Below are 251285 nucleotides of genomic sequence, written 5' to 3'. Positions count from 1 at the left end.
TGACCCCAGCAAGAGAAGCTGAAGATACTGTTCTGGAAATCACCCAGGTTTTTGTTAAAATGAGCTTTTTCATGCTCGGGGACAGGCCCCAGGGTGCCGAAGGATGTGCTTGAATAGTCTGGGAGTTTGGATATCATGGGAACATCAAGTCCCAGGAGTCTCCTTTTAAGGGGAGTGGGGGTTGTTTCTCTCCTTGCAGCAAGGGCAGTTGGTAAGTATGTTTTACTTTGTTTTACTTTGCACCTCACACCTGGAAGTAAAGGTGACAGGCAGCAGGTGCTGGGGCTGCGAGAGAAGATGAGTAAGATGGAGCTGTGTCAGGCTGTACAGCAAATCAGCCAAGAGCCTGGAATAAGATGCAGCTCTTTAACCTCCAGCCCTGCTCCCACCAGTGTGACCCTGAGCTCCTCCTGCTCCTGAGAGCCAGCCAAGGCCAGAAGCTGCACCACAAAAATTCCAAGGTCACTCGCATGTGCATGTCTGTATCCTGCCACAGGCCTGCATTTACATGTGCCCAGTGAGCAGGGGATGCTGTTGGAAACACTGATGCAGAACCTCCTGCTCGCCTTCATGAAGTCCTGATTCCTGGTATTTTATACATACTAATTATTTTATTTATGGTTTATATATCTTTTCTGGAGGGCACAAAGAGGAGGGCAGGGTGTGGGCAGGACATGTGCTAACACACCTGTTTCCTTTGCCTCCTTCCCAAGCCTTTTTTCTAGCCTTTTCAGCTTAGTCTCTGCCTGTAATGGCTCCTGGTTGATGGGCTGTTGGAGAAATGTTGCTTTGCAGGAGCAAAAACCCCAAACTTAACAGGGTCTGTGCTTTTTTGAACTGATCAGGAAAAGCGGGGCAGCTATAAACTTTCAATTTATTTGAGACACATGCTATAACTTCCCTGGGCCTGCCTTCTTACTAAAAGGATGAGTATGTGTCAGTTACTGGAGAACCTATAATTTTTCTGCCACCTAGTGTCCGGCCTTTGGAGTGCTCAAGCTTTTGGCCTTGAATTACAAGTTATTTATTGTTTTCTCTTTAAGTACTTATAAACACAATTAGTGATGTGGTGTAAATTTAATTTTTAGACTGAGGTAGGTCTCTGATAGTAATAATTTTTACTCTCTGCATCCTCTACTATTTGGAAATCTGGGGAATACCAGAGAAGAGCATATTTCTATTGTATAGCTCATCATATGTGTATATGGTATTTTGAAGGCAGGTAAATAAAAAGCCATGAGAAACTTTGTTCAGATATGTTCTTGCAGATTTGTATTATACAAATGTTCTTATTTGAACTAGTACTTTGAAGGAGTACCAGTGCTCTAAGGATTTGTAGACCAGAGTCCTAAAGTCCTTAATTTATGTTCTAATCATGCTAGCGATACAAGCAAATGCAAGCCTTTTTTAGCTGTTGAACTCCTGGTATAAAATCAAATGCTTCTGCATGTGTGAATGTGCCTGTGTGCTTCCCTGCCCTGACTGTGATTGTCACAGAAAACCTTCAGGTAGAAACATGAGAGGTTCCAAACCCACTGTGTGTCTGTAGGATAAAAGAAGTGGCTGTGCTGCGCTGCCTGAAGAGAAGGGGGCTGGGGTTGGTGGTTAAGCCCTGGGACATAGCCTAGTTAATGCTAAAGGTGATTTGGTCCCTTGTGTTGTCCTGCTCCTTCATCTCACCCTTGCCCTGTGCTGCTCAGGGGTGCCCCAGGCCAGGAGAGACCTGGCATGCACCACAGCAGAGGGATGATGAAACATCAGGCTTTTAAAGGGGATAACACAGCCATAGCTGTAGCTTGGATTGCCCCAGTGGAAAGGCACTGATAACAATCACCTATAAAATTGCATCAATAGACTTAGAATTGGTGGCCCTGTCACCCTGGAGATTCTTCTTCTAAAGGTCACTCAAGGGTAATTTTAGGTCCTTCTCCTACAGGGTACGTTTCACAGGATATCCCCTCTGGGACTGAAAGCCAGAGAACAGCGTAGCTCTCCTGTTCTTACACCCACAGTTCCTGCCTGTCCTGTTCCCAGCTCCAGGGTGGAAGGCTGGCACACTGGAAAAGATCAGGTGAGGTTGGTGTGTCTGGACACATGGCTGCAGAGGTCTGTTGCTACCCAGGCATTCTGCAGTACAAAACTAGCCCTGTTCTATGTTCTATTGTCACAGGCATATCTAAGCATCTTTGACTTTTTGTAGTTTAGCTGGGGGCCAGATACCTCATTATTGTAAACTGCTTTCTGGATTACAGCCATGGGAGGAAGGAGATGCTGGTTTGTTTTAGAGCAGTTCCTTTGCCTCTGGAAGATCACAGGTTTCAGAGGGATTTCCGTCTTTCTCTGCCACAGCTTAACAAAGACAGATTTCATTTGTGAGCCTCTGAATGCTCAGGACCCAACGTGTATAAAGGCCAGAGACAGTGCAAGTCCTCTCAGTCTTTAGGATAAACTCCAGTGAGATTCCAGCTGGTGTCTTCAGTAAAAATACTTTGAAATCCCCAGCTTCAGCAGGGAAGTTCGTGGCATCCCTAAGCTGCCGAGACTCAACAGCTACATCCTGTAGCTTTGCCTCAGGCCAAAGCTCAAAGCTCTCCCTGAGGTCATCAGGAGCTCTCAGAGCTGAGCTTGATGCTCCCTCTGGGCAGCAGGAAAACTTGGAGATAGGCAGCTGTGAAGGTGTCTCTGAAACTTGGCAGCCCTCCCCTGGCCTGCCTGTGGCCCTGCTTTTCTGAGTCTGGTCTCTTTTGCTTTTGGGAGTCACATTTTGCTGTAGGGTGTTACCACGGATGTTTGCTGACGCAACACCTGAAAATGGGATAACTGATATATGAGTACATACTTGGATTTTTGCCTTATTTCCTGTGCACTTCCCTCCCGCTACCCTGTGCACACATACAGAGCATACACATAAAGATGTGGAAAAGAAGGTGAGCTGTGAGGTGAAAGAATTTGCTCATGATAAGATATCCACTGTAGTGAAGGCAATAGGTGGCTAAAAACTATGCAGAAGAGCAATATGGACCTGCAGAGTGACAGGATGGGGAAACAGACTGCGTGCAGGTAGATGTGAAGCAATACACAGGGAAAAATAATCCCCATGTACCCCCTTCAAAATATTGGGATGTTTTCCAAGAAAATATCAACTCAATGATTGTCAATAAGCAAAACAAGCCAGCCTTATGTTAGGATTTTTGAGGAATAGGAATAAAGGCAAGGATATGCTATATAAATGTAACTGTATGAATCCCTGGGTCAGCTGATCCCTTACCTCAGAAAGGATATGGCAGAACTGGAAAAGGTCCAGAGAAAGGCAGAAAGGATGACTAAATGTAGGGAATAGTTTCTCTGTGGAAGGACATTTTGCAAGTCCAGTGGGCTGGATAGGGAGGGCTTAATACAGGCCTACAGAGTTACATGTGCCGTAAAGATGGATATGGAGCAACCACTCACTGTCTCTGCCTAAAGAAGAATTAGACACCATCAACTGCAGCTGGCCATAGCCTGGCTCAGAGCAAGCACCGGGAGCTGTGCCTTGCACACTGCATGGAGACCTGGGGAATCTCTCATCTGTGGATGCTGTGTGGGCCAAAAGCTGAAGCAGGCTTAAGGTGGCGCTGGGCAAGCCCTCAGAGAGTGTGAGAGCCACTGCAGGCTACTGACTCAACAAACGAAACTGAGCTGAGGAATCCCCTGAGCCCCCTTTGGGCCCAGGCTCCTTTCAGGTGGGTGCTGTGTTTGGCTGGAGGGTGGCCCTGTGGGGAGCTTTGCCCCCTCCCTCAGCATGGGTGAGTGCTGGGCAGCCCCTGCAGGGGCTGAGCACTGAAGGCAAGACCTGCACACCCTGGGGAAACAGCCTGTGCCCTGGACAGCTGCTGCTGCTGTTTTCCTCCTTGTCTTCCAGGAGAAGGGTGCAGGAGGTCTCTGGAGAGGAGACCTGGTCTCCTGCCCAGGCAGCTGCAAACACGGAGAGGGAGGATGTTGTCATAAAGGGCTGTGTCTGTACTTACATTCTTAAGTTTTTCAGCACAGGAGAATAGAGTTCAAACAAGGTTTCCTGGGACATTGAAGCTGAATGATTTCTACTGATGCAAGCCATGTCTTACACCTTTCCCCTCAAGCTCCAGGAAGCTGGTTGGGTTTGTCAAGCAGGGCTCAGGGCTGGGAAGAGGACAGGGAGAGGGTGGCCACAGCTCCTGAACATAGCAGGGCATGATCCTGAGAAGTGGTGGGGATCCAGATCGTGCATGTAGCAGGAGAGACCACTTGGGCACCTCAACACAAAGCTGCTGTTGGATGTGCTTCAGGCACAGCTCTTTGGCACAAAAAGAACCATGGCAGCACCTCCCTGGCTTGACCTGAGCTCCTGCCTCACCACAAAACTCGCACTGCCTGAGCTAATGCAGGTTTTGATGTTGATGTCCTTAAATTGTTTGTCTCTGCTTGCAACAGGCTTGTATTGATTTAGGTTAATTTGGTTACCCAAAAAAAGGATTGTGCTGATTGCCCTAAATGGATTAAATAGTGATTTTAGTTAAACTGATGGCAGGCTTGTGTGTAGACAGGGCCTGGAGCTTTGTAAGCTAATGACTTGGCAGTAATGCAATGGGTTTTTTTAGGCAGCTGAGACCAAGCTGTTGTTTTAAATACAAGACCATAAGTGTTACTATTGTAGTAAATGGTCCCCAAATGTGATAGTTTTCCCTTAACTTGGATTCCTTCTGAATCCTGGCTGATCTCTTTGCTAACTCTCACTTTTCTGATAATAATTTGGCAAGTACCTTTACTCCAAATGGACTTTGCATTAAATCCAAGTGCAAAACATGGAAATTTTCCAATTTTTGGTGAAAGTATCTAATTTTTGTTCACTTTCTCAGCCTGCTAATTTTTCCACCTTTGTCAGTGGAAGAAAGTTTGTCCTCTTTTTTTAATAGAAATTCAGATAGTAGAAAAAATGCAAAGGAGCCTAGCTCCTGCCAACAGCAGGGACCTTTCTCCACAAGTGAAGCCTGAGTGGAGGACGGGTCCAGAAGCAGCCACTGTTCAATCTCTTCACTCAGAAAAATACAAGGGTGAGACCATAATAATTTACCTTTGGGTTGGAACTGAAATTAGAAAAGAACATGTCGCCAGACAAATGAGTCATGAGCCTTGGTTAGCTTTGATCTGTAAGGAAGTACTGTAAAGAGCACTGAGAGATACTGAATAAGCCTTAGCTTGGAAAACAGCAGTCCAGCAGATAGGCTGTGATCCTTTCCTGTCTTAGGCAAGTGTGTGGAAGCAGAAAGTTGACGGCAAAAATGAGAGGAGACTTCACATCTCAAAGGACAGAAAGAGCAGCAGAAAGGAAAAGCTCAGGGTTATCAACTGGTCAGCAGCTGGAGACCACAAATCTGAATTATCTAGAGAAATGGGTACATAGTAAGCCAATGTACACTAAGACATTTTTGGCAGACGTTTCTATACCACTAGTGCAGGTTGGATCCTGGACTATTTTCTGCATTCCTGGATTCTGAAAATTGGATCCCAATAATTTGGAGCACAATAGAGGTGAAGCTGTGGGAGAGGGACATGACACAAATCAGGCAAATCAGGGGTGAGAGCGTTCGTGGAGGAGCTGAGTTACCCAGAAGGGGTAACAAACAGATTCTTTGTCCAAGACATAGGCCAAAGAGATCAAGGGAATCAGCACTGTAAAAGCAAGTGGGTTGAATGTGTCTCAACTGCAGCATCTTGTGGGGAATGATGGTCAGGAAGGGGCAGGGCAGGGCCAAAGCACAGCCATGGGGCAGACCTAAGCCATAAAATCACAGTGTGCTTGTAACGCTGCGGTAAGAAGCACTGTGGAAGCCATCTTCATCTTCAGTGACCACCTCGGCAGAGCAATCTGCCAGTGGATGAATGTCCTTTAGCCCCTCCTTCTAACCTTCAGCATATACACAGACGTTTGTCTGACGCCTGGGTCTGTGCCTGCACTCATCCCTCTGGCATACATCCCCAGTGCCCATGGCCAGGGTGTAACAGCATCACAGGAGCACCAATGATTTGTCTTTATGTGATCAAACAGGAGCTGACACTCCACGACGCACACAGGATGTGGATACAGACTGTGGCAAAGTGGGGCCCTGGGTCCACATGCCCGCTGAACCCCACACTCATATCCATTCATCAACCAAGACAAGGATGGTGATACAGCCCCCATAAAGTAAACCTCCACCAGAAGCCAGGAGCTTTTCCCCATCTTGCATGTGGCTCTACAGCCCCACTGAGCAAGGCTCAGGGGCTGATATTGAGACACCTCATCCAAGTCCAGAGGCTTGGGGGTAGAGATATTTGTCAAATAAAAATTACAGGTCATCTTCTTGCCTTGAACACCTGAAATGCAGGTGAGCAAATCTTAATGAAATTGACCAAAACATTTGCACAGAGCTGATGGAGCAGCTAGACTGGGAACAAGGCCACTTATCGCCTCCTCCCATTTGCCATCTGGTGGTGTCTGAGAGCTCCAGAGGACAGCTCCAGTGCTGTTCCAGGCTCACAGCAGAAAAAGCTGCCCATGAGGGATGGATGCCCAGCCCTGGAGCGCAGCCCTCCCTGGGCTATGAGTCGTAAAATAAACTCTCAGATCAGAACGGCTGGCTTTGCTACAAAAGACTGCAAAGCTCACAATGAGTAAAAGAATATCCTACAAAATCCTTCTTCAGACTTCCCTGAGCCTCTTCCATGAAACAATTAGTGGATGCTCTTGTTTTGAACTCTGTGACTCACTCCTGTAATTCAGTTGTGGCCTGTGATCATTCAGCCACTTAATGCATTGTGGGGAAACAGGCAATTGTGAGAATTTCCTCTGTGCCTCCCTCGGCCTCTCACTGCAGCTCTGGGCACATTGTACCACAGCCTGGATGCTCCTTTCCCAGATATGCAGGCTCACCCCTCAGGAATGCTTCCTCACGGTACCAAGTGGTGGTCAGGTAGGTTTCTCAAAGAGAAAATGCATCTCACTACGTTTTACAGTACGTAATCCAGCTGCAAGGGTGGTCCTATTATCAATGGTCTAAATAGTTAAGTTGTGGCTTGCCTCTACCAAAGTTTTATTTCTAATTTGGTATCTTCACAGTGGGTACATGTGTGTGCACAATTGTAAAAACTCCATTAAAGATAATAGACTGTAATAAAGCAATTACACTGGCTAATGCCTCCCACATTCTTGCCTATTAACCATACTTAACTTTGCCATTCAGCAGTATATTTACTGTTATGAGCCAGTAAGTGGCTTTTAATCACTGGATTTGTATAACACACAGATTTGTGTAACTTTCCAAGTACATCGTAAGTATGAAAGACATTTAACAGTTAAACCAAAAGTGTTTTCAGAGATTTCCAGAACCCACTGAATATGTTTGAAGGCTTCTCTGTGCTTATGTTACCTTGGTCGTGCTGAGATAATTTTGGCAGCAGAGCAAGGAAAAAGCACTGAATAATTTGCCAACTATTTCACGTCTAAAAGAGAATTGAAAACAGAAAGCTGAAAAATTCCTCCTGCTGGTACCACACGTCACAAACCCCGCCCTGTGTCTGCTGAACAGTGCTGTACGTTTGTCATGCGGAAAAGACAATTCCATTCTCTGGCTGCCGACTACCAAGTGCTGAATTTCTGCTGTTGCCAGGAATGGCAGAAGAAGCCATCACAGGAGTGACCCTGACAGACCAAACTGCAGTGTCCTTCATGCAGGGCTCTCTTTAGGCCCTGTGGGTGGCTGAGCCAGTGGCTCTGGTGGCCTCAGGCAGCTGCTGCTCCTCTGCCAAGGCACAGGGATGAGCTTCTCCACAAGATGCTCAGGCTTGTCACTTGTCTGCTTTTAACTTTGCTCTGCTTGATCTCTCAGACACTTTTACCCCCGTATTCTCTTTGTTACTTCCCTTTGGTAGTTGTTTTCCCTCTTATTGCTCATGTTTATTCCTTTCTATTTCTTCCCCTTTTTCTCTTTTGCCTTCCCTATTTCTCTTGCTTTTCCCTCTTGCTTTCTGCCAAACCATATGCACCACTTTCTCCTTTTCTGGTTATTTTTCCCAAGGGCTGAATCTCAGCAGTTCTGTTTGCATGGCCATTTGTATAGCCCAGAGTCATCTCCCACAGTTTGGGGTGCTAAGCTGAGGAAGGTGACCTTCCCTGGTTCCCTCTGCAGTCAGCTGGAAGAGATGGGAGCCTCCAGAAGGTGACTCAGGTTTTGAGGCTGTCATAAGACCTTGTGAAGACTGATGTCCTCCCATGATCTGCCAGTAAGACAAATGAATATCCTAACTTTGGGGCTTTGAATTGGGGACCCAAAGTTATTTAGTACAAATCTTGCTTTTGCCGAGTTTGTCACATGTCAGATGGATGATAAGCACAAATCAGGGTATCTTCCCTCTAACCAACATTGCCCTCCAAGGTGCCAGACTCCTGCCCACACGCTGGCAGTCAGGAGAAGTGGCATCTGCAGCACAGCAGCTGACAGAGCCTTGCAACAACCTTCCCCCACCCCAGAGTCCCGTCTCTGCTATAGACAAAGCATTTGGTCCAACTTCAAAAAGCCAAGCAAGCACTTTTGCTCCTGTTTCTTTTTTCTCTCTAAAATAAGTATTGTGCAAGGAATAAGGAAATAAAATTGAAAAGGGAAACAAAACTTTCATTCTCACCCAGCCATTTAAAAGCAGGCATCTGCACAGTTTCCATGACTTTCATTTCACCAGGAGAATGTTTCCCAGGGGCTAACTTCAACATTTTGAATGGAGACACGTTTAGCCTTTTCCATAGCAAATCACACAGGAACCATGAACTGCAAATGCAGCCTTATCTCCATCCAGACATTTGTTCCCAAAGAGATTTTTCCTGTTTTCTGTGATCAGACCAAGAAAATATGGGTGACATTATAACAACGCTCCCAGGGCACGCTCTGTTGTATTCTGAGGTTGCTGACAAGCTGTTACATGGTAAGGGTCTGTTTTCTCTGTACAATACTGGTCTTATGATCTGTCTGTGAGATTTCCTAGGATTTCACCTCCAGCACAGTTGCAACTTGCTGATCCAAGAATGGATAAAATTGTTGAAGTTGTATTCTCCCTCCCCTTCCCTGTGCATCTCTGCCCTGCCTTCCCTTACAAACACTCGTGGGCACAGGAGGGATGACTGCTTCCTCCATGAATGTCCCTTGTTCCAAGGCAGGCTCAGCAGGACACTCTTTCCCACACTTAACCCTTCTCTGCAGATCACTGATGCAGGGAAAACTGGGTCCACATCCACCTGTCCTTAGGCTAATATGCTCTTGGGAGCATTTTTGGTTAATTTTATTATTGACATAATAAAATGATGTAATGGATAATTCCTTGGCCTTGTGTCTGACCCAGGTGACTGCTACAGCTCCCTCTCTGCCCCCTGACTGCCGCTGTGTGCAGCTGACCTGGTGCCTTTGATAATCAAATTTTCATTAGTCTGCTAAGCAAAATGCTGGCACTAAGCCATGGGCAAGTCGTAAAGCTGGCCGAATAATTGGAATAATAATTCACTCATATTGAATGTGGTCCACTTAAAGGTGGTGCTTATTTCCTGAATGGAAATTAATATCTTCTAAGGATTTGGTTTAGATTACTTCGCTGCATGGTTTACTTCAGCCGTATAATTTTGCCACTGATACATAAAGTAGGTTCATAAATAGAGCAGCAGAGCCTTGGCTGTGCTTGGAGATAGTGCTGTGCACTAATGTAAATTATAAATGTAGAGCTAGAAAATGTAACAAGCCCAGCTGGCAAACTTCCATGTATTATCTCACAATAATTGTTTCCAGCCAGTAGAGATTTTTTGTATAGCAGAAGACAGGTTATTTATATTATATATTTAGCCTAAAATTGTAATAACATCCTCTGGCAAAAGTATTATCTGATGGTGTCTGAAATGGAATCAGCTTTCCTCTTTTCAGGCATTAATAAATGAAAAATTTGTGTCACCTCATGGCATTTCCTGAATTGGAGAATAAAATGAGGAGGGCTTTTTAATTCATATAGTTTACTTCTTAAAAAGTAAATCTATTTTTGACAACTAGAATTTCCTAGAATTGTTACATGTAGTTTGTATCAGCAACCAGAGAAATACTTCCTTTTAAAATTCTAATCAGGCAGACACAACAGTACCACCAGCAGGACTGGCTCCTGGCTTAGCAGTCAGGAAAATACCTGTGAACAGGCAAGGCATGTGAAGGTCATGGAAGAGAGAAGGTATTTTCCCATTTCCTCAGAAATGCCTGGATGCCTGCTACATTGCCCATCTGTACATTCTCAGGCAAACCCTACAGCAGTGGGATGGGGGCTTTCAATCCCCAGATGGCGATCCTGCTTTAGTACCCCTTGGATTTCTGGCATGCAGGGAACATGCTTTAGATTTTAGAACTTTCAGTGCTGTGCATTTCTGCTTAATACATTATTTAAGTAATCCTACACTTACGAGGTATGAAAATGGGAGAAAGTGGCCTTCCCCTCTATGGGACCCACTCAATCCACACATGAGAACGGATGTATACAATGGCCATTCTAAGATGACATGTTAAAGGAGTAAGGTTTATTTAAATGAATGCTACAGCCAAATAATGACAACTTCAAATCCAAATACACATGTGCTGTGAAAAAAATCCCACCATAATAATGACAGCTCAGTAGAAAGTAATTCCATATCCAGATGTAAAAAGATTAATGCAGGAATGTTTGTTTACTTAGTGGCTGTAGTGTAGTATTTAAACCCCAGTTTGTGACAAGCGGCAGATACTGAACAGTGTGAGAAATAAATTTGAGGAAATTTGGGATTTTTGGTGATTAGTTCAGTAAAAAGGACAGTTGATGAGAAAAATATGTTTATTCTGCTTTTCAAATCACCAGTGTTCCTGCTTTTGTTTCTCACAGTTTTGTTCTTAGTTGATCTACTGACGTATAATTATGGCTGGTTCACACTACTATGAGTAAAATCCATTTTTAAAGCCTGCAAAACAGCAGTATGAATCCTCACCTTGTTTGCTAGTGATCAGGTATCTCTAGGGAAACTTAATTCTTTTCTTGGACTAATTTAAATTTATGGGAAGTCATTCAGTCAAAATAAACATTGAGAGGCTTAACTCTTTTGAATTGTATATCCACTGGATGAGGACTTCAGACATCTTGAGCTATTCCTAATATATGATTATTAATACCATAAATATTTTTAATTGAGTGATAATGAGCGATCAGCTTTACTCTTATTTTGAAGACTACCCTGACGCCAGTTGAGTTACTGTCTTTGGAACAGGATTAGAAAATGATGCCAGTAAAGCCAAAGAGCTGCTCTGTTACGGTTGTAGATGAACAATGAAACAGGTGACTCTGGAAAGGGAAACATATTCACCTGCAACAACAATCACATAGAAGTCTTGTCTTTTTCTTTCAGAATTACGTGAGCTTGTTTCAAAAAGCTGTTTAATTTTTTTTTTTTTTTTTTAGCAAAATCCTGGCTTAGCTGAAGTCTCTAGGAGTTCTGTGGTTTAATAACTGAGTCTGGGACTTTTACCTTTCACATTAGGCACCCTGGTTTATTTTATTTCCCTATCTATTAGGAAGATTACCTTTATGCTAATCACATCACAAAGCATATTCCAGAGGTATTGTAGTACCCACAGAATTAACTAAAGCACAAATTTAGAACATCTCATTTTGGATAGGGTATGATGGTATATCTAACCAAAGCACTGATTAAAACCATGCAAAAAAATTTTTGCTTCAGTTCTGTGGGTGACCTAAAAGTACATATATTTAAAAGTTCTTTACAGATTAACCCAAAATACCCTGGCTTTTACTGATTTTTGATGGAAAAACAATCATTTGGTGATGAACTTCATCACTGAAAGTGAAATGAGTTCTTCTGATTTTGAACAATTGAAGTGAAAATTAAGGAATATGAAAGACAGTGTAACAAAAGATGTCACCACAGGGAAATAAATAGGTGGTGACCTGAAGCCAGGTATGCAGCTGAAAAGGAAGGAGCTCAGAGACTGCAGTTCCAGCAAGACCAGGCAATGGAAAAGCATTGTCCAGGTTCTTCCTTCTGCAGAGGGCAGCAGGAGCCCATGGCCACAGCAAACCACTGAGCTGAGCTGCTGTCCCCAGCCTGCTGGCCAGCCACGGCTCTCCTCATCCCGTGTCCTGAGCCTGCTGGTGCGACAGGGCAGCTGGGCTGGGTGCTGCACCTCCCGCGGGCACAGCCTTCGCCTCACTGCGCTCTGTGCCAGCCCGTGCTGCTGCTCCGCACCGGCCACCCCTTCCCACCCTCCCACCCCACCGCAGCTCTCCCGGTCCATGCTGCAGCCATGCTTCAAAAGGTGCCGTGCAAATGGTTTTTAAAGGGAAGGAGAGAGGATGAGAAGAACAGCTTGAAAAAAATCCATATTAGACCATGAGCGTGATGGTTTTTTACTCCTCTGGTCTATGATAGATGCCACAGTGCCACATGTGAGCCTAGCTTAAAAAGATCAACATGTCTTGATCCTAAAGAAATAAAAATAAATAAGGCTAACATGTCTGGGATTTCCTCATTTTTATGCCAGGCAAAACCTTTTTTTAAAATTTGACTTGAATTCGCGAGTAGAGCTGGCTTCCCTTCAGCGGCATGTTTTGATGAATACGTTATTTACTACTGCAACAGAAAAGGTCTCTCGTGAAGCAGCGATGGGGCAGAGAGGGAAAAACAAAGATGAATGCAAGAAGAAGAAAGGCAGAGTTTGCAGCTGAGCTATGAGACGAACCAGAGGTCGTAAGAGACAGAGCTACAGGAAATCTGCTCTCTGTGGCAGCAGGTGCAGGGGGGAGCTCTCACACACTGATGTCAATTGGAAGCGAAGGTACACACAAAGCAGCAGCTATGTGTAGATAATGAAAAGCTGAGAGGCCAAGACAAGCAGTGGAAAACAGGGGTCAATTTGAAGCTTGAATGAGGGCTCAGGAAGTTGTTTGAGAAGGAAAGAAGCAGCAGCACTGCCTTCAGTACAGAGACAGTTTGTTAAAATTTGGTAGGATTTCTGATGCAACATGCAGTGCTGTAGCTTCACAGTTGCTTTCAAGTGGAGAAAAGTTTTAGTGGAAAAAGAAAAAAAGTTTTGAATCCACATGCATTCCTAGTTCGTTGTAGACCCAGAGAAACTCTCTTGCCAGCACAAAGCAGGCAGTAGGGTGGCAAAAGGGAAGGCAGGCACAACCAGAGAAGTAGTGGAGGGAGCAGGCAGGACCATTCCTTTTGGTGGCTGTGCCTGTATATGCCATTATAATGAAAAATGAAAATTAAGAAATAGCAAAATGCTCCAGCTCCCTCCTGACTAATCTAAAGACAGCATTATAGTATCCACTGTTAGGTATGCTCTTCTGTGTAATTTCTTACACCATCCATCTCAACCTAAACACTTAGCTACTGCCCAAAAGTGCATTAGGGCAAACTGGAGGGGGTAGATTTCTCTACATCTCTGGATGTCTCACCATGTCATTTGAATCAGACTTAGGGTTATGGTTATGATTAGGTTAGGGCACAATTAAAACAGCATTAAAACCCAAGAATACTATTCTTCCCTACTAGTATTTGCTTCAGAAGGGTATCTGCACCTTTTTCTCCAGTTTCGCTTAAAGTCTTCAGTAAAAACTATCTGCCATCCCCGTGCAAGTCCTTTCCAGTGGTCTGGCAATTGAATGGGCATGGTTGTTGAAAAGCAGTTCCTTTCTGGATAAAGGAACAGAATGCCATGTTCTGTGTACACACAAACACATATTCGCACATATTCCTGATTTTCATCTGAGGTAATGAATTACAGCCTGCTGAGTATTCTATTGTGGTGGGACTTTTTTGTTAAATATACACACTGATGTGAGCACACATGAGGTAAGGCGAGCTCACCTGAAGCAGAAGTGAGGTGGTTTGGGATAAACTTTAACTCTCCCAGTGATGCACAGAATTCACTAGCAGGGTTTTTTTCCTGAGTACAGCTCATGCCCCCCTTCTTTAAATATTTATTTTGACACTATGTACCTTTTGGTAGCTTTGGATTGACTAGTGTCTCTTGAACCTCTGCTGTTCACCATATAAGCTGCTGAAACAAGTCTGCTGCTGATGCTGAGTTATTTGAGGTAGCATGAACAAGAGCTGGCTGCAAAGAACAACAGAAGGACCTTGCGAGGCTGAATAACTGGGAAATCAAACCACAGATGGAATTCACTGTGTGTAGACTAAATCAGCACCTACTAGGAAAAAAAATCCTAGCCTCTCATATAAGATGAAAAGCTCTGAAGTGATCGCACTGAGAAGGAGACGGTGGCATTAGTTACATATCAGAAAACATCAGTTAAGTGTGTGGCAGCACTCAATCAAGTGTTACGGACCATTTGCAAAGGAACACAGAACACAACAAGAAGCATGAAGATGCCACTGCAGGAATCCATAGCAAACCTGAACACTTACTTAGTCCCCTCATCCCAAAAAGCAGAAAGGGAAAAAAATTAGAGAGGGGCTGTGTACAAGGTGAGTCTGATTAGTTTAGCACTGCACGGTTTGGAAAAGGGACTACTTGATGTGTTAACACAGGAAATCATCAGAGGCACAGCTACATTGGAAAAAATCTGTTTTTTCAAGCACAAAAATCCAGGAGGTTTCAAAGGCAGGGAGCCACAGCCAGGCTCAGATCAAGAGCTGGTGCCTTGTGCAGCAGGTGAGACCTGGGGAATCCCTCACCCATGCGTGCTGTGTGGGCCAAAAGCTGAAGTGGGCTCCAGGTGGGGCTGGGCAAGCCCTCAGAGAGCATGAGAGCCACTGCAGGCTACTGACTCAACAAACCAAACTGAGCTGAGGAACCGCCTTGGCACACATTGGTCCCAATGTGTCTCCCTCTTTGGAGGGAGAGTCCAAAGGGGAAGTGTTGTGGGTGCTGCCTTGTTCCTGCTTTTGCTGAGACAACTGCCCTGGCTTTGAGCTGGAGGCAAGGGTGTGCTAGATGGCCCCTGTCTGCACCCATACAGCTGCCCTTTCACCACCAATTTCTTTCTGAATGATGGGAGCCAGCACTGACATCACTTGAATCAGAAGCACAGCAGCAAGGCTGAAGGAAGAAGGAGAAGGATGTGTGGCTATTTTTGGCATGTGAGGCACAGCTGCTTGCTGTCTTCTCTCACAAGTCAGGAAGGGCGCAGGCTGGAACAGGAGGTCAAAACTCTCTTAGCATGTCCTGTATTTCTTAGTAAATGGACTGAAACCAGAGAAAATCAGTAAGATGACAGTTGTTAGATAAACCTGGGCTTTTTTTAGCAACTTTTCTGAATGTTGTGAAAACTTCCTTGTGCACAGGATGGTATATTTAACTTAAAATTGCATTTCCTGCATCTGAGAAGGAAGGAGCATTCTTGAAGACTAGGATGGATGGAGGCCACCTCGAAAACACTGATTTCATGTACATGGTTAATATAATGGGTATGGTGATCTATGCTTGAAGCAGGTACCACTTTAGGAAAGTTAATAAAAGCTGTAGTCAGTGGGCACTCATAAGCTTATATAAAGCTCATAACCATGAATAACAATAGAAATAAAACTGTCAGTAAAGAAATACTAGGGATAGCAAAAGAAGATGTATGTGTTAACTGGGGAGGAAAAGATACACAGGAAATGGTGGAGCACTAAAATTACCTAAAACACAAAACAGGAAAGGGGATTTTCGCAGAAATTCATGTTGTTCCAATGATATGTAAGTTCAAGAGGACAGACTCAGGGAAGGTACAGTGATCTTAGTAAAAGGACTTGGAATGATTTGCTGTATATTAAGGGTTAATTCTGGCAGGCAGCTAATCCCCATGCAGCCACTTGCTGACTCACCTCCCACCCCAACAGGATGGGAGAGAGAATCAGAAAGGCAAAAGTGAGAAAACTCGTGGGCTGAGACATAGATAGGTCAATAGGTAAAGCAAAAGCCACATGCGTAAGCAAAGCAAAACACAGAACTCGTGCACCACTTCCCATGGGCAGGCAGGCACTCAGTCATCCCCAGGAAAGCAGGGCTCCATCCTGCATAACAGTGAATTTGGAAGAAAAATGCCATAAATTTGAACGTCCTCTCTTCCTCCTCCTTCCCCCAGCCTTGTTACTGTTGGGCATGACACCATGTGGACATATGGTTTGGAATATCCCTTGGGTTGTTTAGGTCAGGCTGTCCCAGCTGTGTCCCTTCTTGTATACCCTAGCCTGCTCACCAGCAGGGCAGTTCAAGAAGCAGGGTATGCACTGCCCAGCTAAAGCATCCCTTACTCTGGTCACAAACCCGAAACAGAGTCCTAAATAAGCTATTACGAACAAAATTGCCTCTATCCCAACAAAACCCATGCATATATATAAATGATAGCACCTTACAACAAAATGAAAAAGCTCTGTGACATAAAGATGTGTGGAGTCAGACAAAACCAATGAAAACACATTCATAGAATTCACAGTATCACAGAATATTCCGAGTTGGAAGTGACCCACAGGGATCACGGAGACTAACTCTTGGCCTGGCACAGGACAGTCCTGAGAATCACACCATGTGCCTGAGAGTGTTGGCCAACGGCTTCTTGAACCCTGTCAGGCTTGGTCCTGTGACCACTTCCCTGGGGAGCCTGTTCCATTGCCCAACCACCCCTGGGTGAAGAACCTTTTCCTAATATCCAGCCTAAACCTCCCCTGACACAGCTTCAGGCCATTGCCTCGGGTCCTGTCCCTGGTCACCTCAGAGAAGAGATCAGTGCCTGCCCCTCCTCTTCCTCTCACGAAGAAGTTGTAACTGCAATGAAGTCTTCCCTCAGTCTCCTTTTCTCCAGGCTGAACAGAACAAGTGACGGCTTCCCCTCAAGGCTCTTCATCATCTTCATTGACCTCCTCTGGACACTCTCTAAGAGCTTTATATCATTCTTTCTTTGTGGTGCCCAGCACTCACACAGCACTCAAGGCGAGGCCGCCCCAGTGCAGAGCAGAGCAGGACAATCCCCTCCCTTGCCCGGCTGGTGATGCTGAGCCTGATGCCCCCCAGGACAGGGTTGGCCCTCCTGGCTGCCAGGGCACTGCTGGCTCATGTTCAACTTGCCATCGACCAGGATCCCCAGGTCCCTTTCCATGGTGCTGCTTTCCAGTGTCTCATTCCCCAGTCTGTCCATACAGCCAGGGTTGCCCCATCCCAGGTGCCGAATTCAGCACTTTTCCTGGTTGAGCTTCATATGGTTGGTGATTGCCCAGCCCTTTGATTTGTCCAGGTCTCTCTGCAGGGCGTCCCTGCTTTCAAAGGAGTAAACTGCTCCTCCCAGTTTTGTATCATCTGCAGACTTTATTAGTATCCTTTTAAGTCCTGGTGGAGAAGGGCTCACAAAGGGTCACATGATGGCTCTGAAACCAAGCAGCGCCCAGTATGGCTAAACCTGAAAATAAATTGTTTTCCAAGAGTACATTTGGTATATGTATTTGTTGTAGCCATACCCCTGTGATGCTGGGACGTGTGAGATGGAGGCCATATATCTGTACGTGTAGCATAGGTCATGTCCTTCACCTGGGGTGGAATGACCCCAGGCACTGGTATGAGTCATGGGCTTGACATGATGGAAAACAGCTCTGTGGAAAAGGACCTGAAGGTCCCAGTGCTAACAAGCTGTCTGTGAGCCATGCCCACACACACGTGGACAAGAAGGCCGATGGAATCCTAGGATGCATTAGGAAGAGCATTGCCAGCAGGTCAATCCTGCCCCTCTACTCAGCCCTGGTGAGGCCGCATCTGGAGTGCTGTATCCAGTTCTGGGCTCCTCAGTACAACAGAGATATGGAGCTCCTGGAGCGGGTCCAATGGAGGGATACAGAGATGATTAAAGGGACTGGAGCATCTCCCCTCTGAGGAAAGGCTGAAGGAGCTGGGCCTGTTCAGCCTCAGGAAAGATGACTGAGAGGGGGCCTTACCCATGTTTTTAAGTACCTGAGGGGAAGGTATGAAGAGGATGGAGCCCGGCTCTTCCCAGTGGTGCCGAGCAATAGGACAAGAGACAATGGGGAGAAACCAATGCACAGGAAATTCCATCTGGATATGAGTAAGAACTTCTTTACTATGCGGACACTGGAACAGATTGTGCCAAGAGGTTGTGGAGTCTCCCTCACTGGAAATATTCCAGAACCATCTGGAATACAATCCTGTGCCATGTGCTCTAGGATGACCCTGCTTGAGCAGGAAGCTTGGACCACTGTGGTCCCTTCCAATCTGACCGATTCTGTGATTCCCTGATTCCTCTCCCCCCTAACTTAGTGCTGCAGACCTGCGGGAGCAGAAGAGCCTAGACAGCCTGCGAGCACCGCGCGGGCGGGATCCCGGAGGACCCTTGTTCCCTGGGGCGGTGCGTGCGCCCAGCCCCGGCCGCACCGCTCCCTCCGCCGCCCGCACCCCACCATACTCCGGAGCCGGTCCCGCCCGCCGCCCTCTCCTTCCCCAGGGCGGCGGAGCTGCCTCGGGCCCGCCCCCGGCGGGGAGTGGCCGGGGCCAGGGCCGCTTTCCGCCCGGTGCGGGCCGGGGGCCGGGATGTGGCGGCCGCAGCCCCGGCCGGGCGGTACCGACAGGCGGCGCCGCGGCGGCGGGGGGGACGCGGCGGGCCCAGGTGAGCGGGGGCCGGGGCACCGCGGGTGCTGCGGGGGAGGAAGCGGGGCCGCGGGGGTGCCCGCCCGGAGAGCTCCACAGGGGGAGCCCCTGACCGCGCGGGGGGCGCGGGGCACCCCGGCCGGCGCCGGCAGCGCTGCTCCCCGCTGGAGGGGCCGGGTGGCTCGGCTGGATGCTGCCCTCGGGCTGGGCTGGGAGCGTCGGCAGCTCCTGAGAGTCGTGTTGAGTATGGGGAGAACGTAGGGGTGGGGTTTTTTTTTCGGTCAAAAAATATTGATATTTCATTGCACAGTCCGAAAGTTTTAGGAGTTTTTTGGTCTTTTTTTTCTTTCTTTTTTTTTTTTTTTTTTTTTTTAAGTTCCCGGTGATGTTGGCATTTGTTTCGCAGTTAACGCAGTCTACGGAACGGTGTTGCACTTTGAATTAAAGTAGCTACCATTTTTTTTAACTCAAAAGATAAGATACTTTGATTTCACTTCAGCCAGTGTGAGCGCAGTTATGTTGATACAAAGGTGTATAGTTTATTTGTTTATTTTTTGAATAACCAACTGCAAAGAGGGAAGTAATGGTGCTCTTAGGAAAGTCACCCAGTCTCTAGTCCTGGCTTAAGGAAGAAAAAGAAAACTGCCTTCTCAGCGGGCACTCTGTGTGAATATGTTTTATACATAACTGAATTTTATAAGACCATGACCTCTGATGGGGATGAACTGCTCTCCTCTTCTCTCAGAGCAGCAGCAATCAGCTGGTTTGAACTAGGGCTGCCCTCCTTACCAACACTGGTGCTGGCAAAAGGCTGGAGCCATGGGGAAATTCTGGAAAAAAACACCTTTCCCAGGACAACTGGGAAAGAAAGGTATATTTCTCACTAGGTATGTCTGCTGTCTTTTGGGTTGTTTGGGATACGTGGTTCTCCTAGCCCCATGAGTCCACCAAGACTTTATTCAAACACTTCAGTTGTCCTTGCCAACAGTTTAATAGAAAACAGCTCATTCCTGTTGTGGTAATCCACACAAATCTTTGTGTACAAGTGCTTGAGTAACTTCTTGCTCTGCTTTTGAATAGCAATTTAGAAGTTCTGCAGTGAAGTGCTTTTATAATAAAGGCTTCCACAAAGTATGCTGCAGAAGGTATACCAGCAAGTGCTGCTGCTAATTAGAAGTAATGACAGTTTTCAAAGAAGTAAGTGAAGTCCCCTGGGATGCATTATCTCTGGTTTTGCCCCTTCCTGTTGGTTCATTTACTTGCTAATTTGCTATTTGCCTTACAGTAACTCTTGAAAATGGGAGAAGTTCTACTTTATTAAAACTTTTCTTGGTGTTAAAATACTAAAGTCCCTTTAATGGTGATGTATAGGTATTCCCCCATTTCATTGCTGAAGTTGAAATTGTTGTGGTTCATTCTGGGAAGGCATTGACCGTGGTTTTCCAGTTGAAGCTACGGTACATTTTTTACTATTCATAGGGCTTCTAGGCCCTTATGAAACTGGAAAGTAGGGGTGTTTAAAACAAATATTTGATTTAAATGAAAAAAAGGCTGAGTTTAGAGATTTGTGGTTACTTAAAATATTTGGATCATGGCAAATTGAAGGAATGTACAAGAACCACCAAATGCTTATGTGCACTGTTTTGTACACTTGAGATAAGGACCATATCCAATATGTCTTTTTTTCTTCCCAGTCTATGATGCTATCAGAGTTATTAATTTTCTATATAGCTCTCTTTGAGATTGGGCACTGAAAGTGGCACGTTCTCATATATTACACTGATGATTACAGTGCAGCAGCACTCTAAAAAACAGTCAGAGGCAAGTATTGTATAACCACTGGCTTCCTCCCTCTTTAAATTTAGATAAATCATCCTTTGTTCTCTTCAGTAAAGTGAAGTCAAAACTTTGGGCCTAAGCTGCTGCTGGTGGAATTGTAGTGGGTCCGTGTAAGAAAAGAAGATTTATTAGCACCAGGAGAAATTAATTGTGATGAACAGGAGGACAGAAAGCACTGCAAACAATGTTTTGTACTGACAAAAGCGAAAACCCTAAAGGTTAATTCTGACTTTGTTCACAAATTAGGCACACTCGGTTAGGCTTTTTTTGCCCGCCATAGCTTGAGCCCTTGACAGCTACTGAACCAGATGACCTTTCAAGTGCAATTTACTCGAGTGTGTGACGCCTCATGAGTGCTCCTCGGGAGTTATGATTTATTCTTTTCCCATTTTAGCATTGTGTTTCTTTGAGCAAAGCCCTCTTTCTAATTGAGCAGGGGCAGTCTGTGACCTTTCTGGTTTTGGCCATAATGCATATTAACGGCTCCTGTGGAAAGGGGTTTTCCTGTCTCCTTTGGAGTATTGCCTCCAAGGTGAACGGGAAGGGACCTGTGGAGTTGCCATAGTGATTTCCAAGTTCATCCTTAGCATCTTCTGTCTCTTTCCAGAAAGCAGCCCTTTCATGCTGTGTCACTTAGATTAGGATTGAACCCAGGGTATGTTGTAATACTATTCAATATTCGTGAAGGAAGACTGCTGCAAAACCCTTATGTATTCGGAATGAATGCGCCCTTTGTAAACCAGCAGTCACACGAGGAAAAACTTGGCCCTCTGGCACTGAACAAAGGCTGCTGTTCCCATTTTAAGCGTGGTAGTATCCTTATTTGAAGGTGTTTCCTTAATTCTGTGTAGTGTTAACTATTTAACTCTCCATGTAATTTTCTTTTTTCTTCTCCTTTAGCATATAGGTGTGGATTCCATTAACAGCTCACCTGAAAAATGCTTTCAAGGAGAAATATTTTTTTGTCAAGCCTGCTAGCTACTGCTGCTGTGGAAGCTGAGATCCACTATGGGCGTACTTTGTTTGCTAAACATGTTTTCTCTATGGAAATTGAATTAGCTATTGACATAGAGTTACTTCCCTATTTATTGATGCTGAGAATGTGAAGTGGCTTAATGAGTAATCTGAAGTCTGCAGGCAGAGGAGTGAGATCATGTGCTTGCCTCAAGTAGGGTTTCTTTGTTTGGTATGATTCCTTTGGGACTTGCAGAATTTGGATTCTGCCTCCCCTTTGTATGTACTGCAAAATGCTGCTTGCTGTGTTTCAGACCCTCCTTCATCTCACAGCCAAGCTTCCTTCCAGAACACCTCTTATTATCTCTGTGTGATATATTTCTAATTGGGACCCAGCTGTTTAATGAGTGTGATCAATGGCACTTTCTGATTTTTCTCACCCCCTCCTCCCTTCCTCTCTTGCTGCTTTACAAATAGGTGTGTTAGTCGTGTCACCCCTGTGTCAGGGTAAATTGTCTTGTTACTCTGCTCTTTTTTGCCCTCTGTCACTCTGTTTGGTCATAACAGTGACAAGTGTAAAAACCCCCAACCAAATTAGATTTTACCTTGAATAGTAAATATTTACTATGTAAACAGCTGTGTACTCAGAATAAAGGATGGAAAGTGGAAAATACATTTTCTTAGTAGTGCTTAGCTAGCTCCTTTAGTTTTAAGGTTGTATGCACTGCCTGTGTTTATGGATTGAATGAAAGAGCAACCGTGTCAGAACTACAACTGAACAGAAATTTGTTAAACACGCTGTACGTATCCTTAGATTATAAAATCTCTTTGGGAAAGAGCTGTGTGGGAAAAGTGGCTCCTTGAAATTAAGAGCCGAATGGATGTGGTGTATGTGAACTTTCCCTGTTCTCTGCAATGGCTGAAGAGTTGGTTGTTTGGAGGGGTTTAATGTGCTCTTGTTGAAAGTCTTGCTTTGCTGGGCCGAGAGGTCAGCCGGGCAGGAAACCATTACAGAGGAAAATCTCTAAGTAGGGAGATTTTAAGGCAGCCTGTGGAGTGAAAAGTCAAGAGGCTGATAGTGAATATTCCAAAACGAAATAAAATCAAAGGGTTAGTATCTGTGGGAGAGGCAGGATCTGGGAGTTGATACCACTAGATTTTCTGAATTGTTTTGAAAGTCTCCAGGTCTGTGTAGTGAGGCATGTGGCATTGGTGTAGCTTTTCAAGACTGTGCTTAATGGTGAATAATAATACTAATGGAAAATTAGAATCTGATTATAGTGATGTTTTGAATGTGTCTGTAGGTAATGAAGTTTGTCAATGGCTTCACAACTTTATTGATTAATGGGGTGAGCACCATAGTCCCTAGCTCAGCTCATTCATCTGACAGCAATTTGAGTTTAAATCACCAGTCAGGCCTTTTGGTCTGAAAAATATGCTTTAAGCAATAAAGGAAACCGTTTTTAACATCTTTTTGTTTTGTTTTTGGGAAGCCATCAAGTCTCCAGAGAGCATGGGAAGGGGAAGAATAGGTTTTTTTTCATGATAGTAAACTGCTTTCTTGCTGTTTTACTGGGATACTTGAAGTATTTTGTTTCTGTTACGGTGGTAAGCATTCTTCCCACTGATGTAGCAGCTTAGTCTCATGGGTTATGATTCCTGCAGATATGCAGGCACTTGGAATGGTGCCGAGGGACACCACTTACAAGGCCAAATGCTTGTAGCCACAGACTTTTTCTTTACGTTACAGCTATCTAATTCTTGTGGTTGGTTGTTCCCCTTCCTCCACATGTAAATGTTTTACTTCAGGGAAACACCATGAGGTTCAAAGGAAGGAACATCCCTGAGCTTGTTCAGGGTGGTAAATTGAGGCAGCCTCAGTTCCATAAAATATCTGACTTTTTGTTGCAAGAGCTAGGCTGATCGTATCAACTTAATTTCCCCATATTGTTAGAGAGCGTGGCTTTGGGGACAAGAGCTTTCTGTTCTCTGATAGGATTTTGGACAAGGATGGTTACTGAGGCAGGAATGAGATTGAATTTCGTTGTGCTGTCTAAGTTTCAGGTGCTTCCTGTTGCTAATGGCCCGTGGAGATCCAGGTGATGGAGGGAAATGGGCAGCACAGCTGTTTGCTGGGGCTTGGCTTTTCCCATTTAATGAGTAGTGCATTAACCTGTCAGTATTTGCACTAATAGTTCAAGCTGAGCTCTGGCTGTGCTGCGTTCCCAGCTCTGCTCCTGAAGAGCCATAGGCACACCAGTCTCCACAGGATGTGACACACAGCTGCTGAGTTTGGTGATATTTTACCAAATGATGATAGTTGTTTTAGTTCGATTTCCTTACTGTTAACATCCTTTTGGTTGCTGTGTCTCTGATGGGAGTGATGTGGATAGGGTGCTAATATCTGTGCTTCAGCAGTGATGTGGAGTCTTGGGCATGAGGAACTCTTGGACACCTTGGATGGTCCCAAGCTATGCTGCCACTGCAGTGGGACGGCACTGTTTTAGCAGGGCACCATGCTGACACTTTGCTCCTGTCCTGCCAGAATCCTTGCAGTACGCTTTCATTTGCTCAGAGCAGTGAAAATCTTGCGGAGACTCTCACTGAAATTGTGTAAGAAGGGCCTGGTTACTGTTGCCTGGGGTGCAGTGCCAGAGCAGCCGATCCTCTGTGTGGTTTTGCTCCCAAGATAGTTAATAATCAACAGGTACTGTGTTTCCCTTTTCCTGGGGAGCCTGAACATGATCATAGTGAGACAGCTGCTGTAGTGTTCCCATGCTTGTGGTCTGCTGGGGACTTGTACAGACTTGGCTGTGAGAGAAGAGCTGCTCCAGTTAATGGTTTTCTCTGAGCAGTCCATCAGAACTAGATGTCTGCTTCCTATGAGAATGAAGACGGAGGAAAATCCAGGTTTGCCAGGGGGTCTCGAGTTGCTGTAAGATAAGAAAAGATCAGCTTCTGCTTCTTTTTTTTGTATGCAGTGAGCACTACTAGTAGTATATTAGTTCTTTTAGCTGATTGAGAATTTTCCTGCTACGGTGCCAGCTTTTGCCAATGACAGAATTTTCCATGGGATCATCTGTTCAAGGGTCAAGTTAGGATCCATTTCATGTTAACCGAGGAGATGCTTTCTGCCCACCTTGGGTATAGTTATGGTGTAGATTTTCAGGAGTAGATTTGTTACTGTCTTTTCCTGTGTGGGGTAGGACTGGGAGCTAAAAACCAGCATTGCTGTTCTGGGAAGAATAATCCATAAGACTTTTGATTGCCCTTTGTGAAACCTACCGGCTTGCCCTGTTGTTCTTCAAGGCCTTCTGTTTATCTTTTACAGTGCAGTTAGTAAGGTTTTCCATCTTTGGGTTAAGTAGGCAGTGTATACTCATGTCATTCACTTTCTGCATTAAATTAGTATTATTTTAAAATAATAACTTTGTTACAAGTAGCGAGCATGGTGTGTAGCAATTGTTTTGCTGTGTTTCTGGTGAGTTTGGTGTGGCACTGAATTTCTTGATGAGAGTCCAGACTTTTCTCCCGGATCTGGATGCACATGCACTTCTTGTGTTACTGCTTTGTGTGCTGCCATGCCCTAGTGAAACTCTGTGTGCTTTGCCTAGGCATGAAGTTGGAAGCCTAGGCATTAAGTGTGACCCTTGCAAGTCTAGGTTGGCTGTGGTTTTAATGCTGAGAGGCCAGAATGACTGTTCAGTGCAAGCCATGAGAAGTACATGGAGTCGCTGTCTTTCTTGCAGGTCTCTTGGGAGTAATTGTTCTACATGTTAGCTGTCTAAAAGTGATCTCTAATGGCTTGGAAATCATGATATAAAATATGAAAGGAGTTTTTAAAAGGAGGATTACAAGGCGGGGGCAAGCAGGGATAATATAATACAATACCAGGAGTAATAATGATCAAAATCAAACAGACCAGGTAAAGATGATGCAGAGGACATAAGGAATCCTGGGTAGCAGTTTGAGTACATATTTTGAGGACCAACATTGCTAAGTAGTGGAAGAAGAAAGAGACCTGCCCCAAAAATCCCTCAAATTTCTACCAAACCAAGAGAGAGAAGATAGAGAAGTGTTTGGAATTGTTTGCTGCTTAATTCAGTTATATATAACATCTAGATCTCTGGCAGAGTTGTGGCTGCCTGATACATCTGTGTGGCGAAGTATTCAGGCGTGACTTTTTACATGCTTATGTCATAATCAGACTTCATGGACTGGATAGGGTAGAGGCAGCATTCCCTGGGCAGAGGTGGTTTTCCTCCTTCCTTTGCTGGGAAATTCGTGTGAGAGGCAGGTTTTGCTGCAGCTGTTCAGACGTGATGTTAGATTTTTTTGTGTGTAATGCCCTTGGCACCATTTAAGGGATTATGTTTTTGAAAGGCAAGTGTCTTCAGAGAGTTGTAGTCTCACAGATGGCTCCATCTTGTCTTCCAGTTGGCAAGCAGCCTAGGAATAGGTATCAAAATAATTTTTAATATAGCAAAGAGAAATGCTTGCCAGTGTTTGTACAGGCAGTAAAAAAGCCTCAGTAATAAAGATTTTGTGAAATAACTGCAATAGATCAAAGTGACATTTAAGTGATGCTCATGAGCATCATTTAATCACCAGCTAACTACTAAAGGCTTGCTGCTGTGGAACAATTGGTGTTCCTGTGCTGTTATGCTCTGCTGTATCTGTCTTGCTTAAGGCCCTGACCCATCACCAAAGCTTGTAATTTCTCTCTGTGTGTGGATGATGGATGCTTAAATGCTGTTTGAGACCTTATTTATTTCTAGTATTGAACTATATTCTGAATTTTATTTATAGAAAGTCAGCTGTTTTCAGCTTCCAGAATGTGATTGAACTATTGTTTGCTAACTTCTTGTGACTCCTTTGTGGAGTTATAAATCAGAGAAGTTGCTTTCTTGCAAGGTTGGGTGCATCTCCACAGATGAAGCTCTTGAACTTTTGTCGTGGGTATCGTTAACTAGTGGAATACTGCAAATCCTGAGGCATGTATTTAAATCTTAGGGGTAGGTTAGGATAGTTTGGGTTTGAGGGAACCTCAGATGATCTCTGGTCCAATTCTCTGCTCAAAGCAGGACTGACTCTGGGGTTGTGTCAGGTTGCTCAGAGCTTTACCTTCTTGGGCCCTGAAAACTTCCAAGGACGTTACAAACTCTCTGCATAGCCTGCTTCACTTCTTGCCTGCCCTCAGGGTGAAAAAGTTTTTCTTTGTATCCAGTTGGAAGCTTTCCTGCTTTTAGTTATGCCCATCTCTTTCTTGTCTGTCCCTCTGCCCTGCTGTGTATGGATTGCTGTCATCCTCGCTATTGTTATGCAGCATCTTCAGAACATTGTTACTAGTAGAGGGTAATTAGAGGGTCATTTCTGACATCTTTAGAAGTCTTGGAGTAGCACACTTGCATTCTTTGATTTGCTTTCCTTCCTACAGCATAAAATAGCACTGTACTTAATGAAATTTACTGTTGCTGCAAATATGTCTTTATACCCAAAGAGGGCATTCTAACCTTAAAGATGTTCTTAGTTCTGCCTTCCTGGCTTTCTCTGGTGCAGAGTCCTTGCTTATGACTCAGACTTTCAGGTAATTTAAGACATTTCATATGTTTTTGTTCAGTGAAGCACTATGACACTTTTATTGTTCAGAAATGAAAATACACGTGTGTTCTGAGTATCTCTCACGGTTTTGTTGTCACGTCTTTGTTTTTGTAAGGCTAGTCATGCAATGTATTCCTGCTCACAGAGGGCTGGAGAGAGAGAGGATGCTTTCTAGGTTGTGGAACTTTTGCAAGTACATTCAAATTACTGTGAGTTTTCCTTTCTGCCTAGTCAGGAGAAAATTTAAAAGGTTTCCAGCAAAAAGGTGTGACCGGGTCACTCAGTAATTAAAGGAGCCTGTCAATTAGCTACTTATGTCTGGAGACTATCTTAGTGGATTTACTTGACACGGATATTTTATAAATCTGTTTTCCAGTCTCGGGTCTCAGACTTGTTTAGATTTGGAGTACAGAAATGTAGACAGGTGCAAGTCATTATAGACAAAAAGTCCTCTAAATATGATGCTTGTATTTGCTTCACACGTCTGGTGAAAATGTAAGTTAAACCTGAAGTTTACAGTAAAAATTCACCAGACAGAATAGCATTATTGCAGGATCTGCCTCAAGGGGACCTGCGACTCCTAAGGTTTAATAGCTTAGATAATATAAAGATAAAATTCTATCCAAGTGCTGCTTTTAAGTCTCCAACCTTTTCCATGAAGACAGGAGTTCTAAAGGTACAAAGCTTTAGGTGTATTCTGATAGTGAAAATACTGAGCTGTCTTTCAGGAGTCCTGTGTTAGTCCTTTGTTCTGTCTTGGGCATGCTTTGTGACTGGTGTAAGTTGAGTAGTTTCTCACATGGTCTGCTTCAACCACAAAGCAAATGCATCAGATTACTGCTGCACCTCAGAACTCATGAGATCAAATATCTCTGAAATTGCATCGCTTTCCTTGAAAGGAAGCTACAGCAGTTCTGCCTGCTACTTCTTAATAATAATACTTGTCAGGAGTATTATGTGTAAACCTGAAAGAAGCAGAAGAAATTCCCAGTTACACAGGGACCTATCCCATACACCTGAAAGAGATATGCAAATATGAGCTACCTTGCACACGACCCTGCTGATCCTGGATTCTGAATTCAGGTTTTCTAAAGCAAACAATAAATTAGAAACCCCCAGTATTGGAAGTAATGAGTTAACAATCTATATTTATTCTGGAAAACAATCTGAATGACACTCAAAGTTTTCCTCTGTCAAGCTTTTTGTTAGTGAAGCAAATCTATTCAGGTGTGTGTGTTTAATGCCATATGGTACATTCTGCACTTTCTTTATCCACTTAAAATGCTAAGATGGATCCGAATATGTTGACCTGAAAAACTGTTCATTGGCTTATTATTTTAATACAGAGAATATTTTTGAAAGGTCTGATTTTTGTGTTGATTTCTCTTTTTTGTTTTTAACTTGAAGTATTTTACTAAAGACTTTGTTTCAGTCCAGTATCCCACAGAGTCCTTGGCACCCAAGAAACAAGCTATCTCACATAGGGGCACAATTTCTTTGAAGATTAATACTGTGCTTTCACTTATTTTGGTAATAAAAGCAGATGGGTAAGGTTCAATGAAAGGTGGCAGGTACTATGGGCTTGTACTTAGGGAGTAGTACTTTACGTGAATCGCAAACAGCATGTGTCAGAAATATGTTAAAAAAAACCCCTTCTGGCAGGAGTCTGTGCTTTTGTTGAGCAGCATAGATATGTGTTAGTAAGAGTAGCCTGTGTTGTTAGCTAATGTATGTTAGCCCAGGGACAATGTCAGAGTAAATTGTGACAGGTAATTGTCTTGATTTCCTAGACATGAATAGCAGTGATTTACAGTCACAGGAAAGAAGCTCTCACGAGAGTGTTTTCATTGAGATGCTGTCTAAGGGGATGAATGGAGTCAGTGTGCCTTTGGAGTGAGGTTTGGTTTAGATTGTCACACAAACTCTGTGTGCTGTGAAAGATGTAAACGAAACCCTAAGAACTGTCTGAAGTTCTGGTAGCCGGAAAGCTGAGCAACTGAAGGGAAGCAATGAAATCAATGAACGCAGCTGAAGTGGGGCTGGGCTTCTTTTAAATGCACCTGGGGATGCCTAGAAACTTCTGAGCTCTGCTGATGGGCAGTGTGAAGCAGGAAATCTCTCCACCTGGGAAGGAACAGGGTGGGCTGAGGAGTTGGAGGGCCTGGAAGCTCATATGAGGAGGATTTTTGAGGGTAAGTTGAGACATGCTTGTTCGCTGTTGTGAGAGCAATGCTGTTAGGGGGGCTGGAGGGAGGTTTGTGCATGTTGGGGTTGTGACAAAAAGGATAAATTGGAAAGGACTAGAGAGGTAGTATCGAGGAAATTGGTACTGGAAAAGAGAGTATCTGTCTTTGGCTTGGAACATTGTTTGGGAGCTTTGTGGATGGTTATCGTTCTAGACTGTGAAGTGTGACCTATCCAAAGTTTGGTCAAAGTTCCAGAGCAGCAACTGAAAGGATTTCTGGATCAACTCTCTTTCACTTGAAGAGAAATGAGCCCTTGGTTTGAGAGGAGTAACTGGGAAGCGATGATTGAAATGCAGTGAAAGTCGATGTAAAAGAAGTCAGGGGTTGATGGGAGCGGTTGAAAGCATGTGTGGTGTTGGTATCAGCAGAGTTAGGATGGATACCAAAATGAGTGAATTACAGTCAAAGTGGATCTGTTGGTGATGTCCTCCCTCAGACTGGAGTCTGACTGGCAGCTGCTTGGCTGTATTCCTTGATCCATGTCTGCTTCTGGTGGCCATGGCTTTTGAAGGTGTGTGAACAGGCTTTGGTCCTGTTGCGTCTTCAGTCTCCAGTCATGGTGTGAGGTCATGGGGTTACTCTCAGCTCCTGCCTGAAGCTGAGCAGGCAGTTGCTTGGATCTCCGTGTTCCTGCTGTACCAGGTGATGTGGGTTGGAAATAGTGAATTTGGCCTCTAATGCCAGGGCTCCTACATGGGAGGGTATGGAGAACTAGCTGTCTAGTGCTGGTGGGTGCCTCCTTTAAGTGCTCTCTAGCTGTTTATTCTTGACTTCTGTATTGACAGCTGTTGTCCCTCTGTGCTGCCACATCTGCTAAATTCTGTAATTCAGTGCCATTACCTTCTAGAGAGAAACTCTATTCTCTCCTGGAATGTTAATTTTTTAAAACTTTTTTTTAAAGATACCTGACTTGCTCTAGGCAGAGTGACTTCTGACCTATGGCATTTAGAAGGAGCTGTGATTTCTGCTAGAATTGTTCTTGCCTGTGGTTAGTATTCTGCTGCAGTTTCAGCAATCTCTGCTATAGTATTTCTTCCATAGCCTGTTCATAGATAATCTCAGAATTTCATCTGAACAACCTTCTTTTCTCCTCCATGCTAGAGAAAAAGGACATAGCTGGCGTCTTCACTTTTGTGTTCTGGGGCCCAGTAAAACAAACTTCCAGCTTCTGTTTTGTCTGTCTACAGCCTCCGGTAAGGGTTGTAAAGGCCAAGCCATATTCTCAGTGAAGGTCTCAAAAGGGATATCATGTGCGTCTTTCCCGCTTGCCAGTGAAGGTCTCCAAGGGAACTGCGCTCTGCTTGCTGGAGCACAGTTTCATCCCTCGCAGGTTATAACATCTGCAGGCTGATGATGCTGAGCAATCTGCTGGCATTTGGCAAGGACTTGCATTAACTGAAGCTGCTTGTGCAGGCATTGTGGACAGGAGAGTGGTGCTGCAGGCTGTGCCTCATGGGTTCACTGGAGAATCTTTATCTCAGAGCGGCAGTTTATTGTCAGCTGGCAAAAGTACAGCTCGCACAATTGCTGCTGCAAAGAGCAAACAATACCCGAGTACAGAAATTCTGTTGGACCATAAAGAGTTGCAAGGCTTCATGTAAAGCCCTGGGACTTTGTTTTCAGGGGAGCAGGGTGAGGGACCAGCACCACTTCTTTGCCTTTCTCCTAGCTACAGGTTGGCCTAGTGTGCTATGCATTGCTGTGACTGCAGTTTGTGTCCGTGCCTGGCTTTTGCAGGATCGTGTATTAATCTGCATCCTGAGGTGCTGTGCTTTCTGTGGGAATTTGGTGCTCAGATTTCCTGATGTCTGGAGCTCCATTCCATCTCTGTTGTTGCCTAGACAGCATGGACATTGCATCGGACAGCCTGACTGGGGCTACAAGGTGAACTTCCTTCAGCAGGGAAAGGAGGAACATTTGTCCTGGGACTTTGATATTAAATTGTAAAGCTAAAAGCCTTCTGACTCCTCACCCTTGGCAATACAGGAGCTGCCACGTTGTTTTATTTTCATTATATGTGATCACTACTGAGCTGTTAAGAGAAAATTACTTTCTATTTCAGTAAACTCAATTCTGGTTTCAGACTGACTGTGCATCAGATGCTTAATTTGGAACCCACTCTCTTGGTGAAATTAAAAATTCAAATCTCCAAGCTGGAGCATTCAAACTGTGCTTGAATTAGAAATTGACTGCTGTCAATGTGCTCTCACACTTCACTTTTTTTTTTTTAATTCCTCCCTCCCCTCCCCCCTGATGAGTTTTATATTAGAGTCGTGCTGTAGATGATCTGACTGAGCAGAAGTAGTGGGAATCCACACTGTCAGTCTGTAGACAGAGTGATGAAAGAGAAGTGTGGTGTGTTAAATAGACCATTTTTGAAAAGGACTGCTGTGTACTGATTTCATAGTTTCATGTGTGTTTGGTGAAATGATTTTATGAGATATGACTGCAAACCCATTAAGTGTTGTTTGCAAATTAATTTATTACCTAAGAAAACTTCACAGTTTCTGTGCAACATCCTTGCTCCCCTATTTCTGTGTAACATTTAAAGCTGTTGTCACATCTTGACTGAAAGAACCAGAGTGTTCTCTCCACTTAAGACATTTGCATGGGCTGCCTCTACAGACTTTTGCATTGAAACTGGGAACAAAAGAGTTTTTCCCCAGGAAGAAGAACAACAAACCTTACACACACCCACACCCCACCTCCTGAAATAAGCATTGGTTCTGTGTTGTGAGTATTCTCTGTAGGCTTGCAACTTGTGTGTCCATCTGCCTCTTTGGAAACTGGATAAATTCTTTTCAATAACTTAACTGTAAGTTAAAAAGAAATTTGCCCACAGGTTTGGAAAAAATTGGGCTGGATATTTTTGGGGAAGTGTCTTCTGTTATTCACTGTGCTGAAGGCACCCTGTGCTGGTACTGGCTAGTTTTTCCAGACCTGCTTGTGTTCTCCCCTGGCATGTTTTGTTGTCCATCAGATGGTAGACAGGATGGATCGCTGGGCTGAGTGTAGGATTAGTGATGACTGGGGAGTCTGAGAACTGCTCTGTTAAGCAGCTGGTGATGTGAGTTTGGCAGTTCTAGCTGGCCAAGGCGGGTATCAGTGGGTTGGATGAAATACATCAGTGAGTTGTGTAAGGAGCTTTGGAGAGGGATTAGGTTGAGGCTGATCAACCAGAGATGAATTTGGAAAGTGAGGTGTAGTAACAGGTGTGTAATTAAGGAAAAGGTTATTTCTCTTATTCCCCTGGCTAAATTGTTACTGACATGGGAAATGTTATTTACCAACTTACTTTTTGGTAGACTCTTTTTTCTTTCTTAGTGTTGAGGCTAGACCAGGTTTAAACTGCTTCTTTATTTCTTGAGGTGTGAAAAATTTGATGGGGGTATTAATATCAGCTGATGTGATTCTAATTCTAGAGAGGTGCTGCAGTTTCATCAAATGTCTTAAAATGAGTTGTTGCATTAAGGAGCTAAGTGGCTTGATTGTAACAACTCAATGACGCATTTTGGGAGCGTGTCAATAAAAACACAATTATTTAAACCCTGGCTAAAGAAGAGCACTCTGGCTTTCACAATGCACAACTCTTTGAGTGTTTTTTAATGAAGAATGGAAACTGACATGCATTTAATGACCTCAGAAAATATGTTATTTGAGATGTTTTGGAAATTTAACAGTTGAATAACTGAACCCAGTCTGTGACCTTAGAAATCACAGCGTGCCTTGGTGAGGAAACAATTTGTATCATTATATCCAATACAATGTAGCTCAGCCATGCTTGCCTTCTATAGATACACTTTATAGAACGCTAGATAAACCACAGTTAGAGTTGAGAGCAAGTGAGATGAAAAAGCGAAGTGAGACCTTTCATTTTAAGAGTTACGAAAATGTTTATTTGAAAGTGACTTTCTTTGAAAGCTTATTTGTGCAAAGAGATAGTGCTTGTTTGTTTCAGCGTAGGCTGTGTTGAGATCAGCACCATCTTATTTTGCATATTTAGTGGTGTCTTTGAAATTCAGTAAATGAGTCAAACTATAACTGGTTAGGAACCTGCAACGTTTTACATATTTCTGTGACAGAGGAACTGAACAGTCATGGTTATTGTCATGTCAGATTAATCTCCAAGAATGGTTCATTTTTGTTTCGGATAGGTTAAAAACATTTATGTGTGTATGTTTGTAAATAACAAATATTTGAAACTCACTCACTTTGTGTAGAGTTTGATGCAGGTGTTTAAGGCTTCCTTAATAGAAGCAACTACAGAATTTGCTTGGAGCAGTGCTTTGATAGTTGGCTTTGAATATGACCAAATACCTTTTCTTCCACATCAGTTACCACCTGCAAATGCTCTGAAGATGAATTTGTTATTCTAATAAAAATGAACTGTGTATAATATAGATGTATTCAGATAGTTGAGCTATCTTTAAAACTGGGAGAACTTAAATGAACTTGCAAGCATTCTGCATTACATGCTTAAAGTAGGAGTGAGGAGGTGATCACTTCAGAGTTTCTGTACTGATCTCTAAAATTCTATTGGACTTAACAAAAATGGAAGGTATCTACACCTTTTTATCCACAGATGCTGTTAGAACATTTGGTCAAAAAACCTGAACTGCCACTTTTGTGGCTGAAAACAAAGACTGATGACCTAAAATAAATGAGATGACTGTTTTGCTGTCCTTCAGTGTCAGACTGGGTACAAGAGAATGTACACTTTCCATCAGTGGGAAATGCTCTTAGGCTTCACCTCTCCCTCTTTCATCTCACTAGTGTAACTAAGATGTGAACAACACTACTTTACAGCAATAGACTATTTTCTTTTTCCCTCTGCTCTGGATCTGAACTGTTATTTTTTATGAAATGTTGGTCATCAGGAAGGATTGCTGTGGTGAAATAGCTGTTAAAAATATTTCTGAGCTTTCGTAATTGAATTTAAAGTAATTTGCACGTATCTGCCATTAAATATGTTACATCATCTTCTAAGATTGTAAAATATATATTTTAAAAAGTTGATTTTTAATATTACAATTGAAAGGCTCTTCCATTTGTGGCTTTTCTCTCTTTCTAAATGTGTGTCTCATACAATGCATGACACACTGTAGTGTAGGGTTTTAAAATTGCCTTCAGTTGTTTCCATTCTGATACTCTTGTAGTTAATTGCCAACAGTTATTTGATGCTCTTCAAACTGAGGTAGTGATGAGAAGAATTTAAGGCCTGTCTTTTTTTTTTTTTTTAATAAGCCAGCTGAATTGGTTCAGTTTAATTTCTCTGACATGAAGACAAAGCAGGCTGTGGTTGAAAGACTATGCAGAGAAAATTTACATAACTGTATCTCAGATATGTGATAATAAACAACTGAAATTATTCTAATCTTGAGAACAGAGACATGGCACAAGGGTAAACAGTGCCCAAACAGTATACCCAAGGCAGTAGTAACTACCTGGCTGGATTTTGTGATGGCTGAGGGCAATGTGAGTGCCCTCTAGCTGGAGCTGGGGATCAGGCTGGGGCCTCTCTTATCCTTTGGGGAAGGTGTGAGTGTCTGTGTCAATGTTGGTCCCAGCTCTGTCTCTGTCCACTCTGCCTTGCTCTCAGGGGCAGCCACACTGGGGAGAAGGACCTGCAGCTCTGTCCTTGCAGCATCCTCTGGATGGCTCATGGCTTGGCCTAACTATCATCCTGATTGTAACTGAGGCAGTGCTCTGTTCTGGTATCCAGGGGAGCGATCTGTGCTGCTGGACTCACCGGGAGACAGACCTGGAGTCCATGAAGGAACTGAATACCAAACCTGTCTAGAGGGTTATCTGTGAACCTTGTGAGGAGCACAGAGATGTGTGGGCTGTGTGTGATCTCGTTCAGGATACTGGAATTGTACCCCTTTGGCTCCACAATAATTTTTAGAATTGCATCCAGTTCCCTTGGTGAGACTATCTAATACTTTGGCCAATTTAAACCTTATTTACATTAGGTTAGTTTAAATTTGGTGTTTAAAGAGCTGTAATTATCTGTCTACTTTAGAAATTCATAGTGATTTAGTGAGATCAATTTTAAACTGATGTTAATTAAACCAGAGAACCTTTTGTGTTTTTACAGACGAGGCCTGTGACAGGCCTTTTTAAATGGCCATGGACTATATGCAGCCTTAGAATGACTTTTTTATGCATGACTGATTTCTTCTGCTGAAGTCAAATTTAGGCCATTGTTTTGTATATAAACTAAAAGAATTAAATTTTAAAGAACGTTTTGTTCAGTTTTTGTTCCCTTGCTCTGAGGCTGATTCCTGCTTGTTGTTCTTCTATTAAATTACTCCCAGTACAGCATTTCACTGTCTTTTTATAGTAGACAGGCTGATGGACTCCATGACCTTTTTTACTTCTGATTTTTGTGATGCTTTTTTTCTTCAGACAAAAGAGAATGTAAGAGACTGCTGGGATATTCTAATTTATGGTGATAGGAAGCAGAATACAGAAGCTTAACTGCAGTCCCATGGTGAGATGTGCCACTATTCTAGTATATGGAAAATGTATCATTTGCTTTTGTTGAAGGTTATTTGGAGAGAATGTAATGAATGTTGGGAAAATTGTCCTGGGAAGTTTCAGTGCTTAAGTTCTTGTACCGGATGTCATCGTAGTGAGGTGCGTATGAGGCCTGTGTTAGGAGCTGCTGAGGAGTTTAGATTACGTGCATATCTATCAATGTAAAAACTGACAAAGGGTTGTGGTTAGAGAGGAATGGTAAATGTAAAGAAAAAAATCGGAAACTTGTGTTTTTGGAAGAGCTCTGTGTGGGTGATAAGAATATTTCTAACACCCAATTGATTCTGTTTCAGTGAGTAGAGGGCAGCTAACAGAGGGCATAATTCAGCTAGGCATCAGATCCCCTTGAAGGGGGATTCTGGCAAATAGGTCCAGTCAATATCTTTTTGTGCTATGGAGTGGATGATAGTGCAGGGCTTGTATTCCCATTGATTCCCATTGTGCAGGACAAACAAATGGAATACCTTTTAACTAGCAGTAAATCCATGAGAAAATGAAAGTAGTCACCGCATAATCTTTTACCAATAATACTTATATTAAAATATACAGAAAACACAGTCATTACATTCTGATCTCCCACTTTTAATGTTTACTGTGATCTTTTTATCTTGTTCGGGTTTGGCTTGGTTTGTTTGTTTTCCTCTTCTCTGCAAACACCAAATTTCTTTTCATCTATGTAAGCAAGGTATGTATAAGGAAATAATAAGTTACTGAGCAGAAGCTGCTTGATAATGATATTAATACTTCAGTAATGCTGCGAATTACTAGTTTTCTAGGATTGGTGGTTCTTCATGCAAAGCTTTAACTTTACATTTCGGACAATAGGTAGAACCATAAATCTAAATGACAACTTGTACAATATCTCATTAGACCAGCATCTGCAACCACAGGGTGTTACAGTTGCTTCTGTTATGGCAGCAGAACCTGAACCACTTGCTGCTCAGGGTGTTAAAACGTGGAGATGAACACAAGCAATTGAACACACGGCAACAACAAGGTTATGAACAAAATTTCTTTGTGATCGTGGTTCTCACCTTTTTGGATGCAGATTCAGTCCTATCTTAGATGTGCTTGTAAGTCTGAAATCATTTTGGATCAGAGAAACTTAAAGCAAGTTTTTGCTTCAGTGTGTTGCTAAGCAAGTTGCGAATGGAAAAGCAGAGTGATATTGTGAATAGGGAAGATGATGTGATTCATTGTACCCAGGTTTGTGTCCTGATGGAGGAGCTTGTTAGTGAGTTCACTTAAAAACAGGTGTGAAGTCTTTAGAAAAATGAATGAATACACAGTGTTCTCTATCTGCAGTATGGGCAGTGTCTGTGTTTTGTTGAAATTGAAAACGATGTGCTGCTTGAAATTTCAGAAACAACTATTTTCAGATGCTACAGTATGTTAAGCCTGGAAAACTGCAGAAACACTGACTTTTTCTCCCCCCTACAGATGATCGCCAGCAATTAATGCCGGTGGGCTCTCTTCGTAAAAAGAAGCTGGCAAAAAGACCTGGATACATGAGGCCAGAAGCTCAGCGACAGATCGAGTTTCAGTCCCTGGGTGCCTGCACAGGGGTCAGCCCAGCAGAGCTCCAGCACAGCAGGCAGCACTGTGGAGGCTCCGAGAACTGCGCTCGGCGCAGGCAGTGCCAAAATAGCGTGGAATTCCTGTGCTGTAGTGCAGTGAGTAGTGCCGTACCTCCTGCTAATGGGGTAACACCACTGGCCACGACGGGAAATACGCCAGGATGCCACGAAAATCTTTCATGTTGCAATAGTCCACGGTCAGATAGCACGGGGATAGGGGTTTGCCCTGCTGCCACAACAGGCAAAGGAGATGCTTCTGCCGTGTGCTGTACATGGCAGAAAAGCCACAGCACTAAAGTGAGCAAGCCCTCAAACATGTATGCTTTGGATCAGACAGAAGTGAATAACAACTGTGAGTATCAAAACAGAGACGGTATTTCTCATTCTGCTGGTGCACATGATAGCTTTAGTTCAAGTTTCAGCTTCATACAGCTCTCCCTGAAGTCGGCCTCCGAAATAAATTATGTTGAAGGCAAATCTATTGAGGAAGCTGAAATCGTCCTGCATCCCAAAACCACAGGAAATCTGCAGAAGCCAGAAGAGATGGCACAAACTCATGAGCACTTGGGAGATTTGTGTTGCTTCTCCAGGTCCAGTGAGGATTTGCAGCATGAACATGAGAGCCCAGTCAATGATAAATTACAGGACTGTGAGACTGTCTTTCTCTCGGATATAGATGCAACATTTTCATATTCTACAGATTCCTCAGATGCAGCATCTGCTGGCTCTTCTGTCACCTCAGGGTATGAAAGTAGCTTTAGTGACCATAACTGGGATACTTTGATGAAAAAATATGAACCAGTGCTACAGGATTGCTTGCTTGGCAACCGCAGTACGTTAAAGGTCAGTAATCTCACTTTGTTTTTGATTCCTCTTCCTCAAAATATTTTTATTTATAGTGCTAAAATCAAAGTTTATGTAGGAGTTCAGATATTTCTGGCTTTTGTGGCCTTTGTTCAGAGTTTTACAGTAGTGTTCTGCATGATAAAAAAGAGAGAACAGGTTTTGTTTGGTCCTTTAAAAATAGGTGATATTGTTGCAGTACCCTATTCTATGTTCTACTGGAACTTTGATCCTCTCATTTCTAACATCACACAGCAGTTTCTGACTTCAGTAAGTACCATTTCTTTTCACAGGTGGCTGTTTTGTCTGCAGTTTGGGGTATATGTAGTATAAAATTGGGGTGTGGTAAGAACTCTTTTCTTGAAGTATCATGATTTAACAACACTAAAATTTTAAAATGGAAATATTTAAGTTGAGCCAAAGATTTTTAGGAATTAGTCAACTTTGTGAAAGTAGTGTGTAATCTAATAGGTGCTCTCCCCATATGAAGAAAAATGGGGGTCAAGTCCCTGTCTCCATGTGGGAACTGAACCTTTTTGCTTTTCCCCTTCCGCTCCAGAGGAGTAGTGGGCTGGTGAGTCAGAAGTCTTTTTGCATATATGTATATACCCACATTTATACCTACAACATCTACAGGCAGTGTAATTCACTGTGTTCTTTGTAGGAGAGGCGTGGGGAAACTTTAAGAAGGATAGCTGTGTTATATTTTTATGATAGTAGGGTGGGCATTGGAGGAAACCATTCTGAGCTTGCCTGATCAAAGGAGCCAAGTGTTGGCTTCACTGTGCACACAGGAAACAGTAATCTGGAGACTAATATGGACACAATAGATTTCACTAATTTGTTCAAGGTGCACTGTGTGGGTAGTGGGGGTTATGTTGGAGTTTTTTTGTCGGGTTGTTTTTTGTTTTTGTTTTTTTTTTTTTTTTTTTAATATTTTATTTTAATTGTCCCACTAGTGCCTGAGTTTCTTGGTTGCCTTTCAGAAATTCAGATCTTTGGGGAGACTTTGCACAAACCTGCTGTCTGGGTAAGACAGAAGGCTGAGAAATATTTATTCTTTCTTTACTTGCCATGACATTTGACCTGGTCTTATGATGCTCTCTAATACTTTCTTTTCATAGATGATGTGTGTAGAACTCAAACTAGGTTCTCTTATTTACAGACTTCACACACATTGACAAGGAGCAGTTTCTTTGGTTTCATGCCTGGAATTGCAATGTGCACATAGTCTGGGATGGTTTGGGAAATTAATTCACTGCAAATTTGGGAATATATAATACAATCAAAATAGGAAATGATTTTTCTTTCTTTTCAGTATTGCTTATTTGATAGGCACAAAAGAAACATTGCTATCTTTAATTTCTGTATTCATTAATTCATTGAATGGAGAATTGGGGATTTGGGCCCTCAGATGTCTTTGCCCTTGGTTAGCCAGTTGTATATGTTTAATTTGAAGCACCTTCCTATTGTAATGATAATGAGGAAGTCTCAAAGTTTTCAGAAAGGAACAAAGGCAACGGTAGTCGAGAAAAGGAGACAATACCAAAGTTGTTAAAATGATGCTTTGTCTGTACTTAAAAAGTGATCTTCATCTGGTACACTTATAGGACATGCCACACTGAAGCAGAAGCAGGTCTTTGATTAGTTGAGCTCCAAATATCTCCCCAGCCTGCAAATGGAAAGCACTTTACAGTGGCAGCATCAGTCAGTTTGCCGTGGGCGTGCCTGGGCTGTGGCACCCAAGCAGACTTTAAATGACCTGCCACTGTGGTGCATGATGGAATAAACACTGCCAGCAGCAGCAAAGCTGTACTCTCGCTATAGATGGTTGTTATACATCATGTATATGAAAAAAGTGTCACTTGAATCATTCCTACTGCAGGCTGCCTTGAAACTCTATAAAAAGTCAGGCATAAAACACAGAAAATAATTTACGGTGGGGATTCAGAGCTCCTCCCTTCAGTATCATTTGCATTCCTCACCAGCCTCAGAGAAAAAAGATTGGAGTTTCAGGAAGTGAAAACCAAAATAAAGTAAAGCGTAGAGGGAATGGGAATGTATGCATCCTATAGCCTATTATTAATCAAACATTTTTGGATACGTTTCCAGCTTTATTTTTATAGTTCTTTTCTTACTAGTCCACTTTCACATACCATGTTTAGAGGGATATCCTGAATTTAAAGGTTTGTTTGTTGATTGTCTGATTTGTGTGTTGATGTGCAGTTTTGATAACTGAGTGCTTCTATTAAGTTGTTGACTGGCTGTACCTATCTTTCTCTATGCAATTTAGAGTTTAAATATGGGGACTGAATATGAAAGAGCTTCAGAGAAAAGGGCAATCTTTTGTAAGTGCAGGATGTCAGAAGTATGGATTTTAATGCTCTCCCAAGCACTTTCAGGCTTTGGACTTTGAGAATATACGCTGCTTCTTTCTCCAGGCTCATCCTTTTTAGGGCTGATAGTGGCTTGTTTGGTACAGGTCATGCATAATTTTAATAAGAAACACATTCCAGTCTTGTAACTGCAGCTGAGTTAGGCTGTGGCTGTCATGGCAATGAGGAGAGGAGTAAACCTACCTTCTAACCAATTTCTTTTAACAGCAAAAACTTGTAAAGGCCTTACAAATTTTTAGTAAATTTAGAACTTTGGTCCGGACTCTTGATGTTAACGAAGAGAAGCATTAACTTTTGAAATAAGACTTTATTATGGTAAGTTTCTTTTGGAATGTGAGAGAGCACTCTGTATGTGGTTCGTGTATTCTTGGTGTTCTGTTTTCCCCTCATCTAGCATTTGCATTGCAAAAATGCAAATATCAACATTATGTAGATGAGCCTAAATTGTATTTTAATGAAACGTTTTGGGTGCATGTGAACACTCTTTTCTGACCCATAACATGAGTATACCTGTTCCAAAGTATTCATACTGCATTTCTATTTACAGAATAAAATGTGGTTTGCATATGGAAATTTTATATTTGTTCTCTGCAAAACTCAGGTAAAAAATTGTCAGAATGAGCTTGGGAACACACTGTTGAGTACAATGTGATCAGAAGTAGATGTCATGCTGATAGAATCCTTTAATAATCGTACTTTCATTTATTCAAAGGGTGAGAAATATCCTGCGATTGCACGATCTCCTTTGCTTTTCAAGAGATACCATTTGTTATTCTCTGTATGTGTTTGGACTAAAGCCATGCTTGGCTCATGTAGCTGCAGTTCAGCTGACTTCCAAATAGGTCTGTCTGCTTAAATACTGGGATTTACTATCAAAATTTGGCCATTGTAGTGATGTAGTAATCCATTAAATTTCTATTATGTGGAGGTTAATAGCCTACATATTTTTAAATGCAGCTTCATCATAACTAACTTTTTTTTCTTTGCATAGTTAAAATCCTTGATCTTACGGCTTCAGAGGCTTCAGGAAAAAGCAATAGAGGAAGATGACTATGATAGAGGTGAGAATTGCTCCTCCCTACTCCCCACTGGATCATGCTGCTTTTTTTTTCTTTCCTTCTTCCTCTATTAGTTTTATTTTACATTTCCTACATAGCAGTGAGTAGGTGTGGAAAACTAGTTCAATGAACTGTATTGTTTTTTCTGTTGTATGGCAGGAAAGAAATTAAAGTAGGTCAGCAGCAGGTAGCAACAGTTTTTATTTTCTTGAGCCACATCACCATGTGGGGAGGTTGAAATCCAAGTACCTACCATCTGGATCAGCTGTTTTGAAGCAGCATGACTGAAAAAAAAAAAAACCCCTGCAGAAATGAGTGGAAGCTTCAAAAGGAGGAAGGACAGGCACTGGCTGCTGACAGAGTGAGATTTGCTGTTTGTCACATTTAGTCATGACCCTACAACAGGGCTCATAAAAATAAGGTCAGTAGCTATTACAGAAGTGAATGATACTGTCCTGTAGGATTAAGTTGAAGTCCACTGAGTTCAATCAAAATCAGCTAGAGAATATGGTGGTGATACAGCTGCTGGCAAATACCTATCTTTGAATAATGCTTTTTCTTTCAAATGCCTTGGCACTTCTGATAAGCTTTGTGTGTGTGCCCATTAATAATTAGAGCATCTTTTAACACACATTGGGTTTCTTATGTTTCCTGTTGTGCTAGTCTGTGTTCAGGTACTCATATTTTGATAATCTTGAGGTTCTAAGTTAAATTCTTCCTGCTAGATCTATCTTCAGTGGGAAGAGCCCGCAAATGTTTCATTAAAATCTGCATGGTCACTTCAGAGAATAAGGGTGGAAAAAGATAACTCCTTTCCTGCCACTTTTATATTCTCTGCTTTTAGGAATTGGGCAGTGGTCAGACTTGTGGTTTGCCTCTCCAAATTAATGTGTGATGCCCTGCAGTTGTACCATGACTCTGTTTTCTTGCCCCCAAAGGAGTCTCCAAAATGATGAAAATGTGTTTTAATAGTGTCTAGGGTGTTGGTGTGTAGTGCTTTTGCAAGAGTGTTGGCCTCTTAAAGGCCTGCCTGTATATAGGAGAAAAGTCTGCTACTGTCACAGGTCATTCTTTTAGTGAGGCATCTCCTAAAGGGGAAAACCTTTAGGTATGTTAAAATCTGAGGATGTAGTAGATACTTATGGGTTTAATCTCTGTCAAATAGACATTATTGATGCATGTGCTTTACATGTGTAACACTCATAACTCTTCTTTTTTAAATGCCTGTGGGCTGAGCTCACAGTTGGAGACTTCCCAACAGCTGTGTACTCAGTGTGCATGGTTACCACAGATTCCAGCTGGGATATCTAGGCAGTCAGCCAGTCTGACAGCAGTATTTCAGTGTATCAGGTGTGACATCTCCATGTGATGCCATATAGTCGTTGACCACAGGGAAAAATGATGACTTGTGTTGAATCTTTCCCAGAAAGCTCTTGTGTAGAATTCCTGGGCACTAGTCTTCTACCCTTAAATAAGGCCCAGCCTTCTGTTGACCATCACTTTATCATTTTACCCTTTTCAATTCCACCCTAGTTATCAAGCAGGGTTAGCACAGAGGGTGGTTTGCAGAATCTTGCATTAATTCCCCTCAGAAAAGTAGTCTGGCTGAAATGTTATTTCACTAGGTGTTGTGGGCACAGAGAGGAAAAGTGGTAAGGAGAATCCACAGGTGGGATTTCTGTTTTCTGTGTGAAGTCTGACATACACACACAGAAAATATTTGTCCTGGTATGGAACTAGATGCTGAGGTGCTTGAGAGACTTTGACTTGGGTTCTCACATCCCTTTGAAAACTAGAAGTCCATCTTGACACTGTTCTCAGAAAATGATACGTTTCATGCGTGCATGTGACCAGGCATCCTTAATTTTATCAATTCCTAGCTTTTGAGTTCTTGACCTGCTTCTGTCATACTGGTCTTTGTTCCACTTCTGATAGAACTATCAGCTGGGGTTTCTTTTGTGACTGCTTTTCATTGTTTTCATGGTAGCTGAACTGGCTTCCTTAGTTTTCCTTTTGTGAAACCCAGGCAGTGTACCTTCAAGGTAAGACTTGCCTGGAGAAGGTGCAGTGCTGCAAGGAGAATCAGAGCTGTGACCTTCCTTCCTCATCTTGCAGTGGCACAGCTTTCCACCTTTGCTTTTAGAGCTATGTTGCTGCTCCTGGTGGAGAACAAAGTCTTCCCTGGCATGAAGTTTGTAAGCTTGTTAAAGATCTTACAAATCAGCCCAGTACCAATTTCTGTTCAAGTGAAATCTGTAATTAGCCTTCTTTGAAGAAATCTTATTGCCAAATATTGCTAGCAGGGAATGGAATTGCTACATGTGCAGAGCCATGATGTGGGGCCATTTATGCCCAGTGTATTATCAGAGGGTGGGAGAAGTGGACATGGTGCATGGGGAGGGCTGAGGACATTTTAACTATAATTCTAGAAAGAAAATTACTGATCCTGTAATTTGGGAAATGACTTTGAGTATAGAGTGAGTCCTCTGTTAAGGGCAGAACTGTTTTGAACCAGAGATGATGGTAGTGCTGTGCATGGTGACAACACAGGTCTTGCTCATTTGGAAGTGCTGCAGGGGAAGGATAGTTCTAGTGTGATAAGAATAGCTGTAAAATGCCCTGGACATGCAAGAGGTGAGTAGAGGGGAGGGAGAGCAAGTGGAGGAGGGGTATGTGTGGCTAGACTCTCAAAGGGAAAATTAAATTGGCAATAAATACATTATCATGTGTAACTACTGCTTTGGTGGTAGAGTCTCCTCTCCAGCTTCAACCATAGTCAAGAAACTGAAGCAATTTTCTGACTCCAGCTCTTTAAGAGTCATCTAGTCTTGCAGGGAAGGCCTCTTGGTGAGAGGGAGATGTGTTAGCACTTGAAACTCCTCTAAGTGCTCAGAACTGGTTTCTGCTGTCTGACGCTGCAAACTTCACACCTTAAGGAAAGGCAAGCATCACAGGTTTGACATTGTTGCTTTCCTGCTCTACAGAGCTTTTTGAAAGCTCCTGTAGTTTGAGGTAGTAACTGAAACTGAATTACAAGTAAAGTGGTGTCCCTACAGAGAGGGAAAAGGGATGCACTATGTTTTCAGTTGTGGCAACAAGTCTAGGACATGTCACAGAAATAAAGGCAAGCTTTTCCCCCTGCAAAGCAATGGACAAATATCTTGTTGCAAACAGTTTTGGAATAAGGATATATTTGTTTTTCCCCCTTGAAGAAACACAGAACAAATGCATGCTGCTCGAGCTGTTAGAGAACATGGTGAGTGCCAGGTTAATGTTAATGAATTAGCATTTATTTCCTGAATGAGGGATGATTTTTTTTAAGGGCAGCCACAACCCTCCATTGTTGTTTAAGAGACAAGGGAATGCCTGTTTAAGTCTTCAGCTTGTTCTTCCTAATTTTTCCTTTCTTTGGGTGAATCTCTTTGCTTTGTCTTCCTCCTCCCCTTGGGCTTGAGAAGTGCGCAGCAAACATGACTCTTGCCATTGCTTGGTTACCTGTGCTGTGCTTTCTGAAAGACCTGCCTTGGCATGGTTAGGGTGTTGGTGTAGAGGAGCTTCAATCAGTCATTCAGATAACTACGTTTTTCCCTACACTTTCTGGCAGTGCCATGTGTGTGGGGTGGGGGCTGTGTTTGTTCCGAGAGCCTTGGAGGCTGCTCGGCGTGGAGGCCACCCCCGTGTCCCACATTGGAGCTTATGTGCTAGAGGTCATGGTGCTGTGAAACCTGCAGGGTGTTCTCTCTTCATGCTGTAACTGTCGTGGGTTGTTTCAAATGCAGATGTTCCTCGCCTGTGAAATGCTTGTGTGAAATGCATATTCAGTGAGACAAATATGCTCAGTCCCAGTGTAATTTTAAAGAGGAACCATTAGGATGTTATGTGTTTTATTGCTCTTGCTGTTTTTAGGTGCTGAAATATCAGGAAATAAGTGATTTTTTTTATTTTCCTGTATTTACTTGTGGTCTCCTCCTGATGGCCACATTACTGTATATTTTTAAAGCAGGTACTATACCATGGGAATATAAGCATTTTGCCTTGCATAGCATATAGGAAAAATTGGTCTGTTCTCCAAGGATCACTTGGAATGTTGTCATGGCTCATTATTCATGATGGAGCTTGACAGCTCCAAGGTTAAACACACTGCTGAATACAGGAGGAAAAAAAAAGAGACTGTGTATTTTGTGTCTGTGGGAGTTGTGCTTGCAGTGGGAGCAAGTGTATTTTGCTCAGTACAAATCTATTGGCCAAACATTTGAAAACCTTTTTCCTGTTCTTTGCTGCTTGAGATCCTCAGCCTTGCCTGGTGCAAGAGGCAGGTGGATTGGTAACTGTCAGGACCAAGTCTTGCTGCTGAACTCCACTACTGGCTCACACGCCATCTTGTTACTCAGAAAAAAGTTTCCTCAGAACTACTGATTATTTTAAATTATTATAATTATTTTTTACAGAAATTTTTCCTTTGCAGATGCATTGCTTGCAACTGGTAGGGAATGCTAATTCCCCCATGCAATTCAGAGTTAGGGTTCTTCAGTGAAGGTCATTGAGCAGATCAGAGCAACTCCTCATCAGTCCAACATGACAGGAGGAACACAGAAACATTTATGCCTGTGGTGGCAAAATTTATCCTCTCAGCAATAAGGATTCGTGCTGTAGATACATTTAACATCATGTAAGCATTCAGTTATTTTAGGTGAGTTCTCAAAGGATGAGCTATGTGAATTGGTGAACTGCCATGGACTTGGGCGCTGTGTGCTCTGCAGACAAATCGTGTTTGCATATTTTTTCTTTATTTTTTGCTCTTTGCTTGTGCTCTTTAAGACCTCTTAATACCAATCATCCCTTCCATGTCTCAGGATCTACAGGGCATCAGGGACAGAAGCCTATGGTGTGTAGGAGTTTGAGTCTCATTTTGCACATTTTCACTTAATCACAAGAATAGGAAGGGAAAGGAAAGACTTTGTAATCGTTAGTCTCCGGTAGGTTTACGCCAGAAGAGGTGCTGTTGCTCACTTGAACCAGCTATTTAAGACAACTGCAGAGAGAGTAAATGAGGGAGAATCCTGTTAAGTAATGCTTGGGTTGAAAATGTTAAGTGGCACTCAGAGGAAGGCCTTTGCCACTTCTTACTGTGGTACTTGCAAATGCTGAATTTTGCAAAAGCTCTGAACACCTGACCAGATGTGTACCTGTTTGGCCTCTACAAGTTTCTTTTTGCAGTTTAAACTGGAGCAATATTTTTCCCACTTTGAAGTACAGTTTCTAGTCATAGCTCTTAAACATTTGAACCAATTTGATATTCAAGCAGGTGGGTGGTGTGTTGTTCTTTTTGTTGTCTTTTTTGTTTGTTTTTTAATTTTTTTTTTTTTTGGAAGAGCTGTTTGTAGATGAGGGTTGGATAGAATCCCTGCTTTACTGTGCTTCTATTATTTTGAACTAAAATGCTTGCTTGACAGATGGCTGCTATAACAGGACACAGAAACGAAGGCAACTTGGCTTCTTTCTGAGGAAGGACAGCAAATTTGAGAGAAGCTATATCTGGAAATAACTCTCGAAGAACATGTCAGTTTGGATTGGACTTGTTTCAGTGTGGCATGTACCTTTGGAAGTTGAATCTTCAAACCCAGCTGTATACTTAGCTGAGGCTGCTGGCTAAATAAAAAGTGGTGAATGCTGGAGGAGCAGAGCTGCTGTGGCACAGGAGACTTATTGCAAGCTTGTAACTTGCAGTTGCAGGCCACTGAATTGTCAATGGGTTTGGGGTAGATGGAGCAAATAAAGCTTTCTGTTATGCCACACTGTCAGAGCCTTGTTTCACCACAAGCTTGTAGAAGCTTCTTGAAATCTGTGGATAGGTCTTCTGGGTTTCATTTTTATAACTTTCCTGTAAAACTGTTAAGAGGATGGGGGAAAAAAGGGCCTGTACAAATTTTCAACCCCAAATCCTTGTGGCATAGATCTTGTTTATCTTGTCTTACTCTGATGAATTCGAATAACCTCCCCAAAAGAGTCTGGATAGTTAAGGATAGTAAATGCTTATGTGAAGTATATTTTAGACTTAATTTACCTTGCAACAAAACAGAGGCAGCACAAGCCTTGCACCTCTACCATCTTGTCTGTGTTTCTCTAAGATAGCAGACTGAAATGAAAAGATAGAAGTCTTTTTGCACATATCCATTTTTTGTGTGGTGCTAGTTGAAACTGTGGACCAAAATGCTGTTGTTCAAATCCTTCATCTTGGCTTCTGTCCACAAGCAGCAGTAACAACATCACTGTTTATTTTTATGCAATCTGTGTTAGGCCTATCCAGTTGCTATTGTGTTGGGTTTGTTTTTTCTTAATCACAAAACTGAGCAGGAGTCACAATTTAAAGGTATAAATTTCCTTATCTCACTGTCAGGTAGACAACTGGAAAAACTTCTTTTAATACTAAAATAGCAGTGACCAATGCTTATGAGAGGGAGGTCTGGTATGCATTTCAGGGTACTTTGACTTCTTGTTTTTTAGTCATTACACATGAAACACATGCATCTTCAACAGGTTCTTGAAATGCTTTTGATATGAATCCTTATTTTATACCAGTTGTTCTGTTTCACATCAGTGAGTGTCTTTGAGGTAGAACCAGATCTTGCTGTTGGTCTGGTTATACCTCCACATTGAGAATGCAGTTGTGTTTTCTGTATCTCTAATTCCTTAGCCAATGTTGGAGCAGAAACTGCAGTCATGCAGTATCTTGCTTAAACTGTACAACCTAAATATTTTTAGGAAGTGTTAGTATTTTATGGGATTCTGCTATGCTCTTGTATTTTAATCTTGGCCAGAGTGAAGAGGTTCAGCTCCTTGTGTTTCTGGAAGCTGCTTAACAAAAGGAAAATTGCTGAAGTTTTGGCATGCAGAGTGCTTGGAAGCTTTCTCTGCTCCTGGCCATCTGCTGTCTAAAACTGACACTGCCGGGCACTCTCCTAGGGTAGTCAGGCTCTGTTTCCCAGTCCATGATGCAGCCAAACTGTTCCCAGACAGCCTGGCTAGTCTTTTACAAATGAACAAGCAATGACAAAAATATGAACAAAATAAGCAACTATAGGTAATTTAAGATCTTACTTTCTGAATTGCTGTTTGAAGCATTGGGTTCTGATGGGTGTAACTTGGGAGAAGTGTTGATGTGCTATCTGGACAGTACCCACTGAGTGAGTGACATGGCTCTCCTGATACCCAGCCAGCCCATCTGCTTACTTTGCACTTGAAAACAAATTTTATATTCAGGACAGACTTATCTTTCCCCAGCTCTTTAGAAATATTAGCACTGGATAAGAAAATTGTGTTTCATTTGCAATATGACCACTGGAGACAGCATGGTTATTAATTCAACCAACAACTAGAAACTGATTTTGCTGCCCTTGTCTTACACTTAAGATATAACAATTTTAAGGGAAGGGGGACATCTGCTCTTTTCAATTATTATCTGCTTAATAAATGACTGGACATGGGCAGAGACTTCTAGATGTCGTGATAATGCAATTTCTGTGTGAATTTGGATTTAAAAGATGATGAATGAACGTGACTACCATTTGAAAGCAAACATGAAAATCTTCCAGTGTGAGTCTTCTGTGGGGAAATGATAATGCTCCTTGCTGATTGTTGGATGGTGTCTGGTCAAATTCCTTAACAGGATGTTTTGTTGGAGATCTCTGCAGCCCTTCCATTGCTTTCCAAACTCCTCTGCAAAGTGGGATTGCCTCAATCAATTAACTTCTGCTTTCTCTTCAGGTTTCCCTCCTGTCCTTCATGTCCATGTGTCCATGCCGAACTGCCCACGTTGTGTTCATAGTTCTGCAGGTGTGTCTGTACTCTCTGATGCTTCACTGCCCTGCCTTTGGCATATGCAAACTTCTGTGTGTTTCTTTCTTATTATTAACTTGTGTAAGGTAAAAGTAGCAAATGTGGTGTTTCATGGAGATCTTTAGTGCTCTTAGGACAGTGATAGGGTTGTGGCAGTAAGCTGTAATAAAAATGGCCAAGTGGGGAAATTTCAAATTCCTACCATTCTTAAACAATAGCATGTGTTGGACAAAGACTCAGTGAGTCTATAGGAAATGCTGACTGTAGGAGCATCCAAACTGATGTCAGGTAACGTGAGCTTTAAACTTGCCTACCAGTTTAATACCAGTAAAGATTGCTGGTGGGTTTTGATTTGAAGTGTGGAAAGTAATTGGAACATCTTTGTGAGGGTTTTTGGAATGTGAAAAAATAAATGAAATGAGTAAGTTGAGTTGGTTTGATGTATGGCAAAGTTGGGAAAAAAGCAAGGTGGGTGATGTGGAGGCATAATTCCCACACTATGTTGGAACCACATACAGGTAAAGATGTACAGCCTTTTTTGTTTAGATCATGGCAGAATGTACTATTGATCTATTTGTGGGTGTTCATTTGTGTGTGCCTCTGGCACTGCCAAGTGCCCCTGTATGCCTCCCTGCTAATAATTCCCTGGAGAAATAACATCTTGGAGAAAAGGCTTTAACACTGGGGTTGCTAGAAGCTCTTCAGAGGTCATTCAGCTTCTTGAGAAACTCAGTCAGGGGAAATAAAGAACAAAACCCATTTGGGTTTATATGTGCTGTGGCACCATACACAGAATCTGTTGCCTTGCACCAGCATCAGGGAGTGTGTTATATATTGAAGCATTCAGGATAATGGTATCAAGAATAAGAGCTGATAATAAAATGAGTGGGTTTTTACCTGATTAATTTTTTTCATGATGTGCTGTACCTAAAATGTTTCTATGCTGTGCTAATATCCAACCCTAAGCTTGGAATAGGCTGTTCTAAGATCAGGAATTGCAATATCTAAATTTCAGACATTTCAGTTTCTACCTCTTGCCTGAAGAAACTTTCAAGGGGCATGGTGCAAAGAGGTACTAACTGATGTGTTCTGAGAAGCTGGTGTACTTGAGCTACACTGAGTGAGAACACACAGGAGATATCTTGAATTTGACAGGAGTAGCAATATAACTTCAATATTTAAGAAGCACTCTTGAACAAATGTGTTTTATAAGTTTTTTGTCTAACTCTGTGCAAAATATGTGGGAAATTTTTCATTGTTTTCTTCCTTTTGTGTTGTGAGGCAAATGAGATTAATCTTTAACTGTAGGTACAGGTGTTGACCTTCTGGACTTAAATACGCTCATTCTTAGTGTGGGATTTTGGCATGGCCATGACTTCCAGACAAGGTTTGTCACAGGGCAATGTCTTTAGGAGTCTGACCATAACCAGATAAGCTTTTAGACACACTGGTGTGGAAGAGTTTGCATGCCTGAAAGTTTGTCTTACTGTTCTAACTCAACTAGTTGTCCTGGCTTGCTAGTCAGCAGGACAAGCCTTGTGCTACCTGTTTTGTGGTGCTGTGATAAATGTACTATAGGCAATACTGTGATGCTGTGATGTGTGTGAGGGAAAAAGACAGTTCTAGTTTTGCTTTACAAAACAGTAGACTCCATGCTTGCCTTTGAAACTTCACAGTGAGGATATGACATTTGCTTCTCTAAAACTGTCAGTTCGGTACTTTGTAGTAGTTGGTAATTGATAATGTCAAGTAAATTACCAGTTTTACCTGCTTCATTAAATCTGAATAACCAAGGGAACATATAGATAACTAAAATCATCATCTACGAAGGGTTTCTTTTAATGAAAAAGAAATACTGATCACGTATTAGAAAATTGAAAATTCAGAAGTAGTGTGGAATTTCCCATTGTGCATACCAATAGCAGTAAAACAAATGTTGCTGGAATAGAAAATATTTTTAGAGACTTCTGGAGGAATTTTTATTAGCAAAAGTCTTCTGAAAGCACAGGTGGAAAAGCTGGTGTCACTAAATGGTGTGATTTTTCTTATTTTTTATTTTTTTCTTTAGTTTTCCTTATAGAGGTGAAGATCAACCATGCAGTCACACCAGTGATGTGTCACTTCTAGAGTTGTGCATAATTTGAAATAAATAATGACAAAAAAAAGGCATATGAGTAGGGTTGTGAATATCAGCTCGATTCTGGAACTTAATTCTACTTTATCTGTTTCTGAAGCAAATTATTTTTAGTCCTAAGACTTTTATAGTTTTAAAGTGAAACGTATGTTTAAAATCCCCGCCAAGCAATACAACCTATAAGTTAATTTTTCTTGTGTTATCAAATGCGTGTTAAGTGCTCTCATGTATTTTTCATTTTTGGTAAATAAGGCATATGATGTAATGGCATGACTTTTGGCTGCAGCTCTGCACTGGGCTGAAGCTGGGCTCTTTTCAGTCTGAATCCTGAGTGACAGCAAGAACTTTCTCAGTGGGAGTCATGTAAAATTAAATGGCTCTCTTAATTATGAGCACGTAGGAATGCAGAGAGAAAAGATTACTGCTGTACCCCATAACACAGTGCAAAGCCCACTAGTAGGGTTATTGCTGAAAAGTCTTGATCATCAAATACCACTCAAGGGGAACTGATTTCTCAATCCTTAATCTGAGCAAGAGTCAAACTGGTGAACTGTAAGCAGAAAGCTCAATAGCCCATTAGTAGTTCTGCTGAGGTCTTGAGTTTACTGATTTGACACAGTAGCCCTGGTATCTTAAGGAAGCTACACTGATTCTGACCTCCTTCAAATGTGTACGAGCAGTAGCTGCTGCTCGCTATTCACAGGCCAAATGCCATGCTTTGTTGCCCATGTTCATAGAGAATCTGCTGTCCTGGCCTTTCTAAGAACAAACAAAAGGAATAAAACAAAAAGCTCAGCTCTTCTAAGTGCACAGCAGTAATTAAAATGAAACTCAAATTCATATTGAAGTGCAGGGGCGTTGGTTTGAAATATTTTTCTTATGACCTTTATGTGGTGGAGAAAACACTTTTGAGCAAGAGCTAAAATAGCCCCATTCACGGGCAGGCTTCAACAACTGGTTATTCTGGTGCTGTCTAATAATAATATTTTCAAATAGTGAGGAGTTCTGAACAAAGGTTCTGGTCAGGTTATGTCACTTGCCTTGCAGAACCTAGGGTAAGAAGACTCAGCATGTATGTATTAAAAAAAAAAAAAAAAAAATCATAATATTGTATAAAATTACAAGATCTTCCAGGGAAGGAAATGTTGAAGATGGCTGAGGAGGATAAAAACAAGAAGTATGGCGAGGGGAGGGAAGGGAGGGAGTCCGAAGTAGAATTACTTCAGAATTAAAATTTAATTCTATTTAATTCTGTTTCAGAGCTCTGTGCCTGCAGAAGCACTGCTACTAGAATGGTTTTCTGATATAATTATTCTGCCATCACAAATCTGTTCATGTCTGCCTGTAGAGAAGTCTGAGTTTTGTGCAGTTTGGTATTTCCTGTCTCAGGTGCTTATTTCTAGACCTGTAACTCCCAGGACTTATTCTGAGGAATACACAGGATGCTGTTATTTCATTTAAATGGGTTTTACTTTTTTTTTGGAATGTTTTTGAAAATGATCATGAAGTTCCAAGTAAGAAGGAGAGAAATCTGGCAGAGAAACAAATAATCTTTACTCCCCATGTCATGCACTGTTGCCACTTTGCTTGTTGAGTGAACATGCCTGACTGTATACAAGAGGTGTTTCTCTCTGCCCTGCTCCTGCTTTCAAAATATTTAAGCTCTTCCTACTTATAGCTGTTGTACTGACTGACCCACTCAGGCTGAATATATAGGGGCAACCTTACATGCTAAAATTATTCCATTGTTATTGCTTCTCTCAGGGGAAAAAAAAAAAAAGACAAGAAATCCTTTCCTTTTCGATCAAGCAAGGAGAAGGCAAGGCTGCCTGTCTGTGTGTGAATGGCTGATGCCTCACCAGTGCAAACAGATGGGAGTTACTTGGGAACAGTGTGGGCAGCAAAGCAGCTGAGCTGTATTTGACTTACTTTCTTTACTTGTGACACACTTGTTTGTTGAATGTAGGAAAAAAAATATTATGTCAAAAAATGTGAAATGAAGCTTTTTTGGCTTGTTAAAGTGTCCTGAAAAGTGCTGCTTTTGCTCAGATGAGGAAAAAACAATGAATTCAGTTCCTATTCAAGCCAGAGCTCAGTTCTATGCTGACTGCAAAAAGTGTAAGTCATGTGAGGGCTGGAATCCTTCAAGGGGATAATGTAGCTGGTCTCGTTCTGCTGGACAAGCATCTTGTGGGCTGTAGCTTGAAGGAAGCAAACTTGAACTTTGACTTTAACAGGCCTGTGCTGAGAGGTTTCTTGTAACCCCCCCCATGTATGCTCCTGTAAGGACTGTGCTATTAGTGAGGTTCACCCCATTTCCTGGCCTCCCTTGAGTGCGAGCAACAGCATCGTTTCTCCTGTCCCTCTGATGTCAGGGGCCAAGTTTGCCTTGCATGCTGTGCCTGATTTTAATTTGTCTAGAAGCCCTTTCTTTCCCTGCTTTAATTTTATAATGTATGATTCCTTAATAGAAACCTCCTTATGAATGTCTCTAATTGTTCAGAGTGAATGCTGATAAGAGCAACTAATAGGAAACAGAATGTTGGCTTACAAAATCAATTTTGATTTCTGAAGTTAGGAGGGATGGAAAATCAGTTCTTCAGGGAAGTGTACCCTCCTTGATTCTAAACACTCCTGGCTCTTCCTTTCCTAAGAGGCAACCTTTCCTCTATTTCCATTAGAAAAGTGAACTTCTGTGCTCCCAATTCCTGGATCTAGAGTCCAGTGTGCTGCCTGGCCTTCTCTACACTTCCCCAAGTCTGTTCTTTCTAGAACAGAAGGGGCCAGGTCAGTGGCTTGTGTGTCTTCCCCACTGCTGGAGCAGGATCCTAGAAGCTATGGTGTTCTTAGCCAAGAGTGATGAGGGGTTTTTGAATTTCTTTCACATAAGGCAGATGCCTTTAGGGTTCACATTTCTTTGTCTGTAGGAAGATCTAAAGAGTTGTTTGGATGATTGGTTGTTCAGGTATGTATAGTTGATGCCTATTAGATCTAAGGAGTGTCTTGTTTCTCATGCTTCTTTTACACAATCTTAATTTTTTTTCCCCTATCCATTACAAAATTACACTTCATATCATATTAAAGTCCATTTTTAATATCCAAGATTTATCTGTCTTGTAATGCAACAGCACACATTGTTCCTAATATCTCCAATGCCTGCCTAAAAGAAATACTGCTGAGTATTACCTGGGGTGCAGAACTTTGTAAGTACCCTTGGGAAAGCAAAGAAAGCATTTAGGCAACTAGCAAGGCTCCTTTTACCAAAGTAGACTGGATAACCTTTGGAAAAATCAAGAAAACAGTGTGAAATACCAGATATTTTTTTTCTCAGTTCTCATCTGCAGGCCAATTGACTCTTGACAGCTGGAGGTCTTTTTTGAAGTGATGTGTAGCATGCAAACCTATCATCTTGGCTTCCAAGCAAGTAGGCAAAGGATACTGAGGTCAGTTGAAAGTCGCAAAAAATACCAATCATCCCTTCTATGCAAAGGGATTTAAAGTAACAACCCAAACCAACTTGCAATAGAGAAATAGAGAGACTTCCTTGATGTTAATATTCTGCTCAGCCAAGATTAACTAACTGCTGCAGACTTCTTTTGAAGGTTAGAATGAAGCTGGTGCTATGCTTATTTCCAATCAAAGAATGTTCTTGGGAGCTCAGGGTAAGGTCAAAAAGTTGAATGAATATTTCATCACTGCCAGCTCTCATGAAGTTCACGACTGTCCTGCTTTACAACTTTTTCCCACTTCACTCAGGACTTGTCATGCCACACCTGGAATACTGAGTTCAGTTTTGGTCCCTGCTAGACAAAAAAAAGATGTGGACAGGCTGGAGAGGTTCCAGAGAAGGACCATAAAGATGACCAAAGGGACTGGAAGCCTTCAATGTGAGGAAAGGCTGAGAGAACTGGGTTTGTTCAGCCTTTAGAAAAAAAAGCTTAGGGGCAGACCTTGTCACCATGTCCCCATATTTAAAAGGTGGCTACAAAGAAGATGGAGAGTCCCTTTTTGCAAGGAATCAATGAAAAGACAAGGAGTAATGGGGACTAATTACTCCTAGAGAGTAACAGTGCCAATTGGATGCAAGGAAAATTCTTCACAATGACAGTCAGTCATTGGAATAATCTCCTTAGGGAAGTGGTGCATTTCCCAATGTTGGATGCCTTTAAGGTTCAGCTGGGCAGGGTCCTGGGCTGTCTTGTCTAGACTGTGCATTTCTAAGAGAGGTTGGATCAGGTGATCCTTGAGGTACTTTCCAACCTGGTGTTCTGTTACTGATTCTGCTTCCTTCTATTGGTGAGGAGCCTAATTTGGCCTTAAATACGTGTTTGAGAGAAACATCCTGTGGATTTGGGATATGTTTAGCAGTATTATGATGTGTTCAGAGCTGAACTGCCTGTGCATAGTCTTTGTGCAGGTGGTTCTCTTGCCGTGCTTGGGTTTTGATCAGTGTTTAAATGGCTTCTTCCTTTATTGCTCAGCTGCTTCCAAGCTTACTGAAAACTGTGGGGATGACCATAGTGGACAAGGAAGTGCTAATTACCAGGGTGACACCAGTGGGAAATACAAATCTGTCAGAACTGCTATCTCTGGGTGGATTTTGTCCTCTGGTGTTTTGCACTTGTTCATTCAGAAATACTCTGCTTGGGGTCCCTTTCTGCAAAAGGGCTATCAAACAACTATTTGCTTACTGTCTTAACCTCAGCCGTGAGAAGTTGCCAGGGCTCCTACTGTGCAAATTCAGCCCCAGCAGATGCTGGTTTAGAAATAAAGCCAAACTAGGAAAGGAGAAGAAGCCACAGTGATAGAGGATATCTTAATATCTGAGTATCTTAATCCTTTTTTAAAAACAGTAAGCAATCTAAAGAGTCAGGTTAAGTATAAGAACAAATAATGGTTTGTTTGGCTTCCAAAGGAAAATTTGTGAAACTGGGTGGAGTGACCAGGAATGCCTGAATTGAACAAGAGGTATTTTTTCTACTTATAACAGAATTTATTTCTCACTTTTTTTGACTTTTATGCTAATTATCTTGTTTAATAACAGTGGAGAAAGAAAGTGAATGTGATGACAGTGCAAATGATGTGGCATTGGGGAGAACTTCTATAGAATTTTTTTTTTAAAACAAAGGCTTTTGATCATTGGTGAAACTCAGTAACTGGGATATAATGTAGGAGATAAGGCAGTTGTACAGAGGGAAGTATTCAATAGGAGGTTTTTTTTAAAGAATAACATTAGAATTTTACTTTCTTTGAAACTTTATGCAAATACTTTGTTGCATTTTTTATTCTACTCTTTCATGTATTTGACACGTTGCCTACTGTACCTGATTTTACCTTCTGCCTAACTGTGTTTAAAAAAGTTATTTCTGGAATGTTTTTTTGAAAGTTAGTATGAGGGTTTTTTGTCTGAGGGTTTATTTCTAATTGCTCATCATAGCATAATTGCATTAAATATAAGACATAGTAGCCTGGTAATTCCTGGAGCTTTCTGAAAGAGGTCTGTAGAATTTCCCAGCACCAGAGGTGGGTGCAGTATTGCAGAGGCTGGCAGGCTGCCCTGTAGGCTTTTCTCTCCATCCTTTGAAGAGATGAAACATCCAGTTGTCAGTGCTGCAGGCAGGATCCAGTGCTGGATGGACCCGGGTCTGATCTAGTCTGGCAGTTCTTGTCGCTTCGAGACTGTTTTGGTTTCTTCTGTTGGTGTGATATGCTCACGTTTTGTTGTATGTACCTATTGTGCTGACAAAGGTATAAGGTAGCATGTGTAAACTTCTCTTTTTAGTCCTCTATAAAGCAAAATAATTTTTTTCCTGCAACTTAGGCTCATGTAACTACTCCAGCCTGCCAATAGACTGTGCGTCTGAGAACCCCACTGGCTTCAGTGGATATCAGATTCTTTATATTTAGGTTCTGGATCCATAAGCTTTCCCTTCTTCAGACAGGAGACAGCTGGCCAAGGGCAAATTTTATTTACACAGTATGCATCTATTTGATGAAGTTTCCAAGTAAACAACTTCTTCCAGAATGGGGGGGGGGGGGGGGGTTGATATTCTCCAGAATATTGTATTGTGTCAATGCAATTACAGCTAAAGCATCTACACATTGAGGGACATTCATCAAACACAGTGCTTTGTTAGCCTAAAACACTTAAAAATTATATTCTCTCTCTTACTGAGAAGCTGTTTTCTTTTGGGTTTTCTTTACTGCAGCTGTTAGCAGCCTCACATTCTGATGCTGCCATCATTCATAGTGCTTGTCACTGAAGAAACCATTGCAGCTTTCTAAGGTCTTGATAGTGTTGCTATTGAGTATGTTTGAATAACTACTTGAATTTGACACAGTTAGGAAACCTGCCAGAGGGTAAAACAAACATCATTCCTGTTCTTGCATGTGGTAGCTGAAGTGGCAGTGAAGAGGTCTGAAGAATGCCACCCTGTCCCTTTGCCAGCTTCCAGCCTTCTCTTCCCCGTAGAAGTGAAAACCTATGAAAGGAGATAGATGTTACTGTGCTATACCAGATTTTTTCTTTTTAGTGGAGAGATAATGCTTTGAACAAGGGGTATGTGGCTTCAGATACCTGTTACTGTATCTCTTAGAGTACTTAGTTACAGGATGGCCTGATTCTGTTCTTAATGATGATTTAATTTCCGTTAGTCTCATTCTGGAAATGTTCAGGTAGTTAATGTTGATTCTGTATCTTAGGGACAGAGTTGCAGATGTCTCTGGTTAACTTCTTGTTTCTTTAACAGAATGTTGTTTCTTTTTGTCTTAATCTAAAGCTTGCTTAGGACGCAGGCAGTTTTTAGTTCTATTCAGCTAATATCTGGAAAGTCTTGTAAGACCTAAGCTGCTTTGCAGTAAATATGGAAGCCCAGTGCTTACAATCAGGGCATTGATTGCATGATTATTTTATTTTTGCTTGTTTTAGAGTCGCCTCTAAAATATTTCTATTGCTCTTCCCAGTAACTGTCAAATGTCTTCCAAACTTGTCTTGATGATACAGGATCTGAATCTTAAGCAACAGTGTTGAATTTTTAATCTTTTGTTAGTAATGGAAGCTGAGAATAAGCTGAGTTGTGTATGAATCGAGTGGTGGAGGGATGAGATGAGGAGAACCTGAATATCTTCCTTTCCCTTCTCTTCCATCATTGCACAATACAACCCCAGGCTTCCTTGGGTGACAAGGGTTATGTGTCTGTACAGGCTGGGTTGTTGATCACTTAGCCTTAGGATTTCAGCTCCAGCATTAAAGTGGCCTGATGCTAACTTCTGTATATGCCAATTTTATATTTTACAACACACTGTGATGTTACAAATTATTAAGTGATACTTTTTGAAGAAGAAGAAAAAGTTTTGATATGACAGGAAAAGGGAGCTAAAAGAAAGAAAAAACCCAAACCTACCTTTTTTTTTTGTTTGTTTTGTTGTAGTCTGCATAATCATATTTTCTTTTTGCTATTTTAACTTTAGGCAAGCTATTTCAGTCTGCTTCAGGTGAGCTGTCCATAAAATGGATGTATCATCACTTGCCATACCACAGTCCTTCGAGTTCTAATTAGATACTCTAAGCCCAATGAACTCCAGTCATGAAATGACAGTAATGTTAGTTTGTCATGTCTTGGGAAAAAATGAAATACTTGAACTCCATTTTTTTTTTTTTCCCTCTATGATGTAGATTACAATAAAGTTATTTTCTGTAGTAGCAATTATTGGATGGAGTGACCTTTACCAATCTAGACATTGATGTAGTAGAAGGGACATTTTTCCACTTGACCTTTATGCAATGTGTCGGCTTGCCCTGTAGTGCTAAATGAGTTCCAATTGACAGATTTGATGGAGCACTAACTTGATGGGAGCTTATTGTTTGGAAGCAGTTATGTGTGGAAATGTGGAGCCTCTAGTAAATAATGTGATAAAAGTTATTTGCATGTCTTCCATCACTAAGGAAAAACTTGCTTAGAAATGACTGCCGCCTAAATTGCAATTTAAATGCTGGTTAACTGAGGTTCCAGTAAACCTTATCAAACAGTGACATTTCAGAGTAAAACCTATTGGCTTAACTTTTTATTTCTGCATTGCTTTGTAACTAAATAACAATGGTTTTCTATATTTTGACCCTGCTACTTGTTTTATAAAAAGAAAGAGGAATAAATGTCAGATAAACAGTTTTCAGTGTATGACAAGGAAGCCATGACTTTCAAGAGGATGGCCACACGTATGTGTATGTGTATATATGTATGTGCACTTTACCCATAGATGGATGTGTGTGTATATATATGTGTATAAATAGCTTTCTTGGTTATTTATGAATATATTAGAGAAATAATGGCCAGATATAATTTGGGAAGAGAGAAGTTCTGGTTGTGGGGAGGAGCGAGGAGCTATAAGCACACTCTAGGGTGAGAGTAGTGGATAATGTAAAGAGAACTATAAAGGAGAACCAAACCATCCTGCCCCACTTCTTCCTCCAGCCAGGAAGTGCAGATGTCAGCTGCTCTTCAGATCTGTTAAAGAAGGGAGAGGATTGTGCTTGTTGAGGAGAAATTTAAAAGCAGAGAGCAAAAGTCAGTTATTTCAGGTGTCTTGTTCTAATCCAGTATCTCTTTCTGCTCTGGTGGAAGGCTCTGGATACTTCCTGTAAATAAGATAATTTCATCTCCAAAATGGATAAGAAAAAGTTGTAGTGGAACTCAGGATCTACCTGAGATAAGTAATGAATTATCGTGGCTTTTTAAGGCTGTTGAGCAGCAGGACTGAGAAAAGAGCAGCAAATGCCATCTGTCTGATCTAGGTATTTTACCACAGTTCTTCTTAAGCTGTCCGTTGAGGTAAAGTAAAAAAGAGCTGAATGGGTGTGGGAGGGGAAAGCAGCTCAGCTCTCTTCTGTTGCATTTGCAGGAGATATTTGGAAAGGGGAAAAAAAATTAGGTGTTTATAGAGGTTGCTGTTAACAAGAGACACATTAACATATTCCTTGTTACTTCAAAGACAATCTGCTCAAACAATTTCAGTAGCAGGGGATGCTGCTGGACGAGTCAAGGTGGGAGGCTGGGTAGAAATGTTTATTTTGCTATGGTAAAACAGGTTGTGTGGGTGTACTGGCATAGAATGAATTTCATAGGAAGATTCACTACTGTAGCAATGCTATTTGATTGTAAGTCACAAAGAAAGCACAGATTAGTTATTGTGAAGCTGTGTGCTAATAAAACTATTTTCTTGCAAAGTTTTCATTTGTAGCTAATGCATGCCACAAAAGATAGCAGGCTTTGATGCATTTATTTTACATGCTTGCAGGAGATGTGCTGCAGGGGCTGGAAGCAGAACCTGCATCCAGTGAGCTGCAATTCTGGGGTCTACAACAGGATCACACTTGAAATATGTTCTGCATTTTGTATGTGGGTTCATATAAAAATAGCAGATCTCTCATCCTTTCTGGAGCATGTGCTTTTCTGAACCCCTTCTGGAAAGCATGGCAATATCCAAATCCCTCTCCCCAAGCTCAGTTTCTAGTGGTGCATCCATCAGAGTCCCACTCTTCTCCTCTTTCCCCTTCCCACCTAGCTCTGTCAACACAGACTCTGCTCTGGCATTTCCTCTTTCATTTCCAGCCTCTGGAGGCTCTGCTGAACAGGGAGAGGTGCTGCTGGAGGCAGTGACCCTTCATGGGCTCGGGCTGGGTAAGGCAGTGAGCCTGTGTGTAAAATTTTCAAGTCTTGTAGCTTGAAGTATGAGGACCAGTGAAGGTGCCTTGGCACTGCTGCATTCCACGCAGGTTGGGCATTGGAGAGGCTCTTCTGTGGATCTACATGCTGGAGGAGGTTGGACTTCCTGCAGTGGCTGTCTTTGGGTGGTTGCTGCTGCTCCTCTGTGAACACAATCCAGTCAGGCCTCTGATGGCATTTAGTGCTTGATGGGGCATTGTCTCATTCCTAACTGCTTTGCTGAAGTGAGCACAAAAGTAGAGTTAAAGAGCTGTGGAACTTCCTTAGAGAGCCTTTGTTCTTCCACCTGCTGACCTCCTCCTGTGCAGCTCTACCCGCTGTCCTGTGTGCTTGAGGAATAATAGTTCTTACACCCGAAACGATTCCAAGAGCTCAGAGCCAGGATGAAAGGAATATTGTAAGTGTAAAAAGCTAAACTGCAAATGAGAAAGGAAGGAAAGTGGGGAATAATGATTTAAAAAAAAAAAGACGTCAGGATCGCATTTGTTAAAACAGGGAAGATGATGAGCTTCATGTGCTTTTGAAATGAGAAGATTAAGAGGTGACTCCAGTAGGTGAGAGTCTTTTATATAGAACAGAATCTGAAAAGCTCAAATTATGAAAGGGTTAATACAAGGTTTCTTATGCAAAGAGCAGTTCAGATTGTGTAATTACACCTGTCCTTTTATCTGAAGATCTCACACAGGTGTTAATTAAGCCTAATGAGGCCCCTGTGGAGCAATTGTTGCTATCTGTGTTTTTACAGACAGAGGACCTAGAAGCTGAAAGAAATAAGATTATTGGTTTGAGACCTTGTAATGCAGCACTGTAGAATTGGTGTTCATGGGAGAACACCCACTGTGACTTGAAGCTACCTGGCACAGTCATGGCAGAACCAACCCATCGTGAAACCATGCTGTATATCCCAAATTTTTTCTCTTTGCCTGAAAATGCAGGTATGTGTAGATGCATAAAAAGAAACTGTGGACTAAGAAAAGTTACTATTTCTAGATGGGCTGTCTTGATTATGCCTATAACTACTCCTGGGTTATCCTTTTTTTTTTTTTTTTTTTTTTTCATATGTTATGCTTGTGATTTGCAGGTTCCTGTGATATTTTGGTTAGCATCCAGTGTTTTGTGAGGTTTATGGGAACCAGCAAGAAGGAAAATATACTTATGTTGTTGAGTTTTCCTATGCTAATTTCTTTCATGTGTTCATGTAAATCTTTTCAATGCAGAGCAGACAGATTGTTTTGTCAGCTTCCCATAGGGAAATCAAACAACTCTTAATTGTTGTTTTGCTTCCTGTAGTACTCCTGAGCTGTTGATAATTCCACAAAAGAATTCTGTAAAAGTACTGGTAGATGGATGAGGCTGGGGAAACAGAATTTTGAGATATTCTTACTCTACTTTGTTTGTAGAATGTTGGACTTTTTTGAGCAAATCATCTAAGCCTTTCATCATCTCCTGACCATACCCCACACAGTGTTGGGGGGGGTTGCCTGCCTTCTATTTAGTTGTTCCATTTTTTGTCCCTGGTGGTGGAATTTGGGGAGCTCCAAGACGAAGCTTGACAAAATTGCTACCTTTGTTGTGTCTGGAAGCCTCTGTAACAGGTTGAATGTGGTGGGGGCATTGACTCTCCCAGTGCCATGATATGTTGCTAGAGATCTGTTTCAGGGAAGTGATGCCTTTGAGTTGTCAGTTCAACAAAACACAAGTAATTTTTACAATGAGAACCTGCAAATCTGCCAACAGGACGTACAGCTTGATGGCAGAGGAAATGTCTCCTCTGAGATTATGTCAGTGAGATGTGGCTTTGATTCAGTTCAGCCTCAGACTCTGTTTCTTCAGAGAAGTTCACTTAGTGCAGTGCTCTGAGCCCCCCCAAACCTTCTGTTTTTTTTCCAGGATTTGGTGACATTTTGGGAATGTCAGGAATGTAGGATGTTTTGACATTCAGGATCAATAGGACAAAGTGTGCTTGAGATTAATTTCCAGAGGGGAAAATATAGAAAAGGGTATGCGGCTTTTACATTTGATATTTTATATTTTTTTGGCCTTCCAAAGGAAGTTGCAGGATCCAGCTACAGTTGTCGCTGCCCAAAACTATTTAAGTTGTGTATATGCTTTGGTACCAAAAACAGACTTGGGAAAGCAATGTTGAAGATGGTAGTTAAGAAATAGACAAGAGCTTAGTATTTGTATATGTATGCTAAACAAACTGTAAGTCACATAGCTAAAAACTGTATTTTTTCTGGTTTTGGAAAAGAAGACTAGAGAAAGAAGCAGATGCTAGCTGGAAGATGTGGGAAGGGGTGAGAGGATCAAGGGGCAGAAACAATGAGAGGAGAAACTGGGGTGTAAGGGTGCTTGTGAATTGCTGAGAGGGAATTGATTAATAAGGCCAAGTTCAAATGGAAGGGTGGGAAGTAAGTCACCAAATATTAACAGTCAGCAACTATTCTGTGTTTCAATGATTTGCTTTGCCATTGAATTTTGATTCCTGGAGCTGGTGGAAATTATTGGATGTGACTAGATACAAGGAAGAAATTTTTTATAATGAGTGTGGTTGAAACACTGGAACAGATTGTGCAGAGAGGTGGTGGATGGATGCCCCATCTCCGGCAACACTGAAGGTCAGGCTGGATGGGGCTCTGAGCAACCTGATCTAGTTGAAGATATCCCTGATTGTTGCAGTGGGGTTGGACTAGATGACCTTAAAGGTCCCTTCCAACTCAAACCATTGTATGATTCTATGAAATTCTAACTTTTGTGAATCCATTTTTGGTTTTGACAGTCAGAATAGTCTGAGAACAAATGACAAACCATTCTCTTATTGCTTGATTTCTTAGGATATGGCCCTTTCTGTATAAAGTAGAAGAGTGTAACTTCTGGGTGCTAGAACAGTGATGGATGGTAGAAATTGGAAAAGTGGCTAGGCTGAACTAAGTTAATATCTTTTATATGCTATTTTTTAATTTGCCTTTATTTTTTTAAATAGTTTTAAAACAGTTTTTGGTTTTGCATCTACTGATGCAGAGTGCTTGGGGAAGGCTATCAGCTTGATTGGATGGTGAAGTTTTAGTTCTTGAAGAGCACTGGGAATAAGGAAGAAACAATAAAACTAGATCTATATATTTGAGGTTACGTAGACTATTAAATGCGGGAGTGGAGACCTGGAATTCAAGCAAACATTGAGCAGTACTGTGGGAGCTCAAGAAGAGGAATGCAGGGAACAAGAGAGGCAGAAAAAAGATTGCTTTAACCTAAAGTAAAATTCTGGCATCCAGGTGCTCATCCATAATGGATGTACTGTTTTCAGCTCTGCTACCACAAAGACTTACTTTATCTTCTCTCTCATCTTTTGTTTCTAGAAGCTTCAAGTTTCCTTGTGGAGTCCACAGCAGTTTTCAGAGCAATTGCTTTGGGGCTGCATGCACACATTTGTATTCTCTTTATAGTTCTCTGTGTGTAATATTCAATCAATAAGAAATAGTATTTTATACCTTTTCATCAGTGTGCCTTGCCACAGAAGGAAGATAACGTTGGCTAATTGCATTTTGTTTTGATGCTGTTGATCTGTAGCTGGTGGCTTAAGCAGAACTGCAAGCTGATTTCTTCCCTTATTATAGTCCTTGGGAAACATACCACAATTTAACATACACCACACTTCAAAATTTGTGCTGTTTTCTTTCAAACTTCAAGCAACTCTACATCTACTCATTGGTGCTTCTTAGCCTAGACTTTGTGCTGCTTTGTTCTGCATTTTTGCAACATGGCTTTTAAAACTATGAAGATAAACCTTTGTGAAGCACTGCTTATATTATCTACACTACTTTGTGACTTCTCTCACACAAAAAATAAAATCTTTCAAACAGTATGCTTTAGGATGGTGTTCTCAATGTATTCAGGTTAGGCAATAATAAAGGATCCTTTTCTTTGTTTGACAGCTGGAACAAAGCACTTTAGATTCACAATATGTGCTTAAATAGAGCCTGGTATGAAAAAGTCCCAACATAATCAGATTGTCTCTAGTTATAAAATCCTTGCTATAAAAGCCCAGATATAGACCATCCAATTTCAAAATTTCTTTCTGAAGTATTTAGAACTTTATAAAAATTACAGGTATCTTACAATACAATGCAATTAGTTGTAGAACATTGCACAGTTTACTGTTAATTGACTCACCTGTTTTCTAATCAACCCATGGCATTTATTCAGAGGCAGTGAAGAAAGATGTTGGCTTAGAGATTCTTGGAGCAAGGGAAGGGACATGGTGAAATGGGATTGAATTGTCTGCAGCTGACATTAATATACAGCTGACAGTTCTTGTGTATGAACTGCACTGATTGGAAACCTCCACCAAACCTTTTTCTTCTACCATCTCTGATAAAAGAAGGAGCTGTATTGGAAGCCAAGGAGCTTTGCATTGATTTCTGCCAGCTTCCTTGTCTGGAGAGATCTCTTTTAGAGTAGAATTTAATACACAATAGTTGTCTGTGCCATTGTGCTGCATAGCCTGACATCTTTAAAGATACAGATTTGACCTGGAATCAGCAGTATGTTTTTCTTTATTTCTCTAAAATCTCATATGTAGTGACAGTACTGTCAGCACTGCTTGCAGAATAATGTTGGTATCAAATAAAGTGCACAAGCAATCAGCTTATTTTTTCCCTTTTAATGTATCTTTCAATGTTACTGTAAATTATTTTTATTGTAAAGTCATATTGGAAATGTAAGGATCTTGGTGGTTTCATTGGAAAGACTGTAGAAGGCAAACAGACAGTGGGGCATTGTTTAATTTGTATTGTGAACTGGCTAAAGGAGAAATGATGTCTTCAATGTTCACATGCCTATCTGTGAACTCTTGTGGTGTTTGAAGGAAATTACAAATGCAGCAAATCTGAAGAGAAAGACTATAGGGGATAGAAACTATGGAATTGTACTTCTCATGCAGTTACAAAGATGAATTACAAAGGTTGTCACATACAGAAAACTACCCACTATTTCACTGACTGTTACGCATGTCAGGCACATTAAAAAATGTAACTACTTCAGCATTTAGAAAATTATAGTAGTAGTTAGTTTATGCTCTAATGTGAAATACTTATGAAGGTCTTAATATATAAAATGTTGCTATTAAAGATATTACAAAAACTTAACACTTTTCAGAAGTATCAGATTAAGGGAAATGGAGATTAAGCTGTTTCTAGTATGCTGAAATTATTGCCCCTAATTTTCACCCAGAATGTAGGTCTGATGCACTGTTCTCTTCATTTATTTTGTGGATTGTAAATTTGTTGGAGTAGAGCTTCCCCCCGCCCCCCCCCCCCCCCCCCCCTCAGTACTATTGTCTGAGCCGAGTACAATTGGAACCTCCATTGGAGGCTCCTCTGTGAGATGATAGTGGCAAATAATAACTACTTTGCTTTTAGGATAGTCACGTTACAGGAAATTATAGTGTAAGTTTATCCAAATAGTCCTGATGTCCTTAAGCTCAGCCCAGAAATAACAGCTGTGAGGATAGTTCACCCTACATCATTGCCAGGTGAAGAGAAAGTAACATGAGAAAGCAAAATTTTTCTAACATTGGCCAAGTAACTAAAGAGATTAATTGTCCAAGTCAGGACTCGGATATTTTCCTGCTGGGCTCTCAACCCCCATATTTCCCAGAGGTGTGCTGGACAAAGCCCTTCTGGCTTTGTGGCTTCTTGCTAATGTTCCTGCTGATGATTAAAGTAACTGTACGTACACTCTCACAAAACCCATGGAGTTCTATGGCTTGTGCCCATAAATCCTTTTAACTATTGTTATTGAGAGCCAGAGAACCAATTACAGATCTGAGTGACAGTCTGTCAGTCACGTTGCTGCTGTGAATGTTCTATGAAGTAGGGGCACTGGTCAAAATTTATGATAAAAGTTTGCCCCAGGCTTTGTGCTAGTGCCTTTCTGGGGAGAAGTTTCATATACAGCACAGGCTTTCCAATGTTAAGATGTAAGTTGTAGGTGAAAATCTTAGTGCTGTGCTTTGGAGGAAGCATCTGTAAAACTTCTAAGAATGTAGCTTTTTGTTCAAAGCTAAATGAATGCTCTTAAATTCAATACAAATTAGAGGAGAGAAATTAAATGTGCCAATGTGCCAAGCTTCCCTTTGTAATAATAGCTAAAAAGTGTCTGTTCTTGTATATTTTAAAGCTTTCAGACTTCCCAACTCTGCTGCAACACAGATGTTTAGCACACTGAATTCGGAAATGTTATATATGTTAAGGAGGCAGCAATTTCCTGAGTTGTAATTGGTATGAACTGATGGGTGGAAAATGCAGAGCTTGCTGGGAGGCAGAGAGCAGGCTTGAGCTGTCTTCCGTCTTAAAATATCTTGTAGACAGTGTTCTCCATTGCTTCTCGTGAAGGGACTATTTTGAGTACCAGGTTTCCTTCCCTTTCCTCCACCACCCTGGTTTTTGTATAGTGGTGCTCATTGTTAGGAAAGGAGAAGGAATTAGAGGATGGACAGCTGATGCTGACTGCAGCAGGGGGAGCTTGTGGCATCAAATGCCACATCAGGTCATTGCTGGGTGTTTCAGTTACTCTGGTGCCTTGAGTCTGTCAGGGAATGTAGGAGACTTATTCTCTTGTACTCTTCTGGTTGCTAGTCTTTTAACTTTAAATAGCACCAGAACTGGGGACAACCATCAGTCGAGCATCTCAGCAGGAATTAGAAGGGTTTGTCATCTGTACTAAGAGTGACAAATAACTGAGGAATACACACAAAACAAGGAATTATGGAGTTATAGCTCCTGTAGATTTTGGCCCTCCTGATTTAGGGTGAATTTTGTGGTAGTAGCTTCTGACTCCAAAGGGTGTTCAGCAGCCAGGAGTTTGGTTTGTTCCACTGTTCCTAAAGATAGTCTTGATAGTTCAGGAGCAGAGCTGGAGTGTGAAATTTCACAAGGTTGCCTTTTATACTGGGATGGAAAAAGTTAAGTGGTGGTTAAGTGGGATAATTACATTTGTGTTTTGCTCTGCCTTTTTATGAGCTGAACATGAATGTTTGGCTGTGGTACACAGAGTGTTACAGCCTTGTCTGGAAAGCTTTAGCCTCTGCTTACTGGCCTTCCCAGGAGCTGCTTTTTCCACTGACTGCTGGGTTTAATGGGCCCTGGCCCAAATAAAATTTCAGTTCAAGTTAGGTGCGTGAGCCTTTGAAAGGAATCTCCCACTTGTCCCACCTGTCCCATGTACTATGCTTTGCTTTGCACTGTGGAGCAATCTTGTAGAACAATGGGTTGGTTTTCTTTCAGGTGAGACAAAGTCTGAAGATGTGCTGTAGAGGTACCCAAGAGGCTCAACTATCTGTCCTTTGATCCATGGCATTACACTAAACCTAGTTTGAAGTAGGACCTTCTGAAATGCAGAAGCTGGGGCCTCAATACTGAACTGTTTTGCTCTGCAGATGTTCTCCCTTTAGTCCACACAGTCAGTAGGGTAGGCATAACTCCGCTACTCCTGTTGCTTCTGTGGTGTCTGTCCCCAGCCCCATGATGTCTTGGAGTCAGCCTTGCCCAGGTGTGCAGTTTGACTCTGCAGTGGCTTTATTTTGGTTTTCCATGTGCAGGGCTGAATGGAAGGTAGAAAAGGTTTTGCTCTATACCGATGACCAGACACCACATGGTGAGGGCTAGCTGTTCAACTATCCAAGAGTAATCTGAAGTTCCATTTTATACATATCAAGTGTGTTTATTTTTGACTGTCTATATGTTAAATGGTTAATTATTTTATCCTTAAATTAAGAGCAGATAGGTATTCCAGGTGCTTGTAATGCCTTCAGGTCCTATCACAGTATATGTCTTTATGTGTCATATTTGGATATTAATTGATCTACATTTTCTCCTGCAAGTTACTTTGCAGGAGGCCAATGCTAGTAACTGGGCTGTAGACACCTTGCTTACTAGTCTGCTCTCTAGATGTGTTTCAGTCACATATTCAAGCTCCACATTAGACTCATCAAGTTACCAAATGGGGTATGTGTTTAAATAATTCATGATTCAATTTTTATATTCTCTGTTATAGTGTGTTTTAGAGACCAAAAGCATGGATAGCCTGAGAAGAGAGAAGTTTCTGGTGGATAGATGTCCACCAGTTGGTGGTTTTACTTTTTCCCTCACTTAAAGAAGCGAAGAGATCTAAGAGTAGTATCTTGCACAGGAAGTCTTTTAGCTGACAGACATTAGAGATTCAGGAACAGAAAGAGGGGGCACTTTGCACCCTGGTTCTTAATCTCCTCTCTAAAGTCCTGTTACTCTGTGTGGTTTTGGATACAGGCTGCTAGAGTGGTCTTTGGATCTGAACCTGGTTCAGATCTTCATAACTGTGTTTGGTGCTGAGCATACAAGACACTTCAGTCATCTTGGACCCTTAAAGTTTTTAAAAAGGCAAATGGTGGGGAGATTACGTGTCTCTGGAAGTATCTAGCAGGCAAGAAAAATTACTTTAGAGCTGCAGTGTGTGATTTATGCTTATAAATCCTACACAAATCCTCTTTTAGGGCCTTCAGATTTTGGGGGGACGCAAGGGCGAAAGGGAAGATGTTGTTTTACTGAACTGTGGAGCAAGATCAAATGACCTTCCCTAGACCTTGAACTAGTTGAAGAAACACTTTTTTAATGTCCAGCAATTTGTAGAATAGTGTGATTGATTATATTCCCACTTATTAGCACAGACATAAATAAACATAAATATATGCAGTACATAGCAAATGAGGTTCTCTCCTTACTGAAATGATTTTCATAAATGTTTTTTAAATAATGATAAGTAGTTCTGATAAAGTGAACCTTTTCTTCGGAGGAATAAAACCAATGTTTAGAGTACGTAAAAAGTAGAGAGGTAGCCAGATGTTCTCACATGGTCAATTAGAAATTATGGAAATTGCTTCCTTTTCACAAAGCTATCACAAAGCATGATCTTTGGAGACACTACTGTTTTCTGATTGCTGCTTGTTTAATTGAGAACAGCAGTTAGTCAGCATCTTCCAGGCCTGTACTCTGGGTTGGCTTTAAAGTGAGTGGGATGTCTTAAGTACACAGGCAGTAGTGGATTGCACAGTAATGGATTGCAATGAAGGGTAATTTAAGAGTTAACTTTTACTGTTTGGTCTGAAGTAGGAGCTTTGTCTAGGGTATCTGTAGGACTCTGCAAGGCAGCAAACTGGCACCAGAATACAGTGAAATAAAAGGCTGATAAAGAAAATTAGGCCTAATTTTAAATGCTTCTGTAAAACAGTATGTATTGATTACATGAAAGTTTGGTCATTTAAGAACTTCATTAAATGGGGGGGGGTTGCTTTTGGCATGTAAGCTGTGCATTAAGTAACTTATTTTGAAATGAAGTATGGGAGAGAGAAAGTATTAAGCCTTTCTTTGTGATGGAGATATCTGAGTGCACGTGGTTTCTCTTGGTGTCCCAGTCTATCAGTGAGTTCTTGGATTCTGTGAATGTCTTTTCTGTGTTGGAATAACATGCTTAAAAGACTAAAATGAAAGTAAAAGAAAGTTGTGTTTGTGAGTCTGATGACTTAGTAATAGCAAAGGCCTTCTGTGTCTGCTTCTTGGCTGAAAAATCCTAGAAAATATGGTGGAAGAGATCACGCAGAATCTCACACAGAATATTCTGAGTTGGAATAAAGGATCACCAAAGTCCACCTCCTGGCCCTGCACAGGACAGCCCAAAGAATCACATGAGGTGCCTGAGAGCATTGTCCAAACACTTCTTGAACTCTCTCAGAATTAGTGCCATGATAGCTTCCTTGGGGAGCCCATTTCAGTGCCCAGCCACCCTCTCTGTGAAGAACCTTTTCCTAATATCCTACCTAAACCTTCCCTGACACAGCTTCAGGCCATTCCCTCGGATCCTGTCACTGGTCACCCCAGAGAAGAGATCAGTGCCTGCCCCTCCTCTTCCCCTCACGAGGAAGCTGTAACTGCAGTGAGGCCTCCCCTCAGTCTCCTCCAGGCTGAACAGACCAAGTGACCTCAGCTGCTCCTCATACGGCTTCCCCTCAAGGGCCTTCACCGTCTTCAGTGCCCTCCTTTGGACATTCTCTAACAGTTTAATATCTTTCTTATATTGTTTTGCCCAAAACTGCCCCCAGCACTCGAGGTGAGGCTGCCCCAGTGCAGAGCAGAGCGGGACAATCCCCTCCCTTGCCCAGCTGGTGATGCTGTGGCTGATGCCCCCCAGGACAGGGTTGGCCCCCCTGGCTGCCAGGGCACTGCTGGCTCATGTTCCACTTGCCATCGACCAGGACCCCCGGGCCCATTTCTACAGCACTGCTTTCCAGCATCTCATACCCCAGTCTGTCCGTACATCCAGGGTTGCCCCATCCCAGGTGCAGAATCTGGCACTGTTCCTTGTTAAAACAAAAGAATACATTCGGTTTTTCTGGCCTCAACCTTAAAACTCTGCCAGAGCTATTCCTGAGAGATGTCTGTCTGACCTGAAAACCAACACTGGTGGAGAGTTCCTGTCTAACCCTGGCAGTTAGATTTAGTGATTCACTATATCTAATGTTTTTTTCTCATATTGTTTGCTGCAACTCAGGTTTGTTACTGAGGACTCAAGTTCTAAGGGAACATTTTATTACTGCTTTCTTTGCAGCCTGCTGGCTTGTAGTAGTACTAGAAGCTACCTCAGTCTTTATCTCTGCTAGTCTGAGGAACCCTGCTTATTGCCTTCTTTCACATCCTGTTGGCTAGACTTCTCATCATTTCCATTACTTGTGCTTGATCCAGATTTCTCTTGAGCTGCAGCACTGAAAGCTGGATTGAGATGAGCCTTATTTGCATGGTTCCCTGCTCAGCTAGCACTGAGGTTCTTGGGTCTCTCCATACACTGAAGATATCAGCCAGGTCAAATGGCAGAGGTCCCCTTTCCAGGAGAGGATTCTAGAAGCTGAGTGCTGCAGTGTTCAGCTCAGTGGTGCTGGAGTCTCTTAAGATGTGACCTGTAACTGTGATTCTGAAAAGATAAATGGATAAAAAATCATTTAGTGCAGAGAAGTAAGTGGATATGACCAGCCATATTACTTATAAGATGCCTATGGTGGCTGGTGAACATACATTATAAGGGACAGAGAGTTTTCAGTAAGACAAGTCCCTAGTACCACAAGAAGGTTTAGGTTAGGGTGACCAGAAAGGCTTCTCCCAGGATGCTTGTTCTGTTATGTTAGTCTATCCCAGTTTGGCTTCTCCAGTTGGCTGTCAGCCTCTACCCCTTGTCACTCCCCCAGAGCTTCCCCATTGGTCCCCGTTCCCTAGTCCCGCCTTTTCCGTGCCCCTGGATAAAACTGTGAGCTTTGGAATCATGTTTGTATTTGTCTCTGCTCCCTTAGGCAGTGTAGAAGCCAGGGAATGCACGCAGGTACCCTTCTCGACTCTTTGTTACCGACTGTATCACTGAACCCGCCCGTGCTTCTGTGGGTGCACACGGGACCCCACAGAGTTGAGCAGGGACAGTATTAGATGCCAGTGGAACAAATTATTTAGAAACGTCTGTTAGTAAAAACTAATTGAATACTGTGCAGATTGGAATATATAAAGCAGGATGCAGCCAAGACTTAATGAGAGAGAGAGAAGGAATTGGCATGTGGATCCCCTCATCTGTTTTCCTTCCCAAAATAGCATGTTTTTAGGGCCAGGAGGAGTAGGAGTAGAACGATTAAACAACTGGACACACAAATACAGTTAAGCATAATTATGTCAAAGAACAATGATGACATTGTTACATGGCTGTAGAGGGTTGCCACAACTCCCAGCAAGCCCAGTGGTGAAGGATTGTGAGTAAAAAGAAGTGTTTCCATGTGGTTTGGTGTTCAGTGGTCACTGGTCACAATCCAACCCTTTCAACCCTTACTATTCTGTTTGTAACAGTGGTATTTTTGATGGCTGAGTTTGCAATGCCGAGTGGCATATTAGCATGCAAGTGCTGATGTGTTTTTCTGGTTGGGAATCTCAGCTCAAATTTCAGTTTCAGTGGGGTGATAGGGATAGGGTGAATCAACTTAGCTGTGGCCCCCGAGAAATGCGTCACAGATGTGGTTCACCTCCACTGCTTTGCAGGACATTGGTATGCACGTGGGTATGTGTGGGGTAGGGTGCTCATTTCAGCAAGGGCTTTCTGACATTTTGCAGCCAGATGATAACACCATAGTGAGTTTACCCTGGAACAGTGTGCTGGGACAGGGAAAAGATCTAGTCTTATTAGTAAGGTCTCTGTCTTTATTCTACACTGTTGGCACAGAAGCAGAATGGAGATCAATACTAATGATAGATTATTGTAAAAATGCATCATTTTGCTAAACCAGCAAATGTAAGCAACTTACCTTCTTAAATCCCCTCAGAGGATAAAGAAAGGAAATTAGCAATAAAAAGCATGCACAGATGGATGCTATTCTGATAGTAATGTATTGAAAATGTGGAAAGGATCGCTAATCGCACAAAATTGTAGGCAGTGAGGTCACGAGCAAAGGACTGAACTGTAAAGGTTTTCCATTTGTGGTTTAACTCAAAACTCTCTAATTTGACTAATGTATTGTCAAAGGTGTTCTGCCTTGGACTGGCAGGCTTGTTATCTGTCATGTATGTGATTTTGCTGGTATAGTGGCACAATAGAAGATACACGTACTGGACTTAATAATTAGTAGTTGGAATGATATTCCTTTGTTTTCTACACAGGGACAGAAAACAAATAAGTAACTTACATAGAGAAGTGGTTAGTCTAAGAAACATGTAGGGTTATGGTAGAATCAAAGCAATCTCTTGGGGACTACTGTTATTTTTATTTGAAGTTGAAGGTAAATCTTTTTTGTTTTGGATAATAAACTGAGCATGATTCAGGAGAGCCTGGAATGTGATAATTGTTTAATTGCTATAATTGCACGTGCATTTTCTGCTGAAGTATACTGCTATGTTGTGTGTGATTCTTCAGTTCTAATAACAGTACAATTTTTTTATAAAGTCAAAATTTAAATGTGTAACTGCTATCTAAGTTTTAAGACAAGCTGAAGCAGCCAAGAGTAGCACTTCTCCTAGAATTTAATTCTCAGCCATTACTCTAGGAAGAGCATGGGTGATAACTTTGAGCCAATTCTTTGGAGCCCTATGAAATGAAAAAAGTGCTGGGAAGCCTGCAGTTTTGTCCTTGTTGTAGAAAAAAGTGGCTTGGCATCTTGGTTATTTGATGTTTTACATTCTAGTCTTGTTAATTTGCCCTTGAGCAGAACAGATTGATATATTTTATGAAAAGAGGAAGAAGAACCCTCAGAGAGGTAGATTTTACTTTTTGTTGAGAGACTTTGTTTTTCTCCCAGGTAAAACAGGACACTTTTGTCAGTTTTTAACTTTTTTTTTTTTTTTCTAAATTTAATTTCTAGCTGATAAATTTAGACGGAAACTGGAAGAACTGGAGAAGGAGAAAAATTCTTTAAAATTTCAGCTTCCTTCAAGGCAGCCATCAGTCAGCAGTTTTTTGGATAGGTTCATGACCCAAGTTCAGGCAACATTGCGCTGGGCTGCTGATCATCGGTAAGTTTGTTGATTCATGATTGTGTAAAATGATGCTTCTCTTTTTCTCAAAATGAGGAATACAAATTATGAGTAATTTTGATCAAGGGTTTTAATGACCGCCTAACGTATCAGAGCTTGTCTGTGAAAGTCCCACCGTGCCCCCCTTTTTTTATTTCTACAATTCTTTCAGAATTCCCCTGAAAAACATTGATCATGATGAACTGGTGAATTAAATAGAATGTTTCTCATTGATGTTGAGTGGGAATGGGATTGAATCCTTGACACGGCAGCTTGAGCATACAACAGCAACGCAGCTTGAGCAACGCTTCCCTGTGGAGTTAATTCTGATGCTCCCTTTCAGGCAATGAAAGGATATTTAAATAGAAAGTAAAAACCAGATTATTTTTTGATATGAATAGATCTTTGGGAGCTTCCTTTTGTGTGCTGCTTTTTATACAGCAGCAATATTGAGCTCAGCACTGTACAAAGCCACAAAAATAAATTCTAAACCTTGTCTTGAAGGGATGGCTTCAAAGATGGGGGGAATGCAAGATGTGTTGGATGGCCCAAGAGGGGTACTTACCTTAGGAAAAAGAAATTGTTTCTGTTTCTTGGTCTGTCTTCATCCATGCTCCTAGTTACTGTTAGAAGAGAATACTTTTTAGGTATTGAAAGCTATTCTCAAATGCAACAGCACAAATGAAAGAAGAGAAGCCTTTTGTTTTCTGGCAGCTTGTTCATATAAAGGCTGCAGTGTGCTAGTCAATACATTTGGGTGTAATTTTTGATAGACATGAAAATTAGATAGAATAAGTACAGATAATGATTTTTTTTGGGTGAAATTGGAAAATTTGAAGGTATTTTTAGCCTCTATTTATAGCATCTAGTAATAAGTGAGGTTTAAAACAAACTGCACTCCTTCAGAGCTGTTTTCTTCTATGTTCTGAAGCTCTAAGAGGCTATTTAACTATCCCTTAAAGATTAGGATACGCCATTCTCTATTTCGTCATTAAGATGTGTTTGCTCTATGCATTAATTTGTAATAATGATTTTGGCATTAGAGGTAGTGTTTCTTCTTTATCATAGAAACTGAGTCACTAAAGCATCCCTCAGATACAGTTTGCTTTTTTTTATCCTATATAATGTATATATAATACTTTTATATATAAAATAGATGCTATAACATATTTATGAAAGTGTTCCTGTTCTTTGGATGATTAGATCTGTAACTCTTCTCTTTGCACAGGTCGGAGCAGTGCCATTCTTCAGGGTCAGATGGATAGCCTCTTCTCTTTTTTGTCTTGTGCACACTCCTTTCTTTGAGCTTAAGTTTGAATACTGTTGTTGTGACACCCTTTTATTTTGCTTGCTTGATTCTTGTAGCCTTTTACACTGCTTTGTCTGTGGTCTGACTCGTTGATACAGCAAGAGTACCTTTTGTCTTCTGTACAGGAGTTTAAGTTCTTTCTGTTCCAACAGTATTTTTAGATAGTACGGTGGAAAACATAACTGCTTCTCCAAGGAAAACTTGTAGGCTTCAGTTTTTGTTTTCATTTTGAATTGGAACAAAAAAAAATATACCCAAGAAGACTTCTTTTTTACCTGGAAAATTAAAAAGATGATCAGACTAGCATCAGAAGACCAGATCATTGCAATTTTACTGTAGTTAAGTCAATCTCATCTTTTTGCAATATTCTGAAATGAAAAGTGTGTATGGCAGCTTAAGAGATGAAGCTGAAATTCATGCCACAGTTTTATTTTACTTGATTAAATTATGAGATGAGTTTCTAAGTGAATGCATTTGATGTTGACACAGGATATTGGGGGCATGTGGTGGGAGCCCAATTTGGTTATGTTTAGCTTAGGAACAACAAATGCTGTGGTTGTGTAATCAGTCAGGTTTGGTGAGATTAGAGAGATCTTGTTTTTCTTCCACCAGCCCCAAATAGACAGTACACATTGAATTTCCAAGAAGGTTCTGAAAATAAATTATGTTTATAATCGAATTTTTTTCTAAATTTTGATCAGCCACTTGGAAGTTTATTACATACTTCTCTAGGAATGATGCAGCTCCACCTTGAAGAAGGTGGCATCAGAGCTGCTGGGAAGTGTGGTTGGTTGGAGCCACAGGCACCTGCAATGATTGTAAGGCACAGTGATGGCCTAGCACATCATAATAGGGATGTCTCTTTGATGCATGCTGTTAATACAGAAATGCAGTTACACTTGTCATTATGTCTATCTTGCTTAATGATACCTATGTTAGTGCCGAGGCTTTATTTTGCTTTTTCAGTAAATTCTGCAGCCCACAGAGAAGGGAGTAAAGTGTTTGTCTTTTGATGGTCCTGCAGAATAGATGAAAATCTCTGGTTCAACATGCTTGTTAAACACCTGTGCATGGAGATCATAATTGTGTGATTAATCATGCTTAAACCAGACTTACAATGCATGTTTTGTATGTGGCATGGATGTATTTGCTTTGCAAGACCACAGTGGGAAATTATGCCTCAAAACCACTCTGAGACACAGTATTTTTTAAACAAGATACTGAAATGAATCTGTACTCCTTTTGTGGAGGTGCATGCACTTGTCCCTAGAGATGAACGCAGAAATGCAATTGCCCTAGCAAGCGCACGTGCCCTTATGGGGGAACATGGAAGGCAAAATGGATTTGCATTGTTTGCAGGTGCATTTCGAGAGGCTGATTATGGAATTGATACTTAACATAATGTGCTGATTACCTTGGAGTCCAGTCATGGAAAGATTTACAACTGAGGGTTGTACAGATGACTGGGAGGAAGCCCACTGACTGTGATTTTGAAAGAACTCGCTGTGCAAGAGAGAAGTAAAATTTGGCATTGTGGAGCAAACACTCCAGATGATCTCTAATGTAGTCTCCAAAAGCTGACAGAAGCTGCAAAAATGGCTTTGGCAAGTTTCTAAACTTCTGTCTAAGAGATTTTTCTCTGTATTGATAGAAACTACATGCCTTAGTTTTGTCTCTTTCAAGGCAGTGATGGATAAATTTCTGAAATATGATAAAGCTGGGGGAAGCCTGAAGCTATACAAGCTTTCCATTTTCTTTCTTCATCGTGTTGTAAAAACAGTGTAAATGTTTGAGATAATAAAGGAAGATATGCCAAGGAAAAAAAATCTCTTGTTCTCTAACTGTATCTGTTTGAAATGTAATCGTTCTGGTGCTGGAGTGTTATGACTTTAAAGGTAACATGTAGCATTCTGATCTGTTTAATCCTTGAGACACTGAAACTCATGAAAACCTCTAATTTTTAGCTTTTGTCATGTTTTTTTCAAAGGGTTAGACATGAAGAAAATGGTCTCTGTCATGAAAAAGAGCATAGACTTTTGAGATCAACTTACCAGGAGAGGATGCAGGTTTCGGCCATGAAACGAAACCAGCTTTTTCAAGAAAAGAAACGGTTACAGGTAACAGAACTGGGAAGTGGTGTATAAGAACCAGTGCTGTGGGGAAAGCCTTGTAAGCTGTCACACAGAATTAAATAAATTTATTGTAATAGCGACTTTGCTTCTGTGTAGTAATTAGAGCCTTGGCTGGAGTCCAGTCAATAATCTAAGTGATGATTGGAGATGGCAGCCACAGGAGTTGTGTTAATCTCATTACAGAGATGCAGAGCTGGAAGGTTTGGTGGCTTGTGTGCGTGTTTTAACTTTCCTCATCATCTTTTTAAGCGTGCTCTTTGTTATAATTTGATGTTTTAATACTACACTGATCTTCAGAAGTTTTTATTTTAAGACAAAAATTTTTCATCTGTTTCTGGTTAGAATTTATTATAAATACATGATTAACAGCTTTTATTCCTGAAAAATGGTTGATGCTTTTCATAAGGATGAAGGAATCATCACGAAGCAGCCAGCATTTGCTAACAATAGCTTTATACTGACACGTGATGTCACAATGTGATAGTTTGGCAAGTGGAATGTTTCAAGATGGCATTTGTCCAATTTTAAGTCTGCAAGCCTTTTAAGCAAAATTTAGCTCTTTCTTTTCTCTGTCCTTCAAAAGTCTCAATGTCTTGTCTCGTTATGTGTCTTTTAAACCTTGGTTATCACACTCAGCGATGTGGTGCCTTAGAGACCTAGTAGACTTAGTTTTCCTTTTTTTTTTTGTGGTCTTGAAATAATTTTTTGTGATTTTTTTTTTTTCCCCTTTGGTGCATCCATTAGTGTAGTAATCTCTGCATGTGTACACACATAAATTTGTATATATTAAAAACTTACAAAGAAATAGAAAAAAACATCTTATGTGGTCATTGCAAAATTGTACTTAGATGAAGAAATGTCTTTTTTATCCTATTCATCACCTTTGTATTCTTCAGGTTTATTTCATCAACATGTAAGAGGAGACAAAGTGTAGTTCAGCATTCAGTGTGCAGAAAACTATTTTAATCTAGACATCCAAGAGCCACCTCAAGATTTTGAACTGAAAACTGCTGTACTTAAGACTCCTCAACAGCTAATTTTTACACTTGCTCAAGCTGAATCTTTGTTCTTCTGTAGTTATAGTAGGGAAAAATTAACCACACCATTGTGCAGGCATGCTATTTATTAGCATTTTATCAAAATTACTAGGAATTCAAGGTTCTGGGGAAGGCTGATCTGTGGTGATTGGTTGCACCCAGCATCCACTAAAGATTGCTCCTGCCCAAAATCTTGCATGATCAGAAGTATAATCTTTTTTTTTTTTAATTTTCCTCAGCCCCACTCTTCTTTACTTTTTCTTTTGCCTTCTCTTCTGTTGGTTCTGCACTTGTCTTCAGGGATTTGAAAACCTGTGGCCATATCTATAATTTACGTATTACCGTTTCTACCACAATCTCTACTTCATTGAGACCATCAGTCCATAAGTGAAGCTGGAAGTTTACAGTCAGTACTGATTAGCTGTCGTGTTGGAAATCTCAGTTTAAACTTAAATCTGCAAAGTAAAACTCCAGCTTATGTTTATTGAGATGAATATCATCTGCTGCTCCATGCCGAGACTTCAAGCCCTTTTTATCTGTCCCTGGAGGCTGACCAAGAGCATGCTAAAGGCTTCTTTGCATTTCTGGAAAAGAATGCAGGAGAATTCCAATTTACTGATTAAAATTTCCATGCTCCCAAGAATGCCTGTGAACTATTCCTGAGCAGAGCAGCTTTCTTTCTGTGAATGCAGATTGTGTACTTCTGGTATCTATTTATGTTGTACATTTCAGTACTAAAAGTGTGATTGTAAAACCAGATTCCCTTCATCTTCCTTTCTGTTCCCATGTATGTTGCTTATTGCAGTGATTGCAATTACTATGTTTTCACAGAATATGGAGGTCTCTGTATTAAGTAGGGCCTATTAAGATTTTGGCAGTATTCCCAAGCCACTAGCACAGAGACAGAATTGTCCTTTGTGCACACTAAAAGCCTAATTTGAGACTGGAAGGAGCAAAACTCATGTTTTTGGTCTGCTGACCTTTCTGTCCTGGACAAATGCCTCTGTGGGTTGAAACGTGGGCCACACCATTCTCTTGTTCCTGTATCTAAGACCAAAGGAGGAGGAAAATAATTGGTGAACCTGGTGGTGTGCAGGGCTATTATAAGTTGAAATTTTGGAGCTAGTCAACCTTTGAACATGCAAGGACCATTTCTTCTTGTTTTAAGTGATACTTGGGAAGCTGGTTACAGTGCAGCAAACCTGAAAGTACATTTGTTAACAAAATGAGCATTAGTGAGCTAAACTTCATGGAAATTGCATTGAAAACATTATTTTAATGCTAAGGTTATAAAGTGAAGCTGTAAAAAAGCAAAGAAATGCCAAAGTCTGTTATCTGTGCATAGTATGTATGTTTTAGGAGAGCCTGTAATATTGAAGTACGTGGGGTTTTTTTCCCCCCTAGATTGCTACCTCATACATAGATGAAGTGTCACTTCAGATATTCAGAATACTGGTTTTTTTTCTTCCTTACTCAGTATTTGACCCCTTCTACTGTGTACCACTCAAACCTTTTGAATACAAATTTATTAATTAGCGAGTGGGCTCTTTTTGCAGTATTAATCAACATTGCATCTTAGTGATTCAAACCCACTTAATTTTATCTCTGTAACACCATTTTGGGTGTTATTGCCATTTGCTCAGATGGAGAATGGAGATGTGAATTGCCATAAAAAGCCATATGGTTGTTTCTAACATCAGTTTTGTAATGCCTAGTTTTACTTACTAAAGATTTAGTTTTGGGTTTCTGGCTTTTTGTTTTTTATTTTTAGTTGGACTGAATGTGATCAGAGCATGGAATTGAGCTTTGATTTCTATTGAGAGCCTATAGATAGCATGTCAGAGACCTCTTGCAGGTTGTATAGAAATGATGAACATACAGTCTTTGGCCATGTGGGAAGATAATAGTTTAAGTGGCTTGCAAAGTTTCACAGAGACAGCAAGAAATGTAGGAATAGAATCAAATTCTCCAGTATGGCGTTCAATTCAATGACAACTTTAACTCAGCTACCCAGATCTCTTCAAGAAGTGCTCCTTCCTTGCAAGCTATATGTTGGGTTTTCAAGGAAAAACCTGTGCAAGGATGATGTACAAATTGGTGAAGCTTTTTTTTATTTTTGGGCTTCTCACTGCAAGAAAGACATTGAAGTGCTGGAGCATATCCAGAAAAGGGCAGTGAAGCTTGTGAAGGGTCTGGAGCACAAGTCTGATGAGGAGCAGCTGAGGGAGCTGGGAGTGTTTAGGCTGGAGAAAAGGAGGCTCAGAGGGGACCTTATCACTCTCTACCTGAAAGGAGGATGTAGCCAGGTTGGTCTGTTCTCCCAGGTAACAAGTGACAGGACAAGAGGAAATGGCCTCAAGCTGTACCAGGAGAGACTAAGACTGGACATGAGGAAGAATTTCTTCACTGTAAGGGTGGTCAGGCTTTGGAGCAGGCTGCCCAGGGAGGTGGTAGAGTCACCATCCCCAGAAATGGTCAAGAAATGACTTGACATGGCATTTAGTGCTGTGGTTTATTTGACAAGGTGCTGTTTGGCCAAGGGTTGGACACAACGATTTTGGAGCTCTTTTCCAGCATTAATGGTTCCACAATTCTATGATTCCGAAAATTATATTTTGCTCTTATAAGAAACATCAATATCATGATGCACTCAGTTTGAACTTCTAGAAAAATGAGTGCAACTGAGGTTGAAGTTCTGCCCATTTTAAGTAAAGAGAAGGATTTTGAGCTTTTAGTTAAAATGAACTGTTAATTATCAGAGGGGCTGGTTAGATAGTCATGTCAGATTGGAGCCATTAGACAAACCATTGCAGGGGTATTCTGCAGGATAGATGTTTGATCACTTCAGCTGCCAGCCTATAGAAAAGATTCTGTTGCCATGGGTGATCTGACATTTGGTTTTTTGGTGGAAGTTTTTAACATGTGAACTTGGTAAATATTTATTTTAAAAGTAAAAGATGGCTGACAGTAGGTGTTGGAAGAGGAACCTGAAGTGTGGTATTGAAATGGAGGTGGTGAGTTTCAGACTATTGGAAGCACTAGAGTTTCTGAGTACAACCCACATGAGAATTTTTGTGTCTCAGCAAGAGGATGTCTCATTTAATGTTTGCTAAATTGGACAAATTTAATACATGCTAATTTTGACACTTGTACTTTTTTGTCTTATGGGCAAATGGATTTCTTTTATAGGGTTCATAGTAAACTTTGGTTTTTGTTCTATGCAGAAAGAAATTGAAGATCTCCGAACAAGACTGGCCATATTAGAAGGAAAAGATCAACAACTAAGAAGAGAAATTGAAGAACAAGATAGGCTTATTCAGTCACAGGACTGTGAACTGGCTGCTTTACTTGGCTGCGTTTCTTTAAGAGAGCTGCAGGAAATAAGCAAGGCTGTGGATGACACTTTAGCATCCTCCTATCGAATTCCATTCAGTTTAGATCTTCCAGGAGCAATAAAGAGGTATTTAAATTTCAATTTAGATGTAGACTCTTGTATCTTCCTGTATGAACTGCTGAATTGGCTGTCAGTTGTTCTCTTCATTGTTGTGCCAGCTAATTATCTGGATTTGGATACTTTGAAACTTTCTAAGAAGTGATGTTGGAGTTCTAATATTGATGTTCGTCCTCAGAATAGTTTGTAGTTATTTGAATGTCTTGCACTTAATGTTCTCTTATGATGAAGACCCACCTACAGATAGCATATGTATCCATCAACTGGTAATTCCTATCATCAGCTTACACTGTTTCTTGTTAACTGGTGGAATTTTTTCCCCAGTTTGGTAATGGAGTAATTAAATTTCTCACAGCCTGAAAGGGTGTACTAGGCACCATTCAAATAAGTATTAGAGATGCTTCTTGCTTCCATGAACTTGTAATTAGAATAAAGTCCGGTGTGGTGAGGAGTGCTAGACTCAGACAGTGGATGCAAGGCAGTGAGGAAGAGAGTGCAGCATAAATAATTTCAGGACACTCACAGTTAAATGTACAGGATTATGGATCCTTTAAATGGAAAAGTAGCTACTCTTGGCAGTCTTTTGGAAATAACCTCATCTTTATTTAAAAAAGCAATTGAAGTACTGAAACTGTACTGGATGTTGGTGATGGGACTTTGAGAGTGGTACTGCTGCAGTGTCACCAAAAGAAAATAAAATTCCTGTTTATCCTAACTTACTTTTCTTCCAGATAAGCAATAACTATGTTGCTTGCAATTTTTTTTCTCCCATCATGTTTATTGGATTTAGTTTGGCTGTATTAGCATTCATGAGAAATTGCTGCTCATGTGTGCTAATTTTACAGATTTTTTTTTTTGAGTCAGCAGAACATTTTGTAGAGCACTTACTCTCTTTTGACATTTGTGTAAAATTTTAAATAAGGTTATGGGAAATAGTTTCTTGCATTAAGTTTAGCTGGTTTTAATAGTATTGTATACCTGTGTTTCTGAGATTGAGGAATAGAAGACCTCAAGCAGTCTGTCTGAGAAAGTGATTTTAGTTTTCTTAGTTTTGGATTTGCTTATGAAAGAATATTCAGATTTATTTTTTTTCTCTCATTGCTGCTGTAATATTTGGGTTGCATTTACCTCATTGGGAAATTATTTAAAAGTGGGTTAAATAGTATGGGTTCAGGAGGAATTTGCTCTGAGTTGTTTGCTTACTAGCACCATGAATAGCACAATCACTTGAGAGAAAACAGGCATTCATTATTCAAAGTGGGTTCATAACTGGAATGAGAATTTTAAAATAATTTCTTTCATTTCTGTTTGTTTTTAAAAGATGCAATGAATGAAACTTTTGTGGGATTTTTTGTTGATTGACTTCGTTGTCACTGGTGGTCAGGTGCTTCTGCTCTCATTACCATGGCTGGAGTTCTGCTATTGGGACTCTGGTGGGTTGACCTTGGCTGCACACCAGGTGCCCACCAAGCCACTCTATCATTCCCTCTTCTCAGCTGGCCTGGGGAGAGAAAATAAGATGGAAAACAATCCATAGGTTGAGAAAAGGCAGTTTACTAAAGTGAAAGCAAAATGTTGCATGCATGCAAACAAAGGTTTTATTCTCTACTGTCCATCATTAGGTGTTGTCCAAACACTTCCCAGGAAGCAGGGCTTCAGAACATGTAGTGGTTGCTCTGGATGGCAAACACTTTAAATAATGAATGCCCCTCTTCCTCCTCCTTTTGTTAACTTTTATCTCAGCAGACATCCCTGACATCTTATAGTGTGGAATATCCCTTTGGTCAGTGTGAGTCAGATGTCCTGGGTATGTCCCTTCCCAAGATTTTGCCTACCCCGATCCTACTGCTGGTGTGGGAGGGTGAAATGTTGGAGAGAGGGTACTGATGCTGTGCCAGCGCACACTGGTGTGTTATCAACACCTTTCCAGCCACTAATGCAAAGCACAGCACTGTGGGGCTGCTGTGGGGAAAGTTAACTCCATCTCAGCTAATGCAGGACACATAAATGCTGTTATTTAACAGTGAGAGTTCTTTCAGATTAACTGTGAGCTTGAGTGATGGGTGGCTTCTTTTTCAAGCTGTGCAGTCTATCGTACCCCAGGTACAGAGATTTTATGTCTGAATCCAGGTGTGTTCTGTTCTCCTTCCGTAAGATGAAAAAGCAGCATGCACATAAGACACTTGGTGTGGGTATAATTCCTGTGTGCCTATGGGCATCCCTTAGATTGTTATGCAATTAAACAATAATCTTGTTTAAACTTCTGCTCAAAGCGAGGCTACAATTTCCAAATGAGATCAGGTCGCTCGGGGCCCCATCTCTCTGAGTTTTGTATATCTTCAAGGGTGGAGATTTTGCAGCCTTGCTAGGCATCCTGCATTTCACCACCCTTGCTGTGAACTCTTTTTCCTTCGTTTCACCAGAATTTCCATGGTTGCAACTTGCATTGGCTTATTCTAAATTGGTACTTCTTGTGGAAGAAGTATTGTTTATTAGGTAACAGGTTTAAATACTTGGTTGATGTTAGTTCAGCATATTAGTCTTAAATTCCAAAGTCTTGGCATAGTTAATCTGAAGGAGATTTTCCTGGAAATGTGTATTTTATTTTATGAATAATTGTAGAGGGGCAAAAAAAAATTTTCCAAATTTAGAGGTATCTGTGTGAGAAATAAAGCTATTACTCATGCACATATGCTAGAGATCAGTGCTTGTGTAGCAAATTCAGGATCCATGGGCAGTAAATTACAAGCTCCTCCCTGCTGGGCTGCAAGATACTCTGTATTTATTCTAACAACATTGTGCTTGTCAGTAAACTACTGCTATAATGTGCTTTTGCTTAATTATTTGTTGACTACATGAATTGCATTCAGCACTGGAGTAACACAGGCAAGGCTACTGTGAAGCATCTCTTAAGACAATCTGTGCTGTAATGAATTGTGTTTGGTGGCTTGCAGTTCACTATAAAATAAAACTCATTCAATATATTGAAGCAAACTTCCAGGAACATGAGAGAACATATTAAACAAAGAATACTTGCCCAAGTAGAAGTGTGTAGGAGGAAGAGAGCAAGTAAAATGTAACACTGCAATGAGCATTGGTTCTAAGCTTATTTTTCTTGTCAGGTGTTATTTTTTCTTTGTTGTTCTTTGTTTTGTCCTGTTTGCCTTTGGTATGTGGTGAACATTTTAAATACAAAAAGCCTTTGTCAATAACTAAAGCATGCTTTGAGTTTGAAGAATTGAGAAATGTTAGGCACATTACCCATGGACCTTACGCGATGACTGTTGGAAGACACGGTTAAAACCTGCTGGTTAATGGGTGAAGAAATATGTTTTGACAGGGAATTCTCACTGAAGTTGAGACTGCAGAATGTGGATGTTTTGCTCATCCAGACAGGCTTAATTGGTTTTGGTAAGCTAAAGGGTGTAATCGTTACTTTAAAACGGGGAAGTTGCAGGGCAAAAGCTCAGTTCCCTTGTGTGGGGTTGCGTGGAGATGTGTGTAAAAGGTGGGAGCAGCTGGTGTTGTGTGCACTGTGATACATACTAGTGTTTTGACTGAAGGCAACGCACTGAAATCAGAGGAAAGTGGGTCTGGGTGTTTCAGCAAGAAGTACTTTCTTCTGGAGATTGCAAAAGGTATCAAAATATTTAATTTTCATATTCGCTACTGAAGTGGACACCATTTCAGAAATACATGGATTTTAACTAGTGTAAGTTGAGTTTTCTAATTAAAAAATAAGACCATTTTAATTACTTGACCTATTCACTTCAATAGCTGTTGTTTCCTTTATTTGTTTCCATTTCACAATAAAAACTGGGGAAATCTGTTATATGTCAGTTCATATTTAGTTCCATTTAGCAGTTTCTTTGTTTTATCCATATCTGCAGATGCATGTGTCCTTACAGTGTATCATTCTTAAAAGAAATTGCACAGTTCCATCTGGACTATTGTCTGGGCACCGATTGCTGGTTGAGAGAAATTCAAATATACACGTTTCAAAGTATTTGAATGCTCCACCTCTTCCTCACATGGAACAATTTTTAACTAGTTGGGGTTTATTCTACAGTGGGTTTGTGGGATCATCATAAGATAAGTAAATTCTCTGTTACATGTATTAGTTATTAGAGGGCGGCCAGTGGTGCAAGGAACTGGACTTGATGATTTATTCATCCAGTTCACTCTGCTTTTGTGATGCCTGGAGTTCATTTGGGATTTTGAAGGGAAATTCCTAATGTCTTATCAAATGTCTTAATCCAGCTTGAGCCTTGATAATAGGTCTGTGTCATTTTCAGCTAGTCCCACACCTCAGTTTGTCTTTGAGGCCATCATCTCAGCTTTCTCAAAGCACTTGGCTGCAGTCTTTTGTGAGAGGCTCTGACAAGTCATAGGTGAAAGAAGAGATGTGCCTCATCTTATGTGAGCTGACTGATTAGGAGGCTCATCTTTCTTGTAGATAGATAGGTGTTTTCCTCTCCATTTTGTCTGCCTAGGATTAATTTCATTCCTTTGTCCTCTGCCTAGGATTGAAGGGTAGAGTTAATGGGCAAGTGGCTTTGTTTCCTTTCTTCTCACTTGTGGCAGCAACTATAGGAGTAACTATGTATTGAAAGCCTGGCATTCCATAAAATGTCTGTGCTTTGGCACACGAAGTGAATTTGTTTCCTGTGAAGGTGCAAACGTGACTCAGAAGTTCATAATGTCTCTGATCCCGCTGGAGGGAGTAAAAAGGGCTTCTGCAGAGTCTATTCCCACACTGTAGGCACTGGCCTTTCTTGGGAAGAATGGGGCAGGGTTAAAAACAGAGCAGAGAAAGGAAAGAGCCAGTCTTCCAACTTGGAGGACAGAGCCATTGCTGTCAACCCGAATTATTTTTGAGCAATCTTAAAGGCAGCTTTTTGTCCTCTCAAGCAGCAGTATAGAAGGAAAAAGTCACAGCAGAAGGGTAAGTAGCACTTGCTTGAGTACCCACGTATATGGTGTAATGAGGAATCTGGTTTTCCATGCTGTGCATCTGGTTTCCCCTGCTTGCTTTAACAGCATCCAGTGGGACATAGGAGCCTATAAAACCCAGGCCACATATGTGCTGATTCCTCTGGGTATGTACACAATGAGATTTACTTCTCTTTAGGGAAAAATAACCAGCTGTCTCAATCAATGTGTGCTACTGAATTCGTTTGTATATAATGAAGAGAAACAGCTAGCAACAATACCCAGGGACAGACCCTTTCCATCAGTGAAGTAAATGGATGTTGTTCTTAGGAGAATAGTTGCAGCTGCTGTGGGCAAGCTCTAGTTTTTGTGCACTCCAGACAAATGTAGCAGAAGAATGGGGATCTATTGATACGTCAGAAAATCTGGGGAATATATTAGTTAGGATGTGATGGACTGCTCCTGCAGATAGCTGTTTGATTGTCCCTTTGTTCTCAGTCTGATGCTCCTCTTCCCCATAGCAGCTGAAGCAACAACTGCTTCAACTGCCCTGCAGCATCAGCTGGCAGAAGAGTGTTGGGAAATCCAGCACCATATGAATGGTTTGGTTGGTTGAAACAGCCAGCTGGTTTGGCTGTCTGAATGGTGATTTATAGGACCAGAAGATTTCTCAATACATGGCAATGAAAACTGAGCTTGTTGTGATGATTAAAGATGGCAGCAACATCTTCAGGTGTCTGTGAACTGATTGTTTCTGTTAGAGTGATTTTATGTAAAAAAACCCCAAAACCATACTGAGATTCTGCCTGTGTCCTTGTATTGCTGGCATTAAAATAACAGTTTATTGATCATTCTTATAAAAAATTGTGAAGTGTCATCCAATGCTATGATTTTTCTTCAAGTCTGCTGACTGGGGCTAGTGTCTGGCAGCACTGCAGCAAATAAGAGTTGACTCAGTTTAAGAGTTTTTGTGTATGCTGAGCTGGGCAGGATGATGAGTTTTTAAAGTACACTTCATGTAAGTGTAACTCTTTGAGACTCAACAAAGACAAGTACAGTCACTGAGCAACCTGTGAGTCAGTGGGAAACCCTATGGGTAAGCTGAGGTTATACAAACATTGGGAAGGTGTATTTCCAGTTCTGACTCCTGATAAATTCTGAGTGGGGAAGCACATGTATTGAAGCAATCCTTGACATACAGCAGCAGTGAAGAAATACTGCTCTGCAAATGATAGCTTGGAGAAGAGCAAATTGCTGGAGCAAAACCAGCTCTCAGATCGCTCAGAGGTAGGTGCATAATTTTGGGTTCTCATTCAAATTCCTTCGAGAACTTTGTAGATTGAAATGTGCAGAAGGTGCAATGCGCCTGTAGCTTAAAGTACATCTCTTGATAGTTGTTGTCTGAGATCAGATTAATTTTTGAGGTTGGAAGTTTTCCAAGGTGGAACTTTGCATTTTACTTCTAATTCAGGTGACTAGTCCTTGCAGCTGCCAGAAATTTCATTTTCATTATGAGTTAAACACAACTTTTCTCTCCTTCTATTTAATGTCAAAGTCCTTGCCTCAAGAGCACTGTCAGGGTTAGATAGAGAAATTGGATTTTCACTACACCAGCTGAGCAAAAATTTGTATTTTTGTAATTTTTTAACTAGCTCTCTCATCATATAGAAGTTTTCTGTGGGGTGCATTATCCAAGGAAAAATCAGAGTTTATTTGGAAAACCCTGACTTAGGTTTAAGGGGTGATTTTACTTCCCATTACAAAGTTATGCTGCTGTGAAAATATCGTTGTTTTAAGTCCCGTAGATCGTTGCACAAAGATGAAAAGGAACTTATGTGCTTGGCCGAAAAATTGCTTTCTCGGTATGGTGATACTCAGATGTATAGCCCAGACAGGCTTATGAAAGGATCACAGAGAGTGAAAATCTTGTTATCCCATATCTTTCTTGATTAAATAGAATCAAACTTTGTAGTAGAGAGTTTCAAAAGTAAACAAAAAATGTTGGTTTACCTTAGTGCATTTAATGCATTCTAGCCCTGAATGTCCTTGATTGAGCAGAAGTGTAGGACCAGCAACATCCTGTAGGTCTTGTCCTGGTAAAAATCTGCCCATGGTATCTGTAAATAATAATCTGTTGGTTTTCCTCAAGAAAACTTTGGTAACAAGTATGTTTTCTCTCTTTTTTTTTTTTTTTCTTTAGTCCTAGTTGTACATGTCTAACTTAAAGATGCCTCTTGTTAAGTATAGTTTTGTTCAAAGCTTTTTTTTCTGATTTGTTTTCAAAGCTTTCTGAGATATACCCATTGAGGGAACTATAAAAATACAAGGAAGTTATTGATTGATTTGATTTTATATTGTGGATTTCTTCCCTAAAGGCACAGTGAAGTCCATACACTGAAGATTTTTGGTGGATTTTTGCCTTGATGTAGACTGTAGCAGACATTTACACCAAATGTTCCCCAAGTAGCACTTCTGATTTTTTTTGCAAGGGACTGGACAAAAGCTTTTCTTGAAGGTCAGCTTCTGTTTGCTGCTAAAAGCAAGGCTACAAGTATAGGGCTTGGTTTATATATTTTCATTTTCTAAGACAGTACAGCTTGTGACTTCAGAATCGGAGGAAGGATCATGTTAGAAGGCATAAAGTTGTAAAAGCCATGCTCTCTGCAGGCTGTGATCGTGAGAATGAGGTTATCCTTTGCAGGCAGTCTCATTACTCTGGGCCAAATTCAAACTGTAAACTATTTAAATTTGCTGATTTTATCCAGGAGGGAATACATAGTCATATGAATTGAGGGTTCAGCCCATCATGCTTTCTGCATACAATCTGAGCATGGGCTTCTAGGCTGTTCTTGAATTAGAAATTCAAATATGGGTAATTTTAAATTGTTGACTTGTGCTTAGTTCTAAAGAAATTAAAGTGCTTTTTGTTTAAGCACTGTATTGTGGTGTGGAGATTGGGACTGAAATTACAAGATCTATAATAATTTCATAGGTGACAGTAATGTAAAGGAGAATGCTTGCTGTTAAATGACTTTTTACTTGTCTTTCAGTGTCTTCAGGCAGGGATCAGAGACAGCAGCTTAGTTTTTCTATGAAAAATAATAATTTTTAGTACAGTATTCATGTGTGTTATACTGGTACCATATGTGTGGTATGTTCTGTTGTGCAGATACAGAAACTAAATTCTGACTCTACTTTTTGTTGCTGTGTATGTATTTTATTATTAATACAGGAACTGTTTCTGTTTAAGCAGTGTGTATATTTATGTATCTTGAACGTGGAGAACAGCATGAATTGCCTTTTGCCCATTTGCATTCTTTGAATTTTTTCTTAGGAAGCAAAATGTAACTACATAATAGCTTGGTATGCAAAGGGAAGTATACTAGCATAGTGGAAGGAAAGACATTCAGAAACATGCCTTCCTTTAGAAGAAAGCCATTCTTCCCAGTATTGTGCTAGTTAGCCTTCCTTTGAACAAAGCCACTTCCACAGTATCTGTAATTCCTGCATGCAAATCATAACTTCTCAGAAGATTCTTTAAAAGACATTTTGAACATTATCTATTATATCATGATGCTTAATGTCCTCTGTGGTCATGTGGGAAGCCTGTGAAAGAGTAAAGGATGTGTGAACTAGACCATTCAATTCTTAGTCTTCCCTCTGTCCCCTATTGCATTGAAATGTCTTCCTTTATTTTGCCTGCACACCATTCCCAATTATGAATATTATCTCAGCAGGTTCCAACTGTGTTATTACAATTAAATATACTTAGTAGCTATTCTTTAATATCAGTAAAATGAGATACTTGAGGAGTACTGCCTGAAGTGTTTGGATCTTAAAATTTCTCCCATAGTCTGTTGTTACATGCCAGATCAACCTCAGTTCCTGAACATGCATCATTCCCATACCCTCCTGCAGCTCTCAAGCCGAAGTCCGTGTTTTGCCAAAGTACTGCTTCATGTATCATCCAGAAATGCAATCATTCCTCAGCTCCTGCTTCCCTGTTCTAGTCTAGCATGTATACAGTGATACTCTGGGATACAGCAGGTGTATGTTCCTTTTCTTCTTTCCTTGTAATGGATCCCAATGTCTGTAAGTCCGTGTCATTTAAATGAAAGGCCCATGTGGCTAGCTGCATGGATGAAGATATTGCACATGATGTATAGATTCCTGTGGGTTCTGCAAGTGTTAAAAACCTTTCTTTTCCTTCGTATTTAGTCAGTTAAATTTGTATTAATTGAATTCCTGTCTTACTCTAGTCCTTTCATCAGCTGGGTCAAGAACTTTGCTTTTTCTGTGATGGAGTTAGCTTATACTGAATTTGAGAAGTAAGCTCTAAATGGTCCTTATAATGGATTGCTAAGACTGTGAGGAGAAGCTGTCAAATTCTTGATTAGCTGTTCTGTCAGAGAAGAACAGCAACGAGTGGATGCCTTCCCAGGCAAGAATTTAGTGTTATTCCAAGGAGCTCTTTCTAAAGCCGTTTACCCTTGTAGTAATACCTAAAGCAGCTTTTAAGATGACAGAATGCCCCTCTTAAAATGAAATACGATGCTCCAGGGTGGTTGTAAAAGAAAATACTGTTTCTGGTTCAAGTCACATGTAACAGATCATGGCTGTTAAAGCTCTTTGTTGGTAGAATGAATCAGTATTGACTGCCTGGTTACTCTTGTAGGTCATTACCTTGTCAGCTAATTGGAAAGCTTGTGAGGGCCTTCTCTGTGACAGTATTTTGTTGTAGAAGAAAACAACCTGGGAATAAATGTAGTTAAAAGCAGCTTGTAGTTGGTAACTATGGCTGGTTTGTACGTGGTCTTGATTGCTGTGTGTGCATTGTATGATGGGCTAATCTCTACAAGGGGTAAGGCATTCCTATGGTATCATTCTGAAGGCTAACAAGGATTCGAAAGAGAGTACTACTGTGAAATTCATGCAATAAATAATACAAATACACTTGTAAGAGTCTTTGTGAATGCTGTATCTCTAATAAAAGGATCTTTAGTTTTGAGTCCCTGGTTAATCCAGCTATCGCTAGCTTGTGTCACATTAATTGCTTACTAATGATATCCTTTATTGATATAGGTCAGATTAATATAAAATTCCATTAAAACTATAGTTCTGCAAAATTATCTTAAAACTGTAGTTCTGGTGTCATTGAAATGGCAGTATTTGATTCCTTATTTATTTTTCAGTGACTTGTTAGAGACTCATAGAAAAGAAATCTGGGTATAGAGTGTTTTTTCCCACTCAGCACCTGGTCCTGAGAGTCTGCATGGGCTTGTGTACCTTGTTAGCAACACAGATTTGACAACTGGGTCCTAGCTTGCAGTGCTGTTCTGGATGCATTGTTTCAAAAGAAGTTAAAAATTGACCTCTGTTCCAGTTAGCTGTGTGAGTTCTGCAGAGCAGTGAAATGTATGAACCTGGGGCGGCTTTCTGTGAGGAAAGTAAACAGAAAAGAGGAAGAGCACACAGAAGGTATTTGTTGGATAGAGTTGCCAGCTATATATTGTTGTTGTTCTGGCTATAACTGCACTTTACATTTTATTATTGGCTGGCTCTTTTGAGTTGAATTTTATAAGGCAGTTTCAGTACAATTGGGTCAGTCACCCATTATTCATTCAATTACACACTGCAGCCTTGCTGCTGCTCTTTGACTTCTGTACACAAAGCCCATCTTTTTTTTTACATAACCTGACCAGCTCAGATGCCAATTGTAGGAGATGCTGAAAGTCACTGGGAGCTCCAAAGCATAAGAAATGGCTAAATAGTTCATTCCCTCTGGCATGCCCAGAGGCAAGCAGGGAGCTGATAATGGCATCATTACACATGCAATACTTTGTGTTTTGCACATATATTGCTGTAGAAAAGGGAGAAAATTGAGACTGCTATGTGGGAAATGTCATTAAACTTTTACATAGGAAGGCAGCTGCATTTCTGTTTGTTGCATTTCACAGGTGCTGGGGTGGTAATGAGGTGACAGGCCTTGCTGGGTTGTAGATAGAAAAGGTGTGTGCTCCATGAAGCAGGGTATTAGGATAGCGATGCAAATGGATGCCTCGTTAATGTGATTAAGTGATGTGCTGAATTCTGCCTCTGAGGCTATTTCACTCCTGCGTGCAGTTGGGCAAGATGGTCCAACCAGCCTTTCTGTAGGTGATCAGTAGCTAAGTGCAAGTCCAATGTCACATGCTTTGGGATTCAGGCTCATGAAAATGCTGACTCTTGAAATAGGGCTCAGTAAGTGCTGTGCTTAGAAAATACGAGCAGGTTCTCAAAAGAAAACTGAAATGCATAGAAAAGAGAAATGCACAGGCAGCAGAAACTGTGTGCATGTCAAAACAGGCACTCAGTCATAGTGTGCTTTCTGAATAACAGTGGCTTGTGTTTCTTCCACTTGTAAGATGAATGCAACACTGCCTTACCATGCAAGAGTATCGTTGAAATAAATCCAGTGATGTCTCTGAAATGTTTGGATATTTCAGTGCCAAACACTAGAGAAAAGCTCAGAAATAAATTAATAGTTCTTATTTGGGAAAAACAGTAATGGTAGATCATGAAAGAAGTAGAGGTTTTGTAACACAGGTGTGAGGAAAAATTGAGATGCTGCTAATTGAGAGTGCTGTCATGTACACAGAATCCAGGTGTTTGACAGAAAAGAAAGTAGCATGTGATAAAGTAATTGAACACTGCATAAAAAGTGTATTCCTCCTAAGCCAGAGAGAGAGGAGTATTAAAGTTGCAAAAAATAATCTCTCTCCAAACTCCTGATGTTTGATTTGACTTGGATTTTTGAACTTCATGTTAAAAATGTAAATGGTGAATTTATTTACAAGAACCAAAGGCAAAGGTTTACTTTAGATTTGGTAATATAAAAGTAGGGAACCTACTTGCTTATAATATGTGGAAGAAAACCTTGAATTTGTTCATACAAGCATGGGTGATGCCTCAATTTCAGCCCACTGTTCCATCAATTTGATACATATATTTGGTAGGTTTTTTGGATCTGAAGAAACTGAGTACTGGTATTTCACGTAAAATTACTGTGAGAACAAGTGACTGTAGTTGAACTTTTTCTGGTAGAGGTGAAAACAGAGTTGTAAGAGGATAGTAAACTGCCAATTCTTTGTGTCAGAAACGCCTTTGTGTTAGGTGTTTGGATGATAGTCTAGCAAAGCACCAGTCCTGGACATTGCCAGGAACTTCTAAGACATTACGATTACACAAATAATTGTAATTATGTTTCAAATGGTAAGTAAAAGCTGTATACTCATTAATAAAGAGCTGTAAAGGTGCTGTTAGTCACTAGCAACCCTGAAACTAGGTGTAGTTTTTACCTTGGTTTTATGTTGGCTCTGTTGTGTTTGTACGAGTCAGTTTATGTTGAGCAGAGGTTAACTTTATTTTATTCTACTTATTTATTTTATTTATTTTATTTTAATTCCTTCTAGCCTTCAGGAGAAAGAACAAATGTTCAGCATGTCCATTAAAGAAACTACTGCCAAAGTAAGTACACGTTTTCAGTTCTTCAGAATGTTTTCGGAAGCAGATCACAGCTTGCATCTTAATAAATTGTCTTTGTTTTGGAAGTTGGTTTTGTGGTGTTCCTTCTAAGAAGATTTTGCACATAAATATTTTTAAGCATACACTGGAAAGCCCTCCCCAACTTTTTGTTTGAACAGGTCACAGAGATTATAATACTTCAGGAAGCAGATGGAGTAATCTCTTCTTTCTTGGCTTTTTTACTAGTGATCAGTCCTCTTGCTCAGGTCTCTATTCAGGAACAGACTCAGCTTCATGAAATCATGGTCATAGCTGAATGTTTTAGCTCTTAATACAGAGTCTCTTACTTTCCTCTCTAACTGGTTTTGTTGATGTAAAGGGAAGAGCATAAATTAAGTACCTCTTTTCCCAACCATTTCACTAATAATCTAGCTAGCAATCTCATTTTCATACCCCTTTAAAAATACAAAGAAAAGTGATATAGTATATTCAGCATAATTTTTGTTTCTAACCAGAAATGTTAATACTTTTTCCTAATTTTTCTTATTTCATGGGCTCCTCTCAAGAAGTATAACACTGAAATTTAATTTCAGAATGGCTCAGTTGCTCCATGAATGCTCTAAAAAAAAAGTTCCATTTGCTCTAGCTTATTCACATAGATCTGTATGAAACAGGGAGCGAAAAATATTTCTGGGTTTTGATTAATAATGAATTTATACTCTGAAATAAACTTACTTTTCATGTTCTTTCTCTAATAGCACTCACCTAAATCAGTAAAACTTTTGTCTATAATCGCTTCTTCCTAATCATCTTGACCAACATTTTCACTGTGCACTGTTAAAAAGATAATTTGAAGCTTTGCATCTCATTATCACTCTTTCCTTCTCTTCCACTTTGAGCTCCTTTTCTTTATTCCTTGCTTAGACCCACATCTTGAGAAAATTCATACAGACTATTACGATGATTCCCCCTGTATTTTTTAAATGACTATGAATGAAGTATCAAGGAAATTATTGTAACTGCCCTACAGCTCATCTACTAAAATGAATGAGACATTCAGTAGCTCAATGTGATGTTTCAAGTGTTGTTTCAAGCTATTTGCAAGCTAAACCATAAGGTATGGAATTTGCCTTTTCCCCAGAAAATGTCTCATGAGGTTTTAATTTATCACCATAGTATCTAGAGACCTTTTCAATAACAGCTGAAACATTGGGTAACAGTAGAGAAGTCTGTGAGGTAGAATTTCACAGCTTGCTTTTTTTCTTTAAATTTTCAATAGATAAAATACTATTTTAATTTTATTCCATTCCTATGTGATTACTTTTATTTGTTATGGAAGATAAATAGGAAGCATGTAGTGAGACTCCTCCAAATAATTTCCTATTTTGTTTATTCAGATCATCTCATCCTATTATTTTCATCTCAAAATAAATAGAGCTGGTCTTTGAAACAGTTTTATTGTATGGCGAAAGCATTCCTTTGTCAAAGGTCTTTCCTTTTCCTCCATGCCTCTGGCATTTCTATGGCCTTTTCTGCCTCATCTCTCTTGTTTTCAGCTGTGGCTGCAAAAGCTAACTTTTGCCTGCTAATGGAGGGAACACTGTCCCCTATTCAACACCTTCCTTCAGAAATTAATATCTGCTTTCCTTAATGGCAAGATTGTGCTGTGTGGGAGACCAGGTAGACGGTTCCTTCCTTTAGTCATCATTAGCAAAATTTCTTTATCTTTTCGAAGGTGCTATTATAAAGAAATATGAAGGTTACTCAAAACTTCTTTTCTCTTGAGATGATTGGAGAGAGAGGGTCAATTCCAGTACTTTAGTTGCTGTCCTTGTCCCTGTTTTTGCCACTTTAGATTAACATCATACGCTGGAAAGATGGAAGAGGATGACAATGGACAAACTTGCCTTTGATATTTTGCTGCTTTTCAACTTGATTCCGCATATCTTTGCTAACCAGCTTCCTACTGGTTTCAGATAGACTGCTTTTTCGAGTAACGTTTGCATCTGAACGCAGATTAGTAAGGTATATTCCTAAACAAGAGGCTTTTTTTTTTTAAAAAAAACCTCTGCTTTAAAAAAACCTCAGAAACCACTGAAGAGGATTTTTAAATAGATACAGTAATACTTGGCTGCAAAACCACTTTCCTGAAACTGAAAGAGTTTTTTTAGACTTTGAGCTTGTTGAGCTTTTTTTTGAGCTTCTTGGTCTGTGGGTCAGAGCAGAGCTGGTCACTGAGAGCAGGGAAAGAGCATTGCTGAGGCCACAGGCCCCTGCAGTCAGGCTGGTTAGAGGAGGATGGTGTTCGCTGGAAGCCAAGGACACTGGCTCTGTGAGTGTTCACCATCCTTGTTAGCTAAGATATAACCTTTCCTTTGTGGCTGAATAAGCTACTGTCATGAATAATGGTATCTGTTATGAAGATAAAATAATTAGAAAAAATGAAAGGAATTGGAGCTTGTAGAATGGACCTGATGTAATGTAGAAGCAGTGCCATTAGTTTAGGGGATGTTACTTTGTCCTTCCCACTTGCTCATTTAGTTTTGTTGTACTATGCCATATGATAGGTCTGAAGATTAATGTTCATTTATCTACAGAATACATGTGACATAGATACAAGCAGAGGCCCGGCAACCTACTTATCTCACGTTCCAGAAGAATCATCTCTGAGTTGGAGGGACTGCCTTTCTGCCTCTGGTACCTGCATTTGGTCCATCAAGAAAGAGTGCCAGCAAGCTTTGTTCTGACAGTAGGGCTTACAAAGTGGACAGTGCTCACTAGAAACTGATTAAACATCCCAGCTTATTTTGCATAATTGCCAAACAGCTGTCTAGTGATAATGACTTTAAGTTACTACCAGCATGGGATATATTCATGCAGTTTTCCTGGAGCTGAAAGATTCCCCATCTAATTGCAATTCACTGAGCCATTTAGTGCCCCTAAAGAGAGAGTACTGCTTGGAAAGAAGTCATTAAAAACTTTCAGATTTATTTTAGAGATGGGCGACAGACATGGCCTTTGGGTTTTTTAGGCACGTTTATACACCTCTGACAGGTTTGGGGTTTTAAAAACGTTTTAACTGAATTAGCTGGTGAGTCACTTATAAGGGTGTACTGAAACCAAGTGAGATATCTGGGTATTTAAAAATTAAAGGAGGTGCAGAAGCGATATGTGTTTTTAAATTAATAGGATGACTCTGAAGTCTTTAGAAGTAACAGTTACTGCTTGGAGGATAGTTCTGTTGACTCAAGAAAAAAATATGACCCATTTGTAGTTAACAGATAGTCTCAGTAAAGGAAGAAGGTGTTATTAAAGCTATTGTCATATATGAATTATTATAATTTAATTGTACAAACAGATAAACAATTAGAACTATAAAATTTTGCTCTTAAAAAGTGAAGTGATAACGTGCCTCTGTTAACAAGCATGGCATTTGTTTTTGAGGAGGGAAAAATGGAAGGAAGGCAGGGGAACTTCTCTCTGGAGATTTCCTTTCACATCACATCATTTCAGAACTGGCCTGTGCCTATCTTGATTATTGCTTTACCTTTGGTTCCAATGAATGCAATGTTTTCTTAAGTGTCAGCTACAATTTTAAGTGTTTGACATCTGCCTCCATAACAAGGGATTTGCCTTAGTTCAGTGAAGGGTTTTTGTTTGTTCGTTTTCCTTTCCTTCCCAAATGATGCAATATGGAGTAAATGTCAACATTTTTGAATATGTGGGGCTTGTATAAATTTTGCATGCTGCATAAGCTCCTTCTGAAGTGGCAGTGTACACTGAAGTGTAAGGTACAGAAACAGCTGAATTTCCTTTATATTTTGTTTTCTCTTTTCTCTCTCCGTGTTTTCAATACCAAAGCTGATTGATTGCTGAAGGACCTCCAGTTAAAAAGATAAAAAAGAGAGCAAGGGAAAATCAGAAACCTGAACCCTAGTCCTCTGTGTGTCCTGACTGTGAAACAAAGTACAGTATCAAGCTGGTATAGCCTTAGTTGTTGCCTGTGCAAAAAAATAAGGCTGCTTTGCCTTTTTTTTTTTCAGTTAAAATGCAGAGCACGGTGTATTTTGTATAAAAGTCAGTGCGCATGGTATCTTATGGCATTTTAATCTCCAAATACTGGTTTACTTATGCTCCACTTCAAGCATGATTATTAATACTGAAATTGTACAGAATTTGTGAGATGGCCTTTCTTCTGTGTGCAGCCTCAGTATCTAGGTGTAAAACATGTCCTCTCTCATGCAGGTAGCTAATGCTAATACCATTCCTTGTTTTAATAATAGAATGTGCAGCACAGCCTGGAAATTTTGATTCATGTTGGGTGTTTCTGTGAAGACATCACTTTTTATTAAGCTTTTTTACCTTGCTTCAGGATGTTATGTCATGTCTGTAAACCAAGAACATTTGAAGCCCCATTTGAACTGCCTTATACTTTTACATTAATAAATTCTCTATCATGGCTGTCTGCCTCACTTTAGGTTTGCATGAGTCAGAAACTCTGCAGTACTTTGAGGAGGAAAGTGAGTGATATTGAGACTCAACTACCAGCTCTACTCGAAGCCAAAATGCTGGCTGTTTCAGGTAAGTTTTTAGTGATGAGAAGGACTAACATTCTTAAGGAGTGTATTAGAGCAGTTGTTGACCTCTTCATAACAGACTTGCTAGGAAAAGTTGTTCATGTGCTTATGTAGATCCCTTGAAGTCGTGGCCAGCCCAGCACAACAGGGCTATGCCATGCCTTGTGTAAGGTACTTCAGGTCCCTCTCTACAGTTTGGAACTCCTGGCAAAAATCTGAAGCTGTGTGGTAGGCAGTAAACATGCAAAACACATGGTATTTTTCCGTAGGTGAAATTGATATATAATCATCAATAGCTGTTCCAGGACTCTATGAGTTACATTCTTAGAGCTCTCTAGCTAAGTTATAAATTTATAGCTAAGGTATCATAATTACAAGTGTGGCTTTAAATGACACTTTAAAATGGAATACAATAATTGGCAGCTTCTGCTGTTCAGATCATTAAACAACTAACGCTAGCAGCGAAAGAGCAATTTCATCCTTGGAGCACTCATGCATGTTATTTACAACCAGTAAAACACTGAAATGTGATTACAGAGTCTGATACATAACAGCCTTACATGGTACTTGCTTGGGATTGCTGCACTGTTCACCAAGGAGAAAAGGCAGATCTCAGTTCTTTCTCTTAAGTTGGAAGAGGTGGGTTTTCTAATTCAGTAAATGGTTTGCAAGTATTTCACTAGGTGTCTCTCTGCTAGACACCTGCCCTCAGAGAGGAAGCTGAGTAGAAGGGAATGAGGGCTAGAGTACAAGGAGTTTTCCAGTGTTACACCAAGTAAAGAAAGGCTAAAGGGTTTTTGATACATGTCAAGATGAGATGTAGCTCTCCATATGTGATTTATCTTTTCAATTATATGCAAGAATCTGTATTACACATACAAATTATTTTAAAATGACACCTTCTGCAGTGTCATGTTTTGTTTGCCAGAAGTGGATGATGTCAGGTTTGAGCAAAGTCCTAAAGGAAATTAAAGCCCAGATCTTGTATTGGTGCTGGACACGCTCAGTTTCCTTACTTCTCACAATGCGTTTTTTAAATGGAAATCCTCTTTATTTCTCTCTCCACCTCTAAGAGGTAAACCAGGCAATCGTCCTTCTCTACCCATAGGCTGTGTAAATGTAGGTAATTTTCTCACTTTCAGAAATGGGGTTTTATGGCTTGAGAACAAAGCAGCCCATAAACTGGACCTGCAACTGCATGTAGGAAGCAGTTGGCCAGAAAAGCTGTATTGCAGTCTGACACTTGGAGAGAGTGAATGACAACTTGAGGACCGTTTCCAAAACATTCATAACAGTATTTTATACTTGTTAGCTCTTAAAAGAGGTTGCTTGTTTCAGGAATGAATTCCAAAGGCAATTTAATGCTGCTCTTTCTATAAACTGTTTTTACAATTCTTTGACTGCCTTTCTATGCTTTTTAAGAAGTATCAGTGCAATTTCTTCGTACTGATAAGAAGCACTGTTTCTTTTTTCACTGTTGCTTCAGGGAATTTTAATGACTGTGAATGGTACAATCCTAATTTGTTACTAAGGCAGAATTCTACATAGCATGGTTGAAAATCAAGGACGAAAGGTAATTTGGTTACAGTGGATACTGTAATTTCTTTACCTCATTGTAAGATACTGATACACTTAGTCAATGTGATGGAGCTTATTTATGTAAAATGCAAAGTTATATATAGAGGACACAGGGGAGATATAAGAATAAAAAGAAAATTATTTCTCTGACGACCTGTAAGTAAAAAAAAAAAAAAAAAAAAATCTGAAAAGACCAGGAATAGTCTTAGAGCATGCAGTGAATAAAATCAGAAAAGCCAGGATGTGGAGCGAATTGCGGCTAGCTAGCAGAGAAGCAAGTCAGGAAGAAAAAATTTGATAAATGCAGAAGAAGAAAGAGGAAGGAAGAGATAAAAATAGTGGTGGGGTTTGGTTGTTTTTTTGGTTTTGTTTGTTTGTTGTTTTTTGGTTTTGTTTTTTTTTTTTTTTTTTTTACTTAATAAGGCAAAACCAATGAACAGTGGATAATGGAGGAGGCTGAATTACTCTAGTTTCTCTGTATTCCTGTGTTAGGAGTAAATGAAAGGCACCCCTTAAGGAAGGCATAGTTAAGAAGCATGTTTTAACCTTCTAAGTACTGGCTAAGATTTAAGCAAGACTCTTTATGTACATATTTCCTGATCTCTCAGCAATGTTATTGAACAATGTTATTGAACAGCCTGGATAATTATTCAGTTGTTAGAAGTTGGAAGAATGTTCAGTTGGGTGATATGCAATTATTTAAGGACACTCTTGGAACAGTATGGCATTCAGAAGGAATTATAATGTCCATATGTAAATATGCAGTAATAATAAATTTTACTGCTCATAAGTCAGAGGTTTTCATTTAATCTCGAAACACCAGTCAGGGTTAAATGTCTGTTACTTCTTTTTATGTAGCAGTTACATAATTCATTCAGACAATGTCTTTAAAAACATTACTAATGCATACTGAGAACAACTGTTTTTCTCTATACAGATGTCACATCATTTTTGATTAAAGTAGCATTTTTGAGGAAGCAGAAAGAGTTAAGTGACTTTGGAACAGTGTCAAAATGAAAAGGTGACTGTATCCCAAAAGTTAGATTAGATGAGCTAAAGAATAGAGTTATTAAGTGAAAATTAGCTTTCAGAGCTCATATGTGGTGACTTAATGATGTGATGACTTGGAAGGCGTGATATATACCTCAGCCTTTAATGGCTATCTTGACAGCTTCAGACAACATTAATTTGCTATATGGACTGTACTTTCTAATACAAATACATTGATTTAAAATACTGATGTATTTGCACCAAAAAATGTAAGAATATAGTTGATATTATTTTTAGAGGAAAATACCACAATAAATACAGTGTAAGCATAACAGTTCTGTTAGTGCTGTCAATACAGCACCTTGGATTTTAAGGCTGTATGATAAATGATACTGTAAAGATGCAAGAGACAATACTATGTATATAAATGCCTCTCCTTCCTATTATTTCATTCTGGGAAGAAGTATAAAATTAAATTTGGAAGAGAAAAAAAAAAAATTTGTGAATATTTGGATTATTGAAGGCCATAAAATAAATAAAATTAAATTCCAGTGAGCTTTTGTATAGGAAAAAGAAAATAAGCCCATACTTACGCATTCAAGAGGTATTTCTATCAACAGTTATAATTCAGAAAGTTTATATCAGCACCTCACTTACTTCTGATTGGCCTGTTGGGACAAATAACTAATAATTAATACTCTGGAGATGCTAGTCCAGAATTTTTCTCTGAAGATAATTAGTAGGATCCTGTATTTTTCCAGTTTTTAAGTCAGTAGCTTTAGGTAATTATAGGTAACAAGTACTCCTGATGCCATGAGGTGTTACTGTTGATATGCACATTTGTAAATTCTCATCAATGAACTATTATAGTTTAGCATCTGGTAGGTCTTTTTTTAATTACAAAAAACACCTTAATGTCAGTGCTTAGAAACCTGCATGTGATTCTTCTAACAGCTGCTTCTTACAGTGGCTCTTAACATGCTTATAAAATTTTGCAGTCAGTTACAGGAAGAACATGACAGTATGTGATACTCTGTTCTTTTATTCAGCATTGTGTGACAATTTAGCATGAAATTTTTCTAGGGAATAAATTTCAGATGAAATAATTGGAAGCTGGTAAGAAAATTCAAGTAGGATGGTGTTTAAGCAAGTGTGAACACAACTGTAGAAATATTATTGAATCTTATTGTTGTATTTTGAGCTGTTTTACACAAGAGGAAATAATAAGAAATTGTGTGTTTCTGGTTTTTCCTTAGTGAGAAAATAATTTTGGAATAGGAGGGAGGATGCAAACTAAAATGAATTTTTAGTCCTGTTTCATCTGTTTCCTATATTTGAATAAAAGAGGTTTATTGAGGTACATTTTACAGTGTTTTCATAGGCTCTTTGAGAACTTTTTTTCCTCTCGAGAATGCATATTAGCATGGGACTGGATAACCAGAAAGTGGCTTAATGGGAAGCTAAGCAGGCATGAATGAAATACTGTGTTTATCATGTAGTTTTCCATGAGATGCATGTCATTAACTTTCTTTCTGTCTTTGCAAACACAAATTAGATCCCAACACAGGAGTTAGAGTGAGGTGACTTGTAGCTTAAAAAAAAAAATTGATCTTAAAACTGTCTATACCAGTTAGAGATCATATGTCATGATCCTATAAATATCATTACCTCTGTTTCATTAAGTACTGGCAAGTGGGAGCTGCTTGGAAATGATGTTGTGGGATGATTTTCAGCAGTACAATAAGATTTTTTTTCCTTATGTCAATGTAAAAGCATGGTTTTAGAAATAACATGACATAAATACTAGATAGCATATTTCACAAAGCTTAATGTTAGGGCTGTTGCCTCTTTGGCTGCCCTTTGATGCTTATTGAGGGCAAGTTCAGCATGGATCCAACTGTAACAAAAAGAGCCCCGAGCTTTCCAGCTTTGGTACTAAGTATTCCTGTTGGGAATGCGTATGTTAGAGAGGGGACAGCGCCATCACGCTGGAAGATGCCAGTGCAGGCGGAAGGACATTTTCCGCCATCCATCTGTGGTTTATGTTAATGTGGATGCCTTGTTTTCATGCTGTGGTCTGTCATTTCATGCAGAAATATGAATGGACACATAGTTCTTGGTAAGATATCGAGTCCTTCCCCAGACATGCCATATACAGCTCTTAATTTGTCTTTCACTGGAAGGTAGTGGTGTTCCTGTTTTTTTTTATCTTTTCTGTTTCTGAGAACTGTTGTTTCGTAGTGGTTGCAGAACTTGCCTAGTCTTAGAGGCAAAAATAACAATGCCTCTTTGTGCCTTCTCATGAAGGCTCAGTTTTTTGATGAATTGGAGTCCAGCACAGGTCTGCATCTTGTCAGATGACATAACTGGTTCCACACTTTTCCTGATTCCAGCAGCAGTCTGGGTTGATGGATCAGAGGCATATTGAGATTAATTCAGCTTGATGACTGCAGTGTCTGGTTCCAGCATTCAGTGCCGTGTATGGTCATGTCTTCCCACAACCCTCACTTTATACTCCATGGAATAAAATTTGTCCCCATGTTTTGGTGCAAGCAGTGTACTTTTTGGCATGCCTGTTAACTCATTTAAAAAGTAATGCTAGTGCGTCCCCCAAACCAACTCTCAAATGGTCCCTCAGACCTCAGACAGCTCTGTTTGTTGTTGGTCCCCAGCCAGCAGTTAAGTACTATGTGGACAATCTCTCTGCTTACAGTGGGGAGGAGACTTGCGAAAAAAAAGTAAAACTTGTGGGTTGAGATAAGAACAGTTTAATAACTGAAACAAAATATAGTAATACTAATGTTAAAAATAACAGCAATAATGATGGTAATGAAGACAAGAGTGAGAGAGGCATAAAGCCCAAGACAGGCAAGTGATGCATAATACCAATGAAGTGGTGCTTACCATCCACAGACCAGTGCCCAGCCTGTTTCCAGGCAGTGATTAGTCCCTCCCAGCCAACTCCCCCCAGTTTATTTGCTGAGTATGATGTTCTGTGGTGTGGAATATCCCTTTGTCCAGTTCGGATCAGCTGTCCTGGCCGTGCTCCCTCCCAGCTTCTGGTGTACTTGCTTGCAGAGCATGGGAAACTGAGGAGTCTTTGATTCTAGGCTAAGAACTGCTCAGCAACAACTAAAAACATCAGTGTGTTATCAACATTATTCTCTGCCTAAATCCAAAACAAAGCACTGTACCAGCCACTAAAAAGAAAATTAACTCTATCCCAGCTGAAACCAGGACATTATGCTGTTTGTCTTTTTAATCTCATTTTCAAGTCAGACTTCTGGATGTTACTGGCTTTCAGTGAACTTCGAGAGTAATTCATTGTAGCTGAAGTCCCAGCATAATATGTGACCAGACAGCAGAAAATCTTTTCTTCTGTTGGAGAAGTCAGTCATGAAACAACTTACTCTCTTACGCTTCTCTTACCCAAGCAGCTATCCCTGGAGCAGGAGAGAAGGTCAAGTTATCTTTTTGGCAGTTCCTTTTCTGTGATTTTGTGCTCAAAGGAGACATATTAGATGTGAGAGCTGTGAAGGGAAGGTTCTATCACCCTGTAGAAATGCTGTGCTGTGTTCTGGAGGGGATGAGAGAAAACACTTGTGGAAGGGGACAGAGATGTCCCTCTTTCCATTGTTACTACTGATTTGAAATGTTATTACTTTTGGGTTTATTTATTTGCACTTTCCCCCTCTCCCCCACCCCTTTCTTTTTTTTTAATTTTTATTTCTGGGTTGTTCTGTGGTGACTGATTCAGTCTGGGTACAAGAGGCTCTCTGTGACTGAGAATTGCTCCTCCAACTGTATGTCTGTGGGGTCTCTCACCTTCTTCTAGATGGCAATTACCTTCCAGGATCACATCAATCATTCAGTTGTGTTATGCTTCATAAAAGCATTGACATGTGTTATTGCTTAAAAACAATAATTGCAATTCAAATATGCTGGATTTTTGTAAAATGTTTCAGGAGATGGTAGACTGTCCCTCATTTGCAGTTTATTTTTTCAGAGGTGCAAACACACTGGCAGTGCTTCCAGAATCTTACATTTCTGTCATGTCTTTAGCTTTTTCCCTTTCCTTTGTGAGTAGGTGAATGATATTTATTTTCTTCAATTTCTTTTGTGGTGTTGAAATCACTTTGTATCCTCATTAATCATAGGGTGGAAGATTTTCAGCCTTGAATTCCAGTGCCGTTGATAAATACTATGGTGGAAAATGCCCTAAGCTAAAATGTAAATTTTCACTTTCTTATGAATTATTAAAGGTAGTGCTGTTAGTATATGAAGAATTAATTTATAGATAATGATGAAGAATGACCAGTCTACTCTTTGCTACATTTAAGCTAGTGTCCAATAGATATGCTTTATTATTAATGAAAAAATTACTCCTTTGTCTGTACTACAATGAACATGTTTTCAGTGGGGTGAGACTTCTCTCTCTGCTTCAAGTATAAATAATGGTAACTATGGTTGTATGTAAATTCTGCCATAAATATGAGGAAAAAGTGTGAGTAAAACATTTGTGGACCCTTAACTTTATCTTATATTGTGAAGGGGGAGATATTAAATAAGTTTAATTAATAATGTATTTCTTGTTTTTTGCAAAATCGGATGCATTTCAAACCATATTTTTAGTCAATTTGTTGCTGGCAAATGGTATCAAAATAATGATATTTTACTTCAAGGCTATTAAATGGGCAGCAATCTGCCCAATATAGTAAAATCTGACAGTAAGCTGTTATAATGAGCGTGAGTTTGTGGCATATAACTATCTCTCTCTCTCTCTCTCTCTCCATATATCTATATCTATATATCTCTATCTCTCTATATATATTTGATGTGCAGAGTACTATTTAGCTGTAGCCATACAAGGAAAATTTTAGGAAGAGAGGAAATAAGGGACATATACTCATGTTTGCACTAAGTAAAAGCAATTATAGGGCTGTTTTCTGCCTGGGCATTTTTTTTATTTTTACTGTTTTTCCAGTGTGGGTTGTTGTGCTTGATTTGGCTGGTATTTTTGGCATTCACATCAAGCCACTGGAGCTTACCTGATGTCGCTTTCTGTAGAGGATGAAGGATGCATGGGAGGAGAGAGCCCCAGAGGGCGAGATTAAGGAGGAAGATTTAACTTGTTTTGTTGCTGTCTTTTGAGATAATGGTAATGTTCAGTCCCTCAAAGTGAAGTGTACATACTCAGTTCCTTATGACAGTGCACTGCAAGCACGTTACCTGTTCAGAGCACTGGATACTGCAAGCTTGCTGCACCAGTTTGCACCCAGTATGTTTATGTAAACATGTATGCAGGGGCTAAAATTGCACATCTCTAGCGAGCATCACTGCAAGACAGGAGGGAAGATGGGAAAAGTGGCATCTTGCTCTTCAATCCCCTTCATAGAATCTCTGTCTCATGCCGTGGTTTAGACCAGAATCTCAGGTTTGCTCTTAGACTATTAACTCCTTAGCTTTGTTTTCTCTATACAGATTTTCTGAGCGAGCAGTCCTATTGGCTGCATGATTTTTGAGTTTTGTGGGAAGAGTTAGACTGACTTAACTAATATCAGCCAACTAGAACACTCTGTAAAACATAGCTCCAAGTAGTTGACAAAGTAACGGTTATTGTATTCACTTAGGCAAAATAATTATTTGATCAAAAGGAAGAATTTTAATATTTGAGGGTTTTAGCAGAATAAAATATCTTGACATACATCTTCAGAATGTTTGTATGGCATCCAATGTGATGTTGTCTCAACAAAAAAAAAATCCCACAACAAAACAACAACAACAATGAAAAAACAACGTAGGAGGGTGTTTTTCAATGCTGGCAGCTATGGATTATATATTAATTTTAAAATCAACTTTCTTATGGCATTTAGAAAGCAGTTACTTTGCTTGCTGTGATTGAGGTCAGAGCTCACTGATAATGGTAGTTGCGATGCCTGAGTTTTTATATGCTCTTCTGAATTTTCACTGCAGACTTTCAGACATTTTGCTGTCATGGGAAGCTGCATCAGGTAGGGTGTCTTTTTGGCTTTTGGGTGTGTATCTGATGCCATTTCCTTATAGCCTCAGTTTCAATGTAAACTTCTCCTCTGGGAATTCAGATCCATTCAGTATATATAAAACTTTCATATGCAATATCATACCTTTCTCCGTGCTGTCCTCTGAAATTTAACAGCAGGCTCCAAATTCTAATGAAGATTTTCTCACCTTCATGTTTTATTAAGGCTCTTGTGCTTTGATGCTTGGGATGAGTTCAGGTGAATAAAGGTGGACTCAAGTCTTGTTGCCTTAGAAGCATCTCAATATTTGCCATTTTTCCAGTGATTTTGTATTGCTTATCTTGCTGCTTTGTTTTGCCCATTTGGAAACATGATAAATTAAGGTAATAAAATTTGTGCTGTTGTTTCCCAGTAAAGCACTGATAAGCCATAAGAGCCTATGATTTTTAAAGTATGTTTGTAATTATTTAATTGTATAATTCTTTGTAAGACAGAAGTGGCAAATAGGATTTTAACAGGGAATTAGAAATGAAGCACTTTTGACCTGTTAAAAAGAAACAAGAAAATGTCAGCTTTAAAAGAGGAAGAAGTTGAATGAAACTACTATAGCCTTGGGACTAAAAAAAACCACCAAAAAACCAAATGCAAAGAAAGACTACCACACTTAGCAATGTTCAGTCTTTAAACCTGACTTATTTGCTGAAGTTTTTAGCAAAGTATTTTGGTAAGTGCAGCCTCCCTTTGTCACACCTGCCCTTGTACAGCCGCTTGAGTTTGCAACAGAGTCTTTGCTGGTTTTTTTTATTTGCCATAATTTTTTAATTTGCCATAATTTAGGTTATTCTGATGTGGATTTGATTGTTTGATTTATGAAAATAAACTTTTAAATTGATCTCTTGTGTCTAAGCAACTGTTTGTTATATTGCTGAAACAAAACCAAAACCAAACCCTTACCTCTGAATAATGCTGGTGGTATTATAAAGTGATTTCAGAGGTCTAAAGTCATTACACATACTTCAGAAGCTGACAAGACATTTGTGTGACTGGATGTGTTTTATGTTAATATTTGGTTCAAGGCTAAATTTTCTAAGTGCCTTTACTTACTAGGTACCTTTGCTTATTAGATCATATCACCAAATTTTTGCTGATTTAGGATGTTATCAGAGTTTAAGTCTTATGCTAGAGATCTTCTTTCTTTTATTGGGCAATTCTGTATGGAAATTATTTTTGTCAAGAGTTCTTTAGATTGAAGTGTGGGGGGTGGGGTTTGGGGGTCTTTAGTGTATTTGTTGGTTTGGTTTTTTTTCCCCCAGCCAAGTATCTCAATCATTGAAAGGATTTTGGTACAGCTATGTAAATGTAGCATTTTAATAGTTACTCTACTGCTATTTAAAAGTAATTTAATGGTTGAGTATCTCACTGTCATTTAATGTTTATTATGGAGGACTTCTTTGTGACGTAAGGAAACATTCCTCTCCAGCTGCTTATAAAAATGGTTTTCAGAACGGTTAAGTGGATGACTGTTACTAGGCTACACTCTAAACCACTTGGGAGTTGAACTTTTTACTTGGATCCCTGTCCAAAGGAACCAAACATTTTTAAAAACTCCAGAACAGCATGAGCTGGTGCTGCTGAGGCATTCTGCCTGTCCATGACATTTCATGCTTCAGGGAGAGCCAGAAGTGGAGAGTTGTGACTTCTGGATATATTCTCTGAGAAGAGCATCTCCCGATGATCTTTGCTTGAGGTGGAGGCCATTTAAGAAATGCAATGTGTCATTCATAAACAACCTTCTGGTGCTTGTTACAAAAACCAGCACAGGGCTGCTTTGTTCAGGGATTAAATACTTCACGGTCCAGCAGGTTGACAGCCTCTATTTCAAATGTACTGTGAATTGAGGGGTCCTCCAAAAGAAGAAAATGGTCTGATAGATAACACTGCAATGATCAATGAATTACAGTATAACATTATTTGAAGTGTGAACCCATACGAACAGGTTTCCTGAAAACATGTAAATTGTATCAATAATTAAAGAAAATACCATTTATGTGTGTGTAAGGTTAAATCAGCTACAATTGTTACTATTGTAATATTAATGAAGTGGATGCTTGCAAAGCAGTTTCTTTTTTTCCTCCAGTTGGTCTTTCAGTTGCTGTTGGGAAGTATAATTGCCTAATTTCCCAGGATTGCTATGTAAGCTACTGATGTTGCAAGTGTCTGCTTCATTGTCTTTTTCCTCTTTCTTCCCCCTGCCCCCACAAAATATGCAGGAAGTAATTTTGGCACTGCGAAGGATCTTGCCGAAGAAATAAGATCATTAACATCTGAGAAGGAGGGACTGGAAGGACTTCTCAGTGAACTGTTGGTTCTGAGTGCCAGAAATACACGAAAATTAGAGAGAATTAAAGATGATTACACCAGACTGAAACAAGAACTTGAACAAGGAGAGACTGCCTTTGGTAAGTAGTTTACAGATTGTTACAGCTTTTTGCTCAGTCCTGATCTCCTGGAGGTGTGCTGGGTTTGATGCATCATTCTGCATTTCACCAAACATAGTGATTGTTCTGAGGAAAGTCTGGCAATGACCTAGATAAGCAGTATGTTCAATATCCTCTCAGCTGTTTCCTCTGGAGTTGGGGGAGGCCATGGGGAACAAGGGATACCCCAGCAATATACCACTTTTTGAATTCTATCTTAGCCCAGTTCTCAAAACCTTTCTTTTCTAAGCCCATTTCTATCATAGTGATGTTGGCACTGTGCTTGTATTCGCATACAGAGGAACATGTGGTCTTTATGCAGAAGCAGTAGATGTGTCTGGCTGTGACTACAGGAACATGTTTAGTATATGTAACTAAGTGTTTAGTGTGTACATATATAACACATTTGGTGGTGGGTCTGAATGTATGAGGTGCAAGAGATTCCTGATTATGAAAACAAGAGTTCTTGTAGTAAATTTGTGTCTGAGGGGGAGTTTAAACAGCTTGCCAAGTGCTGCTCTCACACAACTATGAGCAGTGTGTTTGGGTTGTAGTGTCGTGGTGGAACTGGGGAGGTTGTCTGCCATTACTGGGAAAGACAGATTATCAAATAGCAAAGTCATTCCTAGACTTGACTTACTCTCTTGTCTGCTCTACTCCTGGAGTTGAAGCAGATAAAATGGCCTTGCTGCTTGCTTGAATGAAAAGGCTCAGTAATATTTGATTGACTACAAATGTACAGTTACTATAATTACCTCTAAACAATTAAATATAATTCTGAGAGCTATTTTAAATCTCTAGGATTTTGAGATGTCTTTCCTTTTTCAGGATCTTACGAGCAGTAGGTTGGGTGAAGAGAGGAAGGTGCCTCTGTTTTAGAAGCATATGAAGTTTCTTCATAGGCAAGTAGATAAGTAGAGCTACCTTAGAAACAAGATGATTTGTAGGCAGCTGGATACATCTAAGACAATGTTTTAAAAATTGATAAAATAATGTATATACACACACAATTCTAGATAAGAACTTGCTTTTTTAGAATCTAGATAAAATAAAAAAAAAAATTCCTCAAATTTGGTGCTTTGCGATACAAACCCAGAAATGCAGATGAGGTAACGCTTCTTCTTTCCTTGGATTTTCAAGTGAGTTGAAAAGGGTTCTGACCTTCTAATCAGTCCATTTTGTTTCTCTCTTATTTCTAGGATGATTAAACTTCCTATAATACACATGTACCTTCTCATTTGTGTTTTAGTTCAGCAGGGTTTTAAATAAAACCTTTGCAAGACTCTTGCTGAAACAACAGAAATGGTATCAGTTTATAGGCTCTTTTTCTCCTTTTGCATTTATATGGCTGTAAGGAGATACCTTCTTCACATGACCCTTACTGTCCAGAATTTGTGACAATAAATTTCAAAATACTGAGTGTTTACTATGTAGATTTTCTTTTAATTTATTGTGATTCTGTAGGCATAAGGAGAAATCTAAGCTTGTGTTAAAATAAAATGCTGTCAAGTAGATACTAGTCAGAGATACATAAATTGAAACCTGACATCTTCCCTTTTCGTTGTCCCTGACTCTTTACATGTGATCTACCATATTTTCTCCTTTCAAAAATGGAAATATCTGAGAACACTAGCATGGGTTTGATACCAACACATTTAACTGAATGTAAGCCTTCAGATATACTCTGGAAAACAGTATGCAGATGATGTCTTGAGGAAGAGAGGCCACCTTTATGAAACAGTGCTATTTTGCACAGCACTTTTATGTTTAGGGAATAAAGCATAAAGAACTGGAATACAATTTTGTTGCCATTTGTTTTTGCTGTTGTTTGAAAGAACTGGAGATAATTGTGTTGGCTTTGTCTGCACTATGAAAGGTGTAATTTGAGTTGGAGTAGCTGACCTGACTTCACAGCCTTAGGCCTGGTGTTTCATTTATGCCAATAAAATCTGTGTTGCTGCAGAGAAAGGCAGTTCTGCCTTTTTTTCTGTGTTCCTGCCCCAACCCGTATACTAGGTCAGGGTTAGGGTTAGGTCCTATACATGTCTATTTCTCTGTCATCTGGCACTTGAATTGTTGTTTTGTGCCTGTGAGCTTCTTGAAAACTTACTTTGATTTTTTTTTTTTTACTGAACATAATACTATTTTGTATGGAAAATATAAGACAATAAAATTAAATGTTAAAATATGTGTGTATGTTTGTCTTTCTCTTGTGTATAAATTGGTCACCTATTTTTTACTTCATTAATAATTGTTGATTTCTCACAGTAATGCAGATATAAGGAAGCAGACATCAAGGGAAGAGACTTAATCACACAATAATCAGAGCTGGAATTTTAAATAGGACACATCATTAGCATGTTAATGAATTTTCTCACTCTGTGCCAGCTGCCCAAGTATAAAAGATATTGCAGATGTAGTGCAAAAATCAGGCTTGGCTTACTGCACTGAGAGCTGTCAGTGCTCCCTATAAAGGAAATTTGATAAAAAATACTCTCATATTTTTAGAGATGCTCAAAAATATGTTTTTCATGTTGGATAATAGAAGCATTGACAAGCAACGCTATGTATTAGCATTTTAGGATGAATAGCACTAATTTGCCCTTTAGACATTGACTTTCTTCTGAGGCCGTCAAAACGCTGCTATAAAAGTGATTAACTTTTATTGTCATTTTGCAGATAGGAAAGCCAGAGACTTAGAGGTCATGTAATTTACCTGGAATGGGGGTGAAACAGTTTCCCAGTTGATGGTCTAGCATCAATCCTGATTGAATCAATCACTTGCAATAAACAAGTGAAACCAAGTGGTGCTGCGATTCTGTGTGAGCTTTATATTCTTCTGGACCGCATGACATGATGGTTCTGGGAAAATCACTGAAGGTCTTGTGCTTCATCATTGAGCAGACCTGTCTTATAAAGTCAGAAGGTTCTGTCGTGGCAAAGAAGAGAACTGCTTTCCAGCCCAAAACAACTAGACTCGCGTTCCAGACAAGTGAAGCTTAATTAATTGCCTGTCTGCCAAACTGTTGGATTCTGCTTATAAATCCTGGCTTGGGTTGATTGGCATTTGTAACCCAGGGCTGGAAGTGAAACTTACCCTCTTGTGGTTTTCTCACCACCAGTACTGATGGGCGAGTTTTCCTGCCTCGTCTGCTGAATTCTTTTCCTGGCTGCTCTCAGCCTTTTTTTGCCCCTGTTACACTTTTGGGAAAGCATCTCCTGTAAGTAGTGCATGTACACACACAACTAGGGGGGACTGTGCTTCCTGATCTAATTGCTAGGTTGTGCTTGCCAAATCATGTTAAGTAGAATTTCTATACTGAATTAATTTCTGGAGGAAATATAAAATAAAGGCCTTCATGCACATGAAAACAGATTTTTAACCCTTTAAAAAAAAACCAAAACCCCAACTACTATTTGAAGGCTGATATTTCAGTCTCTCTCCTCAACTCTTGTTGCCATCCTTGAGTTTTATTGTTTTAGAAATTGCTTGTGTAAGTCCTAAAGCTCTTACCAGCCTGCTTGTAAAGTCAAGCTTTCTGGAATTGAACAGATACATTTAATAAACAAGGAACTAGATGTAGCAGAGGGGTTTCTTGGGAAGCTGGAAATTTTTCACACTCAGTTTTACTTTTTGTTCAATACACACACCATGCATGCTTGCACAGAATATTTCACAGTGTTTTGGCCTTTTAACAGAAGAAAAGCCTATCAGAGTCCATTTTTTAATCTGCTTTTTTTTTTTTATAAAAAACCCCAACGTTTTAGCTGTAGAATACTACTTAGGAGTGAAATGTTTTCAGAATGTACTTCAAAGAATAACAAAAATTCTGCTATTGCTTTTATAGTCATTGTTCCAAAAACCGCATATTTGACTGTTACAGAGGATGAAATTAATTAGTCTAAAACTTAATATTGTGTGGACAGCAGAAAGCACTAGTGGTGCTGCTTAATGTAATACTCGCTATTACATACTGAAATATTTATGAAAAGAAGGTTCTGTGCTTCATATGCAATTGTATAGGGTGTGATTTATCAAACTGTTAATGATCATTTGCTACAAAGCATTTTTATTCTCTTTCAAAGACTTTTTTTTCTGGTAGGTGCAACACAGAAAGTCCTACAATAGAGACACGTGCAGTGTGCTTTGCACCGGGAAACCTACCGTTTTTGTTTGTTTAAATATTTGTTTTGAATAATATCTGTAATACAAAGGCTTCTCTATTTCTCTTTACAACTGGTCTTTGGAATGCTATTTGAAGATGTCTAAAGATTATCAACAATTCTACACCATTTTCAATTTTTGCAAAAAATACCAACTAAGTATGACATAAACCCATGTGCCTGTGACACAACCAGAATGATTCCATGTTTTGTGTTGCTGATTTTTCAGGTGGTGGTTTTAATGTTCTTCCTCGGTGCTAGTTTTTCTGCACCAAATAGGCTTTCCGCATTGTTTCTATAGTTCATCCTGTGTTTGAGCGATTATCTGATTCTAAATTGAAACGCTGAACCTTTTTATTGCTTTTGTTTGAATAAATCATTAAAGGAGAACCCAAATGGTGGGTAACAGGTGGGCTTCCCTGAGGATGAAGCTGCTCTGAGTCTCGTAGTGTCTCCACTTCTAATTTGTGCGAGGTCATTACATTCTGCACGTCACACCTTTATGAAATATTTGTTGTCATTAAAGTGAGTGGTGAAATTGAATGGCTTATTGCTTATGTCTATGGCCATCTCTGCTTAAACAGTGATCCTCCAGGACTTAGCCAGTGGTCACTCTAGCTTTCACAGAAGGTGTAAAACCCTCGGTGGTGATGCAGTGCAGCTGGTAGCATCCTTTGAGCTGATGCTCCAAAGTAGTGCTTGGCAGCCTTCTGTTGGGCAGCATGGAAAAGTCATGTCCACACAGGAAAACAGAAGGATAAAACAACAACAACAAAATCCCCAAGAAGCCCAGTCTTGCAGAGCTCCTTTTGTGTTGTCTTGGGCAAATACAGCATGAGTAATTACCCTCTGCTCGTTAGTATTCTCTCTGCTGTTTCATTTGAAAAATTGGTGTTCCTGCATTTGCATGGACTTGCAGTGTTATGCATATTCTGTGCTTGTTTGTGTATCACTGTTTGTGAGCATGGGTCTCATTTTCTTGGCTTATTTTTAGAGCACTTGGGATCTTAAAAGTTAAGTATATGCATATGGATCTTTTGGTCTTACAATTCTGTAATGGTAGTAACTGCATATCAAATTGTTAGCAAGCTTTGAGGATCAAATTCAGACTAATGATTTTCATTCCATGTCATGCTTCCACAAAAGCATCCACATCATCTTTGTTAAATAATATTTAACTATACGTAGTTGAAGGGGTTTTTTTGTGTTACGGAATTGCCTTTTTTGATAGATACTGTCAGTAGAATTTAGTAATGTAAAAGGAGTAAATTCTGCTAGGCATTTCCTGTAACTAAAATCTCAAACACATTTTTATTTTGGATATCAATTTTTATCATGATTGAAAAGATTGGAAACCAGTATGTTTAAGCATAATTAAGTTTGCCATATGTCTTGAGTCACCTGTAATTGTGTTTCTTATAATGGTGATTATAAAGGTCATCTTGTCTGATGTTGTTCATTTAAATATGTAAAATACTTTGGTTTTCACTTGCAGCATAGAGGTTTAGTCTGTATAAATGCAATGGAGGTATTAAATTTAATCTGGCCTTTCTGTATAATTAGATGCCAATATGTGTAATTCAGAAAATATGAAATATTCAGGCAGCTTGAACTGACAAAGCAGCTTGGTTCAAAGCCCGCCGATATCTGTAGAGATCTTTTGATCAGGGCGTTTCTCTGTTGATGCTCAAAGGTGAGCTTCTCTTCTATCTCTTTCTTCCAAGATGTGATGGGAATAATTTTATTGACATGTTTTCTATACCTGTGTAATACTTTTTAGACAGCAGTGTGAGGTAATTACACACAGAGTAATAACTCCTGAAATGACCCGATACTGATGCTGCAGTCATGGAGGTGGTTATCTACCAGGTGCAAGGAATAGAGCTTGGTCTGAAGTTTTATGCTGAGTCTCTTCAGGGAATACGATGGCATCTTTAACTACGATAAGCATAGAGACATCAAGGCTTTGTAAGTTTCAGGCCAGAGGAACATAAGAGCGGTTCTGTTGGAATCGTGGCAGTGCAACTGAATGGTGAGAAGCGTCGCTGAACAGGTTCCAACTGCAATGGGAGATGGGCAACCTCCCCCCAAAATGCAGTGTGAGCGCTTTCTTGTGCTGGTGTGCATGCAAACAAGCAAGCAGAAAGTTCTGATAGTATTCCAGGCAACTTATTTCTTTACATCTGAAATGCTGTTGCCAGCTATATACACGGTGCATTAAACTTTTGGAGTGGGCGTCATATCAAATTATTCTGGTTTGCCGTCTCTGCTCTAGGTTTCTGCATTGCTCTTCTTTTTAGTTCAGCTTCTTCAGCTGACAGCGATGCAACAGAATAAGTAGGAAGTAGCAACACAGATGAGTTAAATTTGGAATAAATGTGGAAATGCATACCACCAATTTTAATCATTCTTCATTCGATTCTGGTTCTGCAGCTGCATCTGCTTAGGTACTGGGCTCAGATTAAGAAAAAAAAAAATTGTGAAATCTCAATGCCTATAGCTGGTTTCAAAAAGAATGAGATGCTAAGATGCCAGAAAGCTGGGATTAAAAAAGAGAGAAAAAATAGTGTCTTCTGTTCATTGCCCAGATAGAACAGGTTCCCATATGCAATTCAAACTCCTTTAGCATGACACTAGCCCTGGTGACAACCAACAAACATTCTTAGTTTGCCACTTCAGGAGTTTGAATATATCATGCTAGGAAATTTGTAACTCTCTTCCTGATAGTATACAGCTGCTGTTTCTACATGTTACATTAAGAGAATTCCAGTTTTGTCGGAAAGATGCTGTGTCTGACTGGAGCTGCTCAGAGGCAGACAGAAAAGTCTGTGTCTGGTGGTGGGGTGCTCAGAAGAGGACCAAGAAAAGTGGTGATGTGTAGTGACACTTAGCAGATAGGATCAAATTAATTTTCAAGGAAAGGTAAATATGGCTTTCCTTGGCTCACAGGTGAGGTAATGGAGGCACTCAGGGAATTGGTTTTGTGTTTCTGTTCATTTTGCCATTTCATATAGGTACTGCCTGTATGTATCTGGCCAGGACCTTTTGAATGGGATTACAGCACGTATTTGACAACTTGATCCCAAAACATTTATAGGTTGGAAGTATGAAAACAGTGTTTGGTCTCTTAAAGCATGACGTTTTATTGAAAAAGTCAATGAACAGTTGGTCTACCATTCACAGGTTTCTTTAAGTTATGTTCCTTTTGGTTTTTATTCTCAGTATCATACAGCATGGTTTTGCTTTGTTTTCTTTTTTTTTGATGATGTTCAAGTTATATTAATGTGGCATGATATTTTCAGGTCCCAGAAATGTGCAAAGGGCTCTTTAGGATACTTTGCCTCATTTAGTTTCTCTTGAGGGTGAGTATAGAAATGGATAGAATATTTAAGAAATAGTGTCAATTTGTTTTCAAGTAGTACTTCAATGAAACCAGTCTCAAGCAGTTATCCTTTCAAATATTCAGACTTTCTGCAAATTGAAGATAAAAATAGTACAGCATTTTATATTCAGTTACTGTTTTGGATTTTTAAAAAATTTTTTTAGCTGTAAGCAAGAAAATGTTGGTTTGGGTCATCTGGGATCACTGATGTAAAATTGATGTGCTAGAAGAGGAGTATACTGCAGCAGAAGCAGAGAGTAAAGATACTGTTTAACCTTTTAATTGCAGATATTTTCCAGATTTGTATATTTTAATTCAAAATCTTAGCACTTAAGTATATTTCCACCCAAAAGTTTTCATTCAAGAGTTTTGACAGTGTTGTTGAGTTACAGTGTACAAATCTAATTCTATGCTTGCATAAATACATGGAAATTTGCAGAGAATTATACCTCCATACATTGATGGTAAATTCACCTCACTGACTGAAGTCAGATATTTATTTTTCTCGGACATTACCTTTCATCTTTGCTTTGATATTGACTGACAGTATTCAGATACAGCATCTAAAAGTATGTACATCTAAGCAAAAGAAACCCCTGGTTATACCATTCCAGTTGGAATACAAGATGTCCCTCATGAAATACAGGGGGTTTTTTTTCTCCAGTTTTTGTTCCTGCTGATTGTCAGATGTAATTTCTGCCTCATTCTTTCTTGCTTTTGTTTGTTTAAGGTTTTCTTTGAGTTATTTGCAAATACAGTAGTAAAGATACAAGCTAAACGAAGGTTTCTGTAAAAGATATTTTAAAATTGGGATATTATCAGCCTTGACTGAGTTTTCACTTTGTAATTAAATACTTAAAGTGAATGAAATTACTGTCCATTGTATAGTTCATTCCTTCAATCACCACAGGTTTCCAAGCATGCTGCAGGCTTTATACTCACAGATATGCAGAAGTATAACCAAATCTGGAGTAATGGATAATATTTATTGAAATGTGCGGGAGGTATAATACCTGATGATAAATCCAGAAGAAACCTACTGAAATTCTAATCCTTTCTAGAAGAGCTGCGTTTTGTTCCTAAAATTATTTTAATGCAACATGTATTATGGTAAAGAAGGCTTTACAATAGAAGCCCTATTCCAAGGGACACGTCTTACCAAGACAGACAAGTAGAAATACAGAGAATTTTAATGGAGGAAAGAGAGATTATTTGTTCTGACTTTGAGTCCCCAAAGAAAATGTATTTACATCTTCTCTAAGCTTTTAGTCTTTTTCTGTACTTCCATTAAGTCCTAACTAATTATTTGGAGGCAATGGAAATCTTAGTATTTAAAGCAGAGTTAAGTACCTTCCATCTCCGGTTTGCAAACTGAAAATTTGTGCCCAAGAATTTTCTTTCTCTGTGCTTGGAAACATAAATTGGAGCTAAAGGCAGAAAACCAAGGAATTGCTAATGCCTGGAGTTAGAAACTGGAACTCTGCGTCCTTCAGTTCGATTTCTCTTCTTACTTGAGCAGGAACAGAGGCAGTTTGCTGATGCTTCAATGGAATTGGGCCACAGTTTCGTTGTACGAGGCGTGGAGGTAACCACTGCTTCTGTTATGATCCTGGTGTGCGGTCTGTGTTCCACAGACTCAGTACTTAGGCATGGGAGAGGGTAATAGCAGGTGATAGTATAAAGCCCAGGGATTTTGTCATCTATAATTGCAAAGAATCGGTGGCCTGTATGCAACAGGTGCTTGTGATTAGTATTTCTGATGGCCTGGCAGATTTCAACTGATAGGCTGAGATCATGTAAGAAATATAAGAAATTCATAGAAGTGGGTATTTGGAAACATTACTTTTTTTGTTGTTGTGTTTGAACCTGGTTTCTTTACGCAAAAATATTGTAGGAGAATATAATTAGAACTTTGATGCTAACTGAAAATAAGATTCAGTCATCATATTTGTGGATGATATCTGTGGTTTGATGTGTACATTGAAGGCTTGGGTAAAGATAAACAGGCGTGTTTGCCAAACTGCGTAAGATTAAACAGTTCATTACCTGTTGGAATTATCAGCTGCAAGACACCTTGCATAATTTGGACTACAACCTTTATATGTTTTTGGCTGGATTATACCTCTTATCTAGTGAGGTGCATTGAAATATAATTAACAAGGTGAGCTGGAAATGACAGGCTGAAACTATGTGTATTTTTGTGCAGATAAACAATCCTATATCTGGATCAGAAGTCATAGTAATGTTTTATCTACTAATTTTTTCCCAGTTCCTGCATTCTAAAACATTGTACAGAGAAAAATAATCTGTGCTCTGTGCCAGAGAAAAGCAAATAGACACCAGCCATGTCTCCTTGTAGGCTTTACTTAAAGAACATTTGGAAAATGCTTAATCCTGCAGAAAACAGCAGTTATTTTAGATCTTTTATATATTCTTGATTTTGAATGTTTTGTTGGAGAGAGAATTTTGAAAATGGAGGCAGAAATTCTGATCCACTGATACCAGTAAGAGTTTTGCCTCCAGTTTTAGCAGAGTTCAGGGTTTCACCTCTGGCATTCTCCACACTGCAGCTGCAGCATCTGTTTCTGAGCTGAGCTGCTTGGATGCAAGTCATCTTATTTTGATGAAAGTACAGTCCACATAAGATAGAGCAGGACTTGTTCAGAAATTCTTGGAACTAGGAAATCCTTCAGATTTATCACAAAATGATAAATTTTGAAGTTGGTCATCCTTGTCTACTAAAGAAGAATCAGGTGTTTTGAGTGTTTAAGCTAAAAGCTAGTTGCTGTTGATTTTAGTTCAGTGGACTTACAGCCCTTTGACTTTTACCGTTAATTTATTACTTTAGGATATTGTTTCTCTGTAGTTAGGAGAAAAACATTTTTTTTACAAGTCAGAGCATATGCAGTGTGGCATTTCCAGCAGAATCACCTGTAGCATTTGTTCTTGTTGCTGCGGTAAAAAATGACCTGAATGGAATGTATTGCTCTTGTATTTTCAGGTTTCCAGTGTACAGTCTTCTGGGTATATATATGTTCTTGATCTAGTTCTTAATCTATTTAAGTGTTCCTTGATCTAGTGATCAAAATAAAAATTTTCCTGTGCCAGCAGAAAAATGTTAGAAATGTGAAGTTTATTCACTTCTATTCAGTACCTGTGAAAAAACTGTGTGAGTACTGGTGTAACATATCGTTGTTCATTAGCTCATGAAGTGGACAGCCACATCCCTGGGTGGAAGGATATTATTCCGTCGGGAGAGATGCCCTCTGTAGACACTGGCTGAAGCATCAAATATGGTGGTGTCCTTTCCAGCACCTTAGATTGCAATGCAAAAGCACAGATCTGGATATTTATCAGATTAGCTCTTTTTTTCTCCATATCCTTTCTGCTTATGTGGTAAGTAATGACAATCTGGGGAAAACTTGAAAATAACAAAATTCTAGACAGGCACACGACAATTCCTGCAGCTCTGTAGTGCTGAATGGAGCTTTTGACAGTTTCTGGCAAGTACTTGGCTTAGTCTTTTGCCAGCCCAAAAAAGCATGGATGGTGTGTCAGTATCGTAGTCCAAGGATGCTTCAAGAGCAAATTGGCCAATACTCAGAAACATTTTGCCTGCAACCTGTCTGTGTTATGGATTATAGACCAGAGGAAAATGAAAAATAAAGCCCATGTGTCCTAACAGTTTTTGCCAATGAGGCTGGTTAAAACCAGTTGTAGATATGAGCTGTTCTTTGTTCAGCTTAAAGAACAGAAGTCCGAGATCCTTTGGTGGTAGGCTGCAGCTACCTGCTCAGAGACCAGAACTTGACAGCAGAAACATGTTTATGATAGACAGAGCAGAAGTGATAATTTCTAATGGCTAGTAATTGAAACTGACAACTTCAGATTAAAAAAAAAATGAGCCTTTTAACTGACAGGACAATTGTCCTTTTCAAGAGTTCAGCAAAGATTTTATTGTCAATGCCCAGTAACTGTTTGGGGCTTTTTATATGTAGCTGCAGCTGGAATCAGTTCAGAGAGACCTTACTGTGTTTTGCAGATGAACAGGATCATCAAAAACAATAACTTCTGTTAGACTTATGTTCTGGAACTTTTGTTTTATAAATAGAATGATAACTAGAGAAGCTATTCCTGTTTTGGTATTTTTTTAGATGAATAAAGCCCAATGCAGAATGGTGACATTTTCTATTAGTGTTAAAATTCATTGGGTTGTGCAGTAATGCCTGGTTCTCTTCTTTCCCACTTTTTTTCTATAATTTTTAATTTACTAGCTCCCAATACTTTTCAATCTCTGCATGGTTTATTTTCATCTCCATCTTATGCTATATGAAATTGTTTTCTTACAATTCAATAATTCATTGAAGTCCTGCTTGTCTGAGCTCCTAATCGTATGGAGCACAATTTCACACCTTTTCCAGGACAGTGCACAGTTCACCAAGACCACACTCTCTACTTGATTTATTTATTCTTAAAAGAAGATGCTGTACACAAGCCTTCTCTGACTCAATTCTTCAAAGGCCCAGTATGTAGGTGTTTCCTCATTCTTATGCTGCTTTCATTTTGCCTCTCGTGGTGACCCCTGCTGAGGTTACTTATGTGGTGTAGGAGTGGATTGGTTGGGGAAATGGAGACTGCAGGAAAACACAGAGCTCTAAAAGCACAGAGCATTTTACAAGCTGTCTGTCTGACCTTGAAAACCAGTATTCACTGGTGTAAGTGGACGATGTATTCACAATTTTGCAGGATGAAGTACCAGGGCAGCAGGATCTTTTCCTGTGTTAGAATACTTTGTCACAGTGCTAAAATGCTGAACTGTGGCTGAGAACCACGAGGGTATGCATTTATTAGTTTAGTTCTGCTTCTGTAGCATCCCCCTGTAGTGTACCAGGCATCCTCTTATGCCTTTCAAGGAAATATAAAGAAGTAAGAAAACCTCTATATTTTAAAATTCTCTGGGGTTTTGGGAGTTGTTTTAAAAGTTCTGAACCCCCAGAGTCTGTCATCTTTGCCATTCTCTATGTTTATCTGTGTTTATTTTATACCCTCTTTCTACCATTAAGCATTCTGCAAAACATGTGTTTTAATACTTCTCCATCTCTGATGCCAGGCATCTCTGCAGTAAAAAAAAAAGTTTTAACCTCTAAAATCTGAGCATTAATTTGTTCACAACTTTTCATTTTCTTTCCCCTTAATCTTTTTACTCATTATATATTTACTTTCATTGTAAGCCTTCAACTTTCTAAGTCCAGTTGACATGTAGTTTTCCTTTATTTTTCTTTTATCTTTCCTCATCTCTGTTCAAACCTTTTGAATTTTCTGTATTTTTTTATTTGTATCTGTGTATGTGTGAAATGATTTAATTTAGTTTGTTATGCTGTTCTCTCATTTCTGATAGTCTTTCTAATGCAAAATGTTCCTGAAGTAACTTGCACGGGCCCACTTCACTGTTAATTTAATTTTCTGTTCTCTAAGTTATTTTTACTACGTTTGTTTTTTCCCAGTTTGACTGAGCTTTCCACATTTGATGCTTAATGTTACTTAATTTTCAAAAAAATATGGACCCTCTTCCTTGTTTCAATCCACATGTAGCAAACCTGAGTTATGGATTTTTCATTCTACTTGCATGATTTGTGGCTTGGTAGTTAGGTGGTTGCTCTAAAAATTGCCAATATTTACTGACATGTATGTTTTTTCCCCAGCCTACATGTTTAGTGCAAGAGAATAACCCAAATGGGCACACATTTATGCTTCTTTTTTCTGTGTATATACCTTCTCAGTGTCCCAAGAAATTTCTTTAGGCTGTATTTTGTACTTGGGCAGTGTAAACAGAGGGTGTTTCACTTCACAGTCCCAGAGGCAATGTATCTGAAATTCTCAAGCAGGAGGCCCGTCTCTGTGTAGTGCTCTACAGCGCCAGGTCCTTTTCCTGTCCCAGAACATGCAGGTGCTGTGATGAAGTGCCTTCAATCAAAATCCTGCTCCCACTTGCTATAAGGTGGTCTGCTCTTGGTGATGGTAACCAGGCCAGAGACAACACTCTGTGCACTCTCAGGTGGACCTGCACTGTGGCACAGTTTCCTAACCACAAACCCAATACTTTTCTTACCCTGCTTATTATGTTCAATGTGGCCCTTAAAGGGTTTGTGGTGGGGTAATCCTGGCTTCATTGTGCCATCATCACACATCGCAGATGTGCGTTTCCTTCTGCAGTGTTTTCCAGGTTCCCATCTGTTCTTTCAGTTCCCTGTTAGGAAAGAGGTCCATGTTGAGCTGTGATGAAGTACTAAGCTCTCAAGGCAGAGGATGATGATCCCACAGAGGAGTATTTTTACTGTATTAAGCAGCAGAGCGCCCAAGATGACTTGGCATTAGAATTATTATCCCTGTCTGTCTGTCTTTATTTCTTCCATGGTGTTTTGCTGCTGAACAGTAGGACTGGTGATAAACTTGTATACCTAAGATGTGTCTGGAAATTCCATGAGCTATAGAGTTTAAAAGATTTCTGGAAAATGCCTACCTGAAATGATTCTTTAATGAAGAATTCTCCTTCAGTACAAAGGGTATTCTTCAGTGAGTAGTTTGAGACTGAGTACTGTGAGCCTTTAAAGTTATAAAATAGGTAAAAGGGATAGTAATAGAAGAGTTGCCATTCAAGAATAACTCTGTAATAAGAGATTAGGTAGGAAAAGTTACCTGTCTGTCTTGCAGTCAAAGGTCGCTAGCACAGGAAAAACTCATTTAGCTTTTGTTCCCTGTTCCTACCTGTAGGTGATTGCTTTCTTCACACATTATTTTTGTTGTTTTGGCACACTATGTGTGAGTGACAGCAGGATCTTTAACTCTTCCCAGCTTTGGCAACCATCCCCTTGCCTCTGAAATGCCAGTCTCTCTATAGGTTTTGATAAGACATTCTTTAAAAGAGAACTTAATCTGCCATCATTTATTTTATTAGATTGAAATATGTTCTTGTTGCCCTCTTTGTTGAGAGTTGTTGCTTCAACAATCACAGGCAAATTTGATTTACTGTAAACAGTTATAACAGGAGAGTAGGAATGTGGGCTGTAAATTGGTTGAAAAATGGGAGCAATTTGCTAGGAGTGAGAAAGTAAGATTAAGTTAAACTGCTGTAGCATTGACTGAAGTCTTGTACCACCAGCTCCAACAGGTTCACTAAGTACTATGAGAAGCCTTATGCCAGGTCATCTTTTGCCACTTACTTTGTGCTGGCATTATTGGAGAACACCCTGCCTGGCAGGGTGCAGCACTGGCTCAGCCTGCTTGTGACTGGTGTAGTAAATCAGTTGCAATGAAGAAAAAGGGAAAGGGGCTGCTCTTCCCTTGTCCTTAGGAAGCAGCTGTGATTTGGATACTGCAAATAATTTATTTTTATTTTATCTAATGAAGTGGAGAATTGGGAGAGAGGGTGGGAAAAAAAAAAACCCCTTCAATTTAAGTGGTGGCAGGGAGGATGCACAAAACCCAAGGATGTATTTGAAGAAAAGGTGTTGAATATTGGAAGAAGCTGTTAATTTGGTAAGGTATGAAATATTTCCTTCAGCCAAAAGCATATCTTAAGTATCCTCCCCATGGAAACCTCTGGAATCAGATGAATTAAATTTCTTCTTCCCTCTGCCTTTCCCCTTAAAAAATGGGAGATCAGTGGCCCAGCACTATGTCAGTGTGCAATATCAGAATTCACTTTCTTCTGTGTCTAGGATTTGAATCCACCTCTCCAGGACCTCTGACCTGCTGCAGGGGGGTGAGGCGTCCCCAGTAGTCAAATGTGCTCTTGAGGAGACACTGTGCTGTTGCCTCCGTGTCCTGACTACTATACTGGAGCATTCTCCTTTTAGGGGTTATAAAACTCATCCCATTTTATCATGCATTGCTTTTCCTAGTGCAAACTGTCTCTGGAGTCATGGAAGTTATAATTATGCAATTTGTATGATTTATTGCTTGCACTCAACATTCACTCTGCACTGCTGTTTCCATTCTTTCTGAATTGGATCAATTTAAAAGTTTGATGTTCTTACAAATACCACATCAATATAATTACAGGTATTGTAACATTATGGCCAGCCTTGTTTAGGAAAGAATTAATTTCAATAGAAAGTATATTCTAGAATGATTTAATTTGGAGAAAAGCCTCATGTTTGCTGAATTTTGTTTGGTGCGTGGGTTGCGCCACTATTTTCATACACAAGAGAGGTGCCTTACTGCAGGGTTTGCACTGTGAGAGGCAAGCTCTGTACGCATTAAGGCAGCAAATATCAGATTTTATTAAAAAAAAAAAAGCTTTTTTAATATGATGTATTTTCCACATGATCCCATTTTATGCTGCCTCGGAAGGTTCCTTTTGACCTTGGTGAAAGGCTGTAATTAATCAGCAATTAGGGCGGTGTCGGCCTTTGGGAGGGAGGCCGGGGGCCGCCTGTGCCGGCCCGGCAGCGCGAGGGGGCGGCATTGCCGCGGGAGAGGCGGCGCTGCCGCGGGAGAGGCGGCGGGAGGGAGCCGCGCTTCCCGGACAGCCCCGCCGCGCACCCAGCCCGCAGCTGCCTTCGCGGCACCAGCCTCGCGTCCTGCGGCAGAAGGCAGGCTTGGAATAAGATCAACCGGCACGGTTGCAGTGTTTCTTGGTAGCCAGGTGTCCTCTTAAAACTCGATTTAAGGCTGTTACTGAGGGGTTTGAATGGCACTTTGTTCTGTCTGGGTTCTTTTTGAATGCGCACCTTGCTGTAATGTTCCAGATGGCTGTCGTCTTAACAATAGATAAGAATTAAGGATGGTAATAGGGGATATTTTATTTAAATCCACATCTTTATCTTTCATTACTTATTCACATTCTATTATACCCTGGTGCTGTATTCAAAACATTTGAGGATTTAACAAGGGGAAAAATAACCATTTAAATTAGGATATTATGTTGACACCTTTAGTGATGGTAATTTTTTCAAGCAGTAGTGCAGTGTGGAACAGCTGGAGCTGTTTCACATGGAGGAGGAGGAGGAGGCCTCACAAACTCAAAATTTTACTTGAGTTGCATTTACAGGCTAAGAGTTCATTCTGAAAGAAGACCAACTTATATAATGGGGTGGGGAAGTGTTGCAAACAGGCAGGCTGTTCAGTAAGTAGAACTGGTGAGAAGACTTTTATAAGACATTTTGCTAAGTCTTTAAATTTGTTGGAGCATCACAGAATGTTTTGCTGAGACTGACTAAAACTTCCTCAAGCAAAGCAGGTAGTAAATACAGTGATCTGGGAAACTGTGTATCCATGTGCAAGCCTATGCATGGCTTGATTGAGTGAGCTTGGATACTGTTTTTTTCAGAATGAAGTGGTGGAGAAGTAGAGAGGTAACACTGAGCCTCTAGAGCTCCTTGCAGTAGCACCAGATTTCCTGGGATGGATGAATCCACCTTCTCACTTGTAAACAGACACTTTGAGAGGATGAAGGTTTCTTGAGACAGTGACCAGACAAGTCTGGTCATTGTCTGACTTAACTTCAAAATGTCAGAATGCTGCTTTGACACTGAATTATTATCCTTGATCACTGCTGGTGGTGCTGCAATGTGTAATGAAGCCAAATATTGAAATGCCTGCAGAGTAATGAGTGATTGAGCTGCATAAAACGCTTTTTAATAGAGAACACATTTCCTCAAATGTCAGTACAGTGGGAACAAAAGCGGGTGCATTGACACTGCTGTAGATTTGTTTCTGTGTAGCCACTGTGTGCATAGAATTAGTCTTCTGTCATGATAATTTTTACTGACAGAGGTGGAAGTACTGTTTTCCTTTGTTGCTTGTGGGATTTGAGCTAAGAGCCTTTATTTGGTTCATAAAGACCGTGCTTAATTTCAGAATGAGAGTCAAATGCTTCAAGTAATCACTAATGAAAGGCAGGCCCTTCTATGTCTTGACTTCCATATTCAGGATGGATTTGCTTATGTCAGATTTCTGAGTTATTGGTAGTCTAGATAAAGTGAATATTGATTACTCTCCTTTCCTACAGCTACAACTCAGCCTGCAGAGGTATTTTATGCATTGATGGGAATTGCACATGAGAATTAGCACTGCATTGTAAGCATGGCAGTTGAATCGTCTCTTAGGCCCGTTCCATAAAAGTCAGGATTTAGGTTCATTGGAATAGTGAAATGGAATTGGGCAGGTGCTGTAAAGTGTATGTACACTGACTTTAGACAGTCAGATATAACATTTTTATAATCCCTTAAGATGATGTTTGTTGCTAATGGTTTTAATAGCCCCTCAAGTGCCTCTCTCAACTGCTTACCTTAATACAAATTTTTGATTTTAGCATCTGTATTATAAATGCAGTTTCTGTTTTCATGAATGTTACTGCTCACCTGTATCTTGTTATGCCCATGCAACATACCATGCTGACATGTCGTGTCAGACTTCCTGTGTTAGTAAAGTTAATGTATTATTCATCAGTTTGAACTAGAACTCAGTGGCAGTGTGCTAGGATAAAAAAAAATTGTATCTGTATCAACAGGGAACCTAAGAATATTTTCCAAACACATAGAATGTATTGGGTAAAACCTTCCTTTTCGATGCAGTTACTTTCTTGTAGAAAACACAAACAGCTGATGGTTGCTGGTAAATCCAGGGTAGTGTGATCTTAGCAAGGTAGTGCATGTATAGAAGGAAACAGTCCATAACAAAAATCCAGATTCTTTTTACCTAGCGTGCACTCCCTGCATGTTTTGGAGCTCAGCAAAGTTGCAGGATATGCATTGTGTAGATAGAAGCTTTATCAGATTGATCGAAATGTTTATATAACACCTCTGATCAATGGAATGTAGACAATGTGAAATATGTTTTAGGGGGAGATATTATTATCTGTAAAAATCAATATAAATGTTACAGGTGAATTATTGTTTCAGAATATGATTTGTTATATTGAGGTATGCAGCCATTTTCCTTTCAATGCTAGTGTTGAGCCTTTTTTTAGCAATAGGAAGAAAATGGGCATTTCATAATGAACCATACTGAAATGTTCTTTTTCCTTTTATTTTATATTTTTATGTGTTCACTTTACTAGTTCTGTTGTATGGAAAATGGGAAAATCTGCTGTTGGACTTGCAGTTGGATTACATTGCTCTCTGGACTTCTCTCTTGTTTTTCTTTGAAGAAGAACACCTGGTATAAGATTAAATGTGGGCAATTTTAATAAATACAGATTTCTGAAACCCTTTTATGCACAATTAAAGTGACAACTAAGGAAAAATGAAAATAATTCACAAAAGTTAGGTCATCATCACCCAACTTAAAGTTATTGTGTAAGAGAATTTTAAAATGGCAGACAGGATCTAGACCTCTCTAGATCCCAAAGCCCTGCAGTCAGCAGTTTCTCTTCCTGTGGGTTTGTGTGACGTGTCATGAGTTAAGTCCTTAATGAAAGAACTTCTCATAAAGCATTTTTCCTGTTGAGTTTTGAGTACCACCCAGTACAGTTTGTCTTGCTTGTGTATGCTGGGATACATCTTAGTCTTCCATCTAGAAAAGTTCCTTAGGTGGGAAGAAATTAATTTAAGTGATTTTCCTTAAAAAGCCGCTCTAAGCGTGCTCATTTGTGCATGCAGGCACACAGTTAATCTAGCGTGTCCAAAGTGCCTACCCTGCTTTGCCTCAGTGTCTCCAGCTTATGCTGGGACTGGACAAGAGTAGGAGTGTGAAACCAAATTTGTGTTATCATGTGTGGCTACTGGGAAGCTTACATCATCATGAAATCATCAAAGAATACATCCACATGCCTGCCTGTGTACATGTAAGTAGTTTTATCTGTTCAGAGTGAGATTATTGATGCAGCAATACCATGCAAAACTCTTTTGGGTCAAGTTTTTTTTCCAGAACTTAATTTTACAGTTTTGACTGTTAAAAAAAGTTAAATTAAGTTTCCACTTTACCTTTCCCAAGGGAAACAGGTGCTTCAGCAAGGGTTTCTGTAGATCTGCCTATGGACCTCTGATATACAAGTTTTCTACCCAGGTTCATAGAAAACAGGATTTCTACTTCTGTATCTCAGTTTTGAGGGTTATGCTGTGAGAACAACTGAAAACAATTTGTGAAGATCAGTTCAGGAAAAAAAATGAGCCCTCTGTTGCAGTATGACTCCCTAAAACACTTAGCTGTAGATTTGTATGGAGATTATGGAAGCTTCTAGAGTCAGGGTGAAATGAGGGGTAAGAATGGGATGGAAATGTTAGGGGGTGGTACAAAAAGAGGCTGGTAGTCTTACGAAAACCCTAGGTAAGGAGGCTGCTGTGTTACAGTGCTCATTTTCAACTGGGGTGATTCCTCAGGACTATGGTGCAAAGCAAAGTTCACATGGAAGCTGATGTGAGGACAGCACTCTTTCATAAAGTCTGTCCAAGGGGATAGTTTTGTGTAAAGTTTTATGGAGGTCATTCCCATTGAAATTTTAAGTAAGCTTTCATAAAGATGATGTGATAGCTCAGAGCTTGGAAGGGCTAAATTGTGAGCAGAGGATCTCTAGGGCTGTCAAAGCACAAGTGTTAGTGGGGGTTTGGTAGGCACTCTGTGAGGCTTCATGGGGTTTCCCTTTGTCTATGAATTGTCATCTGGCTTTTGTGAGAACATGTACATGCTGATGGCAGAAGAGATAGCATCTCTTTTCCATGCTGCTGGTGACCGCATCCGTCTGCCACGAGTTCACGTTGAGTGCAGCTGTTGCATGTTGGTTTTCAGACAGTTCTGGTGTGGGCACAGGGCTGTCCATTGAGCTCCAAACCAGAGAGCCCCGAGGAATGTTCCAATTTCCTTGTTTAATTCTAAAATGTCAGGAATTGAAAGCAGCAGAATAATATTGCCTTTCTTAAGAATAGCTCTTCAATTGTATATTGACTCTGGTATATAAGACCTTGCATAGTTGCTGTGACTTCTCTTTTCCTTCACCCATCTTCCCTCTGCAGGTTTTTTGTCCCTTCTTTCCCTTGATAATGAACTTATTCAGACAGTGATGATCCTCTTTGGATATTTAACTGATTTCTAAAGAAAGAAACAAAAAAATTATGGGTCTCTACAAGGATAGGCTTTCCAACATAATCCCAATTTTGGATTTGTTTGAGATTTGTTGAGCTATGCCCTTACTTGTTGCTGTAGTAGCAGTATGCTAAAAGTGGTGTGGACAAATACAAAATCATTTGAGTTGATAAAAAGTCTCCTCCTTTATTTAGAGCTTGTTTCTCACCACTCTTACAAAATCTGTCGTTGTGTTTGGTTTTGCCCCTAAGTTTTACGAGTTGCAAAAAACGTATCTGGCTGCAAGTGCTACTTGACAGCTGAGGGGGTGAAGCTGGAAGCAACCTAACTTGAGGTACAGCTGTATGTTTTGAGACTCTCCCTTCACTTGGCTTTTGCAGCAGAGTAAGTTATCCTAAGTGTTCAAGTCCTATTGACTTTGACAGGAATTTAGGCTTTTTAATGACATAATGACTATATCTTTCTTAAAAAAAAAAAAAGGATCATTAATTGTTTAATGAAAAGCGAGTAAAATAGTATTTTCTTATCTCAGTAAAGTCTTGCAATAATTTTTTTAAAAAGTGTACTTCTCATACTACATGAAAATTTGTCAGGAAATTTCTATTTCTATTCCATGAATAGAAATCATTCTGAACAGAAATTATTATGAACAGGTTATTTATCAAAACCTGGGATTCATTTGATTTGATTATTAAAGATTGGAAAACTGAGCCAGAGAAATTAGTTTTCTGAATATGTATTTTAAATTCTTCTAGCTAATTTATCCTTGGAAAGAGAAGCTACATTGTAACCGTTTCTGAAACTAGCAACTCTGTAAATGCACAGAGCATTTGAAGGCTGTGGCAAATGAGGTAGGAGTGTTCATCTCCCTCACTGTACTATTTAATGTAAATTACTTTCCTGAATATCCGTTTTGTGTGCAGGGAGCAGTACACAGCAGATGCTTCATATGCTTAACTGAGAGCATTTGAAAAACAAAGCGTCTCTGTAAAACCTGTCTCATGCTTGGATATCAGTATTTCATTTGGTGTTGGCATTACTTCTTAGAAGAAAGTTCATCTAAGAGCAACAAAGGCTGCATCTCTGCATAAAAACAAACATTCAAGATGGTGGAGTTAAAGTTGTTAGGGGTATGTGATTCCAAGCTGGAGTTTATAACCATGAGTCTGTAATGTCTTAGTATGTGTGTGAAATATCAGATATTAAAAGGAGGAGTTTGTCACAGGAGTGTCCAGGTGTGCCATGCAGGCTGCCAGCAATAACTTGCTCCCCCTGATCTTATAAATAGTCTGTGGCTTGTTAAGTTTTAATTCAGAACACCTTAGAGGGCAGCATGTTGTTATATAACCATGTATGTCCCTATATGCTCTTTCAAAAATTAACTTCGGCAGATACTAAAATGGTGAGCAGACTTGTTGGCTCCTTACATGGGCCTCTACAGGAGTTTTTTATGAGCCAAAATAGTGTCAATAAATAGTATAAGCTGTGGATGAAACATTTGCATGGAAACAGAGAAGTACACTGATATGGGTTCTTTTAAATATACCCCAGTGATGAATTGTTATGAGAAGTGATGCTTGACTATGCTTTTAAAGACGGTATCACTCATACAAATTGTATATGTCTTTAAAATGCTCCTCATTTTAGTCTAAACTTTAAACTAAATTTTAGTTTCAGTATTTATTTTCTTCCATTTCTCAATAATTTTTGTCCTCTTTGTCACTTCTTTCTGCCGTTTTCTGTACTTGTCCAAATGAACTTTTTTTTTTTTTTTTTGGAGTGTTCTGAGACATTTTCTGTGTTTGTAAAGTTCTTTTTCCTGAGAGAAGTAGGAGTTATTCTTCTACTGGAATGTACATGAAGACTCCTGTTACTAATATAAGGGTTCATCCCTTGAAAATAATACTACACCCTGTGTGCCAGCTCTGACTTCTTCCCTTCCTTGGATCTGGCTATTATTTGTTGAGCACTGTCAACACACTCGACACTGTGTGATAAAAAGGAGGAGGAGGATGGGATTTCTGCCCCAAACGGTTTGCAGTCTGTTAGATGCACAAAACAGATTAGATAATGCTAAATATGGCACTGGTCAGATGCACAGATTAGTCTGAAAATGCCACAGATCTTTTTAATATAACTTCCTCCTTTGATGGATGTAGTCTGTGTTTTAATGAAAGTATAAAAACACTTGTCTTCCCTGAAGACTTTACAAAAAGCTACATCTGACTAACTGACAGGTAGGATCTATCATGCCAAGCTTAAGCTTATTGCTAAGCCAACATATCTGATAAAGATGGTTTGCCTACTGGTGAAGAATTAATTGGATTTCATACTTTGAGTCCTTTCTTTTTCTCCATCATTATTATCATGGAGTTACAGGAGGTAGAAATATAAAAGACCTATTAAGTTATCGAAGCAATAGGCTTCTCAAAGCCTGCCTTCTATTACCCTTCTTTTTTTTTTCTTGAGAGTCAGACATTTCTTAATTTCATCTTTTTATTCATAATTTTATCTGTTTTTTCCATCCTAAGTAATTTGTTTTCCTTATTGGTGTACATGTCCTTCATATCCTTCCTTCAAATATTTACAGGTTGTAACTGTGTCCCCCAGAAAGTTGTTCCCTAGTCAACCTTTATGCAGTTAACTTTTAATGTCTTGATGTAATAACTCTCTTCAGTCTTCAATTATCATTTTTGTTGCTTCTCTAATAACTCTGTCTAATGTGTTATCTTTCTGGTAATGAGGTGTCCGGAGCTGAATGTAATATTCTGTACGTGCTTTTGCAAGAGTTCTGCCATGGGGGACTTTCAGCTCTCTACTGCAGGAAGTCACAGAACTGTTTAGGTTAGAAAAGACTTTAGGATTCAGCCACTAACTTAGCACTGCTAAGTCCACCTCTAAACCATGTGCATCTGGAAATGTGGACAAAACCCCTTGAGCTTTATTGTGCTGTATGGTGTGGCAAACAGGAGACCAATTGATTCAGATGACAATGGCTTTGTACCATTCCAGGTGATAATGTAATATTATGTGTGTCTTTCCATGCAAGTGTGAATGGGATTTTCTAGATTTTTATCTCTGCCAGAGTGAACTATATTCATCAAAAAGATTTGTTTCTTTTATCCCCTCTTTATGACATAGGCAATTAAAAGCAGAACAGACAAGTGAGGTTAAAATAACACGGAGGCAATTGGCAGTGCCCTGCTGCTGATCTCTCCTTTGAACATCTGCTGGCACCCTCAGGGGAATATGGTTGGGGTAGGAGTGATTTCTGCTGACTCATTATGGTTTATTAACACCCAGTTGAATATATTGGCAGTGTAGGTGTCCCTGGAGAGCAGCTAGCAGAACCGGCACTCCGTAGATGTGCTTTATTTGCCTGTGATTCAAATAAATAAATCCTCCCACTGGGAAGGGTAGGGGGCTTGTATCAGGATGTGAATGATGAAGGAAGAGTGCTCCTGCAGTAAACCCTCATTATTTCAAGGTGCATTGAGGGAATTTCAGCTGTGATTCATATCCTCTGTGTAGCAGAAGATACAAGACCTAAGAGCAGAGCAATGGGGGCAGGGAGAAGAGGCCAGGGAAGTGCAGCCTGTCCTGGTAGTGTGCTCAGGGCCAGTACCCCATGCAGCACAGCACCACATCCATCTGCAGATCCCAGTGTCCAGATACAGACCCCCAGCAAATACACTGGTGTGGGTTTAGAACCAAAGGTGAAAACAAATGGTCTGAAACTGGGTTTGATATGATCATGAAACAGCAAAGAACTAAGCTTGCTATGATGTTTTAAATACATTTTTTGTCTTCAGCTGCTTGTGTACAAAATGGAGTTATGTGCATTTAAAATTTTAACAGGAAATTGCAGTCACTGATCTGAAGGGAAGTTTGGACTCCAAGCAACTGGGATCCCAGTTTGTTTGAAACTGAGGTTTTGACATCTTGGTGTCATTCTTGTCTCTGCTGCTGGAGTTGTGAGGTCATTTTCTATTTCAGTTTATTTGTCTGATTCAGTTTAGTGACTGGTTTATTGAGCACTGAGGAACTGAGTTAAAATAGTGAGAAACCTGTTTCTCCTCTTCTAATCTGCAAATAAAAGCCATGTTTCAACAAATACATCTTTCATGGTTATAATCTTGGAGTAATTTGGGACCCAGAACTCATTGTGTTCACTCCCTTATCTGAGGCAATGTTTCCTTTTGATCAATTTAAAATACAAATTTGGATAAACTTAACTTTCTTCATATGTACACAAGTAATGAAAAAATAGTTTATTTAGTGAATTTGATACAATTTTTTAGTGTTTTGTGCGCCTTTTAAGAAGAACCCACTGTCATTCAAGCTGAGCTTTGTGTAAACATATTAGCATCACAATAGAAACACAGCTTACTATTTTTTAATAAAACAAACATGAGGGAAATAAAAAGATACAACTCTGGTAGGTTATAACTGTTTAAATAGAGTTTGTCTTGTACTCTCAGAATATACAGTATATATTCTGACATATGGCATGATTTGGTTGTGGATGAACCTGCTTCGATGATTGCTGGGCAAAGAGAGCCATGTCTTTTAAAGGTTAGCTAGAAAGTAGAAGTGTGGATTAAGAACGATTTAAGGTCAGGCTGTGTTTAAATTCCAGTACTCTTCCAGGGAACAAAATGGCAGCTTTGCTTGCTCCCCACTTTTGTATCTTTGGCTCCTGCACTCCTGTGCAAGGCTTGTGGTTCTTTCAGGATAAATTTTTCTTGTATTATTCACTTCAGCAAATAAGTGTTGGTGGAGATTGTCTGAGTGGTCCCTGAACTGGCAAGCTATGGTTCTTGTTAGCACGTCTTTGGGATAGTTTGTTCCCAGTGTCTGGATTAGTATCCTGGCGTCTGGGATGGTTTTCTTCAGTGTTTAGTCTTCTCCCTGAAGTACCTAGTTGGAGGCAGGCTTGGTTTTGTGCAGGAGGTATGGTGTGATGCTCCCATTGTTTTATTTCACCATAATTCAGAGCAAGGCTGATATCCGGATAATATGAAAGGAGATTAAGCCTCCCAGATGTACCTAGTTCTCCTTTTTCTTGTAGGTGATCACAGATGAGTAGACATGTATTGTTCCCAACCTTCTGGCGTGCTGAGGACAACAGAGAGGAACAAAGGGCAAACTCACTTGCCTCATTACAGTCGAATTTTTTAATTTATTCCTTAATTTTTCAGTCAGCCTTACACATACAGAATACAAAAGCAATGTGTTGAAGCAACAGATGCAAACATCAGCCTTGAACTGCAAAGCACCTTCCATGCTTTATTCAGTGTATCTTACTGGGAGATGAACTGATACATGCTGAGGGAAAAGGAATCGGAATTAAATTAACTGAAGAGGAATGAATACTTTGCAAGAAGGGTAGCATTATTCTTCCAAGTTTCTGAAGGGGTTTTTAAAGCACAAATTAATTAGTCTCCAAGCCCCTCTGAGATAAAGCTCCTTTTACACAGGGTTGAGGCCAGGAGAGACTGTTACATTATTTAGTCTGACTTTGCCCTTTGTGTGTGCCAGGCAAATGCTTTCTTAATGTCTCTCACAGACAACCTAATGTGACTTTTCCTACTGGTCTTTAGTAAGTTATTGAGGTCTTGAACTGAAAGAACTGGGTGCTGCAAGGCAGATACCTGGCTTCCAGGTGCTAAACCTTGCCGTGCGTGGTGTGACACACTGTCATATGTATGGGTGTCCTGTACAGTGCTTCGTGAGAATTAGTGCCTTGAGTGGGATCTGCAGCCACTGCTTAGAGCTAGCCATCAGAAAGGCTAAAGAGAGACAGGACAGAGCTTAGGTATTTCACTCAGACCTTCAGGGAAATGCTTCTTTCCATTTGAGTTCATAGACAGTTGCCCTCTCCTGAAGACAGGACAAAGTATAGGCAGTATTTTATTTCTTTTATCACCTGGAGGGAAAGAGACTGACAAGTTTACTTTGTTGGAGAATATCCAGACTGCCAGGGAAAGAGAGAGAAGCTTTTTAGGTTTACTGCCAGTCCTCTTTGCCTCTAACCAAGAGGATATATAAAAGTATTTCCTGGTGATCTCATCTTCCTCTCTAATGAGCAATGTAATATTTTATCTACACTGATACCTGAGACAGATGTTGAGCATTGTGCTCTTGCGAAAGCAGGGATACTAAACTCATGAGGCTTTTGCTGGTGGTGGTACTTGAAGGTTAGTGAACTCAGAGGCATATTGAGTGGTGGAGACAACCAACAAATTGCCAGAATAATTGCAGCATCACTTTTCGGCATAATGAGAAGTGATTCTTCAGAAAATTTCCAAGTCTGAAAGGTCATTAGCATTGTATTAGAAATCGGCATCTAATTGTTTTTTTCCCTCTCTCTTTATTATTGTACCATTCTAAATATCACATAATGATTTTGTAGTGTTCCGGAAGAGGCAAAGTGCAGAATTCTTTTATTTTTGAGAACTTAAATATGATTTGTGGCAAACTGGATCTTAGGATTCTGTTGAAGTTCGTTGATCTCTTCTGCTTATTCCCTTGGTGAATTCCAGTCTGTGATAGTGAAGAGCGGTGTGGTGGAAATATCAATACCATTATCAGTGAAGAATGGCAACTTTAGAAAGCAAATGGCCAATTGCAGTCAGTTAATTCTGTAAGAAATTAGAAGTCAGGACGAGCAAAATAATATCTTATAAAGTAGCTGTCATGATCTGCAGGAGTCTGTTTCTAAACAGATCAAGCTTCCTGTTAACATCTAACATTAGACTTCAGTGTTTATGGAAGGGGAATTCATGCTTGATTTTTTTTTTTTTCCTGCCATGTTTTTGCCCCCTAACTATAACTTGAAGGCTTGTGCCACTAGTTTTAACTACTCAGTATATGGCTTAGGGAACTCTGTTCAGATCAATCACTTCTGAAGAGAATGTCAAGGAGAGCTCAATGAAATGTTTGTTTCACATCTGATAGGTCTTTAACTCTTATAGTAGGCAGGCAATCAAGTGGCTTCTAATACGCTGGTGACTGCTTTGCTATCGCTCCAAAATGGATGCGTCAATTATCTTCTCGTGCTGTGCATTTAATGGTCAGATCAGCCTCTGCACTGCAGTTTTAGTTTGTTTTTACTGTACCCTTTTTAGTTGTGGTTCTGAATGGCGTATTTCCGATGAAGTCGCTTTGTTGAATCTCTTAGGTGAAATTAGAGGAGGAGAAGATTAGAATGGAATTGTTAATACAAAAACATGCTTCACTAAGTTACTGAGGGAACTACTTTTGAGATGCCTCTTCCTGCAGCATGTATGGGTATGAATGTATTGATCACGTATCAAGCAATTTTTTGCAGACCACCCATGTTTTTTCTGCTAAAGAAAAAAAGAGTACTGTTTATTTGTGTGTATGTATGTCTTGGCTTTCTTCTTGAATACTTTATTTTCAGCCTTAGTTCTGTGACTCTGAGCAGTGGTAGAGATTTTTTTTTTGCATTCACCCCCCTCATTGCACAGCTTAGTGTGGACACGTTCTGTGTTATCCTCCAGTGAGCAAGTACAGACTACTTCATTCTCCCAAAAAGCACTGAATGAATTATCCTTCTTTCCTCCCTCTTCCTTTTCCCCCCAGACTTCAGCATATTTGTGTTGCCTGAAAAACAATCTTGCTGTGAAGTTTTGCAGAAGTTCGTTATATAAACCTCAAGCTTGGGTTGCTGTCAGTGTTCTGCCGTGAATAAAGCAACATTGGTTGCTTTATTGTTCTTCAGTTTCTTGTGATAATGGTTTTTGGTACCTTTTGTGATATCATCTTCATTTATCTGGAGCAACAAAAGGGGCAATAACAGTTGAAGATGTTGTGGGGATTTCAACTGTGTAGTAGATGAAGTCCATCACTGTGTTTACCTGTCTGGGTAACAGTGAATAGAAGAATAGCAACATGATGCTTTTTGGGGTTTTTTTCCCCTTTAAATCTTTGTCATGTTTCTCTTACTTTTAAGGGGAAAATTTCCTGCTCCTGTCCTGGGAACCTGGGAAGTGGCTGTGTGCAGCTCCAATGTGAAGTATTTGATTGCATCAATTAGTTCAGCAGAATTAATGTCCACAGCAGTAATCTGTTGTTCATATTTTTTGTTCACCACTGCCAATTCTGCCTGGTTAAAGTCCCCTCCATTTTTAGAGACTCTCTCAAGTCACCAATTTTACCGTGAACATTTGTTTGTATTGCTCACTCCTTATTTACCTTTGAGATTTAACTATTGCTGTGTGCAATAACCTAATAGTCAGTAATAACCTAAAAAATAACAAAACCTGGAACTTCTCCAGGGGTAAACAGTGTCAAAGCACCCAAATTATAACCTTTTATACTTTTAGATGGGTTTGCAGTTTACTTTTGTGCTTAAATATCTTGGAGGTACTTCTTTTTTGTCCAGACTAGTACGTATTTATTGCCTCTTTAAATCAAGAGAGGCATGATATTCTAGTATTGCATTTCTTCCTGTCAGTCCTGCATCATGGTTACTTCTCTCTCTTCAACATCTGTGCCTCTGAGAGAAGCAACTGCTACAGCTGCTGCTCTTTCAAGTTGCCTGCCCTCTCATCCTAACCCTCAGTTGCCTTACTCTCTTCTGAACTTTTCCATACCCCACTAAAAATAGTCTGACACTCCAGTCTCCAGGAAGAATAGTTAACTTCTGCTTGTCTTTCTCAATATTTTTGGTAAAATCTGTGAGCAGAGTGGGAATTAGTTGGAAGATCATGCAGGCTGTTTTTTTGTATTTTTAAAAACTGCCCACAACAGTGACTATAATCTAAACTATGATTAATAACAAATTAAGCATGAAAGAATCCTGTGCACCAGCACAAAAGGTTTGTGATGAATTCACAATTGTTCATATTGCAGTATTATCCCCCAGTTCATGGTAATGATTACATTTCAAAGCATCTAAAGAGAAGATGGAGCAACTGTGCTTCTAATGAATCTGTAATGAGTTCTAGGGCTGGGTAGCCATGCAGAGTTGAGGGATTTGCATAGTAATTATTATAACTGGACTAAAACTATAGAGCTTTTTTGCAGAAGAAATGAGAATTGTTGCACAATACAGTGAAAAGTTCAGCTTTTGTAGCTTATCCAGCAGTACCACAACCGTAACCAAGGGAAAAAAAACTGTAAGGAAGATGCAGTGATGGCACTTCACTTGTGCATGTGTAAAAAGTGTGCCTGAGAGCAATGGATTTTATAGTCTGTATAATTACAAGGAAATAAATTTGAATTTTATACTAATTGAGTCTTCTTCAGCCAATATTATGATTCAGAAGTGAATAACTGAGAAGTATAGAGGGTAGGTAAAATAGGTAAAAGCTTCCCTTACCTCACTGATAAACTGAGGCAATTCTTTTTTAATAGGAGGACTACTAATAAAGAGATTATTTAAGTTCAGTTGCAGGAAGGAAGATCTTTGTTTGGCCCAGAGTTGTTGCAGGCTACTATTGGTGTGGTTACTTATTTGGCTTTTTTTTTTGGTTTAGTTTTACTTTCTACTTAGGTTCTTACAGTATACAGTAAAGGGTTCAAAACTGCATTCATTGATTTCCTGTAACACAAGAAGAAAGAGCTAACACTTTCTATGTTGGCTAGGACTAGAGGATTCTGAGGCCTCTAAAACAGTGAACTGGAAATTCTCATTTTTATTATTTTCTATATTGACCTTGAATTTATAATTAAAAATTGCTGTTGCACAGTTTTCCAGGCAGACAATGTTCTACAATAAAATTGCTTCATCTATATGCCACCTGTCTTGGTTTATTCAATCATTTATTCTGTCAGGATCCATTTTTCACTTTGTAAAAGTGTTGCATTTTCTTACAAGTATCAAAGGGCAGCATTAAACCGAACCCCATCTCATGTCCATATGGTGTGATTGGACGAGAATGGTACACAATGCTGTGCTTGTGATTTCAGGCACTGTGCTGGCCGCAGTTACCACTGTGACTGCAAAAATAAAGCTTTTGTTATTCCTCTCTTTGGGTTTCTTTCTGCTCCATCAGGTGGTCAGTTTGTGCTGCTTGGCCTCCTCTCAGAGCCAGGCTGGTTCTCTTTCTGCCAGGGTACTTTCTGCTTTTGTTTTCTATGGTTTCATGGATCAGATTATATTTCTCCAGAAAGTGCTCCCTAGAGCAATTTCAGCTGTTCTCTGCCTCCTGATGTTGCACCACTTGTCTGCATTTTTATGGCCTGACCCTGTCTGATCTTGTTGGATGTGAGGTGCTCTGACGGTACAGTCAACTTCTGGAAAAAGATAGTGGGGTAAAAAAATCCAGAGAGATCCATCTCTTTGGATGGTGGATACGGTCCAAGAGTGCAGGGACAAACATGTTGTAAAAGCTTGCGCGAAGTCAAGCGGTTCCTTACCAGGTGTTGCAGGCATCATCACATTTCATTCACATTCTTTGCCTTCCAGAGGTGCACAAGTCAGGCCTCTCCTTTTCTTTTTCCTGTGCCCTAGATATGAACGTGCCATGGTGACCCCACTGAAGAAGGATTGAGCAGTTTGTATCTGAGGTCAGCAAAGGCAACCAGCTCACCTCAGTCTCCAGCTGCAGACTGATGAACTGGTTCATCTCACTGTCTCGTTATCATGGGAAGTCTGTTACAAAGATGCAATCCCCATTTCCTGACCCCCATCTCCAGCCAGAAGCCTTGAGAGGTTGTAGGAGGTCAACAGTGCATGTGGTGTCAGAAAGTAGGTGGTTAGCACCTCACTTGTACCAGTCTTACGGCCCTTGGACTATAACCGAGGGAGCTGTCATTTCCTTAAAACCTGAAGTCCTTGATGTGCTTTCTCGGCATCGATGAAGTTTCTTTTTTTTTAAGCTCTTTGCCGTGTTCCAAGTCTGGAGTAGAAAAAGCGTTCAAGGTGATTTGAACTCACAAAAATATTTAATTCAGATTTATGTAGCGCTGCTGCTGAACTAAATTGATCTGTTGGTGGCATTGAGAACAGTGAATGACTTGATTAGGAAGAGAAAATCTGATTGATAAACTTCTTACTTTCTTGAAGAATAATTTGGCTTCTTTGAAGTAGCCTTGCTTTTGAATCATTACCGTAACATTATTTGTGCACGTGACTGTGCTCCAGAACAATTTTTTTTTCTTCAAAATGTGGTCTCTAACAAGCTTTATCAAATAATCCTTGCTTCAGAGCAACTTTAGGAACACTTTGAGATTTGAAATTGATATGTTTTCTACAAGGAGATGGTAGTGTTTTGAAAATGCCCGTCACAGTTTTTAGTTTATCTCAGTTGAAAACAATCAAGAGATTAGCAAGCAATGATTTTTGTCCTTAATTCTCATATCAAAGCTGTTTGTGCCAGCAAGATAAAATGCATTCTAAGGCAATATGTGCAAACGCTTGTTTATCAGCAACAAGGATAACGCTATCCTCACTTGACCTGAAATTTTTTCTTTGTTTTGTGCTTTTCCTGGATACTTCTAAAACATTTAAATGAAAAAATAATCTATATCTGAACTGCACTAGTACAATTTTATCTTCATGTTTTGTGTTTTATTGTTTAGTTTAAAACAAATCTGTAAGAAGTAAAGGGAATATTAATAAAATAATACTGTTGTTTCAAAAAAATTTTAATGCTACTGAGACTCATACATTTTTAAGTATCATCAGAAATGAGTTTTGTGAAGAAAATGATGACTTCCTACTTTCTAAAGTTATTATAAACACAAATCCATCTGTGACTACTCGTATTAGAGTAGCATGAAGGATATTACACAAAAAACTTCTTGCCATAGCTTTGCTATCTCATTTGAGCCAATTCTGTGTATCCCAGTTGAGCCCCAGAACAACCACATTTTGTGTTTGACTTTCCCTTCCACACAGGCTGTCATTAGAGGAGTTCAGCCCTATGACCCCTTGCTCTATCCTTGTTACATCTTCTTGTGCCAGTTACCTACTGTGAACCATGAATGCTCATCAGGACTTGAAGCAGTAGGCTTCCAGACTCTGTCTGGGAGTTTTATGCAGGTGGACAAAGGAGCTGTGATTGAGGCAAAAAGATTTTCCCTTCTTTTTTTCCAGTGGCAGTACTGTGAGCACTGTCTATTTGAACTCTTTGATTCAATCTGCAGTGCCTCACCCCATCAGTAATTTGTTCTGTCGTTCTCTGTCAAATCTGATACAGTCTTCATGGAAAAGATATGAGAATCCTTCTAAATCCTGGAATGAAAATTTTTTGTTTCTTTATAATTCAGAGTTTTGCTCCTTATTCCTGACCACAATTTAAAATGATGCTGTCCTCAATTATCATTATTTTTTATGCAGCGTGCTGTTGATTTGGGGTTGTTTTGAAGCAGAGCTTTAGTAACATCACTGAATGCTATGGGAAGTTGAACTCAAAATCCATTATTATTAGATAAAAGGTTTAATTGCTCAGGAAGAGCAGATAAAGGAAGCTCTCGGAGTTGGGTTTTGCTCCCCAAGAGCTGTAACTACGGAGAGGTGCTGATCTCAGGAGATGACCAAGAAAAAGGATACGAAACGGTCAATGAGAGAATTAGTAACTGAACTTACTAAAAATGAACATCAGAGCGAGTAATGGGATAAGTGATTTTTTTTTTTTAAATTTCTCCAAGTGTTCACATGTTTTCTCTGGCGCTTTCTGTCTCTTACGAGGAGTACTGCACCTAGGTAACATAAAAATGCTTGAAGCTTGTATGTCAAGCTTGGCTTGTGAATCTTTTGAAAGATTTTGGTAGTTTTGAGATGACGGTTGTGAATATGTTTCTGCTAATGTGGGTCCTTCCTGCTCCTTGTGTTTTGTGTTGCATTGATTCATGAGGATGTTCTGGTTTTATTTTCATGCTTTTCTTTCACTTATAAATGTTTCAACTTAGTTGAAGCCACTCAGAACAGAAATAAGTTTTTCAACGGGCTTTTTGAGGGATCTCTTAATATTTTTTTGTGTTTTTGCTAGAAATTCTGAAAGCATTGTGCTTTTAGGCAGAAGAATTTTTATCAAAATGGTAAAGGGAAATGTGAATAAATGATAGCAATAGGAAGGAAGCTAATCAAAAGCGTTGAATGGAAATACCATCCGACTTGTGCTTGGGTTGGGTGTTCCCTGTTATGTCCTGTGGCAAGTAACTTGTCTGTGACAGGTTGTGCTGATGCAGCACTGGAGACAGCTGTTCACACTGGGGTCAGTCTGTGTGTGTGTTGGCCATTTCAGTCTGTGAGGGGATAGTAGTGCTGAGCTGGGAGCATATTAAGTAATGCAGCTAAAACGGGATTTTGCTGACATCACTTTTATCAGCCAGTCTTTCAAAGATGCAGAGACCTAAATGTCCATGCAGAACGGTCCTGTTTTGTGACATGGGATCTTCCCATTTCTGTTTTACTGTCTTCCCCCCTCTCTTCCCATCCTTTGAATCTATTGGATTCAGAATGAAGTGCTGTGTTACCCTTTAACCCCTCTCTCTGCAGCAGTTCCTGTGCTTACGATACACCTCGACATGTCCATGTTCCCAAAGGCTGCCTTTCCCCCCAGCCCACCTGAGCTGCAAATGTTCTGCATGTGGTTTTGGGGTTAAGCTGCATACTGACACTAACTCTATGGCAACAGAGACAGTTGGTGCAGATACTAAACCTGTGACTGCAGATGGATGAAATACCTTCATTGATAGTCTTTTTGAAGAAGGGTGAATGGAAGTAGAAAAAAAAAATGAGGAAAAAAGGAGGTCAAAAGCAGAGCCTTGCTGAGAGGATTAAAGGGGTTAGAGTTTGTTTCTGTGGTACGTACCAGCTGATTAACTTTTTGCTTTGACTTTTTCAAGTTACAGTCTCCTCTGAGGAGAGTTTGAGGGCCCCTTGATAGGCATTGTCAGTCACAATAAGTCATAAAATCTGTCACCTAGGGTGCCTTGCCCTCCACGAACTGTTGGCATGTCCCAGCTGTCCTTTGGTGTGAGAGGTGGTGCATCCCTGTGCTGGAGGCTGGAAAGCAATCTCTCTGAACACTGGCTGTTTCTGGTATCAAGGATATCCCCAGTGAACTTCTGAATCATTCTGGTCCTTTAGGTGACACAGTGATCCAGCCCATCATGTGGGGTGAAACATGCATTGGCAGTATGCAGCGTATCCTCTTTCACAGCTGAGGATGGGACTTGCTTTCACCTCGGTAATGCTTTTAGAAATGAAGCACCAGAAATAGCCTTAACTTTGTAGCTGTGGGTCTGTTGAAGCAGTGTGCAGTTTGGAGCAAAAAACTGAGCAGTTGGACGCTTGGATTCAGCTCCTGTCTCTGACCCTGGACTCTCAAGCTGATGTTGACACGGTACCCATGTCTTTCTGGGTCTCTCTGTTCATGTAACTGTGAAATGGTGAAATAGTTCCTCTCCCTGTGAAGAGCATCACTTAGTTTTTGGGATTCATGAGCAGATGGTACTCATTTAAAGGTAGGATGATGAGTGGTTTATAGAAATGTGGAATGTTAAGGGCTGGAAGGGACTTTAAAGATCCTGCAGTCCCAACCTCCCCTGCCATGGGCAGGGACACCTCCCACTGCACCAGGCTGCTCAAAGGCTTACCCAGCCTGGCCTTGAACACGCAGAGTTGGGGCACCTACAATCTCTCTGGGCAACCCGTTCCAGTGTCTCACCACCCTCACAGTAAAGAATTTCTTCCTAATATCTAATCTAAACCTCTTTCAGTTGGTACCTATTCCCTATTCTTCTATCACTGCATTCCTGACAAAGAGACCGTCTCCGGCTTCACTGTATCCCCCTTTGGATACTGGAAGGTTGCAATGAGATCTCTGTACAACCTTCTGTTCTCCAGGTTGAACAGAAACAACTTGATCAGCCTGTGTTCATAGGGGAGGTGCTCCAGTCCTCTTTATCAATATTGTGGCCTCCTCTGGACCTGCTCCAACAATTCCATGTCCTTCTTATGTTAGGAGCACCAGTGCTGGATGCAGGACTCCAGGTGGGGTCTCACAAGTGCAGAGTAGAGGAGTAGAATCACCTCCCTTGACCTACTGGCCACATTCCTTTGGATGCAGCGCAGGATTTCCTTGGTTTTCTGGGCCGCGAGTACATGCTGCCACCTCATGTTGAATTGCTCATGGCCCATCACCCCAAAGTCTTTGTCCACAGGGCTGCTCTCAATCCCTTCTCTGCCCAGCCTGTAGGTGTGCCTGGGGTTGCCCCAACCCAGGTGTGGCACCTTGCACTATGCTTTGTTGAACTTCATAAGTTTGCATGGGCCCACCTCTCCAGCCGGTCCAGGTCCCTCTGGATGTCATCCCTTCCCTCCAGTGTGTTGGCTGCACCACAAGGCTTGGTGTCTTTAGCGAACTTGGTGAGGGAGCACTCGATCCCGCCATCAGCATGGCTGACAAAAGTGCTGAACAGCGTCAGCCCCAGTACTGACCCCTGAAGGACACCACACTGCTTTCTCGTGGAGGAGGTTGCATGCAGCTGTCATCTGGAGGCTGCTGGGTACAGAATGTCCTAATCCTGGGCAGAAGCCCAAGTAGCCTGGGAGCTGCTCTCTTTTTGCCAAAAGATAATTCCCAAAGGGGTTTTCTATTAACTATCCTGGCAAGTCCAGAGGGCATTTAATCTGCTCACTGTTTTAGGAAAAAATGAGATTCCTCATTTTATTTCAGCAGTTGCAGTGAACAAAATACACTTACAAGAGGCTGAATTTGACCTTAAATACAGTCCAGCCATACAAGCTGTCACTTTGGTCTGAAGCTGCTTGACCTGAAATAGCTGTGGTTCCCATCAGCTAGAATTCCCATCAGGGTACCCCAAGTACATTGTTGCCTCTGTGCTTTTTGCAAGAAGTTTTTTCCTGAAATAGACTTTTTTGGACAGTGAAGGATTTTATTTTCTCTGTTGTCCATCTGGTTCCTTCATCCACATCTGGAATGCTATGATTACCCAATCCACAGCAACAAAGATAATTTAAGAGTCTTAAAAGACAGCAGAAGCTTGTGGAAAGGATTTATAGCTTATTAGGGTGCCTGTATATTTTTTCTCTGTCTAAAGAACCTTTACATTATTGTGTCGTTTCTAAGAATGAAATTACCCTCAGGGAAAATTAAAATCCATCATAAAAATGTACTTGAGAGTAGCATTGTTTTCCTAGAAATCACTGTAAATACAAAAGGCACTATAGGTAAATAGTGAAGCTGCAGAGCCTGTTTCTTGGGCAGTTTAGCACAAAAGAACAAATAATCTTCAAATAATTAGCAGAGCAGGATAATTACTTTTACTTTTGTTTTAAGTGGGATGTGTTATATCTGTGTGGCATTGCCCATATAGAAAGCAGATTACATTAACACCTTTCAGACCTGAGGAAGTCTTAAGACAGTGCAAATCAAACAGAAGGAATCCAATGGCATTTAATGCCTTCGTTGCTAGTTCATTAACTAAGGAGGGTGGAAAATAAAAGGTTAATCAAAGGGGATTCTTACTAGACTATACAGTGATTTTTGTGGCAGGGTGACAGAAGCTGTTACTCAAGGGTTTCTTTTCATTCCCCTTCATTTTGTCTGCCTCTCCACTCCTCCTTGCACTGTGCAAGCTCGGCAGGTCTGTCGTGCCATCTGAACCTCGTAAGTCATTACATGCCTGGCTGGCTGCAGTAGAGGGCTGGCATGGCCCATGAGCTCAGGGCAGTGGGGCAGGAGGTGGCACTGTTCACTCTCTGCTGGCCTCGAGTGTGCTTCTGGTCCAGAACCTCCATGAACCAGAGATTCCTGTTTTTCAAGGAAGACATGACAGAAAAAGTTGAGGAGAGTGAGCTCCTTAAACCACAGAGAATGGATTTTAGTAAATTTTGAAGAAGCCAGCAGGAAGAGGTGGCAACCTCATGTGGTAGGAGTTGCGTGTCAAGAGTTTCGTGAAATGACCATACCTGGCCCCCAGTTGTCAATTTGACCAGTTCAGCTGGCCAATACCTCTTACAGATCATCTGCTTTGTGGGAGAACAAGCATTCAAAACTCTGTTAAAAAATAGTTATGAAAACATCAATATGTGAGTGCTTTTCAAAGATTGTAGCTATCCAAATGTCATGGAACTTCCCACAAAAAGTGTATTTTGAGCGAAGATGCAATGCCAGAAATCAAAGTAGGCAGCTGTATTTTCCTGTGCTGACATGCTCCGTTTTGCTTTAGTGAAGCAATAATCACTTCACTGCTGCTGATTGCAGTCTTGTGCCCTGTTTAAATATCTTCTGGGGAAGACCAAGGAGAATGAAGTTATTAAAAATCTGAGTTTCTCTGGGTTCGTTTGAAATGAATCATTATTAAGCAATTCTGCCTCACAACTTTTTAGAAAGTGAGTATTTAATTGCTGCTACTCAAATGCATTTTCTTAGGGTATGATTCCCGTTTGGACATCTTTTCTCTTTAGATAATTTGGTTTTAAAAATGTTGAAAATGGGAATAATGCACAGTTAAGAATAAGAGTTGCACCACTCATTGGGGAGATGATAGCAGACTGACAGCATCACGATAAACACAGAGGAAGCTGTGTTTAAGCTTTATTCCCCCTGCCTTGTTTGCCCTGACCTTGCATGGATGCACCTGGAAGTCTGTCACAAACTCAGGTACATTTGTGTATCTGTTAAAGGGGAACTTCTAACTCATATTTCTGTGTGGACATAGAAAGGCAGAATGACACAAAATCTTGCTGGGTTTTTTTTGTTTGTTTCTTCTTCAGAACAAAATATTTGACAGTTTCTCTGCCTCTTTATTGGTTATAAAAAGTGATGGAAGAAACATTAGCTGTGAAGAACCCAATGGAAAAGAGCAGCAAATTGAAAAGAACAGTTGTAATTGAAATAAGGAAAGAAAACAACTCATGAGCTGATTTGAAAAAAAAATTGGAGAATTCAAATTCGGCTGAATAGTCCTTTGAAGAGAGAATTTTCTTCACAGTAGATCCTGTTGAATCCTGAAGTAACATATTGCCTCACTGCTGCTGCAAATTCATTTGTGCTTGTAATCTAAGACTCCTAAGGCTAATCTCAGCCTTCCTGTGCTACTGAATAGGTATACAATAAGCAGTCAATTGATTTGTGTTACTCTACCTAGTTTCAGAAGCACTTATTATACCAAATAGCTTATACTTTTCTGAGCACTCTAGCTCATCTCTCTTTGTTGCTGAGTTGTCATGCAATAGTAAGCATCTTATATTGCTTACTTTCCAAAATATGCCTTTTGTTTGTTTGTATTCTGACAATATATTAATTTTATTTCAATTTACGTATGCTTTCTGATCTTTCATGTGTTGCTGTCTTCCATATAAAGCCTTTTTCGCCCAGCTGAGTATTCAGTCCTTGCCAGCTATTTATAATTCAGTAAAAGCCCGTTTTCTGTTTCACACATCAGTTTTCATTGCAGCTAGGGTGGAATCTGTTATGTATTTGTGTGCTGTTTTCTCACACAGGCAAATCCTTTCATTCTCACCACTTCCACCAGGAGGTTTCAGCTATTTAACTGGTCGTGCACATGGACCTGAAAGTATTTTGTGGAGGTACTTGACTCGAACATCTGAATCTGTTTCCCAGTATCTCTTTTTTTATACCTTTCTACCTGGTCCTGTATATATCACATTACTAAAGTAATTTCTTTCAGGGCTTGTGAGGAATTTTGCTTAGTTCAGCCCCTATAGATCCATTAGGCTGCTGCCTAATGAATTAAAGGTTCATGAATATTAGTGATGAAATACCCCTCTGTGTCCCAGCTCTAGCCATCTTCATGTGTGAGGAATGACCATTTTTATACAGTTGACTATAAAACCTGTCTACTGAATGATTTCTATTGTATAATCTGAAATCCTGTAATTTAATGTAAAATAATTTTGAAGTTGCCTAACTGTTATTTCAAGTATCTTTCTGCAGAGAATAGTGATGCATTATGTGTTAGCATTTACAGAATAAGCAGCCTTTCAAGGCAGTTAGACAAAAATTTCAGAAGCTTAATCACAAAATGATCTAAGGAAAGAATCTTAAGATCATCTCTGGCCAGGCAGACCATAAATAACCCAGGTATAACCCATGTACTGGGCTGACTTGATGGCTTGGTAAGACTGATCTGAATTGACTGTAGTGGTTAGACCAGTAAACAGCCTTGACCAGAACAATATCCATTGGCCCTTCCTTTTATTTTTTAAGTAACGTCTTCTGGCTTCATTGGAGTTGTAGTCCTGAGGTAGACCTTCATTAGGATACCTCTTTTCCTGTCATGTCTGCATGCTTCCATTCCAACAGTTTGTCCGAAGATGCTATGTGGGCTCTGAAGTTCATTAAGTTCATGAATTCCTTCCATATTTGTGTGTGTGTACATGTTTGCTGTCTGTCCTAAAAGTAAATAGTCCTACAGTATTTGTTACAGGGAACTCCTTGCCTTAATTTGTTGTGGGCTTCCTTTCAGCATTATTAAACTTTTTAGTCTCTGGCTGTGGGTTGGTGCGTGCTGGGTTTGTCTCTGTGGAGGAAACGGAGTATCTTTTGTGCGTTAGTTGCTTTTTTATGTAAGCAATAGATTCTGTGTAAAATTCACTCATCCTCTATGTCTTCCTCATACTCATCTGTTCTTTGAATTTGGATGGGAAAGAAAGTGTCTCTATGGGGTTCTGAGGATTTCCACACCTCCTGGGAGTTAATTTTGCCCCCTCTTTAGAACAGGTCAGTAGTGCTTATCAGGCATCGGGGTCACTGCTGTGAGTTGAGGCGTTCTGGTTTCTCCCAGAAGTGAAACCAGACATCTTCTAAAAGGCTCTTAGCCCAAGAAGAGGACTTCCTAGAATTTTAATCATACCCCATTTTGTTTTGACCCAAAATAGTGTGCTTTGGAGCTGTGCTAATTGACCTGATGTTCTGGTTTTAGATTCCTGGTAGTAACCCTCAGAGCTAATTTACACAATGTGCTTTGAACTGAACTTGGTAATGCAAATATAATGTCCTATTAGCAAACTATGAATGGTTCCTACTGGGATTTGTACAATGATTCTGAGTTCATTATTACTGTCATTCAATACTGTGGATGAGTAGAGGAAAAATAATTAAACAAAGTAGTACTTTCAATCCCAGAAGGAATGTAAAATCAACAAAGTTGAAAACCCAGAAGTCTTAACTTGTGTTTAATATATACACTCTGTGGAAAGGGTGGGGGAAGCAAGGGTGTGTATTAAATACTCAGCGTAGCTGCCCAGCCTAATTGGATGGAAAAATTGATACCCAGTGAATCATATATTTCCCCCAAATGACTCCATATTTCTCCACATTTTAGACTGATAATGTTACATGGAAAATGGCTTAAGAAGTATTTTCTTTTAATCCTCCTTTAAATATAAGTCATCTTCCAAAAGTGTTGCTTGGAGATTTAGCTGTGTGACTCCTACTGATATCCCTGGAAGTTTCACGGCTAAAATGCACAAACAGCGCTTTGAAAAAGCCTCTTACAATCCAACACTGTGGAAGCATTTGCTGTGTGAGCATTTCTCATTTCTACAACTTGACCTGGTGTTAGCAGCAAAATCTATGAAAACCTTAAAGCTGAGAAAACTGTTGAATGTTCCTCAACTTTGCATAAACATGCAGGCTGGTGCAAGTCCACTTCTACTAGATGGTGGGCAATTTGTCCCAATGTTTAAAATTCAGTTGCTAGGGAAGATGACAGAAAAGCCACTCTTAATTGTTCAACTGACATATTAATTAGTCAGCCAGGCAAAGAGGCAGCAGCTCAATTGAAAAATTATTCTCCAGTGTGGTGAACTGTAGCACTTGGCTCTACTCACATGTGAACAGAGTGCCCTGGAAGGTCAGCTGTAACCTGCTTGTCTGCTGCAGACCAGTTCAGACCAACAGGGTTTCCCTTGGGCTCAGTTCTTCAGCAGTACCTTTCAACCTGCTCTTCGTCATTCCTTCTTTTTCCTATTTGACTCCCTCCACTTCTCTTTTTGGCACTACTCTAGTGTGTTTCTTGGGCAGACTGTCTCTCTTAAGCTGTTAACTGCCCAATGATTAGACTGGATACCTGAGCAGGAAACCTGAGTCATCTTCTCTATGTTCAGGCTGTGAGACTCATGGAAGATTTAATTCCTTAGGTGTCAGAGCCCAGATTTGTTGTGGTCCAGCTGATGGACCAACATTCTATCTGCCTGTCCACCTTTTCCATGAAGGAGTAATGACAAATGGATGGATGTTGTCTGTAGAGCTGATTAGTTTGTCCTGGGAGTGTGCAGAAGTTATTGCTTCTCTTGCACCTTAGTGAGAAGGTTGAGGAGGCATAATTCTAATCCTAATGTTGTACATTTTGGAATAGCCTCATAATGCTGTTCTTGCTGTAGGTGTTGGGATATTCTGAAGATTTGGACCTTGATTTTTGCCAGAATTAGATTTCTGCCTCATGTCTTCAAAACTTAAGAAACTAAAACTTGCCTTTTCAAGGTGACACTTGAAAAATAATTTAGGTTGTGAAGATTGCATCAACTAAGCATGTGAAATCATACCTAAAGAACATTTGGTATTAGAAAATGTTCAATTAAGCTATTGTAGAAGAGTCTGCATCAGCCATTGGGAAGTTGTTTCAACATCACCAGAACAACCAGTAAAGTATCCACAAACTGCTGTCTCAGGAATCCTTACTAGCTTGTACTTACAAGTTTTCTTTTCTAGAAGCGGCTTAAACACTGCAAGTTTGGTATGAAGAGCAAAACAAGGAGTAAAATTCCTTGTGGTATTGAATGATTTGCAGCTTAAGTGAAAGAGAAAAGCTGACAAAATCTGAAAAAGAAGAATTTGAAAGGCAGAGTGGAAACTGAAAAGAGCAACGGAGGAGAAAATGACACAAACAGCATAGACTTAGGAGTCAGGGAGGGAGACAGCTTGGGTCATAAGGCAAACAAAATGCACGAAAAAGAAAGTCAGTCAAAAGTCAAGAAAGTGTCAATTTCAACAGAAGTTGCTATTTTAGTTGTTTGTTTTTTTCTAATGGCCCCTGCATTAAAGCATTTTGCTGCTCTGAAGAATGAGTTCACTCATCCTACTTACAATATAGCAGTGCAGAGACTCGATATGAAGGGCAAGGTCTTTAATTTCTTTTCTTTATGGACATTACATAAGCAGAGGTCTTAGGGTTTAATTCAAATAAAAGATTTTCTATTGATGCTGAAACTGTCTGCTTCAATCTAGAAAGAGATTTTGAACTAGTAATAAGGTTGCTCTTTTCATCATCTTTCTAAGCTAAATATGAATTGTCTCTTTAAAAAAAACCACAAAACCAAAAGGTTACAGGGAGCTCAAATATTTTATGGTTATCCAGATAAGGGGAAGATGCAGATTTATGCCTAATTCTAGTGACAGAAGAAAGTATCAAGGAAAAAAGATAAGAAAGAGAGGGTAGCATCAGGGAAGATTATGTGGTAATTTGCAATGTACTTGAGTCTGTCTTCCATTGGAATGTCATTGGAAACCCATTTTTATTATGCAATGTAAAGTGATGTGTACAACTAATTTATAAAGTGCACTTTATCACCGTATGTGAAATCTTATCCCTTCGTTGTGACCACGTTAGCTTAGAGATATTAAAGCCGTTGCTCTCAAGAACTCTACTGTAGTAGAGTTTTGCACTAGGAAGTTAGAAGAAAACTAACAAAGAATTTATAGTATAAACAACATTTTTAAGTCAGCCAATTAAATTAATGATCCTGTCTTGAGAACAGTTAAAAAAACATCTGTCCACTCAAGAGTGCGCCCTTGTGTCTGTGACTCTGCCCTTTTGGGTGCTCAGGATTAGTAGAAGCACTCAGTGCACATACGGTCTTGTAGGTATATCTGTTTTGCTCAGCTGCAGTAATTCTCCCACATACATTGTGTAAATCTCTGCCCCAGCTTTGTGTGTAAGGAGCAGAGAGGCTTTTAAGGCATCACTGCATGTTCATGGTCAAAAGCATCATGTTTACATTGATGTGTCAGGCATAGCCAAATATTACTTGTGGGTTTAATGAAACTCGTATGCAGTTATGTGCAGGTTGCATAATGCCAGGAGGAAGCAGCTGGGGCAAAGATTATTAGGGATTAAGGAAAGTGATATATTAAAGCTCCCTTGTCCCTGAAATGGCTGAACAGAACAGGCTCTGCTCAGCCTCTCTGCTGGGCAGCTTCACATTTTTTCTTGTATGGAAGCCCTGTAATTGCATTGCAGAAAGGATGCCTGGTATAGCCAACAGTGGTCAAGTAGTTTACAAGGGGTTTCTGAAAACTTCAGTGTATGTGGGACACTGCTTCTCTGTATCATGGTCTCACTGTCAGCTATTTTTCAAAAAAGAAATTGCTGCTTCTCTGAAGTTTGAAGACCTGTTCTAGATCCTTGGAGAGAACAGCAGTACAAAAATGTAAGCTAGTGCTATTTGCAGGTCTCGTTTGTAAGCCTTGGTACAGGAAGTCCCTGCTTTATTTGATGTCATTTCAAGGTTGTTAAAAAATAGCTTGCAATGCTGAATATTCTTTCTCATCACTACTGCAATTTATATTACTTCTAACCTTCAGTATATACCTTTGAGGTCCACTTTGCTTTCCTTAAAATTACCTGAAGGACTGATGCCTTAGTAGCAATTTGTTCTACTATGAAGGTGTTTGAGATTTTCCTTTGTCAGTGATAGCATTGGCTTTTTAAACACTTTTTCCCCTTTTTTTGTGGCTTTTCAAAGCTCTCATGCTTGTATGCTGCTCTCCCTTTAATCTCTTTTAGTAACCAGATTCTACAGCAGCATTTGGGGGCATATTTCATTTTTCTAAATTTTTTTTTTGTTATGCTGCAGTGATGTGGTTTTGTTCTATAAAATTTTGAACAAAAACATCTTCTTCATTAAATAATTGTATTTGTTGAAATAAAAATATATTTTTTCCTCTGACTTATGGTTGTCTCTCTGTAGCTGCCTGGGTTCTTGCTAATTTGTATGGCCTGACTAGCAAGCATGTTGAGATAGGGAAAAATAATCAGCAGTATTAAGACTAGCATGAAATTTTGCAAAGATATTTTAGAAAAAAATTCTGGAGGGGTTAGAGTGATTCAGAGAAATCTTTGGTCATTTTTCCTTTACAATCTTAAATTAAAAAGCCAAAATGGGTTAATAATATAATTTTTTAGTTACTAAAGCATTAGGTGTAATACTGCATACTTGAAAGTTCAGCAGAAGAGCCACCTGAAACCAGATACTGTGTCTTTTAGAAGCTTTGATATTTTTGAATTGCTGTGACATGTGTCCAGTGGTCTATGGATCATCCATATTAGCTGTAAAGTATCCTCTTAAGCCAAAAATTGAATTCTGCTTTCACTTGTTTTATAGTTTGTCTCATCAGACAAAAATGTTTGATCTGTTCCTGCTTTTTATAACATAGGCATTAGGTGTTGTCAGTAATTGTCGTGGAGCTTAGCCCATGCATAAAGCCTTAATTGTTCTCTGTTGTTTGTCTTGGATAGCTATATAAAGGGCTCATTCTGGGTCTTTTTATCTTATCTAGCAGTTTTAAAATAAATCTTACTTCCAGGAAAAACTTGTGGCAATTCAAGTAACAAGTTTGAACTCTTCTGGTGCCTTTGCACATGTTGAGTCTGGTTGCCTTGTTTTTGGGTGTGTAATGATTTCCAGATGATGTCTTGTGACTGCTGACAATCTACAGAGGGCAAGCTGGACACATGGCTCTCCTTGATGTTCAGGCTTTGCTTTATAAGGAGAAATGAAAAAAGGAAATTTTTTTTTTTGAGCGGGGAGGCTGAACAGATGGTCAGCAGAGGATTGAATTAATAGGTGGCAAACAGGCAGAGAGGAGAACCAGGTAGGAGAAAATGTAAGCAGATTGCTCTCTGATACCTCTGCCTTCCCTTTTGTTCCTCCCCAGTTGTTCAGTAAAGAATGCAAGAGAAATAGGAATAGGAAGTGAAAGGAAACTTTTCTCATGGGTTTTGGGAAAGAGATTGTACTTTCAATGCTAAAGTTGTTAATAAGTTACTGTGTAACAAAATGTAAACAATGATTCTGGTGGCTGCAGAGAAGCAAGCAAAACAGGATGGTCCTATCCATGTGATGGAATGGGAGAGGAAAACTCAACCCTCACTTTCCCATAAGAGAATTCAGGTGCCTCCATCCCCTGAGGATGTTATTGGTGAAGATCTCCAGCATTCTTCCAGAAGTGGTACTCCAGTCACTCTGGAGCTAGAAATTGTGTATGGATCCATATCCTATCTAATTTTAAATAAAGTTAAACCTGTCTGCAATGAAGAAGACCTTTCTGGGGCAAGTTGGTTTATTTAGGTCAGCAGTGTAAAGCAGAGAGAGAGTTTGGTTTGAGCTCAGATTCCCCTGAAGTGACAATGTTGTCATCCAGTACCAAATGCATGAAGTAGGAATGGTTTTCTTCCTGGTTTTCTGCAGCCAATTTAAAATTCCATTTAGTGCACTCCTGTCATTTGTAGCTTTTGAATCATTTGTGGAAAAGTAACCAAACCTGTGATAGGGGATCTGCACGTAGCCTGTGGTTACTGCAGAGGTGGTACATGCAGGGGAGAAGTTGGAAGGCCAGGAGGTTGCTTCCACATCTGGGGCTGGACAGGTGGGTGGTCTGCTGCTGTTTGCTTTGTGAGCCTCCCTACACTTTAGTCTCTTGAAGTATCAGGGCAGGTCTCTTGTCATGTAATTATGTGCTCTGGTGACTGCTGGGCCTACAGCCCTTTAATTTAAAATCAGTATGCTTGCTTTGATACTGTGCAATAAAACAATGCATAAAATTTCAGCTGATTTTTTTTTAAGGTAAATTATTTACTGAAAGTAATTTGCCTCCTTCTGCCCGCTGTCTCCCTCATGTAGCATGGAAGGAATCCCTGTGTCATGTTTGACAGATTTTGCAGAAATTTGAAAGAAACTCAGAAACCATGTGAAAGTATGGTAATTCTCTTGAATTTAGGCAATTTAATCATCACAGAGCTTGAAGGGTCACCTGTCTCTTTGGATGAAAAGTACTGCATACAACAAAGAAGGTTCAGGAGGCAGATTCTGGGAGTGTCTGTTTCTCAAACGTGCCTTTTTATGCAGGGTGGTTTTCCCCTGCTCCCTGTCACCTCTGCAAACCTTTTATGCCTTGCTCAGAGACAGAATTGTCAGTTGTTGTTATAGGCAGAGCTGCTGGCACCTCCTGTCATTTCTCTGTGTAAGATCTATTTTCTGTTTTTTATTTCTTTGTCAAACTTCTGTTCATTCTGAGATTTTCCATAACTTATATCTGCCCTGACATCTAACTTGAGAGCAGAATGTGGATTCTCTGTTAAAATCAGTATTTTCTGTACGCTATCTATGTTTAGCTGTAATTTTTTACGTCAAAGGCAAGGTGCCACTTGTCTTATTGCAGGCTCCAAATCGTTGTTGCACCAAGGTCTTCAAATTAAGCCATCTGTAAATATGTTGAGAACTTTGACACAAGCAGAAGGAGCATTTTCTTTGCCTGCTTCTGCTATGTGTAAAATACTGCCATCTTTCCAAAGAAGCTGGAAAAACTTGGCCAAACTTGGCCTTTATGTGATCTCCTAGAGAGAGGAAGCTGCTTCTCCTGGGCTTGCAGTGCCCACCCATTCCCAGCATGTCTGGAGGTTAGATGATGCTTCCTCCTGTTCAGGATGTACCAATGTGTTTGGGAGAACTTGAACAGTAGACATTCTGTATCCACAGCTCCAAAGGGAACTTCCTGAGGAAGGCGAGTTGTTCACACTGTACTTTCAGTGTTTTCCTGTTTCAGAGCAGTGTTCGGGGCAAAATGCTATGCTGTCATGTGTTCTGCCAATTTTGTATTTCTCTATTACTCTTCATAGACTTTTATTACTTCCCATATTTTTCCAGAGTTAGAGGGTATAAAGTGGAAATATGCTGTAGGTATTTAAATGTAAGAGTGAGCGAAGTATTTTAAGACAGTGATGCTCCCGATGGAACCTTTAGTTGTTTGCTTCTATGTATCAGAAGAGTTGCCCTGCGGTATCAGAGCAGTTGAGTGTCTCGTGCTGGAGAGGCAAGCGATGCTGATGGAAATCTTCACATGGACAAGATACAACCTACTCCATCCCTCTGAGGGCTCTGAAAGCAGTGGAGTGTCATTTGACAATGGATCCTTGAAAGCACCCTCTTCTCCTGTGGGATGGGATTATGGTAAAATCAATATTACTGAATCACCCAGCTGTTGTTGCAGGCTCTTTTCCATCCAGAGGGACTGAGACTGCCTAGCAGCCCTGCATAGTGTACAGCCCTGCTGCATTCACAGATCTCAGTCCCAGCAGAACTACTGCTCCTGAACTGCCTTCCAGTGGTATGCCGCCACAAAGCACAGCTTTCCAGTTGTGTGACAGGACAGTATGCTGTTCTCCAGGCCAGCTGTTTACAGAAGGAGGCAAAAACCTCGTGATTGAGTTATGGAATCATCTCCAATTAGGCAGAGAATATTCTCAACTCCACCAAGTAAGATTGGGTTGTGTCTTTAAATGTCTGGCTTTAATTTCTCAGGTGTTCAGTACAGATGTTGGTGTTTCCAGTTCACCTTTCTGTAGTGCTTCTAATTGCAGAATAGCCAGTCTATTTGGACTCCCTAAATTTTGGCCACCTCATCTCTGGTGGCAGTAATTTCCTCAGGCTGATTTTGTGCTGTTCTGCAATGATATTTAGAGAATTAGCACATTTCTTAGAACAAACCACAGTTCCTGGAAGAGACAGGTAGTAACTACCTATCTCGGTATTTACTTCATTACTGGATGACAGGGAACCAGCATAGAATTTCCTTTGTCTTTTTTGAGTATTTACGCTTTTTTACTAAGGCACTTATTTTTGTCCCTTTAATCTTGACCTTTTCTGCTCTTTCTACTTGAGTTCCTTGGGAGCAATGCATTGGAGAGAGGCCATTGTTCTTCACACAGAGCTTGTTCTTTGGGGTTTCCCCTGTCTGTCTGCAGGATGCAAAATTCCTTACCATTCTGTAATCCAAAATCTTGTTACTGGGGCTTGATAAATCATCTTGACATGTAGTTGGGCAGCTGAGATGTCATCTCTGAAGTTTGACTGTCTTTTCAAGTGAACCTTTAAATATATCAAAGCCATTCTTCAGTTTTTCAGACCCCAACTTCGAGCATTAATGTAGTACATCTTCCATGACAGAAAAGATTGGAATCATTTTCATAGAGTCATTTTCTGCTTTCATTTTCTCTTAGTATTAATAACAACTTCTACATTTAAAAAAAGAATAGTGACAGGAAAAGCAACATGTCAGCCTTGTTCACACCTAATTCTATCCTCAGAGTAGATGAATGCGTGTCCATGCAGTGATTTTTATTCCTAGATGCTTAAGTCAGGAAAAAATCTCATTAAAGCCAGTGGGAGTTTTGATCTACCTGACTAATAAAGTATTTGAGAAGAAACATAATGCTTGTGGATCAGAAAGGCTAATTTTGTAGGCTTCAGTCTTGTCATGCAGGCCGGTGATGTCTGGCAGTTCTTTTTATGCTGGGTATTGCTCTAGGAGCTATCACAGCTCTTCCAAGCTTTAATTTTGTGGAAAACTCTGTCATTATTTATCCATGCTCTCTATCCATTTAAAAAAAAAAGAAAAAGAAAAAAAAACCTTCTAGGATAGAAGGCAAAGAATTTTCTTTGGACTTTGTATCTCTGGGACTCAGTGGATGACTTGTCTGGTAGAGAACTACTGGCCTATGAATACTATGATATTGACTACCAGTTTTTAAGCCCCTTATAAAATTTTAAAGATTTATTCTTCTGAGTTGCCAAGTATGCACATCTGGAACATCCATATGAACACTGGGCTCAAGGTATCTCCAGTCAGATACTCAGGTTTTATAAAGTTTTAGGAAATATTGATCATAGAATCCAAAGCATATATCATAGTCCATAGGTCCTTTTAAGCTCAATTTTTGAGGACCAAAGAATAAGAGACCGAAGAACAAACGTGATGATACACTTTCATATGCGGGCTCGAATAATCTTAGTAAGTAATAGAAATAGCATTACCCCACTGGGGTTGCTTTCAGATGAGAAATGACATGTGATGTTATTTTAAAAGAACACTATGTAGGTTAATTATTGAATGATACTTATGCAGCTTCTAAAATGGCAGATTTACGTTCTGTAGCAGTTACAAGGCCACCACAGGAGCTCACTGCTGCTTCTCAGTTCTGTCTGACCCGGACTGATTCCAAGACTGGACCTTGCTGCTGTAAAGAGGAAGAAAATTTTAAGATAAAATAAGGGGAAGAAAATTTTAAATAAAATAAGGGAAAGAAATGCTGACTCACTTTTCTTCAATTAAGACTTCACAGGAAAAGTTTATTTTTAGTCTTAGCAAATAACGTGGTATTCTGATCTTCTGTGAGTATTTATACTTCTTTATTTTAATGGAGAATTTATACTTCTTTATTTTAATAACTCCCCTCAAGGCCAATATAAGCTAAGCATGTAAATCCCCAGAGAACTTATGGAAAAAGGCAACCCCATTCACTTAAATGTAAAAATAAACTATTTGGCTTGCAGAGAAGAATCTCATAAATTGTTATTTCTTTTCTTTCTCTGTCATCCAGTACTTTCTTGGCCAGATTGAAGGCACACACAGTTTCCTGTTTGCATTTTTTTGCTTTGAAGTGATGGTGAATAGATTCATTAAATTAGAACAAAAAATCTGCTAATCTGTTGCTTGTCTTCTATTGCAATGGATGAACTAAAAGGCTGGAAGTATTTCTGTATTTGTTGCAGTGCTGTCTACGGTTTGTTACAAGCAAAGTAACCTTACTCAGATTTTTAAGATGTGTTTTCCTTCCAGCAAAATCACCAGGTCACAGCTTTTCCAATTACACAGAGAAGAAGGCAAGGAGACAAAGCTAGTCTGGGGAGCTTTCTCTTTCAGCAGCAAAGTTTGCATTTCTTTTAATGTAGTTAAAACGTTTGACAGGAGAGAGTAGGGTTTAGTGATGTGAGGTGATTTCCAAATGAGTGTTAGCTTTTTGCTGACCTACTTTTGACTAGTGGTGTATTCTTGTCCATTACTTTTTGTCATTGAATAATGCTGATATATTAAGCTGTGTGCTTCAAGGGCATTGTAAAATTGCATGTAGGGGCAGGACTGAACTGTGAAAGTGTGAATTACTCTATCAGATCAAACCCAATTAAAAAGTGACAAGCACAGCAGGAGAAATTGAAAGCAAGGTTTATCTTTCATGTAACGTAAGAAGTCACTATATCGGTTAGAAACAAAGTGAGTGTGCTACAGATACTCCGCCTCTTCTCGTCCCTCTCCGAAAATTAATAATATCTGCTGACTTTATTATCCAAAAGAATAAGCCCCTGAGTTGTAACAGCTCATGTTGAAGGGCGCTGTGACAATGGCAAGAGAAGGGGAAGTACAGCACCCGTACACCTTGAAGCTTTTTGCTATCAAAGCGTGCGCTGGGCCTCAGGTCAGCGCATTTGGGGGTTGATGGGTAGGGAGTTTGGAAGAAGTGGTTGCCATTTGTATAAAGCTGTAGTGTGTCATTAAAGAAAGACTTGCCGTCTTGCAGGCTCTCCGCAGTTCCGCAGGATGTGTAGTAATAAAAGCATGGTAAGGAAACTGAGCTTTTACTAAGCCCTGTAGTTGTTACAGAACTGCTGCAAGCAAGGGAAAGTTATTTAGTCTCCAGTGCCATTGCAGAAATCCTGATAAACCCTTTTGCATAATGTCCACCAGCACTCTTCTAATGATTAGTTGGGTATGTGGATGTATGAACTAATGCAGTTGTCTATGTACAGTATAATAGTGCGGAGTCCTGCTTCCAGACTACTGGGGCTGTGGTGAGTTTGGGTTTTTGTTTGTTTCAGGTTTTTTTGTTGTTTGGTTTGTTTGTTTGCTAATCCAATAAACCCATATAACAAACAAAATACAAAAAAACCCCAACCAAAAAGTAAATCAACCTTGCAAAATGTCTTCTATACTTGCCACTGCATTGCAGACAGCTTCAGTGATGTGTGACTGCTGTGTGACCTGGTGAACACCACCTTCTGCAGACAGTCGATGTTACACTGACCCTGATGCTTGCTGCTAATGGTATTACCTCAGTGAACTCCTCTGTGTATAAACTTCAGCACAGCTGATTTGGTTAATGCTGAGTTTTCAGGTTAGGTTTTGGTGGGTGACATTCCACTTTGTGAAGGAAAAAAACCCGTCAAACACAGAAGGGGAAGCGCTTGATATGTGTGTGTGCTTGGAGCCATTGTATTGTAAGGAAGGTGGGGGAGATGAGTGAGTAAATTCACAGGGGTACCTGATCCAAGTTTTGCGTGTAAAAACAGTGATGCTCTGTAGGATGCCTCTTCATATAAAATACACATCTGATTTACAATGAATTAAGACTTTAAAAGAGACCAACTGATTTACAGTCCTACTAGCCTTGGACTTGGCAAACAGCTGTTAGGGAGAGGGGAAAATGTTGTCATATTGTGAAAATGGTTATTGTCTAAAAGGCTCCACTTTCCTGAAAGAGGTTTACCTTCTACCATTGATGGAGTACTGGTGGTAATTCAAAAGAATAGCTTTTTTGTTGTGTGTTATGGTAAGTAGTCTTTTGGAGTGTCTTCTGGGTGAAGAAGTTGTAGGGACTCAGACAATATCTAGGTCTGAACTTTAAAAACAAACACACACAACTCTCCCCCCAAACACCAAACCACAAAAAACCCCAACCTGAATTTCATAACAATCTTGAGTGATATTTCTTTTCATTCTATAGTGTTTTGGTTTTATCAGAAAAAGTTTGATGCAAAATTGATAACAATTTAAAGGAGTGTTGTGCATGCACTGATGCATGTTTTAGGCTGGCTTACTTCTCCTAAAGATAAAGAGGAGGACCTAGCTGCATGTGTAATGTTTCTTTTTTTGTGGGGATGATTGTTTTTTGGCTGTTCTTGTTGTCTTTGTTTGCTTTTTATTTTGTCAAGAAGAAACTTCTACAAACTGTGCCTTTGTTAGTCTCACAGTTTTTCTGGCCCAACAAAGAGGTTAATGCATTCGTTATCGATCTATTATTATAATATAGAGACAATAGACTTTCAAGAAAAAAGGGAGAAGACACCCACACTCTAATTTGAATGTGAAAAAGATTAATGAAATTCTTATTCCTAACTGATATGTGTAAAATATGTGGGTAAGAGATGAGTTGGTTTAAAAAAGAAAACCCCCATGAAACTGTACAGTTATACTGTTACCTAACTTTGACCTTTATTTTGCAGTGACCCGTGTAAAAGAAAATGCTGAGAAGTACATGGAGATTCTGGAGGATAAACTACATAGGTAAGGATGATATTGTGGAGACCCTTTGAAATCTTAAAGATGCTTGTACATGCAGCATTGATATGCATAGAAGTGTTAAGAAACTTGCATGAGAATAATACCAAAAATAGTTCAAAGTAGGAAATACTGATTGTGTTAAGAGCGCTGTTCATGGCTGCGTTCAGCAGCCTGGCAATGGGTGCAGGTGAAAGAATCACTGCATTCTCCAGTGCACAGGACTGCTCTGGAGCAGTGGTGGTCCAGCCAGAAACCCCGAAGTATTGGGGATATGACAACTGGGTGAAAAATCACCCTTCTGCTCCTATGCAAAACCCAGTGCTGATTAGGGCCAAGGAATCCCTTACCAGAATTCTGTACATCTTTAGCAAGTAATGACAGTCTGTGTAACAGTTTTGGAAAAATGCCTATTTGGGGTATTGTGGAGAGCAAATACAAACCAAGACAACAATAGAGATATCTTAAGAACTGAATCCTAATGCAGAATTTACAGATTTTTATGCTTTTTTTTTTTTTTAAAAACAAATGCTAACATTTATATTTCCTTCTCTTGCTGCATGAAGGGGGTTCTAGGTGACCCCTTCTGACTTTCAGCTTCTCCTTGAAATATGGTTAGCAAATACTACACTGCTATTGTAATGGAATCTTCTAGTGAGTGAACTTTGCCCTGAATGACTGTATTTGTATTGAAAAAGGCTTTCATGGGTTGTAACTGGAGTTTGTGTCTTAATGAAATGTAATCCACCAAATTAACACCACTTCCATTTCCATTACTGAGCAGGTATAATTAATAAATTGTTGCCCTTGCTATTTGTTTTGTTGTATTGATAAAGAGAGGGTTCTATATGTTTAGTTTTGTTCACTCATACTTTTGAATATAGAAATATTTATTTTACTCAACTCTTAAATTTAAAAGATATTCAGATCTGAATTAAAAATGATGGAAAGAGACCTGAAGATCAAGCTTTGTGTCTGTGTGCTGCCTAGCCCTCTCTTAATAACATTTTTACTCCATATACTTCAGTCCATTAGTTTAAGACACATCTTAAGGACTTTGTGTGCTGCCTTTTTGAAAACCATACTCTTCAATAAAAAATAAAGTATAGCAACATGTTTTGATGCTTCTAGACTGTATGGATTTAATTTGACATATCAGGCTCTCAGAAGGAAGTAAATTTCTCTTTAAGTGTTAAATACTTGGAGAATCTGTATGTTTGTTTCTCCTTCCAGAGGTTTATCAGATAGAGTTTGCAGGTCCCAGATGGTGACAATTCAGTCCTGAACTTGTTTTCCAAGATCTGCAAATGGTATAAGTCTAAAAATAGTTCAAGTAATTAAGGGCTAGGAATTTGTTTGAAAATTGATGGCAAGAGAAAACCTTTAATGTTTTTATCAGAAAGAAGTTTCCAAGATACGATGTCTTGAAAAATAGTTTATTTTTATGCTAATAAGGTGGTTATAGATGTTTGTTTTTAATACGTTCTTTGGTCTTTAAGTAGTTAGCTGCACCATCTTTACAGCTTGAGCAATAAAAAGAAAAAGCAAGCAAGAGCCCAATAGGCCTCCCTGAACCCTGCCCCTGCTTAGAGCAGTAACATGAGAGAGCTTCTCATTTGCGGTCTTCATACAGATGCTCAGATTACTCATTTATATATATCATAAGCTAAAGAAAGAGTCTCTAAGGAAAATTTAAAGAGTGAGTTTTAAGATTACATTTTAGACAGAGGTAGAATTTGCATCTGGCTCATGGATGCGCCTTTGGGGATGCTCTTGAAACCAAAAGAGGATCAAGTCTGGGTAGCATGAATTCAAATAAGCCTCTAAAGCTTTTCTCCAGATGAAATATATAATTTTGCCAGGTAATGTTTCAAATAGAAACAGCCTAGATTCAGAACCCTTCAATTTAAGATACAGCTTCAAAGTAAAGCAGAACTCTCAGAAATGTTGTTTTTGACCACTTTGTAACAGAAGGAAAAGGAAGTTAATGAAGAAAACTCATAACAAAACAGCTTTAATGAAGATTCAGGTTTAAAAAATATCAGTTTTTTCAGTTAATTTCCCTCCCACCCACCTTTTTTATTTAGTGTGGAATATATTCCTCTTGTCCTTTTTTTTTTTTTTTTTAATGGTTGGAGGGTGGGGAGGGGAACATAGCTTATTTGCTGGAGCACCTTTTGGTGAGGTGGGGGTTTTAGGGTTTTTTGTTTGTTGGTTTGTTGGTTTTTAAAACAAGTGCAATGCTTTTCACTGTGACCTAAAAAATGCATCCATTGTTGGGTAGCTTAATAGAACACATTTCATTAGGAATGCTACTCTTTTGATAGCCTTGTACGTAAAGAAAAAATGGGAAAATATGCATTGACAAAACCCAGAAATATGTTCAGTATCTGTTAGTTTCACCCCAAGGAAGGCAAACCACCCATTAAGTATACAGATTGCTTGACATTTTTTTTTCCTTATTTAAAGTATGGGTTATATTCTGAGAGTGGACTGACAGTTGTTGAGGACAATATCCTCCAAGAAAAGAATGAACAAATAGCACATTTAATAATGTTGCTGCTGTCTCTTTCCCAGTCACCAGCATACATCAAACCATTCCTCAAGTTTATACATTAAATCATTGGCTGCTCTCTTGAGATTGTAAGTACCACTGCCATCTCTTCCATGGTAGACCTTGCAAATTGCTTACCTTTTGTTAGCAAACAGGAGATGTGCAAAAGTGGTCAGAGTTAGGGTAACCAAAGTGAGTTCAGCAGAGACATCTGGATGTCTGAATATCTGAAGTACAAGAAGTTTTGCGTGGATAACTTCAGCTCATCACTTGAGCCGTTTAGGAGGGATTGTACAGGAGAAGTTTACAGTAATTGCCTGATATAGATAATTGAAATTAAGATGAGCATCTTCTCGTGGGACCCTTGTTCTTCCACAGAAAGTGTTTTTTTTTTTATTTCGCTTGTTTTCACACCAAGTGAAGGCTCTGCTAGCACTTTATATCACTAACATAAATAAAATGTACTTCAACCATCCAACTCTTTCAAGAACCACCAAGTTCTGCCATAAGTGAGCTTAAGTCATGTAAATGAGTGAGGGTCACGAGCTGATCCTAGGAGAGAGTGCTGTAAAGCCATAAAAGATTTCATCTTGAGCTGTTAGTGGCTGTATGTCATGTTGTAGAAACTGTGATGTCTGCTATAGGAGAACTGTTGTGCTAAGGCTGCTGAGTAAGGCTTTCCAAAAGCTTTTCCCTCTTGTCTATGGAGCAGCACAGACATACTTGGGAGTGCCAGATGGTCTGCGGTAGTTTTGCGTAACCCATGACCCTCCTCAGTTGTGCTGAGGGCTGTTCCAGCTGCTGGTAGTATCTTAGCAGTGCACAGATAGGACTGAAATGTCATCTTTGCCTGCCTGCCCCCAAGACTGTGTGTTTTCTACTGTGCTTCCAAGAGACCTTACAGCCCCTTCCCTTGCTGGATAATGATCTGATCTTATTTTGCTTACCAACAGTTCTGCTGCTGGAGTATTAAAATGCAGGTTAGACAAAATACTAGATCCTTCTAGTGACTCATTTAGTCCCTTTCTTCTTCCCAGCTGGTCTAAGTCATACACAGCTGTGAGAACATTAGCTCCAAAATTCTGAGCAGCAGATACTTTATATGCGGTGATGCATTCCTTCATATCTCTTGGCCCACATGGTGATGACTTCTAAATCCCTTATCATAGCTGCCTCAGGCTGGAAACAATTTTTTTGTACTAGCTGATGTAAAGATGACATTTCTTGAGCTGAGGGAATTTAATGTGATTGTACTGTTCTCTAGGCCTTGAAAGATTATGCTGTGACTTCCATTCATCACAAAAACAGGGCTTTTAAGTGGCTTTTCCTAATTCCCAGATAGGAATCATGAAATTATTTTTGGGGAATAATATTGTTCAAGAATAACTGGTGACAATTACACAAAGGTATTTTATTGAGCTATTTTCTGTGCTATTCTGCAAGAAAGGGGAAATGCACAAATATAACAAGATGCAATACTGCAATGACTTTACTTTGCCATTGTTGAGTGATAAAGCACCAGGTAACTTTGCAAATGTGTGCAAAACCTTTCTTCTTTAATTGACTCTCTTTTGCTGTTTGTCTTGGGTTAATTTTCTGTTCAACAATGTTTCTTTTCATATTAATGGTGCCTTTAGTTGCACTCATGGGTACATGGTATGGAAAATGTTGTGGAGTCTTAACTTACAGCACGTAAGTTGTGCTCATTCGGGTGGTTCCTTGTTCACTGAGGTGTTAAGATGGTTGGTGTGATACAGGCAACTTGCATTTATTGAAGCAGCAGAAATCAAGTGCAAGGTCTGTTTTTCCTGATCTCATCTGTGGTTTTTTTTTTAAAGCATTTCAACCAAATGTCACTTGACTAGTTCAGAACAAATGTGGCTGCAGCCTGGTTGCTCTGGCTGCTAGGGCATGCATGTATGCTGTGTCAGAAACAAGGGTTTCTCATGCAGGCAGTGTTTTAATGCATTTGAGTATGTCATCTTCACTGAGATCCTGTCCCTTCAGGCAAGACATCCAATGTTCTGAGAGTCCCATGCCATAAGAGGACAGGTCAGGATTAAATGCCACCACATCACATTCCAGTTTACGTGAAAATGAACAGTCTTAAAAGTTATTGCCTTCCCTTATTATTCATTGTTAACTTACATACCACATGTCTTGAGTCTCCTTTATAACATACTAAGTTTCAGAAATGGTTTTGGGAGCAGAGCTGGGTTTGAATGCTCTGAATAGCACAGCATACTGAAAGACAGCGTTTCATACTGCTGATGGTCTTAAAGATGATCTCAGGACACATCAAAAGGACTGTGTATCCTGGCAGATTTGTAGCTCTCTTTCTCTGTTGTTCCTGTCTGTATGGAATATTTTGTGGTTTAGTTTAACATTGATTATATAGGTGCAGTTTCCCCAACTGTGTTGTTTGCTCATGATTTCAGGCTGTTGTTTTTGAGTGGTCCTTATCTCTGTGAAAAAATGCCCTTGGATGGCAGTGGAATCACTTGTGTTGCCTGCTGTTACAACAAAGGACTGCGGGACTAGGCTCAGTGTGATTAACTTATGTACTGAAAGTTTGGAACATGTTTAGAGATTGATGCTGCTTGAAGTGAATATGTTACATAACTTGCCAGATTCATAAATTTGGAAGAAATCTTTGCACTCTCCAGTGACATTTGAAGGCATTCTGCCTAAATCATGGTTTGCTGTTCTTTAGAGTAAAACAGTCTCTCTCGACCACACTGTGTAGTTTTATCATACTGATGGATACCCAAAAGGCCTTCAACCACCACCAAATAATTTCTCATGTTTCAGTAAAGTGAAAAACACATTGCAGTGTCACCAAACTCTCATGGGAACAATCAAACACTTTACTTTGGACAATCCGTTCTCCTTGTTGTGAACATTACATCTGCTTTGTTTCAGTTACCTTATTTTTCTGTCTACATGAGAGAGGCTGTCATGAAAACAGGACTATTGTTTCTTAAAGGTTCATGTTTTCCTGATATTCTTTTCCAGCCTGAAAACAGCAACTCTTCTCATACTACTTACTTTGCTGTGGAAAGGTTATGATACCATGGATTGAAGGATTATCACTTTCAGCCATGTAACTGGTAACAAGAACATAGGAACTTGTGAATGAAAGTAGCATTTTAAATGGATTTCTATAGGGGAGGGGAAATTTGGCAAGATCCAATGGATCTTTTGGTACTTTTGTAGTGAGGGAAGTTTACTTGCCCAAAATACTCACAAATCAAAGGAGCTGTGAATAATGGAAAGCAAACTGCTAAGTGTGTTAGTTAATAAATTACAGGTGATTTTTTGGTTGCTATATTGGCCCAGTCTTATTTGGGAGATACATCTTCTTTTTTTAATGGTTTTGCAAAGTTCCACAGTGGTGAATCCAATTAACAAAGAAGAAAAATGTAAACATCTTTCTTGCTCTGTTTTCTCCCCTCTGCTTTAAATGTTGTGTGCTTTCTTATTTGCTGTTCTTTAATTGCCCTGTCTTGAAGTTAGCAATCTTAGAAAGGGGACTTTCTGATTCTCCTCCTGCTCTTTCCTTTGTTGTGGCTCCTCTGTCTTCCTTCCTTGGTCTTGTCTCATTTCCACTTCGTGTATTTTTTTCTTACCTTTGTTTCCAACTCTATCCCTTGGGACACCTTTTTTTGCCTATCTCCTTTGTGCATCATAGAGCGGGGGGAAGTTGGATAGTAGGAATATAATAAAGCACTTTCTACACAGAAAACCTATTCTCACCTTTAAACCACATTAGATTACTTTTCAAGCTGTTTTAGGCTGCATGACCACACTGCAGGTTCTCTCTAAATATCCTTATTGTCTTCACGATCACTTGCAATGTATTTGAAAATGTTTGCAGTTTCCTGACAAAGTATAGTATCTTGGAAGCTCTTAGTAAATTTAAATAATGTCAGAAGAAATTTGATGGTATTGCTTCACAGAAGTGGATTAGCCTAGATTAACTGGGTCTGGAGGAAAGGGGAGAATCTTCACTATGCCTTTCATTTCTGGTTGTGGAAAATGTAGCTAATGCCCACAGGGTGTGGAAAAGGAAATCATCTCTATAGAAGTGCAGCAGATTAGTTTCTAATCATGTTTCTGCAGCATAATGTGCATTTTATCGTCAGTGTTATCTGGTGGCATGTGCTAGTGGAGATCCCTTGATAAACTCATGTCTGTGCCAGGATGGAACTCTTGATTCCCTGTTGGGGTCCCTCCCCTGCCGTGTAGCCCTGGGAGAGGGGCCCTGAGGGCACAGACACGGGGCTTCCCTGTCCCTGCTCAGCCTCGTTCCCATTGGTTGGTTTGTGTTCCCTGCGCGGGCAGAAGGACCCTTGGTCCCGTGACTGGGACAGTTCCTGGGCAGAGCTCCGGCCATGCGACTGGAGAAATAAACATCTCTGAAACAGCTATCAAGAATCTGTCTGTCCTTATATATTTCCTTTCCACGGGACTCCTGGTTTGATATATGCGTGTTGCAGGATCCCCACTGCAACAAATGGTGGAGATTTGTGAGCAGAACGATCCCCGATCCCTAAGCGACTGATTTGTGTGAGTAAACCCTGGAAACTTTGGATTCCTCTTCTTGGTTTTGCTTTGCTATTCCATATCTAAACTATGGAGGAACCGTGGGAAGACTCTTGGCTCTCAGAGCCGCATATGGACATTTATCTTAAACTTAAAATGATTCTTGAACAACGATTTGTAAATTTTAGCTTGATTCAAGCTCAAAAAGAACTGAAACACTTCCTGGCATGGTTGTTTAAGAACTTTTTCTATGTTTCTTGGGATTTAATTCTTACCAAGGGCTTTTGGAAAACCGTTTGGACACAGTTAATATTGGAGTCAAAATATATGCCGATGGAAGAATATTTTCGTGAATATTATTTAGTTACCGAGACTGTTGAGCAATGTCAGCTGTGTCCTGGCGAAGGGAAGCCTGGCGCAGGGACTGTGCGGCCCAGGCCACGTGCACCGAGCGCTCTGAGAGCAGCAGCGAGGCAGTTCCCGCGCGCGGGCGGAGCCACGCGAGCCGCAGTGTCGGCGGCGGAGCGAGGAGCGGCGGGAGCGGCGGGACCCGGCGGTGCCCGAATGGCCCCGTGCAGCGCGTGGTGGAGCGAGCCCCGGGAACGCCCGGCCGAGAGGGGCGGCGCGCGGGCAGCGGCTGGCGGCGGTGGCGATGGAACGGAGCCGTGCCCAGCCGAGACGCGCGCTGGAGCGGGGCGCGGGGGAGTCGTCGCTCGGGGGCCCGGCCGAGACGTGGGTGCAGCGCCCGGCAGCGGCAGCGAAGCTGCGACCAGAGGAGGCGACGCACGGAGAACTGAGCGGCACGGCCCGGCCCGGCCCGCGCAGCCCCGAACGCGACCCCGGGAAGAGCGCGCAGGCACCAGCAGCCCCGACAATTCCAACACGGGAGCGACCAAAAGAGACAGCAAAGACGCAGCGAGACAGAAAACAGCAGACACTCGGAAAAAGAAAAAAATCATAGTAACTAAGATCTTAGGGATAGTAAAATGGTATAATGTTAAGCAAAATTATGGTTTTATAACAAGGTGTGACAACCAGCAAGACATATTCGTGCATAGAACTGCTATTAAAAAGAATAACCCTGAAAAATGCATCCCAAGCTTGGGAGATGGAGAGGTGGTGGAATTTAATATTGTACTAGGGAGAAAAGGGTTACAAGCATCGCAGGTCACTGGGCCTGATGGTGTTCCTGTAAAAGGCAGTATATATGCAAAAAATCGTAGTCATGTTAGACAGTATCTCCATTGTAAGCCCCCCCTACAGTTTCCCTTTCCTAATCCCACCTTTCCCTTTTACCCTATGTCCTATTACCCCCAGTGTATTCCCAATCCGTTTTTTCACCCATGGTTTCCCTCACAAAACCATGCTTTTGCCAATTGTTTCCCCAAAAATCCCTTTCCAATGCCGAGTGGGGGATGAAAAGGGGGAGGGAAGAAGTTAAACCCTCTCCTGCCTCAGTTTCCCCACAAAGCATGCTCAGAGAGTTCTGTCTCCCTTCTGTCAGCCCTAAGATGTTCCACAGAATCTGTTTGGACATTTAAAGACTCAGGAGGGTGGCTTGTTTTGTTTTGAAACTGCTCTTGTTATGTTTATCCAGTTGTTTTCATTCTCCTTTTATTAAAATAAAACGGGTGAGGTGTTGGGGTCCCTCCCCTGCCGTGTAGCCCTGGGAGAGGGGCCCTGAGGGCACAGACACGGGGCTTCCCTGTCCCTGCTCAGCCTCGTTCCCATTGGTTGGTTTGTGTTCCCTGCGCGGGCAGAAGGACCCTTGGTCCCGTGACTGGAACAGTTCCTCAGCAGAGCTCCGGCCATGCGGCTGGAGAAATAAACATCTCTCTGAAACAGCTATCAAGAATCTGTCTGTCCATATATATTTCCTTTCCACGGGACTCCTGGTTTGATATATGCGTGTTGCAGGATCCCCACTGCAACAATTCCCAGCCTTGAACTTGTGTTTCAGCCCTGGCAGGACTAATATCTATCTATAGATGAAATGCACATTGCACAAGCAATAAAAATAGAGGGCAAAGAATGCAATCGGCTTCCTTCACCAAGTGAGAAAATGTATTTAAAAAAAAACCCCAAACAAAGCAAAAACCAAGCCGAAAACCACCCCCATTACTACTTCTGTCTGTGGCATCCACAAGATAGGAGATAATTCCACTGATGGAACCCACCACGTCTTTTGTAGCAGTAATCTACTGTGTGGCAGTAGCAGGAATCTTCTGAATTTGCAGTGATAAAATGAATTTTTTGCTTCAAGGGGAGGAGAACTTTTGTTTTATATCCTAAGGAACCATCTGCTGGTTTAAGGTGTGGAGAGAGATGGGTAGGCTTTTGGGCCCCACAGTACTCTGGGGGAAGGGAAGGTAACAGAAAATTTACTTCCTCACTTTAAGTTGTAGTAGACAATTAAAACTGCACCAATGTATATGTGTTACATATAACATTTTTAAAAAGCTGTTTGGCTTCTATATAAGATGATAAGAAGTGAAGAAGGGCACAAGAATTAAAACCTCGGAAATTATTGTCTCCCTCCCCCCCCCCCCCCCCCCCCCCCCCCTTTTATATATATGTATTTATTTTTTTTGTATTTTGCCTGTTTGGAGACACTGGGTCACAAATACTGATTTTTAATTGGGAGGTAGGGGAACTGTGGCACGTGACTGTACTGTTTGATAAGAAGTAGCAGAAAGCTCTGTTCTTTTTAGCTGTTCTCAGCATTGAAACTAAATCTTTTTAGGGGGGAAAAAAAAAAAAGGTCAGATTTGAGGCCAGTTTCCAGTGCCTCAGAGCTTTGGAAAAAGCAAAGCACATGGTTGAACAGCCTTCACTAACTCCCTGTCCATATTAATTCAGGTTTCAGCCAGGGCTTTTTCCAAGTTACTGAATTAACTTCAGTAGTTAGTGTGCAGCATTGTCAAAGACAAGGTGACAGGAGATTTTGCTGCTTATTCATGGAAAATCTTGCCCTTCTTCCCTCTAGGCTCTTTGTCTTCCATTCATTTTATTCTTAGCATAGCAAAAATTGTCAGAGGGCAAGGCTGGGTCTCCCCTTCTAAAAACATAAAGTATTGCCCTTGCTTGAAAAGGAAATGTGGTGAAAGTTACAGCCTCTCTAGCTGGTTAGTAATTGTATATTTTGTTAGGATTTTGTTTTATTCTTTATGCCCTATTCTTATGCTGCATTGTTCTGGCGCTGGTCAGTCATGCCTGCAAAGCTAGAGTGCAACACTGTGCTGAAATTCATTAGTGTCACATTCTGTGGTTTAACCCCAGCCAGCAGCCAAGCCCCACACAGCAGCCCCTTGCTCATTCCCCCACCAGCAGGATCGGGGAGAGAACAGGAAGGGTAAAAGTGAGAAAAGTCATGGGTTGAGATAAAGGCAGTTTAATGGGGAAAGTAAAAGCCACGCACGCAAGCAAAGCAAAACAAGGAATTAGTTCAGCACTTCCCATGGGCAGGCAGGTGTTCAGCCATCCCCAGGAGAGCAGGGCCCCCTCATACACAGCAGTTATTTGGGAAGAGAGATGCCATCCATCCAAACATGCCCCACTTCTTCCTTCTTCCCCCACTTATATATAGAGCATGATGTCATATGGTCTATATACATGTGTCCCAGCTGTGTCTTCTCCCAACTTCCATGCACCCCTAACTTTCTCCCCAGCACGGCAGCAGAAAAAGCAGAAAAGGCCTTGGCTCTGTGCAAGCCCTGCTCAGCAATAACAAAAGCATCTCTGTATTATCAATCCTGTGTTCAGCACAAATCCAAAACACAGCCCCATACTCACCACTGGGAAGAAAATTACCTCAGCTAAAACCAGCACACACAGTAGTCCTCCGCTGCAAACCCTTGCCTTGTCAAGAGTAAGTAATTCTATATCACTTTGCTGCTTTGGTGTGCTGAGATTTCCCTGTTTTGGAGCTGAAGTAACATTTTTCTTATCTTTTTCCCTAATCTCTTGTGCTCTTCTTGCTTGAATTATGTGAATTTGATTAAGAGTTTAAAATTCATATTAATAATTTTGCTTGTTTGTTAATTGGTGATACTTTTCAGTGTGGAGAGGATCCATTTTATGAATTGAATGTCTACCATGACTGACATCAGTCATACATCCTTCCTCTTTCCCAGGAGTAGGTTCTTCGCTTTTCGTCCTGGAAGCCTATACAATTTCTCTTGAAGATATTGGTCCTAACGTATGCTTGCATTAATGAAGGGAAGATTGATACAATGAGCTTTGGTGGTTTGCTTTTAATAGTTTCCCATTTCCTATGCAAAAATGCTTTGGCTATGACAGAATATTTTTTATAACAGCTCCACTATGCTTCACAAAGAGTGTTCAGCCACTGACCTCATCCTAGAATTTTCAGAGGGAATTTGAAAATAAGATCCAAGATCAACAATATAAGGATGTATTTGCAGTGTGCTGTAGCTGCTGAGGAATTAAATTTGGACACTGTCAACCTAAAGGACAGTGGTTTCATCATTCCCTTCAAATAACAAGGAAAACATGCAGCAGGGTGTAGTAGTGTTAGGTGAGAGGCAGTCTGAAAACTAGGGACTGAGTTTGAGAAATTGATTAAAGAATATCCCTTTACACAGAGGACTGTTTCCAATAATTTTATGTAACTTTTCCCAGTCTTACTGAGAAAAATAACTGTAAACTCTTCAAAGTGCTTCTCTTTGCCCTTCAGCATCACCTGTGCCTTGCCCAGCTCTGCCCTGCTGTTGACTTCTCTGTGAGCTGATTTCATGCAAACCTCAACCCGTTTTAGCTGTGAAGATATGACTCTGTGAGGGAAGGGAGGGATAGCAAAGCTCTTTGTCACCTCTGGGTCCATGGCATTTAGCTTTTGCTCTCCTACCAGATGCTCTTGGTGGCTGCATGTAAGTGAATACATCTAGTGAAAAAGAGCTTCTCCCTTCTGAACTTGGCAAGAAAAGTGTTCAGAGGTGGATGTGTATTTTCTTACTACTACTCTTTTCCAATGCATCCCTGAAGACAAGATTTGAAACCAGTTTGTGCAATTACAGAGGCTTAGTCATCTCTCTTGAGTGGGATTGCCATCAACAGTAGTAATGGCTGTAGAGCAGTCAAGGAAGATGAGGATGGATGCCTGACGCCATTCTGCCTGCTCTCCACCAGTGCTGCTAAATCCTCCTGTTCTGTCTTTGGGTGATAATTCGCACAAAGCCCTGGCTGGCCAATTAGATAGGAACTTGATCGTGATTAAACAAGTAGAAAATAAAGTATTGCCATCTGCATAGCATAAGTGTGAAGATGTAGGGTAGCTCTATTTTGCATACAACTGGGACAGTCTTTCCTGCTAGCATTTGGAAGCTTTCATTAATTAATGTACTTACTCCTGGAAGCGTACTGTGCTAGTCTGGGGAGACACGTGTGGCCCAGCAGCTTCAAGTGTGCTGTCAGCAGCAGTGCAGGGTTTTTGTAGGTAGCAGGGTCCAGCCAGGGAGGACCTGTAGACCTTGCCCTTTCTCTTGCTCTTTTTGATCCAGAACAGGATTTGGCTCCTGAACTTCCATGACTCTGCAACTACAGCAGGTCATACGGTGCCCTTGGATGTTTCAGAGGAACTCCGTAAGCACGTGGCTATTGACATCAGTATTTGGCCAATGCTCTCGTTTTTCCAGGTGTGTCCTGGTTACAAAAGTTGAATTTCAAGGTACATTCCTACATGATAACAATGTATCACCTCTCCCAATTGTACCTCTTCTAAAAGGTTATTTCTTTGCCCTGTTTTTTAGTCATTATGTATGCTTAATTCCTGTTTGGTCAGTGGCGCACAAGATGATTCACATTCCCAAATTCCCTTGATGCTGAAAGTCTAAATCTCTCATCCTTTCAGACAGAGAAGTATATTTTAAACTGTTTGATATCAGGGAAGAGAGGTGAATAAAAATGATAGGAGAATTGTGAATTCCTTCTATGTGCTTCCTAGCACTGTGGTCAGAGAATGTAATAAGCAATAAGAGATCAGGCTCATTATTCTAATTGCTTTGCAATAAGAACACATTCTTCTCTTGGTATAAATAGCCATTGCTGCTCTTGCAGCAGTGTGGATTTGTGGCAGCTGAGAATGTGGCCTCAATGCAAATGCTGTGCTTTCTTCCTGTGGCATACTTTTAGAAACAAGTGTATTCTCTTGGATTAGAACTGGTGGTGACTTTGAAAGCCACTAAATGACTTCCATTTCTGTGGAGGTCACTAGAGTTGGATGCTTTGTGGAGTTCAAGCTCAAGAAAGTATTGAAGCTTGTGTAGCAGCTCAGCTGAACAGGGCTTAGAGGAATACATAGATACTGAGATATGTGTTTTCCAAAATCAGGGCCTAATTCGTGCCTCTCCTTTAAATCTAATTTGGGATCAAATATTAAATAGTGCAGAAAAAAAATTTTATTCCAGCAATTCCTATCCAACCAAAATTAATGACATTGTGGGGCTTTGCCGTTATTGCAGGAGCCAAAGGCAAGCAGGATACAGACTGAATTATCAGAGTTAGTACCAAGCTTGAAGGTGTTTTATCAGATTATGAATAAGGTGAATGATAAACTAGGTTTGAGAAGCTGGCTTTGTGTGAACTGCTTAATAAGAAGAATTCCCTGGTAGCTTTCTCCTCATCTATCAAGGTTAAGTTTTTTAGTCTTAGAATAGATTATTTGTAATAGATGTTTCAGTGGAGGTAAGGGCAGAGGACCATTCCTTTTTTCAAAGAGAAATAAATAGCCCTGAAAGCAGGTAGTAAATTTTTACATTATAGATTAGGTAATACAGTAAAAATAAACTCTAAAGTAAATATAGGGACAGAATTGAATTATAAATGCTCTCAACAAGATGCCTTCCTTCTTCCCTTGTAAATTACTGAATTTCCTGCACCTGGCATGTTGGTCTTGTTCCTGCATCCACCCTGTGTTAAGAATTGAAGCGAAAACCATCAGCTGCAGCAGTCTGTAATTTTGTGTTTCCAGTGGAGATAATTTAAGTATAATGCAATCACATTGAATATTGGTAAAAAGATGACAGCCCATGATTAAAGTTCTGCGCCAGGTAAAATAAATGGCTGGAGAATTGAAGAGAAAACGATGAAAGTATTGTTTGATATTGTGTGGTATGTTGTTTTTTAATAACACTAGTCAAATGTTTATTGTTGGTTTTAAGCACTAGAAATATTGTTTTTAACAGGCCTTTCAGGAAACAAAAAACAGACATAAAATATGTACATTCCACACAAAATTCGAGGTGATAGCTCTGTCCTTAAGTTGCCGTATCAGGGTGGGGTTTTTTTAGAAAAGATGTCAATTCTTAGCAGATTGGTTTTAAATTTCAGTGCTAAACTTCAGTATCCTGGATGCAGTAGGTAATGTTTCACTGAGTGGAAAAAATTGTGGATAATGAGTATAATTGATAAGGTTAATTTTTAAAAATACATTGGCAGAAAACATTGGCAGATATATATTTATTCTGGTTTTTTTGTTTACTGAGATTACTGTGAGGGGCCATGTATTTTTATATGAATTTACATATTTGTTGTTATTAGTGTATCTCTATGAAAAATTCTGCACAGAAAGGAATTTTTTAAAGAAATATGAAGGCGGTTCAAGTTAATAGCTTTTGTGAGATGTGAGAAAATTCCTTAGAAATCTTAGAACCCATCATAATAGAATGTTTATGCTTTTTCCTTAATTACACAATTTATAGAATTGGTGGTGTAGCCTCATTATGCATATATACAAAATGTCTTCATCTAAAGACACTACCTGGAGCCACCACAAGTAATAGAATGGCAGGGTTACCTTCTGGGTAACAGAACAGAGAGGGGGAGAAAACAGAGGCAGTGAAGAACAGGCTGAAGTTTTTAACTGAAAGAGTTGTCCCTGCTCCCAGACTCGCAGAAATACACTTTTCCTGGAGTGAAAGTTCAGATATGGGCAAGCAAAGATGTGAAAGAAGCAAGGACCATGCAACAGGCAGCAGCTGTCCAAAGAAGACAGTGCAGTGTTTAAGTGGTCACCTTCCAGCATGGCATTGTTCCTTTCAACATAGTGTTACACTTCAGTTCCATTCTCTGAGTGTTTTTTATGCTGGGCATAGGGTGTCTACAGTGTTAAATATCTCAGACGAGCAGGTGTCTGAATGTATTTGGGGTTCTCCATTAGGACTGGTCTGAAATTTGGCAGATGTGAGCAAGGAGGGAATTGAACTGTTGCTCTTCTTTTTGCTCACCAAGCCAAGAAGTACTGAAAGTTTGGAACATGTTTAGAAATTGATGCTGCTTGAAGTGAATATGGTACACGTTCACTTCAGCTCCTAATCCCAACACAACTTAAAAGACTGTGGTGGGTGTTCCATAGCAGTATTGTGGAGGTTAGATCACTCAACAAGGACACAGGATATCTGGCTCCAGGTGCTCTGCCTCCAGATTTACTCTGTCCTGAGATGTGGATGCCATAGCCACCACACTGAGGGCTGGTTTGGAGGCTCTGCTCTCCTTTTACCTCAAATCTGCCCCTTTCTGCACATTTGCTTCTGCTCCTGGGATGCTGTAGAAAGCAGAGCCACTGCCATCACCCATTCTTCCAGCTGCGTCAAAGTGGTGTCTTCACCTCTGTGCTGCACTGTCATATCCTGTCTGGGTGCACTGGATGTCTTTTGAATCTGCCTGATGTGCAGAGAACTTGACTGTGGCTATGAAGTGTAGATACTAGAAAAGTCAGCCCAGAGCAAATTTTTCAGGTGTTGAAGATACAAAAGTCCAGAAATTAGATGGGGGTTGTGAGGATTTCTTTCTTGGGCTTCTGTGGTTCTGGTCCAGAATATTCTCTAGTGGGTGAAACATCACATTTAAAGAGGGAGAGCTACTTGTTGTTTTGTAGTTAGTATTGTATGTTTTATAGAGGAGAAGGCAAGGTTGGAGAAGCAAGCTGCTATTGCTTGTGCCAGGGGAAAAAAAGGACTGCAAGCTTCAGACTTTGCCTGGGAGTTTTAGCTATTCTCCAGGGTAGAGTAGGTTGTTAATCTGACGAGGGAATATGTGGAGTCTCTTTCTGGGAGTGAGTCTTGTTTTCACATGGAGAAATGTGATAATAGTGCTGAGCAGCAAACAAGGGTTACCAGTGAGCTTTGAAATAAGGGAGTAGGAAGAATGTCTCCCGCACTGGGAGACAGCCACGCGATTGGAATCATACGAAGTCAATTCATTAGATTTTTGGCTCCTGTGGAGAATGGAGAGGAGGGACACAATGCAAGGAATTGAATTCTGAAATTGAGATTACATTGAAGGTGTTTATAGGATTAGGGAGACTTGCAAGAAGGGGGTTAAAAAAAAAAAAGGTTTTGATTTCAGATATTTAGGGAAGGTGACTTTCTAGTGTGCAGGTGCCTCAAGGGGAAACAAAAGTTTTGCTGTTTGGGCAGAGTCCACATTTTCTTTGTACTTTCTCCCTTATCAGTCTGTCATTGCACACCAGTCAGGTGGGGAAAACTGGATTATGTGCCTCCTTCCCCCAGGAGCCTCATGTGAGTCACTGATTGGCACATTGTAGTCCTTGGTATGTTCCACAGGTTGGCTGTCGGTATCTTAAAATATAACAGCCCTTATATATATAATTATATGACCTTTGTATAAATATAAAGGTTAAAGAACAAGAACTGATCAGGCTGGAAACTTCTATTTTTTTTAAATGAAGAAGAGAAGTAAAGCATATTTCTGAAGTAGTAAATACTTGTTAAATATAAGAAGAGTTAATTAATGCATTACTGCGAATTAATATGATGAATCAAATAAAAAGGGGAGGCTCTACTAAGAGCGAAGCAGTACCGTTGCCTTTTTTCCTCTAAGTATCATTAGAGGATACTTTCTTTTGCTTGTCTCCTTTGTTCACTGCACAGCTATTGCCTTAAGAAAAGGAAACAAAGACATTGCTAAATGTTGAGTGAGAAGAGCTCATTCCTTCCCTGTGGTGCAAAATATAAATAGAAGCAAGTGACCAAAATATAGAGAAACTTTCCCTAGTTTGTACAATAGTTCAATAAAGAATGGGGATATTGAACAAAGTCTTTTGATTCCCATTGGCATTTTATGCAAGCCTCAAAAGTTTCCAATCATTTAAATTGTCAAAATGAAAATCCCTGTTGTTTCTGCCAGACTATTTTTATTGCATTTTGTTTGCTGTTTTTGTCAGAGAAAACTGCTTTTAGGGTCAGTGAATGCAGAGTTAAAATATGTGCCAGGTGTTGGGAGAAGATAAGTACATGGTTCCCTGAATCTGCACCTTAATGTGGTTCACCTATTAAAAGGAAGTAATCTGGAATATCTCTTCTTAATGATGGTTGATCTCCCCTCCTAAGTTACCTTTTGATTATGCAGTTTCTGAATAGTTGTCTTACTATGTAACCCTTTAGCTTCAGTCTCACTCTCTTGGCTTTCAATCCGAGGGTTCTTACAGGGATTTCCCTTGAAATAAGCAACCTCATCAACACACAGCGTTGACCTCAGGGTGTTATAAACCACTCGTAACAATTCACTCACCAAGGGGCATTCCTGAAAACTATAGATGATTAGAATTACAAGTAGTGACATCTTCCTGTGTTGATTCCAATATGCTTTTGAGGAGGTTTTGCAGAACTTTGTTTTGGTTTGGGTTTTTTTTTTTAAAATAGAGTTTATTATAAAATCTTATTTCTATTTTTACACAGGCATGTTTTCATTTAGACCACAATGTTCAGGAACTGAATGTGCCTTTTGTATGTATGCAGGGCCCTCAATAAAGAAAAGTCATGTTCTCATAGTTCCAGTTAGCACTATAAATAGCTTTAGAATAATGTTGTGCTGAGAGCCATAGAGAGCCCCCGTTAATACCTCCCAGAATCTCATCAAAAGGCAGAGGGGCAATGTTCTTTGGAGCTCAAGAGAGAGAACCCTTGCTGGATATGTCTCTTGACATGAATTTCACCCAACATCACAAGTAGAGGGAAGATATCCTTTTTTCCTTCTTTTACCCTTTTACCCTGGTTGTGTTTCCAGTAAAACTACTTGAGATTTAGTAAAGGCAACTGCAATTACAGTGTCAATTGCCACTTTATGAAGAGAACTCAAGGATAAGCCTCTCTGTTCTACATCCATTTCCTCCTGTCCATAAACAGCTCTGTTTCTCTGACAGCTCCTTCATCATCATCAGCTTGACCTAATGCAGAATTCTGTCTGCTGCGTCCTTTTGTGTTGCTGTGGATGTCTCAGCCATTCTTCAAGTCAGCTTAGGCCTGCTCTTGTAGATTCTTTTCTGCACAGTATCCTTGAGGTAAAACCTGTCCCAGCTATCCATGCAGCTAAAAAATTACTCACGTAGAGTCTTGCATCTCACTTACTTCACCATCAGTTTCCCTGGCCATGACTTGACAAAAGTAGTCTTGTCCTACTCTCATTCATTCAAAATGAACACTTCTGTCTTTTTTTCCATTTCACTTTGTTTTTCTCCATTGACTCCCTCTGTTCTGTCTCATTAAGACTAAATACTAGCTTCCAGTGTCAGGGCTGTTCACAATCTTACACTCCCTACTCAGTTTTTTTGTTTTTTTTTTAATATGAAAAGACTGACTTTCCTCTGTAGATGTTAAACCACATTGGTGTCAATCACTTGCCCACTGTATTCTTATACTAGCATCTCTTGTGTTCTTACATGATTCCTTTGGGAAGGGATGGAGATCTTGGATATGTAATGACATGTTTCATTGACCTCCCACAAATCCTTAAAATACTCATTCACTGTGAAGCCTCAGTGTTCTTGACACCACTTAGATTAATCAGTTACTTGTGTAACTAATTAAACTGTTGTACTGTAACTAATGTGCCGTGTCCAGTCCACTGTGTTTCTTTGAACATCCTCATCTGTATCCTAGCTCTTGCTGATTGGAACTTAAAAGTTGCCTTGGGAAAAAGGCCGTTATTGTAATGTGTTTGGTGTTTGTACAAAGCCTGGCACTGACTCTTGACAGTTCAGAATCAGTAGGTGATTAAGGCATGCTTTGTGTCTATGTAAATGGTTGATGGATTGTGATTTGTTGTGGATTGCAGCAGATTGTTCCAGACACCTTCATTGAACTTGCCACATATGCCACTTTGATACTTATATACAGGCGTATAACACCTAGAGGCGTTGATACGTCATGAAATATTTATAAGTATAGGAATAATGTAAAATCTCATCCAGACTTGATCCATCATTTTGAAACATTTCATACCTGAAAAATCTCACTGTGTTCAGTACAGCCACCCATGGAGGCTTCATGGAGACTGCAAATCCACTTTTAGAGCGGACTGAAAATGAATAAGCCAATCTCTGTAATTCAATTGAGTTTAATTTTAACACCTGATGTAAAAGCTAAAGTTTTTTTGTGTGCTGGGGACAACATAATTTTTAATAATCGTTTGGAATGTCTCTGTGTTAGCTATTTGCAGCTTTAAAGTAATTTTCATTCCAAAAGTGTGTTTGAAAAATGCTTCAAGGCACTGAATTCCAAAATACAGACTAAAAGGTGGAGCCTTCTTATGTTGGGCTTAGATATGTTCAGAGTATCTAAGTGTATGTGCATTCACTGGTTTTAGTTGGAAAGTTCAGCATAACATCTTAGCATCTTAGCTCAAGATTTATCAGTTTTACAAAGATACCATGATAAGACCATGATGGCCTTCAAACAAAAGCCATCTGTTAGCAGTAGGTTCAATAATTGCTGATTACTAAAATGTGTTTAAAACTTAGACACAGACAAAACCACATTGACCAGTGTGCTGAGTCATGGCCAAATAACAGCTGCCCAGGCACCATTATGCTGTAGTATTATACATGCTGTTCATCTTCCCCACTGTGAAATACTGCATACATCACCTTCTCTGCCCTAATTTTGTCAATAAAACTCTTCATTAAATTACGTAGCCAAAACAAGTTATCCATTGCAAATTCTGATTTAGGTCTCTCGAGTGTTTTTTAGCCTTTAATAATAAGCTGTCTATAGATGCAAAAAAACATTTTCAAAAAGCAAGTAAATGAGCTTATGTATGTCTGCAGGAAAATGTTTTGACTGTGTAACTATGATAATGTGATTGACAAGTAGAGAAACAGTGGGGGTTATTTTATTTTTCTGGCTTGGTAAGTGAAATGCTACCTGGATGGAACACAGACATGTAATCCAGTGAAGCATTCTTCCCTTTCTAATTAGTGATACTTTGAACTCCTTGGGGGAGACCAATTTGTGGACCCCATGCTGCATTATGCTTTCAATAAACATATATACTGACTCTTAAGCACAGATCAAATAGCTCAGCTTCTGAAGCCTGATTTTGCTCTCAGTCTCAATATATTGCTGAGTGATTTTTACGGCTTGGCATTTTGTAGAATTTGTGGAGTTAAAAACATACTTGTGTTAGATTAATGATCTCATTGTGAGAAGTGCAGCTCCTTTATCCTTTGTCTGGGATAAAAGATAAGCTGGTATTTAATTTAGTCAGAAAAGTTAAAATCAAATGGTTATTTTTCTTCTTTTAAGTCACTTATAATTTCTCACAATTATATAGTAAATGATATAATTTGAAAAAGAACAGTGAAAAAAAAATTGCCGTTATTAACATTGAAATCTGTCTGGAAGTGTGTATTGCCATGGGAAGAGCTGCTTCTGAGTCCCATCCCAGGCTCTGCTATACTGTAGCAGGCAATCTACTCATTTGGTTCCTTAGAGACAACATGTTTTAAGTGGAGATGTGACCACATCACTTACAAACAGTGTGATGTTAGTGTTCAGTTCCGAAAAGCTATCTACACTTAGAATTCCCATTTATTTCAGGTGGAAATAACTCTTGGATGGATCTCAGGAGTGTTATTTGTAATGTACATGTTTGAGAGATGATTAATGGATGAAGAGTTTATAGAAGTTTGGTATTTTGAATTTACTAACACTTTTGGTTTTGTTTTGGTGGCATAACAAAGTAGAAGGAAACCAAAGCATGTTAGTAAGAGGTAAGGACAACACTCAAAAGTATAAGACTGAAGAAAAGGGAGACTATTTTGGTTTAATCTAATCTGATTCATCAGTGCTGAAGCAAGCACATTTTAGTCTAATAAGAAATTTAGTATACCTATTCTCCAAAAATTAGAGCTGATGTAATACAGTAAATTGTGTGGTTTTTCACATATAATCTTCTACAGTGAATTCAGCCAAGGCACGTGGCTGCAGGATGACAGGCCTGTGTGTCTGACAGTGTGAAGGAAGCTCTGATTATAATGGCAAGACCCCTGAACCTGTGTCTGAACAGAAGAAAGTGTCATGTTTGCCGTACAGTTGGAAGCAACATCTTAACCCAAGGAGGTTTTTCTGTCATCGACTTCGTAATAGGGCAATGATTTTATTGCTTTTCAGTTTGATATAGTAATGTTATCTCTGTGGGAGTATTTGAGGTACTTAAGTTTTTTGGATGTTTTTATTTTTCTGTCTATAATAAGCATTTACCCCAACTGTTACTTGAAATAGCAACTATTCTCCCTGAACTGCAGTTTTATTTTCTTTTGGCTTTTATTTCAGCTGCGGGAGCCAGCTGCTCCAAAGAGTGTGGGAAGCTGACTTGGAGGCCTGTCAGCTGTTGATCCAAGGGTTTCAGCTGAAAGAAACCAGTTGCTGTGTTTTTGAGAAAGAAGAGAACCAAATGGATGAGATGGAGATGACTGCTGATGCCCCACCTGATTCTGAAAAAAGAAAAGAAGGTCACTTACGAAAGGGCACAGAGCGTGGTGCTGTTTCCTGCTGCAAACACAGGGAGCTGAAAGAGGTATCTGAAGTAGTCTGCAGCTGCATTTCAAGGGATACTGCTGGTTTTCCTTTTGAGAGGAGGAGTTGAATCTTGGTGACGAGTCAGCAGGGCAGGTTAAATATGAACTTAACATCTGGCTTCCAATCTGGAATAAAATAGCTTATTAGCTTCTCAGAAGCCCTTCAACCTTTTTCCTTTTACCATCAGTCTTCTTAAAATGCAGAAATTATGCAGGCAATACATACAGAATGTACATCAGGATTTAAAGGAAAAATTACTAAGTATTTAACCAAAATTATCAGTTGTTCCTCATCTCACTGACAAGTTTCATTCTGAGTTGGTTCTGCTGACTTGTTAGCCTGGATCATTGTTAGCTGACATGAGGAGAGAGTTAGGTTTCCTCCCTTAGTGAAATCGTCAAAGACTTCTGAGCTAATAGATGCTAATAGGCTTGCAGCATCCAATAGATATTAAAAGGAGGAAAAAATCATGAAGCTTAGAAGGTTTGACAAATTTCTTTTTAAGTTTTCACGTTCTGATCTGGAATGCTTGAAAAATCAACCACTATCTATCTAATAGTCTTTTAACTGTACTGCCTAGGTAAACAAGCTGTTAAAAAAGCTTCATCACCCAACAGCACCACTGTGACAAAAAGACCCTCCAACAGCAGTTGTTGGTTTTATTACTATGGAATTAATTTGAAAAAAAATTTAAATTATGCTTAATTGCATCTGATGTTAAGAGCCACTGAACTGTGGATTGCTCTGAAATCTGATGCGTAATTTTGCATTTGCACTGGCTGAGACTTAGTGGAAAGCAGACCCTTATCTTACTGTACAATCTCCTCTTGTTAGTAAAATTCCGGTTTTATATTGGGCTTCAGTAGTTCTTGCAGTTTTTTCCCAGGGCAAATGCTTTACAGACTGACTTCACATAGAGAACATTTTTATTAAAAATGGTCAGCTTGGCTTTGATTCCACCCCCGTCACTCCCTTTTCGTATGTTTTATGAGTCTGCTGAACTAATATGAGGAGTTCTGTTGGTTATGGAAATCTGTGCTCCTCTTTCAAAAGTGCTTAGAGGCTCTGGAGTGTTTGTGATTTTGTGACTGTTTCTGTAGCACTCCTGATATTTGTGCTGTAATTATCACCTCTTTCACCCCTGCAAGTCCAGATTGTTTCCCTGAAATCAACCTTGCTATCCAAGAATGACAACTGGGCAGCTAAAGTGAGGTGACTTCTGGTTCTGGAGAGATATGCAGGACTTGAGGGACGGTTCCCCATATCTCAAATGGAACAGGAAAGTGTATTTGCAGTGCTTCCAATTCAGCTCCTCCTTTGAGCTTGCTTTTTGATAATCTCCTCTCTGTCTCTATCAGCCATAGAGGGAACTTAAGACTATGCACTTCACCCACTGCTCACTTCACCTAGGTGCTTTAACTTTGTGGTGTAAATGCCTTTGCCTGGGATCTGACTAATCCTGGTATCCTGAATAAACTCCATTTTGAGAATGCACTAAAATCCATTCAGAAGCTGATGTATAAACATGAAAATGTCCATCAGGGAAGGACCTGTGGAGGTACTCTATTAAATTTTCTGTTGTTGTTTTCTTTCTCTGCCTCTGTCTTTTGGTTCTTTTACTCAGAGTTTGGATTGAAACACAGGAGATGCAGAGTTGTTCTTTGGACTCAGGTGTTTATTATTTCTTATTTATGGTACAGCTGCACAGAATGTGCCTCTAAATTAACAAGGTGGAAATGGCCCCTGAGTTCTACCTTCCAAGGTCTTTTAAAGCCCAAACTACCCAATTATGGAATGCCAACTAATTTCTTTTTACTTATAATCCAATAACTAACCATTCATGTTCTGCACTGTGGGTTTTTTGAACCAATACCAGATCACCCAGGCTTGTGAAGAAAGAAGAGCTAACCTACACCCAAAATCCTCCATCTTGTTACATGTATATTACTATATCCCAGAAACCTAAATTTTCTACATCTCTACATATTCCACCCAGTGTTATAACAAACTTCTTTTTTAATTACACAGCAACAATCTCAGTGCTATCACATAAAAAGGGAAGCCTTTCCCAAGGCCTCAGGTCAAATGCAGTGTGGTTTTGAGGATCACTGCCTGTCAGCACTGAAAGACTGAAATTCTCTGAACCCAAGGTTCCAACAGTACTCCTCCATCTGTTCCTAAAGCACTCCTAGGACTGATACACTTGAAAGAAAAAAAGGAAGCAGTTTTGCCAGTATGAGACTGTTCATGTATTGTCCAGTTTTTTGAGGGAGTTGAGCAACACAGCTGTGTTTCATCATGGCTTACTCAAACAGCTTTCCTCTGCTTCAGTGCTGCCTGCAGCCTTCACCATTGAGGCAAAGTTATGTGCCACTGATGAGTGAAACCCATTGCAACAGTGAAACTGCCCTGGCATATCGACTGTATTCTGGCTCTGGAGTTAGGGTTGGTCTGCCTGCTTTTATACTTTCAGGAGATGAGATTTTTTTCTTTATTGTGGAGCATGGAAGTTTTGCCCCCCAAAAAATGGCTTAGGTTGTAAAACTGATAGGATCTCATTAGAAGTGACAGACAGTATCTAAACTTCTAGAGAAGAGCCATAACAGATTATTCCCTAACATCTCTTAGTAGTTCATCACAAGGGAGAATATAAAAACAAGCAAAAAAACCTGACACAAATCATGCTAACTTTTGGTTTTGAACGTGCCGAAGTGCAAGAAAAAATCCATCTTGATTTGTAAATGGACTTGAAAAACAAACCACTTCTGAAGCCATTTAAGTGCTCTGTTATATGGTAGTGTATTTTTTATTTAAAAATAATTCAATATTTGTGGCCAAAAAAAAAAAAAAAAGTGGTGTTGTGCTTACTCTCTCAATTTAGCCGTTTATATGACTGCCATAGAAGAACTTATTCTTGTACATTAGCAGGGAACTTTTCATAGCCATTTGTCAGCAAGTGAGGATACCTAATAGAAAAGCATGTATTTGTCAAAATACATGGTTTCATATTATTTAACAAGGCTGTGGTGCCCCTGTGAGAGGAGTAGCTTGCTGTGGTTGCCATGTTTCTGGGATGACTATCCTCTTCAACTGTGTTACAACCTCTGTTCCCCATTAGGGAATTTCTAGAGAGCACCACTGGCCACTGAAGCAGAAGGAAAGACTCATGTTCTTTGTACTTCGAGATTATTGAATTAATTACTTCAAGACAATATACAAAAGGCTGATAATAGCATATGTGCATATATGCCGTGAAAAGTACATTTCATCCCCAGGTGATTGATTTACTTTACAGTGGAATTCTATAAATGAAGCTCTCCAGTTATTTATTGTGTCATGTAGAGCTAAGACTAGTGCCAGGTGAATATTGGTTTTGTTGATGTATGCTATAGTTTTCTTGCATGTAACTGTATCTTACTCTATAGGTTTCCTTAGAAAGCAAAAAAAAACAAGCAACAAGAAACATAGCAATAATAAGAAAAGCAAAATAGATGAAAGAGCCATTCTCTTAGATCCTCAGATACTGCTTTGCAGAGGGGCCATTTATCATTTTTAATTAAATATCCTCACTAAATCATAAAATATGACATATTCTGGTATAAGAATGTGTAAGGTATAAATTCTTTGAAAGTTTGTTCTTTTACTATCATGTGAGCACAGGTTTATTAACTGTCAACAGTTATTTTATAGTTTTCATAACTGTGCTTTCTAAGAGACTGCTGATTGTTTTTTTCCCCTCAGTTTTTATGTGGTAGACTGGCATCCCAAAATAATTCAGTAAATCAAGCTTCCTTTATAACACTGACTGTTAACTAGGGATGAAAATCAGATGCATTGGCAGCTCAGCTTGTTGAAACATCATTAATGATGTTTTGGTGAAAACTAAATAAAGTGGGCCCAGCAAAAATCAACCTGTGAACCACTCTGAGTTGCTTAAATTAGATGTGCTTCTCTCAGTGGCAGATAATTCATTAGACTATCAATGTTGTTTTTTTTTTTTAAACACTGGAGCAAAGTTGCAGACAATATTGCTACCCTCAGTCATGTGACAGTCAGCTTGTCTAATGTATTTGATACAGATTCTTGAATTCTCACATAAGTGTGTACGTTCCAGCTTGTAGCTGTGTTGATGAAATTAGGGTGTCCCATCATTTCAGACTTTTTATGCTTATTTGGGCTTGATTTTCTTCTAAGTCTCTGAAGAATTAAAGGGGAGTTTCAGTTTTCATCCCACAAATGTGCCACGCTTTTAAACTGAGTGAGGTGGAAATTGCAATGATAATTACTACATGGCTAGATGCATATCTGGGTGATTTCTAAAATATGCAGTACTATTTCATTTCTCTTCAGACATTAATGCCTGCTTGTTCCACTCCTTATAATATCTTGCTTTATTTTTTTCCTTCTTGATAATGTATGTGTAAGCAAAAGCATTTATAAAAAGCTTTTAAAAACAGCAAAACCACCAGTGATAACTAATAAACGGAGAGATTTGTGTGTGCTGGGACCTCCCTAACAGCAAGTAACCTCATGAACATGGGTGTGCGTGCACCTGCAGGCTTGAGTTCCTGACCTGTCCTTTTTTCTTCTTCTGCTCTCTGGCATGCTGTGCAGTGCTTCCTCTTAATCACTATGAAGGAAAGAAACACCTACTAGATTTCAAGAAAATTGAGGTGATTAAAGTTACAAGGTAAAATCCAAAATTCAGTAGTTTTGCCTTCTGTAAGTTAGCATTTTTGGTAGTTGTTCCATCAGAATTGTTTGTAGATAATTTTTCACTTTTTCATCATGAAAGAGATAGAGAACAGGGATGAGAGTAAGGCCTGCTGTCTTTTCCTCTCCTCTACATACTTCAGTCTGGCCATCTGGGATGATGTTTTGGGGTCAGCTGAAGATCACTCTGGTGTTGGAAAAACGTTCTGTAATTGTAAGCCTTCATGTGTTTAAGTTTTAAAAAGGTACCAAGGTCTAAGTAATACCAAATGGACCATCATGAAAAAATATTTAATGTGGAGTCTGCCATTAAAAAGAAGTTATCACAGAACATGATACAACATTTTTCAGAATTCAGTGGTGGCAAGCATCAAGAAAACCTTTGTGAGCAGACTGTAACTCATTACTGTGCATTGGGATGGCCTGTGGTCCAGGAGGCAAACGTGTAATGTGTAAAGGACAAAGCCTTTTGAAAGCTAAATAAACTGTGCATTCATCTGAGCTTTAATTAAATGGTGTATTTGTGGAGCTTAGAAAATAATTTGGAAATTTAAAATTTAATCTTAGTTTTAAATGTCAGCATTAAGCATTAGTGAAAGTCAGCGTTTGCGCGTTTCTTGCATTGATCCAAGCTGGAAAGGATGGCAATGGCAAGAGGCAGCTGGCTTGTACACAATGGTCAGATCCTCACTGGACAGCCACATGTGGAGCTCTGCAGCACGGTGCCCCTCTGCTGCATCTGAGACTGGGGTGGAGTGTCCGCTGGTAAAAATGCCAGCTCTTTAGGTAGGGGTTGCATCTCAGTAAGCTTAATGCTTACATGTAATTTAGCAGTAAAAATACCATCAGAAAATTAATATTACAGGCAAGACAAATTTAAACCTCTTTTCAGATTGATTGCTGAAAATAGTATCCAATAACAATTGTGATTTTATGGCAAATTAATGATTTTGGACTTTTATTGTGTGTGTGTGTGTGTGCATACCAAAGCAATATCCCTATCTCAGTTTATTGTCAATAACACTCTTACGTGTGATAAGTATTAATGATTTCCCAATGACATCAAACATCGGGAACATCAAATTTCTTTGCTCCTCAGCCAGTCAATGAAACATTGGCTAATTTCTTATAGACTTCACAAATGAAGGAAGTTTTGAAGGAGGAACTGACTATAGTTAGTATTTGTTACCAATAGGAAACATTGATGGGGTCTCTCATTTCTCCTGCCCAAAACAATTTACAGGGTTCGTACCAAAAAAAAAAGTCTGTAGACTCTTGAATGGTGTACAGATCTGCAAGAGCTTGATAGAAAAGTTTGTTTCAATCTATAGTTAGTCCTTCAGTTTTAGAGGCAGTATTCCTTGTGGGTTTTAAGTGGGAAGCCAAAGCAGGCTTTAATAAAATGTATTCAAATATAGTTTTAAATATTGGGTGGCTGCCACTGCTCCATTACAGATGCAATTTAAATCTTTCATGCATGTGAAGAAAATTGATGCAATTGTTCAGCTTACATAACTTTTTATTGTGCTATATGGTTTTTATAAGTTCCATTAAAATCGTACTGTTTATATAGCATGTATCTACTATATACTTAATAATTTATCTCTAACAGGTTATGGAAGACATTTCATTTGGAGCAGAGGGTCATTTATCTGAGGTGAGTGTTTCCTAGGCAGTATAAAGTGGTGATATTGTACAGACTATTCTTTGTCTCAATTAGAACAAATGACTCTTGTTTTTATAGTGTTACCTTTGCTTAAAAATTGCTAGAATGTGTGAGCACTTGGGAAAGCAGCACAATTACAACTAGAGTGGGCTCATTCCTTTTTTCCTTTTTTTCCCATTGAAAATAATGGCATAATTGCTGAGTATTTCAGGGAGTTTATAGTTAAATCCTGTGCTAATTTTTTTAACACATACCAACTACAGGATGAACACACTGGGGTGAAGGAGTAATATTTAGCCAGGCCCACAGTAGCACTGTCATGATGCTTAAGAGTGGAACAAAATCTTTATGCTTAGGTTGTTTTCTTGTGTGCCACTAAAAATACCTTTGAATTTATTTTTGAAGTATAAAAGCAGACAACATACTGCAGCAGAATACCCAGTAACAGGAATTTCGTCTGAATGAAAATACTGGATGTTTGTAATTTTACACCATTTTCATAAATAAAAATGTGCCAGAACCTAGTTCATGCATTTAAGAAAGCTAGGATAATTGAGTAACATGAGATGCGTGGCCTGTGAGAAAAATCCACTCACAAAAAAATACAAAACTCTGTCTACCTATACACTAAGAGTTAAGGTAATACATGTGTAAGGAGAGTTACCCTGGTTCTAAGAGTACTGGTTCAGTCTGGTCCATTTTTATATCGGTATGCCTTGGGTTGCAACTTACATATTAAGGAAATTTAGTATCCAAGCATTGTGTCCAGCCAGCAAATAAATTACATGGACAAGTAACCCCCAGTTCACCTTCCCTAACAGCATCCATGCCTCCTGTCAAGTACAAGTGATAAGTGTTCCGAGCCAAACAACTATTAAATAAATAAATATTAAGGTTTAGGATAACTATTCAGATGAGGCATTTCTTTAGATTCCCACCAGTGAATCCAAAGACTGTGGAGCAGCTGGAATGCTCCAGGAAAGATAATCTAGCTGCAACACCAAGCTCAGATTGTGCTCAAGGAGACTGTGAAATGAGGTCACACCTAGGATAGACTGCTTGGCTTTGTGTGAGTTCAGCATAAATAAAAACAGGAAGCCTTGAGAATGAAGGTGAACTTTGCAGGAAATGCAAATGGCCTTTCTGATCAGTGAACTTTGCTGTGAATTATAGTTAAACTGTGCAGCTGCTTGTGTCCGTAGATGACATGAAATAGGAGCAGGTAATCCCATGGGATAAAGGGCAGCAAAAAGCCCTACTGCCATCAGGGCAAAATACTGAGGGCACCAGAGTTCACACTATACAGGGCTGCCACTATAGAAGTGTGCACCAAAAGCTTAATATCTTACAGTCCTCAGAAGCAGAGAGACTTTTGAATTTTTAAGGGGGGGCGGGGGACAAAAGTGCATAAAGAGAATATAAAGCAACGATAGAAATAAAAGAAATGGAAATACGTGAGAAACCAGGCTCTACCACACTGCCACGGCTGGATTGATGGTGACTTGTAGAGAGCTCTCCTTGAAGTGACGTGAAAGTGTCAGCAGCCTGTACAATGTCAGGTTTTGCCTAAATGTACCTTTGATGCTCTGGTCCCCTAAATTCACACTGGTCAGTCTCCCTGCTGCCTGCAGGAGAGCACCCAGTTAGTCATTCCAGATTGTTACATCTTAGTGACTTGGGAGCAGAGATGGGAATGAACAATGCTAGGAACCACCTATAAATGCAACCCAGCTATGCTGACTCCTTGCACAGCAGGGTGTGGACACGGGAAAACAGTTTGGTACTTCGGTTTCTTTTTCCAAGTCCTGACCCACTGTGCATTTTTATTGGTAAGTTAGTAAATAGCCTCATCCTCCCACAGCAGGAGCTGGAATTGTCCCAGTGTAATTAAATGAGCCAGTGCAGTAGTGTGCTCTCATTTTAGGAAGTCTGCAATTAGGGAAGGTCTTCAATCTACTATGGATGAGAATAGGAAGACTGCTGTCAGGCCACAGCAGGGTGCTGGAAGGCAGTGAAAAGCTCTATTCCTGCATAGATGCTTTTCCAGGGACACTCCTCTGTAGCTGTAATGGAAGATACATGAAGGGAAGAATTGCCAACACTGGACTGTAATTCTGATGAGTCATTTAACACTCTCATGTGGAGAAGGGAAGGGGATCAGTACTAGCAAAGGGAGTGTGGGAAAAGCTGTGATGGTGGGAAAGAGGTAGGTCACAGCTGGCTGGAAGGCTTTATGCCTAAATTGTTGCATATGAGAAAGTGGGGGAGTGTGTTGTAGTGTTTAAGTTTCCTAAATATATATAACCACGCTGATGGAACAAGCAAGCAGTCTGTAAGTGGAAGGTGATAAGAGCAAAAGTAATTGGGAAACAACCTTGATCCCTCTTCTGATGAAAGTTAGACAGCTACCTCCACAAAAGAAAAGCTCATCTAAACAAAACCAGGGAGACAATAGGGGGGTTTCTGTGGGACAAACTCTCTAGGAGAAGGAATGAGCAGATGTTCTTTGGTACTATCCAGATGACATCAGGTTTATAGTACAGCACCATCTTCTTTTGGTGCAGAGAAGTGCAAACACAGTCACAGACTACATACCTATGTCAGCAGTTTTTCAGTGGCTCAGAAGTTTTGAAAAGGACAGGACAAAAGTGTTTCTAAGAATGAGCTTAAAATGGTACTGCACAGCATAAGTGTGAAGCAGCAAGACCCCCGAGCACACTAAGCTGCATTAAACAAAAGACATGTGAAATGGCAAGGGAGTTCAGGGATAAGATGGATGTAAGGGAAAGGTGAAAGAAACCATGTGTGTTTTCTAATAGCGAAGGTGAATGAGAAAATAAATGGGATCAGAATTTTTTTCCTCCTTACTCTCTGTGCTTTTGGTCTTTCTAAAGATTATAAGCTATGTCCAGTTATGTAATGCTCCTAGTATTCACTACAAGCTAGCAAGAGACAAATGCAGTAAAAGATCCAAAGGCAAATGAGATGTACTCAAGTCAGGCTAGACTGATGAAATTTCTTCTGAGCGCATAAGAGCCAAGAAAAACAATCTCCAAACCATTAACAAGCTCCTTTGAAAACTCCTAGAGGGAGCTGGAAGTCCCAAGGGATCAGTAAAAGGCAGATTTTGTGTTTGCCTTTAAAAAGGAGGTAGGCCAGGAGTTTATGTGCCAGTCAACATAATTTCAATTAGGATTAGAGTTCCAAGTGGTCTTGATAGATTGAAAGAATAGTCTGAAATCAATAAGAAGGGATATGTTGAAAGACAGGTGCAAATTACATTTGAGGCAGAAAAAGAGTCGGATTTATGTATACAGATGGTAAATAGCAGCTAAGTTGACAATACTGCAGAAGAAGAATCTAGGTTTATAGTGGACTACAAATATAGTGGGATTCATTACCTTCATTGTGTTGGAAGAAAGGGCAAATGCCATTTGCAGCTCATTACTGGGAATGTCAGTTGTAAGACAGAAATAATTACTGTGCTTAGCTGAGAATGCCAGAGCCTCCAGAGGACTATGGCTCTGGTCTGGACACCTCCCTCTGTAGAAGACAGGAACACAGTGAGGAAAAGAAGGAAAGGAATAGAAATAAAATGTTTAGAAATCCTAGTCTGGTTGAAAAGCAAAGTCTTCAACCACATAAAACATGTAGTTGAAGGAGCATAAATAAATAGGAGGACTGTTAGTTATTGTTGTGTGCTATGTAAGGGTAAAATGAAATACAACCATCTTGATTTGGAGCAGGAGGAAAACCTGCTCAGTGCAAGGGTGGTTTAGCCCTGGAGCAGCCTGTACCCTGCAACCAGAACCACCAGATCTCATGTCAGCTGCAAGGAGCCATGTGTGCAGACACCAGCTGAGGACAGTCACAGCAGGCTTGGTCACACTGCAAGTGACAGAGCAGGCTCTGGTGGTCCCTGGCTGCTTCCTGGGCAGCCTTGCCATAATGGTGCTGAGTAACATGCATTGTTCTCAGTGGCCTTCCTCATCTACAACAGCTGCCTGGGACAATGCACATGGGGCAGGAAATCTGGGATGCAGAGCAGACACAAATTGTTGTTTGTTCCTCCCCTGCACCTTGGGCACCTCATGGCCATGCAGCTCATTTATCTGAGGGCATGTGTGCTTAGCCTGCGTGTGACTGAAGCATCTGCTCGAGCAGGACAAACACGGATGGTTGCATTTTGTTTCTAGTAATTATTTAAGATATGCCTTGGCCTAACATTCTGGAGTTTCTAGTGCTGACAATTGCCATTAACTTCTGCAAAGATCGAGGGTAAACATGCAGCACTTCTGCCAACTGTAGATCACTGTTCTAAAGCTTGTACCATAATATGAAGTATCTGCCTGTAAGGGCAACTTTTTGTAGTTGTTATTTATGTTATTTTAAGTTATTTTAACTATTATGGGGGAGAGAATGTTTAGTGCAGTGAAAGAAATCTGGCTTTGACTCTGCAGAAGGTCTCCTAAAGCTTCTATTTTATTGGGATTATGATATTGCTGCTTGGAAGTAAGGCAATGCCCTTTTACAAAAGTTCCTCTGTAGGAAGAATGAATTTTAAGGATATATCTGGGAATCCTCCTTCTCAGCACAACCACCAAAGACTCTAATCCCTAATAGAATTAAAATAATCTAGCTACTACAATACCGGTTCTTCTGTATAAAATTGTTGAACTAGATTGAAGAGCACAGAAGGTGTTTGCACTGGCAAAGCTGATCAAACATTTTCCTCAAGTAATGCTGTCGAGGAGCTGTTGCTCATAAGTGACTATAGTTACTGGTAAAAAGGTAAAACAAAATGCATAAGACTAAAGTGAAAACCATTACCTCTGCTCTTGATGCAATATGCTGATGCTACAGCAGTGGATCAGCTGGAACCTTGTCTGTTCTTATTATTTCTTGCATTGGAATTTCACATCTTTGGGAGAGAGTGAGAATTTCTACTTTTTCTGAGAAGGCAGAAGAATTGCACCTTAAAAAGTAAATCATACCCATATTTGTGCTGTTTTCACCTCCTTAAGGGTTTAGAGGTAAAAAAAATACCAGCCAGCTACATTCCTTGTTCACAGAAAAATCCATAAAGCAATATTGCATTTCAGCTCTCTCCTGACTCCTGCAATCTCTCCCAGCTGCTTCCTAAAAATGCCATTAGAGCAAAAATAACCAAAGTCTTAAGACCTACAGCATCTTGTAGCATTGACATAACCTACAAGCTTGGATGAGTTGTATTTTATTAATAAGTTGAGCTTGAGGCAGAGTCCATTTTCCTCTCAGAGATATTGTTGATCAGTGTAAAATGCCAGTTTCCAACCAGGAGCTGTTCTGAATAGTTTGTGTATCACTGACAGGGGTTTTCCTGCCTACATAGACAAATGTGAAATAAAAATGCTACCAGTGATGTTACCAGGCATGAAAGGCCCTAATAGAAATCTTTTCTATCTACTTCTCTGGGCTATCAAACATTTTTTAAACAAGAGTCTGGAGGCAGAAGCTGTGGAATTAATTGAATATTTGGAATTATTCTTATGTATTTTTGAGAGCACTGTATGTTTCTTCCATTTCCATTTCCATTTTCATATTTATTTATTTAATCATATAAGTTCTGGATAATCATAATTTATATGATGGTTCTCCTGCGTTTTTCACGTGACACCTGCAAGTAAGTTCCTGAGAGTTGATGCTTGTCTAAGGTATTGGAGGAGCTTCTCATTTCAGCTACAAAGGCAGCTGGGTTATGTAGGTGCAGAAATATAGTTTATCCATACACTATTATGGCTGCAATAAAGAGAAATTAAGCTGCATTACTAGGAGTTAAAGACTAAGTAAATATAACCTGATCTTACAGAGTTATTTTCGTTACTCTGCAGTGCAACTGTAGCCATTTAGTTATGATTAAATTGGTTTCAATACCTAAACAAGTTTGATCTGACTTTTACTCTTTTAGATTTCCCTGTCTTCCTATGTTGTTGTTACAACTGGTTACATTTTTGTAGTATTTATTGTTCCTTTGTCTTAATTTCCAAAGTAAACAGGATTTTTGTTACATTTTTGGACGATTCATTATGTACCATTATGTACTTCATTCAGGAAGAATACTCTGCACTTTTTCATATGCAGTAGAACGGACATATTACTTTAACTGAGAATCTAAGTATACAGTTGACAAGGGAATTAAAGCCAGTGGGTTAAAAATTTTAGTCTCTTATTTCTGAGCATATTTAGTGCAAGACCAATGCATCAATAAAGGCCTTTACTGGAACTGCAGTGGGGTGGAAGCTACTCCCCAAGGCTTAGTACTCAAAATACAGATTAGTACTGATGCAAAGCACTGTACTCCCACAGTGAGATGCCTTTGCTGCAGAACAAGCATTCACCTGAAACCCTACAGTCTTGGGGGCTTGTTTGCTGGGTTCCTTCCTTTTGTCCTTCCTGGAACCTTTCTTTACTTGGCTGTAAAGTTTTATTTTAAAAGGGAAAATAAAATGTCAAACGTGACATCAGATTATGTAGCAGTGCACCAGTAAGTGTAATCATCCAGCTTCATTCACTATGGCTTTCAGGCTGTAGTGAAATTTTATTCTGGGTTTTAAGGATCTGTGCACATTAGAGTGAGGCCATGCTCGCAACACGGAGCTTGTTTTATCACCCAGGTATCTAAATGCTGCCTCCAGCATCTTTTGACTCACCTGAAGTTCAGTGAGGGGTTAAGTCTAAAAGGCCCATTTTGTCCTGTACATTCACTGACACTGTGAATAGGGAAAAGTCTTCCACTGTGGATTTTCACAGCAGAGCTAGGCAAATCCAGCCAGTGTACTTTTTATAGCTGCTCAGTGAATTAATTGTATTTGCATGTATGAGGTAGGAAATGTGGGGGCAGTTTTAAAGTGGAGAAAATGGATCTTCTCATACAGCAACTAATGATAGAGCTAATTGTGTGACCAATTACCTGCATAAATGTTCCTGCCATAATGGTACCATAAAAGAGAAAGGGGTACCTTACTGTAATGCATACCTTTGGACATTTGTTTATATTTAAATATACTTAATGGCACAGGTATTCAGGAGTGTACTGTAACATGTACTTCTAAAAATTTGTCTGTCTGTAGTAACTGGTGATTTCAAATCAGGGTAAGAAGTGTCATCCTGCTTGGCAAGCATGAATATGATCCAAAATCTCATGAAGTAATAATTTTTGATAAAGGCAGTACCTGGATCAGACTAAAGTATTCAATATCTTGATGTTATAAGAGCAAGAATGTGCTTTTTATGTGTCTGTAAGATCTGTACAGGACTAATTCATTTTGTTGAAGTACACAGTCTGTAGAAAGCATCTGGTTTGAATACTTCACTTGCAGCTTTTGTTTGTCAGAGTGCTACTTAAGAGTTTGTGCAGGAATTAAAAGCTGTTCTTCCTAAATTAACTGTCCACTGATTGTGCAGCACTGAGCGTTCTTTGCTTGTTGTTCTTCTGTTTGAAATGAGGGCTATGGGAAGACTGATTTTCTTATGTGTAATTAACTGTTAGAGAAAAATCAGTGTTCAAAGGTGGAGCTTTCTCTACATGGTCATAATTTTAGATGTGCTTTCAGAGTACTTGGGGTTTTTTTTCAGTTTACTGACTTGTTTAGCCTAAGACCCAAGTTCTTTTGGATGACTGTCGTCTGTTATTGCATGCGTGTCACAGAATGATTCCCTAAGAGCTTTCTATTGATACAAATGGCCTGGGTTATCCCACCCATAACAGCATATGGAGTCCTGCTGGTATGCTGAATGATAATTTAGTAGCTGGATGGAAGACTTTTCCTCATCTTCTGTCCCTGATCTTGAGAAAAAGACATTCCTAGTTTCTGCAAGGAGAATGTTTGCTTTCTCCTGCCATATTCTCGCTTTAAAAACAGTGGGTCTTTTTCACAGCCATACATTCTGTGGAGTGCTGCTGTCGATTCTCAGGTTTGGTAATGCCTGGAAGTGGCAGCTCTGGTTCTGTGTGCAGAGCCAGGGACTTGGACATTGTGCTCCTCTGTGTCTAAGCTGCAGGGGTTTGCAACATAACCTCTTAACCAATCCACCCATCCAGGGGCTGAGCTGCAGCTGGTCCTAGTGGGATCTGATGGATAGCCATGTCTGGGAAGGGCCCAAGGAAAGCAGAAAGGTAAAGCTCTGTGCCATAACAGAGGATGTGCCAGCACACAGAGCTCTTCTGGCATTCAACTCCATGTATGCACTGTGTGATGCAAAGTGAAAGGATAGCACACAATGCAGATCTGGTAAATGTGTTCACCAAAACTCAGATTGTTTCACAATGGGCAGCATTCCAAAAAGTGTTAGCATGATTTCTCTGAAAGGCCTTTGATTGAAGGTTTGATTTCTCTTGAACAACCACTGATGTCTGGTCTTACAGCAACAGATAAGTGCAAACACCCCCAAGTATTTTTCTCCTTTGAGGAGAAAAACTTTCTGCACATAATATATGGCCACATTAGAAGCTAGCTTTATTGATGAGTGCACAGACTAGGTCTAGAGATGATCCAGTTTTCTGGATTCCAGCTGATGAATTACTAATTTTTTTTTTTAACATGGTTCCAGCAGAAGTTCATCTTGGCACCATAATCTTTTCTTACAAATAACCCCTGTCATTACTGTAGACGTATGGTGCTGTGGGAGCGAGAGGAAAGGCTTGTCCCAGAGCTGCACAAATTGATTTTTTTCTTCTCCTCTTCTCATATTTGCTGCTTATTTGGGTCAATTCTCAAAGTACTACTCAATGCAAAATATATAATATAGCAATTACCCTTGTGGAGTGTAGCTGAAAAAACTTATGAGAAGGACTTTGAAACTGGTTTAAAATACTCAGTTTAAAATAGAAAAAGTATTTGCCTGTGTAAATTCTAAATAGAGAAGCATTATTTTTGAAAATTTAATCTTGCTTAATGATAACTGAGTAAAAAAAGCATAATTTCATCTTGTAATGTCAAAGACTTTGATGCATTTTCTTTGATTGCTTGAGCAAAGTCCCCAAGTACTCTAGACAGATTTTTCTTCAAAAATAAAAATATATTTTATGTGTGTAAGAGTTACCAAAATGATGCTGCTTGAAATATTTACATGACCTAAAAGTGTAAATCATATTTATATGACCAACTTGAAATTTGGGTACCTTAATGGGGTGGTTAGCAGGAGATTTCCCTCCCCTGCTGTGGTGAGACAACAGAGAAGAAGGAGAGCAGTTCAGTCTTCATACCCCTTTAATCATCTGCTGAAAGTGAGATCATGACTTTTTTCTGCTGGGAAGAAGACTGAGACCACAAACTCATTCCATTTCATATTAATCACCAATTTATTATACAGAAACAGCTTTTTGTCTCTCTAATGGGAATTTGCTTTTAGGTAATGTCTTTGCACTGCAAAGTATCATATCCCCTTACTAATATTTTATTTTCCCTTTAATTTGATGCAAATTTGATGTAGAAAAGTGCAGTCAGCAGCAAACGTGCTTTCTTTTCTTTTTCAACTTTCTGTAGGAGTTCTTCATATTTTCTGCAGAGTTGGGAGAAAAATGTGAAGCAATAAGTGAGAAATTGGTGCATCTGGAAGATCAATTGCAAAGTTCCGCCTGCAGAGTTGATGAAGGAGTTATTCATATCCTTTTCGCTATAACTATAGATACATATCAATCTGTGTAAGTATGCACATGAAATACTTGCCTTTCAGATTCACATGGAATGCTAGTTCTTAGTGTAGATTAGATACATTAAGAATGGGAGTATTGATTGTCTTGCTGAAATGGGCATTTTTGTGTAGTAAGTTTTCCTATAGTGCATTTTCACTGTGGTCTGATCCACCTTTAGTTGCTTTAAACAGAGTTAGTTCTTTGTAAATTAAGACTGGGCACTGAAAAGCTTTTACTGTTAAAATCCTTTTGTTTGTAATGCTCATATAATTAAATACGTAGCACACCAACAGCTGCATGGATACAAGTGTCCATGCACCTGCATTTCCCAACATGATTTGGCTGAATTAAGTGCTACATTATTGACTCAGACTGTGCATATTGTCACCTGTAGTTTGGGGTCTTTTCTTTTTAAAGAAAATGGGCAACAGATGCATCATGTGGCATCCTACACATTTTAATCTGCCTCTAACACTCCAATGCAAGTAACCAGACAAGATACTGTCTTATGCACCCTTATCTCTTTCTGTTCTTAATCTGTCAGTTTTTCTGAAGATTGCTTAACCTTTATGAGGCATTCCTTGGCCATTTTTCAAAATTTAAGAGCCCAAAGTTTTGTTTCATTTGTAACTTTCATAGGAAGAACTTTTCATAAAATACATTTTGTTCTTGTAAGAAAGGGTAAAGACAGTAAGAACCAGTGAAGCTGATGAAGATGAGAGTACTGAGCTGCTTAGGTTTTAGTAGAGAAGAGGTGGCAGTTGAGAGGATCATGAAGAAAGACAAATATGTTCAAGGGACAGAGATCAGCAGAGGAGCCCTTGGAGATATCTGAAGGTGAGTTGAGGTAATGATGGTGCTAGAAAGGATTCAGTTCCTATTAAGTCAAGGTGGACAGCCCTGCAGGGGATAGTTTAGAGAAAGAAGGATAAATAGTGTGTGGAAATACCACTGTGTTCTAAGTAATTGGGCATCTATTGCAAGTCATTGCAAGTTTCCTGTTCTAGGAACTTGGTTTATTTAAAGGTAACAGAAGAATGAAGGGTGAGGGGCAGAGGGAGGGGAGAATGGTGCTGGGGGAAGGGGATTTGCATCAGAGGAGAGAAATCTAGTCAGTAATTGGTCACTACTTCAAATCTTTCTTTTCTAAGCATTTCAATATACACACAATATACAGAAAGATTATTCAACTTTCTTTTCATTATATTTGCAGTGTTCGTGCTTGGTTGCAGTTGTTTCCCCAGCGCATTCTTTTCAGAGCTGTATGGATGTGTCTTGGGGGTGTGTGTGCGCAGAGCATCCAACTCCTTTCTCCCTCGCATATATTTACTCTCAAATGAGCTTTTCTCAGTGGCCCTTATAGAAGAACACTGAGGGTTGGAGTTACAGGTTCTTTGCAGGGGACTTAAGTTAATATTCAAACACGTCAGTCAGATCTGATCATAGTTATAGTTTATTAGGTAAGGTAAAATAAGCCAGAAAACTGCATATTTGGTTCCAGAAGATAATACACTAGATGTATGTGAAATAGTAGTGTTTGTATGTTCTGTGGAGCGTGCCTATTTCTTCATAGCTGTTGAAACCGCAAGAGTTAGTTAAAAAACTAAAACTAATACTTGGAAATTTCAGAAGAGTTGTAGATTAGTCTCGTTTTAAGCCACAGTTTTCTGATAGAGATCAGACTTCCTCTATCAGTGAACTTCAGCTCATGTTACCTAAATACAGAAATGCACACTGTGTGATATCCTGGTCCATCAGTCACAAAATAAGAAGCCATGTTTAAAACATAGGGACATACAAAGAAGCAGTTCAGCAATTCAGCTACCCCTCATTAACATTCAGTTGCTATTTCAGAGGTAGTCCAGATCAATGTGCATAAAATGTTACCATCTGGTACGTGTAATCACTGTGCTATACTTCAAAAAGGAATGAGAAAAATAGCTACCACAGTGCTACAGACCTGTAGATTGTTTTTTTTTAAATAAAGACTGCTCAGTGCCTATAAAATTAGCTTTCACTCATTGGTAACTTGCCTGTATTGCAGGAACTAGCACTAAGATAGGAGACAACAATTAGCCTCAGTTGAAGAATTTATTTAATAGATGGATCTGTTGTTTGCATGATAAGTTACTTGATTTTAGATAAAACAATTTCCTATCACAGGTACTGGACAATCATGCAGTCTTTGTTAAAAATCTGTAGAACTCTAAGAGCAGGAGCTCAAAGACCTGAAATAGTAATGAAAACAGGATAAAGTTTTCCAAGTCCATTCACTGCTTACTTTCATCCTTCTCATCTTCTTCCCAAAAAAACTGCCTTATTCATAAATGTTACAAAATGTATTAGGTCAAAAATCTAACTGTGGGCTGCACAGATGTAAATTAGTCCTGTGGTCTGATTATTAAAAGACTTCTAAAGACACCACTGAGAAAAATAAATTCCTGATGCTCTCGAGCCATTTGCCAATGTTTAGTGTGTGTCATAGCTTTGATTAATAATTAAGTTTGTATTAGAAGAAAAAACCCAGATGTCATTGTTTTTCATTCTATGTTTTGATGGCATAGCACACTTAAATCAACCATGCTGCTCGTCGTAAGTGCCAGCACGACCTGAACAAAGGAGAAATCCAGTGATACTTCTTGGCCCTGAATATAGGCACAGACCCACTTGCAATTCTAATTTATTGTAGAAATCTTTCACAAAAACCATTAAACTGCACTTCTATATAAAAAGCATCAAACAATAGGGGCATGTTAAGAGTTCTCTGTAGCACTATGACATATTTGCTAAATTCTATGGAGTATAAGCAAATAAACCCACAAAATACTCAATTATGGTTGATCATTAATGAGTGTATGAAAACAGTCCACATCATTAATTGGAAAAACCAAAGGATGAGAAGTAACTCGTTCTGGTGTCTGCAGAGCTGATGAGAGGTGTTACTTTCCTGATAGTAAAGGCCTGGAATTCCCACTAAAATTAAATGGAGCCTATATTGCAATTTCACAGTCATTTTTGTTCTTAATTAGTAGTTACATTTTGATAGACAATTTGAATGCATGCAATAGTTCCTCTTGGTGGAAATGCTTTGTTGGAAGAAAACCTGGCTGGAGTATTATGATAAAAACAATCTTCTTTTCTTGCCCTAAAATGGGCATTTTAATCAGTTATTTCAAAAGCAGAATTTTGTGCCTAAACAATTATTAAACATTGCAGATCATGTTGCTAACCCTTCACCTTTATCCTGCTGCAGGCTCCCATACAAGTCTTGCTTTACACCAGAGTAGGTTTTCAACAGAATAATGTAAAATTTAGCCCTGGCTGTAGCTCAGTGAGGAATCTCACTTTGGGTGAACCTGTAGAAGATTTTGGGATCCTCCAAGTTCAGAGGTGGCAATGGCACCCTCTTTGATTTTATTTTAGATGACAGGAGGGTGAGCCCTTCCTACTGCATGTCACACAGAGAACATGGTTCCACTTGTATAGTTTTATGCTGTGATGGAGATAGGTCAGTGTATTTCCTTCCAGGTGCTGCAGCTTCTTTGCCTTCCATTTTCTGCTGGAACAAGTGATATTCAGACCACTGAAGTATTCAATTTTTCAATATGTAGCAGTCATTCTGTTGCAGTTTTTTGTTTCGTAGTTTTTGGGGGAGTATTTTGGGTTTTGCACGGGGGGGGTATTATGTTAGTTTATAGAAATATTCACGGATGTGAAGGAGGGAGACAGTAATCAAGGGGGTAAATGGGAAAATTCTAATTGGTTGCACTACTGCAAATACCTCTGTATTTTGTAAGAAGTGATGGATTGATGGATTTCCAAAGGCCATTTTGCTCTCTTGCTGTGGCACCACACAGGCTTCATACAGAAATAGTAGGGACTTGCTTAGTGTCTTTCCCTTGCTCCAAAGAGTGCTCTTCAAAAAGGCCAAAACCCAGGTCATTCAAAATACTTACTGAATTGTCTTGGCTCTTCACTGGTCCTTTGGCATGTAGCACACACGATCACAGCATGGTTCATTGGAAGTGACCTTTTCGAGATCATCTGGTCCGACTCCCTGCCTCAAGCAGGGTCACCTAGAGGAGGTTGTCCAGGATGTTGTCAAGTTTTGAATATCCCCAAGGATGGAGTCTCCACAACTTTTTGTGCAACATAGTCCAGTGTTTGACCACCTTCAAACTATAAAAAATGTTTTCATGTATTCAGATTCAATTTCCTATTTTGGGATTTCTCCCTGTTACTCCTTGTTCTGTCAGTGGACAAAAAAAGTCAGAAGAGTCTGGCTCCCTCTTCTTCATTCCTGCCTTTCAGCTATTTATACACAGTGGTAGTATCCTGTGAGCCTTCTTTTCTTCAGGTTGAAGAGTCCCAGGTCTCTCAGCATCTCCTTGTGTGATGGATACCGAAGTCCATTAAACTGGTCCTGTGCTGGAGTCATTCCAGTAAGTCCTCCTCTTTTACTGTGGAGCCCACAACATCCAGATGGTACCTCACCAGTGCTGATTAGGGTGGAAGGATTGTCTCCGTCCACCTGCTGGCAGTGTTTTTGTTAATCCAGCCTGGGAGGCTGTTGGGCACCTTTGCCCCAAGATGCAGTGCTCATGTATATTCAGTTTATTGCCCACCATGACCTCAAGGTCCTTTTCTGCAGAGCTGCTTTCCAGCTGGCTTAGCCCCTCCATGGGTGCTGGTGCCTGGGATTAGGAGTGACACTTGCAGTTAGGTGGTGGGACATCGAGCTGAGCTTGTCTGCGAGCACTGTGGAGTTTAGCTTTTGGAAACAAGCAGAATAGTTAGTTAACCAGGTTAAAAACAAAACAAAACAAAAAAACACACCAAACAACCAAAACCAGCCACTTCTTTCTGATTATTTCTGTTTTTCAAGAACTAATTTCTTCTTCAGATGTCCAAAAAATGCAGTTACTTTCCAATATCCTATTGCCTCTTAGAGTAATAGTAGTCCTTCACTGCCCTTCCAATGTCCTTTTACAATATGTACTTCTGGATTCTAACCTTTTAGGTAGGCAACTGATTCATAATATCTACTTTTTGTCTCTTTTCCCTAAACATCCATGCTGAGAGATCAGAAGCTGTAATTGAGCAAAATGACCCCATTTTTTCCAAAAATTAAGTCTCTACAGTAACTAGACCTGCTTTTTATCTGCTTGCAAATCATGGCTTCTGTCATGATGCTCATGTTTTTCAAAGAGACAAAGTCAAACAGGTGAAAAGCTTCAAGCAAGAAAATGTTAGAGCTGCAGCATTATTGAATATGGGTTGCATTTGTGTGAAGCTGTTCCCAAGTACCTTAATTTACAGCTTATTTGACATTGGGGAGATTTTCTCAGTTTTCAGAGGAAGACAGCAGGACCAGAAAATATTCCCAGTTGGAACTTGTTTTCACTACTGCCTTGGATACTGGCTCCATATTGGCAGCACTAGATAGAGAGTTTAAGCATGAAGGACACATTTTCATGTGGACCCATGCAGAACTGTTTATTTGCATTTTTAAAATGGGTGAAGCTGTTTATCCAGATATAACCTCTGTGCATGGATAGAGATGCCATGCTCAGCCATATACCATATATTTTTCTTAGCCATAAAGGCTCGTTTGACAGTTACTTGTCTACATATGCTTGTGGTGTTAATTATGAGGTTATTGGAACTTGCTGATGTTAGACTATGCAGTCGTCTTTTTTGTTGCTCCGTCTTTCTGTTGGTTAACAGTTTTTTTCCTGTCTTCCTCATTTTCTTCCATCCTATAAGATTTCTCATCCACTGTCACTGAAACATTTCAGTTTTGCTTTTTCTCTCTACCTGAAAAGAATTTTGTAATTGCTTGGAATATTACAAGTAACAGCATGTAGTCAGAGACTACGCATCAGAATTAATAAAACTTCAGAAGTTTCATGGTGCTCATGGACTACAGAATTTATGTTTACCACTTAGGTTTTCAGCAGAGCCTCATGATTAAGTTGCAGAGGGGTGGAGAATCCAGGACTTAGAAGAGGATAATAATATTTCTTACTTCAGAGAAGATGCAAAGCATAATTAATTTGTCCTTGTACAGTGCGTTATGATCCTGGGATAGGAGAAGCTTTGTGTGTGCTGCTACTACTCGTAATCAGAGACAGAAGCCCTTTAGATTAACAGAGCTGTCCAGAAATTAGAAGTAAGCATGAAGATATTAAGGGCAAAACATCGTAGTAGATGCATCTAAATACACAAAGATGATGTTTTGAGGAATTGATAACAGAATCAAAAGCAGCCAAGACTTTTCAAAGGCATAATAACGGCTGCCTGAAAGAGCTGTGGTTTGTATAGCTTTACCATGGTCCAGTCACAATTTTTCAAAAGTAGCAGTTTATTTTTTACAGTCACGTAACCTGAGGCTGTCTTTTTTTCTTGACATTGTGTTGACATTGGGGTTAAGTAAAACAACATTTCCTAGTGTATGAGCTCTGCAAAGGACAAAGCCTGTCCTTGTGTGTTATCCTTTCTGTGTGTTGTACTTTTGAAACTGAGTTGTTTCAATGTCATCCTGTTTCACTTTCCTTGAAGTGAGGTTCTGGCATAATTTGATGACATACTTTTAGAAATGAACCAACTTCTGTCTTTTGGGGTCTTTGCCCTTTACCATACCTGTCCAGGAGGCCTCAGTGGGGATGGGATGGGCCCTAGGGCTTGTGCACGGACTTGGTCATTGGTTTAGCATTTCAGAGGCTCTGACTTGCCTCTGCTTGCTTTCTTCTTCACATAGTGTAAGCTATAGAAGAGAGGATAAAATTGGTTGTCTCACTGAGCTACACCCAGTCCTTGCACTTCTTCCAAGAATGGATAGTGTTGATTTAAGATTATCAGCAGAAAGGCCAATATATTGATAGTACAAACTTGTTGCCATGAGAGGCCAGTCGTAGCACAAAAAGCTGTACTGCCAAGGAAGCCCAGCCACTTAACAGGCTTGTGCATGTCAGCAGCTGCTACTATCTCCGTGAATGCCCTGCCTTCATCTGCCAGTCTGCTCCCTGCTGCACCCCTTGTCACCACCTGACACCCTCCCTCTTGTTATTGGGCAGCTGCAGAAAGAGGGAAATGGAAGGTCTCTTTCAGAGGCTGAATCATTAGCCATCAGTTTCTTCCTGAATTCATTGCAGGAACCCTGAACTAGACAGAGGAAAATAAAATGTGGAAAACTCTTTCTTAACCAAATGAAGCATTTTATTCTAATTATTGGATACTTTTCAGGTGGCCTTCTTCCTTTTAATACACAAAAGTACAACCTTGTTACTGCCCTCTTTGCTTTTCAATTTGTTCAAAGCATTCCCTGTGGAGTCTCATATAGCTTAATATTTGTGTGTTCTGCACTGTAATTATAATGATAATTCAGCTAACATGAAAGCTTTCTGGAGGTAAGTGTAGCAGAAACACTTTCTCTGCTATAAGCTAATTTTGCTCCTTACCTTGATTCCCACCCCACCTTGCATAGCACACGTTGAGCTCACTAATGCCACACAAGCTGTGGTCACTTGGCGTTGTGTGTCAGACTCCTCCTGCTGCCTTCACCTGGGATCTGATCCACCCAGGTCTGTGTCTCTGGTGCAAAAGTCCACCCTCCATCCATCAGGGAGCTCACAGGGAGCATTGCTGCTGCTCAATGGTACAAGTATTTTTTATCTCCTTCCTTCCCATGAGAACAGTATCCAAGCAGTATCCCCCATCCCCTCCCTTTTTTAAACTGCTAAATAATGCTGCTTGAGAACTTGAGTTTGCCTGCATTTTTCTTTTGCTAGCAAGTGTGAGAAATGTATTAATATTTAATCCAAACAATTTGGAAGAAGTTGAAGGTACAATTAGATAGCCATGGCCATCTGTTGTGAACAGCAGAACAAGAATGTACTTAATAACTTGGAAAGAGAAAAGGGACTGCCAATCACCTATAGATTATTCCTTAATAAAGCTTGCACAGTCTCTGCAGAGGGAGATCCAGGTGGTGAAGGAGACACTCCAGACCGTGCTGGTGCAACTTCAGTCAGCCAAGGAGGCAGGAGAAGAAAAGGCTGGAGACTTCCTCTGTGACAGCTGGTGTCCAGGAAAACAAGACTTGAAGGAATAATGAATGAGCAGAAAGAGCTGGTAGGATGACATTAATTCACAAAGGGCTGCTTTTAGTAACTGAATACTGTTTTACTAAGCCTCAGGGATCTCTTCTCTCCCCTGCATAACTAATAACTAAATCAATTATGGAGAAACAGAGCCTGGAGGTCTATCATCAGAAGTATGCTACACAGCCTCACATGTTTTGGCACAGATTGGGAAACAGCTTTCAGAGCAGAGCAGCTCCTGTAAATGTGTAGATTACAAATTGATACATTTCAAGTGAGTCTGCAAAGTTGCCTTTAATGTCAGTGAAGTGTTCTCCTTGAAGGCTCAAACACTGTCTTCCTCTACTCATGGATTTTTTTGTCCTGATTTTAAAATGCAGCATTAAAGCTGAAACATCTAGTATTTCTTGGAAAATAGCTCTAAGAATAATAAGATTTTTTTTTCTTTGGCTTTAACAGCTTTCTTACACTGAATGTATTTTCACATTCCTGCAAATAATTAAATCAATAGGGCGAAATTGAAGCTAACCATGTTCTTTCAACTGAAATTTGGACCTCATTTGCTCTGTGGTATTAAGTACAGTGGAGGTAACTAACAGCAGCCCCTATAACAGTAGTTTAACTGAATTTATTTAGGTATTAATATAAACTTTCTTTAGTATTACAGGGGTTGTAAGGCAAAAAAAAAAAAAATCCTATGCTGGTGACTTGTGTTGCATATATTGAAATATAGTATGAACAATAACTCATTTAAGTCTCCTTGTAAAGATTACTACCATTACTTTGATCTTCCTTGCAAGCTTCAGAAGGAATGCAGGTTTTTTTGCAAGACACATATGTCGATATATACACACACACCTACTTAAACCTGTATTTTTATAGGAAATAAAAGCAATACTCAACTGAAGCCAACTGGATAATTGTTCAAAAGAGTTAATGTCTTCAAAAATCCATGTGTACTTTGATACCAGTATATCTCTGATACCATTAAAAATTCTGTTCCTGCCATTTTTTGCAGAGGGTGACTTTAAAAAAAAAAAAAACCCAAACCTCTGAATTTTAAAAAATACAATAGAAAACGTCTTGCAACTCAGTACTGTACTTTTTTGATACTGTTTTTCTGACATTTTTAGAATTACTCTTCTACTTAAGTTACTCATTTATAGCCACATTGTGTTTTTGCAAATTTTGAAGGTCATTGGACTACTTTCCCACTCAGATTCTGTTCATTTTTTGTGTGTTTTAATGCTAGTTGAAACTTCTACCTCAGTGTTAAGTACAGAAGGAGGGAGGGAAGAAGTGCCAGGCAACTGAGACATACAACAGGATTAAAATTGCCTCCAGGGGCATACAGTTGTCAAACCAGGGCAGCAGAGCTCAGGTGGTTTCTGTAGTCATCAGATCCTCAGGGTTGAATTACAACCCTGTAATTCAGAACATGGTTGACTTCTCTCATTGAGTAATATATGGGCCAGCATTCACATTGTGGTAAAGACTCCTGGAGCTCCAGCTTGCAGAGATTCTGGTGCTTGGTTCCCTAATGGAGAACTCTCGCTCTTCTGCTTGACAAGTTTATCTCTCCGTGTCCCTGTTCAATACCTACCTCCCCACCATAGCTCTGGCACTTTCTGAAGCTCCCCTGAACAGATGAACAAGGTGTTTGCCTCCAGCTCAAGGCAGGAGACAAGTGCAGGTGGCACCCTGACATTCAGCCCACACACAGGACCAGCTCCATGGGAAAACCTGCCTGCCAGAAAGAACTCATGGAAACCCACATGAGTTCAGGTAAACAGGAGAGAGCACACTGACAAGACACATCTCTTAAAACTGTTTCTTTTGGTTCAATACCACAGAGAGCCCAGGGTACTGCATTGCCAGCAATGAGCATTTATATAGGACCATGAGGACAGGCCCAGAGATGATGGCCAGTACACTAAACTAAGGTTGCATGACACCCCACTCTCCCACCCTGTGGAGTTTTGTCCTTTGAATACTTAGTGCCTGCAATGTAAACAGTTGTTAGGCCCTAGAAGTGCCTTAGAGCCAGCATCAGCTACAGCTGAAGCATCAAGTCTGCCTCCTTGCAGCAGCAAGGGCTCAACAATAGGAATAGGACCCAACCATCACATGGGCAGGAGAACAGCACCCTCATTCCCACTAGTGAGGTTTCTTGAAGACATTCCCATTCAATTAAAAAAATTATGTGGCTTTTGTGTTTCAAAGCTTCAGAGCACCACGGCATTTTAATAAAAACCTCAACTTAGGCAACCACTCTAATAAGACACTGAATTTCTAAGGAGAAGGGAAACTGAATCAGTCATCATTCATGTTCCATTTGTATCTGTTAACATCTATTTTATATGTAACGTGGGCTACTACTACTCCTTTAATTTATTACTCCATTAACTTCACTATTTGTTGTGGGGAGTTAGAGCCAGTAACCATCCCTTTTCTCAGACACATTTGATAATAAACATACTTTAAACAAAAGGTATACTATGCAATGTATCGACTAACTTTTATCTGTGAATAGAAAACTTTAAAATAAAGAGAAATATGTTTTTAACTAACCCAATGTCTGTTTGCATTCTGTGCAGTGTACAACATTTTAGAAATTTCATCATGGAGAGTGGAGGAGAGAAAAGGAGAAAGAAACCATGTGTGTGACTATTATTGTGCTGTTGACAGCAGCAATTCGTCTGCTTGGGGGAGTCTGTTGTGCCTTTTGGAAGCAGTCTAAAGACATACTCAAAACTGAAGTCTGACCTGTAGCTGTTTTCAGTATGAGAGGGAGAAATAAGTATCACACAGTGAGCTGTACGGACAGGTAAAACCTGCACTTGGGTCCGAGCTTGACTCAGTCTTGCTGTGCAACTGAATCCTGCCTGCCCTCCCTCGGTTCCTCACCCATGGATAAGGGCTGACGGGAGGTTAGTATGACTGTGCATTGACTACAGCAGTATCTGAGGTCCAAATTATGTTCTTACACATGTTCATTGCCAGGAGAATGTGTATGGTGTCCCAAGCACCAGTTTCATACATCCTTGCTAGAATTCTCACTTCTGGGTGGACTGTCTCCCCACCACCTGCAAACAATGAACATCTCCAGAAAGAAGTTCCTTTTCTGCCCAGGTCATGTGCTGTCCCTAGCCAAGAGCCCAGACCCAAAAGGTTTGAAGACTGCATAGGCAAATAAGGCTTTGTGTGTTTGTCTTCTGCCACAGCAATAGAATAATAAAATAATTTAGATTAAGACCTTGAGACAGAGCCCAACCAGTAACCCAACGCTGCCAAGCAAGTCCACCACTAAACCACATCCCTAAGTGCCACATCTACACATCTCTTAAATACCTCCAGCACTGGTGATGCAACCACCTCCCTGGGCAGCCTGATCCAATGTTTGACAGCCCTTTCAGTGAAGAATTTTTTCCTAGTATCCAACATTAACCTCCCCTGGCACTTAGAGTGCATTTGTTGTCCTGTCACTCATTACCTGTGAGAAGAGACCAACTCCCACCTGGCTGCACCCTCCTTTGAGGCAGTTTTAAAGAGTGATGAGGTACCCCGAGCCTCCTTTTCTCCAGGTTAAACATCCCCAGCTCCCTTGCTCTTCCAGAGCACACACAATGGACTGCTCCAGGAGAGCTGCAAGATGAGGAAAAGCAGCTCACCTCCACCAGTCTATTGCATGTGGGTTGTAGGGGGAGTAGTTGATTGTGTTGAACACCCCCCCCCCACCAGTGTACAAACATACTCTCAAGGGACTAAAGATGGAAGCAAGGAAAGGAAAGCACTCCAAAGGGTGTTCAGCTCCAGCCTAATATTTCTTTTCACAATCAATTAGCTAATCCATTATTTTTAAAGCATGACAGCTCAGGCTTTTGCTATCATTAGTTGTTAAATCAAGATAAGTGCCTGTTTTCTGGAGCACTGGAGAAGGCAGTTCAATAATGGGTCCCAGATAGGCAGTAGTGCTGGAAAGAGCTCCAGGGTGAGATTAGAATAATCCTCATGTATCCTCTTAGTTTACTATCCTATTGAAAATGAGACTGGGACCAAGAGATTTTTTTTTTAGTCTCAGAGATTAACATGCTACAAAGAAGCTCTAAAATATTGGATATTTTTCTGCACTGCTAAAGATGATAATACAAGTTTCTGGAGAAGTATTAAAAAAAAAAAAGAAGGAAAGAGGGCCTGTGAATAAAGGAGATTCTGCCTGAACCTGAAAAGCAGCCAAGCCAGCAGCCACAGCAAAGCATTTCTCTCAAATTTCTAATGAAGACTTGAATATGGGAGCTGGGAAAAGAACATCTGGGGTTGAGTGAGTAAGGAAATGTTTGAGTTCTGCACATTCAGTATTCAGTCACACTTTCCCTATTGCCTTATCTGGAAGAACAGTATCTTTGGGAAGGGGTTGTTGGAGCATTGTCAAGGACACACGATGTCAATACAACACTAGACTATTTGTTCTTGTAATCACCTGCAAAGTTGAACAAATAGTTTATAATAGTATTCCTGTATGGCTGCTTATTAAGTGGCAAGAGAGAGAGAATATTAAAGGCACAGGTAGGAGACACATGATAGATCTCACTGGAGAAATGGAAAATTAAGAAACCATTCCACACTGATGACCCAATTTACCAGAAGAAAATGACCGTGAATTTATTACTTCTCTGACAATGAGACTTTGAAACACCAAAGGAAAGACCTCTCTGTTTTCTTGTCAAGTAGGCTTAAGATTTTGTCTATCAGCTCAATCGCAAAAAAAGTTCTGTGCCCGCTCTCAGGATTCCCTGTAGTAGCAGCTCCAGGGCAAGGTTCAGGAGCAGCAGCAGAGACCCAGGCACAGCTCTACAGGTAGAACATCTTCAGGACTGCATCACAGTTTACTCCTTTAGTTTCAATAACATGAGCTCCTGGAGCAGCAGCTGAATAGTTGACCAGGCTATTTTCCTCCCTGAGATGAGAAACTCTGAAGAGCAAGAACATGGCATTACATCTGTACACAGCACTGACAAGACTTTATGAGCACTGACAACTCGGCTGTGCCCCCACAAATTAAAAACAAGCAAGATTTCAGGAAAAGAGGAACAAGAAGCCCTTTGGAGATTAGGACAAACTAAATTAAGTTGTAAGGAAGACCAGCAAAGTTCAGCACAGATAGCCTGCCAACTAAAGCCCAAAGTGTGACCCACTCATGTCCTTTAGTATTTACATGGAGAAAGATTTGCAATGCCTACTGGTTGTTTCATGTAGCAGAAATCACAAAAAAAAACCCCAAAAAAAACCAAAACACCCCCCCCCCAAAAAAAAACCAGAAAAGAGGAAAAAAAGAAAAAAGAAAATTTTTAGCAGGGAGCATAATTATCCATTGAGATTTTTTCCCCCAGAAATTGTGACTAAAGCCCTTCTGCATCCCAGATGTAATGCACTTGACTCAGAAAACACCACAATTCAATTTTATACAGCCATGCAGAACTGAGGAATAGCCACAGTGCTTTACCTTAAATATATGCATTTTCCTTACTAGCTTAAGAAAAAAAAATAGAGGCACAGAAAGAAGAAATGCTTTCATGAACTGTTGTTTAGCTCAGAGGCAGAGTTGGAGGACAGAACAGCTGAGTGTCAGCAAGTTGGGAAAGCCTATTTTACCTTCTCTCTGATCTTGACCTTAGCTCAAAAGAGCAAGTGAAAGCAAATGCTAGGGAAAGCCTTCTTGTAAATCTTTGCCAGGAAGCAAAGAGTGAAGCTATTGCAAAATGCTTCACAGCCTGACCAGGGAGAAGCCTAGGGTTATGAGCCAAATATCTTCCCTCCCAGGTGCAGGCAGATTAAATGGGCTAGGGAGTTAGGGACACATGTCATGGTGCAGTAGCAAGGAGGACAGGCCACCAGACTTGGTGGCTGGGAAGCAGAGGCACTGCCACAGCACTTGGACAGCACTCCAGCCTGAGAGACGGCACAGACGCTTACAGCACTACTCATCATCCTCTGCAAGAGAGGAAAACCCAAAGAAACCCAACCAGCACCAAGCCATCAGGCACTGCTTGTCTTGGCTCATAATGCTGATCCATGTAGTGCTGCTTGATTTTGTTAAGTGAGAGAGAAGAGGTGAAAAGAACACCCTGTCTCTCACAGACGTGTGTGATTTGCCATTGCTGATTTTCTATAATGAACTGTAGCAAGTGAAGCCAGTCTCTCTCCATTAATCCTGATGGGAAGTGTTTCTTCTCTGTCTTCTCATGAAGTACCCCAAATTCCTTGAATGAATACATGCTACAGCTGTACCAAGCACCCAGTTGTCCATAGAACTTTTCTCTAGTCTTGTGAACTGAAGGCAGAAACACAGAGCAGCTCTTCTAGCACAGTAATACTCCTTGGTTATGACGTGGGAACAAAAGGCATCACCAGCTTTATTTCCTTCTGTAGGTGGGGGTTTTTATTATCCTGAATTAGAAACGTAGTACTGATTGGGTCTACACTTGTGGGGGAATAAAAAGAAAAAAAGAAAAAAAACCCCAACCAAACAAAAAAACCAATGAGCAATACTGTGTTCTGAAAGAGAAATAAATCACGTGGTTAATGTCTCCTGTTCTGCAGCCTTAGTTCTTGGGCTTTAGGAAGTTCTTCCCAGAAGATATATTGAGGTCAGCAGAACAATCTTTTAGGGATTTCTTTATTCACTTTCCCCATAAATTGGTAACAGAGCCTGCTTCTCTTTTGCAAGAGATATTAGTAAACTTTCAGTTTCACCTCGAACTATTAATGGTCACTGGGTTGTGGGAACCCAGTGTTATTTAGCTCTAGATGTTGAATCAGTAGAAGAAAATATTGCCAATTCCTGTGCACAGACAGTCCTCTACAGACACCTAAGCAGTGTTTGATGTCTCATGGTCAGGAGCTCCTAGGGTGCTTATCTTTTTCTCCAGTCAGTCCACTCCGAGGTAAAGGCTCAGGCAAACACATGTGCTCCACATTCATCCCTCTAACACCTTTAACATATGGTTTGTGCATGTCCTGAGTGGTGCACTGATTTGAAAGAAAGGAGCAAAATTCATGCTAGAGTTCAAGGCTTTTTCCCCACTGCTGGTACTCATCTTTTCATTTCAGCTTTCCTCTTTGATCTCCCTGCACAGCATCCTGCCTCTGCCATGGGCTGGCACATGAGCTCTGGGACACGAGTGGTGGTGGCAGTGCTCACCCCTGCACTCTGCACATGTGCACAGGCACACCCCCCCCCCTCGTATGCATCCTCCATCCGAGGGAATAAACAGAGCCCAGATGCTTTACCCTCACTGCTTTGGGTCACAGCCTGCCCGAAGCCCGATGCTCAGGGGAGGCAGGCATGCTTGTCAGGGATTGAGGATCCCCAGGGCTCAGGTCAAAGAAAGCTGTTTTAAACCTAGTCTTGTACACATCTGCTTCTTGGGAGGTTGAGGCCAGCCAGGCAGAGAGCAGAGCCGTTTGTCTCTAACCCCACACCCAAAGTATCTACTAATCTTCTCCCCACCACTGCAAAAAGCACTGGCAGAACACCACCAGAGAGGCAAGAAAGTTTAGTTAAACTGGTTGAAGTAGGAGGCAAAAGGTATGTTTTGGGCAGGCAGGGGCTTGCCCCAGCAGCTCTCCCAGAGGAGTTAATCTCATCACAGAATCACAGGATGAGCTACAGGACCCTGTCAGCACCACACAGCCTGAACTAGGAAGCTCAGGATCCCACAGGGGATCATCAGCTACGGTGGTACATTCGCACACCTTCCTTCCCATCTTTGCAGGGGCAGAGCAAACTCATCCGCCTGGACATAAAACAAAAGCTGATTCAAAAGTCAAGGGTAGCCTGGATCTCCATCTGACCCTACCAAAGCTGGGCTGTGTGAGCACGGGCTTTCAGCACTACCAGCCTCAGCTGGAGTTAACACATCAGTCCTGGGTGATTACTGTGCAGCTCAGTTAGTGATTGTTAAAGGCTTTAGAGAAACAGGAGAGCTGAACCTCTCATGCCTGATAGGTGACTCCAAACTATCCCCAAATTAGCAATTAGCAGTGCTGCCCAGTGCTGAAGGTACATGAAAGAGCAGAGGTCCTGGTCCTTCAGGGTTTTTAAGCAGATCAGCGATTTGAGAATGTAAACCTAAGTCTCCAGTAAATTTCACCAATGCCCTCATAATTAAAACATTGCATGCTGTCAAGTCTGTCCAAGATGAGCTTTCTGGTGATTCTTGCTTCGCTAATGCTAGGACGAAACCCATGTGCCTCTCTGCTTTTGGTGAACCCACCACTCACCAGCAAACAGTCAGATCTCCTGGCCTGTCTGTGGGAACCCCCTAGGCAAGGATGCACTGTGCATCTGGCACAGGATGTTCAGACCCTTTTTTCATGTATGTCTCTGCCTTTGGGCACCAGGTTGATCTTGAAAACGCCTACGGTGCTTCAGTGAGGCTTGGGGTAATTGAAAAGGCAACATGGTCCTCTGCAGTTAGTCAGGGCTTTGCATAATCCTGGATTGATGCAGAGGAAATAAAGCTTGTGAGACATCCTCCATGAAGCATTTGGCATAGGAAAAGGCAGAATGTGGGTGACTACATAGCCTGCAACAGTCAGCACCCACTAGAGATCAAGCCTTTCCTTATGACTTGGTGACAGGATTTCAACCGTATGCTCTTGTAAATATCAGTGGGGCACTAAATGCAGCTTAATTCTCACACAGATTGAATAAACTGCCCCAGCAACTCCCAGCCAGTGGCCAAGAAGTTACATAAAGAGTCACAAAGAGGTGGAACAATTTCTCTCGTGCAGTTTGGGGGATAAAAGTAAGACTTCACAACTTTAACTACCCCCACATAGAAGAACAGTGTTGTTCTGCATCTGGAAAGGAATGAGTTTCAGCAGGAACCCCTCAGATGGATAAGGCCAGCGAGCAGCTCCCCTTCCTCCAGCCTCAACTACTCCCCCAAGGGTCTGATACTGATTTTCAGCTGCTCTTTCCACCTCCTGATGCCCTCTGAAGACCTTGCCTCCTTCTTCAGCTTTCCCCTTGCAGATAGAGACCTTCTCTAGCAAAGGACACAGTACAGAATTTATATGGACAGTTGTCAACAGGAGAGCTTATCCTGCACTTTACTATAAGCATTCCTACCATCTCCTAGGCTAAATACTGGGTCTTGAACCAAACCCCACCTGCCCTTCCTGGCATCATTTGCAATCTGACAACTTTAAAACATAAGCGATAGTTGAATCTGAGAAAGGGTGGGGAGGGGGATGACTAGAAGATATCCAGAGGTCCCTTCCAACCCCAATCATTCTGTGATAAGAGGGGACAAAAAAATAATCCCAGAAAGCCAACTGCACTACTTTGTCGAGTTTCAGATCTGCCAAGTGTTCCCTGCCACTTCTAATCACAAGTCAAAGTAATCCTTTAAGAGGTTTTGCTGGAGGGAGCATTAAACTGTGCAGGATCATGTGGAGTTCCCCAAGGAGAGTCACAAAGTGATACCAGGAAAAAAATGCAGGCAAGAGGCACACCACTGACACAGCTCCAGTGTTCTGCTATTAAAATGTTAGAGAAACCTGAGGTTAGACAGACACTGACACTGGATTCTTGTAATAGCAACCAGTAAGTGCATTTCACTTCTGAATTGCACCTTTACGAGCAGCTCTGGCCCAAACATAAGGTTTAAGCCCAAGAAGCAGTTTACAAATTACTTTTGGAGTATCATCCGAGCTGCTTGAGGGAAGCTTGGCCTAAGGTGACAAGAAGATAGAGTTTCAGTGTTTGCAACCACAGCATCTGAACTCTGCTTAGGATCCTCATGTGCCTTTACCCTTTGAAACTGGTATAAAATGGTCCTCTCTTAGTTCATCTCTTTTGTGCCCATAAAGTAACAGGAGCGATGACATTTGACACAGAAACTCTGCACCAGAAGGTAGGCATTGCAGCAGTAAAGTAAAAGTCTGGATCCTTCAGCTCAGGGACTTCAGCATTTCAAGGTAGCAGCAATGACGTAATTGGATTCACTAGGAAAAATTCTACCTTAGTTTTTTTTTTATTTCATCTTTCATCCAAAACAATGTCATGGATGTTTTGCCCCCAGCTGAAACCTTCTCTCAGGTTCATTAACCAAGATAAAAACCTGTGTCCAAGGGTGGAGAGAATCCAAAAAACAGTGGTTCCCCACCATTTGCCTGCTCTGCACAGGGACCTCCTGCTCAAAGGGTTTCCTCCACCTACTGCTGGTTTCTATTCTGCACCCCACATTGGAGGCACCTTTTTCAGTTCCTTCTTATTCTCTCTCCTAGTTGATAAAATGAGTAGCATACTCTTGCCAAGAAGCAGCCCAGTCCAAGGCAGAAGAGGCACCCTCCATGCCACCCACTCAGGGGCAGGAGTAAGGAGTTTGCCATTCTACCACTGTGTCTCATCAACTTCACACTGAGAGGGGGAAGGAGGGACTGTCTCACCCATGACTCACCAAAACCAAGAGAAGTGACTGAAGTGATTAGTAAACCTCAGTTCATAGACAGATGTACCACATTTCATGCAGCAGTCAGGGAAGACATTGTCTAGATAAGGGCAAGATAATCAGGACTGGTTGGCAGACTGCAGTTCCCTCTTTGGAGGGCACAATATCCAATCCACAGGGCCACTTCCTCCTTCCCTACCTCACAGCCCTTTGATACTACTAATTCCTATCTGCACATAAAAAGACCCTGTTTTCATCATGACATGGGCTAATTAACTGATTCTGACACAGTAATTAGCTGGTATAAGTAGGTCTACATTTTCTTACTTAACATAAATGCTGTCATTTTTGTGCCAGGGAAGCTTCTGAGTGTGGCTGGGCATCCTCACTGCGCTGCACTTCCCCACGATGCCAAAGAGTGGCTGTGCACAAAGTGACAGGATGCTCTGCAGCAGCAGATGCAAAGGGTTACAGTAGGACCAGGGAGAAGTCCACATCAGCCTCAGAATTCACTCCACCAGTGAATCTCTAATATTCTGTGGAGCCAAGTCATACTTTAACACATCAGGCGTGTTTTGTATGAAAGCTCTGGCACATCCGTATCTGTGCCAGATAATGCTTAGCCAGCTTTAAAATAGCTCTGTGATTCTAGGAGCCCATTTTGACCATAGCCACATCACAGCTGGTGGTGCCAAATAGTCTGCAGACAAGGAATAACAGCTCTATTGAGCCCCACTGAACCAGGGAACAGGTTGCACATCCCCAGGAGTGCTGGCAAAGCAGCATCTCACGTGCCATTTGGAATCACAGATATCAGCTTACTCTGCAAATGTGACTGAGTTTTAAATCTCAAATGCTCTACACAACATGATATTTCTCCTCACCTTCCCCCACTCCCCACCCTCAGGGCCATATTGCCCTCTTCTCTATTTCCAGCTTGGAGACTTCTAATGAAGTTTTAGAACCTCTCTTGACTCTCTGGTGAGCAGCAGGCAAATAATATTGAGGAACAAACAGTACCTTCTGCCCAGAGCAGATGCACTACGTGACTAAGACGGAGAGCAAGTTCTATTTTTTAAAATTTATTTTATTCTTATTTCTAAATTTTGTCAGGACAAGGAATACTGACTATCTTGGAGCAAGCCAAAGGCTGCTATTCCTCTCTAACACCCATTAGTCCACACGCTTTGAACTAGGTCCAGCCATGGTTGTTTTAAATCCAGCAGGTCAGGGCTGTCTCTGCACACCTGTGCTGGGTGTCTGACATGTGAACCAGTCTAGGTACATCTGTCTCTTCCATCCTCCCATATCTCTTGCCAGAAGTACTGAATCCCAGTGCCCCCCAACTTAATGGCAATTTACAGCCACTAGTGTCTGGGGCTAAGGCTGGCCATGCTCTGGATCAGCCCCTGGACACTTTGGTCTGAAATAAGAGTCTGGGCAGGGTAATGAAACCATCCGTGTTTTACAGAGGAACACATGAAGTCTGCTGAGAGAAACCCTCTTGTTATAAGCCACCATGAAGATGCCACCATCTCATAGCAGATGGCAGCATCGCATGCTGAAGCATGTTTTAAAGTGCTTTATGTGCCAGGAAGCAGTCACATCAGGTTAGCAGTTCACAAGCACACTGAAGTTCAGAAATTCATTTACTGCTGCTTTAACACTTTCCAAATGGCATTTGTGAGCCCTGCTGCCCCTCCATTACTATATTGCTATTTCCCTGCCCCCAGTAAATGGAAGATGCACTTTATGTGGTTTTTCCCCCAGTGTGAATTCCTAGAAACACGTGACTTCTCAGAAAGACTCTTCAGGGTTACTCCCTGGCACAACTCATCAGCCTTTCCTGGTTTTGTACATCTTTAAAGAAAACACTTTGACTAGATCCAAGGTCCAACAAATAACGGTTGCAGAACCCACAGAAAAGTGACCTTCACTAGTGGGCTGCAGACAACATTAGCAACACAAACTCTAGCACAAAACATAGTCCAGTCAAACACTGAGCTGAGGTTGTCCCATTGGTGTTCTCCATTAAGCCTGAAGTGTTCAGTACCAGATATGTTAGATGTTCACCTCACAACCCCCTCCAGCATCCTCAGTTTCAGGAGGCATGAAGGATGCTCAACAGCTTAGTGAAAGGGTCAGTTACTTTAACCCATGCCCTGATCCCTTGATGCTGATGATTTTAAAATTTATCTTTCAGTCCATTTAATAATGTGTTAGGTGTTACAAGTGAGCCACAACCTCCTTGCTGCAGGTGGGTATGTAAATAGCCACACTCCTCACCAGCCTCTTTAGAGAATATTACTCTTCAATGAGCTTATGAAAGTGTTCCCTCTGTCCCAGCAGAGACATTAGCAAGTTAAAAAAATTCTCAAATAAATTGTTACTGTCAGAGATATCGGAGCAATTACCAAAGCCAAGAGGGAGAGCTGGGATTCAGTGAAATGCCAGCGAGCAGCCTGAGCTGAGCCATCCCCTGTGGGGGCTGGGACCCTGAAATCTCAGTGTTAAGACAGAGAATGAGGAACGTTAGAAGTCGAACAGATGAAGCTGGGGTGAGTTTAATCCCAAAGGTGAGCAATGTAAAGTGTGATCAGTGATTTTAAGATTGCTTGCATCTGCATGACCAACACCATAGTAAGAAAATAAGAACACATAAGCAAATTCCTGGACTACATTTAAATAAATCCCTGATTATGCTGTGCCTTAAAGCAAGTTCAAAGGGTGGTAAAGCTTTCCTGCCTCCTAAATGTACAATTGAAGCTACACTCCCAAAAAGACAAATTATCACTGTCAACCAGAACCCAGACTGAGGGAGGGCAGCAACACCTTACTAGAAAGGTCCTCCTGGGGTTAAGAAAAAAAGCCACAAGACATGTACTAGCACATCATGAAGCACTACCTGATAATTCTGTATTTCTCTAGCCCAGGTCCCATGGGCTACAAATTCATGGATTAGTATAATCCATACAAATGTAATTACAGATCTCTATGGCTCTTAGCAGGCTCTGCATACTGGCCACGTGCAGAACTATGAGTACTTCTCTAATCTCATTTTCTGATTTTCTTTTCTCCCCAAAACCACATCACCACATCTTCCTTTTTCCAGACTGGAGTTTGATGCTTTTGATCTCTCAGGATTGAAGACTGTGTTGCCTACCACAGAAGCTTATTTTTTTTATCTCTTCTTCCACATCTCTTTTAGTCTGTATGGGCACAAGAAAACATTCAGGACAGACATCAGGCAATGAGATCTGTGGCATCAGTCAGATTTTAACTGCAGGTCTGTCCCAGACTTAGCACAGATACTGTGCTGGTCTCAGACTGAGTGCCATGTGTGGACATACCTGGCAAGACCCAGACATTGAGACTATTGCTGTTAACACAGGTGTTTGTAGCTGGCCCATGCCAGAAGGACCAACTCTTTGCCATGCCCTCCCATCTCAAATGCCTTGTGCCAGGGCTAGCCCAAGGCACTGCAAACATGAGAGAGCAAGCACAGAGGAATGAGCATCACCCTTCTCTTCTACAGTCACTGATCAAAGGGGCTGCTTTTCAAGAAGGAAGGGATCTCTCTGGAAGGCACCATGACCTGAGACACATTCCAGTGGCCAGTCCAAGACCTGGACAAGCCTGTTCTACACCTGCCTCTGGCCTTACATGCATCTACTTTAAGTAGCTAAAACTTAGGCAGGGTTTTAGGTAGGGTTTTTGGGTGCCACAGCTAATCCAGCATCCTTCTTGTCGGACTTGTGACCTGCCCCAAGAACACTCATGGGACTCCACTATCCCTGTATTTTTTTCCACAAAATCTGCTTCCAGTTCCTCCACTTGAGGCCTGGCCTTATATGTGGATATTCCCAGTGCTGGAGAGAAAGATCACAGTACTCTGTGACGCTACTGCGGGAGGAAGAGCACTGATTAAATTGGCAGCTCACCCTAGCTCTGATGCCTAGTTACTCTGGGAATGGAGAGGAATAAGGCAAGCTCCAAGGTCAATTCAGCACCTCTCTTATCTAGCAGCTCTGCAGGAAGCCTATGGAGGCCACACAGGTAACAAGCTATTGAGTGCTGGTTCAGCCCAGAGGCTGCTTCAGGAACAGGCAATTAAAAAGCAGCTGTCAGGGCAGCTTGTCACCTGTATCACTCTCCCAGACGTCGTGTGGGGGTGCAAATGCTGGCAAACGCCCTTTCTGACAGCCCCAGGTCTCAGCACTCCACAGTGGATGGGGAGCTAGAGCAGCTCCCTCTCACACAGACAGCGCTCTCCATCCCCACTCTGGGGACACTTTTGAGGGGCAGAGGCAGAGCTCACTTTCTCTGACCTATTACATTAATGGCTCCTGTGATGGAGACAGACAAGAACTATGACAGTTAATAGCAGTCGTAATGAGGGAGAGAAACAATCCTTTTTCCAGTTGAGGTCAATAGCAAGCTTCCCATGGGTACCTATGGGAAGCAGATTAGGACTGTTACAGGAAATTAAGAGGCACACAGAAGAGTGTAGAAGGAACCCCAGAGAGGAGTTTCAAAATTCTTGTAGCCTGATGCGAAACGAGTCACTTATTTTCCCAGGTGTCTTCTAGGAGAAGAGGCACTGTTGCAGAAGAAATGCCATGCATTCACTGGTAATAGGTAAGCTCCTCAGCTGTAAAGCTCTTCCCATACTCCAACAGATGGAAATGCAGGTATCATTCCCACCTTCCTCTCCAGGTAATGGAGGCCTCACTTCCAGTGCACTTCACCCGAAAAATAAGTAGGCAGCCAGGAACAACTGGCTTTATTATCTACCAGGGTATCAGATGCAGTGTGTTCCTTCAGCACAGATTCACAGCTCAGATGTGGGGGAGCTGTGCTGGCACCTGAACCAGAACAGCAGCCCTGTTGCTCAGATGCCGATAGCCCTAAAACCTTAGCTCAGAACAGGGCTCAAGACATGCTGGACAAGAACAAAACTTTTTCTGAACAGATGACACTTTCTGCAGGCAGAAAGGTCTTAACTTCAACAACCATGTCATGGTTGTCCTGTGCAGGGCCAAGAGTTGGATATGTGGGTCCCTTCCAATTCAGGACATTTCATGATTCTATGATATGCTCCCAGCTGGTGAGAGTTTATCCCTTCTCAGTCTCTACTAGCATCCCCAGTCTGGAGCCAGAGCTTCACCTCTCACATGATGAATCATCTCTCCCAGCAAGCCTCAATGGCCACTAAAGCAAAATCAGTACCAGACTGACTTGTCCTCTGTGTTCAGCCCAGTCAGCAACACAGACAGCATTCCCTGCTCGGGGCCAGTCCTCTCCCAGCCCATGTGCTCAGGGCCTGCTCACCCTCCCCTTGCATGCAGGTGGCCTCTGCCGTGGCAATTAGTATCAGCTCTGATTTTTCTTCCTGTTGAGAACACGTGTATTTGGGACAGAAACCAAACAGCCTGCCCAACTTCACTGAGCAGCGGGGTCCCAGACAGCTGATGCTACATTATCAGCAAGGACCACATCTGAGTACTGGCTCATCAGTTATCTGTCCTCTGGCCATTCAGAGCAAACCAAACAGAAAATGCTCATGGTCTCTGATGAGTTGCTCCTTTCCAAGTTCAAGGCTCACCTCCATTTGGTGTCTTCCAGCACCTGAAAAATATTTGCTTTCTCCATGTAGTTAGGTTAGGACTCCCATACAGCTCAGTTTAAGCCAAAAGACTGTAGTTTCCCATGGTAATGAACTTAACATTTCTGTCTGACAGCCCAGTGAAGCAGGCGGCATTTACAGACCCGTAAGACCAGAGTGTACACTGATACTCTGGGCTGCTATCACCTCCCACATTGTGCAAGGACAACAACAGAAACCCACAGATCAGAAATAGTATTTCAAGTGAAAAAGTGGGACTGTCCTTGTCCTCCATTGTTGGGGAAGATGAAACAGGAAAGCCTTGGAAATATGATTGCCTGACAAAAGATTTTGGGAATATGAAAACTACAGGCAACATCGAAATGAAAGCCACTTTTGAAATACCAGGTCTTAGTTACTGAACAACTAGAAAACAATGGTATGGCCGACTGAAGTAATCCCCTCTTGATGGAACAATACCCTCTGCTTGCAAACAGGTCCAAGGGTCAGAGCAGACCCTACTAGCTCAGCAGAAGGGGTCCAAAGAGTAGTTTTTAGAAGTTAAGATGTAACACTCTATGGTAATATAAGAACTCTTATAGGCTGTATGTAAATGCTATAGGATTTGTATCTTGTATTAGATTGGTTAGTGACAATTAGAATATTCAGTGCAGAAGATGATTTATTGTATTGTAACCAGGACTTCAGACATTCTCATTCTCTCTCTTCTATTCATTCTCATTCTCATTCTCATTCTCATTCTCACTCTCTCTCTCTCTCTCTCTCTCTCTCTCACCCGTTCACTCTCTTGCTCTCTTGGGCCTGCTCAGAGCTGAGTCTACCAGCTCTGAGCAGTGCCCCAATACCCAAGCCTTTTACAATAAACCGGCTGTGTCCCAAGACCTGCCTATAGAGATCTCTCGTCTCCATCCGTCACCGTCTATGTCCGGCCGTCCCGACTGGACCCCAGAACCCCCGTAACCTACAGTCTGGCGCCCACCGTGATTGCCGAGCCCACACCCATAACCTACAGTCTGGCGCCCACCGTGATTGCCGAACCCACACCCAGCACCTGCAGCCTGGCACACAACGTGATTGAACGCCCGGTTCAGCCTTCTCCATCTGTAGGACTTTTCTCCATGGACGGTAACTAAAAGACCAGTTATAGCCACCTAGAACGTGTCGTGAGCACGGCATACCGATGCTGCGCATCGTAATAGCTGGAGCTCTGTAATTCTGCTGAGGCAGCCTTCGAGCACGGGGTTTACCTGGAGCTCTTGGAGGCAATTGCCTGGCAGCCCTCGAGCACGGGCCGCCACTGCTGCGCAGCGGCCCCCTGGAGCTCTTTGAGGAGGTCTGCCGTATCACCCCTCGAGCACGGACACGCTGCTAAGCAGTACTGACCGGAGCTCTGCGGAGGGAAATCTGCCGCACGCCCCGAGCACAGGCGAGTAGTGCTGAGCACCGCCCGCACTGGAGCTCAGTGCGGACCCATCCGTGAGGTCCTGAGCACGGAAAGCCGTTGCCAAGCGACGCCTGAAACCGGAGCTCTGGGAAAGGACCGAAAAGCGGCGTCCTGAGTGCTGAGTGGAGTGCCTGGCCAGCCCCGCACGACAGACATCTGAGTAAGGACGCTGCTCCTGCGACATCACCTAAGTGAGTATCATACTGGTCTAAAAAAATGGGACAAACCCACTCTGCCCATGACAGAGATCTCTATAAGCAACTTAAGCATTTACTTATAAGCTCTGGTCCAAGTCAGTTGCCTAAACACGAGCTAAAAAATCTTTTAGAATGGACCCGACTTAATTTCCCAAATGCTGACCGTTCAGCCGTCTTTACAAGAGACTTTTGGGACACAGTTGGAGTTAAGCTCTTTAATAATATCTCCTACCGGGATATGGCAGCTGCACAGCTGCTCCCAGCTTGCAGAGCGCTGGTAGAGCTGTTTGCTGCGGTGGCGCCGCCCGCAGCAGTCACCCCGCCGAGCCTGGTTCCAGCTGCGAGTCCGCCCCTTGCCGTGGCGAGCCCACAGCGGAGCATGGCCCCCGCCCCTCCGCCAGACCCCGTGGCTCCGATACCCGCGGTCCGGCTGACGCGCGCCGCCCCGCCCCCCGCGCTCGCGGTCCCGGCACCCGTTACCCCGGCCCCAGCCACCCCACCAGACCCTACGGCCCCTCCCGCCATCCCGTTCCTCTCCGCTGCCCCATCCCCCGCAGCCCCCGCTGCCCCATCTCCCGCGGCCCCCGCTGCCCCATCTCCCGCGGCCCCCGCCTTCAGTGCCAGCGTCTCCGCGGCCCCGCCCCTTGCCCCTGCCCCCCCGTGCCCCCCCCCCGGTCCCGTCACCGCGGCTCCACCCCCCCCTGCTGCCGTCATTGCTACCCCACCCCCCGCTGCTGACATCATGGTGGCCCCGCCCCCCGGCGGTACCCCGGCGGGACCAGCGCCTACCCCCCTGCTACCTACGGGTGTTACCCCTCCCCCAGCCGCGCCGGTTATGGCCATGGCTGCCATTATAGCCGGCCCCCCCCAAAGCCAAGCGGCGACCCTTCTTCCAGCCCCCCAGGTCCCCCCCCCCCCACACGGCGCCGATGATAGCCATTGTTCCATCCGCGTCCGCCGCTGCTGCGTCTTCACAGTCCCCTGCCGCTCCCGAAACACTGGTGCCCAGAGCGCCGGCCACGGCTGTCCTGCTGTCTCCGGCACCCCCTCTGCACGTTACCACAGGAACCCTACCCCCCCACCTTGCCGTTCAAGCGCGCACAGCACGCCCCGAGCGGTCCCCCGGCCCCGTGGCGGCACAGCAGCCGCCTGTGTCTACTTCCGCTCCTCCTGCCGTTTCTGTGCGGTTCCCCAATCCCGGCACACCATCGCTTGCGCTGGGAGCGCCCCAGCTCCGCGAGCCACTTGATGCCGGTGCCGCGCTGCCTGCACGGATGTCTGCAGTCTCCTCCGTTCCTGCCCCTGCTCCAGCTACGTCTCCCGGCACTGCAGCCTCATCTCCCGCGGCACCACCACCCACCCCAGCCCAGCCTACAAGCTTCCAGCAGCAGCACGCCGCGGTCCAGCCACCAGCCCTCCTGCCTCCCGCGACCGCAGCCCCAGCCCCTGGTTCTGCAGTCCTGCCATCTCTCGCTTTGCCCGAACCGCCCGCCACACGGACTGCTGCCCTTACAGCCTACCGCGCGGACCTGATGACGCAACACGCGCATGCGCAATCGCTGCAACTCCCGGACCAGTGGTATCAGTCCGCTCAGACTTCTCCAACCTCAGCACCGCTCCCGGGACCAGCCGCGCATCCTCCCGCGACTCCGCCGCGCAGCTCCACCCCGCCTCCTCGCCCGCCGCCACCGAGATCGGCTGCACCACTCCCGAACTCTGCCGTTCCATCGCTACCCCCGCCGGGTCCCATCCCCGCGCCGCAGCCGCCCCCGCCGGGGTCCCCCGACACCGTACAGCCGTATCCCTCCGCGCAGCGCAGCCTCGTCTCAGAAGCCGCGAGCAAGGGGGGAACCGAGAGCAATAATGCAGCTCCAGTGGCAGGGGAGACGGAGAGCCCCTCTGCCGGAGCTGATGCTTTAAATCTAACACAAGTGAACTCTGAAAAGCAGCCAGATTTGTTTGCAATAAGCCCCAGAGTCCCGCCGGCAAGCGGCGGGGATCTTGCAACCCAGAAAGAGAAAACGAGTTCTGAAAGTTTGTCAGCGCTACCTTCTGAATCAAAAAATCCTCCAAAGTGCTCAGATTATTCTAAATTAACAGATTGCCGTGAAATAAGACCCCAAATCTATAAAGATGAAAGTCTTAGTCTATTAACTAAGCCTGTGATAGCTAGCCAACAGCCTGACAGTCCTAAAATGTGGGCTCCCATCTCCACTCTCCAAATTAAAGAACTAAAAAGTGCTGTAAGATACAGTGGCATTTGCTCACCGTATCTTAAACAACTGCCAAAAAGTACCCTAAAAGGAACACATCAAACTTTAAAACGCATTTTAAATCAACAGAAAAGGGGAAAAGCCCAGGCTACACCTCAAAGAAGGTTGAATAAAGCATTGTATGTTTTTAATTTCTTGAACAGCTCTGCAGAAGAGCCTGAACCCCCCATCTATAGACATTTCCTAAACAACAAAAAAGCAAAACTGAAAGAGCACCCTCCAGTTTTAATTAAGAATTTAGCATCAGGAAAAATAGAAAGACCTTATGATCTTATAATGTGGGGAAAGGGATTTGCATGTCTCTCCACAGGTGAAGGAACCAAGTGGATTCCAGCAAAGAACGTGAAGCTGTACCATGCATCAAAGCCCACTGTCTGTTCCACTTCAGGCAGTGACCCCGCGAGTAGAAGCCGAGAAGCCGGCACTGAAATGTGAACTCGGCAGAACCACTGAGAGAAGATTGTCTGCCAGAAACAGCTCGAGAAAAGAATGGAGTTTTAGCATTATTTGTGTAGATGCATGTTGCTTTTAACCTTTTGTTTTTGTTTTTATAATGAAGCTTTACCTGTAAATCAACCAAAGACAAAACCTAAGGGACCTAGCTAACCAAATTACAACAGATAACTTGTCTTGGCTAGACAGTTTGTTTGATGGTTGGAGCTTTGCACCCTGGCTAAGGGAACTCTGTAAAATAGGCTTGATTATTCTAGTAGTAATAATTATAGTTTTAGTAGCAGTACCTTGTATACTTCAGTGTGTGCAAAAAATGACGAGTAAGACTATGTCTAATATCTTAATTGTCCGTCGAAAAGGGGGAGATGTTGGGGAAGATGAAACAGGAAAGCCTTGGAAATATGATTGCCTGACAAAAGATTTTGGGAATATGAAAACTACAGGCAACATCGAAATGAAAGCCACTTTTGAAATACCAGGTCTTAGTTACTGAACAACTAGAAAACAATGGTATGGCCGACTGAAGTAATCCCCTCTTGATGGAACAATACCCTCTGCTTGCAAACAGGTCCAAGGGTCAGAGCAGACCCTACTAGCTCAGCAGAAGGGGTCCAAAGAGTAGTTTTTAGAAGTTAAGATGTAACACTCTATGGTAATATAAGAACTCTTATAGGCTGTATGTAAATGCTATAGGATTTGTATCTTGTATTAGATTGGTTAGTGACAATTAGAATATTCAGTGCAGAAGATGATTTATTGTATTGTAACCAGGACTTCAGACATTCTCATTCTCTCTCTTCTATTCATTCTCATTCTCATTCTCATTCTCACTCTCTCTCTCTCTCTCTCTCTCTCTCTCACCCGTTCACTCTCTTGCTCTCTTGGGCCTGCTCAGAGCTGAGTCTACCAGCTCTGAGCAGTGCCCCAATACCCAAGCCTTTTACAATAAACCGGCTGTGTCCCAAGACCTGCCTATAGAGATCTCTCGTCTCCATCCGTCACCGTCTATGTCCGGCCGTCCCGACTGGACCCCAGAACCCCCGTAACCTACACTCCATGGCAGTTCCTTACTGTCTGCACCCCTGGCTGCCAAACTTAACAGCATAACCAGGGCACTGGAGTAAAGACTTTGCTTATCTCTTATTTGTGGGACTCCACAGACAGAATAGAAAAAGCACTGTGCCCCTCCCAAACAGCAGTAAAAACCTGTGATTAGACTTCCCTGAAGAGCTGCATCTCACTAGCATTTGAGATTCTATCCCAATAGGGATCCAATAGCTGTGTTTCTCCTGTATTTTCTCCTTCTGTTTGTCTTACAGGAGCCAAAGAGGCTCTACTGTCTTTCCAAGGAGAGGAGTGCTCATGCTTTCCACTGGTTTCTAAGGAAGCTGCAGGTGCAATGACTGGTGAAGGTGGGGATCCTTCAGGTCAGGTGCTTACATACATACTTTGAGTCAAGTTTGTTCCATTCAGCAACAGCTTGGATTGAGGCTCAGGAGGTTGGCTGTGAAGGGTTGAACAAAATGACTGCAAAGCAGAAAAAGTCTTGGCAGGCCCAGGAAGAGCCATCCCCTGGAAGGCCTGGGAACAAGCAGAATCAAGAAGAGTGCAAGGTCCTGCTTTTGACCTTCCAGTGTTACACTGGAAACATCTTCATTTGAAAGAACTATTTCATAGAAGATACTCAATGAATTAGAGAAGGCAAAATCCTGCAACTGCCTTCAACCTTTTAATCTGACTGAGTCCTTTCAGTTTGATTTCCCAGGTATTGTTGCACCTCCTTGAGGCGCCTGGAGAAGAACTTCAATTACAGGCTTTTGTTCCATCTCAAAAGTTGGCTCAAGAGTCATCCCCTATATTTTCTCTTATTGTAGTTATGGTGAAAAGGGATCTTTCAGAGCTCTTTTTGAAATGCTGGCAGAAAAGCCCATCTAAGATTAGCAAAGTACATGCTTGCTATACAGCTTTAAGGACTCCAGCAAGCTTCTCCCTTATTTAGCTGCTATATTCAGCTCTCAAACATGGCACAGTCTGTCTTACTCTTACTGACATCGGGGCAGATAGAGAAGGGAGAGCAGAAAGGATGCAGGGGATACCCAATTCTTTACCATACAGAACAGTAAAAGGTTTCAAGTCAGAGCTCTCATCCGTCACATACACTGAAAATGCAGCTGGTGAGGGGGGGAAAAAATGAGAATCTGTAGCACACAGGTCAGAGGCAATATGGCCCTCTTGGCCATCCTTCATTGGCTCACTCACAGAGCATCTGCAACAAATTAATTTCCCTTGGTGTGTTGCAGCCCCCTTGCTGCACGCAGACCGTGTGCTCAGCATCTGCTGCCTCGCCTCACAAGTTCACGGTGTACTTTCAGCCAGTTGTCACAGCACCTATGGCTGCAGGCTTTCAAAGTCTTTCACAACTGGGTACAAGATGGATCTTCAATCCCAAAGCTGACACAAGACCTCAATGTTAAATTCCATACACTGTCCAGATGAGAAATTGAACTTGGCTCTTCCTACAAGGAAAGCTAGGTACAGAACTTCAAAGGACCCATGTCCCTTCAAAAGCCACAGCTTTACATCTTCCTACGGAGATTGAGTGGTTAAGTCCTTACTTTGGCATGCTGTTATTTTGAACTTTTATACTTTTCTCTACCATTTCAAACCCAAGGTAGCATATGAACAATTTTATTGTACTACACAGTTTTACTGCCACAGAGCAGCACTTGTAAGTCATGAAGGAACAATAGTTTTGAAATTGCTCACCAGAAACCCCTCAAGAATAGAGTTGTGTGAAGATTTTTTTCTCTTAAAAGAGTTCATAGCTTAAAGCATCTATTTCAGAAAGGGTGTCCACTTTTGAAGATTCTTTCACATACATGGTGCAAAGCTCAGAAGAATGTGATGTAAACAGGAAGAGGATGCAAGATCTATAAACACAGGATTGCCAGAGATTGACGTGAGCTACAGCAAGTCAACAACTTTTCATCCCTTAAATTCTTACTTCTCAAAGCTTCCTACTGCAGACAGGCCCTCCCTCCTTTGTTAGCACCTCCTGTTTGGTTTCCTTTGCCACCAGCTGAAAGGATCACCCAAGCCCACCCTGCAAACATACTTCAGCTGGGAAATAATTCATCCAGCATTGTGTGCCAGAGAGATGAGATTTCCCTTTCCACGACGGGGACACTGTTTTGTGCATCAATGTGCCATCATCACTGGGAGGTGGCTGTGGAGCCTTGAAGGCAGGAAAGTAACTAGTGAAGGGCAAGGGAAAAGGAGCAAAAACCTCAGACTGGAGTGCTCACTTGCCAAAAGGCTGTGGTGGCATGCAGCAGCCCTCTGGAGACTGGGACTATGAGGCTAAACCCATGGGCAGGAAGAGCTGCCTCCAAAACCTGACCTCACAGCAAACAAGCTGGTGCTCTGGGGAATTACACTAGCTCACCTTGATAACCCACCTGCTAGGATCCCTTTGTTGTGATCCCATTGTCAGCTGGGTTTGGGCCCAGAGCTCAGCATGCCTGGCTGCTGAGGCAGGACATGCCCTTCCCTCTGCTTTTGTCCAAGGTTCTGTTTTCACCAGTAGGAATTGCTGCTCTGGAGCACCACAATTTGCTCAAGGCTGTGGTTACAGGACCCCAATAGAGCTTATGTTTTTTTCATTTACTTAAGCCTGAAATAAATGAACAATTCTGGGCAGGAAATCCCAAACATTAAGCAAAGGGTCTGGGATAGCTCTCATGGGTTTTCCTCTATTATATACAGAGAATTCCTCTATTATATAGAGAGAATTATACTGCCCCTTTAGCACGTGAAAAATCTCAGATCCCACAGTTAAAAACCTCTGCTCTCTAAATGCTTCCTCCACACACTTGCTTTTCCTGGCTGTTTCCCCAGCACAACCTTGCACAACTTGGGATTTCGTTCTCACCCAGTATTTCACAGTAGAAAAAGGTAGAAAACTCTGAAAGGTATGGAGGAGAGAGGCTTCATCCTCCTTTGACAGAACTAGCAGGCCAAGAGGTGACCCTGTGCATATGTCTGTGCTCTTATGACTGCAGAGCAGCTCATCGTGAGCAAGAATAAATACACAACCAAAAATCAAGACTAAAATGTGCATAGTACTGCCATTTGCAAGGTGTGTGCATCTGACAATTTGTACAGAGAGGCAGCAGATAGCATTTCAAATTTCACTGTTAATACAGATGTGAATTGGCCTAGCTTTAAAGACTTTAATCTGTCATCTAATGCTTCAGCTTGGTTCAGTAAAGGCTACAATTTCTCTTTTTACTGACAAATGCTGTGTTCTGTACCCATCTTTGCTATGCACTAGGAATTGCTATGTTGGAGGGAAGCTAGCAAGGCTAAACTCCAAGTGAGGGGAAAAACCAAACCCAGCAACAAACCCACCATTTCCTTCAAGTAATACTGTAAGCAACAGGGCTTTCTATGAAGTAAGAACCCCAGCAGCTAAGCACTGAGGCACAGGATTTGTTTGCAGGTTTACTGAATGCCAGTGCCTGCTGGAACCAATCTGTATGCACAGACTTCTCCAGGACTGTTCCCTTCCTGACTGGAGGAATTCAGCAGGAGCCAGAGCACACCCTGCCCCGGCCTGTGCTGCAGCTGGCTGCCCCCAGGAAGTGCAGGAGCAGCAAGCAGCACAACAGCACATTGAGAAGCTACAGAGGAGGCTGGGACAGTGGCAGGGACATGTTCTAAGTGCCAAGTCATCCCTGCTGCTGCCTGTTACTCACTGCCCTTCCATAAAGCTTTCTGCCCTGCTGGTACTTGCTGCTCTCACCCAGCAGAGAGAGCAAAATTCTTATGTTTGAGGGAGCTGACGGCTTTCCCTTCCCCACTGACAAGAGCACCCAGGTGTGAGCTCCTACAAACTGCTTTGATGAACTTGGATGGGGGAATTGGTGCTGACAGAATAAGAGCTGTCAGCCAAAACAAAGTTCAGCTCAGATTGAGGCTGAGCCGCCTTTCAAGCCTGACTAACCACAAATATGAACGACAAAGCCTTCCCTTCCTGTGCACCTTCTGCCTCCCCTTGGATCGTGCAATAGCAGAGGGTGGATGTAAATGTGGGGCCATCTTTGGCTAATTCTGAGCTTGAACAGGAGCCAGAAAACACTGGAAGCAGATGTTTTTAGGGGGATATTTTTTTTCTTCCTGGAAGTTTCCCATCCTCCCAGAGACACTCCTTACCTGAAATACTGTCAGTACTTACAGAATATTACCATTAGAGCTGTGCAGGAAATATTTTTCCTATCCTATTAAAAGAAACTTTCCTTTTGCACCCCTAGTGAGGAAATCATGCTTTGTTAGTCTTCTTACACAAGGAAAGGAAAGCAAAACAAAGTAACAAAAGCTGCATAATTAAGAAACCACCTGTGTTTTTCACCATAGCCAGTAGACAAGCAATTACACAGAATATGCAGAGTTGGAAGGGGTCCGCAAAGATTTCTGAGTTCAACTCCTGGCCCTGCACAGGACCATCCCAAGTGTCACACCTTCCTTGGAGATCAGGTTCAAACTCTTGATCTCCCCAGATCATTTAGTCTTGCTTTAGGTCCCTAATAATCTCATGGGTCTCCAGGCTGCTGATAACTCACTAACGATATTTTTAGGAGTTTTGGAAGACATGAAATTTTTTGCAGGATGGCAAACCTGTCTGGAGCCTGATCTCTGCTATGGAGTTGGGATAGGGAAGTTCACAGAGTACTTCTTGTAAGTAAATCAGAACCACGGAAACTGCCAAAACAAAAACCAAAGAGCTTTCCATGGTGTTGACAGACAACTCCAGATTGTTATCCAGGACACCATTTACAAGCAAAGCGTGAGAGATCACCAGACATATGCAAAATACCTTGCAACTTCTGCGGAAATAACTTATCAAAGCCAGGTAAGAAAAGTGCCCTGGCCTGTTATTCCCACTGTATTTCAGTCCAAATGCATTCATCTTGCTTATGAAACTAGAGAGGGAATTTCACACCATACAAATTCAGGGATTCTTCCAGCTCATTCCTGGCCTCCTAAGCTGGGATAGGTGAACTCTGCAGGCAGGACAAAACCAGTTTGGCAGCTTTGCATAGGGAAATGGTTGTACTGATAGGCAAGAGCCTTTGAACCAGAAAAGGCAGACACCCAAGTTGTACAGCTACTATTACAGCCAAGGTGCTTTGGAAAGACTTCCAAAATTGCTGACCTAGAAGATCTCTGGAAACTATTTGTCATACTGCTTTGTAGTTGTACAGGAAGTCTGATAAGGCAGAACTTTATTTCCCTGTGGCCTCTCTCCATCCCCCTTCTTGACTCACCTGAGGGGAGTGTCAGGAATATCCTGGTGCAAGCAATTCTGTACATGGTCCCATACAGTTACTCCAGTAATTGCCACTTTTGCCTTAGACTTTTGTCTTTTTTCTTGGGAATAGCACTGAAGACAACAGTGCATATTTCAAAGCATACAATGTTCCAGTACAAACAGGTTAACTTCGGGCAGAGAAAGAAATACCTTCATGTTATGAATAGCCAGATCCTAAGAACAGATTTAATTCCTTAGCTCATGAATGGGGGGGGAGAATCTATTTTCAGTGTCTTTAACCAGGCTGTGAAGCACGAAGGCCTTTTACACTGAAGTTGTTATACAGGCAGCTATAAGTGGCAACAGATTTGTCCTAAGGATCAGAAACAATAGATTCATTTTGCCTGATCTAGATTGAATCAGATTAGTGCCAACATACCACAGCAAGATCTCAAACCACAGGCTATACTTTCCATCACAAAACTGAAATAAATTTGCACATGCTGACACAGAAAGTTTATTTTATACTGATGCCATGAAGATTTTTTGCCTTTTCTTTTATACCCCTGTTATACCTTTTACAACTTCTGTATTCCTAGTGCTTTTCCCCTACATTTTTGGACTTGTTTGTCAAGCTAAGAGACTAAACATTTCGGAAGTTTCGTAGCTAGGGATCAGTGTGCCCCAGAACCCAAGGTCCTCTCCAGAACACATTTTGTAAACTAAGATAGAACCATCCAGGGGAAGGTTCCTTGGGGAGGGGGGCCCACTTGAGCCTCTCATTGGGGAATCTTTGATAGCTATGCTAATTAGTAAAACCTACAATGTTATACCCGATCTTTTGGGGCATATATTTAGCGGGGTGCATTTTGGTGCATATGACCTGGATGTGTGCACCTAAGGATCCTTAAAATAAATACCAAGGTAAAATCCCTTTTCCCTTTCTAACCGTGTTTGACTCTTGATTTTAAGACCAGGAAAAGGCATCAGTACGACTTCCATAGATGCAACTAAGAAACCACTAAAAATTAAAATAAGTGTTAGTTCATCCATGTCTGTTAATGAATGTATAAATCAAGTTCTCAGATATCTATTATCTCTACCTTAAAACAATAAAAAAGTGACACTGTATGATTTTTGAGGGGGCATATCTAGCCAGAGACATTATTTTTGACCAACTATGCTAATGTGACTTTAGAGAAGTTAAAGGCAGTTCTGCATAAAACTAGAATAACTCTTGACAGAATCTGCAAAATCCTAATTAGCCTACGCCCAGCAGAGAAAAAACATTTTCAAATGGGCAAGCTGAGGTTTGTTTTTTCTGCCATCTTGAAAGAAGTTGAAAAAACCAAATTGTATTTTTGTTATTTATTCACAGGGCTATTTACTAGAGTTCACTAAAATATGAGTGCCCACAATACCATGACTGAGCCTTGACTTCTTTCACTCTGCCAGTTCATGCTACATGGAAAGTCTCTGTGCCCAAAAGAAAGAGAGCAAGAAGAGAGAAAAAAAAAAATTTATGGGTTTAGCAAAGGGAGGGGGGAAAAAAAGTCACAGATCCATGGCCTTATAGTGAAAGTTTCCAGAGGTTCCAAAACCTGACAAATTCAATTACATTAATATCACAGACACTCAGCTTGCCTGAAAAACTAGTGTTTTAAACAGAATACCTAGAAGATAACCTGGTATTTAAAACCAAATTCAGGTACCCCTCTAATCAAGCTTCCTGGTCACCATTTGCATGGCTAGGGTAGTTTGAAGCCAGAAATTTTGCTATGCAGTCCCTTGAGGATCAGGATCAGCAAATGTTCACCTGTTGCCCATTGTCACTTCTAGAAGCCAGGAGAGCCAGCATCCCCTCCCTGCCCACCTCAACCTGACACACCTGGAGTACACATTTCCCTCACAAGCCAACCAGAAACAACAACCTCTTGAGGGGTTTTTATTTTTAAAATAGACCAATCTTTTTTTCTCTTAGCCCCTCTCTGGTAGAGAGGAGTAGGCTAATTCTTTTGTTCAAGGCTTGTAGAGCATGGTCTGGTTAAAGGCTGCAGCAGATGGTGAAGATGTGTTATGGGAACAACAGCAAAGACAGTGGGATGCACCTGAGATCAACACAGAGGAGACATCAATAGCAGCAATACTGATTTGGGCTTAATTTATCATTGTAGAAGACAAGATATGGTTATCTTGAGGGACTATTTTAATCCCACTGCATCCTTCCAATTATCACCCAGAGTTCTGGCCGTGGAGCAATTCCGTTTCCTGTCCTTTAACATGGCTAGTTTGGCATTGAGTAGCGCAAGGTACTTTACTGCCCATATAGCTCTTTTTACGGTGAAATGAGCAGTCTCACACAGAACTAAGAGCTAAAGTAATAAGTGTTCTTAAAGCTAGAAAAAAAATGGCATGAAGCACAACTATCTCAATAAAGACTACAGGGTGAAAATCAGGGGCAGAGCAGGAACGAGGAGTTACCCTGGCCATCAGGCTCTGCTAATTCTTCTGGATGGTGCTTACCCCCCACTTGCAGAAAGAGTGAACAAAAGCAGTTTTCCTTTGAATGCCAATCAGGTTCTTTACCAGATACTCTTAAATCTAACTTTATACCCTGATTGCTGCAATTCTGCCACATTAAAGCAATTCTGTGAAGTAACACTGATTTATTCACAATGCTGCTATTCAGCAGCCAGAGCATCAGAGCAATAGAGTTATGTTTTGATTTCAATTCAATTGCCAACAGAGTAGAGGCCACAGCACAAAGCTGAGATATGCACAGCACAGCTGTGATAGTGGTCACACCCCAGCAGCTCTATGCCTCCCCTTCCCCAGTTTACAGTCTTTTTGGAAATACCCCTCTGCCTCATGGCCCTGGGCCAATACACAGGGGCTCGATTTACACAGGCAGACTCCCAAGAATGAGGGGGCATTTTCACTTTCTTAGAAACAGGTTGAGACCCCTCTTCAACCACAGAGACGAAGATGGTTTCTGGAAGCAGCACCAGCTGGAGAGGCTGTAGGAGCTAGGGTTTGAGGAAAGGGAAATGGCATGTCCCAAGAGGACACAGCCTCTTCACATGAAAGAGATCTAAAAGCCGAGATTAAAAAACTGTTCAAAAGGAGCAATTCTCTTTTCAGAGGGGAAATGAGAAGTCACCTCAGGCCAAAGCAAGAACATCTCTTCCAACAGACTTATTTCAGCATAGCTGGGACCAGTCCCTCCAAGCAAAAAGGATGGGCGCCCAGACCTCAATAATCAAGAAAAGTCTGACCAGAAAAAGACTACTATCACATTTAACTCTGCTGCAAACTTAAATATCAGCACACCAGAGCTTCAACATGTAAAAATACAACTGCCTCATCTGAAAATAACACTTTTCAAAGGACCTTACCAATCAGACAGCTAAAGGAATTCTCAGATACAATTAGAGAGGACACAAACACTTTCAGCAGCTAGCTTTTACCATGCTCTGTTCTGCCAATTGTAGCCAAGCTGCTGCACAAGGGTTTAGCAGGTAGAAACAAACACTCACCAGTAATTTTGTGCAGAGATCTGTGAAGCTCAATCCAGAAAACTGCATTTGCTCCTCTCAGCATCTACAGCAGGCACCCAAAGTCAATCAGAACCCACCACACTTCCCAGCAAGACTGACCTTATCCCTTAACTCCATGCAGAAGCACCGTATCGCTAGAGACAGCTGATGAGCATTCATCACATTTGCAAGTCAGAGGATTAATTGCAGCTTTGACTACCACACTGGTAAATTAAATTACCTCCTTCAGGTGGCCTGAATAAGCAGAAATATCCCATCCCTACACACAGCGACAACAGTAGCAGCCCAGGTTAATAGCTTAGTCTACCACACTACTAAAAGTCTTGGTACTTGTCCTAATCACTTTTTTTCAATGTCTCTGCATGACAAAGAATTCAATTTTGCATGTTCTAGACACTGCTTTTTACCCAGAGTGAAGGAGGTCAATATTTTGGGAGGTGTGTATTTTACCTGGAGGGATAAGCTGCTGTTAAACAAAGCTTGCTAATGTGGTAAAGCTGTGGCACAGAGGACTTCACCAGTGATCCTTGGGGAAGTGACTGTATTTCTTTAGCCTCCCTGGGAGCTGTCTTGACTCTGATGGGCTGCCCCGGAACTGCTTCTGCAGTGCTGGAAGGGTGCCATGGGCTCCAGAGAGCACTTCTCCTTCTCCTCCTTTTCTTCTCTGTGCCTTTTTACTGTAATGCCAAAGATTCCAGCTCTAGCTAGTGTGATACTACAGGTTTTGTCACCCTCAATTCAAAAATAGTGATGCTGTTGAAATAAAAGCATCCTGCCCTGCTCCTCCTAATTCTTGGAGACAGAAATGAAGACAAAACATTAGTTATTTTCTGTTCTTGGGTCCCTGGGAACCCCTGCTCTTGTGGGCCATTGCCAGTCAGCTTCCTGCTGGTTCACAGCCTTTGAGCAGTTGAAATCTCAAATAGTAAACACAATTGTTTTATTTCACATTTATTTTACATGGTCTCATGCTCCATGTAACAAAATGGAGTGATTTTTAATGGGGTAAAGGGTGTTTTCTCAGGGCAGGATTTTATAAACCAGTTGATTGTTTGAAACAGATTCAACTACGAAGCCACAGAAATTCCCCTTACTAAATGTTTTGAGTTCTGAATCACCATCTGGAGGAGCTGCCTGGCTGCGGGGGAGGCCAAGGGATCAAATTCAGATTGGAGGCCTCACTTGGGAAGACTAAAGTTAGGTGAGAGGAATCCCAACCAAGATGCTGCAACAGCTGCTGAGAGTATTTCTGGAGCAGCAACCAAATGAAATATAACACGAGTTTTTTGACAGGGTACACTGCTGCTTTTAGAAATTAAGCTTTACAGCCCTGTTCCTGTTTTGGAATTCTTTGAACTGTGGGAGATGTAGGATGTACTTTGGTTCATCACCTCCAAGAAGAAACAGGTGCCTAAATCCCAGTGATTTCAGTAGGAGCTGAGATCTTCCAAATCTAGGGCTTTGGAATCTGTTTAGTTTCCCTCTCCAGTGACAAGTTTGTCTGTAGATGTAACTAATCAGAACACATTGGTAGACTCCATGATTTTTTTTTCAAGCAGGATTAACTGAAATTTGGGGGAAAAAAGTCCTCTCCTGTGAGGTGTGGATTTGCCAGTGGATGGAAGGAGATGTTGCTCCCTGCATGGTCACCCCTGGCTGAAGTGAGTGGCTGTGTGCTGGGCAGCCCCTTCTGCTGCCTGACCTGACTGTGGCCTGCTCTGCTGGGTCCCTTTGGTCAGCTGACACTGCCAAACTTCATGTAAACTTTTCAAATTTTTTTTCTTTTATACCCATTTCTATCCATCTGCACTTACCACTATTGCTGGGTAGTAGCCATATGTAAATTAAGAGATTGTACTATCTGTGAGCTCTGAAATTACCTACAGTTAGCAGTCATCCTACACATCCTCTTACTGCATCAGTGTCTAAGTTGTTTGTATGCCGATCTTCTTTTTCAGTTTTATTCCGCTTTGTGAATACAGCCAAACAGGGCAATAGTAGATCAATGACTGAATAGCTTTTTGCAAGCTATGTCTGCATGCAGTGAAAATAGGCTGTGCACAGCCCCCCAAAACTAGATTGTCTGTTGGCAATGCTACATTAAATTTTGGGATGTACCTGGGCTTTCCTGTCTACTTTCGCTTGATCTGAACACTCTAAAGCCAGCCTGGGAAGAACTGTCGTTTCCTAGGCAGAAAGAACTGACATTTCCTAGACAGCATTTATTGTAAGCATCAATGAAAATTTACTTCTATGCTTGATACCCACTGGGGTAAGGGGAAGGGGTTTTTAAAATTATTTAGAAGTTAGGAAGAAAAAAAAGATCATTTAAACTATCACTGAAAGATTCTTAACCTTTACTAGGCAGATTTTTCTCATTGAATTTTCTTGTTTTAAGTGACAAAGGAAAAAAAACCCAAAAAACCAACAAAAATTAAACCTACATAAAACCCAGAAAAAAAGATTAGGCCTGTCACACTCATGACAGTAGATTAAGAGAGATCCTGGACTGGTCATTTAGCTTGCAAAATCAGACAATGTAGAGCTGTGAATTTGAAATCTCAAAAATTGTAATTCCCGGAAATGTTAACTTGATTTATTACTGGCATTTAACCAGTGAATGGGGGTAGGAAACAGTGGTTAGACAGTAACTAGTCCTAGCAGACTGTCAAGTATTCACCAGATATTTGGGCAAGCCAGTTGTCTATCATGCATGGCATCGTACAGTTTCTGGCTGTAGCTGTGCACAGATGGCTGCAGCGTTCTGCTTGTAACATAATGTAACATAACACAGCATAGCACAGCATAACACAACACAATGGAATGTAACGTAGCATCCCAATGTATTTTTTGTATTGCAACAAACCAAGCATGGCGTGGTCGTGGCCCCCATTTCCCAGCACTTCCTACCAGGAGGTGATGTGGGCACAGAATGGCAGGAGTTCAGTCAGCTTCAAATGCGAACGGTAAAACAAGAGCTACAGAAAGAGACGTGTTGTAGACCATGACAAGTTGCACTCAGAAAGGAGCCCAGCTGGAGTTCAAATAAGACATGACTGCAGATTTGAAAAGACCTTTTTGCTGGAAAACAGCTTGATCTTGCCTGAAAACACATACCAGACTGCAGAAGTTTCTATAAGCAAAAGGAGGAATCTGGCTGTGCGTAAAGTGATTAAACAACAGCTTTAACATTCGGTGACAAATGTTTCAGCAGCATCTGAAATCATTTGAGGGGCCCGATACTCCTTGTTTTACAGAATGCCACGGAGACAAGAAACGCCTTTAGAAAAGCAGTGGAAAGCCACTGTGTGTAAAAGCAAAACCAGGCTCATTCTGATGTTCTTGCTCATTCTCAGCCGCTGCCTTTGCTTCTGAGGGAAGGTCCTATTTTAAGCTCCTTGAAGTGGTGTGGCAGCTAAGCAGCTTGCTATGTGCCAGAGCACGCGGGAGTCTGTGGCATGGAAAAATGGGTGGAGGCCTAGCTGACCCCTCTCAAGCCACAAGACCTGTTGTCTTCAGGCCTGTCTTGTAAACTTTTGAGGATTCCGTGAATTCAGTGAAAATTTTACGGCCTTCAGGCACTGGAGCGGGGAATGGCAGTGGGAGCAGGAAGGTAGACAGTGGAATAAGAAGGAACAAGATTATTTTTTTCCCACTAAAGGATTGGCTGACTTTGGCTAAACTCAGACACACACATGCACTCATAGTTGTCACTGGCAGAAGACAAAATACAGGAAAAGTTCTCTCAAAAGTAGGTTAGCTTTTTGTTGTGGTTTAACTCCAGCCAGCCACCAAGCCCCACGCAGCCGCTCTCTCACTCCTCCACCAGTGAGATAAGGGAGAGAACAGAAAGGGTAAAAGCTAAAAAACTCATGGGTTGAAATAAAAACTGCTTAATTGGAAAAGAAAAAGCCATGCACACAAGAAAAGCAAAACAAGGAATTAAGTCACTGCTTCCCATAAGCAGGCAGGTGTTCAGCCATCTCCAGGAGAACTGGGCCCCATCACATGTAATGGTTATTTGAGGAAACAAACACCATTAATCTAAATGTCCCCCCCTTCTCAGTATTTCCCCACTTTATATACTGAGCGTGATGCCATATGGTCTGGACCATCCCTTTTGTCAGCTGGGGTCACCTGTCCAAGCTGTGCCTCCTCCCAGACTCACACACATCCCGAACTTCCTCCCCAGCATGGCAGTATGAAAAGCAGAGAAGGCCTTGATCCTGTGTAAGCCCTGTTCTGCAATAACAAAACCAGCTCTATATTATCAGCCCTGTGTTCAGCACAAATCCAAAACACAGCCCCATACCAGTCACTGTGAAGAAAATTGACTCCACCCCAGCCAAAACCAGCACATTTGTGTAAGTAGATAAATTAAGTGCATTGAATTGGATTTGATTTTAAAGTGAATACTAGATAGACATAATATTATACTTTTAGATACTGAAAAACCAGTCAAACCTTCTAAGACAGGAATTCCTCAAAAAATGTCTCGCCCTTCTTGGGCACAAACATTGAGAAAATGAATTCTCCCAATGCATCTCTCCAGTTAAGGGCAGCATTTGGTGGCCAAGAATCTGTCCTAGCTTTTCTGAGTACTGGGAGCACTTCAGCTAACCAGCTAAACCATCTCCGTCTTGGCATCACAACTCAGGAAGGCTCAGCTGACATAAGAGTAGAGTCCAAGATTGGCAGATGTGATTCAGGACAAAACTTATATTGTTCTGGGGGATGCGAATTAGAAAAACTTGTTCCCTAACCACCATCCTCAAAGGCCAGAGAAGGACCTGTGAGTTGCTGTGGTGTGAGGAAGTGTTGCTGGCATTGGCTTCTCAGGACAGAGGAGAGCAGTCTTCTCCATGGGGGTTGGTATCATGGAATTGGCAGAAGGGAGAGGAGATTTCTGATCGTCCCTTACAAGCCCCAGCTACTGGGGCAGGCAGGGCATTGCTCAGCCTTCAGTGCAGCCTGCAAAGTAGTCCATCTGTCCACGTGGGATTCAGTCACAACTGCCCATTTTGAAACACTGAAGAATGCATGCTTAGAGTAAACCTGCTTTGAAACCCCCACCCTCCAGGCACCCTGGGCAGAGGTATCCCTTTGGTTTTCAACAGAGCAAAGCTGATGGTGGTGGTGTGGTGGGATGTAAGGCTGGGCTTGTGTTGCCCACCATGTCCAAGATAGACCACATTTGGAAGGAAGTATCTGTGAGGCTGCTTCTTCCCTGGGGCTCTGACAGAAGAGAAGTACCAAGGACTGGCCATTGCTGAAAGCCCCTTTTATAAACCATGCTGAATGCTCTTATTTGCTATTTGTAATTATAGCCAACAAGCCACTTGTTCAGATGTGCTTACAGTGGGAGCTCCCTGGTCCATGCTCTTCCCCATGAACCTCTCACTGGCGTGGGTATCTGGTACCCTGTGGGTATCCGGCCAGGGCTGGGGCCACAGGCACTGGAGCAGTATGGGCTGTAGCATCTGTACGACTTACCAGCGTGACAAGCAGCTGCCTTTTACAATACATTCCTTTGTATCTGGATGGTGCTGAATCAACTCGATAAGCTCAAAGAGTGGCGGGGATATCCCTGTTTATAGTCGCTTAAGTGTTTTGCATGGCTTAGAACAGCAACTGCAACAAGCACAAACAAGCAAACCATGACAGGGAATGCTTCCCACCAGCTCCAGGCAGCATCTGTGATCTTTCTGCAGCATGTGTTTGATTTTTGGGGGGGAAATGAAGCAACTAGGTCAGGATACTCTTTTAATAGGCAGGACTATTGCAGAAAAGCCTTGTAATATGCTGCTAGTGACATGCTAGGCAGAAATGACAGCAAGCTCATGGAAATATATGGAAATTTGACATCCCGCCTCTCTGTCCCCCTCCCCACCCTCTGGTATGTATGACTTTGAATCTGCTTTCAAGAGTCCCCGCTGTGCAGGGGCTGTCCATCCATCTGGCAAGGTTACAAACACATTTCAGTGCTGTCTACAACATGCCTGATGTAACCTCCTTTCTATAGCCTCTGCTCTCCTCCTCGCAATCTTTGTTTGATGTGGAGGAATGAAGCCTTGCAAAGCAAACCCAATGAACCGTGAAGAATCACAGGGCCCAAACTGCCGGCTCCCAAGAGGGAGAGGGGGATGGGGGGAAAGCACAAAAGGAAGAAAGGGGAAAGGAGGTGGAAGAAAAAGCTAAAAACCACAAAGAAGATCTTACAAAGGCAGGGTGGGGGAGAGAGGATAAGGAGAATGCCAGCAGAGATGGGCTGTGCCCTCTCTACGGGGGTTTAACACTCAGTTATTACTGGCTTTGCAGCTGTATTACATCTGTCAAAATCTCAGATTCTGCCTGTCAAGGTATTTACATTATGCTCACTCATGACAGCAGCAAGCCTGTCACCAGCTTCCCTTCTCCTCTCCAAGGCTGTTAAGGAGGGAGAAAGCCTTTGTTTATTTGTCTGTTGTGAGTTCTTTTCTGCTGTGAATCTTGCCCCAGCCAGGTCACAGATGGTCACTGCAGAAGCAAGGCACAGCAGCATTGCCGGTGTTGGTGGTTGTTATGGCCATTGGGGAAAGATGTTGAAGTTCCTGTGTTAATCAAGAATTGCATTTACATATTTATCTATGAGCTAAAGTGTTAATTTAGTTGCTCAGTAATTGATTTTGGTTTCTTTAGGGCACTGAGGCAGCCTATTCTGTACACATTAATCTTAAGTTCTATGGCCTGTGACTTTAGGGCATTTTATTAGAAGTTAGCTGAGAAAAAAAATGGAAACATTCAAATCTCTCTCTGATATGACTCTGTGGAATAGCTATTTGCAAGTCCAGAGGCAGTGCACTGAATGCAGGTATGAGTGAGAAGCATTTAAGATTGAAACAGACTCTTGGCTTTGTTTTTCTAAGAAAGAAATTTAAATTGTGCTGATAATTTATGGAGGAAGCCTAGGTCTTTCTGGCTTGATGTCTTTGAATGACAGCATAAGCAGGAGAAGTTTTCCTGAAGAATCTGCAGAGGGAAAATTTACCCTCAGGACACACAGAGCTTTGCTGGCAGGTTATTGAAAGGCGGTGGGAGACTGGGACACTGATGATGGCCTGATCTCCAGAAGGCTAACTTCTGCTCCTGGATGTACCTTGCAAGTACCACTCATATGCAAGTGCCAGTCTGGGCAGTCATGCATCTTTAACAGGGGAAACAAATGCGTTAGTAACTAATACAGGAACTTCTTGCCACTTTTCCATCTAGTTTTTTTTTTGAGACAGGTCACATTCTGACTCAGCTTCATTAAAAATACTTCCCTCAGAAAGAAAACAATCTCCTGTGTCCCAGCTTTGGAGATGGTAAAACTTCCTGACATGAGACCTCACACAGGCTACCAGCAGATTTCCACTGACTTGAAAAACTAAATTAATTTCTTTGATTTCCACTATTTGTACTTTGCCCATACTAATAGAGGAGCACATACAAAGGCAGGGAAGGCCCTGTATGGCTGCTGCTTTTGCTTTTATTTGGAGCTTCAAGGACAGTTTGAAAGGAATGCATGGGCTGCAAACCTCCCAGCCAGATCTGCAACCTTTAGAAAGCTGAGAGTTCAGCTAGAGACAGTGGAATCATCTTCTTTGGTAACAGCTCAAACTTTTCTGTTTCAAAGGGGGCTAATAAGGAAAACATTTCCCCTGGAAAATGAGAAATACAACCCTTTTAAGAAAGAAAATAAGGAGGACCCAGGGAACTACCCATAAGTCAGTCTCACCTCCGTGTGTGGCAAGATCATGGAGCAGATAGGATAGAGTGCTCCCTCAGCAGTTAGCTGATGACACCAGGCTGTGTGGTGGGGTCAACATGGTGGAGGGAGGGGATCCATCCAGAGGGACCACAACAGGCTTGAGATGTGGGCCCATGAAAACCTCATGAAAGTTCAACAAGGCCAAGTACAATGTTCTGCACCTGGACCAGGGCAATCCCAAGCACAAATACAGGCTGGATGGACAATGCATTGAGAGCAGCCCTGACGAGAAGAACTTGGGGGTGTTGATAGATGAGAAGCTCAACATAACCCAACAAAATCACACTTGCGGCCTGGAAGGCTGCATCAAAAGCAGCGTGACCAGCAGATCGAGGGAGGTGATTCTCCCTCTCTTCTCTGCTCTTGTGGGATACCACTTGGAGTACTTGTGTCCAGCTCTGATACCCTCAAAAAGAAGGACATTGACCTGTTGGAGTGACTCCAGAGGAGGGCCAGGAAGAGGATCGGAGGGCTGGAGCACCTCTCCAATTGGGGGTTTGGGGTTGTTCAACTTGAAGAAGAGAAACATCTGGGGTGACCTTATTGTGGCCTCATAGTACCTCAAATAGGCTTAGAAGAAGAATGGAGAGGGACTTTTTACAAAGGCATGTAGTGACAGGACAAGAGGAATGGCTTTAAACGGGAAGAGAGTAAGTTTGGATTGTATATGAGGAAGAAATCCTTTTCTGTGAGGTTGATGAGGCCCAGGAACAGGCTGCCCAGAAAAAGCTGTGGATGCCCCATCCCTGGAAATGTCCAAGGCCAGGTTGGACAGGTCTCTGAGCAACCTGGTCTAGTGGAAGGTGTCGCTGCCTATGGCAGTGGGGTTGGAACTAGATACCTTTAAGTCCTTTCCAACCCAGACCATTCTATTATTCCTCTTCAAATTTGCATTTTTTTCCCTTTCTTTGCAACTGGAATCAGAGCTAAGTTTTGCTTACTCTCTGCTGAAGTGCATAGGTTACTGCAAAATCAAAATCTGTTTACATAACCATAGAGGAAGATCATGTATCTGCTTGCAGCCTTTCGTATCTATTAAACTTAATTCAGTTTGCCAGGAAACAAGTTAGGAGATGGGATCACTCGTGCTGTATCACTCCATTTAAAGGCCTTTTAACAATTTGCTGTTGTTTGAAAAAAATTGCACGCCATCTCTATTAGTCACACTCTTCCTCCTAGGAACATAACCTCAATTAGTGTTACTAGGTTTGTGCGCCTGATGTGTTTGGTCCCGCCCATTTCCCTTGTGAACTGGTTATTTTCAATCACTGCCTTCAAAAAGTCCCTTCATTTACGACTGTGCTGCCTCTTCACTAAATGCCATGATATTAATTTCTTTTCCCAAGGTTGGAAGGATGAGCAGAGTGTTTTGACTGCTTTGTTTTACATGGTAGCATCCCTGGTTTTCCCTGTTATTCACAAATTCTAGGTATAAAGGGTTGTGTGGTTTCACCCCAGCTGGCAACCAAGTACCATGCAGCTGTCTGCTCACTCCCCTACCCCCAGACTGGTGGGATGGGGAGAAGAGTCAGAAAGAAAAGGAGATATGAGATAAGAACAGTTTAGTAATTGAAATCAAATAAAATTAAATTAGATTAATAAAAATAATAGTAGCAATTTAAAGGTAGACAACAAAAAGAGAGGAATAAAACCCAAGACAGGCAAGTGATGCACAATACAATTGCTCACTACCCACAGACTGATGGGTCCAAGCAGTGATGGGCCCCTCCTGGCCAACTCCTGCAGAGTTTATTTACTGAGCACGATTTTCTGTGGTGTGGAGTATCCCTTTGGCCAGTTTGGGTCAGCTGTCCTGGCTGTGCTTCCTCCCAGCTTCTTGTGCACCTGCTGGCTAGCAGAGCATGGGAAACTGAAAAATTCTTGACTTTTCAGTAAGCACTACTGACTTTCAGGGGTAAGCACTACTGAGCTACAGCTAAATCATCCGTGTGTTATTAACACTATTCTCATACTGAATATAAAACACAGCACTGTACCAGCTACTGGGAAGAAAATTATCCCAACTGAACCCAGCACAATGGTCCAAAAAAATAAAAGAGTGATGCTGGATTGTTCTCATTTTATGACTGGCTGGAACTGAAGCCCTTAGAACAGAAGGAAAGGAACCCACGTGGTGGGAAATACCCAACTGCAACAGCTACATGTTCCAGAGAAGCAATTAGAAATAACTCCACTCACCTACAAATCTGGGGGCTTCTTATGCATGCCTTGCCATGGTCCTTCTTGGCTCCTGGGAAGCTACTTGATAGAGGGGTGGCACCCCTGTTGCAGGATGTACAGTGGCAGACTGTTTTTCTCTCCCTGTCCACATACCAGGTTAAGATGAGTGCCTTCTTTACCTCACTGCCGGGCTTTGTTTTGTTTGCTTTGTGATTGTAATATCATCACTTTAGTGTGTGGCCTGAGCACACAGGGTAATTTTTCTTCAACCTGACTTTTTTTTTTTATGGTGGGTTTTCAGTTTTTGTTGCCTATAAGAAATATGTTGAAAGATAGTCATAGTGCTGCTACATTGACTGGTCTTCTCGTTTCCTTTTTCTGCACTTAGTAGGAACCATACATACAGATACCACAAAGACAAGTTAGCTGGCCATCCTATGCTGTGCAGAGACAAAATGTCTGAAGAACATCCCAAATTCTTTGACCTAACCACTGTCTTTTTTTCTGAAATTATCCTGATTTATAGTGTTACCTTAGTTGCACAGGTTTCCCACTTACTAATCCCTTTCTTTCTACTGTGAGACAGTTGCAACTTTCTGAAGAATTTTCATCTCTAATACCAGATACCAAAGGTCACAGGAGAAAAGGATCTGGAGAGAAATGTCTGCTTTTCCATGAGACAATGCTTTGGTTTTTGCTTTGTCCCCAAAGATGTCAGCTTTAGACTCCATTTTCCATCAGCACTCTTTTCACCTTAGAGCCTGTTGCAGTGTCATTCGTAAGAAGAATTTCTTTAGGAGATTAGATCATTTAACATGGAATTCAGCAATACTGGTACTTTTAATCTCGTTCCATCCTAAAGGTGATAAGTGACTAATTGAGTTCAATTCAGGCATTGTTTGTCTGAACTCTTTGTATTTTCAAGAGTCCTGCAGAGTGAGGCTGAATATTCTGCTTTTGTCCTAGTCAGGTGCTAAAAATTTCCCAGATGCCAGTCATTACAGGGAAAAGCAGCACTGAAAAGTGTTATTAA

At 40.9% G+C, this 251285-nt stretch overlaps 1 protein-coding gene across 2 annotated transcripts; it reads left to right on the top strand.

Annotated features, from left to right (window-relative positions):
* Positions 1-18577: 18577 nt before the first annotated feature.
* On the top strand, positions 18578-212532 carry DISC1 (DISC1 scaffold protein). 2 transcript variants are annotated; one of them, XR_007202537.1, is made up of 14 exons: positions 18578-18675; positions 37277-38256; positions 41644-41713; positions 74811-74961; positions 78258-78387; positions 82664-82899; positions 95274-95328; positions 99804-99906; positions 110740-110928; positions 163821-163881; positions 185563-185806; positions 190423-190498; positions 192134-192178; positions 201712-201754. XR_007202537.1 is itself a non-coding variant. In XM_048298528.1 (14 exons), exons 1-14 carry the CDS (start codon positions 18600-18602, stop codon positions 209971-209973), a joined length of 2607 nt encoding a protein of 868 aa, XP_048154485.1. In that variant the 5' UTR covers positions 18578-18599; the 3' UTR covers positions 209974-212532. The 2 variants fall into 2 exon arrangements, 1 of the variants encoding a protein (XP_048154485.1); XM_048298528.1 differs by lacking the exon at positions 190423-190498 and adding an exon at positions 209825-212532 and having other exon boundaries at positions 201712-201829.
* The last annotated feature ends 38753 nt before the right edge of the window (positions 212533-251285 follow it).

This window comes from Corvus hawaiiensis, chromosome 3, assembly GCF_020740725.1.
Source record: "Corvus hawaiiensis isolate bCorHaw1 chromosome 3, bCorHaw1.pri.cur, whole genome shotgun sequence".
Lineage (NCBI taxonomy): Eukaryota > Metazoa > Chordata > Aves > Passeriformes > Corvidae > Corvus > Corvus hawaiiensis.
The sequence above is the reverse complement of the archived record's forward strand: the minus strand, read 5'-3'. Positions and strand labels throughout refer to the sequence as shown.

Bases quoted from the DNA above. Each gene is read 5' to 3' on its own strand.
- DISC1 (XM_048298528.1), top strand. From the start codon at position 18,600: ATGTGGCGGCCGCAGCCCCGGCCGGGCGGTACCGACAGGCGGCGCCGC. The intron at 38,257-41,643 runs GTCAGTAATCTC...TTCTTTGCATAG, and splicing joins GCAACCGCAGTACGTTAAAG to TTAAAATCCTTGATCTTACG. The intron at 99,907-110,739 runs GTAAGTTTTTAG...CAAAATATGCAG, and splicing joins CAAAATGCTGGCTGTTTCAG to GAAGTAATTTTGGCACTGCG.